Below are 274,366 nucleotides of genomic sequence, written 5' to 3'. Positions count from 1 at the left end.
CCCCTTCGGCCCTAAAGCTCATGTAACGAGCCCTGTGTGCAAGCCCTCGGCTGGGGACAGAGTGGTCGCCCATGGTCCCAGCGGCGCCCATAACTACAATTCTGCCTTGTGGAGGGGCTCAGCCAACTTCCTGTGGCAGGAGTTCTCGGAGCGTCCATCCCAGGGATTTGGATGGGACCGGAGAGCAAGCCCCAAGCTCCACCGGAAGGTGTCTGTTTTGTAGAGAACTGTGTGGTTTTATTTGCTGGGGGTGAGGACCCCGCTGCGGGAAGGGCACGCATGGGAGTGCTGAGGACCTGGGCGGGTAGAGAAGTGGCTTCAGCGGGGAGTTTTCCTACATCTGGAAACAGTGCAAGGGGAAGGGTGAAAGAGCCCAGACCTGTCTGAGGGGTTGGGGCCCAGGTGGTGGGGTCAGTTAAGGAGAGGTTGAGGCCTGCCTGCAGGTATTCAGACACACGGGGAGCATTGCTCACAGGGCCTTTGAGGAAATCAGAAAGGCTTGGAGAGCTGCTAGCGCCCCTTCTGCAGGGTGCCAGAATGTCTCAGTTCCTCTGCCCAGACTCTCCTCTAAGTACAGCTCTGGGGCGGGAAGGGGGACCTGGATCAAGGTTCCTGCAGGGATGGCTGTTCCACCACCAGAGCCAGCTCCTGCAAAACCTAGTTACTCCCTCCTCCATCCCTTCCCTGCTCACCCTGTCTCTGCCCCCAGCCCTGGGGAAGTAAGTGGCCACACAGCTTTGTTCAGTTCGTCTGTGGACCCGACATCCAGGTACAGGTAGATAGACAATGAGGCATACGCTGGTGGGCACCAAGCCATAGGGTTCCCAAGGCCCTCCCAGGACCCAGTTCCACAAAGAGGAGAAAGAAGTGGGACAGAGAGCCTGGAGGGGGATTAGGCAGCCCTTCTGGGGCAAGAGGACAATTTCAGATCTGGTGGGTGGCCGTGAAAGTGCTGATGAAGGAAATATCCAGGAGGCGCAGCCCTGTCACAGATGAGGGAGATAAAAAGGCAGAGTCCTTGTGTAAGGATACCTAGGATGATTTCGCTGAGGTGGTCCTTGTGCAGTCCTGAGAACTAAGTGAAGGGAGAAGTTTAAACTGCTAGGTGCCACAGTAAAGAATAAGTGGGCTAGAGGGCAGGAATTCCCTGGTGTCCAGTGGTTAGGACTCGACACTTTCACTGCCACGGCCTGAGTTCAATCCCTGGTGGGGGAACTAAGATCCCACACGCCCTGCGGCACAGCCAGAAAACCAAAACAAGACAAAAAAACGCTCCAGAAAATATTGATAACATCTTGCTCTATAGGTCTCAGGAAGAAATCCTCTACGGGGCTTCCCTGGTGGCACAGTGGTTAAGAATCTGCCTGCCAATGCAGGGGACAAGGGTTCAAGCCCTGGTCCGGGAAGATCCCACATGCCGCGGAGCAATGAAGCCCGTGCGCCACAACTACTGAGCCTGCGCTCTAGAGCCCGCGCTCTAGAGCCCGCGAGCCACAACTACAGAAGCCTGCATGCCTAGAGCCCATGCTCCGCAACAAGAAAAGCCACCGCAATGAGAAGCCCACACACCGCAACAAAGAGTAGCCCCCGCTCGCTGCAACTAGAGAAAGCACGTACGCAGCAAGGAAGACCCAACACAGCCAAAACTAAATAAATAAAATAATTAAAATAAAAATCCTCTATGGTTGTGAACAAATACTTTGAGCTTTGTACATTATCACTGCAATTTTGTAAATAAACTACATATGTGTGTGGGTTTTTGTATTTTCTCCAATTTCCTTCTCTAAGGGTAATTTGGTAGCCAACTCAATTGAGAGCCTTCTGTTTGCCCATCTCTGTTACAAGCCCCACCTTGTGTTATCTTGTCTAATGCTCACAATAAACTCACAAGTCAGGCACAGCTATTGTCTCCCTTCTGCAGACAAGGAAGGTCAGGCTCAGAGAGGTCAGCTGCGCTGAGTCAACACAGCTGGCCAGGACACCGTACAGCTAAGGCTGTTCTCCGTCTCCCCATGCTGGGTAGCTCAGGAGTTCTGACTGTTGTTATGCAAAGCTGCCAATCTGATTTTCAAGAAAATCCACTGTGAAAAAAAGGTTATTATATTTATAGCAACCATATCTAGTAAAGGGTAGACAGAATGAAAAGATGAGTTCCAATGATTCCCAACCCAATGTCAGGCCGATGTTGACAAGTGGACATTGACCCAGTAAAAGCTGGAATTCCCCAACTATGCTTAGCACAAGCTGCTTTAGCAAAAGGAGCAAGTGGTGTTCCAGCTGCAGCCTCAGGAGCTTGGCTTTCATTTGCAAACTTGTTCAGAACACAAAGGTGCAGGTCACCAGGGAGCCCTCAGCTGCCCACTCACAGAGGTGCTCTTTCCACAGGGAGGGGGGAGGAAGAGCTTGCTCCCCAATAGCCTGCTCTTTTTTTTATATATATAAATTTATTTATTTTATTTATTTATTTTTGGCTGCATTGGGTCTTCATTGCTGCGTGCGGGCTTTCTCTAGTTGCGGCGAGCAGGGGCTACTCTTCCTTGCGGTGCGCATGCTTCTCACTGCGGTGGCTTCTCTTGTTGTGGAGCATGGGCTCTAGGTGCGCAGACTTCAGTAGTTGTGGCACGCGGGCTCAGTAGTTGTGGCTCACGGGTTTAGCTGCGGGCTCTAGAGTGCAGGCTCAATAGTTGTGGCTCATGGGTTTAGTTGCTCTGCTGCATGTGGGATCTTCCTGGACCAGGGATCGAACCCGTGTCCCCTGCACTGGCAGGCGGGTTCTTAACCACTGCACCACCAGGGAAGTCCCAACAGCCTTAGTTTGGTAACTTCCTAATTCCGGACTTTGTGCTCTTTCTGAGGAATTAGCTATATAATTCCTCCAAATTACTGTTTCCTGGCCCTGCAGCAATATTGAAAATGAATATGGTATGACATAACAGCCACAAAAGCAGATCACAAGCGTATATGTTCCCTGGGATGGCAGCCATTTAAAATATGACAGATGCATTGCAAAAAAAAAGTCAGGAAAACACCACAAAATACTAAAGGGGCAAGCAGAGGAGGTGGATGATTCTTTTTCTCTAGTTTCTAAAGATGGTGAGTTTAAATTATCTTTCTATAAAAACACTTCTAAGAAAACAAATCTAGGGAATTCCCTGGCAGTCCAGTGGTTTGGACCCTGTACTTTCACTGCCAAGGGCTCAGGTTCAGTCCCTGGTCAGGGAACTGAGATCCCACATGGCCAAAAAAGAAAAACAAAAAAAGGAAGAAAACAAATCTTCATTTTTCCTGTAGTGATTAAAATTAGTCTCTTTTCCTCATTTAGAAACCACCAGCCAGCCATCAACAGTGCCATCTGACAGAGTGGTCGGGAGTGTTTTCTTTCTTTCTTTTTTTTCCTCTTGAAATCCTCTTATATATAAAATGAGAGAAAGGACCAGGGTGCCCAAAGCCCAGGGATGGGCGGCCTTTCTCATGCTCTCATACAAGGCAGAGACGGCAAAGGAAATGCTTAGTGTCCTTCAAGCCACCTGTGGGCTCAAATCTGCAATTTGGGTTTAAAACTGCTCTTCAAATTAAATGTAATACTTATTCAAGGTTAAAAATTCAAACTGTAGGGCTTCCCTGGTGGCGCAGTGGTTGGGAGTCCGCCTGCCGATGCAGGGGACACGGGTTCGCGCCCCAGTCCCAGAGGATCCCACATGCCGCGGAGCGGCTGGGCCCGCGAGCCATGGCCGCTGAGCCTGCGCGTCCGGAGCCTGTGCTCCGCAATGGGAGAGGCCACAACAGTGAGAGACCCGCGTACCGCAAAAAGAAAAAAGAAATGGAACCCTTATAAATGAACTAACTTGTTGAGTCTGGACTTGAGTTATCAGAGGTAAAAGTTCTAAGAAGTCTCTTCTCTTGTCTTGACAAACAGAGCACCCGTTTGTCTTTTCCTAGCAAGACCCAATTAGGCCTTGATGTAGAGATAGCAGGTTGAAATACCGCGTACCGCAAAAAAAAAAAAAAAAAAAAAAAAAAAAACTGTAAAGAAGGTATAAAGAGAAGAACAGAAAGTGCCCTCCTCCCTCTCGGCCCCAAGCACCTCTGTTCAACAAATAACCTCAGTTATGAGTTTCCAGATGTGTCCCTACAAATCCAAGCCTATTATAAACAGAATAAGCTAATATCCTTAAAAAAAAAAAAAAAAGCCACAAATGCTATCTCATTAAACATACCATCCTTGTAGCCTGCATGTCCACTTAACAGTACACCTCGACCATCCTTCAATAATAGCGTGTATGCTTTGCATAGTCTTTGCATAGTGTTTCACTGAATAGATATTACATATTGAAGCAGTCTCTATTATTGGACATTTGGGGTGTTCCCAGGTATCTTACTACTGCAAACTCTGCCCCCTGTACGTACATACACTCTGCTCCCAGCCTTCTGAGAGTGGAATTGCTAAATCAAAATGTACACCCCTTTTACATTTGTATAGATACGTACGAATTACCATCCAAAAGGCTGAACTAGTCTATATTCCAATACCGACGCACAGATGTGCCTTACACTCCCTTACACCGCCTTAGCCCACACTAAATATCACCAAGCTTTAACATGTTGGCCAATCTGATAGATGAAAAATGGCATACCATGTTTAATTTTTTTTAATATTTTTTATTTATTTGGCTGCTCTGGGTCTTAGTTGCAGCACAGTGCCATGAGCGGGATCTTCACTGTGCCATGCGGGATCTTTAGTTGTGGCAATGTGGGCTCTTAGTTGTGGCATGCGGGCTCTAGTTCCCTGACCAGGGATCGAACCCGGGCCCCCTGCATTGGGAGTGTGGAGTCTTAACCGCTGAACCACAGGGAAGTCCCTCATGTTGAATTTTTGAACTAAATGGAAAGGAAAATAAAACTTATAAGAATGTGTGGGATGCAGGGAAAATAGTGCTTAGAAGGAGATTTATAACATTGAATAGATACATTGGAAAAGAAAGATCTAAAATCAGTAATCTAAGCGTCCACCTTAGGAAACAAGCATAATAAAAGCAAATTAAATCTGAAATAGGCAGAAGAAAAGAAATGGAAGACAGGAAGTTAGTAGAGAAAGTCAAGAAAATCAAAAGTTGGTTCTTTGAGGCAATTCCCTGGTCCAGTGGTTAGGACTCTGTGCTTTCACTGCCGCATGGAGCGGCCAAAAAAAAAAGAAAAAAAAAAAAGTTGGTTCTTTGAAAAAATGAATAAAATTGATAACCTAAAATTGATAACCTAAAATTGATAACCTAGTCAGGCTAAACAAGACAAAAAGAAGACACAAACTACTAATATCAGAAATGAAATACGGGTCATCATTACTGATCTCGTGGGCTTTAAAAGGATAATAAAGGAATACAGTGAACAATTCTATGCCCCTAAATTTGATAACTTAGGTGACATGGACCAATTTCTTGAAAGGCACAATCTCCCAAAACTCACACAAGGAGAAATAGATAATAGACCTATATCTATTAAAGAAATTGAATCAGTCATTAATAAGCTTCCAAAATAGAAAGCACCAGGCCCAGATGGTTTTACTGGTGAATTCTACCAAACCTTTAAAGAAGAAATGATACCAACTCTCTACAATCTCTTCCAGAAAATAGAAGCAGAGGGAATACTTCCAAACTTATTCTGTGAAGTCAGAATTACCCTAATACTAATGTCTTTAACTAAAAGTGAAAGACGTTACAAGAAAAACTATAGACTAATATCGCTCATGAATACAGATGCAAAAATACTCAAAATGTTAGCAAATAGAATCCAACAATGTATAAAAATAAATTATACAGCATGACTAAGTGGGATTAATTTCAGGTATGCGAGGCTGGTTCAATATTTGAAAATCAGTTAAGGTAATCCATCACATGAACAAGCTAAAGAAGAAAAATTATATGATCATATCAACAAATGCGAAAAACAAGAGAGCATTTCACAAAATCCAATATCCATTTGCAATAAAAATTCTCAGCAAACTAGGAATAGTGAATAACTTCCTCAATTTGATAAAAACATCTACAACAAACCTACAGTTAATATCATACTTAATAGTGAGAAACTAGATGCTTTCACTATAACACTGGGAGCAAGGCAAGGATGTCCTCTTCTTACCACTCCTATTCAACATCATATTAGAAATCCTAGCTAATGCAATAAGAAAAGAAGGGGCATATGGGAACTCTGTACTTTCTGCACAATTTTTTTCTGTAAACATAAAACTTCACTAAAAATAAAGTCTATTAATAAAAAATCTTTCAATGGCATCTCATGTTCAATTTTTTTCTTCAATTAAAAGTAAGTTGAGGGACTTTCCTGGTGGCACAGTGGTTAAGAATCTGCCTGCCAATGCAGGGGACACGGGTTCAAGCCCTGGTCCGGGAAGATCCCACATGCCTCGGAGCAACTAAGCCCGTGCACCACAATTACTGAGCCTGAGCTCTAGAGCTCGAGTGCCACAACTACTGAGCCCACGTGCCACAACTACTGAAGCCTGTGTGCCTAGAGCCTGTGCTCTGCAACAAGAGAAGCCACTGCAAGGAGAAGCCCGTGCACCACAACAAAGAGCAGCCCCTGCTCGCTGCAACTAGAGAAAGCCTGCGTACAGCAGTAAAGACCCAACGCAGCCAAAAATAAATAAATAAAATCTTTTTTTAAAAAAGTAAGTTGAGGGACTTCCCTGGTGGTCCAATGGTAAAGAATTCACCTTACAATGCAGGAGACAGGGGTTCGTCCCTGTTCAGGGAACTAAGATCCCACATGCCGTGGGGCAACTAAGCCCATGTGCCACAACTACTGAGCTCGCGTTCCTCAACGAGAGAGCCTGCGTGCTGCAAACTACAGAGCCCATGTGCTCTGGAGCCCGTGCGCCACAACTAGAGAGAAGCCCGCGTGCCGCAACTAGAGAGAAACCCGCACGCTGCAACGAAGACCCAACACAGCCAAAAAATAAAATAAAATAAATAAATATTTAAAAAAATAAAAGTTGAGTATCTTTCTTGTTTAATGGCCATATTAGTGTTTCAGAATTCTTTATATATTAAAGAAATTAGCCTTTAACATTTATGTGGAAAAATTTTTTTCCTTTTTTGTTATTATGTGGCTTAGTTTTTTGTTGTTGCTGATTTTTTTCTACTAGAGTTTTAATTTTTTAATTTATTCATATTTATCAGACTTTTTATTTTATAGCTTTTTGGTTTTGTGTCTTGCTTGGAAAGGCTTACCCTGGTCTAAGCTTTTTTCTTTTTTTATAAATTTATTTATTTTATTTATTTATTTTCGGCTGCGTTGAGTCTTCGTTGCTGCACGCGGGCTTTTCTCTAGTTGCAGCGAGTGGGGGCTACTCTTCATTGCGATGCACGGGCTTCTCATGGTGGTGGCTTCTCTTGTTGCACAGCACAGGCTCTAGGCACGCGGGCTTCAGTAGTTGTGGCACGCAGGCTCAGTAGTTGTGGCTCACGGGCTCTAGGGTGCAGGCTCAGTAGTTGTGGCACGTGGGCTTAGTTCCTCCGTGGCATGTGGGATCTTCCCGGACCAGGGCTCGAACCCATGTCTCCTGCACTGGCAGGCGGATTCTTAACCACTGCGCCACCAAGGAAGCCCTTTCTTTCTTTTTTTTTTTAAACGCTCCTGTTTTTTTCCTACTAATTTCTTCTTTTTTCTTCATCTGTTTTCTTTTTTAATGTTTACAACACTGAGCCATCTGCATATTTTCCTGGATGGATACCCAATTGTCCCAATATCATTTTTTTCAATAATTACTCAACCACTGGTTTGAAATGCCACCTATATCATAAATAACTCCCCATAGATATTTGGGGTATATTCTATTCAAATGAACTGCTTTTACCTAGGTCAGCATCAGTACCAAACCAGCTAAGGTAATGTAGCTTTATGACTTAATTATATTTAATTTAATTTTTGGTGGGCATACCCTTCCTTCTTGGCCTTTTTTTTTAATCAATAAAAACTTCTTAGATATTCTAATTTTGTTTATTTTTTTCAGGTGAGCTTTAACATTATTTTCACAACTGCAAATTGAATGTCCCCAGAGTAAACTGGTTTGAATGAAGGTCCTCAAAAAGGCTGGGACATCACTTGGGGATCCATGCCTGCTTGAGGGACTGAGGCAAAGTGAGCTTGGAAAGGGAGGGCTGGAAGGCTGGACCACAGTCCTTCCAGCGGAGCCTGTTCAGCGGCCACGCCAAGAAGAAGGACCTCACAGGCAAGAGCTGGAGCGAGGAGTGACCAGGACACGGGAGCCTTGCCGAAGGCAGATCAAAGGCAGGCATGAAGCAATCGTTCTTCACAGCTGAGTGACAAAAGTGAGAGGAAAGCCAGGTGACAGGAAGACCCTGGGCCAGCCTTCTAAAGGGCTGTCTCCAGCACCCAGCCTTGGCCTGACACAGAGGGGACGCCCAACCAATCTGTGAAGAACAGATAAGTGTGTGACAGCTAAATCCAGGAGGACAAGGGAGGAGCAGGGGCCTGGAGGGAGGACCAAAAGGGTGAGAGAAACTGGCGGGTGTGTGTTCCAGAACGGGCAAGCAGGGGAAGGAGGGCAGGTGTACTTTTTTGAGGCAACCGTGAGACTATCTGCCCTGAGAATTACAGCCACACACTCAGGAGGAGTAGAAACACCCCACAGAGATGTGGCTGAAGAGAATCACTGACCCTTCCTGCCCCAGCCTCCCACCCTCACTTGCCCCCTTACCCAGGGGAGGTGCCAGGAGAGGTCTGTGGAGCAGGTGGGGGTCTGGCTTTGGACACGTGTTCCCATAGGAGTGTGTTCCACGTGGTGGCTGACCCCTGTGGCAATCACAGCCAGGGCGATAATGGCACAGAGAGGGGGAGTGAGAACCAGGCGTGAGGTCAGATGGGGCTCATCTGCTCCCAGCCCTGCCACCCATGAGCCATGTGACGTCAGCCAAGGGAGCGTCCCTCTGAATAACATTTCACGGGAATTAAGTGACACAGCAAATATAAAGGGCCCGGCACACAGCAGGTGCTCAAGGGATGTTAACCAGTGCCCACCCCAGACCTTCCTTGGCTGGCCTTTCCAGCTATAGCTCGAGTATATTAGGAAGTAAATTGATTTCTGCGTAGAAATTTTTTTTTGGCTGTGCTGCGCAACTTATGGGATCTTAGTTCCCCGACCAGGGATTGAACCTGTGCCCCCAGCAGTGGAAGCGTAGAGCCCTAACCACTGAACTGCCAGGGAATTCCCCTAGAAATGTGTTCTGAGATCCAAATTGTTGATTTATCTAGCACCTTTGGAACCTCACCAACTCCTGCTGTCTGCCCCCCAAACAGTCCTGAGTCACCGATAGCATCCTGAGTGGCCTGGCCCTGGTCCCATCCACTGAGGTCATTCTTAAAGATCAAGGATGCACCCCAATGTTCACTGCAGCTCTATTTACAATAGCCAAGACATGGAAGTAACCTAAATGTTCATCGATAGATAAATGGATAAAGAAGATGTGGTATACATCTATTCTACACACAATAGAATATTACTCAGCCATAAAAAAGAATGAAATAATGCCACTGCAGCAACATGGATGGACCTGGAGATTATCATACTAAGTGGAGTCAGAGAGAGAAAGACCAATGCCACATGATATCAGGTATATGTGGAATCTAAAATATGATACAAATGAACTTATTTACAAAACAGAAACAGACTCACAGACATAGAAAACAAACTTACGGTTGCCAAAGGGGAAAGGGGGGAGGGATAAATTAGCAGTTTGGGATGAACATATACACAATACTATACATAAAATAGATAACCAACAAGGACTTACTGTATAGCACAGGGAACTCTACTCAATATCTTGTAATAACCCATAAGGGAAAAGAATCTGAAAAAGAAAAAAATATATATATATCTGAATCACTTTGCTGTACACCTGAAACGAACACAACATTGTAAATCAACTATACTTCAGTTAAAGGAAAAAAGACGTAGTGAGAGCCAAATGCTGATGGATTGTTTAAAGAGCGGAGGCCACAAGGCACTGGCTGAGGGGAACACACGAGTGACACTGACCACATTTTACAGACCAGGAAGTAAGCCTGAGGTATGCGCGCTACCATGTGCCGGCACGATGCTGAGCCTTTAAAATGGTCACCTCCCAGAATCCTCACAACCACCTGTGTGTCCTGCAGGGGCGGGGGGTGAGGTGAGTATTTTTGTTTTATGGGAGCGGGAACCAAGGTGCACAGAAGTGTCTGGAAGGTGCCAGAGCCAGGAAGCAGATGCTCCATTTTTATCCTTCATCATGTGGCAGGCTGGCTCACACAGGTACATCAGAATGACCCTCCTGGGACCAGCTGGAACACTCTAGGCCCACAGCCACCAGCCCACCTGGGGAGACCCTGAAGGACTCAGCCTTTCGGGTCCCAAAGAGAGAGTGTGGGTCAAGGAGGCACCCAGCTACTTCCCTGCTGCTGGAGTCTGCGTGTCACAGCCCTGCCGCTGTCCCTGGGCCTAGTGAGCCTTTGCCTCCAGGACATCAGGGATCCTGGTCGCCAGGCAAGAGGCTCTCCACTGTCTGGATTTGGAGGGGGACCGACACTTGAGGGAAAATTTCCCATTCGCTTTTTAAACTCTTTTAAAACTCTCATCAGTGGGGCTTGGAGGACGGCAGGGATGTGCTTCTGATCCCAGGGTTAAGGCCTGGCAGGAGGCCGGCTGGGGAGGCCCAGTCCACCAAGGCCTGATGATTCCTCGTGGCTACTGCTCCCTCCCTGTCCCTTTACTCCTGGCTCGATTCCCCCACCTCTGCCCCTGTCCTAAAACACACGTTTCCCTCCATTTCAAACTGCAGACTTCCCAGCACATCCCTGTGCTAACTCTATGGAAAAATGGGTGAAGAATTTTGAGACTTTTCTGAACTTATTTACAAAACAGAAACAGACTCACTGACGAACTTATGGTTACCAAAGGGGAAATGTGGGGCGGGGAGGGATAAATTAGGAGTTTGGGATTAACAAACACACACTACTGTACATAAAGTAGATAATCAACAAGGACCTCCTGTAGAGCACAGGGCACTCTACTCAATATTCTGTAATAAGCTACATGGGAAAAGGATTTGAAAAAGAATGGATATATGTATATGTATAAAGGAGTCACTCTGTTGTACACCTGAAACTAACACAACATTGTAAATCAAATATACTCTAATATCAAATAAAATTTTAAAAATTAAAAAAAAGAAAGCAAAACAAAAATTAAAAAAAAAAAACAAAAACTGAGACTTTACTCTTCCTTCTACCTCAGCTAGCAGCAACATCCGCCTCTCCCCAGCCTGCTTACCTTCAGTCTCAAGGTCCCTTTTTCTGGAGGCCGCTTTCCACTTTCCAGAACCCGGAGAGTGGGTTTTGAGGATGTGACTGTGCCGCTGGGGGGCGCGCGGCTCCCGCTAACCCAAAACCTGAACCCCAGACCTGGGCGGGTAGGGGGTGGGGGCTGGGGGGTGGCGAGTGGCCGGTCCCCTCCCAGGCCGGAGGCCAGGCCGGGACAAGTGGGCCGCGAGGGGGCGCCCGACGCCCACCGGTACCTTTCTACTGCGCCCCTCCCCACCACCACCGAGAATGTCCGGGGGTGCAAGGAAATGAGGAGAGAGGTCTAAAGGCAGGTGGATGGATGGAAACAGAAAAGGCGGGAGCAAATGGGGCCCTGAAAAGGAGAGGAACGTGGAAAGCAAATAAATGAGGACAAAACTCGAGAGGACACGGAGAAGGGAACCTGCGGGAAGAGGGGCACTAACAGGGTGGCTGGGGCCGACGTTTGGGGCCTTTCTGCGGGGCTCCCCTCCCCCCATTTCCCAAACGGGCCCCGGAAGGGGCGGTCCGGGCCGGCGGGCAGCGGTGACGCCAGGCGCTGGCACCCACCGCACTCCGGCCCCGAAACTCCTGGTAACCGAGGACGCCGGCGGCCGGGCTGCGGTTCTCGGGTAGCCGGGCGGCCCGCGCGCCCCCGCCGGTCCGGGCGCGCTCCCGCAGCCCCGCACACGCGGGCGGCCTGCGCGCCCCCGCACCCTGCAGCCCCGTTCCCGGAAGGCTCCTCTCTCTGGGTGTCGCGTGCCCGGAACGTGACTCAGCGCTTTTTCTGCGCCTAGAGCGCCCTGACCCGCCTGGCCTTGGGCTTGGGGGAGTGGAGACCCCAGCCTCAGGGATGGACCCACCCGCATCCTCCCTCTGCCTGCCGGCAGGGGCCTGAAAGCGCCCTTACATAGGCCCTCCTGCCAGGCAGGTGAATCTTTGTGGGGAGGGGCAGGTTCAATCGTTTTTTTCATTAACCCCAGGGGCTACTGTAGGCAGGGGGAGAAAGAGAGGGCAGCGTGTCTTAAGGGGCTTGCAGCCTGCGCAGGGTGCACTGGACCCCTTCTGCTGGCTTTTTAAAATTAATTTATTTTCTCCAGTTTTATTGAGAAATAATTAACATACGTCACTGTATAAGGTGTTGGGACTTCCCTGGTGGTCCAGTGGTTAAGACTATGCACTTCCAATGCAGGGGGTGTGGTTCGATCCCTGGTGGTGGAGCTAAGATCCCACATGCCCTCCGGTGCAGCCAAAAACACCCCAAAAAACAAAGGGTGTACAGCATGATGGTTTGATTAACACATACAGTTGATCCTTGAACAACATGGGTTTGAACTTTGGGGGTCCACTTATACCTGGATTGTTTTCAATGAGTACATACTACGGTAGTACACAATAGTACTGTGGATAGGGAGGGCCAACTGTAAAGTTCTGTGTGACTTTTCCACTGCCCCAGGGTCAGTTCCTCTAACCCCTGCTGCTCAAGGGTCAACTGTATTGCCAAATGATTACCACAGTAGGTTTAGTTATCATCCATCATCTCAAATAGAATCAAAAGAAAAGAAAAAAAAATTCTCCTTGCAATGAGAACTCAGGATCTACTCTGTTGACAACTTTCCTGGCTATCACATAGCAGTGTTAACTAGAGTCATCATGTTGTACATTACATCCCTAGTTCTTTTTTTTTTTTTTTTTTAACTTATTTGGCTGTGCTGGGTCTTAGTTGTGGGATCCTGAGTTGCAGCATGTGAACTTTTAGTTGTAGCACATGGCATCTAGTTCCCTGACCAGGGATCAAACCCGGGCTCCCGGCAGTAGAAGTGCAGAGTCCTAACCACTGGACCGCCAGGGAAGTCCCCTGGTGCACTCTTGGGACCCACCTGCTCTGTGCGTTTGGTCTTCTGTTGTGTGCTTGCCCTCCACACCCAATGGAAGGGTCTTCCCATCTGTCTGAGATTTGTTGAATGAGTGAATGAGCACAGAGACCAGTGACAGGCAAATGCGGTTCTCAGTGTACGCCACCGGCAGGGCACCACACACAATCACGTCTTCAGCAAGGGCTTTTTAATAAGGCCAAGGAAGAGGGGTGAGCTGGGAGTCAAGGCCTGGGGTCCCTGAGGGCAGGGAAGACAGGCCGAGCTGCCTTTCCTCTGGCTCTCCACTGTCTGCCCTGGTCAGAGTGCTGGCTTCTGGATCTAAGTCACTGTGAGAAATGGGGCGCGCCCTCCCACCCCCTCCATCCGTTCCGTCATGCTCTGTTGAGCACACACCATGTGCCACTCCCAACTCCTGGCAGGTGCCATGGAGAACCAGGCACTGCCTCTGCCTTCCTGGAGCTCCCAATCCAGCAGGAGAGGCCCATGCTGCCAACATGGTGAAATAAAGGGCACTGGAGGGCGGCAGTGGGTGGAGAGGCGGCAGATGTCCAGATGGGTCCCCCAGCCAGTAGTGCCCAGGAGAAGCCAACCTCATCTGTGCTGACATCCTCAGAGCTGGGTCCTCTCTCTTAGTTTCCTCTTCTGCAGACACCAGAAGGCTCCTAATACTTCCTGCAGATTAAGGTCTATGCTTCTATGACTGAGGACCATTCCAGCTACCCCCTCGCTCCCGCAGAGGGAACAAACAGACCAGCGTTGCCCCTTCATCCCCCGGAGTCTGGGCTTGAAGATCCTGGGGTCTGCCAGAGGCCCAGCCAGCTGATGTGGTGGGCTCCTGGAGCTCAGGGCTCAGCCCAAGACTTTCCCCAACAAACTTGAATTCCAGACAGCAGCCAGGAGCCCCAGGTTGGGCAGTCTGTGCTGGCAGCAGGGGAAAGGCATGAGCGCCGGGCAGGAGGAGGACAGAACCCCCAGAACTTGTCCTTTGACCTTGAGTCATGCAACAGACTGCTGGGGTGAAGAAGGAAAAGGGGTTGTGATGGAGGTCATCCCCCAAACTGAGTTCTAGATCCACCAAATAAAAGGGTTCAGGGTCAAGAGCGGACCGTGGTGGGTGGGCTTTCCAGAGCTCTGTCCAGCTGGAGGCAGAGCCATTGGCTGGGGACACTGCTCCAGCCTGCCCCACCCTTCCGTGAGGATATGTCCCCGCTGGTGCTGTCCTCAATTCGGGTACGAGTCTGGGGACCCCAATATGTGTGACCAACTGCCTTCTCAAGCAGAAGTGCGGAAAGGGTTGGTGTGAGTTCTACCAGGATATTAGGGTCCTTCCAGCTGGGGGACCACAGCTGGGGACTCATGATGGGACCCTGAAACTAGGTCCTGAAAAGTTACGTAGGTGAAGGGGGAGAGTGGGAGGGTGTTCGCGCAGGGCAGAGGGCAGGGGTAGGAGACAGAGGGAGGAAACAGTGATTCTGGGCGATACATCAGTATGACTGATCACAGAGGGAGGGGTAGGTGGGAAGATGAGTGGCGAGCAGGGGAGGATCTTGATGGTGTTTGGAGTCTTCTGTAGGCGAGGGAAGTCATTGTAGGGTTCTCAACAGATGAGTGACATGGCCAGAAGTGTACTTGAGAAGAGTCCCACGAACCCTCCCCTGCACTGAGCCAGCCAGCCGGGTGTCCACCTGCATGCCCTTTCCCACCTCCTCTCCTTCCGCCTGTAACTCCTGTCCTCTCTGCATCTCGCTAGATACCCCTGCTGACCCTTTTAAGAATCAACTCAGCATGGTCCAGTGAAGCATGGCAGCTGGGCCACACATGTTTATGTCTTCTCTTCCCAAGCGCCATTCAAATCAAAAGGCTTTTTTTTAAAGCCCTACTACAAAAAACCCCTGAGACTTCTCTGGCGGTCCAGTGGTTAAGACTCCACACTTCCACTGCAGGGGGCCCAAGTTCGATCACTGGTTGGGGAACTAAGATCCTGCATGCTGTGTGGTACAGCAAAAAAACCAAAACAACAACAAAAAAACCCCACAAAAAACATTGTACAAGAATGTTCATAGCACCTTCATTTACAATAGCCCCAAACTGGAAGCAGCCCAGGTATCCATCTAGTGGAGAACGGATAAACAAATTGCTATAGTCATCCGATGGAATACTACTCAGCTGTGAAAAGGAACAAACTACTGGTGCATGTGACAACGTAGTTAAATTTCAAAAATAATGTGTTCAGTGAAAGAAGCCAAACACAGAGTAAAAGTGTATGATGCCATTTATATGAAATTCTAGAACAGGAAAAACTGACCTATGGCGATAGAAATCGAATTAGTGGTTGTTGCTTGCGGAGTGGAGGGGCCAGGAGGGGCTGACTGGGCTCTGCTCACACAGTGTGGTTCCTTTTCCAAGCTGAGTCTCCTAGAACCATCCTTCATTACCCAGAAGCCTCTCAGCCACCCCTCAACTGTGCCACGTGTGCTTCAAACTCTCTGTACCCCCAGCCTAACTCCCCCCCTTCCCTTCTCTTTCATGCTGCATTCCCCACTCAGGGGATGATGGCATTGCCGGCCACCAGTCCCCAGTCATCTCTTGTTGTGGCCTCCGAGCCCTGAGAAAACCCCTCTGCATGATCGTGGGAATGAAATTGGAGAGTTGTCCTGGCAAGACCACGCCGCCACCCAGCTCAGTGGGTTGGGAAATCTCTCTAAGAACAGATCTCACCCATCTTTGTGTCCACGCAGACTCAGGTCCACAGGTGAAAGGAAACATTGACCAAGCAACCAGGTGATGACTGACCAGGGTTTCCAGCACCTGGGACCCTGGCCTTCCTCCCCGTAGCTGGGAATCCCCCTGAGTCCTGCCAGCTGGAGGCAGACGTGCCGGCGGGGCTGGCCCGTTGCAGAGTCTCAAGGGCCGAGGCTGGCCTCCCCTTGTTCCCGTTCCTCCTTTTCGTGTCCCCAGCTCCTGAGTGCCCTCCCATGTCCCTCCAGATCTCTCCTCCCTCCTTACTCCCATTGCGCTGCACTCTAGCTGGAGGGGGAACCAGAGGTCCCCACAATCCTCTTGTGCATCCCGGCACAGCCCCCGCCCCCTCTACTCCTCACCCCACCCCCCCCCTGCCACCTTCTTCTTCGCTCTGCAAGCAAGAGGCACTGCAGAGTGACCGCTGCCCTGAGCTGGGGCAGAGCTCTCCCTTCCTACCTCCTCTGAGACCCTTTGCCTTGTGCTGCCACCAGAAGGGTCCGTCCTTGCTCTCCCAGCATCCCGTCTCCCCAGCATCTGCAATTCACCGTCTCCCCAGGCTAGCCCCTTCCTTCCTTCAAGCACACACAGGCCACCCCATCTTAAAACAGCTTCCCTTGGTCCTGTCTTCACCACTGCCCGCCCTCTCCTTCCTTTCACCCTGATCTGAGCTCGGAGTTGGCAGCCTGCCCTCAGACTCTGGGTTCTACCCCTGTCCTGCTAATGAAATGCCCTGTGGGAGGCCACAGGCCTTCCCTGGGTGAATGTTGGCTGGCTTCCTTCCTTCTGGAGCCCACTCTGGCCTGTTGACTCTCACTGCAGGCTCCGTGGGGCGGGGCCAGCCAGGAACAGGTGCGTCCATGTAGGTGTGTGTAGGGGGCAAGGAGGGGGGAGGGGTGGGGGAGGGGGCTCCCTCCTGCCCTAATGGTGGCCCTTCTCCAGGCTCCTTACTCTCTGCTCTCCTCTCTGGTCTCCCTTCTGGAAGAGTCTGTGCACCTGGGCTGCAGCCTTTACCTTCACCAGGTCCCTTGGGACTGTGTCCTAGTCCTGGCTCTATCTCCTTCCGGTTTTGAGCATCGTATTTGTTCACCAGCAGATTCCACTGCATAACCTGGGGTGACCCCCACAGGACAGGACTAACGCCATTGTCATCTCCCCCCTCCCCCAAATGGTTCCACTTCGCTTACTGATTCATAGGATTAGTCGTGGCCTGTGAATTCAACAAATGTCTGTCTCTCCACTGCTTCACGCTGCCCTCCATTTCTCTAGGTGGGATTCATTTTCATTTTGTAGCCACGTCTTTGGTTGTCACTTATACCTGTCTCTTCCCAAGTCCCTTTGGAGGTCACCACGGGTCATCTTCGTGGAGGGGTCTGGGAGGCGACTTGTCCTTCAGATAAAAGCTTCCTGGGCCCAAGGGTGGCAGGGCCTTTGAGCTGAGCGTTTGGGTGGGGGGCCAGGGTGGGGATTGCCCTCTCTTCGTGACCCACTTCTCCCTGCATGGAGGTCGTTGGGCCTAGTTGCTGTTTCTCTTCCTCTTTGCCTGGGAGACCCTTAATCCCCCTCGCAATAGAACCCACACATGAAATAGAGCCGGGGAATGTGGCTGGGGGTTGAGCCCCAGCCCCCTGTGAGGTCTGCCCGCCACACCTGGACACCCCACCCTTCTCTCCAAAACTGGCCTTGAACTGTGGGCCCAAGCCTGCCCGGCCTTGTGGCACAGTGCCAGCTCTGGGCCCAGCCTCTCGGGCCATCTCCATCAGGCCGGGCTTCATCTTTAGCCAAACAGCAGGCAGCAGGGGCTCTCAGGCCCTTCACAGAGCTCCCAGTCCCAGCTTGGGCCCTGAGTAGCTGGGCTCCACAGCTGTCCAGCTCAGTGGCCCCGGGGCCTGTCGTGGTGCACGGTGGGGCAGACCCAGCAGGGACAGCTGAGCTGGGCACAGCTCTGACCTGGTGACCTTGTTGTCGAGTGCAAACATGTCAAAGGCCATTTGCTGACCCTGTGGACTTGGGTGGGGTAATAAAAGATATGTGTGTGAAGGGGTTGAACGTTGGTTTCACCACACCAACCCTGCATCTCGGGCCTCTGTGATCCTTATTCCCAGGGCCTAGGCTCCAGGAGAGTTGGGGACCAGAGGAGCAGATGAGAGTGAGACAGGCCAGGCCTCTCCCGCTGCCCTCCAGCCCTTCCCTCGTGTCCCGTATCCCCTCTCCCTCCCCCCTCCCCTGGCTCGCACCAGCCACTTGTCCCACTCAAGCTTCAGGCGGTACTCAGGGCCCTACTCCCTCTTCTATTACCTCACCCAAGCCCACAGAGTCAGCAAGGGGGGCCTCTTAATTGTTTCCAGAACAGGGCAGTATGGGGTTTCCTCAGAGGCCCCCCTGGCTGAATGCTCTGCACCCCTGGGGGCATCAGGAAGCACCCGGGCCGGGGATAGGGCTTGGTATGCAGATTGAGGCAGGAGGCGGGGCGCAGGGCGGTCTGGGCAAGGGGGCAGAGCCACTGACAGAAGCGGGGTGGCTGGGTGAAGGGGAGAGAACAGTTGGCAGCCCCTCAGCCTCAGCTTAATTCCCTGGGCGAATAGCAGCCCTGGGAGGGCTGCCGGCAATCCACTGTGGCTTCAAAGGGTCTTGGGGGCCGTGGGTAGGGTGGGATGTATGCAAGCAGCCTGTGCTCCCCAGTTCCTGGAACTCTTGCTTTCCTGGGAGCTCAGCGAGCTGCTTCCTTCAAGGAGAAAGGAGTCTGGGGCTCGGACCCAGGCTGCTGTCCTGCCCCCAGATCAGCATCTGGGTGACAGGGCTCTGCTGGGAGCTGGAGCAGGGGGCAGCAGCGAGACCTGCGGCCCCATCTCCCGCCTTGGTTAATGTGTACCCCGCCTCCCCTGTCCTGCCACTCAGCCTGGTTGGCTTCTGGGGGACCCGACCCTTCAGCTGCTCCCTCCGGCTCCTGCACTCACAGAGAAAGCTCAGGCCCGAGCATTCCAGTCACGGAGCCTCTGACCTGTCCCACCTGGGAGCCTCAGAGTGGGCTGGACACACGTGCCCCAGGAGGAAGGTGACCCCCCAGGGCTTCCATGCACCTCCCTGGCTCACACTGGCCAGCGCAGGCCCAGCCTGGGTGGCCTCAAAAAGCGCCCTCCCTTGTCCCAGTGCCTCCCCTCCCTTGTCACCTGTGTTTTCCTCTTCATCACACAAGAATGTCAGCGGGACCTGGGGCCACTCTCCCACCCCATTGTTAATGCAGCCCCTCTCCACAGCCCCACCCCTGACAGGCCCAGGCCTGCCCCGCAGGGCCAGCCCACTCCCCCCTGCCGGGAGTCCAAATACACCTGTTTACCTTTGGGCCTCAGCCCGGGATGGAAGCTCGCCTGACTCCTGACCGTCTCCTCCCACCCGCCCTCACAGACCTTCTTTCCTGCCCTCCAGCTCACCTGCCTCCTTCTGCAAGTCTGGGTCCCCAGTATGTTGCGGGGGGCAGAGGCGGGCAGAAGAGTGTTTCCTGCCCTCAGCTCAGCTCTTCAGGAGGCCTGGTGCATTTGCTCCAGGCCAGCATGAAATCCCATCCCGGGGCCTCCCAGTCACCGGAGCTGGGGGTGGCCTGTCCCGTGGAACAGGATGTACTCTGGGCAGACGGGGAGGGTCCCCAAAGTCTGAGTTCCTGCCCTTTCCCCCGCATCCCTTTCCTGGCTGGGGATACATGGGGGAGGGAGGGGAGGAAAGAGGTGGAAAGTTAAGAGACAGAAAGGTGGCTTCTTGCTCTGGGAAGGGACTGTACCACACCTGAGGGTGAAGTGGCTGAAGGGCTTCTCACCTCAGAAGCGGAGATCGAAGGAAATGTGAAACTGAGACGTGGGCTCAAAGCCACACAGCGCCAAAGAGAAAGGACAGCTCAGTGCAACACGGGGTCCTGGACTGGGGTGTTGGAATGGAGAGGAGCATTACTGGGGTGATCTGCACGATGTGAACGGGGTCTGCGGTTAGATGGGATTGCCGGGTCAATGTTAATTTCCTGATTGTGATGGTTGGTGGTACTAGGATTATGGAGGCGTGTCCTTGTTCTAAGGAAATACACGCTAAACTATCTAGTGCTAATGGGGCATCCTGTCTGCAACTTACTGTTAATGGTGCAAAATATATACTGACTGGGATTACATTGAATCTATAAATAAATACGGAGTCACTGAACGTCTTTTTAAAAAAGCCACCCGGCCAAGGGCCAGGGCAGGGGTGAGTAGGAGGGACAGGATCCACTCACGCTTCCCGCCCCCTCAACCGCCAGCCCCCAAACGCTGCCTGCTGAAGGGGTGTGTGAAGCCCTGTGCTCCGGCCCCTTCGGAGCCCCCTCTTAGCTCTGGCTGCTCGTTGGCAGCATCCACGGACCCTTAAAAGTGCCAGCGTCTGGGTCCCACCCCCAGAGACGCTAGTCCCAGGCATGGGGATTTTCAGGAGCTCCTGGTGCTTCTTCCTGGCAGCCAGAAGCTTCTTCAGCCTTTCCTTAGCTGGCAGGCAGTTCTGCCAGTCCCTGACCTTGCCCCTCCTCCCCAGCATGGGCCCAGGCAGAGGGTGAGGAGGGGGGACAGTGACAGGCCCCACCTGTCAATCCAGGGTAGACCCCTTTTGGCGGGGGGCTGAAGGCTGATCCTGGGGACCAGTGGAGAGGCTGGAGCCCCCATGTTCCCCCAGTGCCGGTGGGTGGTGGGGAGAGGGAGGGAGCCGTTGCTTAGGGGGTGAAGGGAGTCTCAGAGGGAGGCTGGGGCAGCCTCCTCAGCGAGCGGTCGGAAGGGGATGGGCTGCCTCCTGAGCTCGGTAAGGCCCCAACCCGGCTGGCCCTGCAGTGTGTGCACCCTTCTGAAATATTTGGAATAATTAGCAAGTGAAAGCAGCAAGTTGGCGGGGGAATGCCAGGTTGGCCTGGAGCCAGCCTCCAGTGCAAGGAAAGAAAGGGGCTTCAGGAGAAAGGGGCCCGTGGAGGCTGGGCAGGATTGTGTAGGACAGTGCCTGTGTGTGTGTGTGTGTGTGTGTGTGCGCGTGTGTGTGTGTGCGCGCGCGCGCGCGCGCGCGCGCGTGAATGCTGGGGGAAGAGGCTGTGCACCACAAGGGCATGCTGGCAGGGCCAGGTGTGGGCTGGGGGAGAGATGGGTTCCAGGCAAAGCTGGGGTGAGGGGGTTGAAAGATGCCTGCTGAGTGTCACATATTTGCTGTGCCTCAGTTTCCCCATCAGAACTCTGGTACGTTGGTTCCTCACAGGCTGGAGCTGTAGGGTCTAGGCACCCCGTCTTCTGTCTTCCCTGATGGCCTCCCTCAGCCCCAACCTGCATTGGAGGGAAGGTGCTGGGCGGGGTGAATGAACCCCAGGGTGGCAAGTGGGGCCCCAGGGGCTGGGGCCCTCTGACCTCACACCCTGTCCCTTCAGGAAGGGACCAAGGGAGGGAGGAGCTGGACACGGGCCCAGGCGAGGACTGCAGGCGAGCCTGGGCAGGCCCTCGAGGTGGGCGAGGTGGGGAACGTGAGCCGAGCCCTGGGCAAGCTCGGCCTTTGTGAGTCCCCAGGGCCAGGGAGGGGGCTGTGCCTCCTTTGCCGCCTGCTCCTGGGGGCTGTGGGTACAGTCTCCCCATTGCACAGATAGAGGTGCCGAGGCCCTGGCTGCAGGGGACCCTCGAGGACTGCCTCTCAGCCCCTTTCTCTCTGGGGACCCAGAGATCATGGGGAGTGCACCAGGGGGCACTCTGCAGGCCTTTGGTGCCTCCCATCTTCCTCCCAGCCATTCCCCCTTGGGCCTTGGCCTCTCCAAAACTGGCCCATGCTTTTCCCCAGAGAAAGTTGCAAGCAGGTTCATTTTGAGATTTTTTAAAACTTTATTTTTAAAAATTTTTTTATTGTAAATAACTTTCCATGAAAAAGGTTAAATTGCCCAATGGGGCAGGAGGGTGGATGTGGAATGCAGCCCAGGGGGCTTAGGGTGGAGCGAGATACTCCCCCACAGGAGTGCAAGCAAGGGCACAGGGCCATCCCCGCTTCCTGGTCCCAGTAGTTCTAGCAAGCACTGCGTCCCTCCCAGTTAAGCCTCAGCTATAGCTACACTCACTACATTAGTCTGTCTGTCCCCTTCCCCTCTGCAGCTTGGCTGACCCAGCCCCTAACCCCCAGAACCCCAACTCCCCGCTGCTCTCAGCCTCACGTTGGGCTCAAAGATTAGGGATATATACCCTCTGCCCCACCTCTAGGGATGAAGCCAGAAGACCCCAGAGGCCTTAGAAAATCTCCTGGCTCCACCCAGCACCTCGGCCTCATTTCTGTCTCCTCACTCTTCCCCACTCCCCGGAGCTGTGCCTCACAGACTGCGGGCCCCAGCCCCAGGGAAGCTCTGCCGGGAGAGGCCTCTAGGGCGTTAATTTGCAGTCACCTAATCAGCATTTGTTGTACCTGGGAACTTTCTCTGGATAGAGACCTGGGGAGGAGAGGGGGAGAGAGAGAAGCTTCGAAGCTAAGATGCTCTGGGGCAGGACCTGTACTGATGCTTCCAGCTTGGCCAGGGCCCCTCCAAGCCGCAGCTCTCATAGCGCAGGGCCCTTAGCGTGTCCTTGGGGCAGGGAAGAAGTGGATCAATGAAACACTGTGTGTATGGGGGACTGGGCAGCGGAGGCAGCAATTTTGGTTCTGGGCCCCAATTCTCAGCCTGCTGGACTAGAATCTGAGGATGGCCTGGGCTGGGGGCCGTGTGGCCTCACGGGGTGACCGGGCTCAGCCCCTGCCTGGGCGGTAGGGTGTCCATGGGCCTGCACTGGTGGGGGGGGGGGCAGTCTGGGCCCAGACTTGGGCGCTGTCTGGAGGTGGGGCAGGGCCTGGCTTCTTACAAGAAGGCGCCCATGCTGGCCCAGTCATGCAGGTCAGAGGCCAGGGTGGCATCCCCGGCCTCAAAGAGGGGCTCGGGGGGCAGGCAGCTACTGCCGCTCTCGTCCCAGGGGTGCTGCAGGAAGGATGTGGCCAGGAAGGTCTCGTCGAAGTCCAGGCTGTTGGTAGGCTGCTCCACCGGAGGCCCCCAGGTAACAGGGCAGTCGATGTGGTGGCCGTGGACGGTGAGGTCCACGTCCCCGTGCAAGGCGGGGCTCAGCGGCGGGCTCAGCTCCAAGGCCTCCAGCGTGCCCAGCTCCCCGCCCAGCGTGCCGGCGTCGAAGATGGCCTCCCAGTCAAAGTTGCCCTTGAGGGGTTCCAGCTCGCCCTGCTCCTCCTGGGTCAGCAGCAGGGTGCTGGAGGGCCGCGGGACCTTGGCCACCCGCTTGGGCAGCGGCTGCTTACGCTTATGCCCCAGCCTGCCCTCGCCCGCACCCCAGCCCGCCTCCCCAGTGGCCTCCTCGAACTCGCGCAGCAGCTGCTGGGCCTCGGTGTTCACGGTCAGTGGCCCGGCCCACAGGGTGGCGCTGGGCTCGGGCGCGGCCTGGCGGGCAAAGGCTGGGTGGATTTGGACTGGGGGCAGCCGCCGCTTCTTGAAGGCCCCACTCAGCAGCCGCTCGGCGTACTGGGGGTCGATGCGCCAGAAGCCCCCCTTGCCTGGCTCGTCCTTCTCCCGAGGCACCTTGATGAAGCACTTGTTCAGGGACAGGTTGTGGCGGATGGAGTTCTGGACACAGGGAGATAGGAGAGAAGGAAGACAGCTGGGTGAGTAGGTGGGGTCAATGATGGGGGGGTTCCTAGCGCCACTGCCAGTCCCGCCACCGCCTTCTCTCCGATGGGGGCAGGGGAGACAGAGGCGCTGCTCTGACCGGGAGGCTCTGGGACACCAGCCACGGGGCACCAGGAGCTGGGAGTGCTGTCGGGGGCTTTTGTTCCCTGTTGCCAGGATATCTGCCTGCTCAGTCATCCGAGCCCTGAGCCGCAGGGTGGCTCTCAGTGCCACCCTGTCCTGCCCTCCCTCCCTCACCCCGCCGCTTGCGGCCTCTGGCCAAAGGCCTTGGCTCCCCCAGGGCCTGGACGGCCATCTCACTCTGCCTGGGCCTGGCTGGCCTTCTCTGTTTGTGAAATGAGTGAGTGGGTGTGAGGGTGTGTGTGGGTGGGGGGGGGATGAAGTGTGGGAGGATCTGATGACTTTCCTTGTTTGTAGAGCCGGCTGCTGGCCTGGGCCCTCACCCGCCATGTCCCCCTCCTCCCACCCCAGGCTCTGAGGCCTCAGTTGATTATTACCCAGCCAAGAGCATAGCGCTCATTCCTGGGGCCTCTCAGGCTTGGGGTAGGGTGGGGGGTGGTGGAGGGTCTCTGCTTTCTCACCAAGGTTACAAATGGTACCTGCCCCAGGGTCAGGGCCCAAGCAAACGTGGAATAGCTGTGACCACAGGAACTGTGACCCTGTGCCGCAGGAAGGATCTGTACATCCTCAGGGTCTCTGTCCCCAAGTAGCCCCGATTCTGATGGTCGAAGATGCTCAGGGCAGTGTGTGCCCAGCCTTGAATCACCATCCTGCCTTGTTCACGCCTGGGTGCACAGCCCAAACCACGCTGGGGCACAGGGGTCTGGGGCCTGGTCAGTGGGGCCGGCAGGTGAGTAGTGCCCCCTGGCAAGACTGGGATGTTTACACGGTGGCCTGGGCCCCCTGGCTGCTCTGTGCCAGGTTCCGGAGACTTGGAACATGAAGCCAGTGTGGGAGGCAGGAGCCCCTGTGGAAAGCACCTGGCTGAGGTAATTGTCCCCCCAGGGAGGTTGATGAGAAGAGGGGGAGGCATGAAGGCAGGAAACTAGGGAGGGGTTGGGGGGGCTGGCACAGCAGCTTTAGGAAGGCCCCGTAGCCCTTCCACTGGGACACAGCTGGCCTTCACACCCCACAGCACGCCCCTCTCCCCTCCCAGACCCCCTCCAGCCAACTGAAAGCAGGCAGGATGCAGAGCCTGGCGGGAACGATGCTCTGCTTCCAGTCAGGCCCTGACAAACTGACCTTGAGTAGGGTAGTGTCTAGGAATTCTAGGACTTGAGACAAAAATGTGTCCCTCAGTCCATCAACCTACCCTGGGGGGCTGTGTCCACGCATAGTTCAGCCCTGGTCTTTGGGCTGAGCCTGCTGGATGAGTGACAAGTTCTTTCCACTTGAACCTCTATGTCGGCACCCCTAAAGCCCTCTGAATATCCTCCCTCCTCCCTCTCTGAAGTCAAAGGGGCAGCAGTCCAAGCACTGGGCTCCCTTGAGGTCCTTCCTCGACGGCCTTCCTTCTCTCGGGGCCCTGGCCGTACCGCACCTACTTGGCCTGCGGATCTGGGACGTGAGACCAGTCCGCGCGGGCATGGGGAGGGAGGGAGGGCCTCCCCTACCTGCCAGGTGGGGTCAGCGTGGCGGAAGTAGCAGAAGTTGTCCGTGATCCACTTGTAGATGGCCGACAGGGTGATCTTGGTGGCCTTGCTGGCCTGCATGGCCATGCAGATGAGCGTGGCATACGAGTAGGGCGGCTTCACGTTCGGGTTGGTGGCGTAGTCCACGTCGTCGGGAGGCGGGGCCTGCAGCCCCGAGGGGGCGCTCCGCGACGTGCATGACGACGTGGGCTTGCCGGGCGTGTGCGGCTGCCCCAGGCAGGCGGGGTCGGCCGCCAGGGGAGACCCCGGCGCGGCCGAGCCTGGCACCTGGTGGTAGCCGTGGGGGTCGGTGCCCCCCGAAGGCAGGGCGGGGGCCTTGGCGTTGAGAATAGAGAATTCCTGCAGCCACTGCAGGCTGGTCAGGCTGTCATCCAGGGCGTCGGACTCCTCCAGGCCGCCTTCCGGCCCGGCCTCCTCCGATGCCCCTGCTCCCGAGACGCGCAGCCAGCTCTCCGCCATATCTGCGGGGACTCTCCGAGGGGGCGGTCAACATCCACGAGCCGAGCCGAGGGTGGCCGCCGAGCTCTCCAGCCCGCTGACTCCCGCGGCTTCAGTTACACAGGCTCCCGGAAGCGTGCTTCCATCCCGCGATGCGGGGGTAGCCTCCTCCGAGCTGAATGTGGTGCCTGCGGGGACCGTAGCGGGAACTGAGCCCTCTTTCCCCACTCCCGAGGGGAGAGTGTGTGCGAGGGGGGGAGGCTCTTACTAAAATCGTTCCTGCAGCTGGGGAGGATCTTTTACTGCCGAGGTCTGGGAAACAGAAGCTGTGCCCGGGGGTCCGACCCACACGGGGGTTCGCCTCGCTCTTTTCCTCTTTGATCTTTTAGAGGCGACTTAATTAGCCAAACGAGGGAATAGTGTAGGGGCAGGCGAGGCCACCCCCTTCTCCCTCAAAGCGGGAAATTAACCCCCCTCTCTCCCTCCACAACAAATGGAAATGGGGCGAGAGAGTCCAGGAGGGCAGTACGACGGGGCGGGGGGCGGGGGAGGTCGTCTGTTCTTTGAAAAGGGATAATAGGATGGGGATCAAGGGGAAGGAAGGAAACAAAACAGAGAGTTATAAGGGGGCGGGAAGTGAGTGTCCCCCAAACTCCTCTGATGTCAGTCCCCGGGCCCACCACTTCCGTCGGGGACGGATGGGAGAGCGGGCTGGTACCGACGCCCTCCCTTCCCACGGCCTGCAGCCCTCCCCGTCCCTTACCTGGCTCAGAGCGCAGCCCGGGCCAAAGGAAGGTTCTCGAAGAAATTCCTCCTACCGCCCACCCCCACCGCGGCTCTCTGACCCCAGCTCGAGGGCCCAGCCAGTAATCCTCGTCGCCCCCAACGCCCGACGGCGCCTGTCTGAACGCCAGCGGCCCGGGGACCGGCATTAAGTAGCCGCTCGGAAGGCTTCTCCTGCTGCCATGGCGACGCCCCGCCCATATAAACAGCTTCCGCTTCTGCCATTGGTCAGGGTGTCTCCAAGGAGACCGCGGGCTCTTACCACTCTCTCAGGCGGTAACTCTTTTCGAACTCCCTCCTGGCCGCCCTCTCCCGCGCCACCCAGCTCCCTACCCGCCACCGCGTCCCGGCTCCGCGCATTCCCGCCCGAGGGCCCCGCGCAGAGCTCGGAGAGGCGCGCGGCTCGGGCCCCCCCCCCCCCCCCCCCCCCCCCCCCCCCCCCCCCCCCCCCCCCCCCCCCCCCCCCCCCCCCCCCCCCCCCCCCCCCCCCCCCCCCCCCCCCCCCCCCCCCCCCCCCCACCCCCCCCCCCCCCCCCCCCCCCCCCCCCCCCCCCCCCCCCCCCCCCCCCCCCCCCCCCCCCCCCCCCCCCCCCCCCCCCCCCCCCCCCCCCCCCCCCCCCCCCCCCCCCCCCCCCCCCCCCCCCCCCCCCCCCCCCCCCCCCCCCCCCCCCCCCCCCCCCCCCCCCCCCCCCCCCCCCCCCCCCCCCCCCCCCCCCCCCACCCCCCCCCCCCCCCCCCCCCCCCCCCCCCCCCCCCCCCCCCCCCCCCCCCCCCCCCCCCCCCCCCCCCCCCCCCCCCCCCCCCCCCCACCCCCCCCCCCCCCCCCCCCCCCCCCCCCCCCCCCCCCCCCCCCCCCCCCCCCCCCCCCCCCCCACCCCCCCCCCCCCCCCCCCCCCCCCCCCCCCCCCCCCCCCCCCCCCCCCCCCCCCCCCCCCCCCCCCCCCCCCCCCCCCCCCCCCCCCCCCCCCCCCCCCCCCCCCCCCCCCCCCCCCCCCCCCCCCCCCCCCCCCCCCCCCCCCCCCCCCCCCCCCCCCCCCACCCCCCCCCCCCCCCCCCCCCCCCCCCCCCCCCCCCCCCCCCCCCCCCACCACCCCCCCCCCCCCCCCCCCCCCCCCCCCCCCCCCCCCCCACCCCCCCCCCCCCCCCCCCCCCCCCCCCCCCCCCCCCCCCCCCCCCCCCCCCCCCCCCCCCCCCCCACCCCCCCCCCCCCCCCCCCCCCCCCCCCCCCCCCCCCCCCCCCCCCCCCCCCCCCCCCCCCCCCCCCCCCCCCCCCCCCCCCCCCCCCCCCCCCCCCCCCCCCCCCCCCCCCCCCCCCCCACCCCCCCCCCCCCCCCCCCCCCCCCCCCCCCCCCCCCCCCCCCCCCCCCCCCCCCCCCACCCCCCCCCCCCCCCCCCCCCCCCCCCCCCCCCCCACCCCCCCCCCCCCCCCCCCCCCCCCCCCCCCCCCCCCCCCCCCCCCCCCCCACCCCCCCCCCCCCCCCCCACCCCCCCCCCCCCCCCCCCCCCCCCCCCCCCCCCCCCCCCCCCCCCCCCCCCCCCCCCCACCCCCCCCCCCCCCCCCCCCCCCCCCCCCCCCCCCCCCACCCCCCCCCCCCCCCCCCCCCCCCCCCCCCCCCCCCCCCCCCCACCCCCCCCCCCCCCCCCACCCCCCCCCCCCCCCCCCCCCACCCCCCCCCCCCCCCCCCCCCCCCCCCCCCCCCCCCCACCCCCCCCCCCCCCCCCCCCCCCCCCCCCCCCCCCCCCCCCCACCCCCCCCCCCCCCCCCCCCCCCCCCCCCCCCCCCCCCCCCCACCCCCCCCCCCCCCCGCTCCCGCAGAGGTCGCGGGAACCGTGCTCCGCCCCACCCACTTCCCATCTGGGCTGCTCAGAGGTGTCGACGGCTCCTGGGACGCAGCCTGTGGCGCGGGGGCCAAGGCTGGGTGCATGCTTGGGGGTTTCCTTTCCTCTCCTCTGGGCTGCGAGTGGCAATCTCACGTTTCTGCGGCCTGTCCCTGTCTCCCGACCGAGTGTCGTCTTGGTGCCCGCAAGCAGGTCTGACTCTCCGATGCCACCTGCCGCTCAGGTCCGCAGAAACCGCAGCCCCGGTCGCAGACACCCCAAGGTGGCTAGGGTAATCCAGTGTTTCCCGGTAAGCGCTCCCTCCCCGCCCCGGCCTCAGCAAGATTCCCAGAAGCTGACATTCCAGAGGTTTCTTCGGAAGTGCTCTCCCTCCTTTCCAGATAGCCGAGGAAGCAGAGCTGGTGGGTGAAACTCAGAAAAGCCGTGGACTTGCCAAATTCTCTTACTGGGGTCATTTGCCCCACTAATTTCACCAACCTTCAAGTGACGGACTAACGGTGGACTGTGGTCCTTCCTCCTCCCTTCCCCCAGCCTCCCTCCAGTCACCAGCTTTCCTGCTCTTCAATTATTGAGGAGCTGCAGTTGGAAGTTCTCCGGTTGAAGGGGGTGGGGGTGAGGGCTCCTTATCAGGCCTCTGTGCAGGAGCTGTGCCCGGGGGATGGTACACCAACTCCCACCCAGAAACATGTCTTTCCCTACCCCTTGCCCTCTCTCACTCCTCCATGTCCAGCTTGTCTTGAGTAAAAGTATTAAAAGCCTGCTGGAGAAAGTCGGACAGAAACTTTCACAAATAAGCCAACTGCGCAGTTAACAGCTCTCCTTCCCTTGTGAACAGTTTTATTCATTTTTAAGAATCATGCAGCAATCCATAAATATTGCATCCTTGACGTCCCCACTGTAGTGTGCCCACGAGTGTACTCCAGGGAGTGAGGGGTACACAGATGGCACAACAGTACACACATACTTACACACACTAGGTGTGCAGATCCTAAAGCAAAGTGAGCAACCAGCATGCCAAGGTCAGGTGAACAGGACACAAACTCTCCCCAGGTGAGATGGCTTAACGTGTGTGGATCCGTGCCCAGGAGATGCCCCAGCGTGGGCATGACCTCTGGTGGGATGGGACTGGGGAGGAGAAGGAAAAAGGGCTCTGTGAGAAGGCTGGGATCACCGCACCACTCGGAAGTGAGTTCATAGGTGAGCTCCGACCTGAGTGTGGCAGGAAGGAGCCCCAGGCCTCCGGTGAGTCTGTGTCCTTGTGTGAGAAGCCAGGCCCTGTCATATTCTCTCTGGGTCAACTGCTAACAACATGACCATCTCCAGACGATGACTGGGGTAGCTGCCCTGTTCCCTGACCAGGCTCTGAGCCCTGTTCCCTGATCCCAGCCCTTTTGGATGGGATATTTCTGTTCGCCAAAGAGCTAAATGAGGGCAAAGAGGTGAGGGGATGGGGGAGAGCAGGGACTGTCTGAGAAACAGGAGTGAAAGGCCATTTCTCACCCGGGTATGTCTTGGTTATGGAACCAAGGCCTTGAGGAATCTCTCTGAGCCTCTTCCTGGGAGAAGACAGACCCTCCAGAAAGGGTGAAGACAATGGCTTCCTCTTAGGGTTCCTGGCCACCGTGGCGTCTGTTTACCTGCATCTCCTTCATCTCAGGTAACACCACACTGTGAATACTACCTGCCGGGAGAGGAGGTGGATCTGTATGCCACCAGCCCAGGCTAAGGGAGCGCCCCCTTCCCTAGTGTTTCTGGGGCTCAGACTTCAAGGAAATCAGGAAGTGGGGTTATTGCTCGAATCTTCAATATGAAAGGGGCTGTAAGAATGTTTCGGGGAAAGAAAGGACATTAAATGGGGCCTGAAACAGCAGAGTCCACTGCAGGATTTCAGAGCGGGTGGACACGGGAACTCAAGGCGGAAGCTGAGATTCAGGCTTGGCTCATGTAGTGTCTGTCAGGACCACAGGCTTCCCTCTGCCCACCCCCAGGGCAGGATGTGAATCACAACCACCAGGCAGTGAGGGTCACCACCCACCTGGCAGGGCAGAGAAGCCACACAGGAGGTGCAGAAGACCCCCCGGCACTGGGCTCTCTTTGAGGCCTTGGGAAGGACCCTGAAAAGCTCTTCTAGGGCAACAATTCCAACTACTAATTCAGGCCATCATGGTGGGCATAGCCTAGGACTCCGTCACATCTCAGCCTCACAAACTGTTGGATCCCACTTTGCTTCTCAATCTCATGCTCCACGAAACCACCACCTCTTCCAAAAGCCAGCAGACAATGCATCTATCAGAGAGCTATGAGGAATCCATTGATAACACTAGTGTTGAGAGACGAATACCCAACAGCTTACGGTCCTGCTGTTTCAGGCCGTTATTTATATGCCCTACACTGGACTGAGGTGGGGTGGACATGTGGCTTGAACAATATCTCTACATCTCTAATGAGCCTATGGAAGGCAGTACCTCCCCCTCCCCCCATCGGCTCAGCTGATCTGGCGGACAGGGGAGGAAAACCGGTGGGGTGGGGAGCCTCCCAGACCACCACTGACCCCAGCTCAGCCCTTCCCCCAACCTCCTTTGGGGTTCCTGGGCACCAGATGAGAACCACCGGTCCACCCCTCTCTCAGACTATTTCTTCAACTATTTAAGAAAAGTGGGGTGGAAACGGGGGCGGCAGGGATAAGAATGCCACCTGCCAGGGCGGTAGTGATGAAACGTGATAATATACGACAGTCCCTAACAAGTGCCTGGTACATAGAGGGCGTCAAAAATACCTTTGCAGTGTCCCCTTAGGATGGAGCCCCAGGCCTTCCTGAGTGCACTTGATCATAAATAACTCCCCGGTAGGTAATCATTTAACAGAGGGATTCTCAGATTCAAGGCCTCCTTCCTAAGCAGACAGACACACGAGGCACAGCCTCTGCTACCAGAAGCAAGAACTGTTTTCCCAACCAACCTTCTGGTGGTTGCCACTGCTTCTTGTCCTTGAGAAAGCAGCTCCTATCGCATTTTGAGGGAAACCCCACTTACAGTGCAATATGGCTTTCCCTTCTCACAGGAGTCATCCCCCAACGCCACCCCAAACCGCAGGCTTCAGATTGGTTATGATGTCCCAGAGACTAGAAAATGCCAGATGGGTGTTTATAATGAAGTCACCCAAACTCTTGAGTCTTCTTGGTCTACCTCCTAAGGAGAAAAAAAGATGCACGAGAAATAACCAGTCTGTGGACCACAGCTCCACCTGAAGGTCAAGATACAGTGGAAACATTCCAGAGACTCTCTGCAAAGGGTCTCATGAGCCCACAAAGAGAAAAGAGGCTTCCGGTCCCTTCTGAGAGAGGAAGGATCGCGGTTGTGGAAGATGAGTCTGGGAGAAGGGGCAGGCGCCCTCAGCATCCAGCTTTCACGTGGGTCTAAAAAGTCTCCATGTGTTTTGCTGAGGAGGCCCGGGAGGTCAGTGGTGCCATGAGGCCAGGATGGGATGCGAGGGCGGGAGGAGAGCCCCGGTTCAGGGGCTAGGGCTCTCAGATGGCCAAAGGACCCCACACGCAGAGCCTGTTCTCAGGGTCCTCCAGGCTGGCAGAAGATAGGCGTCGGCGCTGCGTGTTCCGACGACTGACCACGTTGTCATCAGCCTGCCAGGCACCTGAGAAGAGGAAAGGAAGGTTACCGGACCTTTGGTTTGGTCCAGATGGTGTCTCTGGCAGGACACTCCGGGAGTTTGGCACGAAAACTGGCAGGATGCGCGTTACCTGGAACTCCCACAGGGTGCAAACCACAGCACGTGAAACTTGGGAGCACTGGCGCCCACTGGGCTAGGGACAGTCATGGCCACTGTGGCTCATTGATGGAGGGACATGCAGGATGGTCCTTGTTTTGTGAGCTTTGCCCTAGGATCCACTTTTGTGTCTTTATTTGGTCTTGAAGTTTGCCTAAGTGTTACAGGAAAAGAAACTGAGTCTGGCTGAGACTTTCACGAGAGCAGGAGGAGACGAAGGGGAGGGAGAAGAGTGTGTTAATTTGGGCTCAGAGTTAGTGTTTGCTGTGGGGGCCAGGGTGGGGCAGGAAGTGATGGGCTGCCCAGCAGGGTGCCAGGGACCAAATGGCATGGGGGAGAACAGAGTGGCGCCTGTTCCTCTCTTTCTGCACCCGAACAGCCCACCGGGATTTGCTATCAGCTGGTGTCACCAACCCCAGGAGACATTAGCTCCAGAGCTTTGGGGTCCCCCGGGTACCATCCACAAAACTCATCACCTTCCCCCCTTGTACTGCAGTTCCTGCACAAGAAGCACCCGCTGCCCATGCTGGAAACCCACGCTCGGTGCTTCTCTCTCCTTTGTGCTCTGTACCCAATCCATTATGACCTCCTGCTTGTTCAAGCTCTAGTAATGTCTAAATCGGTAGTCAGAAAACCGGGGTACAGCCCCAGCTTGTAACGTACTGACTGTGTGACCCTGGGCAGGTCATTGTACTTGGAGCCCTGGTTTTCCCATCCATCAGATGGGAGACGAGTACTTACCATCCCCCCAGGGGTGCTGTGAGACTAAGCGAGGCGACATGGGAGAGCGGTGAGCAGGGCGCCTGACTCATAGAATGTGCGCAGCAACCAGCCGCCCCCCAGGCCTTGTTCAGGCCACACTCATCTCCCCCCAGTCGTCCTCCCAGCCCACAGACTGGCTCCATCTGATTCGTTCCCTCCAGTGCAGCGAGATGCCCCTTCTGAAGGGAGAGAATGAAGCCCTAACCCCCTGAGGTTGGGGAAAGCCTTCCATCCTCTGGCCGAGGCCTGCTGAGCTGCCTCTCCCAGCACCTGCCCCCAGAAGGCCCCCCCCCCAAGCAAGATGGGGTCCAGCGTGCTCCGAAGTGCTCCCCCCCGCACCAGCCTGAACCACCACCCAATTTCTCACGCCGTGTGGAAACTGCTGAACCCTCCATCACACTGTGATCTCCTCCCGGGCAGAGCCGAGAGCCATGCCTGGCCCATCAGAGGGCTCAGTTCGTGGACGGAGCTGGCCGACCCTGAAGGGTGGGCGTGAGGCTCACTGCGTCACGTTTGAGGGAGGCCACTCACGAATGTCTGGGGTCAGCTTCAGGTTAGGCCAGCCCAAGACACGAAACCCTTTAATGGCAGAAACACTAGGATTAAGTGGGTATAAACTGTGTATTTCCCATAAATGTCCTGGTGCGATAATCCGCCCTAAGGCTCTAATAATAGTCTGTGGAGGTGGACCCCAGGGGAAGGGGAGTGAGTGGGACAGGAAATTTTTAGGTATCTCTCGCAGCCAGACGGAATGTGGGGATCTCTAGTCCCTGGGGGCACTGGAGTCCGGCACATGGGTCCACAGTGCTTTTCCCCTCTAAGGGTGACAGGATGAAGAGCAGGCAAGATTGCCCTTCTAAGTTAGGAACCCCCAGATGAAATAAGTTGTTCGTTCATTTGGTAGATCTCATACTTATTCCTCAGTGTTTATGGGGCAGGACTCAGGAACTGCAGCTGTTTGGTAGGAAAGACCAAAAGCAAATGGTAAACAGGAGAGAAGACACACACACACACACACACACACACACACACACACACACACACACTCAAATCAAAACACTGCCACAGCCTCGCCGCCACCACCACTGGCTGCCAGATTGCCTGGCTCTTAATTCATGAGTCCTTGCTACAAACACCCACCACCGGTCCAGATTCTGAGCCAGGGCTGAAAACTGGCTCCTTCTGAAGCAGCCTCAAGACTCAGACCTGAAGTCTCTGTTCTCCCGGCTTCTTGGTACAGTCGGTGGTGCTCTTTCCTCTAAAAAGGCTTCTGCCAGACCCTTGGCAAAACCCTGCCGCTCCGCGCATCCTGGATGCAGAAGGTAAGCCTGGAAGGCGCAGGAGGACTTCCTGAGCGGCTGCTACCATTCCGTCCAGCCCTCAGCCAGAAAAGGGGGCCTGGAGATTCACAATCCTTCACGGGAGGTAGAGAAAGGTGGTTCCCACTTAATTCCATCCTCAGGCTCAGAAATGGGGGCGTGAAGAGACCTCTAGAGGCAGATTTGGGTAGCACATCTAGGGGGATTCCGCACAGCTCTTTCCTGCCTCTACCCAGCCACTAATTAAATTTAAGGTCTGTAACAGTTCCACCATCTTGTAGAGTTTCTCTCCAGGAAAAGAGAAAGTTAATTCAGATTTCTCCTTAGTATCTGCGAAGCGTAACCCTTCCTAGTGGCGTCTTATTCTTGGGTTAGTTCAGGTCTCCATAAGTACTTTTCTTTGTTTGTTTTGCTTTGGGCTGCGCAGTGGCTTGGGGGATCTTAGTTCTCCGACCAGGGATTGAACCAGGCCACTGCAGTGAAAGTGCTGAGTCCTAACCACTGGACTGCCAGGGAATTCCCTCCATAAGTACTTTTAGATTTCATCGGTATGCCCACTCCCATCCAATGCCGTCATTTAAAAACATTTGTATCGGGCTTCCCTGATGGCGCAGCGGTTGAGAGTCCGCCTGCCGATGCAGGGGACGCGGGTTCGTGCCCCAGTCCGGGAAGATCCCACATGCTGCGGAGCGGCTGGGCCCGTGAGCCATGACCGCTGAGCCTACGCGTCCAGAGCCTGTGCTCCGCAACGGGAGAGGCCACAACAGTGAGAGGCCCGTGTACCACACACACACACACACACACACACACACACAATTTGTATTTCCACTAATAAACCCAAATTACCTTTGCTTTTTCACATCACGCTCCCCAGAGCCTTTTCACAGAATTGTCACTGGTCCCCTGACCACTATCCTGCCGCCTGTGTGATACTCCATCAGATTCCCTGGAGCTCCGTCTACCTAGCACGGCCGCGCAATTCTAATCGGCTCACCACCTACAACGGCCAACTCAGATTTCCTCCCTTTGAGAACCTTGCAGAACAATCTCAGAACATACCATCGCCCCCCGACCTTGGTCTTGGGGCCAAAGAAGACCCAGAGGCTTCTTAGCGGAAGAGGGGCTGGAATGATACAGGTGCTCTCTCAGCGTCACTCCCACAAGGGTGATGAGAGCAGCGAGAATGGGGACCTGAGCCATCATTGCCGCCAGCTGGGGCTCCTGGCAGAGCACGTGTGGGCCTGGGGAGGGTGGACCATGGGATACTCCCTGGGTTCCCTCCTTGTGGGTGCTCCGTGAGGGGAGTGGCATCCGTGTGGGGAGGGAAACAGCGTGGAGAGGGGGACCAAGTGCCTGAGAAGCTGTCCTGACGGCCAAGCCAGCCTGAGGCACCTCAGTCATAGGATGGAACTTTGAACTTACAGCTGAGCATGGTGAGGCCTGTTGATTCCACGGGACCTACCAAAGTGGATACTCCTGTCATTAACCCGACAGATGCTTCCAGAGAGTTCCCCAGCACTTTGCTACCAGTGTGATGCTAACAGCAGAACCCGAGGAACATTTTACCGAGAGAGCAGATGCACTTTCCTTCTCCGTAAGAGTCCTTGAGACCTCGGGGTGAGGCTACGGTGTGACCCTCAAGTCCCTCTTCCGGCAGCCGCCACTGTCATTGGGTTTCACGTCTGGCGTGAAGGGTGGAGCCAGTTTAATCTGAGAATGGCTGGCTCCCGAGATCACCGTAAGGAAGCCCAGGCACTGTTTTCCTTCCAGGTCTCACTACCCTGCCGCAATCCCAGAGTGGAATAAACATCTACCAGCAGCTTGGCCGGAAGGAGTTAGGGACAGGAGGAAGCAGAGGCCTGGGGAGTTAGGGACAGGAGGAAGCAGAGGCCTGGGGAGTTAGGGACAGGAGGAAGCAGAGGCCTGGGGAGTTAGGGACAGGAAGAAGCAGAGGCCTGGGGCGTTAGGGACAGGAGGAAGCAGAGGCCTGGGGTCAGCTTCCACCAGCATGGGTGGCTGAAACAATCCCAGTAGCTCTCTCTGCCAAAAAACGGGGGTTGGTGGGGAGCCGCTGGGGGGAGGCAGGAGCCTAGATTCCTCTCTTGAAGCCCAGTGAGCGGCTGGCCAGCACAGCTGCCACAGACACAGGGTGGAGTGAGGGCAGAGATGTCATCTTCCCCAACTAGTGACCAAAATAAATCCTGCCTGAACCCTTTGCCACAGAAGCAGCCCCGCTTTTGTGGAACAGGGATTCATCTATTCTCACAAATATTTCTTTTTCCTGGAAAATTTCAGCATATTAAAATACAGGCTCTTGCCAGTTAGGAATGGACGCCTCAGCGAGAGCCCCTCGGATGTGCGCACGCCCAGCAAGCTTGGGGTTGGGTGTGGGTGAACGTGAACTTTCACACGAAGTCTGGATAACATAAATGAGTTTCAAAATAAACAAACTGGACAGACAGACGTACATCTGGCAAAAAGACATGAGAAACAAATGGACAGACAGAAGCCAGGTAAAGAGTGGGAAGGCAGGAAGTGAAGTGTACCCTGGACCTCAGCCGCTCTGGCCCAGGCCTGGCTGGGTCAACGCTAAGTGGGAAGGGACCGGAGAGCCCTCGGGAAGGCAGTGGGAGGTGTCTCCAGGGATTACGGCTTCCTCCGCCACAAGCCTGCATGGGGCCAGAGGGGTGAGGACCTGGGTCTTTTGCAAGCTGATGGAGAGTGGCAACCACAGGAGTTTGTGTCCCTCCAGCGCCTGTAGCCACGTCGCCAAGAGAGTAAAGCACTGGACCCACGACGAGACGTGGCTGTCCTGAAGCTTAAACATGTCCAGGGCATGTTTAAGAGATTACAAACCACGCAACATGAAGGCAGTCTCTGCCGTGAACCCAGGAGGGGCAATTTTGACCTAGTCCACTGGGCAAGACGTGGCTTTAGAGCCATGGTTGGTGGAGCCCGTGGTGAGCACGGAGCAGAGGGACGTCAGTGCCCAGAGTGTGACTGACAGGTGGGCTCCTCCTGAGAACGCATCCCAGATTCAGTTTAGTGTCATGAGAAGGAACAAGGGGCATGTTGACGGCCCTGATCGAATTTACAGAGTTAGGGCTCCAGGGAGAAGTCACCCTCGACCCCTGATCGTTCCTTTGGGATCCAAATCTAGGGAGCACAAGGCAACTGGTGGTAGCCCAGGGCTCACTGGGTCACAGAGCTAGTCTACAAAACGCTGGCTTTGAAATTCCTCTCTGATCCTAACTAAACACTCTCCTCTGAGGAGCTACAGGTTCCCTTTTCAAGGGCTCAGGCTCTCTTTCCAAGACCTTCTCACAGAGGCTGTGTCTGCCTTAAACTGCCTGTTGATGGAAACAAGACCAGGCCCCCTGCCATGGCATCTGCAAGATCATGATGGAGGGGGCACGGTCAGGCCAAATCGGAAGGATTTGGAGGGATTTTTGCGCCTTTCTTCATGCCCAAATAGTCTCGCTTAGAGCAGAGTCGCTTTCTGCCCAAGGACTCCCCGAGGCCGCCTCACTTCCTTTCAGCAACTGGCTCCCAGCATCTTAGCAAAGCCCATGCCTTCTTGCAGGAACTGTAGGGCAGGAGATGGGTGTCCCAGGGTGAGAGCAGGGGTGCGAGCAGGGGAGCGTCTCCCACCAAGTTCATGTTCAGCAGACTGCCACTCACCGGGTAAGCAGACCTCAGAGCACAGCTTATTGTCCAGTGCTTTCACGCTGGCGATGTCAAAGTCATTGTTATTGTCACACTCCATACCTAGAAATGCGAATGTCCTCTGGCCTGTAACGGAGTTAAGGCAGTTAGAGAGGGCCTGGCTGTGTTTTTCTCTGCTTTGCTTTGTCCTTAAAATAAAAATCTTAAGGATGGAGACAAAAAAAATCAAATCATATGTTAAAAAAAAGACAATAATTAAGTGGGTAAAGAGTGGACAATAAAGGAAACTGTGTGGGTATGTTTGTGTTCTCGCTCTGTTCTGCTCTGTTTCCTTAACTGGCCCCTTTCCAGCCTTCGTTCCTGGGAAATCAGACCCTGGGGAGGTCTGTGGGATATGGACCACGCAGACCCGGGCCCAGAGCAGAGCTAAGCCAGGCTGGAAGAGCTAGGAGAGCCACGGGGGAAGCGACCCTGGCTCCGGCCTGTGTCTGTTGGTGGACGTGGGGTGTGTTTATGACCACAAGACTCTGCGAAATGACTAATACATAGAACGGCAATTAAAGCTCTTGGGTTCCATATTTTGCTCCTCAAATCAAAGAATCGCTTCGTTCGCAAAATTATGATTTATTTTCTTTGAGACTTAATTTGCTCTTCTGAGTATGTTTTAAGGGGCTGACCAGAAACCTACAGTCGTGGAAGATGGGAAGCGGACAGTCTTAGATGTTATTTTTTCAAGCCCCCCACCCTGCTTTGTTTCCTTGGTGAAAGGGAGAGGAAGAAACATACATCCACTGCGTATGGCATGTCAGGCGGAAACCACATATGGAATGTGAGGTGGAAACCACGTACTGCCCTGTGCCTTTTAGAAGCAAATATTCTATGGGGGGGGCGACAATCACAATGGAGAACTCGGAGCCTTGAGCCCTGAAGACATCAACCGAGGGGAGGCGGCGCCCAACCCCGGCTTGGCTGGCGCACGCGTGCAGCAGAGGCACAGCCTGGGCGACCACCCCTCCTCCGGCACTACTTGGCCAGGAGAGAGTGGTCAAGTGTGCATGCGCACCCCCTGCACACCACACCGCCCCCCAAGCAACTGCCAGGGCCAAAGCAGAAGCGACTAGCATGCCATCTGCATCCCGGCTGGGATCCAGGTCTGCTCTGGAGGTTGCCCTTCTGCGGAGGCACCTCAGAGGAGCAGAGGGAAGAGACACCGGTTCCTGGGATGCCTGCTCCTGCACTCCCAGGTGGGATTCCCAGCCCGCCCCCCCTGCTTCCTTGCTCTATCTGTAGGTCGTTCCTTCGCTTCTTGGCTTACTAGAAACAAAATTCTTCCGACTGAAGGTATAATTGACCTTATTTACAAAACAGAAATAGAGTCACAGAGGTAGAAACCAAACTTACGGTTATGGCGGGGAGAAGGGAGGGGAGGGATAAACTGGGAGATTGGGATTGACATATACACACTACTATATATAAAATAGGTAACTAATAAGGACCTACTGTAGAGCACAGGGGACTCCACTCAATACCCTGTAATGGCCTGTATGGGAAAAGAATCTAAAAAAGAGTGGATATGTGTATATGTATAATTGATTCACTTTGCTGGACAGCAGAAACTAACACAACATTGTAAACCAACTATTCCAATTTAAAAAAATATATACTTGAGGCCTGAAGATGGTAAAGAGAATCGTTCCAATAGCCTACAAACACTAGTCTACGCTGAGCTGCTGACGTCTCTTCACCTCACCTTCGCTGTGCCGCCAGGGCTGTGATCCTTCTGCTACTGTAACATCAGCCGTTTTCTTCACTAAGGCAGGAAAACCTACTGCCTAACAGTCGGTTCCCCCAAGGGGAGGAAGCTGTTCTCCTGCTGCAGCTGAACTTTGGGGCTGCCAGGGCCGTTCTGTGAGACTCAGCTGAGAAGCTGAAGCAGGAAGGAAGGTGATGGGAGTTGCCCAAGAAGCCTCAGGACCTACTCAACGTAAATGGAGAACTCCATGTATCTTCTGTAGCCTTGGCTCAGAGGCCCAGAGAGAGCCGGGAAGGGTGCTGAGGTCCTCAGATACCCTGCTCGCTTTGATATTCCACCAAGAAGACAACCTCTCCCCAAAGCCACACCCTTGAGCAGTGCCACCAAGTCACACCAGGGCCCCTTTCTGTACCCTTTAGACAATACCAGGGAAAGAAATATAATAAAAGGGAGCAAAAGACCAGGTCTTTTACCATCTTCTTGTGTGGGTGATCCGTCCTCTTCTTCTAGAACGTCATTTCCCTAGGACAGAAGGAAGGCACTATGAGTCCAGAAAGCAGTGAAATGAGTCTATTGATCGTCAGAAGACAGAACTCATCACCCTCACGGTGTCTATACATTTCCTGTCCGTGTGAGACGGCTGGGAGGCCCAGCAGAGGCAGATTTTGTTTGGCGAGGCAGGATCGGCCTGTAGGGACCAGGTCTGAGGCACGTTACGGAGGGACCCTAGGACTGTCAGGAATACCCTTGGTCATAGTTCAGCTCACACTGTTTCTCTCAGGTGGAAATAAAAGTTGTCAAATGAAAAAGCAAACCGTGAGATCATAAAACTGCCAGAAATCCTTTAGGATCCCCAACCCTATCCAGATGCTCCTTTGAGAACATCTGGCTCAAGAGAAAGTTGTAGAGTCCCCACTGTGAGCTGGGCGTTCCACATACTTCGGCCACACCTCCGTCAGAGCACTTCTCACGCTGAGTTATAACTCTGATTCCTCCATCAGACGGAGCTCCGGGATGGGTGGATTGGTGGGGGGTAGGCAGGCAAAAGCCATGTCACTCGGTCTTTGTGTCCCCCAGTGCCAGGAAGACGTGAGATGCCTGTCCCAGGTAACTACTAAGTGAATTGGAGGACAAACACCCTCTCAAGGGTCTGGCCTGGAAGACTTCCCTCTAGAACTCACCCCACGCCTACTACGCTGAGACCAGCGCCCTCTGCTAATCGGACAGTCCCTCTGCTCTGCACCCTGCCTCTAACAGATCCAAGTGCGCCCCCTTGGAAGGCTTCTTCCAGAACGGCCCCCATGCTATCTGCATCCTCTGCCGGCACCGGCAGTCCCTCTGACCGGGGTGGGGGCACCAGCGTCCACCTTGCTCTCACCTCTGCATCCTGCTCTTCGGCGGCGGCGGCGAGGCCCGCGAAGTTGCAGTCTGGAGACGCCGCTGGTGTCACCTGCAAAGGAGCGACAGAAGTCAAGGTGCAGATGCCACCGGCCCTCCTACCCAGCTCACCTGGCAGCAAACCCCAACCAAGTCCTCAGGACAGAAGGGGTACCACACGGAAGATCACATCTGAGGGAGCCTTTGAGTCAACGACACGGTACCCTGTTTTCCGGGGCCCCCCTCCCGAGCACTGCGGGGCTTTGCCGACCTCCCTGGCAGGCCCTGGACTGAGCTCCTTGGGACTCGAGTACAGAGCAGAGCAGAGCGGCGAGGGCGAGCCCATGCTCCTCTCTTACCTCTCCTTCCTCTGAGGGGGTCCTGCTGGAGGCCCGGGGGCAGGGGAGAGCCTCCCCGTCCTCTTCCGTGCCGGGGGCGATGTAGGAGCCGGACATGGAGGAGACGGTGTCGGTGCTGATCTGGGAGGACACCATGGACATGACCGACTGGGCCAGACTGCTGCTGGCAGGGTCTTTGGAGACAGGAGTTGGAGGAAGGACACGGAGGTCAGGCCCGGCTGCTGTGAGAGGACTGGGGGCAGAGCTCTCTCGCTGCACCCAGGCAGTGAGGACACCAGCGGCCTGGCCTTGCCCTCACCAAATAGGGTTTAGATGGAAGGTTTTCCAAGGTTTGGCTCCTTTACGTTTTAGAGCTCCAAACTCAACCTCAGGGATGAGGGATTTGCTTTTCCCTGTCATAATGTTAAAGAAAACCTTACGACAGCAGGACTGGGAGTAAGATACCTGCTTCTCCCCCAGCTCAGCCGCTAGACCACCCTCTCATTGCAAGAGAGTGAGTCTCACTTCCTCTCAAGCCGGGGCCTGTTCTGTCTGCTGCTTAGGTATTAATTTGCTGCTCCCCAGTCCATCCGGGAGGAAATATTAGAAGCACTACAGACTCGGCTGACGGGCAAGGACCTGGAGTTGCTCCCGCCCACCCTCGCGTACCTTCTGGGGAGGAAATTGTGGAGGAGAGAGGTGTCCCCGTGCAGGACGACTGGTCAATAGCTCCTGACGATGACAAGGTCAGGTTCTCACTTTCTGGGGTGATGCCACATTCCTGGGGGGCAAAGGAGTAAGCACCAGTCAAACATGTTAGAGGGGAGGGGTCAGGGCGGGGGGCCTGGGAGAGGGGAGATTGGGGCGGGGCGGGGTCAGGGCGGGGGGCCTGGGAGAGGGGAGATCGGGGCGGGGCGGCAGGAGGCGACATGCAGAGGGAGGGCCAGTTCCTCCTCTCATCGCTTCTGGGCAGCCCTGACCCTGAGTGGCTGTCTGGGGGGGGTGGGGGTGGGGGGTGGGGGGTGGGGGGTGTGGGGGTGGGGGTGGGGGTGGGGGGTGTGGGGGGTGTGGGGGGGTGGGGGGTGTGGGGGGCGGGGGGGGCAAGCACATCCTGCCCGAGGCCCAGCAGCTGCTGGAGCCACACAAAGACCGCAGCTCAGGTGACACAGGTCACCCAGCAGCTGTGACACGGGAACACCCCAGGTTTCCCCAGGACTACAAACAGCTCTCCTTCTGAAGGGAGAGAACACAAAACCGGCGGAGGCCCCGGTACCTGCTGGGCTTCTCCTCTGGGATGGAGGGTTAGTTCCAGCTCGATGGATCTAATACAAACACCGCCTGCCCCCCAGCCCGCACCCGGCACCCCCATCAGTCACCTGGGCTCGCAACCTCCGTGCACCCCAGGGCAGATGCAAAGGCCTACGGATTCTCTCTCTACAGCCTGTGTTCTCTCTTCCAGGTCTTCTTTTCTTAAAACCTTGGTTTATGGGCTTCCCTGGTGGTGCAGTGGTTAAGAATCTGCCTACCAATGCGGGGGATACGGGTTCGAGCCCTGGTCTGGGAAGATCCCACATGCCGCGGAGCAACTAGGCCCGTGAGCCACAACTACTGAGCCCTCGTGCCACAACTACTGAAGCCTGCGTGCCCAGAGCCCGTGCTCCACAACAAGAGAAGCCGCTACAATGAGAAGCCCACGCACCGCAATGAAGAGTAGCTCTCGCTCGCCACAACTAGAGAAAGCCCGCGCGCAGCAACGGAGACCCAGCACAGCCAAAAAAAATAAATAAATTAAAAAAAAAAAAAAACTTGGTTCAGGCAACCCTCCTGCCTGGCTTGGCCTGTCTCCTGCCTAATCCAGTCTGCACACCTCCGCCAGGTGGGCCCTCGTGAAGCCACGTTCCCACTGTACCACTGGCCTGCTCAGGGCCCCCACTTCTGCTCCGTGCTTCACGTGTACTGTCCCTGCCACCAGGAATGTTTCTCTCACCTCTTCGTGTCTAAGAAATTTTGACATTCAGCTCAAACGCTGCCCCGCCATCACACTGCTTCTGGCTCCCTCCACTTAGTGCGATCCTCCACAGCACGTCAGTGTCTCTGTTTTGGGAGCACTTCCTTTCTCTGGTTAAAATTCATTCACTCATTCAACAAACACTTACTAACACCTATGTGCCAGGTGTGGTGTTGTTATTCATGTACATGTCCTGTCTCCTACTGGACCATGAGCTCCTCAGGACATGGACTGCTTTTCACCTCCCTATGCTCCGCTGCACCTAGCCCACCGCCTTACCAGGGGTGGGCTCGACAGCCTGCTGACCTCTGTTACATAAAGCCAGGGTAGAGGCGCACAGGGTAGAGGATCCCATCTTCCACTCAGCCGCCCGGCTTTTCCACCGGCTGCACCTGCGTCCAGAACCCGCCCTCCTCAGACATCTTCCCAGTTCATCTCACCTCCTCTGCCCATGGACCACTTTTCTTTTTACCTGCAACTGCGTGGCATGTGGGATCTTAGTTCCCCAACCAGGGATCGAACCCACATCCCTTGCAGTGGAAGCACGGAGTCCTAACCACTGGACTGCCAGGGGAGTCCCCTTGTCCATGGACCACTTTTTTTTTTGTTTTGGTACGCGGGCCTCTCACTGTTGTGGCCTCTCCCGTTGCGGAACACAGGCTCCGGACGCGCAGGCCCAGCAGCCATGGCTCACGGGCCCAGCCGCTCCGCGGCATGTGGGATCCTCCCAGACCGGGGCACGAACCTGCGTCCCCTGCATCGGCAGGTGGACTCTCAACCACTGCGCCACCAGGGAAGCCCCATGGACCACTTTTTAAAGCGAGCCTCCCGACCCTTACGTGACACACGGATCGCCGGTAACACCTGACACATACGTTTTGTACCGACTGTCTTTTGTGTCCACCCCACCCCAACCATGAAGCCTGTAAGCGCCAGGAGGGCAGGACTTTTGTGTGTCCCCACTGCTGCTGTCCTCTGCATAAAGGATCATATGCCTGGTCAGTAACACAGGCCCCGTACACTGATAAAAGACTGAGTCTGGTGACACCTTTGCTGCTGTCTCAGAGAGTGTTCAAAGGGCGTTTGATGAATGAATGAGAGCAGACAGGCCGGAAGAGGCCAGGAGGCAGGAAGCAGAGCACCTGGAGTCCAAAACCAAACAAGGAAGGACACCGCACATCACCTCTCTGAGATGCTGGGCTGACGGTCTCTGCGACAGGGGCGTCTCGGATTCGCTGCATGAACGCTCATCTTCCTCTTCGTGCAGCACAGAAGAATTCTGGGAGATGGACCTGCATAAGCCCAGAGGGAGAAGCAGCTGCAGCCAATGCCCCTTAAAGAACAGAACTCGCCCGCACTCCCATTAACCAGATGTCACAGGGAGAAGAGGGCCCTGAGGGGAACCTAAATCTTAGGAAGGAGCGGGGACGTGAGAAAGGGCACCAGAGGGTCTGAGACCTCTTCTGGGCGTCGGAAAATCGGAGTTTTACCTTTAGCTCTTTCAGACAATTGTGTCTGAACTGGGGGAAAACCACTGACATGTCTAGGGTTTCAATATTTTCATGTGTAAAATACCTTCCTTTCCTCTGCCGCGGAAGCTTATTATGACTTGCTCCTAGTTGGATGTAAACGCCTAAGAAACACAGATCACAAGGTCCCTTTGGTCCTCAGACTAGGTGATGCTCCCAGGGGCCTGAATGACCCTAACGCTGTCACCGTCCCTATACCCCATACTCTCCTCCCACAACAGAACCCATGAGAGGTTCGTCCGTCTGGATCCTCCTAAGTACCCATGTACCATCTTATTTTCCTCTCCCAAGGGATGGGATAACTACCCCTCAGGTGCTAGCCCAGGTCTTCAGTGCAGTGAGCAGCTCTGGGAACAGCCCAGAGGGTCTACACTGCCCTGGGACTTGGGACTCGAGCCAGCACCGAGGAGGTGAAAGATGGATTGAAAGCACCTCATCAAGGACCCCAGGGCCAACACTACTGCATGCTGGCTACTCACTTGGAGAGACTGTTTCTGAGCTTGAGTCCTGGGCTGCTGCAGTCGGACAGGCGGTCAAGGGGGGAGAGCGTCCGGACAGGAGGCAGGTGGCCATCGCTGCCATAGGAAGGCAGCATTCCCGAGAGGTGTCTGTCTCCAAGCACGTGGAGTGGGGGGACTGCCGGGGATGCGGTAAGGGGCCCATTGAGGGCCTCCAGAAGAGATACCACTTCATAACCCGGTGGAATGTTCTCTGAGGACTAGGGGAATCAGAGACAGGTTGGGAAATTAATTAAATACTCTTCCTTTTATGGTATGAGCGTTGTTTCTTCCTCTGCGTTGGAAAAACGCTTTCTTTTACATCTAGTCTGGGGCTCTGGCAAAGGGAAGCTGTATTAGAAGCAGAAGAAAGATAAATTATCAGAGAACCGCGTGTTCCTTGACGCTGCTTACTGATGAACTTCTTCTTAATACTGTTTATTTTTTCCGATTACGGTAGAAATATATGTTCATTACAGGAAATTTGGAAAATACATAAAAGTGGAAAGAAGGAAAAAAGTCATCAACCATCAAATCACCCAAAGTGATAACTTTTGTTAGCGTTCTGGTGTTATTTTCTTCCAGTGTTTTTTCCTTTGTACTGTTTACACAGTTGTGATCAATGTGTTAATGATAATTTTATACCCCGCTTACCTCACGGAACATAAATATTTTCCTTCACATGCAACCCCTTTCATAGATACCATACATTTCCTTACTCTTCCATTGGTGTTGGCTATTTAGCTGTGTCCATTTCCTGCTGTAAACAACACTTTGATGAACATCTGTTCATCTATTGTGCAAAAATCTCTTTTTCTCAGATCATTTTCTGGGTATTAAATTCTACGACCTTAGATTACCAAGTACAAATGTTTTTAAGGCTCTTAATATATACAGCTGTTTTGTTTATCTTCAGTGATCTTTCTAGTTACACCCTTACAAGCAGTACAGACTACCTGTTTTAATTGCTTCTTGGCCAGCATGGGGTATCTTTAAAAAAGGAAGTTTTTAAAGGTGAAAGGTGAAAAATGGTCTCTCATCTTAATTTGCATGTTGTTGATTTTTAACGTGGTTGACTTTTTAAAAAATGACTGTTGACCAGCTATGTTTCCTCTTCTGAGAAATTTTTTATATATCTTTTGCCCATTTAGCTACTATTTCATTCAAGTGAGTTATGGTAAAGATACTAGCCTTTCCTCTGATGCAAATGTTGTGAGTACATTTTTTTTCTTTAGATGATTTGCTGTTTGGTTTTCACTTTGGTCATCTTTTACACATCTAAAAACAAAAATTTTTATGCGATAAAATCTACATGTTCGGGACTTCCCTGGCGGTCCAGTGGTTAAGACTCCGCACTTCCACTGCAGGGGGTGCGGGTTTAATTGCTGGTTGGGGAACTAAGATCCCACATGCCACGCGGCGTGGCCAAAAAAAACTACAGGTTCTTTTTTGGTAGCATTCCATTGTTTTCAAGCTTAGAGAGCCCTCTCCCATCCATAGTCAACTAAAGAATCATCTATAATTTATTCTAGGTTTTTAATGTTTGGCTTGCTCTGTTTTTAGTGCAGTTAACTAGTTACTCCGCCTGGAATTTGTTATCTGGTAAGAACTGAAATGCTAAACTCATTGTTTCTCCCTAAAGCACTACCTAATCATTCCAGTACCATTTAGTGAATAATTGGTAATTAATCTCTTCCACTAGCGTGTTAACCTAAAGACAAGACCTTCTGGTCTATAACTACAAAGCGTAGAGGCTTGACGCCATCACTTACACCACGAGACAGAGGTGAATTATTTCATCTACGTGGCTCCCAGTCCCTGAAGTCACGAAATAAGACAAAAAAAAAACAGTTACCTTCTCGGAGGATTCAGATAAAAATGGTAACTTGTATGTAAATCCCAAACAATCATCCCCTTGTTTCTGCTTGGGGGCGTTCCAGAGCTGGACCCCATCCCCACCCCCATCCGCCTGGACACTGGAGTGAAACAGCAAGCTGACAGCTCTAGGGATGGTAAATGTTAACTGGACGCTGAGTCCCCAAGGTGGAAAGGGGAGCTTTTAATGATCAGAACCTCATTTTCCACTGTACTATTGGCTGGTTTTTAACACAACATGATCTCGGCCAGCTCACTCAGTACTTCAGAACGCCAAGGTTTAATTACTTGCCACAAAGTCACGTGAAGAAGGACAAAAGGTGAAAAAAGCCCAACTTACTGAATGCTCTTCTGAGTCGGATGTCTGGGATGAGAGGATGGGGTTAAAGCTGGTTGGGGACAGAGGGCCCAGTTTCTTCCTCATGGCTCTGATCTGAAGCAGTGCCCGGAAGGCTGTGAAGAAGAAAACAGGCCATCAGGACACGGTGATGCAGAAGTCAGGATGGACAAGAGCCCGCACAGAAGCCACGACCCCTTCTCCCCCCGAGGGCTGACCTCGGGGACCCAGCAGGGCCTCCGGGGCTTACGCAGTCGGCAGATGGGGCAGTTGTTGGCCTGGTAGCGCAGGGTGTCGGCGCAGGTGTTACACAGGCAGAGGTGACGACAGGGCAGAATCAAGGTGTCCCGCACGTCTGAGAGACACACCACACACTCGGCACTGTTATCACTCACTTCATCCTCAGCCACCTGGCCGGGGGACAGAAATTTAACCAGTGTCACAAAGACCCTCACGTCACACACCTTCTTTCGAAGGCAGCCTGCCTGCACAGCTGAGACAATGCACTTGGTAAACTACGTTGAACTTGGTAGTTTACCAAGTGCACTGGCACACTCAGTTTCACTTCTTCTGGCAACTGTTTGTCTCAAGCTCGTCCTCTGAGGCTGACATCTGGTCCTGTCTGAAAGTCGGAGCTGAAGGGGCCCAGGAGGCCACCCAGGGAAGTGGGGAGCAATGAACTGAGTGAGCAGAGCCCTGCCGAAGAACCGATCCAAACCAGCCTATATTCTCATTTCCAACGTTATATAAGTATAATCATCTGAAACGAGGAAGAAGGAATACCCTTCTAGGACCAAATGGATTCCAGAGCTTGGCATGCTAAGTCCCTAGATCCTGGCTGGATCAGAGAAGTTCTCACTCTGCCTCCTGGGAAGAGTACATTCAGAACTGCGGAGGGAACTTGCCTTACACTCTTGCGTGTTGTACTTGTTTTCAATTCCATAGATCTCCTGAAGGAGGTAGCTGACCCCATCCACCTGAAGAGCCAATGGAAAAGTTCAAGGGCAGAGGCTGGTTCCACCGAGAGATGAGTGGGAACTCACCCCCCACCCCCCAACCTCCTTCGGTAACCAAGGACTACTGATTCACAATGAAAAAAATCAAAGGCCTAGAAGAGTAAAGGAAGCTCTTATTTACTAATGTGTTCTCTCTGGGAGGGGAACGGAAATCAAATGCTTCATTCACCCGCCCTTATGCCCAACAGGGAACGTGCGCAAATACAACAGTAACACTCGTACTGCAGGTCGCTATAACGGACAGTCAAGGAAGGCAGGAACTAGGAAAAGGATGGAAGACCGCGTGTCAGAAGCATTGGCTATGTAATAATAAAAGCTAAGTTTAGACATTACAAACGGGAAGCAATGGGAATGGGAAAGAAAGAGAAGAAATGGGCAAGGAAAAGAGGGGAAGGGAAAATGCAGAAGCAAAGAGAGAGCAGGACCTTGAAGGAGGGGCCGACTGCGCCCCCTCCAGGGCCACGGAGCCACCCCATCTCCAACACGCAGCAAAATATGACCTCTGTTGGCCCTGCTCCTTAAAACCTCAACTTTGGGAACTGCCTGGCGGTCCAGTGGTTAGGACTCAGCGTTCTCACTGCCAGGGGGCCTGGGTTCAATCCCTGGTCAGGGAACTAAGATCCCGCGAGCCCCGAAGCACAGCCAAGAAAAAACCCAAAAAAAACAAAAAACATGAGAACCTCAACTTCAATGCCCCGTTTGACTCCCACTAGCTTGGGCCATGTTGGTGCCAAAGCTGGCCCCTCCCTTGTTTCTTTACGCCTGCTCACTCCTCTCCCCTGCCCCCCACCCTGTCCCACTTATCCCTGCCCCTAAGGCCCAGTCTGTCACCGATGTCGCATCCCACTCTCCAGTCTGACAAAGGCTGTTGCTGATGCCAATCTAGCAACAGAAGAAGAGATAAACCATTTCCCTTGAGCTACCCTAGCCTTTCCATCCCATCCAGGAGTCCTGGGGAACCAGGCCTTCCCATGAGGCGACTCACTGAGGCCAGGCCTTTCCAGGCCGTACCCTGGGCTCAGGATCTGTTATCTCCTCTGCCTCTCTTAAAACTTGCTTTAACACAGTGATTATATTGGAAAGGACATTATCAACAAATTCATACTAAAGTATTACTGACTACTATTGACCTCATTAAGGGTGGAGAGCACTTAATACCTGAAGAATGAATGATGTAGAATTTCAGATATCTGTCACCCATCTGCGGGGGCGGGGGCTTTCTTTGCATCTCAACCCGAGGTCTACCCTGCCCCCCACCCGACTGCTCCACACCCTTGTGTGACGACACACCTTCCCTTGGCAATGCCACTGACACCCCTCCCCTCCTTGTCTTCCATGACCCTTCTCCTGCCTCTGCAAGAGCGGAAGGAAAGTGCTGGCACACAGCGGGGGTTAGGACTTCCAGCAACATATGCGTAACTTGCCTGATCATTCTGGAAGGGGGCAGATGGCCAGCAAACTTGGAATGTGAGAAAAGGAATGTTGGGATAAATTACGCCAAGAGCTCCAGTTGGCCTTGAACTGGATCCCAATACTTTTATCCTTTAGCTGGAAATGTCTCTCACCCTGGCATTTTAAATAAAAACATTCTCCCTAAACCTAAAGTCAGGAGATAAATCTTGTCCTTTCATTTTCTAAAGTCCCCTGCTCAGATAATGGCTACCTCACCACCAACAATTCGGGAACAACAGAGATACCAAAAATCAGTATTCCTTTCAGGCCACCCAAGTAGTTTCCAACACAGAAAAGCATTCCCTGTTTGCTTTTCTTCTTTGATCTAAAAAAAGGGGGGTGGTGGTGGGAGGGAAAGAAGAGTGCTTTAGCAAAAGAGTGGAGAGAGAGAAGGGGGTACACCAACAGTCCCTGGCCCTCGAATACTTACTACTTGTTTCTGTTTGAGGGGCTTGACACAGAAAGTCCCGTCTGTGTGCTGGAGTGAAAATACACAGTTATGAAGGAGAGCAACGAGGATCAGCTGTTCTTTTGTTACTTCTCTCAATTACACACCTCCTGGAGGCCCCCCCAGCCCCCCCCCCCACTCTGCCAGTGTGGAATGACAGACTCCTAATACAGGAAGGGTCTTCAAGCACATAGTCTAGCCCTTCTTCTTTAAGAAGAGGAAATGATGGATTTCCCTGGTGGTCCAGTGGTTAAGAATCGGTCAGGGAACTAAGATCCCACATGCCGTGAGGGAACTAAGATCCCACATGCCGTGGGGCAACTAAGCCCGAGCGCCGCAACTACTGAGCCCATGCACTACAACTAGAGAGAAGCCCTGGCAGCACAACAAAGATCCTGAGTGCCATAAATAAGACCCGACGCAGCCAATAAATAAATATTAAAAAAAGAAGAAGAGGAAACAAGGCCTAAGGAGCTGAAGGTCATGCAGCAAGTTGGTGGCGTAGCCCCCGGTGTGGTGCTTCCCCCGGCTCCCTGCGCAGCCTCGGAGCTGGACCCACTCTGCCGAGCGCAGGCAGCCAGTGAACAGGGATCCACGTGTCCTCACAGGAAAGACAGAGCAACATGTACCAAAGTGAGGCCCTGTAACATTACCCACTGACCTTTTCAAAAGTGCCCAGCAGGACGTGGCAATGGCCAAAATACTCTGAAACAAATAAAGGCACATGGATGAAGAAGAAGAAAGCCCACAACACACCTCGATTCCACTCACCTTCCCCGGGTCCCACAGTCTGGCAACACGAACCCTCTGGCTGTCACGGGAAGGGGCAGGTTACCCAGTAGGACTCTCATTGCCCGAGAAGCGTGGGAGAAAAAGTGCGTGGGGATGTGGGAACTGCCTGATACCCACGGGGGAGGCGTGCTGTTCTGAGGCCTCAGCCGCTGCCAGGCCTGCACGCTACATATGGGCACGTGTGCAGCCCAAGAAGACAGGAAGCGCCCATACCATCTCCTTCATCCACCACAGCATGGACCACTAACGGGTAAACCTCTCTGTCCAGGTCAAAGCCAAGCTGAAAGAAAAGGAAAAAGAAAAAACGAAAGGGACTTAACACATTTAAAGGGCACAGTAATCCGTCAGAAAAGGGAGGTCTTGTCGGGAAGCCTGAATCTCATCTCTGTTCCTCTTCCATCAACCTGGTTAACTACCTAAGTCCGTAGAATTGAAGGCCACCAGTCTCTTTGTAAAAAGTCCCCTAGATGTAAAGGCTTCTAACCTGCAGGTCTTTCCTTCGGACACGGCTTTCTCAAAATATCCTGGGTTAATGGGCTACTCTGGGATAGAAAAATTAGATGTATCCTTCCCAGGGCGTGAAGACGTTACAAGGCTGAAGGGGAGCATGGCCTTCGAGTACCCGGGCCCATCCTTTGCTGCTGGCCAGGGTCCTGAGTAGCTCCCACGCCCTGTGGGTCTGTGGGCAGAACCTGCCCTGCGCTTTCTCCCAGTGGCCGGGCCCCTCCGCCAGCCGGCAGCTCACCTCCTCTTCAGCCCACTCGGAGGGGTCCACGGTGTGGGAGGGCAGGCAGAACTGCTGGCACACCCCACGCTTGTAGTGCACCGTCTCTGACTGCAGGCTGTTGTCTTTGGGGATGTAGCTGTTGATCAAAGTGGGAAGCAAAGCGAAAGTTACTGACAGTTTCCTCTGTCTCATGCCTGTTCTCAGTTATCAACACGTTCTCAGTATAGAGTGGAAGAGAAAAGAGAAGAAAAGATCTTCTTTATAATCTCTTTCCCTTGCCCTTGCTTGGTAATGCTATTAAAGTTATCTATTCAACCCACATATCCACAGAAAGGTAGCTTAATAGATTTTTAACAGCATCATGATGACCTGAAGGACTATGCTGCTATCTGTCCCTGTACCAAGATGACATAGTTTGAAGGGGAAAGGTGAAAAAGTAAGGCTGGGTAGAAGAAAATCCAAATTCAGGAACCAGCTCTCACCTGGGTGTAGAAAAAGAATGTTTTCCTCCACAGGTGAGCACGTCAGGCACAGACCCTAACCTGTCTAGGAAGGATGTGGCTCCCCGGTCCTTTGTTCTTACCTGGCAATCCCATTCTGGAACTCTTCGGTGGCCTGATAATAGATGGTGATGGCCACCCGAGCATCCGTGTCAAAGGTGAACTCCACGTTGTAGTGGACTTTCGCTCTGCTGGCCTCTTCCCCCGGGGTCTTCACTTCCTCGGCACATCTAGAAAACCACAAAGACTCAGCATTTGGGAGTAGCAAATTAATATTTTAAAAGTAATCTTTTTTCTTTTTTTTTGTGGGATCTTAGTTCCCTGACCAGGGATGGAACCATGCCCTCTGCAGTGGAAGTGCAGAGTCCTAACCACTGGACTGCCAGGGAATTCCCTTCTTTTTTTTTTTAATATTTAGTTATTTGGTTGCACCAGGTCTTAGTTGCGGCTCGAGGGCTCCTTAGTTGTGGCATGCGTGTGGGATCTAGTTCCCTGACCAGGGATTGAACCCAGGCCCCCTGCATTGGGAGCGAGGAGTCTTATCCACTGCGCCATCAGGGATGTCCCTTGTTTTCTTTTTCTAATTGAACGTATGTGGGCTTCCCTCTGTGATCATACACTTTCCATCCTCATTCTGAATGACGGCAGAGCACTTTGTTACCACTATCAGGGGGCATTTAGGGGATTTCTGATATTTCACGGTGCCACAGTTAACATCCTTGTGCGTTTGCCAGGCTTTACAAAAAAAAGTTTTTAATTTTAATCAAAGTTACTAATCACATAGTTTAAATAGTTTCCACAAGGCTTGTGACAAAAAACCAGCAGGTCTCTTTCTGTCCCTTTTCCTCTTCTTTAGAGAAAACTGCCTTTACCTCTGTAGCTGACCATTTTGGCATTTATCTGCATGTTCATTTTTCAGTTTTAGGCATTATCTATTGACCTCCTACTATGGAAATGAGACTTTCTCTTTCCTCACTCTGCTCCATGTTGGGACACCCCTTCCACCATGTGATACACCATGATTTTGTTAGCTCAGGACATCTTCGTCTATACGACTGTGAGTCCATCAACATTATTCACAGTTCAGCCACAGAGTAATCTCTAATAATTTTTCCTTTCCTGCGTAAGTTTTTCTTAGAGCTTGTGCTCATTTTGCTTTTTTTTCAGTTGCTTAGTCTTTTATGCACTAGTCACTAATTCAAATTCAAACTCTTTGGCTGTCTACATCTCGACGTTCAGACGCACCAGGCATTCTGTGCACCTTGTCTTTTTGAGCAGGACACTTATGGAGCCTTCTGACCTGCTCCATCTGGACCCTGATCCCTCCGTACCTGCACACGGCTGCCACCCTGGAATCTCCCTGTCCCATCTCCCTGTGTGTCCCTTTTGCCTCTCTCCCGGAGAATCGCATGCTTCCTGCATCTCCTGGCTTTCTCTTTCTTGGGTTACGCTTTCCTTTTGCTGGAGCACAACTTCCAGTAGCATCCTGGAAAAGGGTGTGTTGGAGGGATAAACTTTTCGAGAGATTTTATTATACAATCACACGTCATTGAAAGTCTGGCTGAGGGAATTCCCTGGTGGTCCAGTGGTTAGGACTCGGTGCTTTCACTGCTTAGGATGCGGGTTCAATCCCTGGTTGGGGAGCTAAGATCCTGCAAGCCACGAGGCCAAAAAAAAAAAAAAAAAAAAGTCTGGCTGAGTAAAGAATTCTGGATTATAAATACTTTAAAAAAGTCATTTCAGAGCATTGCTGCGTTATCTTTTAGCTCCCAGGGTCGAGCACTCAGTGGACCTTTGTAGAAACTCTTAAATTATGTACGTCGTCGGTGATTCCTTCCATGTTCTCCATTCTCTCTTTCTAGAACCATTAGTTGGCTGTTGGACCTTCTATTCTTCATATCTTTCCTCTTCTGTTTTCCATAGCTTTGCCTTTATGCTCCACTTCCTAGAACATTTCCACTTTTCTTCTGATATTCTATTGGTTTTTTCATTTCTACATTTTTAAGCTCTGAGAGCCTTGTTTGTTTGCTAAACGCTTTGTGTCACTGCGTCCGTGAAATAAGAAGGCAGTATCTTCTCTATGTCTCTGAGGCTACAAATCAAGGTTTCCTCTTCCTGCAGTTTTTATTTCCACTTTTTCCCCCTGTTGGCTTGTTTTACAATTGTCTTTCATACGATAGGCGTTCCTTATACATCTGAGAATCTTTGGTTGTCTGCTCATACTAAGACATTTAAACCCCCTAATTGTGGTCCATGGGGACTTCCCTGGCGGTCCAGCGGTTAGGACTCCACGCTTGCACTACAGGGTGCATGGGTTCGATCCCTGGTCAAGGAACTAAGATCCCTCATGGCACGCGGCCAAAAAAATAATAAAATCCTGATGGGAACTGAGTGCACGGTGGGGCTTGGGGATGCTAGGCTTCCCTGGGGACTCATCTGGGTCAGGAGAGGGACCTCCAAAACCAGTCTCTTTGGTCTTCCCACCTGGGGGCGTCTGATTGTCCAAAGAACAGTTTTCCTCTCTTCTAACAATGGCCTGACTGCTGGCATTCTGGGCTTAGAGTTGGGGTTGGGGGGCAGGCTGGAGGGCTCAGCATCCAACGTTTCTGAATTCACTTAACCCCCTGATTTCAGTACTGAGTCCAGCCCTTAGCTGTGCCTCGGTCCCCCAAGTCCAGAGATTCTTTGTTTGAACTTTTCCAGTGAGCATCGTCTGCCAGCCTTTTGCCAGGGTGTGGGAGGGCAGTTCTGGCTGTGTAGTCTAAGGGAGGGGGGATCTGAATACCTCTCAAGCAGACTTTCCACTAACCTCCCTCCTTTTAGCCACCCCCACCCCCAAGATGTCCAGAGGTACCTGGAACTGCCAATTCCTGAGCCTTCTGGGAGAAACCACAGTACAAACTGGTGATTCTCAGCTTTTCCTTCTGTTTGTTCAGGATCCTGATTTCTCAGGTTTAGTAAGTTATTTAACATTCACCACCTGTTTCCAGTCTCTAAAATTTTTTAAATTAATTAATTTATTTTTGGCTGCGTTGGGTCTTTGTTGCCGTGTGTGGGCTCTCTAGTTGCGGCGAGCGGGGGCTACTCTTTGTCGCGGTGCATGGGCTTCTCATTGCAGTGGCTTCTCTTGTTGCGGAGCATGGGCTCTAGGCGCGTGGACTTCAGTAGCTGTGGCTCGAAGGCTCTAGAGCGCAGGCTCAGTAGTTGTGGCACACGGGCTTAGCTGTTCCGCGGCATGTGGGATCCTCCCGGACCAGGGCTCGAATCCATGTCTCCTGCATTGGCAGGCAGATTCTTAACCATTGCGTCACCAGGGAAGCCCCAGCCTCTAAAATTTTGTTGCCGTTGCTCCTTTCCCACTCTCCCAATTTTTGTGGATTTGTGCTGTTTAAAAATACTCATTATTGTTTAGTGGGGTTTGGAGAGGAAGCAAAGGTACATGTTCAATCCTCCATCTTTACCTGGAAATCTGAGAATCAGAATTTACTTTAGTTCCATCTCAGAAAAAACAAAATCAAAACTCACCCTTCATCTTAACATTTATTGATCACCAGGTGCTTTCCCTTTCATTATCCCCTTTAATTTTGACAACAGCCATGAAAGGTAAGGTTGGTTCACTATTTTACAGGTGAGAACCAGAAGCTCAGAGCAGTTGCCTCATTTTATTCTAGAGCTGCAGCCAGGCTGCCACATCCGAGGCCAGGACCTCAAGGGGGCTCAGACCCCTGAATCCATCTCCATCAAATACGCGAGCAGACCATATGTGATGAGAGAAACAAGTAGCCGGAGCAGCTGACAGCTGGCAGGCTCCTGAGGCCTCAGTAGCCTCCATCTATCCTGCTGTGGCAGGAACTCCCCGGTGGAGGGGGGCCGGCCGGCTGCAGACTCTTCTGCAGCAAAAGAGTTTCCCCTTGGCTGCGCCGTCCCCAGGGTTGACCCCAGGGGTGTGAGCAGCTGGGGAGGCAGTTGAAAACCTCAGGGACAAATAAAATATTAAAAAACTGAGACAGAAAACAGATTAGTGGCTGCTTAGGCCGGGAAGAGGGGTTTCGGGGGGAAATGAGGGATGATTAATAATGAGTATCGGGTAATAATGAGTATCGGGTAATAATGAGTATCGGGTTTCTTTTCGGGGTGAAGAAAATGTTCTAAAATTAGATAGTAGTGATGGTTGCACAACTCTGTGAATAACTAAAAATCACTGAATCGGGGGACTTCCCTGGTGGCACAGCGTATAAGACTCCGCGATCCCAATGCAGGGCACCCGGGTTTGATCCCCGCTCAGGGAACTAGATTCCACGTGCATGCCGCAACTAAGAGTTCACATGCCGCAATTAAAGAGTTTGCATGCCACAACTAAGGAGCCTGCCTGCCGCAACTAAGACCTGGTGCAACCAAATAAAAAAATAAATACTAAAAAAAAAAAAAAAATCACTGAATTGTACACTTTAAATGAATGAACTGTATGGTATATGAACTATATCTCAATGAAGTGGTTATATTTTATTCCTAAAAATTTATTTTTTAAGTTTTTTTTTTTGATGTGGACTATTTTTAAAGTCTTTATTGAATTTGTTACCATATTGCTTCTGTTTTATATTTTGGTTTTTTGGCCTCGAGGCATGTGGGATCTTAGCTCCCTGAGCAGGGATCGAACCCACACCCCCTGCATTGGAAGTCTTAACCACTGGACCACCAGCGAAGTCCCCGAAGTGGTTGTATTTTAAAAAGATGATCAGAGAGAAATAAACTCCCTGATCTATACAAGCATAAAATGCTCTCCGAGTCATCTTCCTTTGTCAACTGAGAAGAATGTGGGACCTCTGGTTTGCCCTAACCAAATCTGTCTCCCCAGGGAACCAGTGAGTCTTAGTAGACAGACTTGCTATCTGGAGAGCAGCATCTGTTTAAAAATCACATTACCTCTGGGACTTCCCTGGTGGTCCAGGGTTAGAACTCCGTGCTCCCATTGCAGGGGGCCCGGGTTCAATCCCCAGTCAGGGAACTAAGATCCCACAAGCCTTGCCATGCAGCCAAAAAAAAAAAAAAGAAAAAAGAAAAAAAAATTGTGCTATCTCAGGGACAGCACAAAGAAGACAGATGCTGATGATAATTAGTACTGACAGTGGTGATTAAACAACAAACCCAGTGCACCAGAGGAAGGGCACATGAGATTAAGAATAAATTACAAAGGAAATATAGGCAATAAAATAAGGATTTCCTGCACCAAGTTCAAACATCCCATCTTCACACAGGCTTGTCGAGGTATCTGCAGAATTCACTTTCTCCTCCAACTGTTCTTTTTCTGGAAGGTTCACCAAATCGGGGTAATCATGACAGCTTCCAGGAGAGTGAAAGTTCTTCCCAAACACTGACTATCAGAGAAAGTTCTGAACAATCTAGGTGCGGAGACCCCTCATGCCAGCAGCCCACGGCCCGGAGGCCTAGAGGCCGGGCTCCGGGTCTGACAGAAACCGCTCTGTGGGTCCCCTGGGGAGTCGGCTGCCCCTTCACGAAGAAGGGCCCCTGGAACCTGGCCCCCGCCGGCTGGGAACTTGAACTTACTTGACGAGTCTTAGTGTATCCTTTCGGATGTTGATCAGGCTTCTCAGAGTCTTCACTGGTTCTTGGGGAGGAGGGGCAGCGTAAGGAAACTGTGTCGGAAACAAAGTGGGAGAAGACTGTGTTTAGAAAGACGGATAACCATAGTAAGGGGACGTGCTCGAGGTCACAGCTACTGGGAGAGCTGGGATCCGACTTGGTGTCCAAAGCGCTACATTTATCTGCTTTTCCCATTAGATGAAGCTTATGTGAGTCAGCATTCAAAATGCGGACACCTAATAAAAACTCCCACTGAAGTTCCAAATACCAAGGGACACACGGTGGCCGAGTTAATCACAAAAGGCTTTTCCACCTGACCTTACACAACGGGGAGCCGGACCTGCAAGGATTTTCCTTTAGTGAAGCCACATGGTGTCTGAGGAATTTAGGAACTGCAAACACAAGAGAACCCCATCATGTGTACAGAGTGGAGGTCTGCAAACAGTGAAGAACAAATTTCCTCCGCAGCTGATCATATAAAGGAGAGTTTTTTTTAAAAGAACGTGAGCCAAAGAGCTCTTTTGGGGTCATCAAAGGTTTGTGGTTGCCCATCACTTACCTCACGCTTTCACTCTCTTTCCCTGTTTAAACATGTGGGTTTGGAGTTGTGAGTTGATGACAATGAGGAGAGGAGAAAGGGGACACAGTAGAACATTTCACTGGGAACGGCTTTGAGAAGATTGAGTGATTTAAAATGTTCCCGCTATTCTTATAACGTCATTTGGGCAGTAAACATTTTTTACATGTGATTCCCAGAAGACCTACTAGTGTTTGGAGCTTTGCAAAACCGTGGTCCTCTTAGCTCTGAAGAGTCTACCCCCTCATGCGGGTCTCAGAAAACAGAACGTCCACATGAAACTCTGTGTCTTCCCAGATTTTTGCTGTTTTACTTGGGAAACATAATTGAACCTATGGTACGTCTGATTTTGTGTATTGTGATCCCTGATACTTCATGTGCATGAATGTGACCCTTAAGAAAATACATTGAATCCAAACTATCAGCTGTGCGTTCAGATTATTGCTTTGTGGGTATTGTGTAGCAACATTTTATTTTTTCACTGATACCTTAAACGTATATTCTGTTTTTTTTTTTTTTTTTTGGCCATGCAGCGCATCTTGTGGGATCTTAGTTCCCTGACCAAGGATCGAACCCCGGGCCCTCTGCAGTGGAAGTGTGGAGTCCTAACCACTGGACCGCCAGGGAATTCTCACCTTAAACATATATTCTTTTAAAATATATGACAGTTGGTTTTTCTGATTACAAAGCAATACACGTTTAAGCAGAAAACTTGAAAAACACAAAAAAATACAAAACCAGCCATGATTTCACTACTCAGTGATACCAAAGTTAACATTTGCAGAATGTGTCTTTTGGGATAGGCATCCATCCACCCACCCACCTCCTCTCTCCCTCCCCCCGCTCTATCTCTCTGCACTGTTTCAAACTGTACCTACTCTTTTATTGTCTCTCTTTCACTTAGAAAGATGTGGCAAATGTTTTAAAGCCTATAATTTGACAATATAACTACACACATTAGAGACAGGGGCCTACTTTAATCAATTCCACATTATTCAGTGTTTTCAGTTGGTTTTACTTTTTTTTTTTTTTTTTCCTGATATAAATGTCGTGGTGAATGCTTTGTCCCTACATTTCTGCGTGCCTCTTTGATTATTTCCTTAAGACATTCCTAGAAGTGGAATTACTGGATCAAAGAGTAAGCATATTTTTAAGACTTTTAAAACTATTTTGCCAAATTGTTCTCCGGAAAAGCTGATTGCAACTCTGCCCTCCTGCTTGCAGCGTATCAGGAGGCTTTTATACAGGAAAGCTGAAATCCTATAGTTCAGATCCCATCTGTGGCCCATTTCTCCACACACCCCCCACCCCCTTTGCTGGGCTGTCACACTAAAAGAATTTAAAACAATTTTTAAATAAGCTTAAGCAAAAAGTAATTAGGCAGGAAAACCCAACACAAATGCTTGTCTATTCTAAAGCCAAAATAAATGACTTTGGGATTAAAATTTTTTTCTGGAGTAGCGAAGTTAATCATATTCATTTGCACGGGTACTTGGGAGTTATCCTTAACTCCTACCTGAGTTCAAAAAAAACCCAGAGGTTTTCCCTTCACTCTTTGCCCTTTCCCCTCTATATCCTCCCTACCCCCGCAAAAAAAAAAGAAAAACAAAAGGAAGGCGGGGTGGGGGGGAGTTAGTGTTCTTCACCTTCCGTTTAGAATATTACATTTGATGATAACTGGCAATGGAACACAAGTTATTCGCTGCTCAGGGAAAGGCAACCGTGGGATCAATTGTTTATATACATAAACTATCCTTATAGTATAATAAATCCACACTTACATTTTTAGCTCTTTACCCTCTGCCCCGCCAAAAGAAAACCATTGAAAATCTGTTTAGGAGAAACTAATCCTGTTTGTAGGCTCTTACCTACCAAAGCTTCTGCCTTAATGGCCATTCACGTACCCAATCAGAGTCTACCGGCAACACTCAGTGCTGAGTGTAAAGAAAGACTTAAAGTGGAAAAGATAAGGTCCTGCTCCTTCAGGAAGCAGCATTATAAGGAAGATGATATAGTTGCACAAATAACTGTAACACTAAACAGAAATGCCACAAAAAGGGCAACGATACAGGAAGTGATCGCTTCTGGCTGAGGTAATCCAGAAGGCTTCATGGAGGAGGTGGTATTTGATCTGGGATCTTGAAGGATAAACGTAATTTGTAAATTCAGAGATGACAGGGAAGACAGAGGAGACAGCAGGAACAGAGGCAAACTAAAGAAAATACTCTGCTCTTAGAGTCGCCTCCCCTACCTCTCTAGGCCAGGTTAGCCCACCGTGACTCTAAGCTTCTTCGTGATCTTCGCTTTTAAAACGATCATTTATTGAGCACTTACTAGGTGCCGGGCACTATACTAAGCTCTTTACATACATTATCTTAGTTATCCTTGGAACAATCCTGTGAGGGAGAGATAGTTCTTCCCTTTTTGCAGATAAGGACATTGACACAGGAACAGGTTCAGTATCACCTTCCAAATTCCCACAAGTTTTAGGGAGAAGAGTTGAGGTTTGAACACATTTTACCTCCATCTTTCTCTAAGATACTCCTGGATACAGCTGCTTAACCTAGAGATGACGAAGGGATTGAAGTACCAGTTATTAAAAGATCTGAAAACACTAACCTATGTCTTTGTTCATTCTTTTTTCTTAGCAAGGCACTGATGAACTTTTTTGTTTGCCTACAGTACCTCTTTAACACATGCACCATTACTGTATTATATTTAGAGCAAGAAAAAGTATCTTAGTTCACTTAAAGACCAGAGATTTCACTCCTATGCTAACAGATACGTGTGACATGAAAGCAAAGTAACATCTTCTTGGGACCGAAGGAGATGAAGGTCAGGATGGACTCGGGTCCAAGCACCACCCCGAAGGAGCCGCTCACCGGTCACTCCACTGTGCTCAGAACAGCATCAATAACCGTTTCTCAGTTCACATCCACAGTTTCCACTTGCCTTCTTATGACCTTGGAACCGTCATTTTCTCAGCCCCAGTTGTACCTCATTAGGGAGTGAGTGATGACAAGAAAGGTCAGACAGAATTTATTTTTCTCAGATGCAAGCGCTCTGGCATAACTAGGCCAGTAAATGGGGAGAAGTGGCCTTTTCTGTCCTGCACACAACATGCCGCCAGGCGCACAGATGGAGGAGGACCCCCAGGCCTTCTGCAAGCCGTATCCTCACTTCTTGCCTCAAGCTCAGTATGGGCTTAGGAGACGTCTTCCCGTTTCTCAGACAACATCCTGGAGTACATAAACTCTCACCACCTTACGAAGGACCTTAAAAACAGCTTCCAGAATTCTCTTTCACTTTTCATAATGAAGACAGGCTTATAAAGACTAATGTGCAAAGAATGAAATCGGGTCTGCTCAGGGACTTGTGGCCCAAACCTGCCGGGTCAGTAATGTGTTGACAGAGAATTAAGGCTCAGGTCCCTCCACTCTATTCATCTAAGCAGAAATGCTGCCAGAAGAAAGCCCACTTAATGGGGTAAAATTTGGGTAACTGTTGCAATGACAGCTTGCCAATGCCCATCCATGAAAAAAGAGAACATAGGGAAACGTTTACTGAGTACTTACTATGGGCCGGGCGTCATGCTGGGTTCTTTAGATTTTTTTTCATTTTACTTTATTTCATTTATAAAATATATATAACATGAAATGTATCACCTTAGCCATTTTTAAGCACGCAGTCCAGTGGCAGCAAACGCATTCACATGTCCTGTGCTATCGTCACTACCGTGGAGCTCTGGTTTAGATACATTCTTACTTAATATTCTAAACACTAGTAGACATGCCGGCCATGCCCACCAGTCTGTAAGCTCTTGGAGGAGAGTCTGAAATGAAGGAGGATCTCAAGAAATATGTTCGTTGACTGGATAAATGAAGAATATCAGTATTAACACCCCCATTTTGCAGATAAAGAAACTGAGACTCAAAAGATTCACGTAATTATTCAAGGTCTCAGGGCTAATGAGTAGCAGAACCAGGATTTGAATCCAAAAGCCACACTGTTCGTCCTGCAGCTGCCTTGGCTACAGCAGGGCAAGGCTACATGTTGTTCTGATCCCAGGAGTGTTCCAGGTACCTGAGTAGAGTGTAGAGAGAGTCTGAACGTTAAACGATCACTGCAAAAGGTACCGAATCCTGTTCAGGTTCTAGAGGCTGGTCGAAACTCTCTGGATTACACCCTTACGCTTAGGCAGCAGTACATACAACAGCATATCTAATGCCACACTCCTTTTAAATTTTAACAGGAGTATCTAAGGTCTTCTCAGAGGAAAGCTTTCTTGGAGCACTGTATGACAAATTCCCTTTGTCTGTAAGAGCTAACAGCACCTGTAGAAGATACAAAGGTATATTCAGGGTGTGACGTCAGAGAACGTCAGCAGAAGCAGGGGAGATGTTCATCACTGTTTACCTTCTGCCCAAGATGCTCCAATATGTGTTACTGATAGATATTCCTAAAGTACGGTGGTTTCTCCTCTAAATTATTTTTGAAGAACAAAGACATCTGCCAATTCATTCAACACCTTCACTATGCCCTGAGCGCTATGCTAGCCTGGATTCGGTGATGGACCAGGCACGCCTCTCTTAGTTCCACCTGTAAGGGGCCCACAACAGAGCTTGCATCTGGCGCCCTGCACTCAGGTACCAGCAGCGAACCGCCCCCCCCCCCCCCCGCCCCAGGACCGGCCTGCTTGTGTCCGCGCTGAAATAACCCTAAATCTCAGAATAATTTAAATCCCAAGCACCTCAAGCCCAGGATGGGGGTATAGTACCCACTCAGCCAGAGGAACTCTTTCAGTGGGCCCCAGGGGGTTGGCGATCAAGGCTCATATGAATACAGAGCAAGCGCCTCTTTGACCTTTTATCCTGGTGCTCGTCAGTTTCCTTGTTAGTTTTCCTTACACCAGCAAAGTGCCACTTGGCGGCCAAATGTGGAACTGCCGGTTTAGATAGACCGGATAAGGATATGGCTGTGTGTGTGGGGGGGGGGGGGCGGGGTACACATATGTATATATTCATATACACATATATGTATGTATATATCAACCATGTATCCTAGATTTTCTAACCATTCTAATTTCAAGTATTTTGTTAAACTACCCCCCATATCTGCACTCACATTTTTGCTGTAGAAAATATGGTCCCAGTGCATACGCGATAAAAGGATCTTACTTCAATTGTAAATTATTGGGTAATTCCCAGTAGTCTGTAAAAGGGCCTATAACCCATTCATAAAAATAAATAATCAATTTCCATAAAAAGGTTTTTTTTAAGGTACATAATTTGCTAACATTTGCTATTAGATTCAGGCCTGACCCTATACACACATGGCATCCTGGATTTGGCCACTGGGAACTCCCTCAGTTGGCTCCTGTGTCCTTTTGACTCGCCCCATCACTTTTTGAGCACTTCCTTACTTTCTGGCACCACAAGATATTCCAAGTTGATGTTGTGTTTCTCTGTCCCCTCCCTGGAATTGATCACGTCTCCAAGGATCCCTGGTTCCTTTTTAGAGACGTCTACCTCAGACCACCATGTATTCACTAATCTTTTACCAGTGAACACTTGCTCTGCTTCCAGTTTTCAATATTACAAACAATGATGCAATAAACATTCCCTGAAAGGAAACTTAATAGGAAAAAGGAGGGGGGGGTGATGTAAAAGAAAAACAAATGAATATGACCTAATGCAGTTTTTACTTAAGAAGAAAAAAGCCCCAAATGCCAAAAATCTGCCTCTGAAGAGAAAGGAAATTATTTTTAGGCAATTTATGACTAAAAGAGAAAAGTACTCATTTTACACATAGACATGTAATATTTGTATCAGAGAAAGAAATAATAGTTAATATGGAAATCAACATCTGGGATCATATGAATAGCTCATTTACAGCCCTCATTTACATAAGCGCTCGCTTTTATAGATTTTAGGGGTTTTATATTTAAAATTCAGTTCCTTCTTATTTGATGCCTGGTTACTTTCTCAGCTTTCTCTACTTCCCCTCTTCTCAGCTATGTAGTGTGTCCAAGACTTACCAGTGGATATATTTAGACTTGTGATACTTTATAACATTTTCTTAGATCCACATCAGGGAGAACAGTTTACTCGGGTTGAATGATGTGAAATGAATACAAATTTGCCTATTTAACCAGCTGTAGCCCTGGGACAGACTGTACTGTGCCTGCTGTCCACCAAAACATCAATGAGCTATATTTACAGCAGTAAAACCCCTTTTCACTAATTTTCCATCCAATCCTCGTGGGGAGTCAATCACCCATGTAGAAAGGCTGGTGACCACAAAGCTGACAAGATGTGAAAAGACATTTTTTTCACTCAAATCAAAGATGTGAGGGAGATACCACGAGGGTGTCACATGATGACCTTAACTCAAAGATGCTCTGTGTTCAGGTTTGCTTACCAAAGGAATCCACTCAAGATGGCAGTCTATCTATAGTTTGTTAACTCCTCCGCTGGGTCCCCTGGCAGGGTGCACATGGGACCAATGTCCTGGCTCTATGACATCACCTCTAAGGTTGATCTTTCCAAAATATTTAAACCCTACTACGAGTACGCCCAGTTAACCAGTTCTCTTTGATAACAAGAGCATGAAAGATCTACTGCGGAGAAAAGCACCCATCACAAAATCGCCCTGGTCTCTGTGAACAACCGTCACAGACCCATTTCCTCCCTCTACTTATGGTTTGGGTCTTGACTCATATCGTTCAGGAGTACTCAGACCGGGCAACAGGTTGCGTACACGCTAATACACCTCCAGGGCTACGTGTGCTGCTTTGACGACAAGTGAAACCTACTCAACTTCCGGTTCCCCTGACTGAAAGCCCCTCCCATCGGGATAAAACACTACCCAGTCATCCTGTGCTTCTACAATAAAAGTATCTTTCTGAAGATGAGCTGCTTTTAGATACAAAGGGTTGTGACTAACACCAGCTCATTTTAAGGAGAGTTAAAAGGGAAAAAAAGGCTTTTAGTAAAGCAGACACTGTCATCTTTTCCCTCCAGCAAGTTGGTAAATAATGACTAATGGTCAGAGAAACGACTCCTTTCAGACCAGCACCCCATTCTAGATGCCTGACTTCCACATTTCATCTGGTCAGGAGACTGGTAACCCAGCTCACAAATAAGAATCCAGTTTTAAGTAAGAGATTTTGAGATGCTTAATAGTGTAGGTAAAGAATATGCTCAAACACCAGTATCAGCCAAAACAGGTATTTTATTTTGGGGTTTTTTTTTTTTTTTTTTTTTTTTTTTTTTGCGGTACGCGGGCCTCTCACTGTTGTGGCCTCTCGCGCTGCGGAGCACAGGCTCCGGACGCGCAGGCTCAGCGGCCATGGCTCACGGGCCTAGCCGCTCCGCGGCATGTGGGATCTTCCCGGACCGGGGCGCGAACCCGCGTCCCCTGCATCGGCAGGCGGACTCTCAACCACTGCGCCACCAGGGAAGCCCTAAAACAGGTATTTGAAAATACACAACAATAAAGCAGAAACTAACACACCACTGTAAAGCAATTATACTCCAATAAAGATGTTAAAAAAATTAAAAAATAATTAAAACAATAAAATACACAACATATATATTTTTTCCAAAGAAGCATATGAATGTTCTAATGCCACCAAGTATTAGTTTTCCAGTCATTTTATTTAACAGAGGTGTTTTCAGTAGGCCAGTTATGAAGAAGAGCAAGTGGACCGAAGTCCTCCTCAGTCTATATTTTAAAAACTAAAAACTGTAAGCTGGTCTTCAAGTTGAAAAACTCCAAGCTGCCCACCTGTGCCCCTCCTGAAATATACTGACCCTAAAACTATCTCTGTAAGAGCCAAGATCAATTACAAGAGTTTCAAGTCTCCATCTCATATTTCTGCAAGGAAATATGCTCTGAGGGACTTCCCTGGTGGTCCAGCGGTAAAGAATCTACCTTACAATGCAGGGGACGGGGGTTCGATCCCTGGTCAGGGAACTAAGATCCCACATGCCACGGGGCAACTAAGCCCATGCGCCACAACTACTGAGCTCACGCGCCTCAACTAGAGCCCACGTGCCGCAAACTACATAGCCCACGTGCTCTGGAACCCGTGCACCACAACTAGAGAAGAGAAAAACCCGCACGCCACAGCTAGAGAGAAGCCCGCGCACCAGAACGAAGAGCCCGCACGCCTCAACGAAGATCCCGCGTGCCGCAGCTGAGACCCAATGCAGCCAAAAATAAATTAAATAAATAAATAATGAATAAATCTTAAAAAAAATACGCTGAAGTCTGCTATGTTAGGAATCTCAGCTTCAGAAAAAGAATAGTATGAAATACAGAAACATTTAAGTTTATAAGCCAATCAAATACAGAATTCTAAGCCCAGGTAAGGTCAGTTTCTTTGGCTAAGCTACCTATTTGCAGATACAGCCCTAGGCCCAGGAAGAAGGCCATTAGTAATTCAAAAACCCTAATGAGATTTTATTTTGGTTAGCTCATCATGAGATATGGAAACCCCATATAACTAGAACAAAATAGCATAAAATAAAAACCTATATGTTATAAAGCAGAAAGTAACACACCATTGTAAAGCAATTATACTCCAATAAAGATGTAAAAATAAAAAAGACCCAACACAGTCAAAAAATAAATAAATTAAAATAAAAAAATTACTGCTGTTTATAAACAAAAACAAAAAACCCTATAGCATATGTATGATAGTTTTAATTTCTAAATTGTTAATACTAAGATCTGTAGGGACTTCCCTGGTGGTCCAGTGGTTAAGAATCCGCCTTCCAATGCAGGGGACAGGGGTTTGATCCCTGGTCAGGGAGCTAGGATTCCACATGCTGCGGGGCAACTAAGCCAGTACCCCACAACTCCAGAGCCAACGTGCCACAACTAGAGAGAAGCCCACACACCTCAATGAAAGATCCCGCGTGCCACAACTAAGACCCAACACAGCCAAAAATAAATAAATAAATATTTAATTTAAAAAAAGATCTGTAATTTGCAGCTAATTTAACAAGGTACCAATCTGTTTCACTTTGCCCTACTACGTTTCCAAAAGTCTTGAGAGCTCTGATTATTCTTCACTCACTCCTTAATAGCAGTGTGTAGGACTGGTTAAGAATCCGCCTGCCTGTACGGGGGACACAGGTTTGAGCCCTGGTCCGGGAAGATCCCACGTGTCAGGGAGCAGCTAAGCCTGTGCGCCACAACTACTGGGCCTGTGCTCTAGAGCCCGCGAGCCACAACTTCTGAGCCCGCACGCCACAACTGCTGAAGCCTGCGTGCCTAGAGCCTGTGCTCTGCAACAAGAGAAGCCACCGCAATGAGAAGCCCGCGCACCGCAATGAAGAGTAGGTCCCGCTCGCCGCAACTAGAGGACGCCCACGTGCAGCAACGAAGACCCAACGCAGCCAAAAATAAATTAAAAAAATAGCAGTGAGTAGCCAAGGTTATATAAACCAACTGAACTAATTTCTTTGGCTTACATGTTAAATATATATTAAATATATTAAAGTCTAAGCTCACTTAAAGTCTGTCTGTAATGAAATCTAGAGCTAGAAGTATAACTCTTATGTTCTAGATGGTGAATCTCAGAGACAAAATACAAGTATTTACAATATATCATGCACAGAGTCCAATCCCAAGGTTGATTCACGTCACTGGCTTCTCTCTCATCCTGTGTTCCATCCTCATCCCTTCCTTGACCTCCTACCTGACATCTCTGTGCCCCTCCACCAGTCATCTATCACCTCTCAGTCCATCCTTGTAAGTCTTCACTCCTTTAACCACATCCTTCAACATCTCCAATTTTCCTATTCTCAGCCAACACTTCTCTATGGCTCTTCCTCTTTTTACTGATTTCCTGCATGCTATTAAGACCCTGGGCTTCTGAGCATCTTTACAGGCTTGTCAGAAGTGATTCCAGTTCATCAAGAAAAAAACAGGTGTCCTAGCATTAACCATAAGCTTTCTGAGACTAAAAGGAGCCAAGTTCCAAGTTTAAACGTAGTGCAAAAAAAGACGGCAAAACAGATAATGATTTCCCAAGAAGCAATACATGGTCATATCTCCTAACACAGTTAGTCTGGCTCCTAGGTTTATAATTCTCAGCCTGGCCAATTCAAAGATTCTTTAAGCACTACTTAATAATCTGCCAAGAAAGCACAGCCCCAAGATTAAGTGGGAAGTTCAGCAAGAGGATTTAGTGACTGGCTTCTAAACAAATCAATTATGGAAAAGGAAAGATTTGTAGTGGGTAAACCTGACAGAGCCCACCTTCACCAAGCGATCAAGGTTGCCATCACTGGGAGTATGTCATGAACTGTTACGTGCCTCTGATATGATGTAATAAGGGCACTTACCTCTGTGGTGTTCTTTCCGCAAATCCATAACCCTAGTCTAATCACAAGAAAACATCAGAAAACCCAAATTGATGGGAGTTCTACAAAATATCTAACTAGTACATCTCAAAACTGTCATGGTCATGAAAAACAAGGAAAAACTGAGAAACTGTTAAAGATTGGAAGAAATGAAGGAGACGTGACAACCAAAGGTAACTGGGACTAAAAAAAGACATTAGTGGAAACACCGGTGTAGTCCTAATAAAATCTGTAGTTTTGAAAAATAGTAATGTACCTATGCTAATTTTTAGTTTGCATACATGCTCCATGGTTGTGTAAGACGTTAACATCAGAGATAGCTGGGTGGAGGGAATATGGGAATTCCCTACTACCTTTGCAATTCTTCTGTTAAGTATTAAAAAAAAAAAAAAACAAAGTTCAGCAAGAGAAGTGCTGAGAGGAAATGGAGAGCAAAGGATCCCAAAGTGGAAGGTGTAGGTCTTGGCCCTTCTATTAGTGGTTGTGCAATTTTACACAAATTGCTGTACCCTACTAAGTCTCTATTTCCTCACCAGTAAAATGTGCTTGATAATAGCTACCTTATAATTTGTGAGATTAAAGGTTGTATTAGGGATTTCCCTGGTGGCACAGTGGTTAAGAATCTGCCTGCCAATGCAGGGGACACGGGTTCAAGCCCTGGTCCGGGAAGATCCCACATGCCGCGGAGCAACTAAGCCCGCAAGCCACAGCTACTGAGCCCTCCCGCCACAACTACTGAAGCCCGCCTGCCTAGAGCCCATGCTCCGCAACAAAGAGAAGCCACCGCAGTGAGAAGCCCACGCACCGCAACGAAGAGTAGCCCCCGCTCGCCACAACTAGAGAAAGCCCGCACTGCAACGAAGACCCAATGCAGCCAATAAATAAATAAAAATAAAAATAAAGGTTGTATTAGTCCAGTCAGGAAAACAAACCACACCAGGTATTTTAACAGAGAATTTAATCGAACTGGTTAAACAGGCACCGGAGAACCAAAACACAAAAAGGGGACACCGAGCTGACACAGAGTCACCTCAGGAAGCGGCAACAACCCCTGGGGCTGAGGGACTCAAGGGGACAGGTGGGGGCTATCAGCCTAGAGGCCCCCTGGGGGTGGGACTCTGGTCTCTGGGTACCACCCTTTCTCTTCCTCCAGCCCTGCAGACCCTCTGGCGCCCTCTGTTGGCAGAGCCTGGAAATGGAGAAACCTGGCCGAAGAGTCCCTGCCCCAGCATTACCCAGCCCAGGTTAGAGGGTGGTTTGGGACTGAGAGACAACAGCTGAACTGTTAACTGTGAAACAACTTTGTAGACTGTAAATGTTACCCACTGGTACTTATTATTTTCATTACTTCTATTAAGTGCCTGAGCTAACTCTCCCTCTTTTTTTTTTTTTTGCCACGCCACGCATCTTGCGGGGATCTCAGTTCCCCGAGCAGGGGGTCGAACCAGTGACCCCTGCACTGGAAGCACGGAGTCTTAACCACTGGACCCCCAGGGAAGCCCTCTCCCCTTCTTTCTTTAAAAAATATTTAACAGTATGGATTAACAGAGGATATGCACCTCTGGTGTTAAAAGCATTTAAATTTTTAATAAATGGAAAATATGGGACGACATTCTATTCTATAATTATAGCAACCTTTACCGCAAAGCTCGCTTTGTCAGAGCTGTCTTCTAAAGATAAAGCGTATGCCTGATTCATTTCTGTCATAGTCAGGGCTACTATTTTAGTTGAGTCAAATAAGTGTGTTCCTCAGGGATGCTATTTACATGTAACCAGGCTATTTGACCCAGAAGTCTTTGACTTTTATAGACTTTTGTAAGAACACTTTCATTACAATTTAAGGCCATTATGCATCTCTTTAAAAGCTGAAAAAGTTAACCAAATTTTTCTTTGAAATGCAACGCCAATACATATAGTTTCCCGTAAACGGGGGCGGACCCTGACAACAGGAAACAGAGGTGAGAGTGTGCACACTTAGTTTCAGTAGGTTTCAAAGAAATGTCGAGGAACTTCCTACAACACAGATGCTTTAGTTTCACTGTTGAAAACCGCAGCAGTTCTTTGTGCCCTGGTTTGTTAAGAAACACAGCCTTAAACAACAAACCAAAAGTTCAAGCAGTACTTTCCAAGTCAGCAAAACTTATATCACAAAGTAAAGTTCCTTTCTCAGAGCTTCTGGAAGCTCTGTCTACACTTCATTTATCACTTCCCTCTTTGTGTGTATATCGTGTCTGAGCTTCCTGCGAGATTATAAGCTTGAGGGCAAAGTCTAGGTTAGAGATATCTTTGTATCACCCAGAGTGATTAGACCAGCACACATAAAAGATAAAACTAGGTATGTGCAGACTGAATATATGAATAAGGTCTTCAGAAGAGCACAGCATGTGCCCATGGTGACCATCTGGGTTGTGCATACTTGCCCTCAACGGCAGGTTGGCACAATTAATACTCACAAAATAACTAAACAACAGATTGCCATGTGTTTTTTGTTTTTTATTTTATTACCTTTTTATTGAAGCGTAGTTGATTTACAATGCTGTGCCAATCTCTGTACAGCAGAGTGACTCCGTTTTATGCATATAGACAATCGTGTTTTAATATTCTTTTCCATTATAGTTTTTCCCTGCTGCTGGGGTACTAGGATTGACCCCTCTGGCTGAGGGCTGCTGATGCAGAAGCAATGCTGACCCGCCCCCTGCTCCCCCCCCCCCGCTACTGCCACGTGTACACACGGCATCTGGGGCACACGTCCACCGCCTCTTGTTGGTACATGGCCATAAGCAGGGGCTCCCTGGGCCACATGGACACCAGGCCACAGAGAGCACTGGCATGTCTGTGAACCACTCCTTCTTTTTTTTTTTTTTTGAACCACTCCTTCTTTCCAAGACATTCCTTTTTTTTTTTTTTTTTAAAGTCAGGTTTATCGAGGTGTAATTTACAGCCAGTAAAATTCACCCATTTTAGTGTACAGTTCTATGAATTTTGACAAACGCTTACAGCTCTGTAACCACCATTGTAATCAAGGTATAGCACACTTCCATCCCCCCACAATGTTCCTTCATTCCCTTCTGCAGCCAACCCCTCCCTGCACCCAGCAGTGCCTAGCAACCATTCATCTGTTTCCCATCCCTACAGTTTTGTCCTTTCCAGAATGACAAGACACATTCTTTCCATGCTTAAATAAAATAGCCAAAGGCCTCACTGAACTCTGCACAGATCACCGTATGTTCAGCTGCCCTATGAGCCCCTCGTGTATATCTGGAGGGGAGAACACAGGGTCTGATGGGTGCAAAGGGCGGCAACATTCACTGCAGCGTGGATGACTTCACAAGCTCTACAGAGCGCAGGAGGCGTCTTCGTGAGCTGTGAAGCAGCTCTTCTACATCCAAAGACAAAGACCTCTTATTTTAAACTGTCTCTCTATGGAATATCCCGGTTCCTTCTTCCATGATCGTATGGTACAAGACACAACCAGATTTCCTTCTGGTTTGGTTGAGCTTTTGGTATTAAAAGAAAACATAAATTACTGTAGCTGAAATAGAATATAGATTAATAAGAAAATTCTGTTAAGCTAAAAAGCTTGAGTTCCAGTAGAATGTCCTTCCAGCCTATCAGATTTGGCTTGACCGCACAGTGAGTTATTTTGTGCCTAGCAAAATACTGAACTTTTACTGAATTCTTTAAGAATCACTCAAGAGCTTCCTACACAACTTCAGGCTAACACGAAGCGGAGTACAAAGAACGTATAAATGCAAAAAAAGGGACAATTTCGAGTTCCCTGGCAAATCGAGAGCGAGGGAAATTGCAAATTACCTTCCAGCACAATACAAGGTCACATTACAGCTTTTTTTTTTAATTTAAAATTTTTACGCACAGAAAATCCTTGCCCTATAATTTCAAAGCCCCAATTATACTGCTTACTCATTCCCTCTCTACTCTATGTAATAAATTATTTTATATTATATCTTATATTTCATATTAGATATATAAGTGGTTAGCTATCAAATTTTGAGATGTATAGGGCTTCCCTGGCGGTGCAGTGGTTAAGAATCGCCTGCCAATGCAGGGGACGCAGGTTCGAGCCCTGGCCCGGGAAGATCCCACATGCTGTGGAGCAACTAAGCCCATGTGCCACAACTACTGAGCCTGTGCTCTAGAGCTCGAGCGCCACAACTACTGAGCCCGCATGCCACAACTACTGAAGCCCGTGCGCCTAGAGCCCATGCTCTGCAACAAGAGAAGCCACCGCAATAAGAAGCCCACGCACTGCAACGAAGAGTAGCCCCCGCTCACCGCAACTAAAGCCCGCGTGCAGCAATAAAGACCCGATGCAGCCAAAAACAAAAATAAATAAATTTATTAAAAAATTTGAGATGTAGTTTGAAGAAATGATAGAGAATTTAAAGTCAAACAGTGCTTCCCAGCTCCCATCAGCACAGATTTGAAAATGTGAAGAAATGAATGCAAAGGTTTAGGACAGACCTCCCAGCGCCCACAACAGATTAAACACTTGTACTGACTTCTGCTCCCTCTGAATTCCCACTGAAATGACAGCAAAGGGAAGAAAAAAAAGTCTAAAACCACAAGAACAGAGAGAATGGGAGAGGAAATAAATAATTGGAAGCTGTATCACACACAGACAAGTGGAAGCTGATTTAGGAGAACAGAAAAGGCTGAAATTCGAAACGGCAGAAACATATTTATGCCCAGAATCCCAGAAAGGCTTAGGAATTGGAGGCAGCAGGTCGTCATAAAAGCGGGGTACACTGAGGTTTGAAAGAGGAGACTGGGAAGGTCTGAATGAAGAGCATTTCGACTCTGAGATCTTTTCCCAGACGCCAGGTGGCCAGGAGGCCACCTGTCCCCTCTCTAAGAGAAGACGTTTATCAATCAGAGGATTTGACAGTCCCAGGGACACCGGGCACAACCAAGGGCAAGGGAGCTCTTTGAAAACACGGGCCTAAGTCAAGGTCTCCATACGGAGGCTTGCTGAGACCACACAGCCCCTTCCCCGCTCATCTCCTGGAACCCGGCCGTCAGACTTTCAACCCCTTCCCCTCTGTCCCCCACCCCCAGGCTGGACATGAGTGGATTCTTCACTGGAGAAACTAGTTACCGTCGCTTGATTTATGACAAAGGCGATCCTGCAGTGCTGTGAGAAATGATGGATGGTCTTTTCCACGGTCGGTGCTGGGTCAATTTAAACAAAAGAAAAAGGAGGAAAAGAACCTTGGTCCCTACTTCACAGCACACCCCAAAATCAATTCCAGATGGATGACAAGCCTAAGTGTGAAAGGTTAAACAAAGCTATTAGAGGAAAATCAGAGCATCTTCATGACTTTGGTATTTGAAAGATTTCTTAAATAGGATACAAAAAGTGCTACCATATAAGAAAAAACTGATAAATTGGACTATATTAACATTTAGAACTTCTGTTCAACTAAAGATACTGGGAAGAGAGTGAAAAGGCATAAGCTTCAAAGTTGCTAAGAGACTAGATCGTAAATGTTCTCACCACAAAAAAGAAATAATAATTACGGGCCCTGATGCTGGTGTTAGCTAACACGTTGGTAGTAATCATATTGCAATATATAAATTTATCAAATCAACACACTGTACACCTCACACTAACACAGTGTTCTACGTCAATTATATCTCAATAAAAATAAATTAATTAGTATTCGTTTTTTATTTTTGGCTACGCTGTGCGGCTTGTGGGATCTCAGCTCCCCAACCAGGGATTGAACCCGGGCCACAGCAGCGAAAGCACTGAGTCCTAACCACTGGTCCACCAGGGAACTCCATAAATAAATGATTTTTAAAAAGAGAGAGTGAAAAGCAAGCAGAGCCTAGGAGAAGATATTTGCAATGTATTTACCTGAGAAAGGACTCATGTTTTCCTTATTATTTCCTCACTAAGAAAGAAAAAGCAGCTCAGCTAAGAGAAGAGATTTGAACTGACACTTCGCAAAGGAGGGATCCAAACGGCCAATAAATATATGTAAAGGTGCTCAACCTCATGAGTCATCAGGAAAATGGAAGTTAATTCTGCACTCCCACCAGAAGGGCTGTGATGAAAAAGATGGAAAATACTAGGTGCTGCGGACTCCAAACACTCCGGATAGGAGTACAATTAGTATCGTTGCTTTGGAAAACTGCTTGGCAGTATCTTCTACAGTATGCTGTGCGCCCCAGCAATGCCAACTGTGGGCGCACTCCTACAAATACGCGTACACGTGCCGAACAAAATACACACAATATTGCGTTCGTTCGGGTAGTGAGTACGTTCGTTGTTCAATAAAGTCCTTCGTGAACATGAACACTGTCTCAGTTTCACTTAAAACCAAACGAGCTTTTTGGCCAACCCAATAGAATGTTCGCGACAGCACGGCGAGGGGTACAAAAGGCCAGCCCCCTGTCCTCGAGATGGGGGGAGTCTGTGGTGCAGGCTGTACTCCAGAGCTTTCCCGAAGGGCCAGGCAGAAGCGAGTCTGTGCCAAGACCACACTGCTGCTTAGTTTTGCTCCCCTGCCCTGTCTGGCTTCCGTTACGCCCCTTCTCCAAAGAGCACTTCTTCAATAAAGAGTTTTCACAACAATCTCCAGTGCAGGTTTGCTTCCAGAGTCTGCCTTAGACCAGGTGGCATCAGAAGTTGCCTACGGAAGTGGGTTCAGCAGGTGGAATTCTGGGGGTGGGTCGCTTACCAGCCGGCTGGCAACGTGGACCCATCAGTGGGGTGACGGCCCCTGGGGTGCTGTAGTAGTGCGACCTGTGGCTGGGGACGCACTGACTGGTTTAACGTCTCTGGTACAGGAGGTGCAGAAGAAATGGTCACGAGAAGGACTGTGGAACTGGGTGGCTGTTGTTAAGAGCCGTCTGCCCAGTGAAAACGGAAAAAGACAGTCTCGGATACAACCACCAGCTACTTGAAGCCAAGTGTGACCGTCAGCCAGCCTAAAGACACTTCCCTCTCTCGGGCTCAGGACCTGACGCTTAGGGGTGGCAGCTCTAAGAAGGCTGAACTCAGCCCAGGCAAGTCTCCTACGTCAAAGTCAGGGCCCTGTTGGAAAGGGTGAACTCTAAGGCCTGAGATGGGGATGTCTGTATCTATTTACTTGAGAACTGTGAACCCCAGATTCTCTGGGCCCGCAAAGTGGAAAATAGAGGAATCCCCCTTGCTTGAAGACCACGGCAGCAGTCTCGAACAAGACAAGCCTCTTACAGGACACCGCTTGCCCTACAAGGGACTGCCCCCATCTTCCTCCTGGCTGCATCGCTCACTCGGGGCCAGCTGGGCCGGCTAAGAGAGGAGGGGTTATTATTCCAAACATCCCAGGGGACCGGGTGGACACACGTGTTGGCAGGAGCTGGAAGGATGTGTGGGTCCTCAGGGTGCTGCTCATGGGTGTGGCCTACAGAGCAGAATAGAGCAGAATGAGGAGGAGCTGCTGACCCGAGGACATCCTCTCATGACTCAAAATTAACACCCTGGCCAAGGCCTGGGTCTCATAGGTGCTGGGGGAGGGGGCCTCTTAGGAGCCTGGAAGAGCAATGGACCACACTAAGTGATTCCAGAACTGGCACAGACGTCTTTGGAAGCAAAGACCAAAAGGTTTGGAGGAGCCGGCACGCTAGAATGGCTTTGGCACATAAAGCAGGGAAACCCATGAGCTGGCCGTACCCTGTGGGAGGGCCCGGGAGATACAGTCTGAGTACCAAAGCCTAGACTCTGCCTCTTATGTTGGTTACCAGCACTGATTCTGCCTCACGGATCAGGGCCCTCTTCGTTATTCCGGCTGCAACCTGAGATCAGACCTCATCAGATCTCATCTGGACAACCGTAATAATAATAATCTCTTAATTGATTTTCTACATTGTCGTCTGAGTGATCTTTCAAAATGTATATTAAATGACTCCCAGTTTATACCCCATGAATGGTTCCCCGTGCCTATGGGATAAATGTCCAAAGTTTGCAGGAAGGCACACAAGGCCCCTTGGTCTAGGCCGGGATGCACAGCCTTATCTCTTGCTGTGTCTCCCCTGCACCCTCTGGACCCTATACTTTAATTTTATTGAATCATCTGTAGTGCAGAGCTGTCACCTTGGTTAGACGCTTCTGTGCCTTTGCTCTTCGGGCCCTCCTCCAACTCGTGCATATGTCCTAGTTATAAAGTAAGTTCCTTCAGGCAGGGATTTCATTTTATCTTTGTATCTCTAGTGTTGAACATGAGCCTGGAGGATGATAGGGGTTCAGTCAAATGAACCCCTATGAAGGAATGACTGAATGAGTCAACCAATCAATGATTTGTGTAATGGGGGGGAGATCAACGCAGTCATGGCCTCATGATTATTGAAGAAAACTATCTTCTCAACTAGGACAGAAAGCAAATTATGATAAGAACGGAGAAGAAACTGTTTCCTTCTCCTTCTCTCCTTTGTTCTCCCAGTGCATAATTTTATAATCCAAATTGATTTTGAAATTCTTACATCGGGAAGGTAATCCACTAGGTCAACAGCTACTAAACACTGTTCTTGTTCCTCATCATCTCCAGCAAAGTTTCTTCTCCAGAGAATTTTTTTTCCTTTCTTTCATAATTTCAGGCTACATTACAACCCCTTTCTATAGCTCTAATCCATAAAACTATACCCTGAAGCCTACACACCAGACACACAGAACCATGATCCCTGTCTTATATCCCTAAGCAATGCAGTAGATCTAATATGCAGTTAAGAAAGGAGCAATTAAAAAAAAAAAAGAAATCTGGGACTTCCCTGGTGGTGCAGTGGTTAAGACTCCGTGCTCCCAATGTAGGGGGCCCAGGTTCGATCCCTGGTCCAGGAACTAGATCCCACATGCATGCCACAGCTAAGAGTTCCCATGTCACAACTAAGACCCAACACAGCCAAAAATAAATAAATTAAATAAATAATTTTTTTAAAAGTATGAATATTTATTCCCTAGTTTAGCTCTTTATAATCTGGGTTTTCTTTTACTCTCAGGTTGTTAAAAGCAGGCCACATCCACACCTAATCTGACGTTTCTAAAGCTGAACCATCGCGGCCTGACACCCAAAGGCTGACGCTCCATCCCTCTCCATGCTTATTCTGATGTTTTTCTCATTTTCCACAAGCCCGTAACCACTCAGCAGACCACACCCTTCTTGCAGTTCATTAAAAAAAAAATTAAAACCATTATTCTATGAATTTCCTTAATTTTCCTACCTCTATATATTCTCCTCTATATATTTTATTTCCTTCCTGTGCTCAGCAGTAATCCCTTCTCTATTTTTAGAAAAAATTTAAATGCTTTTAATTAAAAAGTGAAACCATGTTCACTGGGGAAAATTCAAACAACATAGAAGAATATGAAGGAAGTACCTCCCCTCACTGATGCACCCCCAAGAGTTACCCCATCACAGGTTAAGATGCATTGTGCTCATGTATTTTTATGTACCTGTAAATATCAACATAAATGTACGCATATATTTTTTTTTTTTTCGCATATATTTTTATACACTGTTACTTTTATCAGAAATGAAACCAGGGACTTCCCTGGTGGCGTGGTGGTTAAGATTTCGAGCTCCCAATGCAAGGGGCCCGGGTTCAATCCCTGGTCAGGGAATTAGATCCCACATGCATGCCGCAACTAAGAGTTCACATGCCACAACTAAGGAGCCAGTGAGCCATAACTAAGGAGGCTGCCTGCAGAAACTAAGACCCAATGCAACCAAATAAATAAATAAATATTAAAAAAATAAAATAAAATAAAGAAATGAAACCAGACTCTACATTATATATAGGAACCTGTTTTTTTTTGGTAAACGATGTGGTCATAGATATATTTTCACCTCAGTGGATACAGCTCTGCTTTATTTTTGGCTGAATACCAGTTCATAGTATAGACACACTACAATTTATTTAACAATTCCTGCCTGACGTGTGGAAAACCCACACACATCTGGTGTCAAAAGTGAATCAGGAGGGAATTCCCTGGTGGCCCAGTGGTTAAGAATCTGCCTGCCAATGCAGGGGACACGGGTTTGAAACCTGGTCTGGGAAGATCCCACATGCCGTGGAGCAACTAAGCCCGTGTGCCACAACTACTGAGCCTGTGCTTTAGAGCCCGTGAGCCGCAACTACTAAGCCCGCGTGCCACAACTACTGAAGCCCGTGCTCTGCAACAAGAGAAGCCACCGCAGTGAGAAGCCTGCGTACTGCAACGAAGAGTAGCCCCTGCTCACCACAACTAGAGAAAGCCCGCATGCAGCAACAAAGACCCAACGCAGCCAAAAATAAATAAATAAATAAATAAATAAATAAATAAAAAGTGAACCGGAAAAAAAAAAAGTGAATCAGGGGACTTCCCTGGTGGCACAGTGGTTAAAAACCGCCTGCCAATGTAGGGGACATGGGTTTGAGCCCTGGTCTGGGAAGATCCCACATGCCGTGGAGCAACTAAGCCAGTGCACCACAACTATTGAGCCCACATGCCACAACTACTGAAGCCCGTGCACCTAGAGCCCGTGCTCCACAACAAAAGAACTCGCTGAAAGGAGAAGTCTGTGCACCACAATGAAGAGTAGCCCCCGCTCGCCACAACTAGAGAAAGCCGGAGCATAGCTAACGAAGACCCAACGCAGCCAAAAATAAAATAAATAAAAATTAATTAATTAATTTAAAATATGTGAATCAGCATTGTAGTAGAATACTGAGAGCAGAGGAAACACAGGAGTATGTTCTTCCTTTACATGGACACTCAGAGAAGTGAAATAGCTGGGCCACAGCTGAAAATTTGCGAAATATTGCCAAACTGAATGCCCAAAACAAAAACAGTTGTAGTACAATTATAAAGGAAGGAAGAAGGAAAGAAGATAGCAGACAAAAGACAAAAAATCCAATCTAATACACACACACACACACACACACACACACACACACACACACACTCACTCGGAAAAGAGGCCCACTCCTTCCATGGACTTCACATTGTGCTATGGACTCATGTCCCCCTCCCCCATTCATACGTTGAAGCCCAACTTCCAATGTGACTATATTTGGAGATGGGGCTTTTGGGAGGTAATTAGGGTTAGATAAGGTCATAAGGGTGGGCCCCTCAAGATGGGATTAGTGGCTTTATAAGAACAGAAATAGAGATATCAGTCTCTCTCTTTTTTTCTCTTTTTGGCCACACTGTGCGGCTTGCAGGATCTCAGCTCCCCAACCAGGGATTGAACCCGGGCCACGGTAGTGAAAGCCCGGAATCCTAACCACTAGGCAACCAGGGAACTCCCAGTCTCTTTCTGCCATGTGAGGACACAGTAAGAAGGCAGTCACTGCAAGCCAGGAAGAGGGCCTTCACCAGCAACCCAGTCTTCCAGCACCTCGATCTTGGATTTCTCAGCCTCCAGAACTGTGAGAAGTGAGTATGTGTTGTTTAAGCCACCCAGCCTGTGGTATTTTGTTACGGCAGCCTGGGCAGATGAATACAGGCTCCAGGGCAGTAGATACTGGGGTACTTGTGACCAACCGGTCTGGTTACACTGGGGCCTGGGCACAAACCAACCTGCAGACAAAACCCGTGCAGAGCATCCCATTTAAGTGGTAGCTGCCCCCAGGGGCTCCTCCTCCGAGTCCTCTGACTTAACTTCTCCGCTTCCCTCCACTCACACTGCCCACAACTTTTGAATCTGCACCATCCTTATTTTTTAATGCAGCTATCCTAGTTCAGGTACTTTTCATTCTTAACTAAAACTACGACCTCTTAACTGGTCTCTTTAATCTCCTCCCTTTCTGATCCACTCTACACTGTGAGTTGATTTAAAGAGCTAACTTTCTAAAATGGAAATCAAATCACAAGAGTTGTCATTATTTGAATTCTGAAAATATTCCAGCAAGATGGATACTTTTTTTAAACTTTTTAAAAAAAATTTTTTGGCTGCACCATGTGGCTTGTGGGATCTTAGTTCCCTGACCAGGGAGTGAACCCAGGCCTGCAGCAGTGAGAGCGTGAAGTCCTAACCACTGGACCACCGGGGAATTCCCAAGATGGGTTTTTTGGTTTTGTTTTGTTTTTTTTGCGGTACGCAGGCCTCTCACTGTCGTGGCCTCTCCCGTTGAGGGGCACAGGCTCTGGACGCACAGGCTCAGCGGCCTTGGCTCACGGGCCTAGCCGCTCCGCGGCATGTGGGATCTTCCCGGACCGGGGCACGAACCCGTGTCCCCTGCATCGGCAGGCGGACTCTCAACCACTGCACCATCAGGGAAGCCCCAAGATGGGTATTTTTATAGATGGGGAAACAGAGGCTCAGTGATGGCCAATACCTTAACCTACACCACAAAGCTAGTCAATGGCAAAGCCACTCATGACTACGACCTTCTCTACTGCCATAGAAAAGGATAAGCTTCTCAGTACAATATTCACAGCCCTTGGAACACGGGCCCAGTTTGTCTTTCCAACCTCATCTCCCACCAACATCCCTCACGATCCAGTCCTTACAGACTACTTGCCATTCTGGAAGCCCGACGGGCACTTCGGCATCTTTGTGCTTCCTTGCAGTGCTTGTTAATTCTGCCTTAATGACCTTCCCAGTCTCCACCCAGCAAGTCCTGCTCATCACTGCAGGTTCCAGGACTCCTCTCTCAGAGCCAGTTCCCTGGGCGGAGGGCATCCCCACTCCCCTGCGCTTTCAGATTACTCTGGCCCTGTCTCTCTCGGAGAACTTACCACGACCCATCACAGTCAGGGGCAATCTGCCCACCCCACTCCGCCAGAGCTCCTCGGGGCAGGAGCCAAGTCCTTCTCGCCTTTGCATTCCCCGTTGTGAGCACAATATATGACTCACAGATATTTACTGAATGAATAAACGGCACCATGGCTAACACAAAGCTCTATATGTGTAAAATCCTGCTTCATAAATGGATATATCGCCAAGTTCCTTTAACTAACTTGCTCTCCCTGCCCATATGTGAATAAAAGGGTTCAGGGTATGGCAACTGGATTTAAGCACAACTTTGGGGTACATCTCTATGAGAGGAAGAAGGAAAGCCCACCTCTGTGCGCCTTGGTTCTTAACACCAGCTGTGCAGCCTGGCTGTAGGGAGCGTGAGGAAGAAGTGACAAAACACACAAGAGGTTGTGGAGTATTAGGGGCCCAACGAAAACTCAGCTGCTTCCTCTCAGATGACAGGAGAGATCTGAACTCCGGAGAGTCAAGAGAACACTTGATATCTGACAATCCTAAGGTCACTAAGCCTCCAGATAATTTAGAGTTTTAGCACTAATTTACCTCAACAAACTAAGATCTAATGCAATAAAGGACCAAAAAAATCAGCACCAGCTCTTCTGCCACCTAAGAAAGGGAGGAATGGCCTTGACTCAACTGTGATGTACAAACACAACCACCTTATCTCCTCTATATAGGGACCAGGGCAGAAAGCCCTTCAGAAGCCCTGTTCACTACTTAAGACAGTTGCTTAAAAACCAGTGGGTATTCTCTCCACCCAGAACTATCAGTCACTGCAGAAATAACCAACCTGAAAGCCTAGTGAGTGCAGCGAACATGGCTCCATACCTCTTTGCATCCAGCAGTTGCAACGCATTTTTCAAGCATGACATTCCTATAAAGTCAGAACTGCCTCCACTTTACAAGTGGGTAATTTGAGAGCCTGAGTGATGGACTTGCCAAGGTTGCAAAGAGTTTAAGGTACATAAAACTTCCAATCTTGATTCCAACCTCGCTTCAACCATCCTTCTACATATACACACACTCTGGTTCTTTAAATCTGACCTGAAGACTTGATAATACCTTTGACTTTGATGGATCATCCTAAGTGGGAGATCAGCTCCAGTAAAAACTACAGGCTGAGCGATAACTGAATGGTACTCATCTTAGTCTGATCGTTCAGAAATGACAGGAAAAACAAGACCCAGAAGCCAGGAAGTCTATGGCATTTATAATTTAATCTAATAATGTATTTCAACATATTTTGTCCCCATCTCTCTGGAAAGAGGTGCTGTTCCTGCCTGAAGCTGCTGGATGGCTTTATAAGGCTGTTTGCTTTCCTCTGCAACCTGACGCCCATTTACCGACACCGAGATACATTACTAGAGAGTAGAGGTCAGCTCTGCAGAACTCAAGCGACCAGTCAACCTTCAATCGATGGGCCTTCCCCTAAACAAGCTGACCTGCGGTGACGGCAAACTCCCCAGGTCAGGTCAGCAGGTGGAATTACACACCAGCTATGGACTCTGTCAAGAGGCACACAGGAGAACATGTCATGGCCATGCTGGCTACTTTCGGATGGTTGTCTCTCCATATCTCACAAACCTCACTTGATGATCTACTTAGACAGACTCACAGACAGGACACGCGCAGGGGTCCTGAGTGCACCTCACCTGACCAGCAGGAAAGGGCAGAGGACCCCAGGCTCTGGAGCTGGACTGCTGGGATCAAATCCTGATTTAGTCACTTCCAGGCTTTGCGATCTTTGTTTCAATTCTTTGTGTCTCTTTGTTCTTCATCTGTCAAATCAGGACCCTACTCGTTAGGGTGAGAACACAACGAGAGAACACGTACGGAGAGCTTAGCACAACCGGGCCTGGCAAACAGTAAGTGTTCAATAAATGTTAGCTATTATTATTATCAACTAAGAAAGGGGGAAAGCAAAGGGAAACGTGCTACATTTCTTCTGTTTTCTCTGCTTCTACCTCCCTCTTTGAAGTGACCCTGATTTCCTTCCTTAACATGAAATCATGATGTCTTTTGAGAACATTTGCTCTGTGCAACATGAAGCAGAGTTAATGATTACTTCATAAAAACAACAACAGAACGGCCAGTGTTGATACTCCTTTGGGAGAGCGCCTGCAAGTGAAGGTCAAGTCTGCTCTCCTGTGCTCCTGGAAGAGCTCATTCATTCACAGGCTCACAGAGAAGTGTAAACAAGGCGGTTAAGCTTTGCGAAGGTTCGTTAGCTGGCAGAAACCTCAAAATGAACCTAAAGAAGTGTTCCCTTGTTTTAAAATCATCTTTGGGACTTCTCTGGTGGCGCAGTGGTTAAGAATCCGCCTGCCAATGCAGGCGACACGGGTTCGAGCCCTGGTCCGGGAAGATCCCACATGCCGCAGAGCAGCTAAGCCCGTGCGCCACAACCACTGAGCCTGCGCTCTAGAGCCCCTGAGCCACAACTACTGAAGCCTGCGTGCCTAGAGCCCGAGCTCTGCAACAAGAGAAGCCACCGCAGTGAGACGCCCACATACCACAACGAAGAGCAGCCCCCGCTCACCGCCACGAGAGAAAGACCTCGTGCAGCAACAAAGACCCAAAGCAGCCAAAACTAAATAAATAACATAATCTTTATGGCCTGAAAAGGTGAAAAAACAAAACAACTACACTTTTTTAAAGTACATGAACTATTCTGACACCAGAGGAAAGAAAAAAGGGAGGAAGAAATGGACACAAACGTCAAGTCCATGTGAGAAGAAAGGGCATTTTTCCAGGCATAAGCTGACTCTCAGTGAATGAGGAAGAGTACTTATCTGGCTCCATCAGAAAAAAAAGATCTTTCCACTCTAATGGCTAAGGTAGTAGCAGCAAAATCAGAGAACAGACATTTGGTAAGTGTGAGCTGTCAGAAGTGAATCTGAAGCAGAAAGGACTTGGTATTTTCTAAAGTACTACTGGACTAAGAATTAGAAGGTGTTGAAGAGGGGGACTGTCACCCCAGATAGAAAGGAAGAAAACAATGAAAACCATCACCACCACCAACAACGTTTTTCAATTAAAGCTCCAGATGGAAGATCATCACCAGATTAACCTTCCTAAAAAGCAAACAAACAAACAAACAAAATAATTTCTCCAGGGCACTTATCTGCCTAAAAACCTTCAGTGTTCCCCAGAGCCTACAGGAGAGAGTGGAAAACGTCTGGAGGTAATGGAGTCCCCACCTACCTTTCCAATCTTGTTTCGCCATCAGGAAAGGTCCACTCCCGCCAGACTGGCTTCCTTATTTGTTCCAGGGGAGGAACAAACCATGCTCATTTCAGCTTTGTATCCCCAGCGCCTATCACAGTACCTGGTACACAGTAGTTTCTCAGTAAATGGTTGCCCATTCAACAGAAACGTGAATGCTTTCAGGCCTGTGCTCTGCACCTCACTCCCGGGAAGCCCCTTTCCCACCCGCCTTGTGAAAACCCAGCCATCCTCCAAGGCCTTGTTCTCCACACCGGCACCCCTTGCCACTCCCCTCCCCCACTCCCTATTCCTACAGAACCCCATCCCTTCAGACCCTGGGTGCTACTGAAACATTTCCCGTTCCTATGTTTTGTCTGCCCCACTAAGCTAGGAGTTTCTGGAGAAAGGCAGGATATTTTGAAGCAATGAGAAGCAGTGGAAAGGTTATGGATCTCTGGCTAGGCAGATCTAGTTATGTGACTTTGGGAAAACTTTCTGTAACGCACTTCGAACAGGGCCCAGAACATAGTAGGCACTTCATAAAGGCTATTACCGCTGTTCATCTCTCGGAACCTCAGTTTTCTCGCAACCTCACTTCTCTCGCTTACAAAATGGGACTGATAATAAATCCTCTGTCAGGTGGGTCTTTGTGAAGATTAGAAATAATGCCTGAGAAGTCTCTAGGGCCTTCCTTAGCACACAGCAGCCACTCAATAGCCATATGGAAGCTATGATTACAACGCCTCAGGCTGGGTGCAGAGAAAGTGCTCCCTAAACGTTTATGGAATGAGTTGAATGAATGGAGAGAGAGACAGTCTGATAGCAGGTCAGATATCAAGGGGAGCTTTCTGAGTCATTCATTCAACAGATCTTTATTAAGGGCTTATCGTAATGTCCCAGGCTTTGTCCTGGGTGCTGGGATGCAGCAGTCGGACAGCCCTTGCCCTGTGAAATGTACCTTCTGATGGGGAAGGCAGATGCTAAACAGGAGGAGACAGAGAAATAAAAGCGCTTATATGGTATTAAGTGCTATGAAGAGGAACGAAAAGCAAGGTGAGGGCAAGCTAGGGACTGGGCAAGGGCAGTCCTCAGAGGTGGCATTTAGGCAGAGCTTCAGATCCCTAGGAGAGCTGGGGTTTGTGAGCTGTCCTCGCCCTCAGGCAGACTCTGTACTTTTCCACGGGGCGGCCTCGAGTGCCAGGAGACCCTGATGCCTCAAAGAGGCTGCGGTCTGGCTCCCAGGGCCCCTCTCAACTCAGACCAAGCTACAAACACTGCTGAACCAGCAATTACAAACTTATTTTGACAAGACCATTTGACTTGGGCCACTTAGCCCCGCGTGGATGTAAACGGATTACAATCATACCGCAACTGGTCTGTTCCCCAGAAAGTTCAGATCGCTGTTCTCTCCAAACAGGTAGCCTTCGGGATGAGTTGAATCAAACTTCTCTCCTCCCATAATGAAGTGGCTGGCAAAATAGTTTCCTAGAGGGCGAGAGACAGAAAAATCAAACAGAAACCAGTCAAATTAAGCCAAGCGAAAAAGCTGATGCGGAAAAAAAAAAAAAAAAAGGTTAACCCTTCAACAAACAATTAGAGCAGCTTCTAACCCTAGGAAAATGTTCTTCTCTTGATTGGGGATAATGGCACAAAACAAACAAAATCATAGCAGTGAGAACCCAAGATACCAAATATAAAACAGATCACCGTATTCCTTGTGACATTCTTAATTGAATCTTTACCATGATCTGCCTATGATACCATGAAGCAAAAGACCAGAAGGGCCCACAATGCACATGAACATATAATGTATGAACATATCTATGTTATATGTATGTTAATGAACATATATATGTGTTTTGTTCCTGATTTTTTTCCTTACACTGGAAGCGGTTATTCTTTGCTCTCCACCTCTTCAGGAATCTTAACTGCAGGTACCAGCATGCATACACACATACGTTTCTTTGCCTAGATTTGTCATAAGCCAGCTCATACTACACACAGAAGTCTCAGCACCTACCTACCTATGTGTATACCTCCATAACCCTCTTTGTTTTTCATATTTGTTTCAAAATGATTGTTTAATAGGAAAATACAAATTTAAATAATACTGCCCCAGGCTTTACCTACCAACTACCACATAGATTATGTAGCTTAATTGGACAGGTTTAGTGCTATGAAAGATACAGACACATACACAAACCCTAGTCTCAAATTCATTAGCAGTGCTGATGGCCAAGGTTACAGGGACATCAGTCACACAGGCTCTCTTTGCCCCACCTTGACCAGCCAGGAGGCAGGGATATTTTCAACTCTACACTAACCAGATGCGATCAGCAGTCAGGGTCAGAATCCCCATCTGCCTTATCCAGATAGAAGGAAGAACCGTGCCAGGACCTGATGGCACTAAGTCACCAAGGGAGGCTTAGGTAACACCGCACATTCCATCTGGAAACACTTTCCAAATCTGATGATTAAACGAATGCTTTTCATAGAATGGATAAACAACAAGGTCCTACTACATTGCAAAGGGACTATATTCAATATCCTGTAATAAACCATAGTGGAAAAGAATAGAAAAAGGAGTGTATGTATATGTATAATTGAGTCACTTTGCTGTACAGCAGAAATGAACACTTTGTAAATCAACTATACTTCAATTAAAAAATGCTTTTTTTAAAAAAATAGATCTTTATTGGAGTATAATTGCTTCACAATACTGTTAGTTTCTGTTGCACAACAAAGCGAATCAGCCATATGCACACACGTGTCCCCATATCCCCTCCCTCTTGAGCCTCCCTCCCACCCTCCCTATCCCACCCCCTAGGTCATCGCAAAGCACAGACCAGATCTCCCTGTGCTATGCGGCTGCTTCCCACCAGCCAACTATTTTATATTCAGTAGTGTATATATGTCGATGCCACTCTCACTTCATCCCAGCTTCGCCCTCCCACCCCATGTCCTCAAGTCCATTCTCTATGCCTACCTCTTTATTCCTGCCCTGCAACTAGGTTCATCAGTACCATTTTTTTTTTTTTTAGATTCCATCTATATGCGTTAGCATATGGTATTTTTTTTTTCTCTTTCTGACTTACTTCACTCTGTATGACATACTCTAGGTCCATCCACCTCACTACAAATAACTCAATTTCATTTCTTCTTATGGCTGAGTAATATTCCATTGTATATATGTGCCACATCTTCTTTATCCATTCATCTGTTGATGGACACTTAGGTTGGTTCCATGTCCTGGCTATTGTAAACAGTGCTGCAATGAACATTGTGGTACATGACTCTGTTTGAATTACGGTTTTCTCTGGGTATATGCACAGTAGTGGGGTTGATGGGTCATATGGTAGTTCTATTTTTAGTTTTTTAAGGAACCTCCATTCTGTTCTCCATAGTGGCTGTATCAATTTACGTTCCTACCAACAGTGCAGAAGGGTTCCCTTTTCACCACACCCCTTCCAGCAAAAAAAAATGCTTCTTAAGCCACATTTCTATAATCTAATTCCCCCACAAAGGCAAGCTGTTCAAAGTGAACGACTCCTACCATAACATACTCTACCGATGCTCTCATACACCCCTGTTCTTAGATTAATACAAAGAACTGATGAATCGGCAAAAGTCTTCTTTACGTGTTATACGGCTCGGGTAAGTGTTTCAATGTTTTAGGTATACAGCAAACTCTAAAAAAAAATGAGATTCAGCACTTTCAGCCTGTGAAGAAGCCACAGCGAGGAAGACAGAGAAGAATGTTCTAACAGAAGAACGGAACCAAATGTTCATTTTTTGGGTTTTCTACACATGGAGCTGCTTTCGTCTAGAAACACTTATTAAACAAAACCACGTGGATAAAATCACTCGCCACGAAGTGAGGCAGTTCTTTCGTTAAATAACAGGCAGGAAAACATTATTTGAAAGTAACAGCTGCCAAAACAAAAGCAATCACTGAGGAACGCTTGAAAGTTACCCATCAGAACGAAAACACACAGGGCAGCCATCTGCAGTGATACAACAGCGCGATTCATCATTTAGGAAAGCTTAGTTATCAATTATTTATGTCTAGCACTTACTAGCCCTATTTTCCACGTGCATAATTTATAGAGAGGGGAGGTGCCTCGTTGCCATAAGCAGAGGCAGCCATCTCAAAGAATCTGTCATTTACTGTTGAACCTTAGTAAAATATATTTTTTATACATTAGACATTATACATTTATTACACATTAGGTGACATTAGAAAAGGGAAAGATGTTTACGTTGATGGATGGATGGCTTGCCCAAATCATGAATAAAGAACCGGGAGAAGCAGGTTTGGTGTCTGTGGTACAGGTTGAGTTCAATGTGGGACATGTTGAGTTTCCAGTACCTGGGAGCAGTCAGGTGAGGGATGTGGGGACAATGAAATCCACGGAGATTTGATCCTAGCAAGAGAAGAGCACTAATGGCTTCAGGGTTAAAGTGTTAAAGATGACAGTGTTCTAGTGGAAATGCCATTTTCGGGGGGAGCTGTGACATTAAAAGAAATTATCCAGAAAGCAGTGCAGAGCTAACTGTAGCCTTGCCTGGCATTAGAAATCAAGAGCACACATATACCAAGACCTAAAATTAAGGTCAATAATCCACACATGAAAAGGGGATTTTTCATTTCAGGAGAAGCGTCAATGCCAAGTTCCTGGGAAAAGCTGATCTTCCTTGGTGCACTTATCATCAGGTAAAAGGAAAATTAAACTTAAGACAACCGAAATTTTGTTTTTTCCTCTCTTTGAAATGCACCTCGCTAATAACCCCAGTTAGACTAGAGAGAGAGCAAACTTGCTATCTGCAGCCTAGCTAAAGCATTCTGCCTGTTTGCCCAGGCTGCCCAGAGGTGTGGATCAGGGCACAGTGACCGAGAGCGGCCGCATCAGCAGATGGGAACACCAAACACACTAATAATCCTTGAAAAAAAATGCCTTCTGGACAATTTGCACACATTTTTGCTTCTTAGTGTGAACTGCGCTCTAAAATCAGAAACGGTAGGGGAAAAAGAACTGCACTAAAACACTTCTTTGCCTATTTGCTAATGGGAAAAAACACACATGACTAGAAGATAACCTGCAAGCTTTCCATTATTAGCTGGCTATAATTTCTTAAACAAATTATATTTAAAACAAAAGGTATGAGTGGGAGGGGAAAGGGGGAATTAGTGTTTAATGGGTAGAGAGTTTGTTTTGCAAGAAGAAAAAGTTCTAGAGATTTTAACACTAATGAACTGGACACTTGAAAATGGTTAAGATGGTAAGTTTACTGTTATGTATTTTTAACCACAATAAAAATAAATATCAAGAAAAAAAAAAACAACCATAACGTATGGCCCAGAATGACCAGTGCTAATACAATATTTTTTCAGTATTTTAAAAAAAGTATTAAAGAAAATAAGGCATCTAGACAAACAAAAATCAAATTACTTACAAGGGAAGAAAATTACACTAGTACTGTTCTTCCAGATCAGCACTGAACAAAGATATGCTAACACAGGACTTCCCTGGAGGTCAAATAGTTAAGACTCCACGCTTCCACTGTAGGGGGAGTGGGTTCAATCCCTGGTCCCGGAACTAAGATCCCATATGCCGCGTGGCGTGGCCAAAAATATATATATGTATACCATGAGCCATAAATGCAAGCCACATATGTAATTTTAAATTATCTAATAGCCACATTTTTAAAAAGTAAAAATAAGCAAAATTAATTTGAATATATTGTATTTATCCCAATGTTGGTTATTCCAATATCACAATAGATCCAAAATATTATTTCAATAGGTAATCAATATAAAAACTTTTAAGGAGTTATTCACATTCTTTTTTCAACTATCCACGAAGAAAAATACAACTATTTGTTACTCAGCAAGAGAACAAAGAGAAATATCTTAGAATTCACTAACTTAAATAATTTACCCAGTGAATTAAGATATTAGGGCATATTCCTAACATCACAATGAAATTCAGTGTTGCTCAGTGAATTCCAGAATTTATGTCTGTCCCAGTGAGATATTCGGACATTTGCCACCAAACCACTATGTATTACCACATCACGCAATAAAGGGTAGTTAAACCTCCTTCCCGTCTTTCTACAACTCTGTATTTAAAGGGTTCCCTAAATGTTAACAAACAGAAACTCTAATTTTATTCTAATTTAAAATAACTTTTCTTTCCAAATCTATGATATTACTGAAATATGTTGGTCTACAGAAAAAGGGTTAGGGGAAAAAACCCAACTGTTTAGGCCTCTAGGTAATAGCAATTTATTTATTGTCATGGCATGATTCCAAATCAAAGATTTTAAGGTTTTTGAAACTTTATATTTTATAAAACTAACAAAATTCAAAGACGCTGCTGAGGAAGCAATAAAATTGTGATAATTTGTATAGAGTAAAAGATGAAGCAAAATATATTTTGGATTTTAGTCACTATCTCATGCTAATTGGGAGTTTTTTTTGTTTGTTTGTTTGTGTTTTTTTATGCGGTACGCGGGCCTCTCACTGCTGTGGCCTCTCCCGTTGCGGAGCGCAGGCACCGGACGCGCAGGCTCAGTGGCCATGGCTCACGGGCCCAGCTGCTCAGCGGCATGTGGGATCCTCCCGGACCGGGGCACGAACCCGTATCCCCTGCATCGGCAGGCGGACTCTCAACCACTGCGCCACCAGGGAAGCCCCTAATTGGGAGTTTTTATTGCAAGATCTCTAATCAATCTTCCCTTCTTTTGGTATTTTTTTAAAAATTGAGGTCACAGTAAAATAAATTAGATATCCTGCCTATAAGTGAAAAATACTAATCTTCACCTATTTACTTTTGGACCAATGGAGTTATATCCTTGATTATTGGAGAAAATGGAATTGTACTTAAAAATAACTTCATACAAAATTAAAATATGGGGAAAAATTTAAAAAATAAATTTAAAAATTATGGAAAAACTGGCTATGGAAATCCTGTTACGTTTTCATATATCTGAAAAATCTTCATCTACATGGCATCTCAATAACATACTTTAAGCTTAAGGTCACAAAAATAAAAGGAAAGTAACAAAATTGTATTTAAACATCTCTAACTGTTCAAGTCAATTCTAATGCTACAATGCTGCTTTTGTTATTCATGTTTTTCACTTATTTAAAAAAATTATAGGGACTTCCCTGGTGGTGCAATGGTTAAGAATCCACCTGCCAATGCAGGGGACAGGTGTTGGAGCCCTAGTCCGGGAAGATCCCACCTGCCGCGGGGCTTGGAGCAACTAAGCCCGTGCGCCACAACTACTGAGCCTGTGCTCTAGAGCCCTCGAGCCACAGCTACTGAGCCCACGTGCCACAACGACCGAAGCCTACGTGCCTAGAGCCCGTGCTCCACAACAAGAGAAGCCACTGCAATGAGAAGTTCACGCACCGCAACGAAGAGTAGCTCCTGCTCGCCACAACTAGAGAAAGCCCGTGCCCAGCAGCCACGACCCAACACAGCCAAAAATAAATTAAATAAACAAAATTGAAAAGTTATATAAGTAATACCTGTCTTTGGCAAAAAAAAAAAACAACAAAGAAGTACGTAATTTAAAAAGTAATAATCCAACACTATGAAAGGTAACTCCATTATTAACAATCCGTTTGCAGCCTTCCAGATTTTCCTATACATATATAAACACATTCAGGTTTTCTGTTTTGCTTTATTTTGATATTTAACCTAATTGGGATATTACTGATATTGATCTGCATGTTGCTTTTTTCCCTAATGTACTGTAGGCATCGTTCCAGGTCTGTACTTATGGATTGACCTCATTGCCTCATTGTTCTTTTTTTTTTTTGACCCGTTCGCTCCGAGCAGCTTGCGGGATCTTAGTTCCCCAACCAGGGGCTGAACCCGGGCCTCGGCAGTGAAAGCACCAGAGTCCTAACCACTGGACCGCCAGGGAATTCCCGACCTCATTGTTCTTAATGACTACATAATAACCACCTCTTATTGAGGGCTTACTCTATACCAGTGCTGTACTAACAAGTATTATATAGGTTATCCCTCAAAATCCTATAAGGTGGGTGTTACTAATTTTTTTTCTTTTAATTTTACCAAAGAGGAATTGAATGCACAGACAGTTTAAGTACTTTGTCCAAGGTCACACAGCTAGTAAGAGGCAGTGTCAGGCCCCAAATCCAGCTATTTTTATTCCAGAGCCTGTGTGTACTCTTAACCATTACACTGTAATCCCAATGAGTGCCCACATTGAATTAACTGTTTCCCTACTGATAAACACTCCCTATTCTTTCTAGTTTATGTTGCTTGCCTGCTTTTTTTTTTTTCTTTCTATTTGATTGTTTTTACATCTGGAATTTGTCCTCACGGACTGTATGGGATAAGAATTTTTTTTTTCCAAATAGGAAATTTTACTAACACCATTTACTGACTATTCCATTTCCCCCACTAATTTGAAATGCTATTTTTATCATGCTATATATACCTAGATCTGAATTCTATTCTATTCTGAACTAGTACAACATAGTTTTAACAACTGTAGCTTTACAGTATTTACAGCAAGGCACATATCAATGGACCCAAACCTTTCCCACATTCTCAAGTCCCCAAACCTGACCCCTCTACCCGTCTTCCTTTTCTTTTGTGGCACTCCCTCAAAACCCTTCTCCAGGGACTTCCCTGGTCGTCCAGTGGTTAAGACTCCGTGCTTCCACTGCAGGGGGCACGGGTTCGATCCCTGGTTGGAGACTGATTTTGCATGCCGCGCACAGCGCAGCCCCCCAAAAAACCCCCAAACCCTTCTCCATTACGAAAGTTTCATCACCTTACAACCTCCCCATACTTCTATTCATACTTCCTTCCCGTCTCAAGAAGATATTCCTCTTTTCCCCATTCCAAGGTTAACTTCTTCACCTGGGTTCTCATTCCCAACTGCCTCTATGTCCTCCAGACCTCATCAAAAACCATCGTTCTTTCTCAAGATTTCTATTCCCCTCTCTCCGCTGGCCACTTGCCTCATTCTACAAATGTCTTCCCTCCCTGACTAAAAAAACAAATACAAAAACAAGTTCCATCTGCCGTGCCTTAAGACCCACCCGCTCACCCATCCATCATCCACCAGTTCATCCTCTGTCTGCTCCCACCCCACATCCAACAACTCCTCAAATCTTTTTTTTTTTTTCCCCTCAAATCTTTACAACAGTTTCCACCACTGCACTGAAACTCTTCTCTGGAATACCAAAGAGGCCAACTGTCTTTTCCCACAATTCATTCACCTTACGAACGCTCAGAAGAGTTCAACACGAATTTCTGAGTCTTCTTCTTCTTGCCCCACTTTTCCACCCAGCCCCAAACATGGATATGTCTCTAGGAGCTCCATCCTCTGCTTTTTTTTCATTCTTCCTCTCTCTCTCTTCCTCACAGAATCAAAGCAAAGGCTTTGACTTAAGACAGAGCTGGATTTGGTCCTGATGCCACCGTCTACTAGCTGTGTGACCTCGGACAAATCATTTAACTTTTTTGAGCATTAGCTTTATTTATTATTTTGGTTGCAACGGGTCTTAGTTGGCGGCACACGGGATCTTCTCTACGGCATGCGAACTCTTAGTTGCGGCATGCATGCGGGATCTAGTTCCCCAACCAGGGATCGAGCCCAGGCCCCCTGCATGGATTCTTACCCACTGGGCCACCAGAGAAGTCCCGCATTGGCTTCTTTATTTGTAAAATGGAGATAATAATACCCCTTTCCAAGGATTGCTGTTGGGATCTAATAAGATAACATTTATGCAGCTGGCTAGGCGCAGCGGGCAATTAATACACGTTGGCCCTCCTTTGCTGTCCTCAACTCCCAAACCTTTGTCTCTGATCTTTCTTTGGAGTTTCAGTCCAAATCTTTAACCACCTGCCGTATCTTTTACCTGGGTATCCCTTCTTTGCCTCAAACTCAGTGAATAACCTTTTCTTCTGGAAGGAGGTGGAATGAAAGGCATTTTATCTTAAGAGTTGGCACCAGAACTCCTCTTAGGGAAGGCTTAATTTTTTTTTGGAATATACATTCACGAGCTACTTAGAATGGAGAATGGCACGCCAAGAGTATGGGTGCTTTTGTTGCTTGTTAATGGCACTCAAACTACTTTGTAATTTGTTTTATTTATTTATTCACTTATTTATTTACTTGGCTGCACCGGGTCTTAGTTGTGGCATGTGGGATCTTTGTTGTGGCATGCAGGATTTTAGCTGCGGTATTCAGGATCTAGTTCCCTGACCAGGGATTGAACCCGGGCCCCCTGCGTTGGGAGCACAGAGTCTTAGCCACTGGACCACCAGGGAAGTCCCAGTAAGTTGTTTTTTTTCTCAGGGGAAATAATAAAGAGAAGAGTCCAAAAAAGGAGAGGTAAGAGGAAAAGAGACATTAAGACAGAGGAAGGCCAGGACTGGTGAGCTGAAGAGCCAGTAAAACTCCCTAGTTGACATACAATTAGGGAGTTTGTATTTCTCCAATGTAAGCCCAAACTTCATCATCCCCCTACAAATCTTTACTAGAATCCACACTTTGTTGTTTTTTTTTTTTGGCGGTACACAGGCCTCTCACTGTTGCAGCCTCTCCTGTTGCAGAGCACAGGCTCTGGACGCGCAGGCTCCGCGGCCAGGGCTCACGGGCCCAGCCGCTCCGCGGCATGTGGGATCTTCCCGGACCGGGGCACGAACCCGTGTCCCCTGCATCGGCAGGCGGACTCTCAACCACTGCGCCACCAGGGAAGCCCTAGAATCCACACTTCGAATAATTTATGTGAATGGAATTTTTTGGAGAAACTGAATAATGGACCAATGTTACATTTGTTATGAGGCCAAGACAGCAAGCTGGAGCTCCGGGGCCAACATGGTCATAACATGTCACCTGGGAATTCACAGAAATCTCTGAGGGGGCATCAGAAGTCTGTACTCTGATTTGGGAGAATAGGTGGGTTTCTGTCTAATCTACCTAGATTATTTATTTAGTTAGTTAGGCCGCACAGTGCTGCATGCGGGATCTTGGTTCTCTAACCAGGGATCAAACCCACGCCCCCTGCAGTGGAAGCGTGGAGTCTTAACCACTGGACCGCCAGGGAAGTCCCAAATCTACCTAGATTTTGAGGAGCGGTAAAGCCCTGGCCGACATTTGGGAATCAATTCAAAAGCAGTTTCTGCTCCATATTCCCAATTTCTGTCAACGGGGCCTCACTTCTCTGGCTCCCAAGCTAAAAACAGTACAGGCATCAAAGCTACAAAAACCGTGAACATGTGCTTCGTGCAAAGCACCCCGTCAAGACCTCAGCCCTTTCCAAGTTTGATTACAGTGAGTTACCAGGTAACTTTCCTAGCAAGTCTCTATGCTTCCAGTGTTTTCTCCCCACAAGCTATCCCTCTAAGAGATAAATCTTCCTTAAAACACCATTTGCTTCCTCTCAAATTTGGCTCCTACCTGTAATTCTGTATCTATCAATACCATCGGCGACCTTTACCCACTACTAATACTATTCTCCACATTGGACTATTGGAGAGCTCTACCTGCCTTCAAAGTCTACCTTCAAGGCCATTAGCTCTCAAGAGCCCCACCCTTAATGATGAAGCTCTTCTCTTTATTTTATTCAATTGGCATAAACCACTCTGTACTGTTTTTTTTTTTTTTTTTTGCTGTACGCGGGTCTCTCACTGTTGTGGCCTCTCCCGTTGCGGAGCACAGGCTCTGGACGCGCAGGCTCTGCGGTCGTGGCTCACGGGCCCCACTCCGTGGCATGTGGGATCTTCCCAGACCGGGGCACGAACCCATGTCCCCTGCATTGGCAGGCAAACTCTCAACCACTGCGCCACCAGGGAAGCCCTGTACTGTTATTTTTAAAAACAGCTTTATTGAGGTATAATATACACAGAATAAAATTCATCCATCCTACAATCAACTACCACCACAATCCAGTTGAAAACACCACCCCGAAATGCTCCCTCATGACAATTTACAACTAATTCCCACTCCCATCCCCAGCCTTAGGTAAACACTGCTCTGCTTTCTATCTCTACATATCTGCCTTTTCTAGCCATTTCATATAAATGGACTCATACAATAATACACCGTCTTGTATCTGGCTTCTTTCACTTACCACAATGTTTTTGAGGTTAACCCGCATCGTGTAGCATATATCAATAGTTCGTTCCTTTAAATTGCTGAATAGTATTGCAATGTATGAATATACCTCATTTTATTAATCCATTCACCAGTTGATGGACATTTGGATTATTTCCAGCTTTTTGGCTGTTATGAGCAATGCTGTTATGAACATTTGCATACATATCTTTGTATCTATGTCATTTCTTTTGGATAGATTCATAGGGGTGCAATTGCTAGATCATCAGGTAAATTTATGTTTAACTTTTTCTATTTATTTATTTATTTTTGGCTGTGTTGGGTCTTCGTTGCTGCGTGCAGGCTTTCTCTAGTTTCAGCGAGCGGGGGCTACTCTTCGTTGTGGTGCATGAACTTCTCACTGCAGTGGCTTCTTTTGTTGTGGAGCATGGGCTCTAGGCGTGAGGGCTCAGTAGTTGTGGCACACAGGTTCAGTAGTTGCGGCTCGCGGGTTCTAGAGCGCAGGCTCAGTAGTTGTGGTGCACGGGGCTTAGTTGCTCCGCGGCATGTGGGATCTTTCCAGACCAGGGCTTTAACCCATGTCCCCAGCATTGGCAGGTGGATTCTTAACCACTGTGCCACCAGGGAAGTCCCTAACTTTTTAAGACACTCCCAAACTCTTTTCCAAACTGGCTGTTACCATTTTACATCCCCATCTACAATGCACAAGGATTCCAATTTCTCTGCATTCTCACCAACACTTGATATTGTCTTTTTTATTGTTGCTCTCCTAGTGGTTTTGAAGTGCTATCTCATTGTGGTTTTAATTGTGTTTCCCTAATAACTACTAATGCTGAGCATCTTTCCATGTCTTTATTGGCCATTCCTGTATCTTCTTTGGTGAAATGTCTATTCAACTCTTTCATCCATTTGTAAATTGGGTTGTCTTCTTAATACTGAGCTGTAAAAAGTTCTCGATATATTCTGGAAGTAAATCCTTTGTGTGTTTTGCAAATGTTTTCATTCAGAAGGTGGCTTGTCCTTTCATTTCCTTAATGTTGTCTTTTGAAGTAGAAACATTTTTAATTTGGAAGAAATCCAATTTATCAGTTTTTTCTCTTATGGATTTTGCTTTTGGCAATGTATCAAAGAACTCCGCCCAATCTGAAACGAATAAATAGTTTCTCCTATGTCTTCTTTTAGGGGTTTTATAGTTTTAGCTCTTGAAGTTAGGTCCATTTTTAAAACAGCTTTGGGACTTCCCTGGTAGTCTAGTGGGTAAGACTCCACTCTCCCAATGCAGGGGGCCTGGGTTCAATCCCTGGTCAGGGAACTAGATCCCCACGCCACAACTAAAAGATCCTGCACGCCGCAACGAAAATCTCACATGCCGCGACTAAGACCCAGAGCAGCCAAAGAAATAAATAAATATTTTTAAAAGTAACAATAAAAAAGTTTTATTGAGCTATAATTCACATACCATATAATTCACCTATTTAAAGTGTACCATTCAATGGTTTTTTAAGTATATTCACAGAGTTATGCAACTATTCACTACTATCTAATTTCAGAACATTTTCATTATCCCAGAAAGAAACCCATTAGCAGTCACTTCTCATTTCCCCCTCCCCCGGCCACTGGCAGCCACTAATCTCCTTTCTGTCTATGGATTTGCCGCTTCTGGACACATCATATAAATGGAATTATACAATATATGGCCTTCTGCCTCTGGCTTCTTTCACTTAACATCAGTGCTTTTCAAGTTTCATCCAAGCTGTAGCAAATATCAATACTTCATTCCTTTTTGTTGCCAAGTAACACTCCATTGCATGGATTTACCACATTTTATCAGTTGTTCCATTCACCAGGTGATGAACATCCGGGTTGTTTCCACCTTTTAGCTATTACGACCAGTGCTGCTACGAACATTCAAGTACATGTTTTGGTGTGGATTTTTTTTTCATTTTTCTTGGGCATATATATATTATGTGTGTGTGTGTAACATATGACTGTAATTGCTGAGTTATGAAGTAATGAACATTTGAGGCACTGTCAAACTGTTTTCCATAGAGCTTTCTGCAGCGGTGAGGGCTCCAACTCTGACATCGCCTGTGCTCCTTGACCAATGACGATACCATGGAACTGGAGCCAAGATTGAGGCTGATGTAAATCTGAAGGCCTACCCTCTTGCAGATGCCCACCTCACCAAGAAACTACTGGACCTCATTCAGCCATCATGTAACTACAAGCAGCTTCGAAAAGGAGCCAGTGAGGCCACCGAAACCCTCAACAGAGACATCTCTGAGTTCACTGCGATGGCTGCAGATGCCGAGCCCCTGGAGATCATGCTGCACCTCCCACTGCTATGTGAGGACAAGAACGTGCCCTGTGTGTTTGTGCGTTCCAGGCAGGCCCTGGGGCGAGCCGGTGGGGTCTCCAGGCCTGTCATCGCCTGCTCTGTCACCATCAAAGAACGCTCACAACTGAAGCAGCAGATCCAATCCATCTAGCAATCCACTGAAAGGCTCTTAGTCTAAACAGGTGGTCTCTGTCAAACTCCCTGCTGACTCCTACCCCAGGGGTTATGTATCATATTGTCTGTTAGCATCTAGTATTTCCAGCTACCTTCTATGGTTATAAAAGATTGTAGCGCTAAATCTGGAAAAAAAACCAAACTGTTTTCCATAGCAACTGTACCGTTTTACATTCCCACCAGCAGGGGACCAGAATTCCAATTTCTCCACATCCTCACCAACACTTACTATTTGTTCTGTTTTGTTTTGTTCTGATATGCAGGCTGCGGCCTCTCCCGTTGTGGAGCACAGGCTCCGGATGCGCAGGCCCAGAGGCCATGGCTCACGGGCCCAGCCGCTCCACGGCATGTGGGATCCTCCTGGACCGGGGCACGAACCCGTGTCCCCTGCATCGGCAGGCGGACTCCCAACCACTGTGCCACCAGGGAAGCCCTACTATTTGTTTTTTAAGTTATCACTATCCTAATGGATATGAAGTATTATCTAACCGTAGTTTTGAGTTGCATTTCCCTAACAGCCAATGATGTTAAGCATCTTTTCATTGTTGACGTGCTTACTGTCCATTTGTATATCTTTGTTGGACAAATGTCTACTCAAGATCTTTGCTCCTTTTTTAATCGGGTTGTCTTTTTGTTTTTTGAATTGTACAAGTTCTTTATATAATTCTAGATATAAATCCCTTACCATACATAAGATTTGCAAATATTTTCTCCCATTCTGTGGGTAGTATTTTCATTCTGTGATCCATTGTGAGTTAATTTTTGGTCATGTGGAGAAAGGGTCTAAGTTCATTTTCTTGCTTGTCAATACCAGTTGTACTAGCACCATTTGCTGAAAAACCTATCCTTTCCCTGTTGAATTGTCTTGGTACTTCTGTCAAAATCAACTGAGCGTATATATAAGGATTTATTTCTGGCTTGCAATTCTGTTCCATTGATCTACATGCTGTTTCTTTTAAGTTATTTTTTCTTTTTTGATATGGACCATTTTTAAAGTCTTTGTTGAATTTGTTACAATATTGCTTCTCTTTTATGTTTTGGTTTTTTGGCAGCAAGCCAGTGGGATCTTAGCTCCCCGACCAGGAATCGAGCCCACACCCCCTGTGTTGGAAGGTGAAGTCTTAACCACTGGGCCACCAAGGAAGTCCCTGATCTATATGCTTCTTGTTGTACCAATACCACACCATGGCTTGATAGTAATTTTTGGAATTGGGTAGTGAAAATCCTCCAAGTTTGCTCTTCCTTTTCAAAATTGTTTTGGATATTCTAGGTCCTTTGAATGTCCACATACATTTTAGAATTGGCTGGTCAATTTCTTCAAAAAAGTCTGTTGGAGGGCTTCCCTGGTGGCGCAGTGGTTGAGAGTCCGCCTGCCGATGCAGGGGACGCGGGTTCGTGCCCCGGTCTGGGAAGATCCCGCATGCCGCGGAGCGGCTGGGCCTGTGAGCCATGGCTGCTGAGCCTGTGCGTCCGGAGCCTGTGCTCCTTAACAGGAGAGGCCACAACAGTGAGAGGCCCGCATACCGCAAAAAAAAAAAAAAAAAAAGGTCTGTTGGAATTTTACCAGAAAATGTACTCAATTTTCAGATCAATTTGGAGAACACTGGCATCTCAACAATACTGAGTTTTCCATTCCATGAACATGAAACGTCTATTTATTTAGATCTCTTTAAACTTTTTTAGTTAAAGCATCAATCTCAGCAACATTTTAGAATTTTCATTGTACAAATCATATACTTACTATGTGAAATTTATTCCTGAGAACGGTATTCTTTTTGATGCTACTGGGAATGGCAACAGTCTCCTTAATTTCATTTTCAGATTATTGCTTGTATATAAAAGCACAGTTGATTTTTGTGTGTTGATCTGATCTTGTATCTGCAATGTTCCTCACTCATATTTTAGTTCTAGTAGGTTTTTTTGTGGAATCTTTGGTATTTTCTATACATAGGATCATGTCATCTATGAATAAAGACAGTTTCACTTTTTTCTTTACAATCTGGTGGCCTTAAATTTTTTAAAAAATGTGTTTCTTTGTTTTGCCTTATTGTACTAGTTAGAATCCCCAGTTAATACTGAATGGCAAAAGCAGGCGTCCTTGTCTTCTTCTAGATCTTAGCAGGAAAGCATCTGTATCTCACCTTTAAGTAGAGTGGTAGTTATGAGCTCTTCGTAGATGCCCTGTATCAGATTGAGGAAGTACTCTTCTATTACAAGTTTGCTGAGTGTTTTTCATCTTGAAAAGGTGTTGGATTTGTTAAACGTTTTGTCTGCATCTATTGAGATGATCATGTAGCTTTTATTCTTTATTCTACCAATATGGTGTATTAACACTGATTGATTTTTCAGATATTAAACCAACCTTGCATTCCTGAGATAGATCCCTGGTCATGGTATATTCTGTATTCTTATTTATCTCTGTATGCCTGCATTCTATCTTTGATACTAGATGATAAGCACTGAAATTTTGGAAGGAGTGTAATTTTGATTTTTTTATTTTTGGCTGCATCAGGTCTTAGTTGTGGCACACGAGATCTTTCATGCGGCATGTGGGCTCTTTGTTGTAGCTCTCAGGCTTACTTGCCCTGTGGCATGTGGGATCCTAGCTCCCCGACCAGGGATCAAACCCGTGTCCCCTGCATTGGAAGGCGGATTCTTAACCACTGGACCACCAGGGAAGTCCAGGAAGGAGCGTAATTTTTAAATAATGATTTTTAAAGACTGCAATTTTTAGACTTTTAAAAATATGTTTTCCCAGCACAAGCGCTCTTTCAGAAACTAAAAACTTGAGCTCAGCACCTATTTAGCAAGAATAACTTGTTAAAATAAGAAGCCACTAGGGGGACTTCCCTAGTGGCGCAGTGGTTAAGAATCTGCCTGCCAATGCAGGGGACACGGGTTCAAGCCCTGGTCTGGGAAGATCCCACATGCTGCGGAGCAACTAAGCCTATGCACCACAACTACTGAGCCTGCACTCTAGAGCCTGTGAGCCACAACTACTGAGCTCTCGTGCCACACCTACTGAAGCCCGCATGCCTAGAGCCCGTGCTCCACAATAAGAGAAGCCACCACAATGAGAAGCCCACGCACCACAATGAAGAGTAGCCCCCCGCTCGTCGCAACTAGAGAAAGCCCGCGCACAGCAGCGAAGACCCAATGCAGCCAATAAATAAATAAATAAACTTATAAAAAAAAATAAAAGAAGCCACTGGGAATTCCCTGGCACTTCAGTGGTTGGGACTCTGTACTCTCACTGCTGAGAGCGTGGGTTCAATCCCTGGTTGGGGAACTAAGATCCCATAAGGCTGCGGGGTATGGCCCAAAAAAAAAAAAACGAAGCCACTATGACTGTTAATTTTTATGTCACCTTGGCTAGGCTATGGTGGTCAGCTGTTCGTCCAGACACTAATCTAGATGTTGCTGCAAGGATATTTTCTGGATGTGATTAACATTTATAATTAGTTGACTTTAAGTAAAATAGATTACCCTTGATAATGTGGGTGGGCTTCATCCAATCAGTTGAAGGCTTTAAGAGCAGAAACTGAGGTTTTCTGGAGAAAAAGAAATTCTGCTTTAAGACTAACATAAAAATCCTGCCTGAGTTTCTCATCTGGCAGACTGTCCTACAGATTTCAGACTGAAGAATACAATGTCAACTCCTGTCTGAGCTTCCAGCTTGCTGGCCTGCCCTACCAACTTCAGACTTGCCAGCCCCCACAATAATGGAGGCCAATTATATGTATTTATCTCCCATTGGTTCTCTTTCTCTGGAGAACCCTGGCTGATACAGCCATCAAATAGCTTATATTGTTAATCCTCCCTTCTGTGACCCACATCATGAATTACAAAGTTGATTCTGAGGGCTTCTATCCTGCTGATTGCCACAGGCATCAAGATCACAGGATCAGAATCTATACACTGGTGCACAGCACAACGCATGATAAACACGTAGCAGGTGCCCAAGAATGTGCACTGATGGCAATAAACAGAAAGAGAAAAGAGACGCTCAAGAACAAAAGAACACAACCACCATCATATAAGTAAGTGAAAGGCCCCAAATCACAAGACAAAATCAAGAAGTGAAAGAAATCAGTCTGCTCTTAATGAAGTAAAGTACAAATAAAGCAAAAATACTGGAGGTTTCGAAAGTAGAAGAATTACCACGTTTTAAGTGTTCAAAAATAATACTGGGGCTTCCCTGGTGGCTCAGTGGTTGAGAATCCGCCTGCCAATGCAGGGGACACGGGTTCGAGCCCTGGTCTCGGAAGATCCCACATGCCGCAGAGCAACAAAGCCCGTGCGCCACAACTACTGAGCCTGTGTTCTAGAGCCCGTGAGTCACAACTACGGAGCCCGCGTGCCACAACTACTGAAGGCCACGTGCCTAGAGCCCGTGCTCCGCAACAAGAGAAGCCACGGCAATGAGAAGCCCACGCACTGCAACAAAGAGTAGACCCCGCTCGCCGCAACTAGAGAAAGCCCTCGCGCAGCAGCGAAGACCTAACACAGCCAAAAATAAATAAATTAAATAAATAAATTTATTTTAAAATCATAATAATACTAGCGTTTGAACTCCTGATCTTGATGATTCCATCATTAAATGGAAGAACCTTTACATTTTTTAGGGTATTAAATGTATTTACTATGAATTTCAGAAACCTACTTAATTTTAGGTAACGTACCAATCAAAATGTGCCAAAACAAATAATTCTTTATTCTGCAGTAAGTTCCATCTTTGAAAGCCCCTGGTTTCGAAACATATTTACCTGATGCTCCTAAAAGCTAAGAGAAACTTTTATAACTATTTGATAAGCAAAGGCTCAGTACCCACGCTTTAGAAATGTGGTCTGCCCTAGGACAGACCCACTTGACAAGCATATGTGTACCCCAATATAACAAAAATTTGGAAGATGATGATGTTAGCTGCTCAGGACTCTGATTACCATTCTGAATTTTTATAATAGATTTCCCTCTTAACACCTGAGCAAAACGAATGACTCCTATTTTCCAATTTGCTCAAATATGTAAGAGAAAAATGAACTAGATTTATCAGGTACTGAATTAAAATGGATTAAATTGTCTTTATAGTATGCTTATTTCTTCCTAGACAGAGAAAACAGAAATAATGACTCATATCAACATGGGGACCCCTTTCAAAAGTCGGGCCTACACGCATAAAAACAACCACCTCAGCAAAGCCCTAACTTTGCTGAACCAACGATCATGGGCTTTGAAAGACGCAAAGATCTCAGAGAAGGATTTAAAAGCACGTATGGTTTCCAACTGAAAAATTACGAAGGCACGACCAAATGCAGAACAGTGCTATAAATAGCTTTCCATGATAATGTAGAAATACCCTACAGAAACAAACTCCCATCATACCTTCTGCTATTTAAATGAGTAACATTTATGTATTTATTAACAAAGCCCCAAATCACCTAAGAACATATGTATAACATTAATCATTGCTGCATTGTTTGCAATAGTAAAAGACTGAAAAAAAAAAACCACTCCCAAATGTTCACCAATAGACTATGTTAAAAACTGATAGCATGTGCACACAAAGGAATGTTATACAGTTGTTTTTTTTAATAACAAGAACAACAACAGGGCTTCCCTGGTGGCGCAGTGGTTGAGAGTCCGCCTGCCGAGGCAGGGGACACGGGTTCACGCCCCGGTCTGGGAAGATCCCACATGCCGTGGAGCGGCTGGGTCCGTGAGCCAAGGCTGCTGAGCCTGCGCATCCGGAGCCTGTGCTCTGCAACGGGAGAGGCCACAACAGTGAGAGGCCCGCGTACCGCAAAAAAAAAAAAAAGAACAACAACAAAAAACCCTCTCTAATGTGGAGATAATATAAAAAGATCTCCAATATGTTTGAAAGTAAACAAAACAAATACAAAACAAGGTGCAGAGCAGTCTAAGTAGCATGCTATGCTTGTATTTACACAAGAAACTCTGGAAGAATTCCAGAAAGTGGTTACGTATGTACGGGAGGTGTATGGGGAGGAACTGGGTGGATGAACAGCTACAGTGAGAACTAGACTTTCACTGTACGCCTTTTCATTCTTTTAAACTTTGAACCACGTGACCATATTACTTATTCAAAAAAATAAATAATTCTAAGTAATTTTAGGCTATTTTATTTTCACCTATCTCTATTAAAGAAAAAAAAAGCTGTAAACCCAAGCTCCAACATGAAATCGGCTGTTCTCGATACTTTTTAAATGTTTCTAGTTCAATGTGCATACAAAACGAAGGGGTTCCTTTAAAAACGCAAAAAAGAGGGACTTCCCTGGTGGCACAGTGGTTAAGAATCCGCCTGACAACGCAGGGGACAAGGGTTCAAGCCCTGGTCCGGGAAGTTCCCACATGCCGCGGAGCAACTAAGCCCGTGTGCCACAACTATTGAGGCTGCGTGCCACAAATACTGAAGCCCGCCTGCCTAGAGCCCATGCTCCACAACAAGAGGAGCCACCGCAGTTAGAAGCCCGTGCACCGCGATGAAGAGTAGCCCCACTCGCTGCCAACTAGAGAAAGCCCGCGCGCAGCAACGAAGACCCAACGCAGCCAAAAATAAAAGAAAGAAAAAGCAATTTCTTCTGGGCACTGTGACCATCATTACAGGGACAGATGACCATGTGCTTGCTGAAACAACTACTCCAAGGCCATCGAGTAACAGAGACTTTCCATTGAGCCAGAGGGCGGTCTCAGCTCAGCCAGTTTAGTCACTTGGAGAAAACTGACTCTTCTATTTGCTTTGTTCTACCTTCCGTACTCAAGATAGGGAGACCTCAAAATCAACCCAGTCTGATTTTTCGACAGGGAGACAGGCCTCTGAGTTTTGTCTCAATTCTGATGCAGAATAGCCTCCATTCCACAAACCATCAAGGACAAGTTCAAAATTCAATTCCTTGAAAAAGGCAGAGGCTTTGGTAAGAAGAGCACTAACTTGCTGGGTAACCCTGGCCTTACCAGTTCATTTCTCTGGGCCTCCATTTTCTTACCGGTGAAATGAATGGGTCTGGCGCCAAATTCTCTGCAAGGTTCCTTTGGGTCTAAAATACTATAATCTAGGGACTTCGGTGGTCCAGTGGCTAAGACTCTACATTCCCAATGCAGGGGGCCTGGGTTTGATCCCTGGTCAGGGAACTAGATCCCACATGCCCCAACTAAGCGTTTGCATGCCGCAACTAAAGATACCACATGCGGCAACAAAGATCCCGCACGCGGCAACAAAGATCCCGCACACGGCAAATAAGAGCTGGCACAGCCAAATAAATAAATAAATAAATAAATAAATAAATAAATAAATAAATAAAAATAAAATAAAATACTATAATCCAATAAAGAGTCAGGTAAATCTAAAGATCAGATGAAGGATAGGAGATGCCTCTAGACTACAGCATATTTTCACGTACACAAAGATTTGCTGACTGGGACATGAATGTTCTGATTCCTATTTTCCGTGTTTTAACTTAAACATACATAATTTGGTCCACTTGATACAAAGATTTCTCTCATGCAAAAGCTCTGACTAAAAATGAGTTACCAGAGACCTCCCTGGTGGCGCAGTGGTTAAGAATCCACCTGCCAATGCAGGGGACACAGGTTCGAGCCCTTGTCTGGGAAGATCCCACATGCCGCGCAGCAACTAAGCCCGTGCACCACAACTACTGAGCCTGCGCTCTAGAGACTGCGAGCCACAACTACTGAGCCCGTGGGCCACAACTACTGAAGCCCGTGTGCCTAGAGCCCGTGCTCCACAACAAGAGAAGCCACCACAATGAGAAGCCCGCACACTGCAAGGAAGAGCAGCCCCCGCTTGCCTCAACTAGAGAAAGCCCGCACGCAGCAACAAAGACCCAACACAGCCAAAAATAAATAAATAAATAAATAAATTTATTTATTAAAAAAAAAAAGAGTTACCATTAGGTAAAACTTTTAAAAGATTGATAGAGTGGAGAGGATGATTTAAGACTGTAGGTATGGAGGGTGCTGGTTAAGAAAAGTTTTAGTTTGGTCCATTATCCTTTGATTATCACCATCCAAGATTCATACTTGTATTAATATCCTTTGAGGACTAGCCCTCCAGTGATTTACCTTTGCTTATTCCCATAAGTGAAGGAGGGGTGAATACTCTTCTGAGGCAGCAAATTCTACTGCAAACTCCAAGCCAGCAAAACCTGCTCCATATTCTGAGCAATAAAAGCTAAGTGATTTCAGAAAAGAAAAATCCACAATACTTGTGCATATTTTTGTCTACTAAAAAGCAAAATGCATGCTTCCTTTAGCCCTGGTTTCCTATAGTCATAATCAGCTAGAGCTTTATTAAAACACTAATGATGCACAGCTTTATCTTAGACTGTTCTAAAGCAAGCTCTTAAGCATATTCATCTCTGCAAGGATTCACTCTTTGGCACAAATCAGTGAGCAACACAGCTCTGGCAGGCACTCTGCAGGGTGCAGGTTCATTGTCTGGTCCCTACTTTGGGCTGGCACAAACTGGACAGACTGCTGAGAAACCAGCTCATCTCATTACTATGTCTTTATTCTCCTGCTGCAATTCTGACATCTCTCCAAGATCACGAAAATCCTCATCAGGTCCTAAGCCAAAGAGAAGATGATAGCCATGGGTCCCCAGAAGTTTTGAGAAAAGCAAGGAAAAATAAAGAGCAGAGAGTTAGGTCACGTGCCAGCAGTTCAGCATTGGCTGGTGCTCGATCCACTAGTCATCCTCTTTGTGCTGTCAAAATTCTCCTACACTTCCAATATTTATGCTCCAAACCAGAGGCTGGAGACATTCATCTTTTTAATGATTCTGAAAACAAACATAATACTTCTCTACATTTTAAATACCTGTGCCCTGTCCCAGAGCTATCCTCGTTCCAAAAACCAGGCTTGCCGCTACTTTGGCAAAGCGGCAACCCGAGTGACTCTGATACCAGATTCCTTAACATTTCTGTTAAACACCTTCTTTCTTCTGACAGCCTCTTAAAAAGCACCAGTACAGCCAACGCATTTTCGGCCTCCATCCTCCAGCAGGCGACGGGAGCTTTCCCCTGAGAAACCTAATTCAAACCTGTGTCTGTCCCTCCCTCTCCGGAGGCCACCAGGGCCAGCACCTGGCACAGGCGCCTGCTTTGGATGCCAAGCCCGCCTGAACTAACCCTCAGCTCCCGAGGGGAACAGACCACCGGGCGGGAAGGAAGGGATGCAGCGCTGCGGCCAGCGGGAACCCGGCCTGCGCCGCGGACACCCCGCCCCTCGGGAGCCGCATCGCCCCGAGCGCACGTCTCTGTCACAGGACCGACTGCGTGGGGGCCGCTCCCGTCCCCCGGCGGAAGGGCTGCCCACTCCAGCGACCCGGCCAAGGGCCCTAAAGCACCCCTCCAGACCTCCTCCAACACCTCCCACCCTCCGAGATCGCTCTGCAGCGACGTCGGCCTCTGCGTCCCCGGGACCCTCGGAGCCCTCGCGCGGGAGCACCGCGACCTCCTCCCGGCCCTGGGTCGTGCTCACCGGACTTGGGCGGGTAGCGGTACACGGAGTTGGACGGGATGTCCACCTCCTCCACGCCCGCGTGCTGCCGGCTGGTCAGGGCCCCCATGGCTGCTGCGCCCGCGCCGCCCTCGGCGCCTCACCGCGGCCGCTCGACCCGCGCCCGATGCGGTGGTCGGCTGCCCGCCGCGGACGGCTCCGCCTCGGTGCTGCGGCTCTGGCGGCGAGGAGCCCCCGGCGCGCCGCGCACCATCCTCCGCCGGGCCCCGCGGCGGCGCCTGTGCCGAGGGGGGCTGCGGGCTGGGCCGGGGGCGCCGCCGCCGCCTCAGGCCTGGTGATGTCAGCGGCGGCTCGCGCGCGGGGACCGCGGCGGCCAAGGCCAATGGCGGGGCGGGGCGGGAGCGGCCGCGCCGCGCCGCGCCAGCCAATGGGCAGCGGGACGCGGCGGAGCGGCGGCCGGGCGCGCGGGGCCGACCCGGGGCTCGCGGCCCACCGCGGGCTGAAGGCGCCGAGGATGCGTTGCCCCGCGGAGCCCGCTGACCCCGTCAGGTGACCGCGCGGGAGCCGCCTCCTCGCCGCGCTCCAGGCCGAGGCCGGGAGTTTGGTCACCATTGTCCCCCAACATCCGAAAGGCGCACGCGGCTTCCCGGCCCGGGGGAAGCCTTCTCCAGCCCCACCCATCAGCATCTGCCAAAGCCAGTGGTCAGAAACCCCGCAGAGGGGCGCCCGAGTCTCCCAGCCGGGGCAGTTCGGGTGGGTTCCCGCCCCCAGAGCCTCAGCCCCAAAGGGGCTCCCAGGGGGCGGGGAGATTGGTGAGTGCTGGGGACCTGCTAGGACGAGGTCGCTGTCCCTGTCACTTAGCTCCTTTCGAAGCGCAGAAAGCTATACATGTTCTGTTTATGGGTCCCTTGGGCAGCTCATGTAGTCCTGAAGTTAGGGGACCATCAAGACAAAGGAAGATCAAGACATTCAACCCCGGACTCTGCACCTTCTGGAAACTTTGGAAAGCCCTGCGAGCGAGGAGAGTCGACGCAGTGGGACGCGAGTGGGCCAGGCAGAGCAGGGGCTCCTCTGGATGAGAGCACACACCCAACAGTGGGATGCTTGGACAGGCAGAAGACGTCACTCCAGAGCTTAATTACAGACATTTGTGTTTTAAACCTTTTATTTTTTTTGAGTGCGTCTGGTGTTTTTTTCTGAGAGGGTGGACTGATCAGCAAGAACTTCAACTGCTAGAACGTGATTTCAAGAGCGTCTCTACACACAGTGCAGTTTGGGGCCTCGAGTTCCCTTGATTAGGTTTGCAAAGCCATACCATAGAGTCTCTTTCCTGATTGTCTTTTGTAGTTTTCATCACCCTTTCTTCAGCTTCAGACCTGGTGACGAAGATACTGACGCCCAGTTGCCTTGGTTTTCTCCAAGGTCCCCAGGAAGGCAGGAACACATCCCTGTCATTTTTTTCGACTGATGGCGAGGAGGGCCTGAGCGACAGGGCAAGTCCCTGGCCCAGAGGAGCGGATGGGCAGCCTCTCCCAAGTACCAGGTCTCCCTAGAGGAGTTCAGAGCCTTCCCCCCGAGCCCTCGACCCTCATCACTAGAAGGCTTTTGGACATACCTTTGGAAGGGACCTCCTGGATACTCCTTTCACCACACATAGGCCCACCTTGTAACTACTGGGTAAAGGGAAAATACAAGTCATCTAGAACCGCCTCAAAGCAGAAGGCCTTCGGCACATCACAGAGTAAAATGTCTTATAATCTTAGACCCTGTTAAGAAGCCTTTGTCCTTCCTGCCCTCAGCATTTGGTAAAGGGGGCACCATCCCCTTAATGGGTTTACCCACGTCTTCAGGTTTCTTTGTCCCAGCCAGAGCCAGGCAGGTTGTGGCTCAATGAGACAGCGCCATCCCGTTGCTTGCAAGGATCTGTTCTTGTCCCTGCCTAGGGTCATGAGACAGAAGAGAAAAGGAGGGAAAATTCTAGCTCAAAGAGACTCTCTGTGAATTGAATTAGAGTCCCACCGTCTACTAATCACATAATGTTACAGTTTTGGAAAAGAAAACCTCTACCGGTGCTCAGGGTGCAAGCGAGATAGGCAAACCCTTGGAAGAGCCGCCACTGCATTCCTCCCAGGTCCTTCCTTGGTGCCTCTTGACTCCCTTGCCAGAGATCTGGGCCAAGGAGAGGCCCTGAGGGAGAAGATGGCACAGACAAGAGGAAAAATCCAGAAATGACTCCCATCAAGAGAGCCATAAAAATACTTTTAACTCGAACAAATGGTCTGGGGAGGGGTGGCGCAGAGCGCATAGGGAAATTACATGCAAATACCATGCGTCCTTTGGGCGAATAGCCTCAAGGCGTCCTATCCATTTCCACGCTGTGGATGCAGCCCAGCGGAGAGCCCTGCGTTTAAAGGTCTCAGGGGTTTCCTCTAAGCATCCGAGGAAGGCAGGGAGGTAAAAGCTACGTGTTTTATCAGGTCTTCGCCCTTCTTCTCAACCTTGGGTCCAAGGGAGAAAGGAGAAGGCTGTGGGGAGGGGAACAGAGGGATGAGTAATTTCTAGGTCAGCTAGTCCCCTTGAGCTTTTAATTTTGTTCATTTTGGCTGTCCCGGTTTCAGCTCAGATGTGCATTTTCCACCTTTGTAACACATCCATTCATTTGGAAGATTTGCACAGATTCCTGTATCAGGAGGGAGAGAGAGCCTGCAGGTGAAGAGCTGATGGACGCTGCCCTGTATGTAGCACAGCGCTCCTAAGGCAGCAGAGCAGGGAATACCTTGGGAACCTGAAGGAGCTAAGACAGGCCCCTTCTTGGCTGTTGGCTTGGCCCTTCTGCCTGGGCCAGGGGGGACAGGAAGGTTAGAGCCCCGGCTGTTCTGAGTATCCAAAAGATGGGCCCAGTCACAACACACAGCCCCTGATCTTAAGCTCATGGCTTAAATGGATTAAAGCTAAAAGCACAAGCAGGGAATTTCACATCCTGCTTCAGATCAGTGTGCTAGGCTGACGCTGACAGAGGGGCCTGAGCCTAAGTGTTTTGAGACCCAGCAAACGGTTCCTCTGACGACCTAAGGCTCTCTGTTGAGGAAAATAACCTTGCCCATTAGGCAATCAGCAATCGGCCTTTCACATTTCGCTTCTTGCCAAGGGTGAATTCTTCATTGTTAATTTCCTGCTCAGCTGTGTGACCCTAACAAAGGAGAACTGTTCAGACTACAGTTGGGTTTGTAACTTCTTAATCTACTTTTCAAGTTAAGATTGAAACGAAAGACAGTGTTTACACTGGTGTGGCTTTGGGTGGGGTGAGGTGCCTGGGGTGGGACCTTGAAGTTGGCACTCGTTGTTAGTGTCACGCAGGTGCCTCACCCTGGCTGCAGCCCTGCTGCCCAGGCATCTGGCATTTGGAGAAATGGAAGACCTGGGACATTAATCCCATGCAAGGATTCCTTTAAAGAAATTAGGAGAGTTCGTTCTATTTTGCTTTACTTTAGTCCCAGGTTGTTTCTATCAAACACTAGAGCCCGTAAAGCTCGTTTCTGTACATTCGCTTCTCCCTTCACTTCCCTGCCCTTCTTCTGGTTTTGAGCTCAGCCCCATCTGGGGCCACACATGCTGTGTGATGAAATCAGCATGAAAGAAGGCGCCACTAACATTTCAGCCCAGTTTGGATCCGCTGCCCCCTCTGCTCTTCCTGGGGAAACACTCAGGCAGGCAAAAAGCCCAGCATCTGTCTCCTGCTACCCAGAGAAACCAGAATGTGGAAGAGGCAGCATGGTGACAGCCTCCACACCTCTATGCTCAACTGCGGTTACTTAGAAAATCGAAGGGAGAAACTGAGAACAAATTCTCTTCCTTCTCCCAGGGTTTCTTGACAACACGAGTCCTGGCTGGAGCATCAGATCTGAAAGAAGTCGGAAGACCGTCTAGTCCAGGCTCCCTCACCTGACCGATGAGGCAGCTACAGCCTGGGGAGGGGAAGGGACTTTCTCAAGGCCAGGCCAGTGGAAGCCTGGCTCAGAACCCAGGGATCCCAGGCTTCGTGCACTGGGCCTCGCTGTGGGAAACCCGTATTGCTGGTTTGGTTTCTTTTTTTGCAAGGTAGGTTGACTTCTAGAGCTGGTATAAGAGGACAAAATCAACTCAAGGAATAAGTTCAGAAATCCAACACAAACACGTGTTCACCTGTTGTGATACCAGTGCCCACACACAATAAACCACCCTGCCGTGGAAGTTATCCAATCCTGAGCTCCAGCTGGCGAAAGGAAGCCACAGAACTTCTCTCAGCTGGAGTCTCCCTACACACTCCCTCTACTCCCCTGAAATTGGAGCTGAGGTCAGATCAGTCATTCATCTCCTCCCAGGCACGGGAACCTAAGGGCAGATGAGGAAAGGGGGTGAGACCCACCACCGAGGGTTAGATCAGATTCTTAGCAAGCAGGTTAAAAGTGTCACATACACACTCACGGTGCATCCCTGCTAAAGTCTGAGCACTGGCCAATTCCGTGACTCCGTTTACAAAGACACATTTATTCCTGAGCTAATTGCTTCTCCATTTAGGTGACACCTACTATCTTCATCAGGGACACTTCAAAGATCATGTGTTGAGCCTGTCAGAGTAATAAACGGAGATACCACTTACTGTTGTGGTTCTGCTGGAAGCCTCAGATCTCTTTCATGTACCATGAGGTGTATATTTATTATATTGCTTCGTCATGTACTGTTACCTTTTATAGTCCAAGATGCTATCTGTGTATAAAAAGAGGCCTAGCAATTTCATCAGCTTCCTCTCTGCTTTTCCTGCATCTTGGCCCTCTTTCCTCTCATACATTCTAAAAATCACTCTTTGCTTAACTTTCCTGATACACACCTGTCATCATGTTACTGCCCGTATACCTTTAGTGGCTCCCTATTACCCTACACAAGACAGATATTTTATCCCCGAGCCCTTTTCTCCCTCTATGTCCCAATAAACCCCGCTCGTACCCTGAAAACAGCTGTCATTCCGGCTCATGTGTTTGCTCATAAAAAACCTGGTTTGTGTCACACCTGTGTGCTGAGGTCAATCCCACTTAGCCGAAATCTGACCTTTTCCATGAAGCCGCCTCTGAGAACCGTGGCCCACAGTTGGCTCTTCTTTTCTCAGAAGTCTTATTGTGTGAATAAATTTCTGTATACCTCACTTGATATGTACTTATATGCAGGATGTCCCCAGCTTCCAAAGGCAAAAGGCATATCAGGCTCTGGAGCCAATCAGAACAAGGTCCTAAGCCCAGTTCTTATATTACTATCTGTGCGTCTCGGGAAATTTCCTCATTCTCTCTGAGCCTCAGTTTCCTCCTCTATAAATGAACATGAGAACAGCAAAGAGCTGTCTGAACATTCAGTTGGACAAGCTATGTAAAGCCCTAGCACAGTTCCTGGCACACAGCAGGGGCTCAATAAATGCTAACGTTTTTTTAATTTAAAAAATCGTTAGTACCTATAAGAGAAAAGAATCTGAAAAAGAATAGATATATATAACTGAATCACTGTGCTGTACACTTGGAACTAACACAACATTGTAAATCAACTAAACTTCAATAATAAAAATATTGTTATGAAGCAATTGGATTCCAGAAGATAATTGTTTTTTATTTATTTTTCAGCTGCACTGGGTCTTTGTTGCTGTGCGCGGGCTTTCTCAAGTTGTGGCAAACAGGGGCTACTCGTCGTTGCAGTACGCGGGCTTCTCATTGTGGTGGCTTCTCTTGTTGCGGAACACGGGCCCTAGGCGTGCGGGCTTCAGTAGTTGTGGCACGTGGGCTCAGCAGTTGTGGCTCGCGGGCTCTAGAGCTCAGGCTCAGTAGTTGTGGCACACGGGCTTAGTTGCTCCATGGCATGTGGGATCTTCCCGGACCAGGGCTCGAATCCGTGTCCCCTGCATTGGCAGGTGGATTCCTAACCACTGCGCCACCAGGGAAGCTCCCGAAAGATAACTTTTTAAAGTCAGGGGTCCAGGATTTCTGAGCCAGGATGTGCATTCAAGACCCTGCCTTTGGGAATTCCCTGGCGTCCAGTGGTTAAGACTCCACACTTCTACTGCAGGGGGCCCAGTTTCAATCCCTAGTCAGGGAATTAAGATCCTGCAAACCACACGGCCAAAACATAAAAAAAAAGCCAAACCCGTGCCTTCATGGTGCAGATGATAGAACTACAATAGAGGGAGGCAGAGCCCAGGGCTTGGATCCCCTGAGACACCCCCTTTCTGCGCCATTGGAACCCAAACTGCCAGGAACACATCTCCGCCATCACGCCTGTGGGCTCCTGAATGGCCAGATAAAAAGCCAGCCTGCACCCCTTCCTTCTTCCCAACGCACGGCAGCCCCAGTGTCTGCACTGGAAGTGAATGTCACCCTCAAAGGCCCTCTAGATAGGCCATCTGTGGACTGGGCTGTGTATCTGTGAGCCACCATTGTTAACTTTTCATTTATGTGTCATCTGCTAACTAGAGAGAAAGCCCATTGGGCTGGGGCCTGCTCTCCAGAGCTGATTGTTCGGAATTTTGCCAGCCAAGTTGTGAAACGGCCAGTAGCTTGAAACTGGCCATAATGGGACTATTTAAACCACAGAAAGCATCAAATGCTGCCAATCAGGGCTTCCCCCACTCCCCAGAGCCAGTTTGCCAGCACACCCCTGGCCTTAGGTTTCTTCAAATCCCCCAGAAGGACTGGCCACATCGTTTCCCGTATGGGTAAGAGTCATTAAATAAATGACTAGTTAAATACTTACAAAGAATAATCGACTTTGAACAATGACTCCATCCAAGCACTTTTGAATGCGTTAGCTCATGTAATCTTCAGAACAACCCCTAGAGGTAAGTAGGACTATTGTTCCCATTTCCCAGATGAGGAAACTGAAGCTCACTCCACCAGGGAGCAGGAAACTGCCTGAGCCTAAAGCCCCAGGTCTTCCCCACGGATCGCTCGTCCTACCAGCCTCCGTGGGGAAAACCTGTCCCTGTGCCAGGCCTGCTGGTCACTGAGCCAGCAGAGTAGTTCTCTCTGTAGTGGCACCAGTGAAAAAGGGCGACTCGTGGGGACTTCTCTCCACTTCACCTTCACCTTGTCTCTCTAACTTTAATCTGCCTTCCTTACCCCACTTCCTTCTACCTCATCTCCGCCTCTGAATTAGGACCATTTTTCAACAAGGCCTTTGACCCCCGTCTCCTCTTGTCTATGGAAGTCTTTCTTGGCCTTAAACTTCTCTCCTAGAGACACTTCGGTGAACCCTGTGCTTTGTAACTGCCTTCAGGTCTGGACAGACATCCTGTGTCCTTGCACAATCCCATCTGATGACTGGGCTTAGTACACACCCCAGGCAGTAGGACAGCTCTGGCCTGGCAGCTCCCCAAGGGCAGGTCACAGGATTTTCTCTGCCTGCTCCCAGGGTCCAAGGCTTGATGGGCATGGATCTTGTTGGTGACAAGGCGTGTTCTGGTGGTTTCCCAATTCTGTTGTGTACAACCCAGTGCTCTCATTCTCAGTAGAGACTTCCTTCCTCTTTATGTGGAACACTGCCCTGTGTTTATTAACAGCACCCTGCTTGCTCCAAAGAGCGGTGTGGGCTCTTGGGGTCAGGAAATAGCACGCATCCATCATTTGACCCGAGGTGCCCTGTGTTCCTGACAGGAGGGCACCTGTCACTGCCAAACTTGCAAAAAAAAAAAATGACCAGGGGCTTTATTTTAAACAAATGCTTCTCCTCCAGGACTTGCCTTCCCTTTTTTTCCCCCCAAATGTACGCTGGCTTCCTGTGTTTCTGAAATTTTCCAAAACCTCAAGCAGCATCTCACTGGAAACTACAGACCTCTCCAATATTTCTCTCCGTTCTGCTGAGTCCTGGTCCATTTATATCCCCTCTATGACTCCGGGATTTAGAGATAAGCAAGTGAAAATAGGTTCGTCCTTACTGCCCAACAGGCTGGGACCTGTGGAAGAGCCGCATGTAGGTGGTTTAGACACCAGTCCCTGGATCTCTACTTCTGGGTGTGCGGAAGATCGACTTCGCTTTTCCCTGGAAGTCAGGAGAGGCTATGTGATTCTTCTGGACGATGAACCATGAGCAGAAGTGTATTACTTCTGGGCTAAAGCGTTTACTTGCCGACATTCAACCCTCCAAGCCTCTCATTGCCAAGTTCTAGCTGGTGCACAGGAACAGATAGGAAACGCTTTAGGCTTTGTGGTTCATACTGCAACTCCTCAGCTCTGCTGTAGCACGAAAGCACTCATAGATGATACATAAACAAATAAATAGAGCTGTGTTCCAATAAAACTTTATTTACAAAAACAGGAGGCAGCCCGAGAGCTGCAGTTTGCCAATTCGGAGCTACAAGGCAGTGGAAGCTCCTACAGGCTGGATCATCATATCACTGCCCAGAGGGCAGTCTTTTCTTGAGAGTCACCAAACTGCAGCGAACTTTGCATGAGTGAGAAGTAAGACTGTAGGATTGTAGTTACCTCAGCATAGCTTAGCCTTACCTGGCCAATTTACGGAGTCTCTGCACCAACTTGAGGAAGCATGTACCGTTTTTTGTGGACAAAGGAAGTGATACTCAGCCCCCTCCTCCTCCCCCGCTGCCCAGGGCAGGTCCACTCCAACCCATGCCTCTCCAAGCTTAGTGTCTCCCCCACCCCACTCCCCAACAGAAGCCCTCACGGGTCTTGCTATTAACTTGCTTTCAAGGTAACTCTGTGCTTTAGTTTAGACCGTTTCCACTTCCAAAAATTCCCTTCCGTCTCCTTTCTATCTACCCAAATCCTTCCCAACTCAGATCTCCCTCCTCCAAGGAGTCTTCTTGGACAATCTTCTTTGATTGATCCTATGATTAGAGTCACTGTCTGAGGTCATGAAAATGAGAAAAAGAGAAAAAGAAAGGCAGCCCTTGTTGCGAGTGATCCATATTGCTCAGGGGGTTCGCTGAGCTCACCCAGCAGAGTTCGAGGAGAGAGAGACTGGGCCCTGGAAAAGGTGAGTCACTTAATCAATGGGATCAATGTCTCAGACCCACAATCGCCTTTGTCTGGAGATACCTGCACATAGGATTAAATGACCAAGAAAAGCAAGGGAGGGGCTTCCCTGGTGGTGCAGTGGTTAAGAGTGCACCTCCCAATGGAGGGGACATGGGTTCGAGCCCTGGTCCAGGAAGATCCCACATGCCGCAGAGCAACTAAGCCCATGCACCACAACTACTGAGCCTGCACTCTAGAGCCCGTGAGCCACAACTACTAAGCCTGTGTGCCACAACTACTGAAGCCCGCGCACCTAGAGCCTGAGCTCCACAACAAGAGAAGCCACCTCAATGAGAAGCCCACGCACCGCAACAAAGAGTAGCCCCCGCTCGCCGCAACTAGAGAAAGCCCGCGCGCAGCAACGAAGACCCAGCGCAGCCATAAATAAATAAATAAATAAATTTGTAAAAAAAGAAAAAGCGAGGGAGGGAATGCTTAATGCAGATTTGAGGATTATGTGTCTGGGGAGAAAAGGAATATGCATTTGGGGAGAGTCATGCAATGGTTTTCAAAGGTACTAGTCTTGTACTTCAGTTCTATGTTGGGTATGTGGGTGTTTGTTTATTATTCTTCAAACTGTGCATAGGTTATACACAGACTTGGTATATGATATAGTTCTCAAAAAAAGAAAAGAAAAGAAAAGAAAAGGTGTGTCAAGTTGGAAGGCTGTCTCAAACCTTGAAGTCAGTGGCTCCCACAGCAACGGGCCTCCTGTGTTTTGGACTCACGGATGGGGCTAGAGAGGCCCACTTCCAGGCTGATCAATTCCTGTCCCATAGAGAGAAAGTGGCAGGTGCCTGAGTCCAAGCAGACAATTGAGGCCCCCAGAGAAGGAAGACCCTCCTAAGAAGGCTGTCTCCTGCCCTCCCTTCCTGTCCCCCTCGGCAAAGACCTACCTCTGACATCCCTTCGAAAGTGTTGCCAGAGACTTACCTACCATAAGACACACCTGGCAACGGGAGGTGGGGCTGCCTTATCAGGGGGCTGGCAGGTACAGGACAGAGAGTACAGGCCTCAGTGCTCCTTCTGGGAACTGCCATTAACTGTGCTGGGATTGGTATGGCCTTTGTCCCTTGTGGACATGTGACATTTGGTGAAAACGAAATCTGGTATAAAGCAGTATAAACTCACATCACCTGAGGACTGGCTTTGACCTTTCCACTACTTCCAATAATACAGACAAGCTTTTGTGTCTTTTCAGTACCACTGAGAGAGAAGATAAGGGGCATTCCAGGGGGTGGACAGGGCTAGAAAGTAGATTGTGATATTTAAGAGCTCTGGGAGCAAACACATGTACCTGCGTTCAGATCTCAGCTCCACCCTGAGCTATCTGAGTGACTTGGGGCAAGTCACTTACCCTCTCTGACCCTGCTTTTCTTTGTTAGTTGGGGATATGCACAGTCCCCACCTCCCTGGGTTGTTGTATTAAACAAGATAATCCAAATAAAGAATGGCGCAGAGCTGGGTTCAGAGTACATTCTCAACAGACATAATGTTTTGTCATTCAGACAAAATCTCAGTGATCACGGAGGACTGGGATTTGCCTGGAGTAGAAGTACTCCTGCACTAAGCCCCCATCTTCTTTAAGGAAAAAGACTAGGAAAAAAACCGAATGCTTCAAAAGCGGCAAAAAAAAAAAAAAAAAAAGTGGCAAAGTTTACCTTGCCCATGATATAGTAGAAATAGCATAAATTTGCCCTGGCAAGTAGTTGTAAAAAAAATAGGTTGTGTTAAACAAACAAGGGCTGGCGATAGTGCTCGAAGTCCACGAAAGGAGAAGGGAGCCATCTCACCTCCAGGAGTGCCTGGGTCCACCCTAACCCAGCTGCCCCGCAGACCTTGGTGCTGCTTGTCTGCATCTGGTCTCTTTACCTGGCACTTCATCCTCTCCCATCCTCCCTCTCCTTCTCTCAGCATCTTTCTGCTTCTCCTGGCCACCTCGTCCTTTTGTCTTGGCAGCGAAACAAGAAATGAGAATTTGAAGAGGGAGAAAAGGAGGGAGGGAAGGAAGGGACGGGAGAAAATGAGAGATCTAATCCCATTGCTACCATAAATCAAGCAGGGGCTGTGTGGCTTTGAGTAGGTTCCTCACCCTCTCTGAGCCTCAAGACTATGAGAAGTTTCAAATCAGAGAAGATGTGCAGAGGTGTACAAAATTTCACGGGGAGCCTGCATGTGGTGGGCCTTGGGTACCAAGAGTCCCCAAGTTCCCTCTCTGTTTTTTGTTTTCGTTTTAATTTTTTGGCTGTGCCACAAAGCATGTGGGATCTCAGTCCCACGCCCCCTGCTTTGGAAGCACGGAGTCCTAACCACTGGACCGCCAGGGAAGTCCCTCCCTCTCTCAGCTTTGTTGGATCTGTTTGGGTTGAGGAGTAAGAGGTAGAAAGGAAGAAAAAAGGAATAGGAACGGAATGCACTGCAGAGATGGAGGTTGGGAATGTCAGTTCCCCACCCCTCCCCCATGATTGCCCAAGACAGCTGGTGCCTCCTTTTCCCCATCTGGGGCTCACTACTTTTCAAGCGTCTGCTGTGCAAGTCCCAGTGCCCTTGATGGCTGTTGTTTGTGAGCCCCACTGAGGTGACACTGCAGCATTAAGGAAGGTAGTATGGTGTAATGGTTAACCGCAAGGTTCTGGAACTACACTGGGCCAACGCTTCACTCCAGCACTTATTACTGTGACCTTGGGTAAGCTCCTCCCCTCTTCTGGGCCATAACCGCCTTGCTTGTGAAATGGAATTCTGGATTGTGTGAGTTAACAGACAGTAAACGCTTCAGAAGGTGCTGGCTCACACGAAGTGCTTGGTAAATGGCAGCTGTTTGTGATGCTCCAGCTACTTATTGTTGCCTGTCTCTGTACCAACTCAGTGACTTGCATTCACAGCATCCTTGTTATCCGGGCCCAGAGGAAATACTGGCTGAGGTTGTTTCTCTTAGTTGTTGTGACATGGCCCGTTCTGTAGCCTAGATCACTGATGTAACAAGGATTTTGTTCCTTCCAAGGCTACTACTGGGTTTTACTCGTTATTAAGGGGCATGTTTTCATTGTTCTGTGTTACCTGATGCACACTGTCCTCTCAGATGAAAATAATAATACCTTCAGTTAATAATACCTCACACTTGGGGAGCTGCTTTCCTCCCAGCAGCTCAAAGCCCTCTACAAACAGGACCTCATTCATTCTCCCTGCGCTCCCAGGACCAGGGCACTCCTGTTTCCCAGTCCTAGAAGGGGAAGCCCTACCCTCATACATCGCTGAAGAGATTCTCAGAAGCCAAAGTACTGATTAAGTATTTCCACTACTCATGGCCACAACTCAGAGGCAGAACTCTGTTGCTCTCTCTGCCCAGGGTGACTTTATGCCCCCAGCAGATAACCAGAGTGGCTTAGGGCTTTGTCTTCCATGCCTATGCCAGATGCCTACAGCTGTGCCCTGCAAATGGTAAACTAAAGAAAGCTTTGGAATAAACCACACTGATATCCAAGAAAAAAAATAGGTTTGGCAATTTTGGTGTTTTCAGGACCTTTGTCTTCCTTGAGAACTTCTTAAATAAGACCTAAGGGCTCCTGCAGCCTGACGCCTCTGCCCAGTTAGATCCTACTACTCATGGCCCTGACATGCTTGACAACTGTATGTACTTGTGAAAACTGGAGCCCCACAGTGACAGTACTTCCTTGTTCTGGGCTGCTCGTGGGCCAGGCCCCTTGGCAATGGCAGCTGCTGGATACTCACTTTTTTTTTTTTTTTTTTTTTTTTGCGGTACGCGGGCCTCTCACTGTTGCAGCCTCTCCCGTTGCGGAGCACAGGCTCCGGACGCGCAGGCTCAGCGGCCATGGCTCACAGGCCCAGCCACCCTGCGGCATGTGGGATCCTCCCGGACCGGGGCACGAACCCGCGTCCCCTGCATCGGCAGGCAGACTCTCAACCACTGTGCCACCAGGGAAGCCCTGGATACTCACTTTTGATTTCACCTTGCAATTACTGGAAGGGAAGGGCTGCAAGCTGTACTTGACTCTCTAGTCACACTCCAGTTCTCAGCCCGTGAGCGCTTGGGGGTGGCCAAGTGCAATTACGGGAAGAGAAATGGGTCTTTTGGCCTCGGCAAAAAGCTGACTCCTGCCCGTTCAAAACAAACAAGAAACAAACAAACAAAAAGACTAACTAAATGGGACAAACTCATTATAGTGCCTGAGGCTGTTTTTCATCAGAACATAAACACTGGGTGTAACTTTTTCCTATTTATATTCTGTTTTTTTACATGGTTAAGTTTTCTTAGATGGAGAGTTAAATCCACTTTAGGCAAAGTCAAAATAGAACTTGCTTGCTTTCTTCTTAGCCTCCCGTTCTGAAGACTCTTAACTAATTATTATATACTCTTCGACTGGTATTTCAGATCCAGAACTTACTAAGTTTTTTAGAAACAGAAATTCTAACAGTGAATTCCTAGCAATGTTTACCTTCCTAAACTCTCTGGCCTTTCTTCTGTATGCTTAAACTCCTAGTTCTTTCCCCACCCGCACAAATCCCAAGCACAAACCTTGAAGGTTAAATCCTAATCCAGAAGATGGAAGCTCAGTGCATATAAATAAACTTTGTTTTTAAATGTCAAGGGTTGAGAGCCGGTACATGTATAGAAACAAATTAAAGTTTCAGTTAGGCCAATCAATTTAAGGAAAAACAGTTTTTTAGCTTGGAATATTAGTGTCTGAGAAAGTCTCGTTTCCCCCTTGCAATTGTATTTATAGTGTACATTAACAGTAGTTTTCGTCTTCAGAGAGCCAAGTTTTTGTCCTAAAAACGTAGGGAAAGACTGTTGGGCTCTTGGGGTGGGTAGCGGCTGGAAGGAGGCATGAAGTGGGTACGTTACATTTCAATAAAAAGCTTAAAAAAAAAAAGTAGAGCAGCTTGAAAGTTTTAAAAAAAATAAACAATTTTGAGAGTTGAGCAGCTGCAAAGTCTCTGTCTGTTTTCTATTTTGATCATTCTGTTTCTCGAGATGACCACATCTTTCAGAGGAAGTGAGTCAAAGCCACTCTGTCTTGCTTTTCCAGCTGAGCATGTTCAGTTTCAATGAAGTAATGAATGAACTTGGCTGCACCACCCCCAAGCCTACAACAGCAAACAGAGGGGCCTCGGCCAATCAGCAGGCACTCAAGGTTTTCAAGTTGAGTTCAAACAGGTCCAAGGGAGACCAATCAGCGAGCGCGGCTCCTCCCCAGACGCCGGGCCGTGGCCAATCATGAGCCAGGACGAGCCAAAACACAGCATCCGGCCAATACCGGGGAGCCCCACGGCGCCGACGTCCGCCAATGGGCGCGGCCAGGCAGAAAGAGAAACAGTGCGGGCCCGCAGGCCGCAGGATTCGAATCGAACGTCTGCCAGGGAGCCGGGCGCCGGCCGAGCGGCGCGGGCCAATCAGCGGCGGCGGCTCGCGGCCCCCGAACGTTGGGACACCCGGCCCCGCCCCGCACTGTTGTTTGTGGTGTCGGCCGGCCGCGCGAGCGGGACCACAACACTCGCCCGGCGGGCGGCGGGGCGGGCGAGGGTCCGGAGGCCGCGGGCGGCGGCGAGCGCGAGCCGAGGGCGGCCGGCCTCCCGCGGCCGCCGATCCCGGGAGGGGGCGCCGGCCGGAGCCATGTCGGTGAACATGGATGAGTTGCGGCACCAGGTCATGATCAACCAGTTCGTGCTGGCCGCAGGCTGCGCGGCCGACCAGGCGAAGCAGCTGCTGCAGGCGGCCCACTGGCAGTTCGAGGTGCGTGCGGGCCGAGCTAGCGAGTGCTCCCGGCCGGCCCCGCTCCCCGGCCGCCGGCACTGGGGCAGAGGCGCAGGCCGGGGCGCCCGGCCGCGCGCCACGGAAGGGGGTGGGGGGAGGGAAGCTCTATTTATATCGCCCCGTCAGGCGCTCAGTGACCTCGTGGTCTCGCGTGGGGCGCGGGGCCCTGCCGCCCTGTACCTCCGCGCGCGGCCCGGGGACGTCCCCTCGAGCGACGCGGGCCGGCTGTCCGAGGGGTCGGGCCCGGCGGCCCGAGCGCGGCGCCGCGGACACTGCGGATGAGCCCGGCCGGTGGGGCAGGGCCGGCCGGTGGGCTTCCTGCCCCGTCCCCGTTAACCGCCGCCCTGCCGCTATGTTTGTCCGCAGACCGCCCTGAGCACGTTTTTCCAAGAAACCAACATTCCCAACAGCCACCACCACCACCAGATGGTAAGTGTGGCCGGGCTCCGGCGGGAGGGCCGGCGGGCTGGAGGGTCGGCTTCGCCGCGGCCGCAGCCCACCCGGGCGGCCGAGGGCGCGGGCCGGGGGCCGCTGTCAGGCGCCGACGGTGACAGCCATGTTGCCGGGGAGCGCCGAGCCGCGATGTAAACAAAGAGCCAAAATGTCTTCCAGGAAAGAGCGGCTCCCGGGGCCGGCTGGCTCGCCCAAGTTTGCAGTCAGGCCTCCTGGGCTGCTGTAGTTCGACCTGAGGCCTTGTGCTCGGCGCTCCCCCTGGGCCAGGGGCTAGGAGGGCGGCGAGGGTGGCCGGCGGAGTAGCCGGCTGGCAGGGAGTGGGGAGCGGGGCTCGGACGACAACTAGACGGCGGGGGAACCCGGGCCGAGTGAAGGGCCCCGAGGGGACTGAGACCTGGAATGTCTGTCTATATGGAGCACCCGTCTTGCTGTTGGAGTGACAGCCCCCCATGCAGACAACCCAGCTCTGCAGAGAACAGGAAAGGGATAAATCCACCCTGGCCTGGGAGCTGGGCTCCCCCCAGAGAGTTATGTTCACTCTTTCCTGTTCATGGAAAAAGACCTACCCTGAGCGTGGAAGACTTACAGATTTTTGACAAGATAAACCAAGAATGCGTTTAATCTCAGTAGGTGAAGATACATAAAACACAGGAAACAGAAGTGGTTCAGGCCTGGATTTGCTTTCGTCTCTTTTCCAAGCTGGCCCCAGGCCTGGGCCTTTGCCCTCCTGCCCTGCTTTCCACAGGCATAGGACATCCCTTTCACTTTAGAGGATTGAATGCCTTCTCTACCTCTCTAGTTACCTATTAGCCCTGCTGGTGGGGGGAGGGCCTCAAGATAGGGATTGTAAAACATGATTCCCCAGGAGATCTGTTATGGCTTCTGGAGTACATTTTTGGCATTTTGGTGTCCTTGCCCGTGGCTCCCTTCTCAGAGCTGCTGCCTTGCCTGGAGAAGCTGCAAATGGTTCCTCTGCTGTGTCTTGTCTTTGGCGCTCTGTATTCATCTAGTTGCAAAGGACAAGTAGAGGGGGTCTGTTTTGACCCTTTTAACCAGCTTTTCTCTTGGAATAGCCCATGCTATTTGTATAAATCAAAAAACAAAACTGCATCGGAATATGATGAGAATTATGCTGGCTGCAGGGCTGTGGCAGTTGAGGCTGGGCTCTTGGTAAACCCAAGAGGGGTTCATCTCCAGGGGACCCTCCCCTGTACCGGACCGTGGGAAGCTCGGGTGTGAGCCTGGAGCTTGCCTCTGTCTTGCCTCCGTCTCCTCCTAAAGGGGCCTTGAGGTTTGCTCCACCAACTGTGGTCGTTTCAAAAGGCCCAGGCTTCCAGCACAGCCACTCTGTGCTGCCCTGAACAGAGGGGCTCGCCCCCGAGAGCTGGGACTGATGGTCCTTTTAGGTTCTGTTGCTCCTTCCCTGCAAATCCTGAGGGACTGTCATCTTTTTGAAGCTTCCCTCAAGGGCTGTGGCTGGTTTTTTAATAGACATTATGATCAGTGTATCCATGAGAACGCCATCCCTGCCCTCAAGGAGTTGGTAATTTTTTTTAGAGATAATATAAATCAAAGGAAAATGTTAGATTGAAAATACCAGAAGTGACCCAGGCCAAGAGCTGCTGATAAATGGTTGTCCCACAGATGACTGTACCTACACAGTCGGAGGCATCTTCCTAGATAAGGGAGGGCTCCTGGGTTAGATGGGGAAGGGCCGGGAAGAGGAGGAAGACACTGGATGCGAAGCAGTAGGACGTTAGCGGGGTGCAGTGGACGCTGGGTGTGCTTGAGAGCTGGAAAGTTCCATCCACAGCTATTAGAAGCAGAGCTGGAGGGACTTCTACAGGACCTGGTCCGAACCCCTGGTTTTATAGAAGTAGAGAGAAACTCCAGAGAGGTTAAGGGACTTGCCCGAGCTCACACAGGCAGGTGGGCACAGGCCTGCCCCGGATCCAGGCCGCTGCCGCTGTCGGGGGCCGGGGGCAGGATGGCTGCCGAGGAGACAGGCTCCACTGGCTCGGTGAACTGGGGAAGTCGGTCACGATGCTGTGATGCAATTGGCCTGTCCCCCCCCAACCCCCCATTCATTGTTTCCTGCTGCCGAGAAGTCAGCCCTGGGGGGGGGGGGCGGGGGCGGGGAGGAGTGAAGGGAGGAGGGAAATGGTCTGGGTGAGGCCAGGCCGGGTCCTGTGGCCTCCCTGGAGAGGACGCTGGTTGGAGCGCCCCAGCTGCCGATGTGGAGCCGGCCCAGTTCATCAGAGGGGGTTTGCCCCCCTCCCGTGGGCCTGTCCTCCTTCTGGGCTGGGGTTTAATTGCAGAGCTGTGGAAGCTCCCGGGACAGAGCCCTGGGAGCAAGGTGAGGAGCCCTAGAATCGTGCTCCCTGAGCCCTCTGCCTGGGGGAGGGGCCGGTGTTGCTAAAATTAGGAGAAATTCAAAGAAGGGCTCCCGTGGCTTCCTGGGAAAGGGAGAAGCTGCTGCGGGGTCAGAACTGGCTTTGGGCAGGCCTTGTTCTCTGCCGCCTGTTCCCTGCACCCTGGTGAAGTGCTCGGGGGGGTGGCACCCCCATGCCCCCCACGCTACAGGGCTGGGAGGCCTGCGGTCCCCGCTGTTTGCAGGGAGGCTGCCAGTTACCGCCCAGCAGCCCAGCCCCTGCCCTTCCTGGCTGGGGTCCCTGCTCAGGGTAGTGGCAGAAGACAGCAGATGCTGGGATGTTTGCAGCTGCCCTCACAAAGCGGGCTGAGAGGGGCTGAGCGGACCGAGACACTGGCAGCATCTGGCCAAGGGCAGCCTGCTGGGAGACGCCGGTTTTTGTCCTCGGGGAGCCCAGGCATGAAGTTGCACTTGACTCTTAAGTGCAGAGTGGGGCTGGGTAGAGGTTAAGAGCTTGGGCCCGCAGACCTGGGAGCCCCGGGATTCGGGCTTCTCAACTTGTGCCCTGCAGCGGTGTGTTTTTGGTCCAGTGACCTGAGCTCTGGGCCTCAGTTTCCTCATCTGTAACCGAGAAGACCATCAGAATGACCTAGCACCCTGGTGAGGAGTGAGAGCGCGCAGGCTGAGGCCCCGAGGCCCGCTGGCTGGCGCTGTGGATGTGGAACGGACCCAAGCACCTAGCAAGTGCAGCCTCCCCGGGGTTGGCATAGGAGGGAGATCCTGGATCTGGCCGCCTTCCCTTGGCTAACAACCTCGGAACGTCTGAGGGCGGATTATTGAGGAGCCAGCTGGTTTCTCACCCAGGGTGAGGCACTCAGCAGCGGTGTCCTGGGCTGCCTCCCTTGTCCTGGCTTCAATCTGACACCCTAGCTTCTGCCGGAATTAACCATCTACTTCTGACACTCAGAGCGTCATTCCCAAACATCAGGAAACACTCTTTGGTTTTGACAAAAATTGTAGGAGTCCGCCCCCGGTTTTCTGTTTTTATTGGCTCAGGGTGCAAGGAGTGCTTTTGTCCTGCTGAAACCGCTTATGGACTGAAAAACGGGGAGGAAGGAGGGCCCAGTGTGGGTGAGCCCCGTGGGAAGGCTCTATAGACCCGCAGACAGTGGCCTGGGATCGCGGCGGTGGGTGGGGGCGGTGCAGGCAGCCCTCGCAACCCCAGTGTTCTCTCCCAGCAGATGTGCACCCCGAGCAACACACCTGCCACGCCGCCCAACTTTCCCGACGCGCTGGCCATGTTCTCCAAGCTTCGCGCCTCCGAGGGCCTGCAGAACAACAACGGCCCCATGACCGCGGTGGCCTGCTCCCCCCCGGCAAGCTTCAGCCCCTTCTGGGCCTCGTCCCCGCCCAGCCACCAGGCCGCCTGGATCCCACCCTCCTCCCCCACGGCCCACAGCTTCCACCATCTCCACCACCCGCAGCCCACGTGGCCGCCCGGAGCACAGCAGGGGGGCACCCAGCAGAAAGCCGTGGCTGCGATGGATGGCCAGAGATGAGACTGGATGCCGCCGGGCGCTGGGCTGGAGCTGGGGGCAGTCCAGGGTCGTGGGGACACAGGAGGGCCGGGGCGGGGTGGGGGGAGCTGGGGCGGGCGGGGTTTCCTGAAGATCGCACTGGAAGATTTTATAAGAGAATTTTTGTGGGTGGAGGGGACAGTAAACTTCCTGAGCCACTTGGGTCCTTCAGGAGTTTTCAGGCAAGTTTTTTTTCTCTTTTTAATATATAACTATAATATATATATGAATATATAAAAGTAACTAATGTGTGTGAGAACGGGGCTGGCTGACGGGTGTTGGGTCAGTGGGGAAGGGCCAGAGAAGCCTCCCCTTGGGCCAGCACCCCGTCCTCCACCCCGGTCCCGGGCGCAGGTGCTTGGAAGCCAGGTGGTGTGATCCTGCAGTCATGAGGTGTCTGCCGGCTGCCTCCTCTCAAAGGCCACACCTTCTGGAATCAGGAGAAGGACCACCACCTCTCCACTCCACGTGATGGCGGCAGGAGGGGTGCGCCGGCTGGGTGAAGGTGTGGGCCCTCTTCGCCGTCCTGAGGCTCTCCCCACCCCCAGCCAGTGGCTCTCCAGCTCTTGTCGCCTCTCCCGGTGTCACCCCTGTCTCCATCTAGGTGTGCAGGGCTTGTGCGGGACTTTAAGAGCCAACTGGGGTCAGAGGCCCGGGCTCGGCCAGTGGGCTTGACCCCCGTAGCTGCCCTGCCTCTTCCACCGTGCAGCCCAGCCGCGGACAACAGAGTGGAGAGCTTGCCTTTGGATTTAGTTCCCAAATCAGTCATCTCACCAGGGTGAAATTTTAATTTAAAACTTAAAAGAGACTTTTCTAACTTGCCTGGTTTGCGGTGCCTTTCTTTACCTTGGTGTGGAGAGCGTGCTCCTTGGGCAGAGGGGTGGTGAGGCTCTCGGCTGTGCTGTGGTTGGGGGACCAGCTCCATTGCCACGTGGCGGGTCTGGACGCTCTGATAAGGGGCATCCTGGCCAGGGGGCCACGCGACAGGCTGGATCCGGTTGTGCGTGGGGAGGAGAGGAAGGACAGGTCCTGGCTTGGTTACGGTAACCCTCTCCCTTGGCTCTCGCCACCGTGCAGCCCACCGCAGGCTAGGCCTCAGCCCTGGAGCCCCTGTCTTTGCCTGCAGTGGGGGAGCTGCCTCCCCGCCTGGGGGCCCAATGGCAGCCCCACGCTTCTGCTTGTTCCCCCAGGCGCTTGCCGCTGGACCTGTCTCTGCTGTCCCTGCCCTCAGCCTCCTTTGGGGTAACCTGTCCCCATGTGCATGTTGTGTGGCCCTGTCCCAAAGGTCAACCGAGGCGATCAGGGAGCCACAGAGACTGGGTGGGTCCCCAAGAGGACTGGCTTCCTTTCCCTTCCCCCCTTCGCTCGGCCTTCAGGCGCTGGAATGGAAGCAGCAATGATGGCAGCTGGGCTCTTCTCAGACTCCAGCGCAGGTGGCCAGGTGCGTGAGGAGCTTGTCCGCCCAATTGGAGGAGTGGGTGGCTGGCCCCAGGGTTGGGATTCCTCCTGAGCCCCCTGCCCCCCGCAAAAAACAAACCCCTTTAACATGTGTGAGTGGGCTCGTTCCCTCCCTCTCTCAGCAGCCCGGGCACTGCTGTCGATCAGGACTGCGGGGCCTGGAGGTTCAGGCCCAACGTGCAGTGACACTTGGGAAGGGCCCCACCTGGCAAGCCAGCCCGTGCTGCTCCTGGGCCTCGTGTGTCTTCACAAGGTCACCTGTGGGGCCGCCCCTGCAGGGGTGGAGAACTGGGGACGCAGCTGTCCTTGGTCCCTCTGCATGTGATCATGTACTTTGAAGCTGGGTTTGTCGTTTCAGTTTTGTTTCCTCCTTGGAAACCTGTGAGACTCCTCCCACCCGCACCCCTCACTCTGCCCACCTGTGCTTTCCCAGGCTGGAAGGGGAAGGCCCCTCGTGGGCACGTGGGCGGTCAGTGCTGGGCGGCCTGGGTGAGCGTAGGCAGGCGGGTCCAGGTGCGGGGAGGCAGGGGTGGCCTGGGCTGCTTGGGGAATGTCACCCCTCATCCTTTCTGGGGCATCGGGGAGGCCTGGCTGCCGCTCCTCCCTTCCAAGCTGGTGAGTTTGGATTCTAGAGCAGGGACACTGAGCCAGTGACCTGACATTTCTCAGGCAGGAGCAGAGGAGGCCTGGGCCTGGCCCTGCCGCCCCTTGCAGAGAAAAGGGTGTGGGGGTGTGGGCGGTGCCAACTGGGACCCCAGCGTTCAACAGTGAACGGGATCTCAGCAGATGGGGAGAGATGGGGGATGCCCCTTCCCGCAGGGAGCGCCTGCCCCACCCATGACACCCCAGCCAACTCCACCCTCCTGTGCCCACAGGGGGATGAGGGAGAAACCCTTTTCTCGGTTACTTCCTGCTACACTTTCCTGTGTGACTCTGTCATCCCTCAATTCACACCCTGAAGCAGCCCTCTTACTGGGCCCAGACATCCCTTTCCCATGTCAGAAGGGACTGGGGGTGGTGGGGGGGAGGGAGGGAACCCCACCTTGGAAGAGGGAGCTGCTGAGAACAGATCTGAAGGCAGAAAACTGCTTCCATGACTGCAGAGGCCTCCGTCCGGGTGCGGGGCAGCACTCCCTTGTCCCTGGGGCTTTGATTGGGGACGCGCTTGTCCCTTACAGTTGACTTGGGGGACAGCAGTGAGCCCTCTGGCCTGTTTGGGGTGACACTGAAGCAGGGCAAGGGCCAGGCCTCAAGACCCCCTGGCAAATGCCAGGCACACTTCTGCTCTATCTTCCTGGGGAGGGGTGGGGAAGGGAGGGGAATAGGGACACGACCTAGCCCTGGCGGCCCCTGGGTCTGCGCCCCTCCTGCGTCTGCGGCAGCCACTCAAGGGTAAGCCACAGAGGACAGCAAACGGGAACCTTCCCAGGTGCTGGTGGCACTGCTCCCCCCCAGGATGTGCCAGGAGGCTCCCTGCCAGCAGCAGGAGGGCTGCCACCCTTACCTTTGCTCCAAGATACACAAGGTACAGCTCGTACACAAGGAACAGCTCAAGCACAGACATGAAGCTCCCAACCTCACCAGAGTGCCCTGGCCAGCCTCCCCAGATGGAAGGCAGTGCCAGTGCCAGAGAAGGCCACAGCACCGGGTCCAGCTGGGGTCAGGAGAGGGCAGACCGCTTGCAGGCCCGCCAGTCCCCGGAGCCTGGGGTCTGGCCTGTGCTGCCTCTTCCTGGCCCTGGGTCCAACACTCAGCCCTCTCGAAGCCCTGGCACCCTCAGAGAACAGCTCAACCTGTTTGGGGGCCATGGCCTAATGGTCAGGCTGCAAGAGGTCTGCCATCCGACCTGCAGCGGCCCCTGCCTCTCACTCCACCTTCCTGAGCCAGGACCAGAGAAGCTGCAAGGCCCCAAGCTTTCTCCTAAACATTTATTTATAGCTCTGCTCAGCCTGGCCCCGGGGTGGGCTCCTCGAGCCCCTCCCCAGGAGGCGCGTCCACGTGCATCTCCAGCCCCGTTGGCAGGTTTGTCATCTCACTGGGCAGGTGAGCTGTATTCGGCTGGGAGAGGCGCCCCTCGGTGGAGACGGGTCTGTCTTTCCGTTGAAGAGAAGAATGTGCGAGACGGCAGGGAGCAGACCTGGCTCTGTCTTGCTCCCACGCCCGCCAGCGGCCCAGCCCAGCTAGCGCGAAGCCCAGGGAAGTCGAGAGCAGCCCCAGTAGCCAGGCCGAGCTAGGGCATCATGCTGGGGAGGGGTGGGGGGGTGGCAAGCCCTCATACGAGCCCCTAAGTCACACTCCTTTATAATCTGAGTTAAAAATAAATAAGCTTTCACCAGGGGCTGAGAGCCTGCCTCTTTGGTAACGTTCCCTCTTAATACACGGACTCTTTAGGCAATATTGACACAAATAGGTGCAGGAATTTTCCCTAACACTACCCTCCCTCTTGCTGCTGCGTCCACACGTTTTAAGTGCCCTTGGAGTAGACGGTGGAGTGCTGGGGAGAAAAAAGCTAAGTACTCCCAAGAAATCAACTCGGAACCAAGAGCCACAGACCTGTGCTGTCGGTCCACTGCTGAATCCTCCATCCCAGGCTCTTACCCTTTGTCACCAGCGCTGGCTCTGGGGCCAGATGGCTTGGCTTTGAACTCCAGCTCTGCTGCTTCCTAGCTGTGTGACCTTGTGCAAATACTTTAACCTCTCTGTGCCTCGGCTTTCTCAGCTGTAGGTGGGACCAACAGTGGTCCGGGCCTCTTAATGCATGAGGATGAAGACTGGTTTGTAGGTGGAAAGCTCCTCAGCAGTGCCTGGCCGGTCAGGAACCCTCAACAGAGGCGAGGCAACATGACCACCACTTATTCTGTTTCCGCTTCCTCCAGGCACCCACTGAATGCTGGAACTGGAAGGGGGGTGTAGCTGGGGCTCTTAACCTGGGCAGGGGGTGGGGGTGGTCCTTGAACCTCCGGAAGTAGCTGCAAAGCATTGTGGGTGCGTAGCTTTTGATGGGAAGAAAGTCAGCACCTTTCTTAGACTCTCAAGGGGGAGCCTAACTGAGCAGCCCTAATCCAGCACCCTTTTATCGACAGATGAGGAAACTGGTCAAGAGAAGGGGGAGAGGTGCTCAGAGTCACCTGGAAGTGATCCAGCCTCCTAGCTCCAGGCCACTGTCCCTCTCTGGCCCCATGTGTAGCCAAACCCCAAGGGAACCCTTAGCCCTCTGGCTTTCAGGCAGGATTTAGCCCCTCTGGGAAGAGCAGGGACTTTGGGGGACCTTCCAGGCCAGGGGGCTTAGCTCCATGGCCTAATGGTCAGGCTGCAAGAGGTCTGCCATCCGACCTGCAGCGGCCCCTGCCTCTCACTCCACCTTCCTGAGCCAGGACCAGAGAAGCTGCAAGGCCCCAAGCTTTTTCCTAAGCATTTATTTATAGCTCTGCTCAGCCTGGCCCCGGAATGGGCTCCTCGAGCCCCTCCCCAGGAGGCGCGTCCATGTGCATCTCCAGCCCCGCTGGCAGGTTTGTCATCTCACTGGGCAGGTGAGCTGTCGGCAGGTGTCATCTCACTGGGCAGGTGAGAGTCGGCACACGTGAGCAGGGGATGGACTCGGGCCTGGAGCCAGAGCTTGGGCTGCAACTCTGTCCCTATTTCCTCTTCTGTGAAATGGGGGCAGTAACAGTATCTGATCACAGACCTGGCGCATTATCAAGCTCTCAGCAATGAAGGGTTTTCTCTCTCCTCCCTTGCATCCCGTCCCTCAGCTCCCAGGCCCTTCCTCTCTCCAGGGAAATAAAGGTATATACCAGTCATGGGCAGGAAAGGGGCCTGGCGGGCCAAGGAGGAGAGGCGAGGGGTAGTGCCTAGGCCACGACCCGCCATCCAGAGAGGAGCTACCTGAGTCGTTGCCAGCCAGCATCTGAGCGCTCTGGGACCGTGAGGGCAGCTGACCGCTGTCGCTGAGTGACTGCTGCCGGTGCACGTGGGGCCGGGACTGCTTGGCCTTATGCTTTATCCCCGAATCTGATGGAGACAGTGGAGGGGAGGGGCAGTTCTGAGACACCGGGTGGGAGCCCTGTGGGGACCCATGGGGATGGGGAGAGGGCTGCAGCGCTGCTGGTCACAGCCAGCCTCAGCTGGTGTCCTTCTCCATCTTTATTCGTGGATATGCCCCTTGTAAGCCCTTCATTCACCGAAATGTCCGCCCGGCCATCTGTCTGTCCATCCATCCATCCACCCACTCACTCACTCGGATATCCACCCACAGACATCAGCCCCGTGCCAGGTGCTGGGTGAGTTCTGACTCCAGGTTTATGGTTCGGGAGGGGAGGCAACTAGAAAGGTGCATACGTGGCGGTGAGACCCGGTGGGAAGTGACAAATGGCACACCTCAGGATGGCTAACTGGAAGGGGACATTCCAGGACACGGGTGATTCACAAAGTGGTGGGGGGCTCAGGAGAGGGTATTCTGAGTTATGAAGAAGGGGTAGGACTTGGCCTTGGTGATGCTGGGAACAGAGGCTTAGGCAGGAAGACTGGGCTGGCGTCTGAGGATAAAAGCTGGCAAGAAAAGTTGGGGCCACATCCCAGCTAGTTGGCTGAGACTGGACAGCTGTACCCCTTCTGCAAACACTGACCCGGAGGCTTTTGGAGACCTGAACGTTTGGAGTCAGGGAGGTGGAGGAAGGCAGTCAGGGCCCGGTGGCCACAAGAAGGGCCTTAAGGAGCTGGATGGACCCTGTGGGACCCAAGCAAGGAGGCTGAGGGGCCTCTGGGCCACCTGGACACTCACTGTCTTTGTTCAGGATGTCCGGCAGCCTTGTATCCATCCGTCCCTTGTAAATATGTCCGTCCAGGCCCAGGATATCCACCTCGTCGTGCTGTGGAGATGGGCGAGTGCCGCTCAGAGCTGCCCTCCCGTCCTGCCTCCCAGAGGGTGGTCCTCGCCTGAGGCCGGCACCAAACGGTGCTCAGAGCCCTTGAGGGGGCTCTGGGCGGCGCCAGGGCCGAGCCACAGGGGGAAGGGGGGGCCCGTGGTGGAGGCGGTAGTGCCAGGTGGGCGGGTGGCCGGGTTGGCATTCCTCTTCCCAGGAAAGGATAAGAACCTGACACTTGGACTGGGTCTGACTAAGAAACCTCCCCGAGGCCGAGGGCCCAGGAGGGGACTTCTGGTGGCTTTTCCAGAGGGACCTGAGAGTCTGGCGTCACGGCAGTGCCCCCCACCTTCCTGGCGATCTGGATCTCCTCGGTGGGGTACAGGCCCTGTGCCAGGTGCTGCAGGCGGGTGCGGCGGTAGGGGTAGGTGAGGGTGTGGCTGCCCCCGCAGCTCCGGGGCGGCCTCCCGTAGGTGTGATCGGCTGCACCTGGCAGCCTGCGGTGAAGACAGCGGAGTCACGGGGAGCAGGTGTGGCCGGGGACATGCCTAGGGTGGGGCGGGGGGCAGCACTCGAGCCAGGACAGGGCAGGGGGTGAGTGAGCAGGATGGCCCGGCCGGCCACCCTGAAGGCCCCCCCCCCCCCACACACACACTCACACGTATGTGTTCACACACATACATTCACACACACACATTCACACATACTCTCACACATTCATACACGTTCACACACAATCATACATTCTCATACACCTTTATACACACGTTCACACACATTCTCCCACACACAGGCCCCACCCCTCATGCACACACAATCTCACACACACACTCTCACTCGTACAATACACATGAACAATGCTCACTCACACGTGTTCACACACATTCTCTCTCTTACACACGCACGCACACTCCCGCGCTCTGTGCCAGGCTCTCGGTGGTGGTGGCCTGTGAGTGGGCCGAGGCTCGCCGCCTGCCCCGGGGGCCCGGCCCGGCCGCCCACCGTCTGTAGCAGGGGCAGCCGAGGGTGGGTGGGCTGTGAGTGGGCCGAGGCTCGCCGCCTGCCCCCGGGGCCCGGCCCGGCCGCCCACCGTCTGTAGCAGGGGCAGCCGAGGCACTGGGAGCGCAGCAGCTCGCGGATCATCTGGCTGCTGGCCTTGACGGAGCCCCCGAAGTGGATCTGCACCTTCTCGATGTCCATCAGCATCTTGGAGTGCAAGCTGCGCAGGCGCCCCACGCTCCGCTCCGTCTGCCCCAGGTTGCCCCAGGGGAAGGCAGCGCTGCCCAGCTGCAGGCTGCGGGGGGGGGGCAGCAGAGGGGTGAGCCATGCCCCCGGCATCCTCCCCTCAAGGAGGAGGTGGGAAGGCGTGGGGAGGAGGGCAGGAGCCCCAGAGGGCGTGAAACGCACCCCCCACCCACTAATCCCACCCACTGGTGGACCACCGCCTCCCTCCCTCACATGCCCGGTATGAGCAGGGAGGGGGGGTCTCAGAGGCAGTGTCCCCCCAGGATGCCCAGCAGGGACCCAAAGGCAGGCGCTCTCCTCCTCCGAGGCTCTCACGCTGGGAGGAGCTGGGAGCTCCGTCAGCACCCTCGCAGCGCCGCCCCTACTGCCCACCCCAGGCGTGAGGAGGAACCTCCACTCCTGCCCTCCAGACCCCCCTGCAAAGCCCTGTACAGGACTCCCTCTGCTGCCCGTACTTGCGGCTCTGCTGCCGGACCTGCTCCAGTTCAAAGACCGTGTAGGGGCGGATGGACCGGTGCCCGGGCAGGCCTGGGCCCACAGGAGTCAGGGGGATGACTCTGGGCAGGGACAGAGCGAAGGGAAGGTTGGAGTGTGAGGAACCCCATCGTCCAAGCCCCCCGCCCACTCCCCACACTCCACCTGCCCGAGGATCCTCCCCGCCCGGGCAGGGGTGGGGGGCTGAAGGCCGGGGTAGGAGCAGCCAGTGGGTACGGAGTGAACGGTGAGACAGCAGGAGCCGACAGGAGGTGGAGACAGGCCTGGGATACAGGAGACGCAGCCCCGCCGAGCCCGCCCCCATCGTGGCCACCAGCTGGGGCCACTCACTGTCCAGTCACAGGCATCTCCAGGGGACGGTCACATGAGAGGCAGTGGAAGTGTGCCAGGAGCTGCCTGTGAGGAGGTGGAACACACAGAGGGTAAGCGCCCTGCCCAGAGGGTCCCGAACGCGGGAGACAGAGAACCCAGCGGGCTTGGCGCTCTGTGGGCCAGGCAGGCTGGACGCTCAGTGCCCAGAGTGATGGGTCCCAGGCCACCAGACTCACCAGCTCCTAGACGTGTCCGCTTCTGGGCACACACCCAGCACCCACCTACCCTAACCCAAAGCCGGCAGGGTTCCCAAGCGCCCCAGGACTGCCCTGCGTAAGCCTCGGGAGCCCTCTGGTGGCCAGGAATGGAAATCCTGGGACTCAGGCTGCCATGGGCCAGGCCCCCCAGGAGTGCTCTCAGCTCTGGGGGCTGTGGAACCCCTCGCACCTGTGCCCAGAGAGCCTTACGCCTCCCTCCCCTCCCACTCTCAGCTGTAATGTGAACTGGCCTGAGCGAGAAGAGCTTTTCAAGCTCTAAAACTCTGTCACTCCTACTGCGGGATGGTCCCAGGCAAGATCAACCATTCCCTCTGAGCACACCTCCAGCCCGCCTGCCCTCACCCCTTCCAGGCCTCACCTCCGCATGGCGGCTGCCTCGTCCACCTGGTAGAGCGGAGAACGTTCTTTGAGCTGCAGTCGCAAGGATTTCCAGCCATCCTCCAGTGACTGCTTCACTGGGTCCAGCTCCAGGCGGTCCAGCTGTGGGTGAGGGCGGGGCCCAGGTGAGCTCTGAGGAAGCAGGTGGGGTCTGCGGCGCCTGGAGAGGAGGGCGTTGTCCCAGTCCAGGGGGCCCTGGAGCCTCCCACCCCTCACCTTGTTGTCCATCTGCACCAGGAGCCTGTCCAGCATCTTCTGCCAGTCCCCCTCCCGCCCGCTCATCTTGGCCACCAGCTCCTGCATCATGTGGTTCAGCTGCTCCGTGGTGGCGTCAAACTGGACACGGCTCACTTTGGCCGCCAGGGCACTCTTGTCGGCTTTCTGCCCGGAGAGAGGAAGAGGTCCCCCAGATGGGAGAGAGCCATGGGGGGTCCCACTCCCTGCAGTGGGAGCGCCAGCACTGAGCCCACATCCCCCATCGGACTAGCTTCCTCTCTCAGCCTTTTTTTTTTTTGCGGTACGCGGGCCTCTCACTGCCGCGGCCTCTCCCGTTGCGGAGCACAGGCTCCGGATGCGCAGGCTCAGCGGCCATAGCTCACGGGCCCAGCCGCTCCGTGGCATGTGGGATCTTCCCGACTGGGGCACGAACCCGCGTCCCCTGCATCGGCAGGTGGACTCTCAACCAGTGCGCCACCAGGGAAGCCCCTCTCTCAGCCTTTTGAAGAACGAGCGGTGGGACTTCCCTGGGATGCAGGATGGCCCCTCGGCCTAGCCTTACCACATTGATCTCCAGCTCCAGGTGTTCCCTGTTGGCCTTTTCCTTCTGCAGCTTCTCCAGACCCTGGTACAACACCTGGGAGGCCGAGCAAGCAGGGAATAAGGAACAAGGAGGAACTGGGGCCGCGCCTCGGCCCCGCCCCCGCCCCCCTGCCCGTCCTCACTTCGATGTCCTTCTGCCTCTGCCGATGGTCCTCTATGAGGTTGCCGGTGATGATGCTGAGTTTCTCACAGTCGCCCTGTACCTGCAGGATGGCGCTCTGCACGCGGCCCAGTAGCTCTTCATCCTGCAGCAGAAGGACAAAGGCAGCCTCCCTGGGGCACCCGCAGGGGTACTGCCGCCCCTGGTAAGTCAGCCCTTAAAACATCACCCGGCAGACAGGCCGACTTCAGACCCCATTCTGGATCTCCTCAGCTGCCGCCACAATTCCTCACCTCCCCGTGGACTAGCCTTGAGGGACCTGGTCCACCGGGGTGGGTGGGCAGTAGAGGCGGTCTCAAGGCCCAGGAGTGGTGAGCTGCTCCCCTGAGATTTGGGGTGTGGGCTACAGCCTCGCCACCCACCCTGAGCTGAATCTGAATTCTGGAGTCTAAGAGGCAAGCCTCGGGGACTTGTGCTCCCTGCCCCACCAGCAGGCCTGCCCTTTGGAGGGGAAGTGGGAAGGAGTCCAGAAGACCGGCATGAAGGAGGGGTGATGAATCCTAAGGCTATGCCAGCGTCCCGAGGCATGTGAATGGCACTGCTCCACCCCTCAGCCAGCCGTGCTGTCCCCACCCACGGAGCCAGCTCTTCCCCGTGGTCCCCCATCCCCAGAGCCAGCTCTACGGCTGCCCTCGCTGCGACCCTATGGAAAGACCAGGGACTTCCGTGCGGTCGCTAAAGGGCTCCATCATGGAAAAGTGGCCCAAACATCCCTCCCCCAGGGACTCCCCGAGGGGCTCCGTGCAGGCGGGCCGTGAGCGGCCGCACCGGAGGAAAGCAGGCGGCATCACCTGGCTCTGCTGCTTGGCCTTCTTGGAGGGCCGGGAGGCAGCCAGGCTGCTGACCATGTCCTGGAGCTGCTCGTAGCGCTGCACCAGCGTGCTGACCCGGTGGCTCAGGTCCAGGCTGCAGGCTGGGCAGGTGGCCGCAGGGTCGATCTGGCTGGGTGCCAGGGTGGTCGGGAGCTTGTGCGGGGCCGCGCTCATGCTCATGGACAGCAGCGTGGAGGACGAGGCCATCATGTTCTCGATGATCGTCCTGAGCTTGTCTAACTGGGCACGGGCGAGAGGGCGGGTGCAGGGCAGTGAGCGAGGCCCAGCTACGCCGCATCCACACAGTCGCCAGCAGCGAGTGCTTTCTGCCCTGGCCGCTGCGGTCTGGGCCGTGCCGCGGCCTCGGTGCCTCCCAGGGTGTGCAGCACATGCGAGGCACTCGACCTCCGTCCATTAAATAGTGACCAGAGCTCCCAGGGAGGGAGCTGATAAAGCCCTTGCAGGAAGGAGGCTTCTGGACCTTTCTCCAGCCAGCCCATTGGTGCAGTGTGAGAACACATCTCCTCTAGCTAAATCCTACAGAGCTGATGTCTGTTAGTCCACAAACACCCTGCCGACACACAGGCCCTGCTCCAGGCCCTGGGGACACGAAGGGTGGGCTCACACATGCTCTGTCCCCATCTAGAACGTAAATAACAATAAGAGAATGTGATTTTCTCACACCATATACAAAAATAAACTCAAAATGGATTGAAGACCTCAATGTAAGACTGGAAACCATAAAACTCCTAGAGGAAAACATAGGCAGAACACTCTTTGACATAAATCGTAGCAATACTTTTTGGATCTGTCTCCTAAGTCAAAGGAGACAAAAGCAAAAATAAACAAATGAGACCTAATTAAACTTAGAAGTTTTGGGGGACTTCCTTCGTGGTGCAGTGGTTAAGAATCCACCTGCCAATGCAGGGGACATGGGTTTGATCCCTGGTCCGGGAAGATCCCACATACCCGGAAAAACTAAGCCTGTGCACCACAACTACTGAGCCCGCATGCCACAACTACTGAAGCCTGCGTGCCTAGAGCCCGTGTTCCACAACAAAGAGAAGCCACTGCAATGAGAAGCGTGCGCACCGCAACAAAGAGTAGCCCCCACTCGACACAACTAGAGAAAGCCTGCGTGCAGCAACGAAGACCCAACGCAACCAAAACTAAATAAATAATAAATAAAATAGATTCTTTTAAATAAATAAAAGCTTTTGTGCGGCAAAGGAAACCATCGACAAAAAGAAAACACAACCTATGGAATCGGAGAAAATATCTGCAAACGATATGACCCATAAGGGGTTAATATCCAAAATATATAAACAGCTCATAAACTCAATATCAAAAAAACAAACAACCTGATTAAAAAATGGGTAGAAGACCTGAACAGACATTGTTCCAAAGAAGACATACAGATGGCCAACAGGCCCATGAAAAGATGCTCAACATTGCTAATCATTAGAGATGCAAATCAAAACCACAATGAGGGGCTTCCCTGGTGGCGCAGTGGTTGAGAGTCCGCCTGCCGATGCAGGGGACACGGGTTCGTGCCCCGGTCCGGGAAGATCCCACATGCCATGGAGCGGCTGGGCCCGTGAGCCATGGCCGCTGAGCCTGCGTGTCCGGAGCCTGTGCTCTGCAATGGGAGAGGCCACAACAGTGAGAGGCCCACGTACCAAAAAAAAAAAACCACAATGAGATATCACCTCACACCAGTCAGAATGGCCATCATCAAAAAGTCTACAAATAACAAATTCTAGAGAGGGTGTGGAGAAAACGGAACCCTCCTACACTGTTGGTGGGAATGTAAATTGGTGCAGCCACTATGGAGAACAGTATGGAGGTTCCTCTAAAAACTAAAAATAGAACTACCGTATGATCCGGCTATTCCACCCCTGGGTATATATTATCCGAAGAAAATGAAAACACTAATTCGAAAAGATGCATGCACCCCAATGTCCACGGAAGCACTATTTACAATAGCTAAGACATGGAAGCGACCTAAGTTTCCATCAACAGATGAACGGATAAAGAAGATGTGGTTTATATGTAAAACGGAATACTACTCGGCCATAAAAAGGAATGAAAATTTTGCCATTTGCAACCACATGGATTGACCTAGAGAGGATTATCCTTAGTGAAATAAGCCAGACAGAGAAAGACAAATACTGTGTGTTGTCACTTATATGTACAATCTAAAAGATAAAACAAACTAGGAACTATAACAAAACAGAAACAGACTCAACAGATCTAGAGAACAAACTAGTGGTTACCAGTGGGGGGACGGAAGGGGGAGGGACAAGATGGGGTAGGAGATTAAGAGGTACAAACTACTATGTGTAAAACAAAAGAGCCACAAGGATATATCGTACAGCACAGGGAAATAGAGCCATTATTTTATAATAACTTTAAGTGGAAAATAATCTATAAAAACAGTAAATCACTATGGTGTGCATTTGAAACTGATATAAGAGTGTAAATCAACTACACTTCAATAAAAAAAAAAAAAGAGAGAGAATGTGATAAGTCTACCACTACAGGGGTCTCTCATGGCCTGGCTGGGAACAAACTCCTTCCACTCGCCCTCCTGCTCTCTTCTGGATCCCATGGTCCCAGTTTGTCCCCACAAATGATTGGTCCCAGCTAGACACCCGACTGGCCAAAGACCTGTGACGTCTTATCCTGGCTTAGAGAGAGGGACTGCACCAACCTAAGGCCCCCTTTCTTGGAAGCGCGTAATACTGCAAGGCCTGGGGCAGCCCTTTTGGACTGTGTGGAGAGATAAAAGAGCTGGCTGAGAGCAGAGGGAAGAGAGACGTGCGGGTATTTGAGAGAGATGGATAAGGAAGGCGACACAGAGGCAAAAACACACACACAGAAAGACAGACAGGTGGTGGCCCTGGCCAGACTGCCCGCTTGGCCTGGAAATTCTGCTTTTCCCAATTTCCTCTACACGTTATGTATTTTCAGCCAGGCTCCCTTTTGCCCGAGCTCAGCAAGACTCTTGCCACCAGAAGAGCTGACACGCTTCTGAAGAGTCAAGAGGCCGAGCCTGCCCAGCAGGGAGTGGATGCCCTCCCAGGTGTGGCCCCAGGGAGCCCCGGAGGTTGTGAGCTTTGGAATGACAGATGACTCCTAAACGCACTATCTACTGCTGTCCTCCTGCTGGCCTGACAATCAGCTCTGGGTCATGAAACGGTGCGAACCACTGTCCTGACGAACTTGGAGTGGGCCCAGAACAGGGCCTCTAGCACAAAGGGACTCCTGACGTGGGACCCCTGGGTCCAATGGCTTTGCCCATCTGATCCTTCCGTGAGCACTCAGAGGCTCTTCCTAGTCCAACGCTCCTCGCTGGGAACATTCTGGGGTGCCCAAGGATCGTAACACTCTAGACGTAAAGGCATGTACACCTGGAACTAACGCAACATCGTAAATCAACTATACTCCAATTAAAAAAAAAAAGATGTAAAGGCAGACACTTTGAAGACAGGGAAAAGACAACCCACAGAACAGGAGAAAATATCTGCAAATTATATATCAGGTAAGAGTCTACTATCTCCAATGTCCACAGCCAACTCTGCGAAGGGCCCTAGTCCCTGTGGCTAGAGAGTGCGGAATCCTCACCTGATCCTGCAGGTAAAGGGAGGCTTCGGAGACCGAATGTTCCATGCTGACCTTGCCCCGTTCTTGACTCTCCCTCAGCTCCGCCAGCTCCTTCTCGATGTCAGCCACGGTGACTCTGTATGCACGAGAGATGGTCCGGCCCCACCACCGGCCCAGGGGCCTGGGCCCAGCAGTGCTGAGCCCCGGCCGTCAGGGATGGAGGAGGCAGACGGGGCTCTTTCACGTTCCCCTCCAGCTCTGTCTAAGGGGTCCAAGGCCCCGCCTGTCGTGGAGGTGGGTGCCCAGTGTGCTGGCCTGAGAGGCTTCTAGGGGGTGAGGCCTGGCACTGCACAGAGACGGCTCTGAGGGGCTCCAGCAAATGCTCCGAAGCCTCCAACTGGGGACAGAATCTAAGAGGCTTTTGGTGGTTTTTTTTTTTTTGGTTCTTCTAAGCCCTGGTGCTGAGCTGTTTTAAGGACCTGGGAAACTTCCACTAGCAACTTGAACTAGATACAGACAACCCGAAGAGCAGACACAATGCGGGTCAAAGATAGTTCAGGGATGAGTGAACCACAGGCTTCTATCACCTCCTTGACTGAGAACGTGTGATGCCAGGACAGAAGCTGCATGTGGCAGGGGGATTTTACCTGAGGACACCCAGCTGCAGGCTCAGCTGGCCAGCGTTCACCTCCTTTCCTGTTTCTTGCTCTTCCTCCCCCTCCAGGATCCTGTTCACCTTCTCCAGCTACAAATCCAATGGAAGAGGAGGGTCAGGCAGGCTTGAGATCTCTGCTTTCTGAACGTACCTCTGCAGCCCCAGCAAGCCCCTCCCCCATTCCCTAATCCTTTAAAAAAAAAATTCCCACCACGCACCTTGTGGGAATCTTAGTTCCCGGACCAGGGATTGAACCCTGGCCTCTAGCAGTGAAAGCGCCTAACCACTGGACCACCAGGGAGTCGCCCCCATTCCCTGATCCTATCCAACCCTCTGGCAAAGCCCAAGGTCCCTTCCTAACATCCACCTATCCATCCATCCCACGGATGCAGGTAGCTAGCATTAAAAGAATGACTGAAGACCCAGCAGCCCCTCGCTATGACCGCTGGTCCCAGACAGTCCCACGAACTTGGCTCCAAGGCTGCTCCAGTGACAGTGGCTTGTATTGGAAATGGCCACATGTAATGAAAGGAGCTCAGGCCTCCTTGTTGGCCCAACTGAATCTTAATAGCTTTGAATGTCAGGTTTTAGATCCAGGAAATAAACACGTGGATACCTGAGGTGTGCTTCCTATCTGAGGAGACTGTACAGATCCAGTGAGATAATAATGAAAGTGAAAGGACTGTGTAATCTATCCATATGCAAATGAAAGGGATTATTGGCACTTGAAGGCCAAGTAGGAGGACCCTCCCTTACTTACTTTTGCTTTTTCCTGCCGGACTTCTTTGGTCAAGGCCTTTAAGGTCTTCAGCTGTTCCTGCAGGTCAGCGGGTATGGACTTCTTGACTATGGAGAACCGAGGCCTTAGAGTCAGAAGCGTCAGATTCCCCATGGGCTCCCAATCCCAGCCCTCACAATCAAGAACAACACATATCATTTATCTGCTTTTCCTGGGGGCTGGAGAGAGGGGATGGGAAGAAAGGAGTGTCCTTTTAGGGGATAAGCGTCCTTAGCTCTAAAGAGTCCACCTAATGCTTAATATCCTAAAGGGCTGTGGGACCACTTACCCACAATTTCCACCCAACTCTAAAATCGTAATTATTCTCTGGGGCTAGAATTGTGAATGTGCAAAGGTTAAATTTAATTTTTCAACATTCTCTCTCCCTGCCCAACCCCATGAAATCACTTTCCCTTCATCCCAACATCTTCCCAGCTGCTTTCCAGAGAGTCTGGCAAAGGCATAAGAACCTGCCTCACTCCTCTCCTGAGGCTCCTTTATTCCTACCGGTTCAATCCCATCTCTTGGACTCTGAAGGCTATGGGAGAACCCAGAATGGCTAAGAATGGAAATGCTGTTTTCACGGCCTCAGGCAGAGGCCCAGGGAGAGAGAAGGATGAAACCAAGCGAGGAGGACATCAGCCTCTCCTCTGGGCACGCAGCACCCACCCATCAGTGTCAGCAGGTACTGGATCTTCTCCAAGTCTGTTTGGCCAGCTTGTTCATCATCCAGATCCTTTACGTTCTCCTTAAGCTCCAGGTAGAGGCCGATAAGCTCTCCCATCAGACGAAATGTTTCCACTGCCATGGGGAAGCTAGGAGCCAACTTATCCAGTGAATCACGTTTCTCACCCTGAACATCACTCCTTTCTGATAAGCCTCGGTATAAATAGTCAAGGGAGCGTGTGCTCCTGAGAAAGGGGGCATCTTGGCTTGGGGAAGTCTGAACAGAAACTCCAGGTCGGACTGAGCCACGTATTTCATTTGGATCCAAACCCACCTCGACATACTGATCTACACCTTGGTACCCTGGGCCATGGGAGTCTGGGACAGAATGTGCCCGGTCATGCTGCTCTGGTTCAGGTGCTTCCAAATGCTGTTGATCCTGGCGTGCAGATCCCACACCCGTGCGTAATGGTTTTGGGCCACGCTGGTCTGGGCCAGGACGCATCAAACCTTGTTGATAAGTCTCTCGTAGTACCAAGCCTTCTCGGTCTATACCTGGTGATGCCAAACCTTGACTGGCTACGAGTGGTGACACCCGACCATATTGATCTCTGCCAGGAGGTGCCACACCATGCTGGTATGGGCGTGGTGATATAAAACTTCGAGGATCTGCATGGTATGTTGGAAAGCCATGAAGCTCTGTGCCTGGTGGTATCAAGCCTTGATCTGTACCAGATTGCCTCAACCAATGCTGATCTATTACAGGTTGAACCAAACCACGCTGATCGGCATGAGGCTGCATGAAACCACGTGGATAGGCACCAGATTGGACCAAGCCATGTGGATAGCCACCAGGCTGTACCAGACCAGGTGGATATGTACCAGGTGGAACCAAGCCAGGCATAGATACACCAGGTTGAAAAAAGCCATGTGAACCTGTATCAGGCTGCACCAAACCAGGCTGACCTGCACCAGGTTGGACCAAACCAGGCTGACCTGTACCAGGTTGCACCAAACCAGGCTGACCTGCACCAGGTTGGACCAAACCAGGCTGACCTGCACCAGGTTGCACCAAACCAGGCTGACCTGCACCAGGTTGCACCAAACCAGGCTGACCTGCAGCGCCAGGCTGCACCAAACCAGGCTGACCTGCAGCGCCAGGCTGCACCAAACCAGGCTGACCTGCACTGGGTTGCACCAAACCTTGCTGATACATTCCAGGCTGGACCAAACCAGGGTGACCTGCACCAGGTTGGACCGAGGCAGGCTGACCAGCACCAGGTTGCACCAAACCAGGCTGACCTGCAGCGCCAGGCTGCACCAAACCAGGCTGACCTGCACCAGGTTGCACCAAACCAGGCTGACCTGCACCAGGCTGGACCAAACCAGGCTGACCTGCACCAGGCTGCACCAAACCAGGCTGACCTGCACCAGGTTGCACCAAACCAGGCTGACCTGCACCAGGCTGCACCAAACCAGGCTGACCTGCACCAGGCTGGACCAAACCAGGCTGACCTGCAGCACCAGGTTGCACCAAACCAGGCTGACCTGCACCAGGCTGCACCAAACCAGGCTGACCTGCACCAGGTTGCACCAAACCAGGCTGACCTGCAGCACCAGGCTGCACCAAACCAGGCTGACCTGCACCAGGCTGCACCAAACCAGGCTGACCTGCACCAGGCTGCACCAAACCAGGCTGACCTGCACCAGGTTGCACCAAACCAGGCTGACCTGCAGCACCAGGCTGCACCAAACCAGGCTGACCTGCACCAGGTTGCACCAAACCAGGTTGACCGGCACCAGGTTGCACCAAACCAGGTTGACCGGCACCAGGTTGCACCAAACCAGGCTGACCTATACTGGGTTGGACCAAAGCAGGCTGACCTGCACTGGGTTGGATCGTCTCATGCTGCTCTGTGCCAGGTTGTATGAAGCCAGATGTTCCCAAACTGGGCTGTACAAAACCTTGCTGATCTGCAGCAACTTGCATCAAACCAGGTGACAGCAAGCCCTGCTGATCCATGCCAAATATTACGAATCCATGCTGATCTACCCCAAGAGGCACCAATCCATGCTGATCAGTGCCAAGTGGCCCCACACCACTCTCGTCCATGCCAGCCTGTTTTATACCACGTTGGTCTATGCCAGGCAGTATGACACCATGCTGATATGTGCCAAGTGGAACCATACCAGGCTGGTCTGTACCAGGTAGTCCCAATCCTTGCTGATCTCTGCCAGATACCAATGGTGGCACTGCATCACTCTGAGCCATGCCAGCTAGTACCAATTCCTGCTCATCCATTCCAGGCGGCGTCACCCCAAGCTGACCCACAGCGAGGGGTACCGCACCATGTGCGTAAGTGCTAGGTTGTAGCGATGCAGGCTGACTCATGCCAAGTGGTCCTAATCCATGTTGGTCTGGCCGTGCATAGATCTGACCCTGGCTAACGTGCACTCCCCCATGCTGATCTGGGGACACATGACCATGCAGAGCTCTAGGCAAGGTGGCGGAGGATACGTCCTGATAAACCGGGCCAAGGTGTGCATCTCGTTCATCTCTGCGTAGATGTGCTAAGCCGTGCTGCTCTCCAGCCCGGCGACGATCCGACTCTTCTCTCAATTGGGGACGGTGTTTGGTTAGGCCAGCTTCTTCACGGGCCCTTGAGTGCTCTTCTCTACCAGGAAACCCAGTAGCAGACGCACCTTTGCTTTGTTCCCTGCCAGTAACCCCTTCAGAGGAGTATCCTATGCCACTGGTTCCCGAGGTCTCATCTGCGCCGAAACCACTGGCAGACGCTATAGCCTCGTCAATACTTGGATGCTTGGTAGAGGCCCCACTTGGAATTTTATCGTTTGATGTCATGGAACCCTGCCCTTTGCGCCTAGGAAGCCTTGTTGATGACTCTGAGACCTGGTGGAAGAGGAAGAAAGAAATCAGTGACTCTGAGTAAAAAGTACTCATTTTAAGAGTTGGAGGGAAGGAAGTGTGGGGCATCTAAGATGATTTAGAGCCCCTGGAAAAAAATACCCTCACAAAACTAAACTGGACACAAATACCAACTTTGACATTCTTGAGGGATAGTTCTCCAGACTTCTGAGAATCTGCACGTTTGTAAATGGCATCATAATATGTAATTTCCCTCATAAAAGGCAGGGGAAAACCTGCAAAATACAAGTGGTCAACTCCAACCCTCGTTGAGTCTACGAGGACGAATAACGTATTGAGTTTACAATATAAAGTCTACCCCATCGTTGACCCATTGCTGGTGGCAGAGTGCACGCTGCAGGGAAAGTATACCATGTATTTAAAATGCAAAGCACAAATCCAGAAATTCCCATTTTCTGTATGGACTCTCACAAAAGAACGCACCAAAATACAGGTACAGAGTCTGTGGCATTATTTATGAAAATAGATTATCAATAGGGGTATATTTACAGCACAGCCATGCTGCAGAAAATTAAGAAGCTGTTAAAAAAAAAAAGGATGTGGATTATTCCCATTTCCAGCCCAAATGGAGTAACAGGGACTAGATTTACCTTCCGGTCTATAACAACCAAAAACAAAAAACCAAAAAGCAACAACTATGAAACAGTGGTTTTCTAGACACTGGGTATCAGCTGATGAAGGCGATAGCAATCCCTGAAAGATGGGGAAGCAAACTATGGGAGCCCTACTGTTGCCTCAGCTTACTGGCTGGCTGGTTCCCAGGCTGCAATGCAGGGATGGGGGACTGAAGTGGGGCGAGCAGACTCCCTGTGTGGGAGGCAGAGAGAAGCATTCAGGGAGACCGAGGCAGCGAGGGCTCAAAGAACATAGGATTGGGAAGAAAGCACGAGCATGTAAAGACAACAAAGCAGATCCCCAGAGGGTTCCCCCTCGGGTATTCAGCACAGAAACGACCAGCACGTACATGTGAGGAAACTCCCCAGACTGGGAAAAGAACCATCTTCACAGCTAGAGGGAACAGCACCCAGACTCTCGTGGGGCTGGGAACAGTGCCTGTTTCTACAAGCCAGTTTGCAGAAACCTGTAATTCAGGGGGCAAAGGACTCAGAAAGGCGCTGCGTTGGAAGTGGAAGATAATCAGCCCTACACTGAACATGGCTATGGACCCAATAAGGAAATAACTCAAGGGACTTCCCTGGTGGCGCAGTGGTTAAGAATCCGCCCGCCAATGCAGGGGACACGGGTTCACAGGTTCGAGCCCTGGTCCGGGAAGATCCCACATGACGCAGCACAGCTAAGCCTGTGTGCCACAACTACTGAGCCTGCGCTCTAGAGCCCACAAGCCACAATTACTGAGCCTGCATGCCACAACTACTGAAGCCCTTGCACCTAGAGCCCGTGCTCCGCAACAAGAGAAGCCACCGCAATGAGAAGCCTGTGCACCGCAACAAAGAGTAGCCCCTGCTCGCCGCAACTAGAGAAAGCCCTCGTGCAGCAATGAAGACCCAACGCAGCCAAAAAAAAAACACAAAACAAACCTCAAAAAATATACAGTAAAAGATACAAGGGAATTAAAATAGTACACTAGAATACATTTATTTAACACACAAGAAGACAATAACAGAGAAACAGAAAAGACACAAGACATATAGAAAACAAATAGCAAAATGGAAGTTGTAAACTCTATCAGTAATTAAGCACTCCAATCAGAAGGCAGAGATCAGCAGAATGGATTTAAAAACATGATCCAGGAGGCCCGTAGTTGCCTAAAGGGGCCTTTTCTTTTCACACGCGGAGGCACATGAGGCCCCGTCCATGGACTGGGCAGCCATGGCCACGGAGAGCACGGTAGCGAGTGCTGGCGTGCGTGTCCTGGTGCCAGGAGGGGTGCTGACCCAGTGCGTATTCACTTTGAAGAGGAAGGTGGCGCCGCAGTTAGTTGAAGTCATGTTCAATCTCGTGAAGCCCCTTTCTAAATCGCTCCACTATTCCTTGGGTCCCAAAGCAGAAGATATCCAAAGGGTGACCACAACCTAACAGGCAGTCATCCGCCTTTCCCTCGGTGGAGGCCTGCAGATAAGTTTTAATTTTTGCTTTCTACTTTGTTTAACCTGTCAGGCCACAAAGCTTTGAAGAGGAAGTGTCCTTTCCTTTGAACACGCTGTTTCTTCAAGAGAGCATCTATCCTCAAGGTCCACAGACCTAGTAAAATGGCCACTGGGAGATCCTCCGATTGTTAAAAGCCCATTGCCATAGATCTAGCTGGCACCCAGACTCATTACCTTGATCACAGGGAACTGAGGAAGCTTTTTCCTCCCTTAAGCACGTTTTGACTACAATGCTAGGCCTGGGTTTTCCCGATTACGGTAAGTCTTTCATTCTTGCTGACCATTAGAAGAAGTACCAGGAGGAAGAGGAGAAGTAGAAGCAACATCATCATCATCACCTCTGGGTGATAAAGAAAACTGCAAAGCACCGCCCTCTCGGCCATCAGAACACGCCCTTGGAAACACGTGGTCAGTGTCCTTTCACACTCAAGTCCTGGCATGGGCATCGTCCATGTTAGTTCTGAGCTCCTTTAACTGTAGCTGCTACGTGGACAGCTGCAGCCTCCTTCCTCATGTCTGGTTCTCCAAACATGGAATTTACTTTTCCGTGCTCACCACACTCCCCAACCCCGGACGCACACCCTCCCTTCCACCCTGGCTCTCCACTCGTGATGCAGGCAGATGGCGCACCTCCCAACCGCCCTAGAGTTACCACCACCAACGCAAAAAAAAAACTGGGCTCAAGTGTGTTGTATTTTCCCAACTTGAGATCGTGAAACTCTCCTTCCACTGCCTTCATTATGGTCTGCGCAGGCCTGCACTTCTCATTACTTGCTGTCTTGCTTCTCAAAAGTTAATATTTATACTAATTCTCATCTGCTTCTGGGGTCGTTCGTGATTATGAGCCACTGTCAGATCCCTGACACTTTCTTACCTCTGGAGAAGTAAAAATGTCTAAAGTTGCTTCTGTTGAGGCTTATTTTTAGGTCTTGCAGGTGTCTTCTGGTGGCACCCCGAGGAAATGTGTTGCTCATTCAAAACATAGGACAGTGACATGTGGGTAAGTGTAAAAAAGCTTTGGCTTAAAAAAAATATAACAGTGAAAGCAGAGGCCACCTTTTCCTAGGCCACTCTCTGTTTGCAGGCTCTTCTTCCAACTCTCTCTGATGTTGCTTTCCTCTGAAGAAGGGCCCCAAACTCAGAAAGCAGTCTGGGTGGGCTTCCCTGGTGGCACAGTGGTTGAGAGTCCGCCTGCCGATGCAGGGGACGCGGGTTCGTGCCCTGGTCCGGGAGGATCCCGCATGCCGCGGAGCGGCTGGGCCCGTGAGCCATGGCCGCTGAGCCTGCGCGTCCGGAGACTGTGCTCCGCAACGGGAGAGGCCACAACAGTGAGAGGCCCGCGTACCGCAAAAAAAAAAAAGAAAGAAAGAAAGTCTGGGAGACCAGAAGGGTGTCTTTAGTACCCAGATAATATTTGGTGAACCCCAGATGGCCACTTGGTGGTGCCAAAGTGTTCTTTGCTCTCTTCCCCGTGAGTCTGTACGTCCACGTGACCCTTTTTGAGTGACCCAGATACACAAAGCCAGGGGAAGAGGAATGTCAAGGCCAAAGAGCAGCTGACCCTTGTCCTTGAGGGCCGTTTGAAAATACCCACTTTATTCAGACAAAGAAAGCTTAGCCTGGTTATCCTGTGCACTGCCTTGGCACAGATGCCCGCACCCGTGGTTACAAGTCACCATCAGCAAAAGGCTTCCTGAAGAGGTTTTATTTCCAGGGTTGGTCACCTTTGTCCACTAATAGTGAAGGGACTCGTGCATTTCAGGACAGACTCTAAAGGAACTTTGAAAAGCTATGAAAGCAAATCAAAACTACGCTCTGGTACTGTTTTCAATCTAACCGATCGGCCAAACTAAGAAAAGTGGGTACCAACAGACAGAGTTGGCGGGATACTGAGAAACAGGTTCTCTCCTACATTGCTGGTGGGGGTCCAAACTGCAACCACGCCCATGAAAGGTAATTTGGCAAAAGCTAGCCAAATCACAAATGTGCGTTCTGTTTCTAGGAATCGACCCTATGAGTACCTTCACTTGTGTGAGTGTCACATTAGAGCATGGTTTGTTATAAGATTGGGGGAAAAACATAAAACATGTCCAAAATAGAAAACTTGTGAAATAAATTATAAACACCCACATAATGGAATACTGCACAGCAGTAAAAAAGGGAAAGGTTCGGGGGCCCCACCCAAGACCGCTGCCCAAGCCCCCACCCCCACCCCCGTCTCTGTTCACCATTTGTGAGGCCATCCGGCCGCCAGTAACCGCCTGCTCCAGCTCTTCCCAGGTGACCATGGTGGCTTCTTCTGCATCAGGAATCGCACGGAGCTTCCAGCTCACTATTTCCTGACAGTGAAAGACAACACGTATGTGTGAACACACACACACCAAACACACACTACAACACACACACACACACCCCGAGTTTAATCCCAGGAAGCTTCAGGAACAGAACAGAACTAACAGGATTGGGTGGGTCCTTCCAAAGCCCCAAGGAGAAGTCACTGTCCAAGTAACCAGTGAGTCCTGAGTGGCTGGTTTCCTGTCCCATGTGGGCTCTGGATGGACAACTGAGCAAGGAGGGAAAGAATGTTCCCTCATTCCGGGGGGGGGGGGCACCCCAAGAGGCAGAGGGCATATAGCACCCTACCCTGGAAGGATGCAGACACCTGGGGTGAGAGTCTGGATGAACCCCGAGAGGGGGGGCCGGGCCGCGGGCAACCATCCTACCCCCTGGGGCCCCTGAGGGCCCTTTCCCATAGAACTGGCTGAGATTACCAGGAATTTGTCCCTTTCTCTAATTAGCTTCTCCAGTTCATCAACCCGTTGGAGGAGTTTCTGCAAGAAGAGTTCAGAGATTAAGGATCAAAGCAGCCCCTCCTGTGGCCCTTGCACACGCGCACACAGACACAAACACACACACTCTCACAAGGCAGAAGAGGAAAGGAGGTATGTGGGTCTGAGAGAGCCGAGGGTAAAGAGAAGGCTGGTAAGCCAGGCTCCCCGTGCTCTTCCCAGCCAACAAGAGGAAGGGAAGCGGAGTGTGGCAGGTGGTACCCGGGGACAGCGTGCCGCAAGCAAAAACCATGCAGGAATGGGAACATTTCTTTGGTCTGGGATGCATTTCACACAACCCACTAGTGAGACACTGCAGCACTGCTCCACGAGGCTAACCTCGCCTCTCAAGGACAAAGATGACTGGGTACTTCAAGGGCATCTGAACGACTGTGTTGCTTAAAGAGAAAAGCACCTCAAAACAACCAGAGCAAATTGCTATCATTTAAGTGGCTCCTGATAACTTCTGCAAACCTCCAGAATCTACGAATCTAAAGGTAAAACAAGCCTTTAGTCTAACCGAAGACAGCCCCAAACCTAAACACCACACTTTACAAAGAAAAGCTTCCCAGAGCAAAAATGAGTCCTGCTGGGGGCTGGAGGCCTTGGGATGAGGTGGGCACGTGGAATCCATGGGTTAGTCTCCTCCAGGGTCTCGGCTACCTCCTCCTTTGAGCTTTTCTTCTCTCTCAAGTCTCTTTTCTCAGCCTCTCCCTGGGCTTCCTCCTAATTGCTCCTCCTTTTTTCCCAGCTCTAATCCCCTACTCCGGTCTCATATGGGCCTGAAACAGAAGCACTGCCTAGTATCTCCTGGAACTGGCATACTTCCGGCCTCTGCTGTTCACTGGAAAATGCTTATGCTGAGGGATTTGTGCTTCTCTCTCCCAGGGAGCAAAGATCCAAGTGAGAGTGGGTCTGCCTGGGGGGCTGCAGGTAGGGGGATGGTGGTGGTGCCCCAGAACCCTCTCCGTTCCAGTCCCCCTCTTCTTGGACCAAGCTTTGTCTCTCAACACCCACCACCTTCTTTCTTTATTCAAACTAGTTTAAAGGAAATTCGCTCAAAGAATATTGAGAAGTTGTCAGCCCCTCTCTGGGTCGGTTCAGGATGCCTGGGTGTCTGACAGGTGGTGGGTGAGCCCCCCGTGTAAACAGAAGGGACGAAGAAGGCTGCCCGGGAAGGGGCCACTCAGCTCCCCAAGGTGGGGTCCCGGCCGCCCTCACCTCCGGGTGCAACTCGGGTTGCTCCTTCGCCTTTTGCTGGTCTTCCTTCAGTATTTTCGCGTCTTCCTTGATGTCCTGGAGCAGCTCCATACCCTGAAACGTAGAGCACGGGCCGCGTGGTCCCAGGCCGCAAGCAGGCCTGGGCCCTACCACGCCCGCGTCTGCCGGCTCCGGCCTCCTCCCCCAGGTGCGCCTCCGGGGCTCAGCTCCAGGGGCCGCTGCAGAGCGGCCGGGGCGGGGGGAGGGGCGGACAGCCCTCGCGCCCACCTTGGGTACCGGCTCGCCGTCCTTCCGGACTTTCGTCGACCCTACTTGTGCTTTCCCCTCCGTAAGCAAGGGCACATCCTTCATTTCCAGCCAGTCCCGGGCGTCCAGCCCGCCGGCCTGGGACGGGAAGTTTTGCACGATGGCCTGCACCTGGCCCCCCATGGTCTCGAGCTGCAGGCTGAGGTCCTGGACCTGCCCGCCCAGGTCCTCCACCTGGCTCTCCAGCGCCTGCAGCTGTGCCCTGCTGCTTGAGACCCGCGGGGACTCGAACAAGCGACTCTGCTCGAGCATCGGGGACGGGAAGTCGATCCGAGTATCCTGCAGGTTGAGATTCCTGAGCATGGCCACGATGAGCGTGTGCAGGGCCGTGAAGTTGACGGCGCCCACCTCTGGGGTGCCGATGGCGAGATCGGCCAGCTCCCGGAGGGAGACCGAGGGGGCCGCCGTCGTCCCGGGCGGCATCGTGCGCCTTCTCCGGCGGCCCTGCCCCCCTCACGGCTTGTCGCGTTTCTGGGGCCTTTCCGGGCCCCTGCGAGGCCCCGGGGCACCCCCGCCCCTGGGTCCCGCCGCGCCAGGCAGCAGTCGCAGTCCGGAGCCTGCCTAGGGGACGGAGAGGAAGCGCCTGGCCCTCGGGCTTCCCACTCCTCGCTCCCGGGAAACGGGGGTCCGGGCACCGCTGAGCCCCCGCCGTCAGCCCGCCACCGTCCGATCTTCGGTCTCCGAGCTCCAGCCCTGGAGTGCTGCCTTGGCGGCTGGCCGACGTTTAGAACTGGGTGCGCGGCCCCGTTCGCTGCTCGCTTGTGGGGGCCCCCTGCGTGCCCCGAGGATTCCGCGCAAGAACACGCCCCGTAGAGAGCCGGCCTCAGCGCGGAGACCTGCCCGTCCTTGAAGACACCCCCGACCCCCGAAGACAGCCAGTCCTAGTGGGTCAGGAAGCCCTGGCTACACCCAAGGTGCCACCAATTTTTGTTCTCAGTAAACACTCCCAAACGGCGCTATAGGGCTGGACCGAGGCATTCCTACCAGGAAACACATCAGTTTTTCTTTTTTGTGGGGAGGGGGAGGGGGGAGGGGGATACCCCGTAAGGTTCACCTAGATTCCAGCTGATTTACTCTCCTGTGGAGGCCACAATAGTGGGAAGATTTAAGAGGCCTCATGGCCACTATGTTTTCTGTGTTTTAGTTGTTCCCTTCGCAGGGCGGTGGCACGGATCTAAGAGACGCAGTCCTGAGACCTTGGCCCCTTGGGAACAGTTCCCATAGCATTCTGCTCAATCAGACGGGAAGGTAACCTGGAAAAAGACCACTCACTACCCAGGCGGTTCGTCAGCCACCAGCTGACAGACCTTTTCTGCGCCGCCCTGGCCTCATTTATCTCAAAACAGACATCTGGTCAAGCGCCAGCCATCTCCCCTGGTTACAAGGCAGGACTCATTAGACAGGACCAGAGGAATCTGATGGTCTCAGCAATTGAGGCTTGACTTCCCCATACTAGATTCTCCCAGAAAACAGGTAACAATTTTCAGTGTTTATATTCAGGAAGCTAAAGAAAACTTGTAACTGCATCTATACTGTGTATTATTTTAACTACTTTTCAAATTCAAATTTTTAGTTTAGTCTGAACTGGTAAAATGGAAACCCTTCATGTTCCCTCCCTCCCCCTCCAATAAAAGCAATGTTTCCTGGAAATGGAGTTTTAGACACGAGTCTAAAACCTCCCTGAGGGTAACACCCAAGGAGTTTTGTTCACTATTATATTCCCAGAGCCTGACACACAGTAGGCCTTCAAGTGGTTGTTGAGATCATCAAAAGAAGAAATTATTTTTAGTCTTCTGTGCACTTACACTCTTACATTAGAAAACGTAAGGCTGGGGGCTTCCCTGGCAGTCCAGGGGTTAAGACTCCGCCTTCCAATGCAGGGGGTGCGGGTTCGATCCTTGGTCAGGGAGCTAAGATCCCACATACCTCAAGACCAAAAAACTAAAACATAAAACAGAATCAATACTGTAACAAATTCAATGAAGACTTAAAAAAAATAGTCCACATCAAAAAAATCTTAAAAAAAAAAAAGAAAATGTAAGGCCAGATCACAAAGTTGAAGTTGAAGCCTTAGGACTGAGCATCAGCTGTACTGGAGGCTGTGGTGTGGTGTGTGGGCTTAGCCGTTCTAAGTTCAGTGACTTTCTACTGAATGTGACTGCTACTACTACACTAGCTACGGCCAGAACATCAGCTCCCGCGCCCTCACGTTTCCATTTTCATGTCCCTGAGACTTGCTATCATGCCAGGCACACACTAGGACTCACTAAATACCAATGCAAAGGGCTTGTTAATCCCAGGAGATATATTCTCCTAAACGCTTTTGCTAAATAAGTACATTTAAAATCTCTTTTAGAGACATAGGAAAGATAACATTAACTGCAGATATAAATGGAATTTGGGGTTGAAAAGGACCTTAGCTTTCAATTCCTAACCTCCCCTTCCACAACCGATGACAGAGGGCCAGAAAGGACTGGTCATCTGCCCCACATCCAGGACAGAACCAGTCTCCTGAGTAACAGTCCACGGCTCTTCCTCTACAACCATGCTAATTATTTGATAATTTAGTTCTTTTCTCAGAATTCCCCTACTTGGATTATTAAAAAAAGGCAACTTCTTTGTGTGCTTGAAAAAGCAAATGTGCTCAAGTCTTGATGGCGGGCTGGGAACTTTCCTAGTCATTGGGAAAGGGGGAAAAATGTCCAGGAAACCTCCCTGCAGAGAAATACAATTGTACAAATAAGCGAATTGCCCTTTATTATCTCTTAGGAGCTATGAGAACCAATGAGAGACTACAGTTCACTTCTGGGCAGACACTCCTCCTGCCTGTTTCATTCAGTCCTGACTTGGATCAGACTAAAAGGTATAAAAAGTCTACATTTGCGGCAAGGCCTGCCCGACAAATAAGGTATTAACTAGAATCGTGATTATGTAATTTAAAATGGTGGCAGAAAGATCAAGTGCAGTCCTAAGTAATGCAACCAACCTAAGTGTCACCTGTCACACAGGGAAAAGTACGGTTACGTTTTTTGTTTTTTTTTTTAATTTAGGTTGAAAATATATTATTCAACAAGAATTTAACGTCACGGAATGTGAAGGGAACCTGCAGAGGGAGACTTATGTCCAGGAGCCATGGACCTGGACCACCACCCCACATTCAAGGCACCAGCTTCTGCAGAGTCTGGACAGAAGGCAGGAGAGTGGGCAGCTCTGCAATGTAGTGAAGACACTAGCAAGACAGAAAATTCTTTTATTTGCAATTTAAGAGCAACTCGGAGATCCAGAGTTAGGATGTGATTCTTTAATCTGATGTCCTCGCTAGGAGTAACACCACAGATGCTTCATTGTTCACTGGCGGCTGGCAAGAAGTTTCTCAAAGAAAAATACGATTCTCTGTAAAAGATGTGCATGAAGTTGACTGGCGAGAGGACAACTGGGATAGGAACAGTGCCGGGTGCTCAGCTGCCCTAACCAAGTTCAACATTAACACGGACGTTTCCCTGCGGTGGAAACAAACTGAATGAACGTTAGAGAGTTAGGACTTTATCTCCCTTTCACTCCCTTTCAATATCAACAAGATTTTCAGATTCTCTTCAGGAAGGTGTCTAACTTTTTTTTAAGGAACAGGATGCCGACGACAGACAGTTGAGGCCATGGACCTGTGATCTCTGTCTTCCCCTTGACCATCTTAATGCCTCCTACCCACCAAATTTGGCAAGAGAGACCACCTGCCTCCCTTGAAAGGAAATGCTGTGTACATAACTGACGGCACTGCTTTTCACACTGTTTTCCTTGGGAGTTCCAGGGCCAAGGCAACGAGGAAAGCTAGTCGTCCACTGTGATGTTTCGGAAAAGGTACGCCATGGACTCCCCGTTGTGGATTCTCCGAATCGCTTCAGAAAGAATCAGACTGATGTCCACAGTCTTAATCTTGGGACACTGCAGCTTCTGGACCTCGTGAGGGACAGTATTCGTCACCACCACCTGGTCGTTGCAGTAATGGAAAAGAAACGCTGTTACTGATATGTGCGGCCCAACGTGGTCACTCAGAAAAGTTTACCTAACGTGTGGTACCCACAGACCAAGGCTCAAACTATAAAACCTTATTCCACTCAGTACAGTTTTTACAAACTAACCCGACTTTACACAGGGCAAAGGTTACATGATTCAAAATAGAAGCTTAGGAAGGTCAGGGCTACGTATGCAGAAATGATAGGGTGAGCCCCAGCACTGCGGGAAACCTTCCTATTATCAAGGAAGAATTCAAGTCTTGAGAGAAACGCTACTATGGTATCAAATCATATTGAAATACAAATTATACTGAAGTACACAGACCAAATCTTTATGAAAACAGACATATATTCCTAACTATACATCTGCCCCAACAGACCACTAGCCACCCAAAGCACGATCTCACAGTCCTCTCGAGAGGCAGTAAGCAATACTGACTGAGGGGCTTCCCTGGTGGCGCAGTGGTTAAGAATCCGCCTGCCAATGCGGGGGACACGGGTTCGAGCCGTGGTCCGGGAAGATGCCACATGCCGCGGAGCAACTCAGCCCACACGTCACAACTACTGAGCCCACGAGCCACAGCTACTGAAGCCTGCGCGCCCAGAGCCCGCGCTCCACAACAAAGAGAAGCCACGGCAATGAGAAGCCCGCGCGCAGCAACGAAGAGCAGCCCCCGCTCGCTGCAACTAGAGAAAGCCCATGCGCAGGAACGAAGACCCAATGCAGCCAAAAATTAATTGATTAAAAATAATATTAAAAAAAGAAAATTTCAAAAATATAAAAAACTGAATGAGCCATTTAACTATTCACGGAAAACAGAGCAGCAAATTGTGACTCAACTTCCTTGAATGGGTCGTTCAGGACATCTACCTTACGCAGAAACAACGGCTCTCTGCATATAAAATAAAAAATTAAAGACTTCAAAAAAAAAGAAAAAAAAGAGCAGACAGACCTCGTCGATGGAGGACTCCTCAATCAGACGGGGGGCCTCCGCAGACAGGATGCCGTGAGTGGCCATGACGTAGATCTTATAAGCACCTCTCTCTTTCAGGATCTCCGCAGCAGCAACAAAACTTTCCACATCATCAATGATGTCATCCTGAGAAGAGACCAGTGTTAGTGCTAAGTTCCCTCCATCCCCATCTATAAACACACGCCTCCTTGCACTTTGCTTCAGAGGATGTCTAATGGAAAATCAGAGCTATCTGCCTGGGTCAAAGACTGAACGTCCATTTGGAACTGCGTGGCCTTGTAACGTGCATGACTGTCAACAGAAAGAGCAGCAAAGCCTTACAGTCATACGCAACATTGCGGCCTGAGTTCAGGAGACTGCCAAGACTCCCTTCCCTGTTTCAAATTTCTGATGAATCCCACATAGCCAGTGTCTCATTTACTTTTTTCCAAGAGAAAGTTAATAGAAGGGAACGGAGAAATAAAGTGAGCCATTGTAAAGGGCCGATCCTCTGGCCCAGCAGAGGCGTTTAGAGCTGGGAGCACGTGTATCGTGTTAAAGTAACAAAGAACAAGACACACGTTCTTGTTAGTGAGAATGGAACAGCCCACCTTCAGCTCACTTCACTGCCCATGAGCTTAAGGTTGAGTAGGTCAGCTAGTTTGACAGGACACAGACCCCTTCAGACAAAGGTTACCTATGGAATCGAATTTACTTACAGGTACTACTACTGTGCTCCTTTTACACCTGTAGGTTATAATAATCCCGGTTCATCTGTTTAAAAGTTTCTCCTAGTTGTCCTAGGGGAGCCTGGGTGAGAAAGGCTAGATGGGTCCACTTAAATGCATCATCGTCACTGGACACCAATCCTAAGGTAGACACCTACTAAGAGTAATGTCATCTCTGCACAGTAAGACTGTGACCTACCACAATGATCGCAATGCGTCCTCCAACATCTCCGACTACCGTGATCGGTGGCTTCTCCTTGGCCATCATCACTAGCAAAGCAAAACAAATCACAAGACCTCAGTTAGTCATGTATCACTAGGTAAATGTAGTCGTCACAACGCCATTCCCTGGAAGTGGTGGCAGAGCCAGGGCGGACGATTAAAAGAATATGCAAATTCCCCTCAATCAACCTGGGTGCTCTCAGAAACAGGTTACCCGGAGCAGCACCGTCCAACAGCAGGGAAGGTGAGCCATGAAAGTAAGTTTACATTTTCTAGTACCCACATTAGAAAGCAAAAAGAAGTAGGTGAAATTAATAGATTTTTATTTTACCCAATATAGCCAATATATTATTGTTTTGATACATAATCTATATGCAAATTTATTAGAGATGTTTTACTTTTTTTTTTTCATATTAAGTCTTCGTATTTGGTGTGCATTCTCCACACGCAGCGATTCTCAGTTGGGACCAGCCACGTTTCAAGGGCTCAGCAGCCCCGTGTGCCTAAGAGCCAGGCCACGCTGGGCGGCTCAGGCCTCAAGTCAGCGGGGAGCAGAGCAAGAGAGATCTCACTGGCACAAAAGCAGCACCGCGATGCCACTCAAAACAGAAATATTCCACTTGTAAACAGATGTAAATAAATGCCGCTCCGCAGAAAGTAAACAGGGAAAGGCTGCCAGACTGCCAGATAAATAGCAGGCTTTACTTCATTTTCTTCCAAGGCGACCTTACTGGGACAATGTAACCTTATTATCAGACAACTACACCACTGACATAATCGGTTTCCTGAAAGTTAGGAAGCTGAAGACAATAACCACAAGTCCATCATCTTTTCCTGATTTAACTGGTCCTTAAAGTAGAGGCTTCTTATCTCACTACAAAATTTATATGTGAAAACGGCCCATCAGTGCACAAAGCAAACTACAGGATGCAGAAGGGACATCGGAATTCACCCTGTAAAGGAGGTTAGTAAACTGAGGGCGGGGAAATATTTCAGAAGAACAGGCTAAACATTCTCCTTTTTCTGGAAAGCTTTTTTAAATTCTGAAATAGTTACTAAACTAGTAGTGGGGGAGCGGGAATAGAATAAATTCAGGGTAAGTATATATAGTTCAGTAATTATCAGTAAGCAATCCATTTTAGCTGACTTCTATCTATAGGCGCTGCAAACCTGGAAGAACATGTCCCTTTGCGTATACTAGCAAACCAGCTGAGTTGAAATTCAGCACTATTTTACAGGCAAATTTCAGTAGACATTTCCTGATTTCCCATCTTGGAAACAAGGGCAATTTGTTAAATGTGGGCAGTCAAAAAGGCTCTGCGTATAAGTATCACCTAGAAGGGGGAGGAAATAAACTACCAACATCAGAAAAGCCTTCCTCAAATTCTGTCTTTAAATTAAACCATGTGGGTAGGTGGTTACGTTGACCTACCCGCTTCTTAAAGAGATGTGGCCCCTTTCTTGACCATTTTTCTCTGTAAAATAAAAAAAAAGACTGGGCTTCCCTGGTGGCGCAGTGGTTGAGAATCCACCTGCCAATGCAGGGGACACGGGTTCGAGCCCTGGTCCGGGAAGATCCCACATGCCGCGGAGCAACTAAGCCCGTGAGCCACAACTACTGAGCCTGTGCTCTAGAGCCCGTGAGTCACAACTACTGAGCCCACGTGTCACAACTACTGAAGCCCACACGCCTAGAGCCCATGCTCCGCAACGAGAGAAGCCACTGCAATGAGAAGCCTACGCACTGCAACGAAGAGTAGCCCCCGCTCACTGCAACTAGAGAAAGCCCACGCGTAGCAACAAAGACCCAACACAGGCAAAAATAAATAAATAAATAATAATAATAATGACTCCTCATTTAAAAAAAAAAAAAAGACTGAAAGCCAGTAACCTTCATCAGACATCAACAGAAATTCAGCTCTCGTTTGATGCATGTCACAGTATTCCTGTTGACTTCTCTGTAAGCCTCTCCCCAAAAAACTTTTGTCAGTTTGAAATGAAAAACAGGCATGGCAAGGATCAAGGCTTAAAAAAAAAGGGTCAGTCCCCGCTCATAACTGCCTTTGGGATTGGCACAAACTGGATACATAATTTGGTGGCTACTAAAAGACGAGACAGACTTCATGATAGCATCAAGAGAACAGGACCTCACAGGCTTAAAAAAATGCCCCCAGGGCCTCCCTGGTGGCACAGTGGTTGAGAGTCCGCCTGCCGATGCAGGGGACACGGGTTCATGCCCCGGTCCGGGAGGATCCCACATGCCGCAGAGCGGCTGGGCCCGTGAGCCATGGCCGCTGAGCCTGCGCGTCCGGAGCCTGTGCTCCACAACGGGAGAGGCCACAACAGTGAGAGGCCTGCGTACCGCAAAAAAAAAAAACAAAAAAAAAACTACATCGACTTACTGCAGTAAAAATGTCAATTTAGCAAATGATTTCCAATGTTCTTATGGAGGAAGTAGGAAATTGTCTTCTGCATTTATAATTGGCATTTTCCAGGTAAAATAGTGCTGCTTTTACAACCATCCTTTAGATTACACACACACACACACACACACACACACACACACACACACACACTTTTACTGTTTCGCCAGAATCAAAAAACCTTCCTCTCCTAAAATAAAGAGTGAAAAGGGACTAAGAGGAATTATTCATTCCTTATCCATTTTGATCTCGGTCTATTTCTAATTCAATGGAATGTCAAACTTTATCAACAGACTGACATTAAAAAGAGATATACGAAATAAAATAAGGTCGCCAGTAGAACTAGAACTGAAATTACTTCCAAGCTCATAACGCTATCTACATGCAAACAAGTCAAAACCTACATTTAACAAATGCTCAAGAGGAGCGGATGTCGGTTTTCACTTTAGTGCTGAAAGCCACACCTTCACCAGTAAAATTAACAAGCCAGGAATATCACGGCAGAGCAGGTGCCTCCCTCTCATTTTTGCATTCCAAGCTCTTAAGTGTCACCACTGTGGCAAACACAGAGCACTGTTCAGTGGAACCACTGACACACAATCCTTTCAAGTTCGTTAGATTCCTTGCCATCAGGGAGGTATCAATTCTATCTTATAAAAGAGAAACATTTATACAACCTCACTTTTAATAAATTACTTTAAAAAAGGGCTTCTCAACCTTGGCACTATTGACATTCTGGGCTGGATAACTGTTCAGTAGCATCTGTGGCCTCTACTCACTAGATGCCTGTAGCACCCCATGCCCCCCAGCTGAGACAACCAAGAAATGTCTCCAGACACTGCCAAATATGCTCTCGGGAGCAAAAGCCCCCTCGCTTGAGAACTACCGCTCTAAAACAATGGGTTCCAGGGACTTCCCTGGAGGTCCAGTGGTTAGGACTTCACGTGCCAATGCGGGGGCTGTGGGTTTGACCCCTGGTCAGGGAGCTAAGATCCCACATGCCTCCTGGCCAAAAAACCAAAACAGAAAACAGAAGCAATATTGTAACAAATTCAATAAAGACTTTAAAACTGGTCCACATCAAAAATACTTCAAAAAATAAAATTAAATTTAAAAATGGGTTCCAGGAAGATAACATAGTTCTTCTTTCTTAAAAATACACAGACTCCGAGAGTCTGCTTTCCTTTGTCCTTGTTCTAATGTCTTCATCTTCATTACTATTGAATAAATTATGATGACATACTAGAAGCAAAACTGATATATAAACATAAAGCATATTTAATTTGGAAGGTACGGAATACAATTACACATACAAGAAATAACATTTTTTTCAGAATTCCCTTGGCTAAATCTATAAAAGGGGATCATAGAAAATGATCCTATGGAGACTTCCCTGGCATCCCGAATGCCTCAACCAAAAAAAGTAAAAAAAAATTAAAGAAAAAGAAAATCCTATGGCGATTATAAAAGTTGTAAACATACCAACCATCTAACAAGGAATGACAACACTGTTACAATAAGTAATAAGGCAACATTCTCAGAAGAGAATCTCACCATATAAAATACTGTGGCAATTTGGCAATATCTGTCAACTTAACTTCTGACCCAATAATCTGATTTCTTGGTCTTTATCCCGTAAATACATTCGGTCACTTATGAAAGAATGTAAGTCGAGGTTAATCACAGGCAATGACGTACAGTGACTGAGCGTATCCACTCTGGAGCCCAAATCTTGGTTTCTAAACACTACTTCCCACTGAAGGAACTGGGGCTCCATGGAGAAATGGTTGATCCCAGGGCTAAGAAAGTATGAGATGAACATGGAACATCTAGCTGTACCAGAAAGTAACAAGGAAGAGTCAACACATGATAGGGACACGTCCAAAGAACATGGGAGGCAGCCTGAAGGAGTCCTCTTTGGCCAAGTCTGAGACAGTTTGAGCGTTAACACAAGTAGTAGCAATGGACTATAACGTGCTGAATAAAACAAGATTCCACAAATCCACACTGATATAAATGACTGAACGGACAGGGAAGAAGGGGAATTAGAAAAACCTCCATTTGACAAAAATCATAGTAATAAGTGATTCAACCCAATATGAGGAAAGAAACAAGCCCCAATGAAAGGATATTCTACAAATAACTGGCCTGCACTCTTCAGAGTATCAAGGTCACTGGAGACAAAGAACAGAGGAGTCACTCCTGATTAACTGAGACCAAAGAGAAATGACAACTGGTGCAACGTGTGATCTTACACTGGGTCCTGGGCCCCAAAAAACTGCTTTCTTTTCCTCTGAAGGACATTGGTGGGACAGCCGGTAAAATGTGGATAAGGTCTGCAGATTAGATAGCAGTGTCGTAACAACGTTATTTTCCTGAGTCTGATAATCATACGTGGTTATATTAGACAGTCTGTTTTTAGGAAATATACACAAGTATTTAGTAATAAAGGGGGCATTATGTCTGCAACTCACCCTCAATCGTTCAGAAAAAAAAAAAAGGCATATAAATGTTCAATTTGGGGGCTCTGAGTGAAGAGTAGAGAGGAATTTGGTATTATTCTTTCACCTTTTCTCTAAGTCTGCAGTTAGTTCAAAATAAAAAGCTAAAAAAACAAAGTCGTGTGGATTCTGGAGTCAGCAGCTACATTCCAAACCCTGGCGCCACCAGCCCCGGCCGTGTGTCTCGGTTTCCTCACTGGCAAAATGAGGGATCACAAGAGCACCTATGCGTACTATTGTGTAAGGACCAAATTCGAAGATCTACTAAAGGGCTTAGAACAGCTCTTGGCACATAATAGGGACTCAACAGATGTTTATTTTATTTTATTTTAAAATTTATTATTATTATTTGTTTTATTTTTGGCTTGTGGGAGCTTAGTTCCCCAACCAGGGATCAGACCTGGGTCCACAGAAGTGAGAGCACCGAGTCCTAACCACTGGACCGCCAGGGAATTCCCAACAGACGTTTATTACTGTTGGAGCCTTGTTTTTTATACCCAAAGGTTGGGAGAAAAATAAGTGCATCAACAGGTGACTCGTTAAATAAATTATGGCATATCCATAAACAGTATACTATGAAACTGTAAAGACAGAAATCTGTATGGACTGAGAAGGAGCTATTGAATGAAAAAAGCAAGGGGCAGAACGATGTATAACATACAACTAACTGTTTGCGTGAAAATGAGGGAATTTGCTTGTATTTGCATAAAAGCTCTAAATGGATACACAAGAAACCAACCACATTGGAGATCAGAGTAGCTGCGGGAGAGGGGGGAGGTGGGTGGGTGGAAAGGTTTTTCACCATAAAGGATTTTATACTTTTTGAATTTTGAAATATGTGAATGTATTCCCTATTCAAGAACTTTAATTATGAAAATCTCAAAAAAAAATGCTGTGACACTAAAAATTAAAGAGTATATTACTTGTTTCTCATAATAAAAACCTCCAAAGTTGAAAACAGAGCAGTGGAAATTTTACAGAATGGGGAAAAAAAATTGTAATGTTTATACCTTAGACAGGAGCCTGTCTGAAATAACCTGTCTGCGGTGTAACCATGCTAATGTTTCCCCAACGTATTAGTCTGTATCTTTCTGAGGCATGGCAAATAGATACAGATTTTAAAAAGAAATACTCTCCTTCCTCTAAAAACCATGATATATCTTCCAGCATAGAATGCTTGTTATTGTCACTCAAAAGTCCACCGAAGTAAATAGCTTCCACTGTTGGATTAAAAATAAATTAGTCCAGTATCAGGTCAAAGGGCTACATCACTAAATTAAGTGCTAAAGTTACCTGATCACCAAAGCCTGATATGTGATCAATGGTTGCTATCATCCATCTTACCAAAATAAAAAAGCTTAAGATTTCACACCACTACACATATATCTTTTTTACTAAAGCTAAAATTGTTTCACTCTCTGAACGCCAAGTGCTGCCCAGATATGCTCAATTGTCCTTACCTAGTCTACAAAAGCATGTAACAAAATCTTTGACAAAAGGCAAAATCAGGGCTTCCCTGGTGGCGCAGTGGTTGAGAATCTGCCTGCCAATGCAGGGGACACGGGTTCGAGCCCTGGTCTGGGAAGATCCCACATGCCACGGAGCAACTGGGCCCGTGAGCCACAACTACTGAGCCTGCGCGTCTGGAGCCTGTGCTCCGCAACAAGAGAGGCCGCGACAGTGAGAGGCCTGCGCACCGCGATGAAGAGTGGCCCCCGCTCACCGCAACTACAGAAGGCCCTTGCCCAGAAACGAAGACCCAACACAGCCAAAAAATAAAAAAATAAAAAATTAAAAAAAAAAAGGCAAAATCAACATAATACCATTCGGTTATTTAAAAATACCACAACAGCATCTACATAGGTATTAACTCCTAGGCATTCATACTATTCGAAACTTTCTTCCATTTACAAATAGAATCAAACCACAGAGCCGATCTTACATGGCAATTCCAGCCCAGGGTGGACAGTCGCGTTCTTAACCATCGGGGGAGAATGACGGCCGTCATCCATGTCCAGCTCTGCACACTGAGCCTCCCCGTGGATCACAGCTAAACCCAGACGCAGCCTCTCTGCGTACGACTGGGCCCTAAGAGGAAGATAACGGGAAAGGGTGAGGTTCATGGGAAGGAAAACCCAAGCGCTGCTTTTTCATCACTTTGTTAACCACAGAATGAAAATATCACTTAACCTTTTATGGATATGCAAAGGAATTACTTCTACAAATCAGGAAGTGCGGCCCAGGCCGGAATGTAAATGCCTCAAGAGGCACTCGAGATGGGATGTGGGCTGGTATCTGATTCTAGATCATTTTGGTTCCACCCTTTGTCCAACAGTCTCACGCTCATCTTCAGGGCTTTTTTGGTTTGTTTTGGTTTTTTCCCCTATTTTTTGGCTGCGCCTCAAGGCATGCTGGATCTTAGTTCCCCAACCAGGAATCGAACCCGTGCCCCCTGCAGTGGAAGCGTGGTGTCTTAACCACTGGACTGCCATGGAAGTCCCTCATCTTCAGAAGAACTCTGTTCAAAAAGGTCTCAAAAACCACTGTCTCAAAGGCGCCCACAGTCTTCCTGTTTTCCTTTTCCTGAGAACTTGAAGGAAGAACTTCATTTTCTCCCAGGGGAAAAATGAGTAACTCCGAGAAATGCTCGTGTTGTTTGGAAACTAGAGGTAAAGCTGTGGTTTGGGGTATGACAACGATTTGAAGGAAAGCTGGAGCTGATGAGTTTTCACAAGCCGTATTAAGACAGACCTCGGATTCTGAAACACCCAAAAGGGATGTGCATAAATGTTTGGCTTATTTACCTTTTTGCAGCATCAGGAGACTTAGCTACGATGACTGCATTCCTATAATTTGGAATCTAGATTTGGAGGAAAAATAAGAAAATACTGAAAAGGTATCAAAAAAATAACACCTGGGTGCTGGCAATACATTTTTTTCCTCCTATAACAATGACCCACACTAGCAAACAAACAAGCTAGAATTTCATTCACTCATTTTAACATTTTTTAACCCTTATCCATTAGCATCATTGCCAAAGTCTGCTACATGAAGAAGATAAAAAATAATGAATTCCCCAAACCTTCATTTTAGGAAATATAAGCAAATTGCTAAAAATACTTAGAAGGAAATCCATTTTTAATTTCTTTAAAAAATACTATCCTCTGTGCCTAAATGCTGACCTTATCTGACTGCCTCAGGCATTAAGACTTAAGGGAGAGATCATTTGATCATTGGATGTGCCTTTCAATACTGAAATCTGGTACCAGAGAAGAACTACATAGGGTCTCCTTTGAGGACAATGGGGTATTTATTGATGCTCCTCACTTCTTCCTGGATATACTGAAGCAGGAAAGGTGAGGCTCTAAGGTTGTCCACAGGAAAGCTGAAAAAGCCTTGTATTTCCTTTTGATGAAGATCCATAGTGATAATGTGAGTTAAACCTGAAATTTTAAAACAAAAAATTACAAAGTTCACCCCTACAAGTTAACGGCTACAGTGGACACAAACTAGAAGCCCAATGCCTCTTTCCTAACGGAAGACTGAAGGCAGGGGGGTACTGGGAACAAGCATGTTTGTTATAGACCTTATTTGCAATCTTAACAAAACTTAATGAACTAAAGACAATGTTAAGCCTAAAGTAAAGGAACCTATAACCTTCCACATGGATTAAAACACTAAAACTAAAAAATAGTGCTCTCCCTCTACTATAATCATCAGCTTAGGCCTGAACACTGGGAAAAGAAAAATCAGGTAGAAGCAAAAATATAAACATGGGGCTTCTCTGGTGGCGCAGTGGTTGAGAGTCCACCTGCCGAGGCAGGGGACGCGGGTTTGTGCCCCGGTCCGGGAGGATCCCACATGCCGCGGAGCGGCTGGGCCCGTGAGCCATGGCCGCTGAGCCTGCGCGTCCGGAGACTGTGCTCCGCAACGGGAGAGGCCACAACAGTGAGAGGCCCGCGTACCGCAAAAAAAAAAAAAAAAAAAAAAAAATATATATATATATATATATAAAAACATGGAATTAAATACTGGAGCAAAAATAGATGTAAAAAATAGGCCTTGGTTAAAGAATCTAGGAAGAAATGTTAAAGGACTGTGGATTACGGCAGAAGGAATAGGAAAGCAAAAGCGAAGTAATATATATACTAGAAGGAAAGAAATCCACAGACACAATGATAAGAGTTTGGAAACGTGTATATGTCCGAAGAGAATGGGTCAAGTACAGAAAAACAATGAAAACACACTCTTATAATCAACAGTGCTAAGCAAAAAAAAGGTACACATATAAGTACATGGCAAATGGCCAAGGTCACTGAAAATTTTCCAGAGCGAAGAAGCAGAATTACTTGTTCTTTCCAAAAACATTACACATTTTTATAGAGAATGGAATTCAAATGTGTTTCTCAGGACTCAGATATATATTTGAGTTTTTAAATAAACATGCGGCAAATACAATCCCATTAATTGTAAAGGGCTATTACATTTGATTTGGAGGCCATAAAGTACGTCACCACTACACAAACACACAATGAAAATGATCTGCTACAAAGACAATCGGGGAGGGGGGAAAAAAGGAGTATATAAGCTGAAGAAGTAGTAAAGGAAAAATCCAGTTTTACTATTATGTACATCAACAGAATTTAGCTAAGGTTTAAATAAATCTAGACCTGAAACTCAAAAGATCACATCCGAATGCCAAGATCGCCATCTGAAGTTTCGATGATGATAAGATGAAATGGAAAAGAAGGTGGAATGAGGAAAAAGTCCAAGATGAGAGAAGTAAGCCCTGAAGCAGACAAGGTCACTCTGAAGGAGGACAAAGAGAACAGAAAAAGAAATGACACCTAAGCTCACACAGCCCTAAGCAGAACTATGCAAAAGGAAGCAACACTTAGAGGAAACAGGTCCCCAACCAGCTACCTGCGGTATGGACTAATCTGGCACGGGGGACGGTCCCAAGCACCGGCGCGGGGTCCCGGGGCGCTGGCCACACTCACCGGCTTTCGCTAGCATGGACGCCAGGAGCTTGCATACGATGGAGCCCCTCTTCCGCATCTTGCTCTGCTTGCTGTAGGGGAAGTAGGGGATGACGCCGATAATATTCCTGGCACACGCGGTCTTCAGTGCATAAGCCATGATCAGTAACTCCATCACGGCTGTATTCACGTCTCTGAAACACATGAGGTTTGCACTTTGGGATTAATCTCATTTATTAACCCCTGGCAAAGATCTCAACCTCAGCAATCTGACCGGGGCTGCCAAGAATGACGTGACGTGGATCCTCACGCTAGCTTACGACGGCACTTCCTGAAGAGAGGAGAAAGCTCACTGACTCCTCTTTATAGCCGTCTGAGTCCCGGTTTGCATGAGAGGTTACTTAAGTTCACACAGGGTTATCCACTTTCACCTGTGCCTGGATCTTCTACTGTCAGTGACACGGTCACCGGAGTGGCAGGTGAAGCAGGCAGTGACTGCTGACGACCAGAGTGAACCCACACCTGCTGGCACCATCCCTGGGATCTGAACTCGGGCCAGAGTGCTAGCACCTCGTTTTCCTGGGAACACCAAGGGAAACCCACCTGCCCTTGTATTTAGCTGCCGTAACCATAAAGAATTTGGTCTCTTTTTTTTCTTTTGGGAGTAGGGAAAAGGGTGAGGGGTGGGGAGATTTTGGAACTTAATTTCCAAATATCTCCCCCATCCCTTCTTTCCTTGAGATACATAGATTCCTAACAAAGATTACCCAGATAGACAAGAAAATATGAATCTGAAAGGTATTCAAAGGAAAGGCTATTTCCAAATTTTAACGAATGCTGACTGCTAACCCTTTGCCAAGGTTGATCCAGCAAAAAGTGGGGACTTCCCTGGTGGTGCAGTGGTTAAGAATCCACCTGCCTATGCAGGGGACACGGGTTCGAGCCCTGGTCCGCGAAGATCCCACATGCCGTGGAGCAACTAAGCCTGTGCACCACAACTACTGAGCCTGTGCTCTAGAGCCCGCAAGCCACAACTATGGAGCCTGAGTGCCACAACTACTGAAGCCCGTGCGCCTAGATCCCGTGCTCTGCAAGAGAGAAGCCACTGCAATGAGAAGCCCATGCACTGCAATGAAGAGTAGCCCCCACTCACCGCAACTAGAGAAAGCCCGCGCGCAGCAATGAAGACCCAACACAGCCAAAAATAAAATAAATAAATTTACTGGAAAAAAAAAAAAAGCATAAGGTGGCCTCTGCCCTTAAAGTTAAGGGCCTTGAAATCCTTCCGGATGACCTTCCAAAGCTCTACCCTCTCTCTCTAGCCTCCTCATACTCCTCTTTGGATTATCCAAGTGTCTTCAAATAGCCTCTCTTTTGCATCAGGAGTGTATCTCCCTTGCCTTCACCAGATAAAGAAGATCATTTCCCACGTCCTAGTTCCCACCCAAGTGAGGAGTAGGCTCTTCAGATTATACAGTTTCTGAATTATCTGATCTGCAGCAAAATGGAAAGCCTGCCATCAACATAGCAGAGACTTAATAAATGCTTGTTGAATAAGTGGTGGAATGAAATACTCATCACGAAATGCTTTTTAGCTTGAAGGACAGTCAGGCCATTTTCCCCCAGTCTCTTCCAGTTTATGTTTACACCTGTACCCCTGGAGTGAGCGATGCAAAGGACATCCTTTCACTCTGACAATGTTTTCCACACCCACGTTCAACTGGTGGAACTTCCAACCTCTCCTTTGTAGTTTGGATTTTTCACAACTATTTCAAGATTCTGTCCTAAGTTTCTATGTTTGTTTCTCCCACAGGGTAGGCAGAGTTGATTCTGGGCTCAACTTCAAGGTGCAGTTGTCAACCTAGACATGCCTTTTGCATTGCTGACAGGTGATGTTACTTTCCAGCTGCCATTTCCTTCCTCTGAAATAAAGTGGTACATTCTTCTCCCTCGTGCTCTCAAATTAATAATGTCCCAAGTCTGCCATCAAAAGGTCAGAGGACACACGACCTTTTGGTATAATCAGGAGAAAACACTTATCAAGGGCTTCCCTGGTGGTGAAGTGGTTAAGAATCCGCCTGCCATCGCAGGGGACACGGGTTCGAGCCCTGGTCCGGGAAGATCCCACATGCCGCGGAGCAACTAAGCCCACAACAGCCCCCGTGCGCCACAACTACTGAGCCTGTGCTCTAGAGCCCGCGAGCCACAGCTACTGAGTCCGCGAGCCTAGAGCCCGTGCTCTGCAACAAGAGAAGCCACTGCAACGAGAAGTCCGCGCACCACAACGAAGAGCAGCCCCTGCTTCCTGTATCTAGAGAAAGTGCGCACGCAGCGACGAAAACCCAACACAGCCCAAAATAAAAATAAATAAAATAAATTTTAAAAAAAGCCACTTATCAAACACCTCCAAGGTACTTAGGCATTCATAATATTTGGTCGATTTTCAGCACTTTTCAACAGTTTTCATCCTGGGTCATCAGTTCAACAAATATTTATTGAGCACCTTGCACCAGGCACTGTGTTAGGTGTGTCAGGTGGGGAGATAACAGGGTAAGCAAGGCTGACCTCATTTTGGGGGAAGGCCAGAGACGCCCCCGGGATCACCCTTGTAATCATCTGTCCCAAGGAGCACAGCTAACTCACCTAAGAATGTTCCCCTTCCCAAACACTTATCCTTCGTTCCAGAGGGGAGAGCCTCCCTTCCCACAACGGATCATCGACATTGATGCCTTGTGGGCTCTGGTGGCTGAGCTGGAAGCCTGCACAGTACTCAGAGGACAGAATACAGGTAACTCAGGAGTCCGCATCTAAACCACAGGCATCACATACACCGTAGCGAAAGCCTCCTCCATATACAGACTGCTCGTCAACGTTAGAAATAAAACTAGAGCTTTCTTAACCTTCCACTTGTGTGATGCGATGCGTGGCATTATAAAAGCCCCACCGGACCTGGTGGTTCCTCACACCAGATCCCAATGCCAACAATAACTGTGGAAGTTAATTAAACAGATCCTGGAAGAGGATCTATCTGGGTCATGGGTTTCCAGCTGGCTCTGTGATAGCATTTATAAGACAACCACACAACACGAGGTTTGGAGAGCACACAAGGGAAGGCCAGATGGTAAGACATGAATGTAACAAGAGGACCAGTTTTGGAGGAGCCTTGATTTCAGAGTAACTTTCTTTCCGCTAATGACTAATTTCTCTCCTGAGGTTTTTATTTTTTACTTTTTCCTCTTCCTAATGCCCTGTGCCAAGGGAGTCAACATTCTCTAGGCTAAGGAAAGCCTCCCCGCCCCACCCCTTATTGGTCAGGACGGCAACAAAAGGGCCTTTGTCACAACGGCTTTACCCATTCACTGAGGGACACTGGACAAACTGGATACCAAGCAGTTACTCTGCGGGCCAGCAGGGCGAAGAGAAATTGGCTGGCAGCCTCTGCTTTGTTTATCTGTTCCCTAAGACTGTTCCAAGTACATCCTGGCTAGTGCCTGCAGTCTTTGTATCTAAGTAGGACAATCTTAACTGTTTACCAACTATTTTTCTCTGGCCTAAGACTATCACATCTTATATTAAACTCAGCCCTGACTGCTCTCTCATTTTCGATAGACGAAAACGAGAGTTAACGAAACAGACATGGTCTATACGTATCAATTAAAATTGCAAAGACAGACCAACACCACAGATGCAAGTACTGAGAACAGGTCATTTGCCCCGTCCCCACCTCCAACAATGAATTCCCTGCAGCAAATCAGCTGTAATGTTCTTTTAATGCCTCTTCTTATGTTACATCACCATACCAGAACCTGTAACATAAAACATGAAATTGTCCTTCAAAAAACACTTTGTGAGCTTCATATCTATTATACTTAGTTCCAACGCTCAGTACGTTTCGAAACTCCTTGAGTACCACCCTGTGATATTGTGATTTCTAATAAGAAATATGTATTTGGTTCCCATTTCGGGCACCAAGATCCCTTCTAAAACCTTTGGAATTTCCTAAGCCTCGAGAGGAATGAAGTTGTCTTTAGTTACGTTAAGGAGGTGACTTCTGGACTGCACCTAAAGGAGGGGACTGGTTGCCAGGGGACAAACCACGGGATTAGAGGGGTTGGACTTTCAGTCCCATCCCCACGACCTCTGGAGGTTGAAACAATCGCCTAAGGCTAACGATATCATCAATCATACCTATGTGATGAAGCCTCAGTAAAAAGCCAAACGGAGGGGGTTCAGAGAGCTTCCAGGTTGGAGACCGTGTAGAGACTGGGGAGAGTGGCGCGAAAGCTCCGTGTCCCTTCCTGCATACCTTGCCCTACACATCGCTTGCATCCGGCCCTTCCTGAGATACATCCAGAAGGTGAATTCCAAAGAAATTCTGAACAACGGCAGCACCAGATAAAGGTCTATATTGTATCTCAGGACATCGGCTCTAAAGGCGACCGAACTCATTTCAACGTCTAAGCTTTGTTCTGTTTGTCTAAGATCAGCCTTATTACTTCAGGTAACATCCTCTCCTCCTCAATAGAAAAATCTGTAAGATACATTCCTTCCCATTGTGCACAGGGATGTTCCCTGCCATTCCAGTAAACAAAGGATGCTGCCTGCCATCCCAGTTCCACCAGGATCAAGCCACTTGCCACTGCAGTCGCCCACTGAAGGCAAGCCCCGAGGGGAACTCAGGATGGAGGAAAATAAGCAGCACTGTGGGCTTGGGATACCTGCCCTAGATAGAAAGATGCATATCTAAGGAGTCATTTCAGTGACCCCAGATCCCTGCATCTTCCCAAGTACAGAGAAGCACTCAAATCATTAACTTGAGATGTCTGTTCTTTTGTGAGCAGCAGTAATCTTGTGATGTTCCGCTACATGGTTTTTTTCCAGCAAAAACCTCATATACATCCTGGCTCCTCCCTTACCTCTTTGGAGCAGTTTCTCAGAGCCATCTGAGGGGCTGGCTCCGGGCTACAGTCCTCAGTAAGGTCCCCAAATAAAACTTAACCTGCAACTTTTAGGTTGTGTGTTCCGCTTCAACTGACAATCTATACAACCAATTATAGCAGAGAGTACTAAAAAACTAAATTCCCCGCTAAATTAACAAAATTTAGTTGTCACTAAAATATTCTGTAGTCGGCAATAAAATAGTTTATTGTGACAAACCCAATAACCCTTTTTTTTTTTTTCCAATAACCTTTTTATGGGATACATACACACAGACTTCTCTTTGTCCTTTCTCCAAATTTTTCCTCTCCAATCCCCATCATCCTAAGAGATACAGGAACCACAAGGTGAGGATGTTTTTGCTTTGATACCACCAAACTGAACCACAGGTGAAACAGAAGGGAAGGGGGCAGGGCACAACCGTTAAAAGCATGACATAGCCTGAGGATATGACAGAAACTGATTAGAACAAAATGGGTCCAAGATGGCGGACAAGTCAACTTCCACTAGACCTTGAGCCTCAGTATACGCTCACTGTAACACATCAGCAAGCTAAATGACACACCCACAGGCGCCAGGACAGTTCCAAGACGCACCATAAGGATCAAAAAGTGGGCGGTGGCCCACTTCCTGGAAATCCCCGCCCCTTCCTGAAATAGCTGGAATACTCCTCCCACTCATTAGCCTATGAAATGACCCACCCCTATAAAAACCGACAACCCCACACCCTGGTGCCTTTCTCACCTTCTGAGATGGCCCACACTCTTGTCTACGGAGTGTGGTTCTCTCTAAATAAATCCACTTCTTACCTATCACTTTGTCTCTCACTGAATTCTTTCTGTGATGAGACATCAAGAACCTGAACTTCGGGGGCTTCCCTGGTGGCGCAGTGGTTGAGAGCCTGCCTGCCAGTGCAGGGGACACGGGTTCAAGCCTTGGTCTGGGAAGATCCCACATGCTGCGGAGCAACTGGGCCCGTGAGCCACAATTACTGAGCCTGCGCGTCTGGAGCCTGTGCTCCGCAACAAGAGAGGCCGCGATAATGAGAGGCCCGTGCACCGCGATGAAGAGTGGCCCCCACTTGCAGCAACTAGAGAAAGCCCTTGCACAGAAACAAAGACCCAACACAGCAATATCAATCAATCAATCAATATTTATTTTAAAAAAAGAACCTGAACTTCATTAAGTCCTGAAACCAGGTGTGTGATCTCAGTTGGAAGACCATGGGTTTGGGCCGGGTTCGAGTCCCGGCACGTGGGTTCAAGTCCCAATCTGAGGTTTCACAAGGAAGACAATTATGGTTTCTCAATAATCTCAAAACAAGTACACACAAGGGAATTGCACCATCTTCAGGACAGGGTTCTGGTTTCCAAAAGCACCATGTATATCTGTGCTGCTCCTTCAAAAGGAAACCTTTCCATACGGTAAGTGTGTAAAATGGCTGTCAAGGTTATTCTAGAAGATTCACTTTCTCTGCTGCAGCTCCACGGACTGCTCCCTACCTCTTCCTTTGTTCAAATTTTCGAGTATCCTAAGCACAAGTGGGAAAAAAAAAACTACAAACGTTTCCCAATTAGCCATTAACCAACTCATTTTTCCATGTTAATTTGTCCTTTCCCTGGAAAACACCTGCACAGTGTAAAGTTCCGTATGTATTACTGCCCCAGGATGACTCTAAACTGCATGTACTAAATATTTCTACTGCATTCTTGGTTACCATGAGATATGGAAACCAAGAATTAGATAGAGCACAACTTCTTGTCACAAAGAAGTCTAACCACAAGCTGTCTCAAGATCCCAAGACAGGGCTGTTAATAGTGAGTGTTAAAAAAAAAAAAAAAAAAAATAGCGAGCGTTATTTTGCCGTGCCAATAGACTGTGAACTGATACTGTTTATGACGTGTTAAAGAGGCCTGAACTAAAAGTAGGGAGGGAGATGTATTGTAACAAAAAGGAAATTATGGATATAGCTGTCCCTCTACCCCACATGCATTAACAAGTGCACAAGGATACCCCAGTGTGGAAATCTGTGGTTAGAGGACATAAAAGGGGGTGATGATGACACCTGCCTCCGAGGGTGATGACTGGTGGAGGGGCTGATCCACCTGAAGCCCTTCAGCCTCACACACGTCACCAACTTCACACACCAGCCACGGCAAAGTCTGCTATTACTATTATTATTATATCTCTCCCCTACTTCCTGAATTCATAATGAAAGTAAAGGAATTAGAATACTCGATAGCCTCAGAGATGTACTATAAAAACACTTGGTCCTTGACATATACACACTACTACGTATAGAACAGATAATTAATAACCTACTGAATAGCACAGGGACCTACTCAATACTCTATGATGACCTATATGGGAATAGAATCTAAAAAAAAGTGGATATATGTGTATGTAAAACGGACTCACTTTGCTATACAGCAAAAACTAACACAACATTGTAAATCAACTACCCTCCAATATAAAAAAAAAATTTTAATTCGGTCTTGCTAAGTCAATCCTATGATTAAGAAATTGATTGGAAAAGATCATACTTTCACAAAGGCATCAAAGCCTCGACCATCCCAGCTCATCATGAAAATGAAGACTGGTCAACGCCCTGGCTCTCCAACAGCCGGCCGTCAGCTGTCTACACACAGCAGGAAGGCAGCTCATCAAGTCCTCGGTCACTAACGGCATCCAGGACTATCTGACACAATGGGGTCCCTGACGTGACAAGGTCATAACCTCTTAGTTCCTCCCCCAACTCAGGGATGATCCCTGATTACACGGAACAGAATAGAGCTACCAAGAGCACAGCTGCTCACAGGCTAGCACACAACTGACCACGACCAACTTAACTCTTGTCCTAGAGATGAGTTCAAAGTCAGAGCTCAAATTCCAGGCTGAGGTGCAGACCTGGGAATTAAGGCGAAGATTCCTTAAAGATAAACAATTCCTGACAGGACACACCTTCTTTTGCTGCCATAAATTCAGTTAGGGTAGAGTAAAGAGACTTCACTGACCACCACTGCCTCTGGACTCAGACCCCCGTATTTCCTGGAGGATGAGTGACAAAGGTGGCCCGTCTATGGCTACAAAGGTCGAGGTTCTGTTCTCTCTCCCTCAGTAAACTAGTAAAAGGCTCTCAGTAGTCTAAGGAAGCCAGGCCAAGGATCTAGGGTCACCTGCAGCTCTGTCCTATACCCTAAGGAACTTAAGAATTCAGAGGTAAAAAAAAAAAAAAGTGGTGACAATGCAACCTTACTATTCACCACCAACAAAAACCGGGATAAGCACAGAAGGCCAGGCAGCAGCCAAAGGGAGTGTCAAAGCTCTCTGACTACACGTTCTAGGGCTACGCAAGCCCCACAGGCTTTCCCCTCATTCCTGAGGTGCAGTGTCAAACAAGAGCATGGGGCGAAAAGATTCCCGTCACCAGGGGACAAACAGTACAAAACCAAAATTGCTGGAGGAAACATAAATTAGTAGATCCTCCATGGAGGGCAATATGCAATTATCTATCGATGCCACAAAGATTTCAAGTGTGTATCAACGCGGCCACATCTATCAATACTACAAAATGCATGGATCCTCACACCCAGCAATCGCGTTTCTCAGAATCATCGTACAGACACACCCCAAACACGGGCAATGTGACGCACATACAGGATGTTCTGCAGTTGGCAAGCGCAAGACTAGAGACGCAGCATATGCGACAGGCTGAACCAGCTTCGGTGTGTCCACAGAACACGGTATGACGCCACAGAAGACAAGATGGGAACACAGCTCCACTGAATCCCACCATAACGAAATACGGCAAACCTAAACTGAGGGCCATTCGACAAAATAAACTGGCCAAAGTGTCGTCTTCAAAAGTGACAGAGTTTTGAAAGTCAAGGAAAGACCGAGGGATGGTTCCAGACTGTCCAGAAGACACGACACAGACAACTAAGTGCTACCTGAGCCTCGACTGGCTCCTTGTGCCCGGAAGAGGCCTGGGGGACAGCAGATGACACGGGGATGGGGTCTGAGGCTTAGGTGGTGACAACACAGAGGTCTCAGTATCCTGATTCTGATGGTGGCACTGTGGCTGTATAAGAGAAAGCCCTTGTTTGTAGGAACTACACGCTGAAGTGTTTGCGGTGGGGAGGCACCAGGCTGGCAACTCTGTCTAAAGTGGCCGCACAGCACAGGCTTATTTTCTGGAAGTTTGTGATTGTTTCAAAATTAGAATCTTTTAAAGATAAGGTAACTCCTTCTGTATTGATACAGTACAATGCTTTATTTTTAAAAGTTCAGCAAAGTGTATTAGTTCTTTTTTTTTTTTTTTTTACTGCATGTTAAGTGTATTGACTGATCTAAAAGAAAATATTTACAAGTGGATGAAGCATTTCAGGATTAAGTACATCTAGGCAAAGAAGACCTCAGTGTAGGAAAAATTTTTGACTCAGTGAAATATTTAAAAATAATTGTATTTTTTCAGTGATTATAATGTAGTCAAATCTATAAACTTCATATTTAAAAAATGTTAACATAATTGATGTGTACAAGTATGGTTATTTTCTAACTGTCTTTTTCTTCTGGGAAGAGGAATCATTTCTGAGTAAACTTTAGGTAGATATTAGAATCATTGCTAACTTACCAATTTAGAGTATCTTACATGCTTTCTTTTATTTTTTTTTTGAATTTTTGAATTTTATTTTTTTTATACAGTACGTTCTTATTAGGTATCCATTTTATACATATTAGTGTATACGTGTCAATCCCAATCTCCCAAGTCATCCCACCCACACCCCTGCCCGCCACTTTCCCCCCTTGGTGTCCATACGTTTGTTCTCTACGTCTGTGTCTCAGTTTCTGCCCTGCAAACCGGTTCATCTGTACCATTTTTCTAGGTTCCTTTTTTTTTTTTTTTTTTTTTTGGCAGCACCACTAGGCCTGTGGGATCTCAGTTCCCTGACCGGGGACAGAACCCTGCAGTGGAGGCACGGAGTCCTAATCACTGGGCCGCCAGGGAATTCCCTATTAGACTCCTTCTATGTAAAAATTAAGAAAAACATATAAGCAACTGCTTGGGCACACAGAGTCTCTGAAAAGAAAGCTTAAGAACCTGATAGCACTTGCCGTATCCGGGGAGGGAAGCAGGGTGGCTGATGGCAGAGGCAGGACTCATCATACACCCTTTTGAAACCTGAACCATGCAGATAAATTAAAATTACTTTTATTTTGGTTTTGAGGATCACCCGAATTATGGAACCTAAATTCGTATGCACATTATCAAATAAAGAGGAACAAACAGGTATTTAGTTATCTCAGAGGGCTGGGGAATTTTTATTTTCCGATACACATTTCTATACTGCCTGTGTTTGCAGAGATGAACATTATTCTTCATGATCAGAAAAAAGTATTAAAATACTTAGTATCTACCAGTTACCAGTGTACAGGGAACTCTGTTATATCTGGGTTCAGATTACTCACTCGGTGACCCCGTGGTCCTCAGTTTCCTTCAGACCCAGTTTCCTCAATCCCTTCACAGGGGGCTGTAAGGAAAAACAGTTTTTCCCTTCTCTGTACAACACTGAATACTTCTGGTCACCAAATGTGTGGGGATTTTCCCACACGTAATTCTCGGAATCTCAGGACACCAGCCGGGCATCCTACAATTCAACTCAATGCTGACACTCTCTGCCTGGACAAAGCATCAGATCCCACAGGTTAAGGGCCCAGTAAGACTGCCCCCTTCCTCACTTCAGACATGGGCAAGCCCCGGCTGTCACCTGTGCTTCTGACCAACCCGCTATAAATCAGAGGTTCCCATGACCCACTCCTCAGCTCCGATTAATTTGCTAGAGCAAAGTAAAAAAAAAAAAAAAAAAAGAAAAAGGCAAAAAAAACCTCAAGGACTTCCCTGGCAGTCCAGTGGTTAAGACTCCGTGCTTCCACCGCAGAGGGCACAGGTTCTATCCCCAGTTGGGGAACTAAGATCCCGCATACCTCGTGGCATAGCCAATAAATAAAACTCAGAAAAACAGTTTTCTCACTAGATTACCAGGTTACTATCAAGGATGTAACTCAGGAACAGCCAGATGGGGGAGGTGCACAGGGCGAGGTATAGGGCAAGGGGTGCAGAGCTTCCACGCCCTTTCTGGGTGTACCACCCCCTAGCACCTCCACGTCTTCACCAACCCAGAAGCTCTCCGAACCCAGTCCTTTCTGTTTTTTATGGAGGCTTCATTATACAGGCACAACTGATCAAATCATTGGCCACTGGCGACTGATTCAACTTCCAGCCCCTCTCCCCTCCCCAGAGGTCAGGGGGGCTGGGCTGAAAGTACCAACCCTCTAATCACAAGGTTGGTTACCCTGGCAACCAGCCCCCATCCTGTGTTTACCCAGGGGCTTTCCAAAAATCACCTCACTCACGTAACTCAGGTGTAACTGAAAGGGGCTTGTTCTGAATAACGAAAGATACCTTTACTGCTCTTATCACTTAGGATATTCCAAGGGTTTTAGGAGCTCTGTGCCAGGAAAGGAAGACCAGATACATATTTCTTATCATAAATCACAGTATCACAGAGGCCAACAAGAGCTGCCATGTAGGACTGACCCATAAGGATTAAAAATGATACGTGTAAAGCGTCCGCACCCTGCTGGCAGCCAGTGCCGTGTTTATTACTAACACGTCTCAGGAATCTAAACCGATCAAGACGTGAAGGTCTAGATTTTTCAAAGACACTCACTATCGACCCCATTCCCAGTGAGGAGCTGAGAGGAGATAACCCCACAGGGAAGTTCATGCTCAGGTATGCCAGGATTCCCCCAGGGCCAGTCCTCCCACACTGAGGGAAGGAATGGTAGATGGTATCTGTGATAGACGGGCTAGAGATGGGTCATTGTGCAAAATAAAACCCACCATTTAACAACAACAAAGGCTTTCCAGGAGAGCTGAGCGGACAGACACCGGCCTAGGTTCCGGCAAAAATGGAGGTAGAATATTTTTGTCCTTGAGGAGTTTAAAGCTTGGAGAAGATGATCAAGTAAACAATAACAGGGGCTTCCCTGGTGGCACAGTGGTTGAGAATCCGCCTGCCAATGCAGGGGACACGGGTTCGAGCCCTGGTCCAGGAAGATCCCACATGCCGCGGAGCAACTAAGCCCGTGCGCCACAACTACTGAGCCTGCGCTCTAGAGCCCATGAGCCACAACTACTGAGCCCACATGTCACAACTACTGAAGCCCACGCACCTAGAGCCCGTGCTCCACAAGAGAAGCCACCACAATGAGAAGCCCGCGCACCGCAACAAAGAGTAGCCCCTGCTCGCCACAACTACAGAAAGCCCGCATGCAGCAACGAAGACCCAACACAGCCAATAAATAAATAAATAAAGTAAACAATAACAGTTAAGTATAGTGTGACAAGCATGGCAGGAATTCCAAAAGACTATATATATACATGTATGTATAGAGACACACACACACACACACACATACATAGACCCACACACATATATGTGTACACATATATATAGTATTTTGGAAAGCATTTAATGTGCAAACACATTTATAATTTAAAGAAAATGGAACTGTTGTTCATATGAAAAGATAATAAGTTACATCACTAAGATTTTTAGAGGAAGAGAGATAAGTAAAGTAGTGCTGACTCTTACCTGGGTATTGTCTGTATAATGAAAATATCTTGGCCACGAACAGATTCTTTTATTTCAACTCTTGTTTCTGAAAAATAAAAATGTTCTGCAGTTTGAAGAAAAGCTCCTTGTGGTGCAATAATTAGGCAGCAATCGGAGGGAGTAAAGGTGAGTCTAAACCAATGCTTTGCTTAGCGCACCAAAATAAATTCTTAAGAGACCTCGGGATGGCACGTACTTACGTAAAAAACAGTCAAGCTAAGGGGAGAATAAGCCAAAGATAGGCTAGAAGGCAAAAGCCACAAACAAGTGTACGTAAAATCTCAGGGTCCAGAAAAGAACATCCGTCACTGAATGAACACAAGATGCTTAGGGAAAAGTACGCAGCGCATAAAGAGGCCGAAAGTTAATATCCTTATTATTCTTTCAACAAAGGCCGATGCCTCCTCTGTTCCAGGCCCTGAGCTGGGGTCCCAAAGTGGGGGACCTGGACCAAGGGGACAAAGACTGACTCAGGAGAGACAGTGCAATGCCAAAGGCTGGCAAACCCTCCAGGCCAATGTGCAGGAGAAAGACCAGCCATGATAAAAGAGAAAGAGGGCTGGGAACGATGGCCTCACTGCAGACTGGAACATACGGCGAGGAAAGGAGTACGGAACGTGGGGCTGCCACTGTGCGCTCGGAAACACAGCGAGAGAGGAGAAAGAGACAGAGAGGAGGTCAGGGAGCTGACCAGGACCACACCACGCAGGAGTCTGGATTTTATTCCAAGGGGTGACAGCAGAGCCACTGGAGGACTCGTGTGATCACTGGCTACTGTGTGAGGACAACGGTGGCAAAGCAAGAAGGGCTGCTTGCGGGGAGCCACTCCAGTTGCTTCTGAAGCAGTCCAGGCAAGCGACAGACGGCGGGCTGGACCAGAGCAGCTGCAGTGGAGGTAGTGAGAGGCAGGCAGGCTTCAGATGGATTCTTGAATCAGAGCGCACAAGACGTGCTGACGGACGTGGTGAAGGACGAAGCAGGTGAGATGGGCAGAACTCGGAACCCAAAGGGCCCCACGTGATTGCTAAGGAGACTGGACCATGGCCTATACAATTTTAAACGGTAGTAAGTAAAAAATGTGTGCATTTTGGAAATATCCTGATGGAAGTGAGTAGAACAGACTAGAGAGGCTGAAAATGGAGGTAAGACGACCCGTTAAGAAGCTACTTTGACAGCATGAGAGAGAGCTAGGAGGCCTGGAACACGGATGGGAGGATGGAGAAAAAGGTCTTCCCTAAACCACCCTCTTTTCCTCCAGCGCTTCATTTATGAGAAACCCAAATGCCATCACAATGAAGGAAATTCATTACTGTTAAATAGGCTATCTCACCTATCTGCACTCATCTTCAGGTGTTTAAATACCGGCATCTCCTGACTTGTCCTGGCAGGGAAATTTCTCAAGTCACCAAGTTAAAAGTTGTGAGTGCGGAAGCTGGATGAAGGGCTGCTGGGGGTTAATTATAACACACGTGTAACTTATACACACCCCGGGAACATGTGCTTTCCATTACTACCCATTAAACTATCTTTCCCTCTTCCAATACTTTGCTGTATTATATAGCTCCCCAAACATCAATTTTGTCTGAACCATCTCCTGTTAAGCTAGTGATACCATAGACAGTTATACCCTGGAAAGAGAAAAGCAAGTACAAAAATATGAATCCAAGGCCTTCAACTTTGCAAAAATAATTCCAAATTGTTTTTATACGAACTTGTCTTCGCAATGAGTGATGACATTATACGCTGGAACCCACCGGGGTGGGGGGTGGGGGGGGGTTTTGATGCTGCCGCATTCCTGGGACACTGGCTAGAAACAAGTGCCTTTAAGCAATATCATTTAATGTTCCAGCTCTCCCCAGAAACCCAGGCGGCGGCAAAAACGGGTGACCAACCCAGGGTGAGGGTCAACAAGACTTGAGAGAAAAAAATGAGAGATAAAACTAACTCAAGGAAGTTTTTTAAATAAGTCATTACTATCTAGTACTGATTGCACTTAATGCCATTTGATGGCCTAATGAAACAGATAAATGTAAAAAGTACTCATCAAATACAGCACAATATGGAAGAAAAAACTTACTCTCTACATCGCTCCTTTTTCTCGTTCTAAAATGACAGGATATTTGCATTATCTTGGAACAGGAGGAAAGGAGACTTTTAAGGAAGAGCAAAGAAGTCAAGATTTAGAGGGACGAACGGCATGCCCTCTGTCCCAACTGTTAAAACAGAAACATGGGGCTTCCCTGGTGGCTCAGTGGTTGAGGGTCCGCCTGCCGATGCAGGGGATGCGGGTTTGTGTCCCGGTCTGGGAAGATCCCACATGCCGCGGAGCGGCTGGGCCCGTGAGCCATGGCCGCTGAGCCTGCGCATCCGGAGCCTGCGCATCCGGAGCCTGCGCCCCACAGCGGGAGAGGCCACAGCAGTGAGAGGCCCGCGTACCAGAAAAAAAAAAAAAAAAAGAAAAAGAAAAAACGCATTTCTGTGTTACACATGATTAACATTCGCCTTTTAAAAACATGCCAGCCGATTAAACAGAGTTTAGAGAACAAAGGATGTTTAACAAATAAGTTTAACTTACCTCCATTGGTCTCTTGATAAACCACAGACTTCCCCAATTCAGCACCAAGACGCCTAAAGGAGGGGGAGGGGGAGGCAATTAAGAACGCTCTCTTTAAAAAACTCCAGTTCACAGGCATGTGTTTAACAAAAAGACTACAATAACTACACCAGCATTCTTTTACAAAAAAAAAAAAAAAAATTTAGAAAATTTAATTCATTAAGAACTAAAACCTGCTGTCATTCCACAGGCAGCTTCCAGTGCTCACCAATCTGTAACACACTGCTTTACTGGGAAGAGCCCACAATCAAAGTTTAGTGTCTAGTTCCGTTGTTTTTTTGAATAACAATTGTCTTGGAACATCAATACCCAACAAATACGTGGTTCCTAGCAATAATTCCAAAACACACAAGCCCAAGGTAAATGCCTCAATTGTCAGAAGCGTTGCAGACTTCAGTGCCATTAACCCAATGCGAGTGCATTTGCACCAAGTGTGAATCGTGTCTGGATCCTGATTAGAACAAACCACGTGTAAAAGCCCATTTTGGGGACAACCTAGGAAATATGAACAAGGACTAGATACTAGACATCAAGGAATTAATGGTAGGTTTTTGTTTGTTTTCAGTTCTTATCAGTTAGCATTACCATTTTTATGAGTGAAATGATATAAGGGTGGAATCTGTTTAAAAACACTCCAACCGAGTGTACAACAGAATATTATTCAGCCTTAAAAAGGAACGAAATTCTGGTACACGCTACAATACGGATGAACCTTGAAAAAATGATTCTAAGTCAAATGAGTCAGACACAAAAATACAAATACTGCATGATTCCATTTATAGGAAGTACCTAGAACAGGCACATTCACAGTCACACAAAGCAGAACAGACGTCACCAGGGTCTGGGAGTAGAGGGGGAATGGAGAGTTAGTGCTTAAAGGGTACGGCGTTTCTGTCTGAAACGATTAAAAGATCTGGAAATGAACAGTGGTGATAATCACACAACACTGTGAATGTACTTAATGTCAGTGAATTGCACACTTAAAAGTGGCTAAAACTTAAAACTTTTCTGGAACAAACTTTTCAAGAACCAAATATAAAAACAAAAAAGCAAAACCGGGGCTTCCCTGGTGGCGCAGTGGTTGGGAGTCCGCCTGCCAATGCAGGGGACACGGGTTCGAGCCCCGGTCCGGGAGGATCCCACGTGCCGCAGAGCGGCTGGGCCCCTAAGCCTGCGCCTGTGCTCCGCGGCGGGAGAGGCCACAACAGTGAAAGGCCCGCATACCGCAAAAAAAAGGAGGAAAAAAAAAAAAAGCAAAACCATTGACTATTTAAATCTGCCCTCCTCCCTCTGCTTTCTCTTACCAAGGTCACTGTGGTAAATATGACCCAAGATAAACAAACACAAGCTTTATATTTAAAATCAGTATTTTAGTTGGCCTCAAAAAGAAAGACAAATAATCAGAGGTTAGAAATAGAAACTAGGTAGTAGATTGCAAAAGGACTGTTTGGTTTTTTTTTTTACGCTCTTCTAATCTCATTCAAAACTCTAACTGAGGAGAACATAGGCATTACTGAGAAAATATGACAAAAGTTTCCCCTTTCTTCTACAATTTCACCTAGAATTTTAAAATATCTTCATGCCATTAATTATCAACTCTGAAAAACCCACAGAACTCTAATGTAAGTTGTTTAAAATGTGAAAATGACTTTAAAAGTTAAAAGACAAGCTTATTTATTTTATAACAAGTTTATTTGCAAAGGGCTCAAAAGGCTCTTCCTTTACACTAGGGTTCTGGGATTCTTCACAAGAGCCAACTAGAAAAGAGGCCATTTAGTAAACATGTATTATTCAGAGGGCCACTATGAGCCTCTGTTCTGCTAGATGCTTGATCCACATTATTTTGTTCGTGCTCACAATGTTCTGGGTCCAACAGACGGAATTATCCCTATTTTACTAATGAAGTTCAGGAAAATCAAGTCTCTTGCCCAGGGCAAGGCTGACAAGGCCTTCAGACCCCAAAGGCCACTTGAGGCCAGAGGCTTCCTTAGGTGAAAAAGACAAAAAAAGGCAAAGACTTAGCCTGATCGAATCTAACTGACTTACAAAATACGGTTAGACCATGGTTTCTATCACCAACTCCGACAAATCTGCTCCCCTAGGGTTGCCCTGTTCTCCCTGCCCTCCCCTACACCTCTACTTCTGTCGGTGCACCTTGCGTCTTCCACCGGCAAGGCCCTCCGGCCGCCCCCACCTACTGCACCCGCCCCGTCCGTCCCCAGTGTTGTAACTACGTGCGGGCCTCCGTCTCCTCGGGGAGACTTGGGAATGGCAATGACCAGCTTCAGAGGTCAACCCCAACCGTGGGAAAGGGAGCCAAACCCAGAGCCCCTCTCTCCAAGGCGCGCTAATCCAGCGATTACAGAATCCTCACCACCGCCTGGGAGGTGGGAGTGGGGAGCCGAAAGCAGGGCGAGCGGTCCAAGGACCCGGAGGTGGGGAGAAGCCAGCAAGAGTCAGACGAACGCTTTTCAGCTGCAGAACTGGGGGTGGGGGGGTGATCCTCTGTCACCTCCAAGGGTTTGTCCAGACCTGAAACGGCAGGATTCTGCGACTCCCTCCCCCAGGGGCAGGACGATGGGGTCAAATTACCCCTCGCCCGGGTCGGGGGACGTGGAGGCGAAGAGGAACAAGGACCGTCTCCCGGGAGGGGCCCCTCGGGACATCCCCGGCTCCCGCCCCTTACTCGGTGATGCGCTTGGCCAGCTCGGTGCAGGCAGCCGTGGAGTTGGCCGAGAAGACTCGGTAGCCGGTGCGGGCGGCGTTCATGGCCGGGCGGGCGGCGGGGCAGGCTCGCGGGGCGCGGAAAGCGGAGGACACGGAGAGCGGGGGCAGCAGCAGCAGCTTCTTGGGCATCGTCCGGCCCGGGGGCGCAGTTACAGCCGGCCCGCGGCGGGGCTGCACGGGGGAGCGGTAGGCCCGCGTAGGGAAGGAACCGAGAAACCCGGCACAGGAGGGAAGAGGTCAGAGACCCCCACCCTCCTCGTACAAAAGGCTACCAAGGGCTCTGGAGCAACCAGAGCTCGCTGCGACCTACGCCGCAGCCACCTCAAAGCCAGAGACGACGGCACCGCCCCCTCCGGGAATCGAAAAGGCGCGGCTAGAGCACCCGCACAGTCACCATCTCAGATGAGGGCAGGGCGGTGGGCAACTCTCTACAAGCTTGTTTTCCGAGGGAAGCAGCACGGATTCACTCCGCCGCCTGATCTTGTCGCTCCATGGGAGTTCTTTTGCTCTCATCTTCTTGGGCGGTGCAGCCTGACTTGGTAGTGGTGCCAGCCTTTCCAACTTTTCCGCCAGGATCCAAAATGTCAGCCTCCGAGGTGGCTGACGATCTAGCTCTGCGCCTCCATGATAACACAGCGCTAGAGCCCTGCGAGGCGCATGCGCCGCGCTAGGCTGGGCTTGCTTTGAAAAGTGGAGGGCGGGGTTATTTCCGGGTGGTTGCCTGGGATACTAAAATGCCCAATAGGTGGGGTACTCCTGAGCCTGATCTTTATTCCCCAAACTCCAAACTTGCATCTGCACGTGAGGCAAGGCTCTCTGAACGAGTCAAGGCACTCCTGCCAGTCTTTGCTCTCAATCAGAAAAGCCTTTATTCCTCCCCTTCCATGTGCTCCAGTCCCTTAAAGACCCACTCACGTCACATCTGCTCCACGGAGTCTTTCTAGATACTTCAGCCACAGTAAGCCGCCCTCGCCCGCTGGGCGGTACCGTGCGTGGCACCATGTATAGTTGCTTCTATTTTTATTTAGCTTTGTGAACATCTGTCTTCCCGACTAGGATGTAAGTCCTCCTAGGGCAAGATCGTATGTCACTTAGTTCTTCGTATTTCCCAGTGTCCAGGGCAGTGAGATGGGTTCCAGAGGCACGCAATCAATACCTGTTGAATGACGTCCAAGAAGAAAGTAAAGGGCAGGGAAGCATTTGAGTCACTAGTTATCAGTTGCCTCAGGATTGGGGAGGGAAGCTGATCTCCTGCTTCTCCATCTTCTGAGGACTCTGCCTGTTGTGACATTGGGCCTGAGGGAGCAATTGATTGTGACTCTCGTGTCACGAAGCCTCCGAAGCCTGCAGCTTCAGGATTTGGAAATTGAACTGCCCCAGGGCCTGTAGCAGCCTGACCCACATTCCAGCTGGCTCTCCAGAATCACTGATGCACCCACCCCCTCTCTCCTAGAGCAGGTGAAAGAGAAAAAGAAAGAAAAGAAAGAAGGAAAGGGAAAAAGCAAATGGGCTATGGGGTAAATAGCTTAGACCAAATTATTTACCTGCACACAAGTTCAGCCGATGGACCCAGCCATAAGCCACGTTACCTTCTAAAACTAAAGGAAACCACTTCCCTTCACATTTTCCATATAGATATATTTTTCCATATATATATCCTACAGAACCCCTCAAACCTTAATATACCCCAAACTAAACCCATCTTCATTTTCTCAGTTCTCTCCAAACCGCACCTGCTCCTCTATTCCTTCTGAGTAAACATAACGTGAGGTTCCCAGTCAGTAAGTCTCAGGAGAATCCTTGACTCTTTCCTTTCTCTCGCTTTCTACATCTACCCATTTATCCATCTATTAACATTTACTGAGCATCTACTGTTTGCCAGGCCCTTTTTAGCTGTTTGGGATACTTTAGAGGAAAAAAAAAAAGACAAAAATTCCTACCCTGGAGAGGTACACCTAGCAGGGGGGAGAGCAATGTTTAAATAAACATAATAATTGAGTAAATTATGTAGTGTGTTAGAAGTTGTATTTGTTTCCTATTGCTGTGGTAACAAATTACCACCAAGTGGCTTAAAACAACACAAACTTACACAATCTTAGTTCTGGAGGTCGAAAGTCCTAAAATCAAGGTGTTGGCAGGCTGATTTCCCTCCGGATGTTCTGGAAGAGAATCCATTTCCTTGCCTTTTCCTCTCTCTAGAGGCCACTTCTCTCCTTGGCTAGTGGTCCCCATCCTCCATCTTCAAAACCAGCAGCCTAGCGTCCTCAGATCTCTCTCTCTCTGACCTTTGCTTCCATTCACATATCCTTACCCACTCTGACACCCTTGCCTCCCTCTTATTAAAAGCTTTTGTGGGGGCTTCCCTGGTGGCGCAGTGGTTGAGAATCTGCCTGCCAATGCAGGGGACAAGGGTTCGAGCCCTGGTCTGGGAGGATCTCACATGCCGCGGAGCAACACATGCCGCGGAGCAACTAGACCCGTGAGCCACAGCTACTGAGCCTGCACGTCTGGAGCCTGTGCTCCGCAACAGGAGAGACCGCGCCAGTGAGAGGCCCGCGCACCGCCATGAAGAGTGGCCCCCGCTCGCCGCAACTAGAGAAAGCCCTCGCACAGAAACGAAGACCCAACACAGCAAAAATAAATAAATTTATTAAAAAAAAAAAAAAACTTTTGTGGTTTTTAATAATAAGTCCTCCCACCTTCTTCACCCTGCTGTGGGTCTCTCACTAGGATTAATAATCAATTTCTCTGACAAGAAATCACAAAATTTAAGATTGGAAGTACTCACCTTCCCCAAGCCTCAATGTCTAAGTTCCTACAAACTTACCTTATTTCTCCACTGATAAGATAGGGAAGAAGGGTCATAAAAGATGAATTTGGGATAACCATTTGGGAGCTACTTATGAGAAACAGCTGCCCTCACAGATTGGCTCAGGCCCGGAGGGAGCAGGCTGGGATTTAGGCACAGAATGTCATGGGAAGCGCCCTCAGGCTGGGCATTTAATCTCAGCCTGGCATCAAGAACGACAGCACCGGGGCTTCCCTGGTGGCGCAGTGGTTGAGAGTCCGCCTACCGATGCAGGGAACACGGGTTCGTGCCCCGGTCCGGGAGGATCCCGCATGCCGCGGAGAGGCTGGGCCCGTGAGCCATGGCCGCTGAGCCTGCGCGTCCGGAGCCTGTGCTCCGCAACGGGAGAGTCCACAGCGGTGAGAAGCCCGCGTACCGCAAAAAAAAAAAAAAAAAAAAAAGAACTACAGAACCATGCTCTGTTTTAACATGAAGCTTCATAAAAAATGAACATTTAGATTACACTGTTGGAAGTTTTCCCACTTTATGACCTATGTATAACAATCTGTGTGGCGCTGGGATGGCTCACAAAATGTAACTGGGAGAAGGAACCCCTAGTGACCTCCTAGTGCCTGGCACGTGGTAGGGGCTCTACTCGTATCCGTGGACCCAACGAGTGATATAGAGAACAGCTATTTTTTTTATATATAATTTATTATTTTTATTTCTTTATTTATTTTTGCCTGCGTTGGGTCTTTGTTGCTGAGTGCAGGCTTTCTCTAGTTGCAGCGAGCCGGGGCTACTCTTCGTCGTGGTGTGTGGGTTTCTCATTGCAGTGGCTTCTCTTGTTGCGGAGCACAGGCTATAGGCACACGGGCCTCAGTAGCTCGTGGGCTCAGTAGCTGTGGCTCACGGGCTCTAGAACTCAGGCTCAGTCGTTGCAGCGCACGGGCTTAGTGGCTCCGCGGCATGTGGGATCTTCACGGACCAGGGCTCGAACCTGTGTCCCCTGCATTGGCAGGCAGATTCTTAACCACTGTGCCACCAGGGAAGCCCCAGAGAAGCCCCAGAGAACAGCTATTGATCTCGTATCTCAGGCAGGGGCCTCCCAACTGGCCTCATTCTTTCACGTTCCGTCCTTCTTTCCCTCCAGTACCTCTAGTCCACCCTCTACATCCACAGAGCAGATCCCCTGGTTAAAAGCCTCCAGGGCTTTCCACAGTTTATAAGCCCAAACTCCTTAGCCTGATATGGCCTGAGTCTCCCTCTCCATCTCCCTGCTTTCTCCAGGCCACGCCCTAGGTCTGTGGCTTTCTGAGCTGTTTGCCATTTGCTGAAAATGACATGGCTTTGTTTTGTTTTGTTTTTTTTTGGCCGCGCCATGCGGCATCTTAGTTCCCCCACCAGGGATTAAACCCGTGCCCCTGTAGTGGAAGCGCAGAGTCTTAACCACCGGACCACCAGGGAAGTCCCGACATGGGTTTTTATGTCTGAGAATCTTTGTAATTCTCACTGTGATTTCTTCTTTGTCCTGTGAATTGTTAGAAGTGTGCTGCATGATTTCTAAACTTTGGGAAATTTCTAGAGATCTATTATTGATTTCTAATTTAATTCCACTTTGTGAGAGAACACACCCTAAGTGAATTCAATCCTCTGCTATGTGTTGAGACGCACTTGGTGGCCCGGCATGTGATCTATGTAGGTAAATGCCCTATATGCACCTGAAAAGAATATGTGTTCTACAGTTTGGGGGTGCGTGCTTTACATCTGTTGGTTAGATCGTTTGTTAGTTGTAGTCAAATTCTCTATTACCTTAATTATTTTTCATCTGCTTGTTCTCTGATTGTGGTGTTTTTTATTTTTCCTTTTAGCTCTTCAACATTTGCTTTCTAAATAGATAGATATCATGTTGGTTCTGTTTCTTTTCTGGAGAATTCTGACCAATACAGGGTCTGGACTGAGTAGAAAGACACTTCTGCTCATTTTGCAAAGAATGTGTTTTTTGCAGTTTGAAGTGAGACTTCTCTTGCTCAGTTCCAGTTTTTCTTGTTGTTGTTGTTTTAATGTTTCTCTATAAAACAGGCTGATCCTTGAGGCTCCAAACCTGCTGGACATTTCCTGCAAAAACAAAGACAGCTCTGCTCAGTGCAAGTTGACATTTCCATATTCAACCCAATTTCAGTTTTCAAGTTATAAAAAAAAAATCCTGTTGCTAACTGGGCTGCAGGTTCAGCATGAATTATGGAAATATAATCTCCTCTCTTCTAAAAACTGGAAGAGAAAGCACAGGTTCAGATTTGGCACGAAGAATTGTCCAAGAATGAGAAGAGAAGACAAAGAGGGGTGTGTTCAGAATGGCTCAGCCTTGTCCCCAGGGAATGAATTATTTGGAAGACAAGGTCAGTCTTTGCAACAAAGGAGAACACTTTAGGCAATGATTCAGAAGTGTTGCTTCCATGTTGCACTACTCCGACATGAACTTTGGAAAAATGTGAGACTTTTCCCTGTTCTCGTTGCCTGAACAGGCCGAAGCAAGCTGAGACTGAATGATCTTTAGTTCTAAAAATAATACCGACTTGGATCTCTAAGCTGATTCTCTCCATAGGACACCAGAAACCACGCTGGGGGCGAGGGCAAAATACTGGGCAGACAGAGCCGAGCGCGCTGGGAGTGACCCTTCCCAGCTTCAGCAAGGGCAGTGGTAGAGAGCAGCTGCCCTGCCGGCCGCTGGAAAGTCTGAAATGGAATCCAGCATAGAGTCTCAGTAGGACAGAACCTCTTCTGTCATGGGGTTTTCAGGAACTCTTGGTGGAGGCCTTTGGAGGCATTTCAGGGTATCACCAATACCCATACCTCGTTGAAGACTCTGATTCAAGGTGAGACCATAGTGCCTCCTAGTACCTTCTAGAGTCTGCCAAACAGGAGACGTCTCCTCGCCCGTATCTCCAGATTTACAGCAGCACACTGGCAAGGTAGGCTCATAGGGAAAGACATGGAAGGAGGAAAAAGGCCACGGGGACTCGGGGCTGAGAAGATAGAAGGTTAAACATTAAGGAGACAGGTTACAACAAATCGTGGACCAAAATAATTCAGAAAGTTGTAAGGTTCCTGGCTCAAGTGACCTAAGTGTGTCAGGTTCAAGGGGATCCAGGCTCTCTAATAGCTAAAACCCCCACATGATACAAATATCCAAAAATAGCTTTCGTCCATCCATAAATGGGAACGCTATGTGGTCACTTAGTGCCCCAGCTACACCAACTCACTGTCTGCAGTGAGACGCTGCAGCGTGTGTAGATGAGTGTTATCTCGGGAGCCAGGCTCTTGGAGTCCACTCTTAACAGCTGTGTGATCCCGAGCAAACAATTATGTCTCCCTTTGCCTCAGTTTTCTCCCCTGTAAAGTGGGGGTAATAATAATTAGTGAGTTAATACATGTCAAACCGAACAACGTCTGGCACGTAGGAGCTATTAGGTGAAGGGAGATGGGAAATGTTTATACATATTTATTAGGTCAGAGGCAATCAGGAAAACAAACCACGTTCTTTCTTTCTTTTTTTTTTTTTTTTGGCCGCGCCTAGCAGCTTGTGGGATCTTAGTTCCCTGACCAGGCATTGAACCCTCGCCCTCCGCAGCGAAAGCGCAGAGGCCTAACCACTGGACTGCCAGGGAATTCCCAACACATTCATTATTTTAACAAAGAATTTAATATAGAGAATTGGTTAAATGGGTATTGCAAGATAGAAGCGGCAGAAAGCCGACACTGGGAGACCACAGGAAGCAGCTACCCCACCCCCATGAACGGGGAACCAAGAGGACAGGTTGGGATTATGGGATTCTAGAAGCCTGGAGGAGGGGTCCCACGGAGATGCCACTCGGATCTCCGGCGAGGAGGCACTGCCCAGCTGGTGCGGTACCTCTGAGAGGCACAGAGGCAGGTTCTGGGAGCGCAGGGACACTGGGGCCTGGAGCCAGATGTCACCATTGCCAGGGTGATGCTCGGGTGACCAAGCAGAGCAGACAGGAAGCAGCGGCCCTTTCTCCCCTTCCAGCCTTGCGGGCCCCACTAGCGCCCCTGGCGGCAGAGGCTGGAAGGGAGCGGCCGCAGAGGAGAAACGGGCTTCGCAGAGTCCCAGCAGCATCACGGAGCTGCGTGTGGTCCCCACTCGAAGCACTGCCCCTCCTCTCCTTCCCCACAGCCTCAGGACAGCGGATTGGAGGAGGAAGAGGGTGGGGTGCTCAAGGCCAGAGGTTTAGAGGCAAGCCTGAATGACAGCGTGGCCACAAGAGGGAGAAAGCAGGGCAGGCTGGCATGTGGGGTTTAGCATTGGAGAAGGGGTGGTGGTCCGGTCGCGACCGCGAGAGCCGGGGATGAGGTCAGACGCGGATGAAGATCATTCTAGGTCGGAGAGAGATTATGGCAGGCGTCCAACTCCCAGAACCTAATGTTTACGCGTTCTCAGAACTTGGAGCCAAGAAGATGGTGAGCGGGGAACAGAGACGTCAGGAGTGGGCAACAGCAGAGGGGGTGTTCAGAGTGGTGAGCCCGGTAGCAGAGGGTCAGAACAGGGAGGGCTTTGCAGGAGGAAGAGAGGTGTTCTGGAGGCCGCCTGAGGAGCTGGTAGGACTACACCAGTGGGGGTGCAGGAGGCAGGGCTCCATCGCCCATGAAGGGGCAGCTCTGGAGTCAGACAGCCCTGGACTCAGTCCTGTTCTGCTGGTTCACCTGGGGGAGTCCGTCAACCTGTACCTACGTTTCTTCATCTGTGGAACGGTGATCACAATAATACCTGCCTGGGGGTGGTGGTGAGGACTAAATGAGATGATGCATGTGTGACAAGGTGGAGGGAGGTGCCTGGCAGGATCTTTCCTGCTTTCCAAGAATTGCCGGAGCCTACTGCCAAGAATTAAAATGCACCCCACATTCTACGTTCAGAGAACTACCAGCCGGGAGCTGGCTGGGAGATGCCATGCAGCACTGACTCTTTCAATCCTGTGTGTAATCCAGCATGTGGCTGGCCTTTGTCTGGTCCCTGGGAGGTCACCTCTAAATCCCTGGAATTTCCTGAGAGATAGGAGGGTCAGTTATTCATGGTGGGCCCCTCCAATTCTATCTGATAGTTTAGGATAAACGTGATATTATCTCAACCTCTGGGGAAGGAAGGGGAGCTAGAGACTGAGTTCAATCAATGGTCAATGACTTAATCGATTGTGCCTACATAATGAAACCCTCTAGACACCCAAGCTCGGTGAGCTTCCTTGGTTGGCAGTGCTCTGCCAACAGGGTAACGTGTCCCTGAGGACGCCAGAACTTCAAGTCTGGTACCTCCCCACCCCACGACCTCACCCTAGGTGTCTCTCCCTGTGGCTGGTTCAGATTTGCATCCTTTTGCTAGCATTAAACTGTAATAGCAAGTACAGCGCTTTCCTGAGTTCTGTGAGCCATTCTAGTGAATGATTGAACCTGAGGGGGTAGTGGGAACCCCCGAATTTGTAGCCAGCTGGTCAAAAGTGAGTGTGGCCAGGGGACCCCCAAACTTGCTGCTGGTGCCTGGACGGTCTTGTGGAGGATGGTGGGCTTAACCTGTGAAGTTTGGCCCAACCATGGGTAGTCGGTGTCATGGCATCCTGCCTCAAGAAAAAGGGAGAGAGGAAGGGTGAGAGGCTGCTTCTTCATGAAGACTGGCTTTTCTGGAAACCAGGTGGGTGGGGGGGGGTTGGGGACACAGTGGAGTCGCTGTAAAGTGTGTGGGACAGTAGAGAGGAACATCTTGTCTCCCACTTGGCTGTCCGCTTGGCCGTGGGCTGGTGGATCTGCCCTGGGGCTCCTGCAGTTTGGACAGTGCCCAGAGGAGCTGGCATGGTGGGCAGTCAGCCAGGAGGCAAAGGACTGGATCCACCCATCCCCTCAGAAGATGGGTGCAAGCCCACAGCCCCAGAGTCAGATCCAGAGTGTGGATGGAATTGCAGATTCTGGGATTTGGGATTGGGGAACCTCCTCAGAGCAATAAATATGGCATGAGGCCACCTCCAAAGGTCAGCAAGAATGTGGAACCAGGGGAGCCCCTTGGGAGAGTCTCCGCTGGCAGTCCTGTGGGGCGCCCACTTGTCCAGACCAAGTCTAAGGAGCGCTGGTTCTCGGCCAGGGCAAGGTTGCTCCCAGGGGACATTGGCAATGACTGGAGACATTTTTGGTTGCACAACTTGGGAAGTACTCCTGGCATCTAGTGGGCGGAGGCCAGGGATATTGCTAAACAATGCACAGGACAGGTCCCCACAACAGAGGATAATCCAGCCCCCGGTGTCAATAGTGCTGAGGATGAGAAACTCTGCTCTAGAGAATGAGTTGGGTCAGCAGTAAAGACCCAGGGCACAGGACAGCCACATCACCGCCCCCAACTAGTCACCACAGGAAACACATCTGTTTTCTATTTCTCTCCCCTCCGCCTCAACCTCACGAAGTAAGCACAGAGCAGTGGGCGGCTTGTGAGAGATAGGCCTTGTCCCTGCTTCAGTGCTGGAGCCTGTGCTTGAGATAAGTTTCACTTTCTTTCTTTCTTTTTTTTTTTTTTTTTTGGCCATGCCCACGGCTTGCGGTACCAGGTAATCAAACCCGGGGCCCCTGTAGTGAAAGTGCTGGGTCCTAACCCCTGGACCACCAGGGAATTCCCAAGTTTGAGTTCCTAAATGGACCAGTCTTCAACTCCCAAGTGGGGCTGCCTTAATAACAAAAAAAAGTGACTGGATCAGTGGAATCAGATTGAGGTGCCTTAATGGGGAGTCTTTCAGCCAGTAACAAAGGGGGTTTGGACAGAGCACAGCTGGCGGTGGTTACTGGAAACAAACAAACAATCAACCTTTTCTCAATGGGCACTTCAACAAGACAAGTCTTCCTAATGAAACGGGCTAAGTATATGCACTGCTCAGCACAGTGTCTGGCACAAAGTAAGAGCGTGATGAATGTCAGCACTTGTATTAAGAAGGAAGTGGAAAAGCAGCAGCTTCCGGGGGTAGAGAGAAGGCTTAAGGACGAACGCCGTCAGGCAGGGTAGCTGGTTTCAGTTAAAGCAAGGAGACCCAAGGAAGCTGGGGCATTGATCAACACGGCGCTGGGGTTCCTGAAAATATATTTGAAGGAATCTTGTTCTTAAGCTACAAACTAGTTTCCTTAAGGGTGAAGCAGTTCCCTAAATTTGTCCCAATTCTCAATTCCTAAGGTAAGTAACTGAGAGCCCCTAAATATGGCCTCCATCAGTCCCTCCTCCCCGACCATGGGGGAAGGACCCTGGTTCCATTCCCTGGAATCTGGGCTGGCCTTAGTGACTTGCTTGAGCTGTGGAATGTGGCACAAGTGATGGCCTGGGACTTCCAAAACCAGGGCGTGAGAAGCCACACAGCTTCCGCTGGGTGTCCTGGAATGATGCTCTCGAGACCTTCCCTCTGGGAACCTAGCTGCCATGTCACATGGAGAGTCCACACAGGCACTCTGGCTGACGGCCCCAGCTGAACCAGCTGACAGCCTGCCTCAATGGTCCCACGGGAGGGACCCATCTCAGATGTTCAGCCCACTGACATTGTAATCACATGAGTCCCCAAGTGAGAACCACCTGACTGAGCCCAATCAACCCACGATGGACCCAATAAATTATTGCTTCAAGCCACTACCTCTTAGGGTGGTTTCTCACTCGGAAACAGATAATTAGAACACTTCCCTAGGGAGTCAAGTAGTTGAAAGGTTTCTGAAGAAACATATGGTGCTTTCTTGGATGAAAACTTACTTGTCTTTCTAGTGATTGTCCAAGAAGGGTTTGCACAAGTGGGCTATCTGGGCTGGTGGAAAGATACAGGTCAAACACCATTCCAAGCCCAAGTAGCCTAGGCACAGTACCAGCTCACAAGCTGGGTAACCCTTGACACGAAAGCATTCCAGCTCCCCCCGCACCCCCCTCCCCGTCCTCCCCCACCTGCCCATTTCTTCCTCCTGTCACTCCTTTCCCATTCTTTCGTAAATTTTATTTTATTTATTTATTTTTTTTTTTGCAGTACGCGGGCCTCTCACTGTTGTGGCCTCTCCCATTGCAGAGCACAGGCTACAGACGCACAGGCTCAGCGGCCATGGCTCACGGGTCTAACCGCTCCGTGGCACGTGGGATCTTCCCAGACCGGGGCACAAACCCGTGTCCCCTGCATCGGCAGGCGGACTCTCAACCACTGCGCCACCAGGGAAGCCCCTTCCGTAAATTTTAAACCACTATTCCACACAACCACCATAGAAACACAGGTTCTTAGAAATCTGACCTATATCATGAAGGTACAGTGTGATGAGGTGGAGGGGGCAGGAACTTCCAAGGCTGACCCTCAGGGTGAGAGTCCTCATGGTGGGAAGGTAACTGCATCTGCCTTTCAGGGAAGGTCGAATCCCCCCGGTAATTAAATACCAATTCGATATTAAGAAAGAGCATTTTCAAAATTGTATTACTGTCCAACAGGGAAATAAGATTTAATTGAGTTTTTTTTAATTCACAAGAGCATCTGCTTTGACACACCTAGTGGGAGTGACTGTAACAACTGCAGAGCCTCCCCTCCCCCCATTTTCCTGGAGCCTGGGTGGTAGCCAGCTTTGTCACTATTCCCACATTCCCAAGCCAGTGTCTGGGAGGATGTGGGGAGAGGCTGTAATAGTATGTGTCATTTCTGTAGTATGCCTGACTCATTTCCAGACGTGAAATAGTCAGTGGGACCGTGACAATTCATGATGGTCCTGAATAAGAGAGTTTTTTGTGGCAGTTACAGAATCTCTGGGAGGCCTTTGAGTTTGCCTGCCTGCTTGGAAAACAGGCTTCAGATCTTCCTTTTATGCTAAGTCAGTACTTCCCACATTTGTCTGCATATTTTTTTATTTATCTATTTTTAATTTTTAAATTTTTTGTCCTCGCTGCACAGGATGTGGGATCCCCGACCAGGGATCAAACCTGCGTTCCCTGTATTGGAAGCACAGAGTCTTAACTGCTGGACTGCCAGGGAAGCCCTGTCTGCATATTAGGATCACTTCAGAGCTTTGAAAAACTCTGAAGCTCGGGCCACACTGCAGACCAGTTAAATCACAATCTCTGGGGGTGGGACCCAGGTATCTGTAGTACTGAAGCTCCACCAAGGGGTTCCAATGTGCTGGCTAGTTTGGGAGCCCAGGTGCCAAATGACCCAGAAAGGAGATGGGTCCATCAGCTGATCCCGTGGCTATTGCCAGCTGCCTCCTGCTGTCCTTTAGGAATATCCCGAGGCCAAACCCACTTAGCGCCCTCAGCCCTTACCACGTCTGAGCTATTTGGAAGAGCCTTCACAAATAAAAAGGGCTGGATTTAAAATTTTTCCATCTCTAATGTATTTTCACTTTGTTTAAATTTTAAGTATTTCTTCCCAAATATAAAAATACACTGCATGAGTGGTTATCTTGTGTGGGGCGGCGAGTGGCTGGGAGGGCGCACCGGGGGTTTCTAGGATGTGCTCTTTTATTAATGCAGGTGTGTTAGTGCATAAATTCATAGTTTATGATCTGTGTGCTTTCCTGTATATATTTATACTTCAATAAAAACTCCACACAGCAAAGTGCTTCAGTTATACACACACACACACACACACACACACACACACACATATACACATTCTTAAAAAAAAACAAACCTCACACATATTGTATAACTATGGAGGGAAATACAGAGAAATGAAAAGAAAATAACAGTGACCAAAGATCGGCATTTAAAAAAAAAAAAAAAAGATCGGCATTTAGGGCCCCCACAAGGTGACAGTACTTTTGAGACAAGATAAGTCCCTCCAAATAATGCCACCAAAGCACTGGCGGCCACCCCTCACCCCTGAGAGAAGAGGGAAGGAGCCTCTGAATGGTTCCATGAGGCTGACATTACTGGACTCCGAAAAATTTAGTGACAAGGAGAAAGATTCTCTCTTTGATCTAATCGGGCTCATCTGAGCCCTCTTCCGACTAGGTCTCAAACCCTGGGCTTCTGTGTCCTGCTTTGCAGAGTCCAGTTCTAGCAAGAATCCTGCCAAGTCAGTTTAGCCAGAATCCCCCATCCTCCGTGTCTGGTCACCTTCAATATCTGTTGAGGTTCCCCATCCTCCACCACCCTGGGGTGATGTCTGAGCCCCCTGGCCTGCCTTTGGCAAGTTCAGGTAGGTCGGTTTAGCAAAAATCTCCCCTTTCCCCTGATGTTTCCTCTTAGTAATCTTCCATCCACTGACCCCGATCTGCTCCCTGGCTACACATTCCCACCTTTCCTTATATTCACAGTTGAGCCCAATCTCTACTCCCTCCCCCACCACTGCAAGACCCCAGGTAGTGGTCCCTGCCCCCATCAAGATGGTCCTGAAGAAGTCCTCCTTCCCCTTCTTTAACAAATGCCTGGAATAAATATCTACCACCACCCAAATCAGAATTTCAACTGCATCCTTAGAAATGGACTTTTTGTGCATCACAAAAGAATGATCCTGAAAGGGTCATGGCTGGTTCAAGTCCCTCATTGAATAAAAATAAAATAAAATTTGGGAATTCCCTGGAGGTCCAATGGTTAGGACTCTGCACTTTTATTGCCGAGGGCGCAGGTTCAATTCCTGGTCAGGGAACTAAGATCCCGCAAGCCAAGGCGTGGCCAAATTAAAAAAAAAGGAATAAATAAATAAAGTAAACGAACATTTAAAAAAAAATTCGGATGAATGCACATAACATAAAATAGACAAGTCAGTGGCACGTAGCACATTCACAATGTTGTGTAACCGTGACCTCTAACTAGTTCCAAAACAAAACCCATAATAAAACTATCACCCTAAAATAAAATCACCCCAAATACAGCCCACATCCATTAAGCAGTGCCTCCCCATACCCCGGCCAACCACCAGTCTGCTTTCTGTCTACCTATTCTGGACGTTTCCTTTAAATGGAATCACACAATATGTGGCCTTTTGTATATGGCTTCTGTCACTTCTTTCACATAATGTTCATGGTTCATCCACACCGTAGCATAGATCAGGACTTCCTTACTTTTCACGGCCAGATGCTATTCCTGAGGATGGATACGCCACATTTCTTTTACTCATTCCTCTGTTGATGGACACTTGGGTTGTTTCTACCTTTCGGTTATTGTGAATAGAGCTGCTATGAACGTTCGTGTACAAGTTTTTGTGTGGACACATGTTCTCAGTTCTCTTGGGTAAGTACCCAGGAGTGAACTTGCTGGGTCATGCAGTAACTCTATGCTTAACTTTTTGAAGAACCTTGCGTCTCCTTTTTTTTTTTTTGGGCCCTGCCACGTGGCATGCGGGATCTTAGCTCCCCAACCAGGGATAGACCCCACACACCCTGCAGTGGAAGCTCAGAGTCTTTAACCACTGGATTGCCAGGGAAGTCCCAAGCCTCTCCTTTCTAAAAGATATTTTTCAGGAATTCCCTGACGGTTCAGTGCTTAGGACTCCACGCTTTCACTGCCGAGGTCTTGGGATCTCACAAGCCATGTGGCTCAGCCCAAAAGAAAAAAAACAAGATATTTTTCTTGGGGGTAGGGAGGAGGTTCAGTTAGGAATTTGGAATTAACAGATACACACCACTATATATAAAATAGAAAAACAAAGACCTACTGTATAGCACAGGGAACTATATTCAATATCTTGTAATAACCTATAATGGAAAAGACTCTGAAAAAGAATATAGGTATATGTATAACTGAACCGCTTTGCTATACACCTGAAACTAATACAACATTGTAAATCAACTATACTTCAATAAAAAAAATTGTTAAGATATTTTTCTCAAGGGCTGGTGGGTATTCCAGATTTGTTTTCCACATCTCTTAGGACCATTTCTTCACGGGCGACCTGCTAGTCATTGTTAAGCACACACAGATATCCAAGTCTTGGTTTAGAATTAGAATTAGGCTTCTGCTATTCCACTCAGGGTCCTCAGCATTTCAGAAATGCCTGAGACCTCAGAGACCTGGTCTTCAGTGTCCTGGGGTTTGCTTGTCTCCGGGCCGCCACTCAGCCTCTCCCCAGCCTGTGTGGCTCCTGCACCACTAATGGCTGCAAATCGGGGTAACAGATCCACCCCTGAGGACTCAACACACCTCTCCCCTTAGGAAAACACTTACCCCTGCCAAGAGATGAAGGCGGCAGATCCGATTCCACGCTAAACATATTTTGCAGTTAGACTGTCTTCCCTCCTTAAGTGCTCAAAGTTCTCAGTCTGAGAACCGAGTGGTCACAGATACTTGTCACATGGCAACTGGAACCTCAGCTTAAAATGATAGGATCCTTAAAAAAAAAAAAAAAAGATTAGATCCTTGTGCTTGTTTGCAAATACCAAGTTCTGATGCTATGGATTTTTCTAGGTCATGCCGAGTCAGGAAGATGGATTTGTCCTTCTAACTCTGCATCAGAGCCGTCTGTCTGTCCCTCCCTCCCCGGACCCATCAGCCTGCTGCGCGGAGCCAGGAGGAGGTGGGGTGTTGGACTGTGCCCTTCCTGGGCTCTGCACCACTGCAGCAGCCACCTGGCACCCAGATAGGGCTCCCTCCCCTGGATCCGCCAGAGGGATGCGGTTGGGAGAGCAGCCCACAAGCATTTCTCTCGAGGACTTCTGTGTACAGAACCGCAACGACTGCAGCTCTAGGAAGGAGACAGCAAGAGCAAAGAAAGGATATGTTCTTCAGCCCCCACCTATACGCTCCTCACAGCTCAGGAGCGCTCTCCAAGCCCATTCCCTCTTTTGTTTGTTTTTTAAACATAATTTCACTCTTTAGTCTGTAGGCTTTGACAGGTAATCACTAGGTTCCCCATTCTGTTTTGAAACGGGGAGTTTCAGAGGAGGCTGCTAGGATCATCTGATGGTGCCTTGAAGGAGAAATGACATCTCAACTCATTTTCAAGATGCCGGTCACGTTGCTGTGGTCAGTGCTTTCGGGCAATGAGCAAAAAGAACAACGAGCCGCTTTTGGAAATGGTTCTCCTGTCGGATCAGCACAGCATCACTCCCTTGGCTGCACAAAGCCTTGGGGGCACACGTGTGGAATGAAGTTACGGTGTCCCTTGCCCCGGGCCCCTCTCCTCGACCCCTGTCCAGCCCATCCTGTATATTCATTACTTAAACTACCAAGGTTGTGTCTGGAAAGAATCGAAGGGTTTGACCTTCAGGAGGCCAGCCTCCAGGAAGGGGGAATTTCTATTCTCAGGATGTGGATAATAAGCCTCGGGCAGGCAAGCCCACTCCAGCCTCCCTCTCTGCAGCTTGGCAAAGAAGCGCGCCGGCCCCTCTTTTGCCTCCAACAAATTGGCTTCTGTGGAGGAGGCCTGAGTGGCTGCACCGTTTGGATAAAAGACGAGAGAGGGACGCATCCCCAGGTGGCCACCAGGGGCCAGCAGGGCGCCTCGAAAGGGCGTTCCCAAGGCAGAGTGAGCATCTCCCGAGGGGGTGAGCTAGGACTTCACCTTTGCTCGGAGGAAGGGATCCATCCGCAGGTACCAGGAAACCACCCTAGATCATTAGCGCTAACGCACTGTGTCCAGCCCGCTGTCTGTTTGCTTTGGGAACAACCCAAGGACATAGCTTAGCTTCAGAGAGATGTGAAAGTGGAAAACATTGCACAACAAAAAGCCCCCGGAAAACTGTGACACACCCATCCCCTCGGCCTGGACGCCAGGCTACTCCCAGATAAAAGCGGCTCGGCTCTCCTGCTGCCCGACTGACTGTAGAGGGGCCAGGCCCCTCTTCCCGCTCCCCAGAAGTTCTCCTTTTGGGAATCACCCAAAGCACCCAAAGCAGTTTGACACGTGGCTGATGGCTTCTCTTCCCTTGAATGAGAACGTTCACCAGTTACACAGTGTCTCCGAACCAGTAGAAGCCAGTATAAATGAGTAAGTGATTACAAAGCACAGGTGGATGGGGTGGGGACTGGCTGCAGCCTCAGAAGGGGATCATCTCTCCCCTCACAAGTACCCAGGTTGGGGGATAGGGCGCTGGAGACCAGGCCAGAGCCCATGCTGGGCCCAAACCAGAGCTGGTGTCAGCGGGAGCCTATGGAAGGTTCCTAGCCACGGTTCTCCATGTGGCTGGCCTGGTCCAGACTCACCACAGAGGACAGAAGTAGCTGGACTGTCGGGTCACATGACAGGAGCTGAGCGGACCGCACATGTTGTGTAATACCCAGCAGGCTGCGCCCTGTGGTAAGCCCTTCCTGCCAGGCTGGAAATGGATGGGCTGGTCTGCTCCCCACCCCTTCCTCAGGTGAAAAGCCCTTTGCAAACCTATAATTACTCTATTTAGTGAAGATGTCAATTTCTCTCTTTTGGGTAATTTGTTTTTTCCCTCCTGGGTAATTTTAAAAAATGGAAACCAGCTTTCTTTGCAGGGGCCTCTGCCGGATGAGTCAAAGACCAAAAAGTCTACAGAATCAGGTGTCGATGACCTCAGCAAGAGTGTTTTCGGTCCCACCACGACAAATGCTTATCTGGGGGAAACTAAGTTCCTGGTATGTGTTCAGTTGGTAGCACTGGGGAGGTAAGGAATGCTAGAACGAAGGTTCTGTAGCCAAGTAAGGACACGGTTCCCAGAGTTTTCCTACCCAGCTGTGGTTAGCAAAATAACAGCCCCCCAAAGACGGCTGCGTCATAATCCTTGGGACCCATGAATACGTTACCTTATATGGCAAAAGGGATTTTGCAGACGCTATTAAGTTACGGCTCTTGAACGGGGAGATGATCCTGGGTTAGCCAGGTGGGGCCAATGTCATCACAGACAGGAGACCCTGTAAGAGGGAGGGAGAAAGGTCAAAGTCAGAGATGTGACAGCAGAAGCAGAAGTCAGACAGAGACCTGAAGATGCTGTGCTGCCGCCTTCGGAGGTGAAGGAGGGCGTCCTGAACTGAGGAATGCGGGTCTCTAGAAGCTAGAGCAGGAAGACAGCACAGCCCCGTCAATCCGTTTTAAACTTCTGACCTTCAGTACTGCAGGATAATAAAGTGGTGCAGCGACAGGAACCCGGTGCACTAACACAAAACTCACCTTTGTTCTTCCGAGGCCTGGGGAATAAACGCACCTGCTCAGGATGCCAGAGATGCCATAAGCCAAGGTATGAGGTAAGATCTGAAAGTCAAGGTAGCCGGGGCAGTGTGCAAGCCTGGGCAAAGCCACCCGGCAGCCAGCACAGATATAAACAATTCCTCCCAACAGCGGAGGCGGGCAGGTCCAGCTCCCAGACACCTTTCCTGCGACACCCACACGAGCGTGCACTGTTGTCCTCTTTGGGGACACCTAGTATTGTTAGATTTTTTTTAGTTTAAAATGGATACCTCCATTCACACTAGAGTCCTGATAACTTATTGGTTTTCCCTCCCAGAGTAATTTGCTTTTGAAAAAGAACATGCCCGACAGAAGAGAAGGCAGACCCTAAAAGAACACATCTCAGCCAGACCTTTCACAGGGAAGAGGGCCGTGTGACGATGAGGGCAGAGTCTGGGTCAAGGAACACCAGAGTTTGCCAGCCAACCACCAGAAGCTAGGAGAGCAGCCTGGGACAGACTCCCCCTCACAGCCCTCCAAAGCAACCGACCCTACCAACATCTTAATCTTGGATTTCTTGAGAACAGTGACACAGTAAATTTCTGTTAAGCCACCCAGTTTGTGGCACCTTGTTGCGATGAGCCCAGGAAACTAATACAAATGCCTTCAGATGCCGGGCAAGCATCTGAAATGAGTGAAGCGGGTGAGGCTCGCAGGCTTCCACGGGGAGGGCTGTGCCCGCGAATTCCCCTGAAAGGGATGTGTCCCTCTCAGCAGGCCTGCGGGTGGGGGTGTGTGGCAGGCAGAGCCCAGAGGCCCAGAAGAGACTTTGGTTCCCAGCCCTGGCGAGGACACCCGTGAGGAGAAGTAGGCCACGCAAGAGGTCGAGTTAGGCTCCCTCCACCACACCCAGGGTGGCTGAACCGCCGCAGGGACAGAAACCCGTAACATTCCCTGCAAGAAGCCAAGAATCTTGTGTGACCGGTCTGCTCTCCTGGATATCCATGTGTGGCACACTCAATGCCTGGCACGGTCACCAGGATCTCAGAATGGAAAACCACATCTGGGGCTGTCCCAGAACACAAGTCTTAAAAACAGTTTGCAGGACATCCCTGCAAACTGCGGTCCGGTGGTTAAGACCCCACGCTTCCAAAGCAGGGGACACGGGTTCGATCCCTGGTCGGGGGGCTAAGATCCCACATGCCGCGCGGCGCGGCTAAAACAACAACAACCAAAACCAACCAAACACAAAAATACATTAAAAAAACAACAACAACACAGTTTGCAGGGCTGGATACCTCCCTTCCCCTGCCCTTGCAGCCTCCCAGGCAGAAAGGACTTGAGGTCAAGGGAGGCCTCGAGGTCCTCCAGTTCAACTTGGGAGCTGAAAACCTCAGGAACAGGTGAGATGACAGGAAGCCTCTCCTAATAAAAGCAAGTCATTTGCCGTCTGGCGGCCTTGGCTCCAAGTTTCCGGAGAGCCGGGCCAGGCCCCGTGAATGCCTGCTTTCTTTCTCTGAAGAAGAAAAAAAAACGGGGGTTCTCAGGTGTGTCCACCTGGGAAGGCTGCCCTCAAGGAGGAAGGAGGGTGGCTGGGGGAGATGGAAAGGCAGTCTCTTTCACCTGGGAGACAGGTGTTACCTGCGGGTTGGCGATCAGCACAGATCAAGCCTGACTCCAGAGGCCCTTGGCCACAGCAGCTAGTTGCTTAATCAGAACCTGGATGATGAAGCCTGGAGAGGGCTTCGGGTTGCTTCCTCTTTCCCAGGGAGACCCAGCAGCTGGGTTACTGGGGCAGCTCTGTGGCAAGCAACCCACCCGGCCGACAGATACTCAGAGATCAGCTAGAAGCCTGGGGTCAGCTGGGCCTCTCAGCCTGGGGGTTGGGACCTGTGTTTGCTTCTCAGCTCTGTCGGGAACTGGTTCCGTGGCTTAGGCGAGACCCTTCACCTCTCAGGGTTTCAGTTCCCCGTTATCAAAGGGGCAAAGCATCTTGCTTTTGCTCAATCTTGTCTCTTGGGCCAGGGACGCTGATGAGTGTTTCTGGAGATGAAATAAAGCTCTTTAGAGAGGGGCTGGAGGGCGGTGTGGGCCTGGAGGGAGGCAGCCTGGAGGGTGGAGGTGACGGACAAGAATGAGGAGGGCAGAGCAGGGACCGTGGGGGTGGGGGCGGGGGCGAGGCCGCTGGGAGGACAGAGCAGCCATTGTGCAGACTGGAACCGGGGCCAGAGGGCTCGGCCCTTCACCTCCCTCCCGCTGGGCCCCCGGAGGCCGGATAATGAACCCAGCAGGCTGCTCCGCCTCCCTCGTCGCTCGGTTTCCAGTCAACCCCGCCCCCGTCCGGCCCCACGACCCCAAGGGCTCCAGCCCGGGGCGCTGGGAGGCGGAGGGACCCAGTGGCAGGTGGGCTTTCTCCCTGCGGACTCCTGCACAGCCGGGTCTTCCTTTCCCGAGGGCCTCAGTTTCCCACCAGACTCCAAGGTTTAAGGCAGCGGCTTTTCAGGACTGATGGAAGTGCCCTCCCGAGCGGGGGAGAAGGGGGAGGCTGCCCTGGCGGTCTCCGCAGCACCCTCCCTCCAAGACTGAGATCTCGGGGAGCACCCCGCCCGCGTCCCGCGTCTTCTAGGCGCCAAAGCCCCGACTTTGACCGGAGTCCTGGCAGGAGGAGAAGGCAGGCGAAGGGGGAGGAGAGGGATCGAGCCCCGGCTCCCGCAAGGAGCCCCCTCCTCCCGCAGGCGCTTGAGTCTCCGCGTCGCGTGACCGCGGCACTGCGGCTGCAGCGCCGCGCTCCCCTCCTGGCGCCGGATTCCTGGGGGTTGCGGGTGGGGGCCTGTAGGTTCAAGATCAGACCTCAGCGGACACCCGCCGCGGCCCTGCGAGAGGGCGATGCCGCCCCGCCCCCGCTTCCTCGCCCGGTTCCTAGTTTCGCATGGTTTCTCGACCCGTGAAAGCGTCGCTGAGTCACCTTCCCGGAACACGCTCGGGACGCTCAGGACCCAGCCAGGGCTGCCCGGGGGCCACGCAGGACGGAGGTGGCCACCACCCGGACGCGTGCCAGGCCAACGCGTCCCAGCCTGCGCCTCCCCTCTACGTGGGGACACTTGGGCCCCGCCCTCCTCCCCTCCCAGGTGTTGGGAAACGGGGCCGGGCCGCCTGGGTCCTCTGTAAGAGATGCGGCGGAGGCGCGCCCGAGTTACCGGGGCCGCAGAGACCTGCCTCTTCTCGACTTGAGGCGATGGGAAGAGAGTTGTGAGCGGGTGTCGGTGGGGGCAGGTGTGGGCGCGTGAGCACTTTGCAGCCTGGGCCTGTACCACCTCAGCCTCCTACAGCCGTTTGGTTTTTCCTAACTTTGGCCCGACCTGGTCAGGTCGCCAAGTCCGCCTTGGTAACTTCCTCCTCTGGGTCGCCGCCAACAGCCCCCCAGGGAGTTTACTCGAGTTGGTCGCGGACAAGTTCAGGTCAGACACTTACTTGCCGGTGATATGTTTATCACACAAGCACCGATACACGAGTCCTGGGCCCGTTTGCATCTTCCCACTGAGCCGGTGGAGGCGGCGGAGGACACGCCCCCGATGCTTGGCTGCCCAATGCGGATGGGGACCCCTAGGCCTGTTTACACCGCCGAGCTCCTCTCGGGTGCGTGGGCCTGGATCGCCCGCTGCGGAGCAGCTTCTCTGGCCTAGGCGAGCCTCGACGTTGTCCTCTGTGAAAAAGATCCAACTTTTGAGGTTCTTGACAAGGATCCCCCCTCTGGACCGCATCCCCCCGCGCAGGTCGCCAGCCTTCCCCGGGACCGCTCGCCTGGCTGCCTCAGGCTCGGTGGCTGCGCTGCAGAGCTGCCTGGTCGGGAGGCTAAAAATAACTCTGGGGGAGAACTGGAGCGGCTGGAGAGACGCCCCGGCACGGAGCGGGGGGCACCCGGCGGGATCTGGGCCTCGAAATCCGGGTGGGATGGGGCGGAGCGCGCGAAGCGGGCGCTGCTTGCCCGGAGCCGGGAGCGGGGCCAGTTCTGCCAGGAGACTCCGGGGCGGAAGGTCGCAGCGTCCAGGGACAGCCGAGGGTCTGCCCGGAGCCCTGAGCCACGTGTGCCCGGAGTCCCACCCGGGGGCCGCTCCGACTTTGGGCGCCGAGGCGAGATCGCGTGAGGCCCGTGCCTCGGCCTGCGCTGCGCGTTCACCGTCGCGCGCCCGGGACGCTGCGCTCGCGGCGCGCCGCTCGTGGCCGGGCCTGGGGCTCCGCGCCTCGCCAACGGCCTCCACCTCGCCTGCCGGGCTGCGGCGCCGCCTTCCGCCGGTCGCCTACTCCCAGCGTCCCGGGACCCAGGCAAAGGGCTGCGCGTGGCCGAGCCGTGGGCGCTGACCGTGCGGGGGGCGGCGCGGTGAGGCCGGGGACAGGCGGGCTCCAGCTATGCAGGGCGCGGGGTCCTCCCCCGCAAACGCGGGGAGCGCGGGGCGTGGCCAGGCCCGGGGGCGAGGCACAGGTCCCTCCCCGAAGTTGAGACAAAAGTTTGAGGCTGGAGACAGCGAGGCCGTGCGGTCAGCGTTTGCCCGGCGCTCCAGTTGTCCCTCAGATGCGAGGCTGAGCCAGGGACGAGCTGCGTTCAGCCCTAGGCCACTGTGGGGAACGGAGGTGGCGCTTCCCCAGCAAAGCGGACCGACTGGGTAGGGCTGGCCGCCCGCCCTGTCCTCTCGCCGTGCGTGGCTCCTGGGCGGTCGGGGGAACTGCCGTGCACCGCATGGCCTCCGCGCCCACTCGGCTGCGGCCGAGGGAGGCGGCGGCTGGCGGCCGGGCTCCGGCTCAGCTCTTGCGCGACTCCGGCGCTGCTCCCACGAGCGCTGCGCGCGGCGCCGCAGAGCCTGGTCCTTAGAGGCGCGCGCGGCGACTCCGGCCGCTCCGGAGCTCAGGGTAGAGGACACGGCGACCCGGCTGTTTCGGGGCGGGGATCGCTCGCCCCGAACTTCGCGCCCTGCGATGTCCACTCACGTTCTGGGATTTTCACGCAACTGGACTCCCCTCCTCCTGGCAGCGCCCAGGGGGTGAGGACTTGATCCCCCGCAGAGAGCCACGGGGCTCTGAATCATCGTCGGGCCGGAACCCGAGGCCCCAGGAAAGAAAGCCCCTCAGGAAGAGACCCTTTGCCTCTGGGGGTGGGAGCTCAGTTCTAGGACGGGAGCGCCCTTGGTGGCACTGGACCTCGGCTCTCAGGACCTCTCGGAAAACTAGGCGATGCCGGAGGCGCGGCTTCCCGCGCGTGGTCCCAGGACCTAGCAGGGCGCCCCCCACCTCAGGGGGCCGCTGCGGACTCCACCAGCAGTGTCTCCTCTCCCCCAGATCCGGCAACCGCAGGGAATGACACGGGTGCCCCTACAGCCCCGGCTCCGGGCGGGGAGGGCGAGCCCCACAGCCGGCACCGAGACGCCCGCCTGGGCAGGACCGATAAGGAGCTGAAGGCAGGAGCCGCCGCCGCGGACAGCGCCCCGACAGCGCCGGGGACCCCCTGGCAGCGGGGGCCACGGGTCGAGGTTATGGATGCAGGTTTGTGGGGGCCTGGCGGGGAAGGCCTGTGGGGGGATCCCTTCTCTCTCGAGAGAGAGGAAGGTTGGCCCGAGTCAGGTGAACAAAAGAGGCTGGGGACGCCCGAGAGAAGCACTTTTCCCGACGAGACCGGAAGCGGGCCGAGCCTGAGCCAAGCCAAGCTGGCCGGGTGAGGAGCGCGGGGCTGCCGCTGGAGCTCCCCACCGCTGGAGGCCGCTGCCTCTGGTCAGACTCTGTTGGATCAGTTACCCGTGGGTTTCAGGCACAGCGTTTCCACCCCAGTCCCCCTGCTGTGATCGTCAGCCCCCTAGTGGCCGGTTCGGGTTTGTCTTTACAGCGGGCGGCTCCCGGAACCCGCTCCCGAGGCCCTGCCGAGTGCTGGTGCTGTTAAATCCGCGCGGGGGCAAGGGCAAAGGCCTGCAGCTCTTCCGGAGCCACGTGCAGCCCCTGCTGGCCCAGGCCGATGTCTCCTTCACGCTGACGCTCACTGGTGAGTGTTTCCCCGCGGGGATGCAGGGAGCATCCCCAGACAGGGACCCCCCACCCCCCACCGCAGCCCCCGCCGTGATAGCCGCGCTGGTCTCTCCGCAGAGCGGCGGAACCACGCCCGGGAGCTGGTGCGGGCGGAGGACCTGAGACGTTGGGACGCGCTGGTGGTCATGTCTGGAGACGGGTTGATGCATGAGGTGAGGCCCGCACCGGGAGGCTGGGCCTGGGTCGTGGGGGTGGGGTGCTTCCCAGGCTGAGGCCACCTGCGCTCCAACAGGTGGTGAACGGGCTCATGGAGCGGCCTGACTGGGAGACCGCCATCCAGAAGCCCCTGTGTAGCCTCCCAGCCGGCTCTGGCAATGCACTGGCCGCTTCTGTGAACCATTATGCCGGGTGAGAGCCCAGGGCCACAGTGGCCCTCTGTTTCCCCTTAGTGCCGCCCTACTGCCAGGCTTTCTTTTGTAAGTTACCATGCCCAGGGGTAACTTCCATGCCCTCTTCTCTGGAGCCTCGGCCCCTCCGTCTGGGGCCCTCTCCGTGACTCCAGCTGCTGCCTCCACCTGCTCCATCTGTCACTCCTGCCAACTCCCTAGGGACTCAGTGTCACTTCGCCCGCCCCAACTCCCCAGGAGGAGGAAGGGGAGGACGTGTGAGGGCTCCTGCCCGCCCCATCTGACTTCTCCCTCTGCAGCTTCGAGCAGGTGACCAATGAAGACCTCCTGACCAACTGCACCCGGCTGCTGTGCCACCGGCTGCTGGCGCCCATGGATCTGCTGTCCCTGCAGACAGCCTCCGGGCAGCGCCTCTTCTCCGTGCTCAGCCTGGCTTGGGGTTTCATCGCTGACGTGGATCTGGAGAGTGAGAAGTTTCGGCGCCTGGGTGAGATGCGCTTCACTCTGGGCACCTTCCTGCGCCTGGCGGCCCTGCGCACCTACCAGGGCTCCCTGGCCTACCTCCCTGTAGAAACGGTGGTCTCCAAGATGCCCCCCTGCCCCGCTCGGGACCAGCAGGCCCAGCAGGGCCCTGTGGACGCCCACCTGGTGCCCCTGGAGGAGGCAGTGCCCTCTCACTGGACGGTGGTGCCGGAGCAGGACTTCGTGCTGGTGCTGGCGCTGCTGCACTCACACCTGGGCAGTGAGATGTTTGCTGCACCCATGGGCCGCTGTGCGGCCGGCGCTATGCATTTGTTCTACGTGCGGGCAGGTGTGTCTCGGGCCACACTGCTGCGCCTCTTCCTGGCCATGGAGAAAGGCAGGCACATGGAGTGTGACTGTCCCCACTTGGTGTACGTGCCCGTGGTTGCTTTCCGCCTGGAACCCAAGGACAGGAAGGGTGTGTTTGCTGTGGACGGGGAACTGATGATCAGTGAGGCTGTGCAGGGCCAGGTGCACCCAAACTACTTCTGGATGGTCAGTGGCTGCAGGGAGTCCCCACCCTCTCTGGAGCCACAGGCCTCACCCAGCTGGAGGCCACCTCCAGCGGAGCACTTATGACTCCGCGGGCCTTGCCGTGCCTTAGTCTGTCTACTTGGTTTACTCTGAGCTTAGGCCCCTCCCTCCCACCCCAGGGACTGGAGGGCCTGTCCACAGCTCACGTGGCCGGTCGGGAGGAGGAGGAAGACTCCTGGAGAAGGCTGGGAAGGATGGCTCTGCCCACCAAAGGCCAGGATGAGGTGCTGGGCTAGGACCGTGGAGGCCACCGTGTTTGGTTTTGGGAGCCCCGGGAGCCCCACCCCCTGAATCAAATCCAAATAAAGCAACTTTCCCAGCCTACTGGTCTTATCCTAGGGGTTGGGGAGAGTGGGGTCTTGCTTCTTCCAGGGCTCTAGAATTTAACATGATGCCCAACGGTCCCTCCTGGATGGGGCAGTGCACATGCTACTGGCCCCTGGGAAGTCATTTTGGTGGTGGGCACAGGATCAGAGCTGGTCCCGGCTGCTTTTGTAGGGGTGGGGCCCTGCCCCAGTGATGACTGTGCCACATCTGGCCTGGAGCCAACTGCCTCTTCGCACAAGCAGGAAGACTGAGGCTCAGAGCGAGTGTGTCTTACCTAGGGCCACACGGCCAGCGAGTCTCAGCGGAAAGAGAAAACGCCTCCGAGTTAGGCGCACTGGGGAGAACGGGCAAGGAGCAACAGAGGTCCAAATGGCAGGCAGCTGGAGGAACCCGTCCTTGTGGGGGAGTGGTGGGCGGGGGGTTAAAAGGAAGCAGCAGGGAGGGGCAGATGCTACCCGCTCAAAGCGGGGCACCCTTTTGGCTTCAAGCCCAGGCCAGGTGCTGCCGAGTCAGCTCCCCCAGCACCTGGAAGGAGCTGAACCGGTGCAACTGGTCAGTCACGGGCCCCTGGGGGCCACGGCTACCGCTGACGCACTGCTGAAAGGCAGCTCTTGAGGAACAGGACATGGGCCCTGCTCGGAGGCGAGAGCACCGACCCACTGAACTTCTAGACCCTCATCTCCCGGCCCCCGTGAGTCCCCCGGACGGGCGGCGCGGAGGCGCAGAAGCAGGCTGGGAGGGGAAGGTGCCGCTGCCTCGAGCCTCCCCAGCAACAGGGATCTTTCCTTCCCCTGGGGAGGGTGTGTGAGGTGCCCCCGAGGGGAAGAAAGGCGACAGAGCCGGATGGATGGCAGAGGCAGGTTTAATGGTGCCACCTTGTCTTTTTTGTACATTGTAATGAGCCAAACAAAAAAAAAGTGCAAGTAAAAAAAAAGTTTAATCACACCGCACTTTATACAGGTATCTTAAGCAGTAGGCATTCACATCTCCACATGAACAACGCACCGGGGAAGCGCAGCCCCGGCGGCAGTCACCCGGGGTGATCCTCGAACAAGACACCGGCTCCGGCCCCGCCCTTCCCCGCGCTGCTGCCGGCCGCCCGCGCGGTTGCGGCAGCGCAGGTGTGGAGCCAGCGTAAGGCGGACAAGACGCATCATGCTTTGGCTTCTTATTTTGTCTTTTTTTTCTAGTAAGAGTTAATATCTTTGCTTTTGAGATTTATTTTCTTTCAATCTTAAATATTACATACATACACCAAAATTACACAGCTGCGATGTGCTCAACAGCATCCTACTCAACTGGAGCTTCACATTATCAAACGCTTAGAAAACTTGTAAACCTCTGGGCCCGTCTCTGCGAGGGAGGAGCCTGCGGGCCGCCTCTCTCCCGCATTGAGCCTGCAGCTTGTAAGTGAAGGGCTGACAGGCCTCGCTCTCATCCTCCGGGAGAGAGGGCTGGCTCGCTGTGTTCAGGGAGCTATATGCCGCCTCCCAGCGTTAGCATTTGATAGTGGGAGGGGCACAGTCTACAGGAGGGGCCCTCGCACTTGCCCTGGCCTTGTCTGTGCTGCGGCCTCCGGGGGCCCTGGGATGGGGCTGAGCAGGGGAGCAGATGCACAAGGCCCCGTGGGACAGGAAGAGCAAGGCACCTACAGCTGTTTCCTTCCCAGCAGCTCCCTGGTCCTCACTCCATGTCAGCGTGTGAGGGCCACCACCTCTCCTGGGGGTCACCCCGAACCCAGCCTGGTCCCAACCTCTCTTAGAGAGCGAGTTCAACAGGCCCGAAGGCTCTCCTGTGCAAATGGGCCAGAGCAGAGCCAGGAGTCTGTGACGGCAGCTACAACTCCCAAGGGAGAGTGTTGACGCTGGGACACGAGGGAGGAGGCGGTTGGTGGTGGCAGCAGGAGGGCCTGGGACACTAGGAAGCTACAGTGGGACTGAAGAGGACAAAGGGGACCGGGGCACCGCTGGAGCAACCCACACTTCATGCAAGGCACATCCACTCGTCCCACGGGTCCGGCCCCGCGGGTCCGCACACACCTGGGCCCCGAGTTCTCCCGCGTCAGCCCCCACGAAAGGCCCACCTCCGACCTGAGGTGGAGATGGCGAGGGAGGAAGTGCTGGGACACCCTGCCTGGGGTGACAAGTGGAAAATCAGCAACAGGGTTCAGATTTTCTTTGCCACGCGGACCCCTCTTGCTGGAAGATTGCTTGGGAACAGAAATGGCAGCATCTCAAGAAACTTCCTGCACTTCAGCATCAAACTCACCTTGGGAAGAAAAGGGCAATGGGCAGGGCTTGCACTGGGGACGGAGGAGGAAAGGGAAGAGGGGAGGTTCCAGGGGAGGGAGTGAGCAGGCAGCAGCTGGCCTCTCCCCGCGGCGGCGCTCCTTCCTCCAGGGCTGGCTGACTACTTGTCCTCCAGGCTCTCGGGCATGCCCGCCTCCATCAGAGCGGCCCGGAACTGCGTCAGGACCCCCCGGATGCTCTTGATGAAACCCTTAGACAGCGGGAAGAGGGGGAAGCCGATGTCAGGGTAGCCACTCTTCTCAGGCAAGAAGCTCCGGTAGCTCTTTCTCCGCTTCTTTGGTTTGACACTGGGTGGCACTGAGGCGTCAGGCGCTGCCTCCGAAGTCTGGTCTGTGCGGTCCCTGCTGGCTGAGGCCAGGCCCTGCGCGCCGCCCTCCGAGTCTGAGCCCTGGGAGGCCTCTCCAGGGGCCAGCCCTCCGTCCTCAGGTTCTTCTCGGCCGTAGTCTGAGAGCTCAGCCACAGCTGGCGGCTCTGGCGAGCTACTGTCCTTGGGAAGCCCGTTGGGCAGCGCTTGGGCCCTCTCCAGCAGGGCGTGGGTTTCCAGCCAGGACTCAATGCGGTTCACCAGCCGCCAGCCGCCAGTACCGAAGTGCTGCCGGATCTCCTGCTCGAAGACCTCGGGCGGCCGCCGCACCAGCTGGGTCATGGACTGCACCACGCGGATGAGCGCCATCTCGTTGTAGCAGCGACTGTTCTCATAGCCCTCCTGTAGGCCGCGGTCGCTGTCAAAGCCGGCTTCGTTGTAGTACGGTTCATTCACCAGGATTAGACCTGCGGGAGGAGAAGCCCATCAGGCCCGCCCGACCTCAACCCCCGAGAGGAGGCCAGAGCTACAGACAGGAGGTGGGGGACGCAAAAGCCAGAGTCACTGTGCCCTCCGGCAGCCCTGTCACCACCCCCGGCCCCGCCCACCGTACCTTGGATGGAGATGAGCACCTGGAGAAGGCTGGATTTGCTCGTCCACCTCTCTGTCCCCTAAAACACACACACAGTGCCATCGATCAACTCTGTCCCAGACACTTGTCCAGACTGGCCTCCCCCAGTCCTGACCAGGTGCCGGCACCGGACCCACCTTTCCAATCCAGGTGCCCAGGAGGCTGACGCACACCTTCCCATTGTCATACAGGTTGGGGTTCAGACGGCCACTGCACTGGGAGAGGTAGCAGAAGTGGGGGGGCACGGCTGGGTAGATGTTGGGGAGCTGGATGTCAAACAGGTAGAGGCCGTCCTCGTAGGGGGTGCGAGTGGGGCCCTTGATCAGGGCCGAGAAGAGGTCCTAGAGGAGGGAGGGAGGGAAGGCTGAGGTTGGCGGCGGGCTTCCACACGGGGCAGCTGGATGTGATCTTTTCCAGGGCGCTGTGCGGCTCCAGCAGGAGCAGCCCCCTGGGACTCCAGACACTGCCCACAACAGAGAAGCTAAACGCAAACATCTCTGTGCAGACCTGCTTGGCATCTTTTAACTCCCGGCACAAAAAGAATTTTCCAAGCCAGTTTGTATCCTACCAGGTTTTTTCCTTATAAATCATTACTTGTAAGTTGCAGTCCTCAAAACAGCCCCCCACCCCCAGTGAAGCAACAATTACAACCCATCAGAAGATGAAAGAACATCCCAGGATGGCAAGGCTGCACTTGCTTTTAGGGAACTAGAAGGATCAGAGGAACTGAAGTCGGGGAAAATGCTGGGAGACCACTAGAAACTCAGGCTGTAAGTCATCGAGGAGACTCTCCACAGACACCAGAGATCCACACTGACTGTCGGGGTTGGGGGGACCATCGCCAGGGCAACGTGCCGGGTGAGCAACGAGCTGAGAGCCGGCTAGGGCCCAGGACGAGCTGGTGACGGAATCCTCGCGTGTGCTTGGGACTGGAGCCACTCTGTGGGCCTCAAGATAACACACGATTTCCCTTTCCCTTGGAGTGAGATTTGGGTAGAAAGCGAACAGAAGAGTTCTTCCACCAGCAGAGCTGAGATGGGCTGGAATTTTCAAAAGGAATTTTACTAAAACCCAAGGAAAACTAAAAGCATCATCAAGAACCTCGAGCAGCCCTGACCACGCACGTGCTCCTGGCCCTGCCCTGGGGTTTCTGGCCACCTGCAGGCCCATTTCAACAGTGCCTCTCTTTGTGGTCCCTTTCCTTTGGCCCCTTCCTCCAGGCCTGGGCTGGAGCTGAGGCCTCACTCGGACCCAAATTCAGTGTCTCACATGGTGCCTGGCACACAGCAAGGCCCAGTGAAGGTCTGCTGAACAATAAGGTGGCAGATGGACCACGCTCGCTCATTCCTGGAACAAACAAGGAGGCGCTCACACGCCTCCACCAGCATGACTCAAAACACGGGGCCCAGGTCACAGAGAAGTGGCAAATGGAGTGTGACGTGGCCACGGGAGGCTATACTGTCCTGTAGCTAAAAAGCAATGACCTACATCAGTAGGTCTCAAAAATTACCCTGTTGACTGAAAAAAAAACAAGGTATAGATGATGCGTATGATGATGTGCTATTCGTGTAGAAGAAATCCTACAGGATAGGCTGGTTTATGGCGATGCACGAACTCGTAGACACAGAAGTAAATCACCAAGAAGGAGACCCATGAAACTCCTGAAGTCATGGCCCCTGGGGGCAGGGTGAGGATTGGTCAAAGGCAACTATGACTTTTTCTAAAATGTTCTAATTTTTCAAAAAACAAGAGAAGAGTCAGGTGATCATTACAATCTTAAGCTAACTTTTAAAAGGACGACCATCTGGTCTAGACGCACGCGTGGGACTCTTGCCAGCCGTGCGGCTCCCCCGGCGGAGCCTGTCCTGCCCCGTAGGGAGTCGCCGAGGCTGCAGCCTCTCGGGCGCCCGGTGGTCCCCAGGCCCGGCCCGCACCCGGCTACTTGCCATTCTGTCCTCGAAGGTCTTGACCATGATGCCGTCGGGCAGCGAGGTGGCCAGCAGGGCCATCTCCTTCCGCACCGTGCTGAAGAACTTCTTGGCTTCTGGAGGCTGGAACTCAATTTTCTTAAAAGAGTGATTTGCTAGAGGGGGAAAGAGAGTGGTCAGTTCCTCAGGGCGAGGCCTGGGAACTCCACCTGGAGGTGCGGCGGCCGCTGGGAGCGCTCCCCCGACAGGTGGATGAACCCACATGCTCCCTGCCCTCCTCTTCTGGCATGGGGACTGATGCCCAGGCCAGGGAAACGGCTCCCCGGCCCTGGGCGGCAGCCAGGGGCCAGCCACCTGGCCTCCAGATCTGGAACACACACGGGGCGAACTCACAGGGCGCGAACTCCAGCACCGAGAAGACCTCGCCCTTGGCGCTGGTGAAGGTGACCCCGGGCTTGCCGCCGCACTGCTGGCAGAGCACCGGGGTCTCGCTGGGCCACTCGGCCTTCACAGGCGACTGCCCCTCGGGCTTGTCCTCCTTGCGCTCAGTGTCTGGCACCGCCTCCATCTTCTCCTCCTCTGCGATGGCCACGTTGTCCAGGGTCTTCTTGAGGTTTTCCTGCAGCTTCTTGATGTCGTCCAGAAACTTCTTCTCCCGCGTCGGCTTCTCCGGCTCCGCCGTGGGGGAGGTGGGCGAGCCCGTCAGAAGCTGCTCCACGGTCATGTTCTTGAGGCTCTCCAGGATCTTGATGGCCTCTTTCAACTCCCGGAAGCTCTTCGGGGGCCCATCCTTGCCCGCCTTCTCCATCAGCCCAGCCACAGGGGTGGCCATGGCCACGGCTCCCTGGATGGCGGCCGTGGCAGCCTCCTCGCTGATCACCACTCCCTTGTCCTCCTCGGGGGCCGCTGGCTGCTCGGTGGCTGGGATGGGGGGCTCCTCTATCTTGGGGTGCTCGTCCTCCACCAGCCCATTGTCCGTCTCCCAGCTGTCACTGTCATCCTCCCACTCATCCGAGGACGCCCCACTGGTGCTGCCTTCCACCGAGTCATAGTCTGACTCCTCGATCTCAGACTCGATGTTGTACAGGTGCTGGTGGGGGAGATGGGGCGCGGGCCATTCAGGGGCGCTCTGCCAGGACCCCAACCCTCAGAGCTGATGGCGCCCTGAGGCCTCGGCAGCCACGCCACCCTTCCTCCCTTTCCTGCGCTGGCCTCCGCAGCTGGGCCTCTGTGCTTGGTGGGCCCTAGGCCCCTGAGAGGCACCTCCGCTGCCCCAGCCCCACCCATGGGCCCAAGGCCCAGCCAAGGCCTGTTCCAGCCTCCTGGCCGCTGAGTGCACTTGGTCAGCGCGGCCGTGTCACAGCCTGTTCCCGCCCCTGGAATGGCCTCCTGGACGAGGGGTGAGCCCCTTCCCCACCCCACGTTGGTGCCAGGAGAGGGGAGCTGGGGTGTGAGCATCAGCTCAAACAAGGGAGCGAAGAAACAGCGTCAAAAACAGCCCTGCCGCTCAGAACCCATCTGCTTTCTCTCCCTGATCTGTGAAAGTTTTCCTAGAAGTGTTGGTGTGAAGGCTCTGTTTCTTAAAGGAAGCAACCCGTGTTTTCTTACCACAGTGGACGGGGATCCAGGCAGATCTGGGAGGTCTGAGAAAATCTACACACGACTGGCAATCCAGCTGTAGGCTGCCTCTCTGCTTTCCCGACTCTCTCACCCCGGGGCTCTGGGTGTAACACTGCCTTTCCTTTCCCTGAGACCTTCCTCCCCCAAAGCAGACTCCCTGGCCAGGAAGATCTGAGCTCCCGGCCCGGCTGCCACGGTCTGGAGCCGCGAGGTGGGCTCTGCAGGGGCTCACCTGGGGCAGGATGATGGTCTTTGAGTTATCAGCCCACACCACCTCCACCTTGCTGCTGACGTCCACGCGGGCGACCTGGCCGACCGACGGCTGCAGGGCAAATGGGACAGGGTCAAAGGTGCAGCTCCCCAAGGGTGAGGGCAGGGGCAAGGCCATGAGAACAGAAGGGATGTGGGCACCAGCCAGAGACCACCGTGAGTACCTCGAGCACGGGACCCTTTGGTTGAAACACCCCCAATGCTCACTGTCCACTGAGCCCCCCACTCACTCCCTTCCTGCTCACAGCACCCTGGTCTCTCCGGGCTTCCAGCCTCGGGACTCTCGTCCCCACTCTTCCTCTGCCTGGAATCTGCCCAACCCCACCCCGTGTCCCCACTTGGGCTCCAGGGCGCAGCTCAGACGCCACCTCCCCAGGCCTCTCCTGTGCTCCTGTAGCGCCTGACACCACGCTCGTGGCGCGGAGGACAGGAATGGGCTTCTCTAATAGGCCCAGGGAGCAGCTGTGTGAACGAGGCCTGAGCCCGGCAGGCAGGTGAGTCCTCGTGCAGGTGCTCGGACTGAGCGGCCCCACTGCCGGCAGCCGCTCTCCTGGGGAAGGCGCTTGGGGTGGACACGCAGCCCAAAGGACTTGCAGGCCTTGGCTCCTGGTGCCACCTGGTGGCACCATCATGTACTGCAGCTGACGCACAGGCCAGGGCGCACGTACCTCATCCTCCCTGTGAGGCCCTCCATCCTCAGTGTTGCCAATTCGGATAACAATATCGGTCGTGCGGAACCGAAAGTCAGGGTGATCGGCAATGTCGTAGACGCTCACATCTTCCTCCTCTCCAATCAGCTGGGAAAGGATGGGTGGTCGTGAGCCCAGGGGCCCTACATCCAGCCCACCAGAGCCCACCCTGAAGGAAACGTGGGGGCAGCACACGCTCACCTCCACGTCGTCCCCACTCGGCCGCAGCTTGAACCACTTCACCATGCAGGTGCGGCCCACGTGGTCCCCAGACTGCACCACGCCGTAGACAGCAGGGTCCGGACAGCTCTGGACTGGGGACCCAGCGGGGGGGGGGGGGCGCATGACTAGCTAAGGCACCCTGGTGGTGCCACCCGCCACCCACCCACCCACCCACTGCACGTCAACCACAACGGGGCCCAGAACCCACTGCTTCCCTGGCTCGGTCAGTGCAGGCCAGAAAGGCTCCCCGAGTCTTCAGAAGAGTGAGCCACCATCCAAGGGGAGTGTCCTTGATGCCCAGACCTCTCGCCCCTTCTTCCCAAGCCCCACCCGGCGCTACCTCGCTTGTCCACCACGAAGTCTCCAGGGCAGAACTCATTGTTGTCCAGGTGGTGCACAGGGAAGAGGTCGTTGGAGCGGACGTTGCACTCCACGGAGCCGTCCTGCCACATCACGTCTGCTGAGGTCATCGTGGTCACCACCTCCACCGCCACCCTGCAGGGCAGGACCAGTGAGGAAAGGGCAGCTACGCTCTCTACCCACCGCCCCACCTCGCGGGCTTGGTAACCTGAAACCCTGAGCATCAGGCAGCAGGGAAGAAACAAGTCTCCCCACCAGGCATCTCCTCCGGGAAGGGGCCCCCGTCCCGCCCTCTCCCACTCCCAGATCCCTCCTTCCCACCCGGCCAAGCCCAGGCACCCAGGTCATCTCGGCTGGGCGCCCCTGAGCCTTCGTGGGGCCTGCAGACCATGAGCGCGCCCACGAGCACGCGAGCCTGGGTGTGCATGCGTGTGGGGGCGGGGCGGGGGCAGGACACCCGGCCGGGAAAGGGAGGCGCCCCTGAGCTCACCTGTCCCCCGGCTTGAAGTCCCGACTGATCTTATTCTTCTTCCTCTTGTGTTTCCGCTTTAAGTTCTTGATGGACAAGGGGATGCTCTTCTTGCGACCTGCGCCGCTGCCGCTCTGGGAGGAGGTGGTGGAGCTGGCGGAGGAGGTCACCGAGCTGCTGTCGTCTGTGTCGTCGGCGGCCTCGTCATCGGCGTCCTGCTCGGCCGAGTGCAGCCGGTCGTCCCCGCCCTCCTTCAGCAGGAAGGGGGGCAGCTGCTCGCCCCCCTCGTGGGCCTCTTCGGGGCCCTCGTCCTGCATCTCCACGGGGCTGGCAGACCCATCGGGCGTCTCCTCGGGGCTGGCGGACCCTGCTTCGCTCTTGGCTTTGGCCGCCCCCTTCTTGCCTGTGTCCTCCACGGAATGGTCCCTGGAGCACCGAGAGTCCGGGGAGCAGGACATGATCCTCACAACCTGCTTCTTCAGGAGGCGCTTCACCTGCGGGGAAGGAACGGGGAGGGTGGGCGCTGTGGAGAGCCGGCTGACGCGGCCGGACCCCAGGCAGCTCGGTCTGAGGGGTGACAGCTGTACACACCTAACTGGCCTGCAAGGGTCATCAGGGCTGCCCCCCAAGGCCTAAAGCACAGACCTTCCTGCTGTGGAAATGGCTCCAGGCCAGTTCCTCAAACGCCCGCCAAGCCCCAAGCCCGAGGACATACCTTCTTGGCCACAGAGCCCTCCCCCTGGGCGCAGTGTTTTTCTGGACATTCACAGGCAATCCTGGCCGGCTCTACCTTGGCTGGGAAGACATACAGACAGCGCTCCCCGAGCTGCCGCTGAGCATGGTCAAAGCATCCGAGACGCTTCACCCTGGGAGGGGAGGGAGGAGAGGCAGGGGCTGGGCCAGGGGTTTCTCAGCCCCGCGCACCCGTGCCCGCGGCCCAGAGACTTGCTTGGGGACCGCCCCTGGGGGCGCTGGAGCGGGTGGCGCAGTGGAGCCGCTCACCTGCCTAGGTTTTCCTGGGTGATGACAGAGGGCGGGGGGCTGACGCTGTCCGTGCCCCCCGGACAGAAGCTCTTGGTAATCCACGTGACCTTCAGCTCCACAACCTGCACCTGGGGGTGGCGGGCGGGACAGGGCCACGGTCAGCAGGCTCTAATGCCCTCTCTTTAAGCAGCTGTCCGGAGCCCACCTGCCCCCAGAGCAGGAAGCAGGTCCTCATCACGGGGCAGCACCAAGTCTGGACACCCCCAGAACAGGCCCAGCCCAGGGGTCACTCACTGCGGCCTCCTCACCTCCAGTCAGGGCCCAGAGGACCTGCCACTCTCCACCCTCCCACCTTGCTCGGCCCGGGTTCCCTTGGTCCTCAGAGCAGCCCCGCCCCAGATGAGGCAGCGGGGGCGGGAGATCCAGGGCCTCCCCCCCCGTCCCGCCCCCACCCCTACCTCTTCGACCAACACGCGGAACTTGCTCTTCGTGCTGAGCACGGGCTTGACCCCTGACAGCCACTGGACACTGGAGAAGATCTTGGCAGGGCCAATGAGCACCTGGCCTGGGTAGAAGCCGTAGGAATCATCAAAGAAGAGACCCTGCAGGATTGGGGGCCAGAGAAAAGTCCCCGTGAGCACTGCCTCCTCAGGGGAGGGCGCTCTCCATACCCGCACCCCCTGCTCTGTGCCTGGCTCCCGCTGGCCCCGCGCCTCCGGCTCCACAGCCCCTAAGGCTCCGGAGCAGCACCTCCCAGACCTCAGGTGCATACAAGTCACCAGGGATCTTACTGAAATGCACGTCTGCCCCATTCTGCTTCCAAGCCCTCAGGCCACAACAATGCTGCTGGTGCAGGGGAGGCACTGTAAGGACTGAAGCTCCAGAGGACAGGGGTCCCCAAACCTGCTTAATCACACACACTCCCCTAGTATTCTTATTGACAAACTGTGTCATGTACTACTGTTCTAAGATGTCAATTGCAGTAAAATACTGCATACGCTCTAAGAAAACAGGAGATTTAAAAAGGATGAGATACAAAGTTAACAAAATGCAAAGAAAGGTCCTACTGCTTTCTGCCCACACCCAAACTTCTATACCTTTGGATACACACCGCCCCTTTTCTAGGAAAGCAACGGCGCAGAAGCAGTGGTTAGCCTGGGCCAGCTCCAAGCTCTCTGCTGAGAAGTCCCTCCTGCACAGCCCAGGGGCTGAGGAACATGAGATGAGGGGCCCCCCACCCCCCAGGATCCTTGGGTGGAGCCAACGTACAGAGTCGCTGACGTGCGGGCAGACATCGTAGAGCTTGGCACCATCCTCTGTGTTCATGGAGCACCTGCAACAGGGCACAGGGGCTTGGTTGGCACCCGACACAGTGCCTGAGTCTTAGGGGAGGCGAGGCAGCCAGGACCCCTTGTGGTGCCGGTCAGGATCTAAAGGGCTTGTCCAGAGGTGTCAATACGTCCGCCCCCCCCAAAATAGGCAATTCATCCTCCGCCCACACCTCAGCCCCTGCACTGGTACAAGGAACTCTCCTAAAACAAGCAAGACTCTACCCCCAGATCTGAGCGTTCACCACCATTAAGGCGCCTAAAATAAAGCATCAGCTCCTCTCGCGTGTCCTGAACGATCATGCGGCTCTCCCGAAGCCACGGCGCAGCCTAGACCAGAAACTGAGCCAGAGAACCAGGCCGGGCTGACAAGACCAGCCCAGGGTCAGGTCCTGAGACTCGGGGCCCCGAAAGCCTGCAGGCCCTGGCACGGCCCTCGAGGAAGTGAGACAACAGCCCCTGCCCCCCTTCCCGGGCTGCCCCGCTTCGCGGGCCGCCCCACCGGACGGGCTCCTCCGCGGGGAGATCAACAGCCCCTGCCCCCCTTCCTGGGCCGCCCCGCCGGACGGGCTCCTCCCGGACGGGCTCCTCTGCAGGGAGGTCAACAGACCCTGCCCCCCTTCCCGGGCCGCCCCACCGGACGGGCTCCTCCGCAGGGAGGTCAACAGCCCCTGCCCCCCTTCCCGGGCCGCCCCGCCGGACGGGCTCCTCCCGGACGGGCTCCTCCGCGGGGAGATCCGCACCTGGCGCCGTTGGACAGCTTGAGGATGATCTGGTTCTTCAGGTCGTAGACCTTCCCCAGCCAGCAGTCATAGGCGATGTAGTCCCCATACATGAAGGGCTGCAGATCAGGGGGACAGGGCCGTGAGAGGTGGCCGATGACACTGGTGTCCAGGGCACCAGTTCCTCTTGGCCGCACAGACAGGTCCGACCTAATAGCTGCTGCAGCAGGCTTTCCCCCGAGAGTCCAGCTGCACCCCAGCTCCCCTCCCACGCAGAGGCAGAAGCTTGACGGCGTCCCAGGGACACAGGACACGTAAGTGAGAGCGGGCTGGGGAGGGTGGTTATACAGACGAATAAGTAAAGTGATTTAAGCAAATAAATAACTCAACTGAGGATATCGAGAGCCAAGTCTCTCACTACTGGGGACGGCACTCACTGATACAGGAACAGGGAGGGCAAGAGAGGAGGGACCTGAGGAGCTGGACTGGGGCTGGAAGGATCAAGACGAACCCATACATCTTACACACACAGAACAGGCACGGACGTATTTAGACGTGTGTGTGTGTCTACCTATGTACACATACATGTATTCCCCCGTGTTGCCCTGAATAGGGCCTAGCAGCGGTTAGCACACCCAGCGTGCATCAGACCTTGGCTTTTGAAATACCATTTTCTGAAAGGAACCAGGGCTCCCTGAAGAAACAGCTGACTCTAGGCTGGATGAGAAAAAATACAAGATGGAAAGAAAGTGTTTAAAAAAAAATGGTGGGGATATGTCAAAAGGACGCACATGTCAGCTTGAAGGGGATCCGACTGGCCAAACGTGGGATCATTCAAGCAACAAAACAAATAATGACAGTAATAGGTTATCACCAACTGAATAAAACAGGAATCTCTGCATCCATACTGATGTAAAAAATGAATAAATAAATGGGACAGAAAGTACAGCTCTTCCATACAGCAGATGCCAAACTGATAAAAACAAGTAGGCAACGATGGAGTCATAAAATCCCCATTTAGCAGCCACCGGAGCGCTGGCCGATTCAGCTGGGAATTGTTAATGGAAGCTAAGGCTGATGTACGGGGGTTTGAGAAGTACCGGGTTATTGACACAATCCCGGAATATCTCCCCACAAAGCTGATACAATCGCTTCCAACGGGGTGAATGCTGACTTTACGGTGGGGAGGCATGGCAGAGCCCCAGACGACTGGGGAGCAAACGGAATGTCCCCACCCTGCGGCCGCGGGACGTTCCGGGCCAGCGAAGAGCTCAGCGGCACTTCCGTGGCAGTTGTGCCAAGAACGCAGGGCCCCAGGCTGGTCACGGGCACTGTCAGATGGCCCCACGCTCAGGGTCACCCGGGATAAGGAAGACAAAGCAAGAGTGGGGAACCTCTCCAGACTGGGGGAGATCAAAGAGCTGACAATTCTTGTGTGTGCTCCTGATGGAATCCTGGGTCAGAGGGGAAAAAGGAGATTGTTGGGACAACTGAATGAGGTCTGTGGATTGGACAGTATTGGGTCAAAGTCCTTGCTTGGGGCTTTGAATGGTGGTTAAACAGCAGAGTGTTTCTGTTTTGGGGAAATACACATTGTAGTACTTAGGGGTCATATAGCATCATACCTGTAGTTTGCTTTCAAACGTTTCAGAAAAGGGGAGGGGAGAGAGAGAGGGAGAGAAGGCAGTGGGGGGAGTGAGAAAGAGAGAGCGACAGAGGAGTACAGAGAGGTGGGGAAGGCGGGAGGAAAGGCGCCGGAGCTAATGCAGCGAAGCGTCGCCAGCTAAGGAGCCCGGATGTTGCAGGGGATAAAGGTACCTACAACTTTTCAGTAAGTTTGAGATCATTAAAAAAGTAAGCTGAAAAGAAATTTGTTCCCAAAAAAAGCATTAGAGGAGAAGGGAAACCAGCAGTCTGCTGGAGACGTAAAGCTGTGTCCTGACCTCGCGTCTCAATGGCTGACTCACAAGAAGCATGGTCAGGCTGCAGGGAGCGAGCTGACTGCTGCGCTTGGCCGCCCGGCCTGGAAAGGTGCCGCGGAGAGAACCAGAGCCCCGAGACGGGAGGTCAGCAGGGGTGGCAGGCGGGGCGGGCTCACCCAGATGTGCTGCAGGTCCTTGCTGTTGACGGGGTAGACGATGCAGTTGGTGCCAATGAGCTTCACGGCGCAGTCGATGTTCACGTCGATCACCGTGCCACACTGGCTGTCCTGCGGGGGAGAAGGCATCCAGGTCCCGGCAGGCGCCCCGCGGGGCCACCCGGCAGACCCGGCCAGGACATGCCCCAGGCCACCCCCGCCCCCAACCCTGCCCCACCAAGTGGGACGCGGGACTCACAGTGGAGCGCATGTGCCGGACCACATCCCGGGGCACCACGGAGCGGTCCTCTAGTTTCAACTGGAACAGAGAGCACAGGTGTCAGAGCACGGCCCCCAAAATCACCTACAGGATACAGTCTCCTCCCTACCTCTTAGTGAAGCGTAGCATACGTATAGCTAAGCGCACAAACCCTAAGCCCAGAGCTCGGCTTTGCCAAACCCCATGCGCCCCTCCAACAGCACCTGGATCAGCGGACAGCACGCCAGGTGCGACCTCCCGCACCAAAGGCAAACACCGTGCTCACCAGCGGTAACTCTGGTCACGCTGAAAAGTGGCTACATGACAAACCACGTAAGGCCTCATTGTAAATGAAAGATTTAACAGCCCATTCTGCAGAGAGCCAAACATTTTGCTGTGAGTGGAATCCTTTTTCCAGCTTCTGCCTGCCCTGCACCCCTGCTGCCGAGTGCTGAGCAGGGTGGGTTGCAGGAGGAGTGTGACACTGGGCCGAGGGTCACCCTGAAGCCGCTATCAGCCTCACCACCTTCTAATCTGGGCCATCCTGCCCCGCCAGTCACAGCCTGCTCGTTATCGACTGCCCCGCAGAGGACTGCAAGCTGCTGAGTAACCGACTCTGGACTCTCGGGACGCCGGCTTCTGGAGCCTGGCCAACCGCGCAGCAAGCACTGACCCATCCCTCCATGACAAAGCCCCTCCCCCTGCCGGGCACCGGATGCCCCACAGCAGCCCAGGCGGGAGACGCTTCTCCACTGGGCCAGTGCACCTTCCTTGCTGGCTCCCCAAACCTGGGGCCGCTCCCCTGCAGTTCTTCACTGAGTCCTGGGAACCAGCGCATCTCTGTGTGGCTGCCCACCTCCCTGGCTCAGGCACCTCCAAGACCCCAAACTAGGGGGATGGAAGAGCTGCTCCCTCAGACACCCAACCGAACACTCAAGGTGACTCCACCGCAGAACGTGGGGCCTGGAACGGCGACCTCACGGGAGGAGAACTGAGAAGGGAGACACGCGCTTAAGGGCACCGAAATCCTGGCAACGACTAAAGCAAACCCTGCTATTAGTGGGATATGACTTTAAAAAAAAGTAAAGGGGAAGCAATGGGCCCGCCATCAACAGGTGACAGAGATGCTCCTCCAGGGACACAAGCCCGTGTTCCAGATGAGAGGGAGCCCCGGAGTTAAGCACACCGGACACTCACCTGCGCTGGCGCTGCAGCCTTGCAAAGCAGCCTCGCGAAGCGCTCGTGTAGAAGGTGGGATGAGTGGCTCAGAGGATTAACGAGGCAGTGAAAGCACAGACGGCCACCAGGCGCCTGGCCCACAGAAGGGCTCAGCCAACGCTAAGTGCTGTGATCACTCCACCTGCCTCCGCTGCCCCCTAGGCGCAGGCTGAAGACCCTGAGCTCAGGATCCAAGATCCCAGGAGGCTGCAAGGGGCCACGTGGAGCTCTGCTAAGGGTGTGCTGGGATGACAGTGCCATTTTTCTAATTCAAAGAACCTCCCATCCTGTAACCCTCTGGGCCCAAATCCCTGGGTGGGACAGGTATTTTCAGTGCTGTCCCACCCTATCTCAAACCTCTGCTCTCATTTTAGACTTGCAAAAGCCACAACTGCAGGTCTTTCCAAGTTGCCATGGAAACCAGAAGTTGCAGTGAGGGGAAATCCACTGGGAGATGGACAGTGCTGCATGGGGCGGGAGGTGACGCCATGCTTGGGGCAGCTGCGGCTGCGGGCACAGGCTGCCTCGCGGGCTCCGGGACCCTGAGGAGAGACCCAAGTTGAGTCTGCACATCATCCCAACCTCGGCGTCTGTGTCAGTCCCCGAGAGAGCTGCCAGGAAAGGAAGGGAGTGGCCCAGGTGCAGACCCTAAATCAGCACAGTCTTTGATGGGACACAGCCCAGCCTCGCTGCCCCCAAGGGGGTACGGGAAACTGAGGCCCCTGCTCTGAGGCCGAAGCAGGAACAACACAGCCAGTGAAAGCTGTCACGGCAGGGACAGGGGTGGGTTTTCTCCCTCCTCCCTCTGTAGAACCTCTGCGAGGCTGTGGGGCAGGCAGGTCCCCGAGTTCCCGGGAGGGGGCCTGGTGAGCCAGCGTGTCCCCGGATGTGGCTCTCCTGACCTGCGCTTGGCCTCTTGCCCGAGCCTGACTCCCTTCCACCCTGAAGCTGGGTCTCCAGGCTCTTCTGATCTCGCGTGACAATGACAATGACAGTGTAGAGCAGAGCGGTGTGGCAGGGAGGACGGAGGGGTGCAGGGGCCACTATTCTGGCTACATTCTTTTTTTTTCTTTTAATTTATTAATTAATTTGTTTTGGCTGCGTTGGGTCTTCGTTGCTGCACACGGACTTTCTCTAGTCGCGGCGAGCGGGGGCTACTCTTCATTGCGATGCACGGGCTTCTCATTGCGGTGGCTTCTCTTGTTGTGGAGCATGGGCTCTAGGCACGTGGGCTCAGTAGTTGCGGCTCGCGGGCTCTAGAGCGCAGGCTCAGTAGTTGTGGCGCATGGGCTTAGTTGCTCCACGGCATGTGGGATTTTCCCGGACAGGGATAGAACCCGTGTCCCCTGCATTGGCAGGCGGATTCTTAACCACTGCGCCACCAGGGAAGTTCCTCTGGCTACATTTCTTTTCCTTGGGAATTCCAGAAAATGAGAACAAGACGCCTGGGAGGGCAAGGATGACTTGCAAGCCTCTTCATGCTCTTTCACAAGCTTCCCTCCCAGGTGCCCATGTCCCACCACACTGGGCACTGCTCCTTTCACATCCGCCAGCCGCTCCAGCTGAGCATCTCCCACACGACAGCGCTTACCCACGTCCTCCTCGCCTCTCCCTGTTCCAGACACATGCTCCCTGCATCTCGAAGGCTTTCAGAACCCCTGCTCTGGAAGCCTCTCCTCACAGCGACAGCACAGCTGGTGTGTATTACACTCCATGCAGTTTTCTAGCACTTCACGTGTTTTAACCGGAGAAATCCTCAACTCCACGAAATAAGCATACTGTCATTGTCTTTACAGATAAGTAAACTGAGACAAAGAGAAAATAAGTCACGTGTTCATGGTCACACGGCTCCTAAGTGGTGCCGCTGGGACTTCAACTCAGGCAGTCTAGCTCGAGTCCATTCGCTTAACCACAGAAAAAGCTCCTCCTCCCCAGAGCAGCAGAGATAGGGACAGAGTAAAACACATTTCTGGCAGGTCCACACCCTCTGAAAGACAGCAATTCTTCTCCTGGTTATAAAAGCAACAACTGCTCTATTCACTTCTGGGGCACATGGCAGGCGGCTGCGGTGGCCTCTGCCTGCGGATCAGGGCCCTGAGCGCCCGCCGAGGCCGCCAGGTGGGAGACACTACCGGGTCTCAGCAGCCCGCCCGCCTCTGCTCCTCCCACCCTTGAGAGATCAGGCACCCAGACCACAGGCACCAGACACTGGAGGCTAACACCAGAGGGCGCTGTGCCTGCTCCAGGAAAACGCCAGATTGTAAAGTGAAACTAAGTCATGAAACGGAGCCACGTTTTTTGCTAGGCGCACCCTGGACGCAGTTTTTAAAAAACTGTTACCAGCGTGGGATCTGAGGTGGAAGGTGGATAGATTTTAACTGTCATTATTGGTTCTAGAATTCTGAACAACCTCTGAGGTGGTGAACTGTTGTTTAACATTTCTTGAGGGAGAGCTGTAGCTATCAGAGGTTTCTGAATAACAAAAAAAAGCAAGACAAGAAAGGTAACACACCAAAATGTTAAAGTGTCTGAGTGAAGAGGGGCTACAGGTGGTTTTAAAAACGAACATCGGGCTTCCCTGGTGGCACAGTGGTTGGGAGTCCGCCTGCCGATGCAGGGGACACGGGTTCATGCCCCGGTCCGGGAAGATCCCACATGCCGCGGAGCGGCTGGGCCCGAGAGCCATGGCCGCTGAGCCTGCGCGTCCGGAGCCTGTGCTCCGCAGCGGGAGAGGCCACAACAGTGAGAGGCCCATGTACCGCAAAAAAAAAAAACCAAAACGAACATGCATTACTTTGGAGACTTTTAACATGTTTTTAAATTGACGTATAGTTGATTTACAATATTGTGTTAGTTTCAAGTGTACAGCACAGCGATTTGTTTTTGTGGGTTCTTTGCAGATTATATTCCGTTACAGGTTATTACAAGAGATTGGGTATAACTCCCTGTGCTTGGACGCTTTTGTGACATGTCTGTGGGACGTGCCTGGTGGAATCCGAGAACCCACATCCTTTGCTTCCACTGCCTCCTCTGGAAACAGGAGTAGCAAACAACACACCTGCCCCGCATAGCGAGGATTCCCGCACCTGCTCTGGAGGAAGAGAGCCAGGCTTCAGGGAGGACAGGCACTGGTGAGATAAGTCCCGCTCTGACTCAGCCTCCATTCTAGTGCAGCAGAGAGACAGACAGACAGACAGGCACACAGACAGAGGTCAGGTGGTGCTATGTGCCATACAGAAAACCAAGGCACTACCCAGGGCGTGTGGGGGACAGGCTGGAAACGGGAGGGGAGCAAGTTATTTATTTTGAGAGGGTGACCAGGAAAGGCCGCTCCAAGGTGACATGTGACCAGAGATCTGAGTGTATTAAGGGAGTGAGCTTTCCAAGCAGACAGAAGAGCCGCCCTGACTGGATGTTTGACGCCCAGCAGAGGCCAGCAGGGCTGCGACAGAGCAGCAAGGAACAGGAGGCGAGGCCAGGCGTCTCGGGCCTCAGAGAAAAAGCACCAGGGAAGGACCTGAGAGTCCATCCTGAGTGACGGGAGCTCCTGCAGGTCTCTGAGCCGGGGAGGGGGGGGTCACGTTAAAAGCGTCATCTGGCTGTTGAGCAGGGCAGGGTGACCAGGTAGCCCAGTGGTTCTCAACTGGGGGCAACTCTGCCCCCCAGAGGACATCTGTAATGTCTGGAGACACGCTTGGCTGTCACAGCTGGGGGGTGGGTGGGTGGGTGGGGGCCGGTTCCTGGTGGTTAGAGGCCAGGGACACTGTTAAACATCCAACAGTGCTCAGGACAGCCCCCCACAGCAGAGACTGATCCGGCCCAGAGCATCAGCAGTGCTGAGGCTGAGGAGCCCTGAGGCTGTTCCCAGGAGAGCCTGGTGGTGCTGAGACCAGAGGAGGGGGAAGGGATCACTCTCCAGACCCTTTCTGAAGTTTGAGCTAAGGAGGTGCTCCAAGTGGGAAAGCAATTCAGTGGCCAAGGGAGGAGGGGGGACACTGCTGGGGGAAGGCAACATGGCACGGGGGCTGAGCACTTCCGTCCCACCCCCATTTGAGCTCCAAGGAGCTCTGCCCTGGCCAGGAGGCCCACTCTCTGCCCCTTGCCCCCCGGGCTGCCCGAGGCGCACACTGCTTCCCTGAGCTGCAGCTCTGACGCCGAGCACTGACGGCACAGCAGGAATGACGAGCTGGTCCCGCAGCTCCTGGTCTTAGACCCTCATTCCCAACACTGCTCTCCACTGAACCTAATGCGCCACATAAAAATGTTCCAAGGACAGAAAAAGGCAAACTGAGGCTGATCAACCGGTTCAAAGTACAAGGAAGCTGAAACAAGAAGTTACTTTAAAGTGGATTTGAACGTCACATCCTGTAAGACTGGGTGGCCCTAAGGGCTGGCCTGCTCAGTGGGGGCTGAGCACCCACCTTAGGAAAAAAGCAGGCTTCACACCTGGTCCCTAAGATCAGTATCCACTAACAGGGCTCCCAGCGTGAGGGGGGAAGAGGCAGGAAGTCCAACAATGGGCAAAGGAGGGCCATTAAAGGGGCCGAGCGTCTGCGTCAAGGCTGGAAGCCACCCGCCCGCCACTGCCATCTCCTGTCAAACTCCGGCAAGGCCAAAACACAGGGGAGGAGAGGCGGGTGTCCTTGGGACCCACAGCAAGAAAGCCGCACAGTCTTCCCTGGGGGACTGACAATGGGCGTACCAGCACCCACAGCCTCGGGTCGCAGGACGAGCTGGCTGCCAGTCCCACACCGTGCCCCTGGGAAGTGAGTGGGCGATGGGGGATGGCTTGCTGTGGCCCCCGGTTTGGGCAGTGTTTAGTGGCCTGAGCCAGGCCCTTCCTGGGGAGGGAGAGGAAAGAGGAGTGCCAGGGCCAGCAGACACTCGGGAGATGAGGCTGTTTACCTAGGCCAGGACTCAAAGAACGGATTCCTGAAAGGAATGTAATGAGGTGAGGCCAGTGCTGGAAATTTCTAAAGGCCTGCTACTTCCCAAGGGGTAAAAAGAATCTGAGAAACACCATGCCTCCCACCTCTCATACAGCTAGAGCTGGGACAGTGGTCAATGTGGGGTGGGGTGGGGAGACTTCAGCGCCTCCTAACCAGCCCCTCTCACTCCCTCAGCCGGGGTCGCAGATGCTGAAGGAGGCCCCAGTCCCGCGGCCCCTGGTCTGCTTGGCTGCAAGCACCCCAGCTCACTGCGGTGGCCACCCAGCTGCACTCCAAGCCAGGATGGAATGGGGGACATGCCAGTCACTGGCTGAGAAGCCCAGCTCAGTCTAGGGGGTGAGAATAGAGGAAGCCATTCAATAGGAACTTTGCTAATCCTAGGACTGAGGTCATGGAAATTTTTTTTAGTGCTTCCTATAGATTCAAGGCTAGAGAAGAATACAAATGTAAAATAAGGAATGTACACAGTCTTTAAGGAATTTAGAAGGATCTGGCACAGAGATGGGTGGGGAAAGGGGAAGGGCAGGCCCAGGGATATTAACTCCCTCCCTCCGATGCAAATACAATTTGGAGGCCAGAGAAGCTAAGATGCCAGATTGGGAAGTTTATCCCACAGTGCAGAATTCTGAAAAAGCCTTGGAAATCCTAGAATGGAATGCTCCCTAGAGCAGTGTTTTTCCTTCTTTCTTTTTTTTTTCTTTTTGCCGTGCCAGTCGGCCAGAGGGATCCCAGTTCCCCGACCAGGGATTGAACCCAGGCCCTCGGCAGTGAAACTGCAGAATCCCAACCACTGGACCATCACGGAATTCCCAAGCAGCGTTTTTCAAACTGAGGGCTGTGACCCATTAGCGGGTTATGAGATCAATTTAGTGGGTCGTGGCCAACACTGGGTGTATCACACACAGGAAGGCTAGGTACCGTTTTTTTAATTTATTTTATTTTTGGTTGCATTGGGTCTTCGTTGTTGGGTCTTCGTTGCTGCACACAGGCTTTCTCCCGTTGCGGCAGGCTACTCTTCGTTGCGGCGCGTGGGCTTCTTACTGCGGTGGTTTCTCTTGTTGCAGAGCTCGGGCTCTAGGTGCGCAGGCTTCAATAGTTGTGGCACGTGGACTGCAGTAGTTGTGGCTCGCAGGCTCTAGAGCGCAGGCTCAGTAGTCGTGGCACACGGGCTTAGTTGCTCTGCGGCATGTGGGATCTTCGAGACCAGGGCTCGAACCCGTGTCCCCTGCATTGGCAGGCGGGTTCCCAACCACTGCGCCAGCAGTGAAGCCCCGAGGTACTGTTCTGAGAACACTTTTCCAGGTGCGTCTATAACATACATGTGTCCTGGGTCACGATGTATATAATATGTTCTATGGCGGGTCACTTTCAAGAAGTCTGAGGGCCCCACCCTGCCTACCTGCTCTGCTGGCTCCCTCTGGCTAGGGTTTCAGCCAGTTACAAGCGGAGCGAGACCTCTCTTCTCATCAGAAGCTGGTCTAGATCTAGCCCAAAACAAGAAAACAATCAAAAACCCTAGGATCTAAACGTTCACACACAGATACCGTGGGAGTGCGGAACTTTTAACTCTTTCTGACATTACCTAAAACGTCAGTAAGTTGGCCTTCAGAAGAGTGAACCTGGGAGTGGCAGGAAATGGTACTAACTGTGGGTTGGAGCTGGGCTCCTCTTCCAGCTTCCAGTTCTGAATGGATTTGGGGATATGACTGGCCAGTGAGTCTAGCGAATGCCAGTGTAATGACTTTCTCAGAGCAGTTGACCATCATGTGACTGAGTCCCTAAAAATCCAGCCATCAGCAAACTGCCCACCTGAGGATCGAAGGTTTTACCAGCAAACACCAATGGCCAGAGGGCCTCACATGCCGGGGGGAGGAGGAGAGCTGGAAATGGCTGGGCAGTGGAAGAAAAGACAAACGCCGGTGCCCCTAACTGGAAAATTCTGTCAATCACGTGCTACAGAAACCATTCAACAGAAGCTCTGCTAAAACCAAAGACTGGGGTCAATCAATTCAATAGTTCTTTAGTGTTTTCCATAGATTCAGAATGAGACAAGAATACAAACACATAGGTACGTGTCCTGGCTTTACAGAACTTACATTTAGATGGGGGAGACAAAATGAAAATACCTGAAAACATTTATACAAGTAAATACACTGCCAAGCTGGGTAGAGAGACAAAGATTTCTGCTTCCAAATGGCAGGTGGGGGAAGGCGGGAAGGGCCAGGCTGCAAAGGAAATGTGCATCAGAGACACAGGCAAGGGACGCCACCCCCCGCCCCCTGCAGATGACAACTGGCCAGGCCTCTGTACTCTCAACCCCCAGGGGTAGCCCTGTCTCCAGGGGCCCCTCTCTCTGACGGCACACCACAGTCCCGAAGCCTGTCATCAGGGCCGGCAATGCAGCATGACTGCATCCCTGCTTGGAAACTGCAGCTGCGGCTTGCCAGCTTGCTGAAATGGTCCAGAGGCACAGCCTGCCCAAGGGGACAGAGAAAGGGGACTGAGTCCAACCGCCTGCTCAGTGAGGGGGAAGGACCAGGGAGCTGTGCCTGGCGCCAGGCCAGCTGGAGCCCAGGCAGCAGAGCTGGGTCTCTGCAGATGCTGCAGTGTTTGGGGGCAGCACATGCGTTCCAGTGGCAAGAGCTGGCGTGGAGAAAGAACCCAGCACTACACCCAGTGTCTTGGCCCTGGGCTTATCAACCTGGCTCTAAAAAGGACAAAACAGCCCAGGACTCCCGGATGAGAAAGGAGGGTACAGACAGGCAGCTTTAGACTGAGAAGGCCTCCCTCCTCAAGAGGCATGACTAAAAGGTAGAAAGTAAACAGCATGACGTCCTGTCTCTTCTCGTGGCCGGGCTGCCGGGCATCCATCCCCGGGAGTAAGCAGAGAGCAAGCCCACGGTCCAGGTGCAGACAGAGCCCAACACTGCCTTCCAGACCCCCACCCTAAGCCCCACGTGTCTGATGGCAGGTGAGTTCACAGAACAATGACCCAGGCTGGTAATCCCACGAATAGACCTTTATGGAGCCCGCACTGTGCAGGGAAAAGCCCCACGTGGAGGTACTGCTCTGGTAGCTCTCGTGCCACAGAGGAGGCTGGAGGCTCGGAGAGGTTAAGTGACCTGCCCCAGGCCACCTGGCGCCGGGATTCCAGAGCCCTGGATCTGCTAGTGTCCTTCCTCATCTGGCGGGCGTGACCCTCTGCACGGCCCTTTCTACTCCAGGGCATCGTCCTGGATCTTGCTGAAAATGCAGACTCCCAGGCCCAGCCCAGCTGCCTTAGAATCCACAGGTCAACAAGGTCTCCAGGTGACCCACGTGCACATCACCTCGTCCTCACGTAACAGTGGCTCTTAACAGAGGGGCATCAAGATGGAAGGAGGGCCCCATCCCAGGCTCACTGCCCACAGTCCCCAGGATGGTATTCTGAAAACAGGCATTCTGAAAAAGTTCCTAAAGGGATTTTGATACATATCTCCAAATCCTGGTTACTCTGACTGGCATTTTAAAGGCAGTAAGGGAGGAGGAGAAATAGCTAAAAGGGACTATATCTGAGTCCAGTGGGGCAGGTCAAGCCCACTCTCAACTATAAGGGACCCCATGAGGAAGAAACACAGCCTCCTGAACCCACACCAACCTCTGCTTGTTCCTCAAACACCTGTGGTTACTATTTCAAGGCATGAAATGGATCCCCATCCTAGGGTACAGGGTATCACTCAGGCACCAACTGGCCTGGCAACTCTGGCACAGACCAAATGGCTCCTGGGGGCCGCTATTACCTCTTGGTTTGACCGTTAAGTCCTAAAAACCTGACTGACCATGAAAAAGCAGAATCCCTGAGGCTGGGAGGACGCACCCCTCCATTCCTGCAGGCACAGTGAGACGAGGCTGCAGCTGGCCATACAGCCCAACAGCCAGGTCCTGCAGAGGCCACGGTGCTGCCACTCCCCAGCTGCATGCGCTAAGTCCTGTCACCTCCCTGGGCATCATCTGGCATGGGCAGCCCTGGGCTGGACAAGCTCTGGGCCCTTCCAGCTCCAGAGCTCATCCCCTGCAACGTCTCCAGAAGCCCTGGAGTCTACCTGCCCAGCACCTGTCCCTGCAGAGGGGCCACGTGGGTATTCCATTTGCAAAGTGAATCCCCACAGACCCCCAAGGGGGGCGGCTGAAAGGAAAAGATGGCGCTGGTGCACACGGCCTGAGAAGGCCCCGGGACAGGAGCACCAGGGCAAAGCCTGGACGAGGCCCCTGACAGTTTCTCTCCCCAGGAACTTAGAGCTCAGCTGGAGAAAACAAGTACACAAAATAACATCTACAAAGACAGAAACAAGATGCAAAAATTAACGTACGGGGTTCCTCTGGTGGCGCGGTGGTTAAGAATCTGCCTGTCAATGCAAGGGACACGGGTTCGAGCCCTGGCCCGGGAAGATTCCACATGCCTCGGAGCAACTAAGCCCGTGCGCCACAACTACTGAGCCCACGTGCCACAACTACTGAAGCCTGCGCGCCTAGAGCCCGTGCTCTGCAACAAGAGAAGCCACCGCAATGAGAAGCCCGCACACTGCAACCAAGAGTAGGCCCTGCTCGCCGCAACCAGAGAAAGCCTGCGCAAGCGACGAAGACCCAATGCAGCCAAATATAAAAACAAATAAATAAATAAATTTATTTTTAAAAAATTAACGCACAGGTGCCTCTTGAGCTAGATGTCATTACTAAAAAGTCTTTTACAAATTGAAAGGATTTTAGAATCGGGGAGCTATTTCAGGAAAACCACAGCAAATCTTATAGTATGCAAATTACCACCTTCTTATATGGTCAAAATTCTCCTCCCCTCTTAATGACTGCAGACACACCCACCTCAGCGATGAGCAGATACAGCCAAGAGAGAACCAGAGCGCGTGGGAGAGGGTGCGCTCAGCTGGATGGCGGGGTGGCACTAAGGTGCCTGCCTGGAGGAGGTGTGATCGGAGGAGGTGGTACTGCACAGGCCAGGGGGCCAGCAGGAGGCGCTCTCAGGCCCCGGTAAGCCTGGAGGGAGGGAGGGAGGGAAGGGTAAGGAGTGTCCGAGCGCCTCACAGACTTCACCTGGGCCTCACAGCCCCCTCAGGAGGAGGGTCCTGGAAACGATGTGCCGGGAGTGGGCACAGGGCTGGCACGCACCAAGTGAGCCTCTCCCCAGTCCGCCTCCTGGCACCAGGCCAGCCCCGCTGCCCCACGGCACCCCTGAGCCGTCTGGGGAGAGGGGGTGATCAGTGAACAGACACCAGCACGCAAGACCCTGGCCTGATTCTCTTTTCTGTACGATTAAGCATGAAACTTCATTCCTTCCTTCCTTCCTTCCTCCGGGCTCCTCTAGGTCCGACATAGAAGGACTTCTCAGGCAGAATTCATATTATCACAAATCTGAAGGAGGACACACTTCCTGAAAGTAAGAGATCAAAATGTATTTGAACTATTGGACGCCCACCTCTAGACACCAAGCCCTGAAATCAGCAACTGCAAGGTAGCGTTTTGGCCGACACACACCACTATGTTTGGTCTTGAAGGGCAACTGATGGAAACCACCCGATGGCCCCATAAAGACAGAGTGGAGGAGTCTAGATATGTAACTCATCAGTGTGGAAACAGCAAAAGATTATGAAGAAGAACGGAGGCAGCCTCGACAGGCCCCTTGGGAGGAGGACTAGACTTTACTGCAACTATCAGAACCCTCAGAACTCTTTCAAAAATACACATTCCTGGGCTTCCCTGGTGGTGCAGTGGCTGAGAGGCCGCCTGCCGATGCAGGGGACGCGGGTTTGTGCCCCGGTCCGGGAAGATCCCACATGCCGCGGAGCGGCTGGGCCCGTGAGCCATGGCCGCTGAGCCTGCGCGTCCAGAGCCTGTGCTCCGCAACGGGAGAGGCCACAACAGTGAGAGGCCCGCGTACCGCCAAAAAACAAAAAACAAAACACATTCCTGATTTTTTTTTTTTAACCCCAAACCTACTGAACGAATCTCTGGGTGAAGCCAGGAATCTATCTCTTAACATTCGCTGGGCGAGTCAGATAACCAGCCTGGTTAAAACAGCTCTGCTTCAACCAGTATGCTTCCCTTTCTTCTAAAACAAAACAGGACTACTAGGGACATTTGTGTTTTTTGTTGTTTTTTCTTTGTTTTAATTTTATTTATTCATTTTTGGCTGCTTTGGGTCTTCATTGCTGCACGCAGGCTTTCTCTAGTTGCGGAGAGCGGGGACTGCTCTTCGTTGCGGTGTGCGGGCTTCTCATTGCTGTGGCTTCTCTTGTTGCGGAGCACGGGCTCTAGGTGCGCGGGCTTCAGTAGCTGTGGCTCGCGGGCTCTAGAGCGCAGGCCCAGTAGTTGTGGCGCACGGGCTTAGTTGCTCCGCGGCATGTGGGACCTTCCCGGACCCGGGCTCAAACCCGTGTCCCCTGCATTGGCAGGCGGATTCTTAACCACTGCGCCACCAGGGAAGCCTCGGGACATTTGTTTTTAATTTTTAAAAAATTTAAAGATAAAAATCTGGGGATCAAGATGCAAAAAAGCAAGGTGGATTAAAATAATGAACAAAGTGAGGTTCAGCTCATACCCGGCCCTCAGTATCCCTGACACACTCCTCCTGCGGTTCAGCCCTTGAACAGACACACAGGCACCAGGTGCCCTAAACGATGTGGCCCCAACTCTGACCTCTGCTCAGGTGGCCCAGACCCTGGTCTAGGTCAGCTTCCAGACAGACACCAAGAACAAAGCCCCAGACCCTGCTGACCAAGAGCCCTGTGACCTGACCCAGGCCAGCTGCTGCCTAGGTGGCAAAGAGCAGAACCTGCCAGTACACATCCCCGGACACCTGGGGGACACGGTTTTCCCACCATAAAGACTTCCAGGCAGGAAGGCAGCTCCTAGGCCCATGCTGCGGCCACAAGAAACGTGATTTTTAGAGCTGGGTTACTGGACGGGACGGAGCTGGAGCATCAGATGTGGCTCTTCTCTCCTGTAAGAACTCCGAGTCTGAGAAAGAACTGCCCTGGCAGGAAGGCGAGTCACTGCCTGATGCACAGCCTCCAAGACGACCACGAGGACCTCGGCTCACAGACGCTCCCGCTCCCTGTTCTTCACCTTCCTCTCTTCACACCCACAGAAAAATGACAGCATCTTCAAAACGATGTCACCTCTGGTCAGCAGAGAGCTGGGGACTCATTCCCGCAGTGGCTCATGACGCCGAGCCTTATCTCCACCCAGAACGTCTGCGGCTCCCGCGGTCCACGCTCCCAAACTGAGAATCAGCTGCTAATCAATGGGCACACTCTCTGCAGAACGCACCCCACCTTCTGAAGCTGACTCACACCGAAAGGGATCCACTCAGCACTGTTATTTTTAAAAATGCAAATACGGGAGGAAAAGACAGTACAAATAACACACCAGACCCCTGGTCCGAGGCCGAGTCCTTGCTCAGGGGTCAGGTTCTCACTGAGGTGGGCTGTGGGAGCAGGGTGGCTCATCTCCCCACGCAGCTTTGTTTTCATCATACCTGTGGGCCCAGAGCCCCCACCCCACCCGTTCCCTGAGCCACCCCCAGGCAGGTAAGGGGGATCCACACCAGAGGGGCGGGAGCTTCACGACCCTCCCCAGAATGACCGTGTCAGAACCATGTTGGTCCTCTGCTTTCCTCAATTCCAAAACTACATCTTTCCGAGACAAACCGGGGTGGGTGCTGCAAACATCCCCTGCCTGCCCCCCACCCCGGAAGCAGGAGCTTGACGAAGGCACAGGAAGCCAAGGAGGAAGAGACACGAGACCCCCGGGATGGAGAGCGAGCCAGGGTCTCGCATCACCGAGTGATGGTCTTAACAGCCAGCTGGTCCCAAACTGCTGACAGCCCTCTGGACCTGCCTGATCCCCACCGTGGATGCCACAGTCACTGAGAGCCACGCAGACAGGCTGGCCCCGCCACTCCCCAGTGCCAACCTCGACAGTCACATCTTCCTTTTCTCAGTCACCCCATGTCACTAGAATTAGGTCAGGAAGGGATCAGGTAGCCAGCCTTCTGAGCAAAGATTTCTAACAAAATGAAGCACAAATACTTAGCAGTCGGCTTCTGGGCTGAGTCGTGGTAACTGGCACGGCTGGGAAAGTGGAAAGGCCTCACCACCACCCACTGGAGAGAGGTGAGGAGGAAACACCTACTGGCACTGTAGACTCAGCTCGGGCCTGCACGGTCACAACCCCTCCAAAGACTGAAATGCCAGTGTCGTCGTCATCTAAGCCACCAGAGCATGGAAGGTGAGCATGTTCTGCTCTCCTAAGGATGGCAGTAATCAGCACCACTGAGATACACTAACACATTACCATGGACGCACTAGGGTGCCAGCACCCCTGCTTGAGGAGGGCTGGAGACTTGCCAGGAGTACGCAGTACACCTTTTTTTTTTCTTTTTAAAATTTATTTTTGGCTGCGTTGGGTCTTCGTTGCTGCGCGCAGGCTTTCTCCTGTTGCTGCGAGCGGGGGCTACTCTTCGTTGCGGTGCGCGGGCTTCTCATTGCGGTGGCTTCTCTTGTTGCAAGGCACAGGCTATAGGCGCGCGGGCTCAGCAGTCGTGGCTCACGGGCTCAGTAGTTGTGGCTCGCGGGCTCTAGAGCACAGGCTCAGTAGTTGTGGTGCATGGGCTTTGTTGCTCCGCGGCATGTGGGATCTTCCCAGACCAGGTCTTGAACCCATGTCCCCTGCATTGGCAGGCGGATTCTTAACCACTGCGTCACCAGGGAAGCCCGCAGTACACCTTTTACTATAAACATCTCAGCCTTCCTATCTCTCCTACCTGGGCTGTCCCTATTTCTCTAATCCCTGGGGACTCAGAGCTGGCCAACAGTCTGCTGGACCAGAAATCTAAAGCAGAACCAGAAGACAACCCCAGACTGGCGTATCTAAAGAATCCTTCCCACTCCCGCAGGTGTATCCAGACGCCCTCAAGGACTCTGCTACGGTCCATCCTTCAAGGTCCAACCAAGCCACGTGAAGGTGACAGTAGGCCTGTGGAGATGGTTTTGAGATCTAAGCCCCAGGACGTATGTGGCACGTGGTAAGTAATGGAAATAGTAGTTCTCTTGTCCTCCCACGCCCACCCCGCTTACGCTCTCCCAGCAGTTTCAGAGTTTACTTCGCCCATCAGTAGTTTGAACTAGCCTGAAACAGCAGGTAATATGCGAAGCTGTGAAATGAACCACACAGGGAGAGGGCGTGCCAGAAGGTGTTCAACCTAAACCTGGCTTTCCGCAGGCCTGGGCTTCAGACCTGCCCCTCCTCTCTCGGGCTCGGCGGGGACAGAGCCCGCCCTGTAGGAAGTCTGGGTTTGCTTCCTTTGACATCTGTCATCCGCTGCTCGCTCCATCGACAGTGGATCATCCATCCATCCACCCACTCATTCAACAGTCTGCATACCTACCAGGACGCCAAACGCTGCGCCTGGTGCTAGCAAGACACCAGGCCACGAGGAGCCAAGAGGAGGGGGGGCGGAAGTGCAACCAGCAGCGACACACGAGGAGCCGCCGCGGCAACAATCACGGCCTTCACGTTTGCCCAGACAGCTGACTCAGGCCTCTGTCCAGACGTCACCCCCCAGGAAGCCCCTCTCTGACCGCCTGTCCAGCGCTGCTGCTCCCTGCTCACCAGCCCCGCCTGGCACGGGGCGGCCCCAGCACAGTGCCTGGGAAACAGCACTCAAACGCGTCCCCCAGGGCAGAGGCTGCAGGGGGACCCGCGGGAACGGGGACAGCTGGCCGAAAGCAGTGGTCAGCAACGCCCACGCTGGAGGACAACTGGCCACCCAGGAAGCAGGGACCAGAGAGGCTGGCGGGAGGAGAAAGGAAGAGGCAGGTGGAGGGGACGCAGGCTGGGCAAGGGCCTCTTTTTGAGACTTTAAAGTTAGGTGCGGCGGCGGCGGCTGAGGGGCAGTCTGGAGAGTCCAGGCTGCGAGGTACCCAGGGAGATGCCTCCAGCCCGGTCGTGCAAGAGCCAGAGCCTGGCAGCTCCACGAGGCTGGTGTCCCACGGGCACCCTGGAGTCCGGCCGCCGGGCCACCCCCGCCGCCCTCTCCGGGCGCAGGCAGGCTGCAGGGCCCGGCTTCTGCTCCCACTGCGCCCGCCTCCCTTCAGCCCCAAACGTCATGAGCAGCCAGTTCCCCGCAAGAGACCCTCGTCTGGCAGCCGCCTCCGCATATGTGAGCTGCTCCCCCAAGCAGACCACCCGCGGCTCAAGGGCAGGGTCCCATCACACACAAGTCTGCGCACACGGACTGCAGTCATCGGCCTGGCCCAGAGGCTCAGCCCCCCTCCCCTCCCCCACAAGCGCCCCCCCCCCCCCCCCGTCTAAAATGACAGTTCCGGGGGTGACCAACGTCCACAGGCGCAGACACCGCCAGTGGTGGTGCCCAGGGCCCGCAGGCCGGGGCCTTTCCCAGGGTCTTGGAGGAGTGGGATGGAGACCCAGCAGCAGGCTGGAGGATGGGGAGACGCCTGCCCTTCCCTGCTTGTTATCACCCTGATGTGTTTCCTTCACTTGAAGCTTTAACAGAGCTTTAAGACTAGGCTTACACAACGGTGGCTTTTATGAAAACTGAGTCTTTTTTGGAAGGGGTGGGAAGCGGGAAGAGAAGCAAGGAAAAGGGCAAGGGGGGGCGCGCGTGCGTGCGTGTGCGTGTGTGTGTGTAGTGGAAAAACCCAATGATTCTACAGACCTTTCCTGATTCTCAGGAGAGTTATATAAAAAAAATAGGATAATAAAAGAAATGGGAGGGAGAGGATTACCAATAGCTTCAAAACACAAATCAATCCTAGCACCCTTAAAAAAAAAAAACCTTCGGGCTTCCCTGGTGGCTCAGTGGTTAGAATCACCTGCCAATGCAGGGGATTGGCAGGGACACAGGTTCAAGCCCTGGTCCGGGAAGATCCCACATGCCGCAGAGCAACTAAGCCCGTGCGCCACAACTACTGAGCCTGCGCTCTAGAGCCCGCAAGCCACAACTACTGAGCCCATGTGCTACAACTACTGAAGCCCGTGCGCCTAGAGCCCGTGCTCCGCAACAAGAAAAGCCACTGCAGTGAGAAGCCCACGCACTGCAATGAAGAGTAGCCCCCGCTCGCTCGCCACAACCAGAGAAAGCCCGCCCACAGGACGAAGACCCAATGCAGCCAAAAATAAAAACAACAACAAAACCCTTCACAGCTTTCCACTGACTGAAATCTGAGGGTTGAGTTCCAGAAATCCAGGTAGAATAACCACTTAAGAAACAGACTTTAAAACAGTAATACTTCAACCTTCACTCTTAACACCCCACGTTCCTGATGCTCACAAAGCCAAGAGAAGGAAGCATTTCAGAAAAAGAGCTGCTCCACACAGATGACAGTGACCCGACAAGCAAAAACAACACTACTTCGGAGAAGCAGCAAGAACAAGCAAGGTGAGGCCGTCCGTCCCGCTGTTGTTTTGAGTCAGCCAGCCTTTCGACAATATTAAGTCCAGTTTTGATCACTACACTAAGAGAATGTGGAGAAGTCTGAGAAGGTTCAGAGCAGTGCTAGAAACAGTATCTATGAGGAAAGAGGGAAACAACTTCCAGGAGAGAAGCCCAGGACTGTAATTTCTGCCGTCAAGTCTATGGCTTTCCTGGGAATATGGAACAATTCTAAATGTCAGTGGAGAATTTAAAGTAGGGGTGGCTGGGCTAAAGGAAGAAACCAGGGTCAGAAATTACTCTCCAGCACGGGCTTCCGGAATGTCGATCTGCATATCGTTAAAGACCCTCACGACCCTCACGGAGCAGACACCCTCCATCCTTCCTGGGTCAGACCCGCCCTGCCCAGCGGGGCAGCCACCAGCCTCGTCTGGCGACTAAGCGCTTGAAATGTGGTGTCTGAATCAGGATGTGCTGGAACACAGGATTACAAAGACTTACTACGAAGAACGCAAACTACCTCATGAATGTTTTTTTACATCCGTTATATGTTCAAACAATGTCTTGGCTCTATACTGGCTTAAATAAAATATATTACAATTAATTTCACCTGCTCCTTTTTACATTTAAAGAATTGAGGCCATGAGAAAAAAGACTTTCAATAGAAAGTGAGACCACTTTCTATGGAACAGCGTTGGTTTAAACCAGTGAATTCTTTAAAAAAAAAAAAAACAACAACAAAGAGTTCCGAAGGGCTTAACAACACAAAACAGCAACGCCCTGTCTTACTGTCTCAGTAGCGCTCCCCTGAGAAAACCACTTTCTAATTTCTTAGCAGTTTGAGTATTTACCCATATACATAAACAATATGCTTGCACCTCTAATTCCTAAGTTATTAACTGTGGACATTACCTAGGGACCTCCTGTTTCTTACCCGTCCCGTGACAACCCCTTACCTTGAGTCCATCCTTCCGACAGTTCTGCAGCTTTGACAGAAACAACCTGAATGGAGTGCTGGAATGGAGTAAACACGGCTCACAGCTGGACTGAGGGTGCTCTGTGGATACACACAGCCTGTGTACGGATTGAGAACTCTATCAAATAGCTACCCCTAACTTTTCCAAACATGCTCACACAATCCATCAGGTGACTCTGGGCTCTGTCTCTCTTCCTTGGAGATCTCTCTCCTGCAGAATTCCAGCCTGCCTCTCCAACAGCCTGCCTGTGGGGGAATCTCGTTTTCTGGATGCCAGAAAACTCCCTTGTCTTGGTGAAGCACACCTCCCACCAGCTTCTGGAGGAAGGTCCACGGGAGGCACATTTTTCCAGTCCTTGCAGGCCTGAGAAGAAATACTCGTCAGGTAACTGGCTGGATGTGAAACTCCCAGAGAACATCGAGGGCTCTGCTCTTGTCTTCCACCCCGAGGCCTGTCGTTAACTGGCACTTTTGCTCTGTTTATATTCACTGTGATCCCTGCGGATTTATTTGTTACCTTTAGGGCTTTCTGCCTACCACGCTTTTTCTTTGCTCTTTTTTCTGGTGAAATGACCTAGTTTTTATAATTCTGGATATTTTCCCTCTTGGTTTGAAGGCTTCCAATCCTATTTCTATCCTTAACATTTTAATATGTCTACTTGACTCAGACGATCTAAAGCAAATCAGTATCCCTCCCACTCTTGCCAAACAGTTCAAAGATCTTAGAAAGCGTTAATTTTCAGATAATCCCCTCTCTCATTTCCATTGATTGTTTGTCAGGATTTCAGTTTTTAACTCTCCTCAAGTCAGTAATGATCACCGTTTTATAAGTTAATGATGATTTAGCTCTACCGCACGTTTCTGCCGTATCTGTACACCATTTCTTTTTGTCTCTCTCTCCTGGGTTTAGTTTCCTTCTTCCTGAAGTACAATGAAGGTCTGTGAGTGAATGAACTTAGTTTTTCTTTCTGTGAAAAATGCCTGTATTTTGTTCTCACTATACTATAGAATGATAAGCTGGTCACTGAAAACTAAGCTCATTTTCCTCGGCGCACTGAAGATTTTATTCCATCGTGGTCTGGCCTCACTGTTACTACTTAGACATCTGCTGAGCATCACTGGGGAACCTCGGGAGCAATCCGTCTTTTCCTCTCAAGCTGCTTTTAAGATGCTCTTGATTCCTCTGGGAACTCCATCCGACTCTGCCTGGGCCCCTCCTCCCACCCTCTGAGCTTGGCACTTCCCTTCCCTCAATACCATCTACACCATCTCTCTGGATCTCTGTGCTAATTCTACTTCGCTTCTTCAGATCTATTTTCCAGTTCATATAATTCTCTCTTGTGGTGTGTCTATTCTGCTATTTAACATTTCCACTGGGTTCTATATGCAACGATTAGAGTTTTCATTGTAGAGATTTTATTTGGCTCTTTTAAAAAACAGTCTCTAAAACGTACTGTATCTTATTCTTTCCTTGATTTCTATTCTTTCTTTAAGCCCTTCAATCACTTTAAACGTTACATTTAATCTCATTATCTGAAGTTTTAAAATGCTGGAAATCCTCCTGTTTGTTGTGACAGCTGACTCTTCCTTATGATTTTTCTGTATGTTTAGTAATTTCTCAGCACGAGCTCATCATTTGTGGAAATCACAGGATTCCAAGTGGCCTGCGTTGTGGAAGGGTCATTCTACAGAAGTTTTGCTTTTCTTTCTGCAAGGACCTCCAGGAGCGTCACCAGCCTGGTGCTGGCTTGGGGATTCCTGAAAGTGGGTATTATAAATACAGACCTCAAACTCAGATGTTTCAATCGCTCATGGGAGACTTCCCCTAACACCTCACGGTGTGGGGCAGTGATAAACTTCCTCGCCATTTCTCTGGCTTCATGGGGGAGATTCTGTCACATCTTTTTTTTTTTCCCTTTTACCAGGGAATAGTCCTTTGAGGGGATTTCTATTTCAATTCGATACATTTTCATTAAAATCCAGACTTCTATTATTGTTAGGGCCTGTTTTAGGGCCCAATAAACACCCCTCAGGGCTGCTATGACATCAGCAGCCTATTCTGCTCTGGTTTTAGGTTCCCTCTTTGATTCTGGTGTCCTGTTATCCCTTTTCTTTCTTATATGCTTAGCTACATTTAAAATGTTTGTTATATTTTAATAGCACTTCTAAGTGACTGTAGTAAGAGTGGTTCTACGTTAGCTCAATCTACCATGTCAGATTGGAAACCTACTACTCCACTGCCTCCGGCTTCCCAGGAGGTTGAAAATCCGATGCATCTTCATTCCCAATCTTTTTTATGCGACTGTTTTCTCTCTTTGGAAGCGTTATCCCCAGTGTTCTGGAATTACACAATGTGCCAGCTAGGACTTTTTCCATGCACCATCCTGGAACCTTGTGATCTTCAATTCTGGAAACATTTCCGATTTCCTTGATCCATTTCTGCCCTTCATTTTCCCTTTCTCTCTTTATAGATCTCCTAGATGTCAGATACTTTATTGTATTTGCTGGGAGTCTTTGTCAACTCTTTTCTTCTAATATTATGTTTGTAATTTCCAAGAATTATTTCTTGTTCTGATTTTTATAGCATCCTGTTTTATTTCATTGACAAAATATTGACTCTTATTTCAGGCTATTCACTATGTGTTCTGAGGGTTTCTTCTGTCCGCAGTATCAACTGCTTCCTCCGACACATCTTTCTCTTGTTTGTTCTAGCCTCTACCCTTCATGCTGGGAGCTTTCTGAATATGCTGTGATCCTTGGCTGTCCATTCCTATTTTAAAATGAGTCATCAGGGAAATCTTTGTGGTGATGGTACAGTCATGTACCTCGACTGCTGAGGTGGTTACATGAAGCTGCATGTGATAAAATGGCATAGAACTGTACACACATCGTATACATGTCAATTTCCTGGTTTTGCTATTGTCTGTGGTTATGTACAATGTAACCATTGGGGGAAACTGGATGAAAGGTGCAGGGGACCTCTCTGTATCATTTTTGCAACTTCTTATGAATCTATAATTATTTCAAAATAAAAAATATAAAAGTAGGGGCTTCCCTGGTGGCGCAGTGGTTGAGAGTCCGCCTGTCGATGCAGGGGACCCGGGTTCGTGCCCCAGTCTGGGAAGATCCCACATGCCGCTGGGAGCGGCTGGGCCCGTGAGCCATGGCCGCTGAGCCTGTGCATCTGGAGCCTGTGCTCCGCAACGGGAGAGGCTGCAACAGTGAGAGGCCCGTGTACCGCAAAAAAAAAAAAAAAAAAAAAATATATATATATATATATACACACACACACACACACATACATACATAAAAGTTGAGGTAATAAAAAGATGATGGAAGCTTTGTGGACACAGCAAGCCTTTGGACTAGTACTGATCATATTAGCTGGGGTAGCATCTAGCTTTTGCTTTGAGGGACTGCCAAACACTAACAACTGCTGGCCTGTCTCCGACACTGTTCCTTCTCCAGAGGGAAGTCCTCCAACCCCGCGCCTGGCCTGATCTCAGGCTACGGGATTTCCCCTTGAGCATACAGACGTCCATGAATCCCCCTTTCAGCCCAGGGTTACACTGACCCCTTCGCTCCACCTGAGGTTCCTCATCTAGAGTCTCCGGTTTGATTTCTCCGGAACATCAACCTCTGCGCTCGCGTGGGCGGAGGGGATAAGTATTCTCTGTTTGTACTAGTGGGCAGGTAACTTGGGGAATTGAATTTCTCCCTATACAGACTCTCAGTTAATCCCTCTGTCTTTAGGCCCAGACCGCACTCCCACCTCGAGGACACCAGGCTTCCCACACTGCTCCTCCCTGGGCCGTGTCTCTGAGGCACCAAACATTTCAGCTCCTGCTCTGCTGCTGCAGTCACCGTCCATCATCCACAACTTGAAACCTACTGTCAATTGTCTTCTCTCGCATTCTTTCTCCTCGTGGGCTTAGACATTTTTTAAGTTCTTTTTTTTTTAATAAATTGTATTTATTTATTTATTTTTGGCTGCATTGGGTCTTCCTTGCTGTGCGTGGGCTTTCTCTGGTTGCGGTGAGCGGGGGCTACCCTTTGTTGCAGTGCGCCGGCTTCTCATTGCAGTGGCTTCTCTTATTGTGGAGCACAGGCTCTAGGCGCGTGGGCTTCAGTAGCTGTGGCACGCGGGCTCTAGAGCGCAGGCTCAGTAGTTGTGGCGCACGGGCTTAGTTGCTCTGCAGCACGTGGGATCATCCTGGGCCAGGGCTCAAACCCATGTCCCCTGCACTGGCAGGCGGATTCTTAACCACTGCACCACGCGGGAAGCCCTAAAAAATCCTTTTACTGTCATTTTAGAAGGGCTTCTGGAGGAAGTGGAAATAAATGTGTTCAATCGCCCCTGTTTACCTAAATATACCATGCCAACCAGAGCTCTTTAACCTTAATTTTCCAAAGTACTTACACATAACCATGGGACACATTTGAAGACGGAGAGACGGTAATGTGTCAACAGAAACAAGAAATCACAAATTCAAAAATGAGAAATCCTCAGTTTCGACAATCACTTACAAGTATTTGCACACTACCTACTAGACACCAGTGTATCTTTGAAGGGCTCTTCCAGTATTGCTGCTCCAAGATTCGAAATGGTGGGAAGGGAAAAGAGAGCACAACTCCCTTAGAAAGTGCCCCAATCACCTGAAAAGGCCACCTGTCTGCCCCTACAAATAGCTTTTTGTTTCAAATGTCGGAGAAACTTTAAATTCCATAGATCGCTGTGATTCAACCATGACAGTCAGAACTGAGCCAGGACAAAGCTGGGCTCCAGGTGGGAGAGACTCACTGTCAGTGTAGAGCAACAGGCACGAGTAATCAACACTTTACACACTTACAAAATTAAATGAGACTCTTAAATGCTAACTTAAAAACAATCGCTGAGAAAGTCACAGGACATAAATAGCAGTACACGTGCCCCTCGGCAGACAGTCATGCTGCTTAAGGAGGGAGGATCTGTGAAGCAGCGGCGGCCAAGACACACTCGGAAAGCCAAGGGCCTCTGGGAACCAAGCGCTGTTTGTCACACACAGGCATCCTCTCACTGTTTCAGCACAACCATGCCTTCAACCTGCCGAAGGGCTACAGAAACGACGCAGTTACCAAAGTACATTCATGTCAAGCAACAAGCATTTCATCATCTACTGCATAAGAAATATTATAATCCGTACTGCGAGAACGAGCCAAGAAAAACAAAAAAAGATGGTATAGCCTCTGCCTTTGAGAAACTTCAACTGTAAATGGCATACCATGCATAGTTCATGTGACTGGTACGTATGTGAAATGCTGCCCCACTGTCCAAGAAGCCCTATTCAACAACCCCTTTCTTATTCTAGAGTGACTGTGGAGCAACAGATGGAAAACAATCAGAACTCAGTTCTTAGAAAGATTTAGAACTTAAAGACCTTTCAGTTTATAAGGGTCTCAAATCCTCTAGAGCATATTTAAGTAGGAAAGGAGGTTAAATCTCAATGTAATGCAAGACACCTGGCACAGACCCCTACGCCATGCACAGGGCACCTACCACAGACCTGCTAGAGTCTAAAGAACACCCAAATGCAGGGTCTCAGAGGCAAGCCAACACATAACCCAATTAGAAAAATAGACATCAGGGGCTTCCCTGGTGGCGCAGTGGTTGAGAGTCCGCTTGCCGATGCAGGGGACATGGGTTCGTGCCCCGGTCCGGGAAGATCCCACATGCCACAGAGCGGCTGGGCCCGTGAGCCATGGCTGCTGAGCCTGCGCTCCGCAACGACGGGAGAGGCCACAACAGTGAGAGGCCCGCGTACTGAAGAAGAAAAGAAAAAAAACAAGATTAAAAATATTTCAAGGTGGGCTTCCCTGGTGGCGCAGTGGTTGAGCCTGCCGATGCAGGGGACACGGGTTCGTGCCCCGGTCCGGAAAGATCCCACATGCCACAGAGCGGCTGGGCCCGTGAGCCATGGCCACTGAGCCTGTGCGTCCAGAGCCTGTGCTCCACGACGGGAGAGGCCACAACAGTGAGAGGCCCATGTACCGCAAAAAATAAAAAATAAAAAAATAGACATAGGATTTATGTGAATAGACATTTCTCCAAAGAAAATATACAAATGGCTAACAAGCACATGAAAAGACACTCAACATCATTAGCATAATGCACATCGCATCACAATGTGATACCACTGCACTAGGATGGCTATAATCAAAAGACTGATAATAACAAGTGTTGGTGAGGATGTGGAAAAACTGGAACCCTCAAACACTGTTGGTGGAAATGTAAAATGGTGCAGCCACTCTGAAAAACAGTTTGGCAGGTGCTCAAAAGAATAAACACAACCCAGCAATCCTACTCCTGGGTATAGTACCCAAGAGAACTGAAATATATATGTCCACAGAAAAACTTGTACAGCACACAAATGCACGTAGGAGCACTATTCAAAATAGCCAAAAGGGGGCTTCCCTGGTGGCGCAGTGGTTGAGAGTCCACCTGCCAATGCAGGGGACGCGGGTTCGTGCCCCGGTCCGGGAAGATCCCGCATGCCGCGGAGCGGCTGGGCCCGTGAGCCATGGCCGCTGAGCCTGCGCGTCGCAACGGGAGAGGCCACAACAGTGAGAGGCCCGCGTACTGAAGAAGAAGAAGAAAAAAAAAACACCTCACAGAAAAAGAGGTCAGATTTGTGGTTACCAGAGGCAGCCGGTGGGGTGGAGGGGGAACTGCAGGAAGGTGGTCAAAGGTATCAACTTTCAGTTATAAGGTAAATAAGCACTAAGGATGTAACGTACAACATGATAAATACAATTAACACTGCCGTATGTTATATAGGAAAGTTGAGAGTGAATCCTAAGAGTCCTCATCACAAGGAAAACAGTATTTTTTCTTTTATTTTGTATCTATGAGATGATGGATGTTCACTAAACCTACTGTGGTCATCATTTCGTGATATATTTAAGTCAGATCATTGTGCTGCACACCTTAAATTTATACAGTGCTGTATGTCAACTATATCTCAATAAAACTGGGGGGAAAAGCAGAGGCAAATTTTCAATATCATTTTTCTACGTTAATAGTTTAAAAAAATCTAATTCAGTCTCACTGCAGAACCATCACAGAGAAATTCTAAACAGGGTGTTAAAATATGCCTAGTCTCGTAAAAAAAAATTATATATATATATGCACAGAATAGACTATATCTGGTCATAGTGGTGGAAATGGTAGGAAGGAAACAAACATTTCGTTACATACTCTTTTAAACCTCTTGAATGTTGTTCCATCTGCATATATTATCTATTTAAACACACACACACACACACACACACACACACACACACACACACGCATTAAGATTTCAATTTAAAGTCAGTCTTACAGGGCAGACAAGCTAATTAGCAATATTCCCCTAAACCTGCAATCATACGTACTGTGCGGGCTCCCAAACATGACGAAGAAACTGAGGCAGAGATAAACGATTCCCCGTTAGGAGTAACTGCTGGCCAGCGCTATGCTGAGCGGTGCTCAGGGTGATCTCATCCAATTCCCAGCAACTGTACAAGATGCTGTCTACGGGTCTGGCTGTGGACACAGCAATTGCAGGTCTACATGCTGACGCCAAGCCCTGTGTCTGAACACCTCCTGTCCCTCCGCCTTCCCACCCCAGCTTACTCACTGCCTCCTCGTCCAGCCCTCTGCCTGGGGAATGCACACGCCCTGAGCTGAAGGCACAACAGACCGGCCTGCCCATCCTGCAGGGCTCAGGGAAACCCCCTGGCACAAGAAGGGCTTACTTCTTGGCAACAGGGGCGCGGCCACAAAAAGGCCCAGTCAGCTAACCTGAGCTCTAGTCCTCGAGATGCTGCCAACTAGCTGGGTACTCCTGCATAAGTCACAAAAAACCTCACCATTGTGCTGGGAAATAGGCGTTCTAAGATGGAAGTGTAAGTGGGTACCACTTGGGGGGGGCGTGACACTTAGCAAAGTGAATCAAATCTTAAAAATATGTTCTGGGGGGCTTCCCTGGTGGCGCAGTGGTTGAGAGTCCGCCTGCCGATGCAGGGGACGCGGGTTCGTGCCCCGGTCCGGGAAGATCCCACATGCCGCGGAGCGGCTGGGCCTATGAGCCATGGCCGCTCAGCCTGCGCGTCGCAACGGGAGAGGCCACAACAGTGAGAGGCCCGCGTACCGCAAAAAAAAAAAAAAACATTCTGGGACTTCCCTGGTGGTCCAGTGGTTAAGACTCCGTGCTCCCAATGCAGCGGGCCTGGAATCGACCCCTGATCAGGGAACTAGATCCCACACGCATGGCGCAACTAAGAGTCCGCATGCCGCAACACTGCGTGCTGAAACAAAGATCCCATGTTGCTGCAAAGAAGACCCGGCGCAGCCTAAATAAATATATAAATAAGTAAATAAATAAATATTAAAAAAATGTACTCCTATCCCTTGACCAGTAATTTCATTTAGGAATTTATCCTAAGAAATTTAACAAGATAGAAAAAAAAGTAGTATAAGATGTTAGTCCCATCATTTAAAACTGTGAAAAACAGGCAACAAACTAGCTTGTCAAAAGAGACTGGTTAAAGAACTGGTTTCATCCATCTGATGGAATTACGGGAATTCATTAAAAATCACGCTGTCAAAAAAATTTTGTTTTTAGTATTTATTTATTTATTTAATTTGGTTGCACCGGGTCTTAGCTGTGGCATGCACGTGGGATCTAGATCCCTGACTAGGGATCGAATCCGGGCCCCTGCATTGGGAGCTCGGAGTCTTAACCACTGCGCCACCTCAAAAATTTTTTTTGAAATGGAGAGAAAATGTTACGAAATAGAAACACCTCCACCTCTGAACACCCAACTTCGGAACACTGTAGACAGGCCCAAAGCCACATTCCAGAAAGCAAACAGTCCTACTCGGCCTTTCCGATTGTGCCTGCAGTGAGTCTGCATGTGTTCCACAAACGTTAATCCCATCACATCTGAAAAGAGCAAAGGCAGTGGGCACCACAGCTGCTGTTAAAAGAACTTGAATATGCAGGCTCCCAAGGTTACAGATGACAATTCCAATAAAGAGAACGCAGAAAGAGCATGATGAATCGTACTTGAAGAGTAGTTTATGGGATGAGCTGATCAACAGAGGAAATGACCCTGAAGGGCTGAGCAAACCCCTGTGAGGTGCCCACAGTGCTGGCCTTTCTGAGGAAGAGGGACGGGTGGGTGCAAAGACCCAAGACCCGGGCACCTCCTCAGCCAATGTCTGCTGTGGGTTCAGCAGAAGGCTCGGACCTGAGACCCGAAAGCCGAGGCAAGGTAAAAGTGGCAAAGGTTTTTGTTATTGGTGTTCTTTGTTTCTGAAAGACAATCTGGGAATAAGTCTTTAGACTCGAGCCCAAGAGAATCAGTGTGCATCAAAGCATGAGGAGTCGCCTGCACAGCAACAAATCTGACAGAGTTCCGACGCAGATGACACTGTCGTGGGAAACGTGCGTTTTAGAACACTGACCAGCAAAGGGAAGCAGACTGTCTGGGTTTAAAGCTTCCACTGTTCTGTGGAAATACACGTGGGTACTGCAAACTTGAACTCCTCCTGGACACTTGCAAACGGTCCAGTTTACGTTTGTTAAGTGGTGTGGGACAGGAAGAGGGATTAAGCACAGCATGTATTTGCGAAAACAAATAGTTGTATGTTCATAGAAGACTAGAATAACCATCCACTGAAATGATAAAAAGCAGTCACACTTGAGTGGTGGAATCATAGGAGACTTTTTTTAACCTACTTTTTGTATGTTCTTGCAATTTTGTATCAAGTATGTATAAGTAACTTAATATAACTTGCAATCAGAAAAAATAAAAAAGCTATCAATCTAAGACAAATAAGAGAATAATCCCACCAATTTTTCTTCAGTGTTGGACCACAGAGACTGAACAACAGGATGTTAAGTCTGCACTTTCCCTACGTCCCTGACCCTGGGTGCCTACACTCCCATGCCCTCCGCGTTCACCTGTCTACCCACTGCCGCTCTTTCTGCCAGCGGCTGCCCTCTACTCTCCACAAGTGCTCTCCATGGTTACAGGTGGCTTCCGACACCCTTCTCTCAGAGAGCATCTTGCTTGACCCCTTCTCTCTGGCATCAAAAGCTGTTGAACAAAGTTCTTCAGTAAGATAACTCTTAGGGAAGAGGATGAAGTGTGGCTTAGGTAAAGAAAGATCAATTAGAAGGGTTTTTCCAACATTTGAAAGGCAATTATGCTAAATGCAATGTGGTACCATAGATTTGGACCCTGGAACAGAAAAAAGACATTAGTGGAAAACTAATCCAAGTAGAAGTGTGTAGTTTAGCTAATCGTGTGGAACCAATGTTAGCTTCTTGCTTTTGACAAATATACCGCGTTACATAAGATGTTAACATTGGGGGGAAGCTGGGTGAAGGGTATACCAGGATCTTTGCAACTTTTCTGTAAATCTAAATAGTGTCGTTTTTTTTTTTCTTCTTTTTTTTGTGGTACACGGGCTTCTCACTGTTGTGGCCTCTCCCGTTGCGGAGCACAGGCTACGGACACACAGGCTCAGTGGCCATGGCTCATGGGCCTAGCCGGACTGGGGCACGAACCCGTGTCCCCTGCATCGGCAGGCGGACTCTCAACCACTGTGCCACCAGGGAAGCCCAGTGTTTATTTTTAAAATGCAATTATGAGGGCATGAAATAGGACAACAATAAGAATGAAAGAAAGATGGGGGGGCTTCCCTGGTGGCGCAGCGGTTGAGAGTCCGCCTGCCGATGCAGGGGACGCGGGTTCGTGCCCCGGTCCGGGAAGATCCCACATGCCGCGGAGCGGCTGGGCCCGTGAGCCATGGCCTCTGAGCCTGTGCGTCTGGAGCCTGTGCTCCGCAACGGGAGAGGCCACAACAGTGAGAGGCCTGCATACCGAAAAAAAAAAAAAAAAGAGAGAGAGGCCTGCATACCGGAAAAAAAAAAAAAAAAAAAGAAAGATGGGGGACAGACTGAACACATATTTCCAAGGCAGGTATCTCCCTAAGACACAGCACATCCAAAACAGAGTCCTCACCCTCTGTTCCCATCGCTATTACTGGAGGGACATCACCTGGTCGTGCCCTTGGGAAGCCCGGGTCTCTGCCACATGTCCCCTCACTCCCTGAACGCTGGGGGACCACATGTCTGCAGTGAATGGCTATTACTCTTGCAAATGGTTACCGTTTAATGAGGACAGAGCTTCAGTTTGGGGAGACGAAAATGTCCTGGAGATGGATGGTGGAGAAGGTCGCACAAAAACGTGACTATACTTAATGCCACTGAACTGTACACTTAAAAATGGTAAATTTTATGTTACGCATACTTTGCCACAATAAAAAAACAAGAAACGTAATGGCTCCTCGACTCCCTCCTGATCATCCCGGCACCTGGCCTGCCGACGCCCACTGCTGCAGCCCTGTCAGTGCTACATGTGCTCTGCTTCTTACTCCCCAGAAGCCTTTCCTGCCTTTGTGCCCCGCTGAGCAAAGCTTCCCCAACACCCCTCCACCTCTCTAACCCCATGACCCTAACTCAAAGCTTTACGACTGCTGTCTCAGATTCAACAGAGTCCTAATTTCACTTGGGAGTTAGGTCCCCAGGTCAAACTGAGCACCATCAAAATTATCCTTGAAAACTTCCTGACGCCATCACTAAGTCCAACACACCAGCTTTCCCTCTGAAGTCCTTGGGTTACACTTAGGGCCATTTTGTTTGAAAAATCAGTACTTTCAACACTCTGCGTGAGCCATGCATATATATATGTATGTGCAAATTCAACGTACAGAAGACACAACTCACTTGCCCTGTATGTAAAAGCCTCCTAACTGGTCTCCAGGGTCCCCAGCTCCTCTATGATCTCCAGGATCCCCAGCTCCCCCACCTAATCCATCTTGTGAGCTGCTGCCAGATCATTCACTCATTCACTGCAAACTTTGAAGTGGCTCCTCATTATGTAAAAAAAAAAACCACAAAACAAAACCGGAAACAAAAAAACCAAACTCCTGAGTCTATCATTCAAAGACCTTTATAAACACAGAGCAAGTGTGATGCAGTCTTTGAGGGGCAACTGCCTGGTTTAACCCAAGCTCTTCCACTTACTACGTGACCTTGGGCAGCCTCAGACCCGTCCTCATCTGTTAAATAGTAACACCTGTTTCACAGGGACAGTGCCTAGAACGTAGCAGGTGCACGATAAACGTTGACTGTTATTATTTGCAATCAGATTCAAGCACATTTGCTGGCACTCTCTCTCTCACCTGCCTTCTCCTCACCCCCACCTCTAGCTCAGCAGTTCTCAAAATGTGGCCTAGGGATCCCTGAGGCCCTTTAAGGAGGTCCAAAGTCAAAACTTCCTCAAAATACTATTAAGGTGTTACTTGCTCTGTTCACTCTCGTCCTCTCACAAGTCTATGGTGGAATTTTCCAGAGGCGACATGATGTGATGATGTCACTGTTCTGATGGCTAACAGAATGTGTGCCTGGGTATTCCTGAGTTTTAAATTTTGTTTAAATTTCTTATACGGTAAATATCAATACAACCCATATAAATGAAAGCTCACTGGGGGCCTCAATAATTTTTAAGTCTAAAGGAGCTCTAAGGCCAAGTGAACTATCGCTCCGGAATGTTGCCCGAACTTCCGGCCTCTCTTGTCTTTGTTCACATTGGTCTTCCCACTTAGGACACCCTTCCCTCCCAGCACTGTGATTCCAAATTCTTACCTTTCAAGAGCTAGCCCAAAACCTGCCTCCAGGAAAGCTTTTCCTAATGCTCTCCTACCAAACTCTCTTTTGAGTGTTCACTGCACCTTCAGATGGAACCTTATGTGCACTCCTTCATTCACTCATGAAACAAACATCAGTGCTGCTTTGGGCCAGTCCTGTTCTAGGCACTGAGAGCAGAGACGTTTCTGACCCCTTCCTTTCTGATGCGGGAGACAGCAAAGAAGGAAATGAAGTAATAAAATCTCAGAGACTGCAGGTGCTATGAAGAAAATAAAGCGCTCGAAGGGGTTAGAGGGCTGCTGTTCTCTCCTGCCAGACTCAGTTTCTCGAGCAGTGCTATCCAATACAGTAGCCGCTAGAGAAAGGAGAATGTCAAACATTTCAACAGTAATTTTTATACTGATTACACGTTGGCAGGATGTTTTTGATACATTGGATTAAAATACATTACAATTAATTTCACCTGTTTTCTATTTTCTTTTCAAATGTGGTTCCTTATTAAGGTTAAAATTACGAGACCTGGCTTACATCATATGTCCATTGCTCAGGACCCTTCCAGAGCACAGGCTGGCCAACTGTGGCTTACAGGCCAAATCCAGCCTGCTGTCTCTTTTTTTGTGTGTGTGGTATGCGGGCCTCTCACTGTTGTGGCCTCTCCCGTTGTGGACGGAGCACAGGCTCCGGACGCATAGGCTCAGCGGCCATGGCTCACGGGCCCAGCCGCTCCGCGGCATGTGGGATCTTCCCAGACCGGGGCACGAACCCATGTCCCCTGCATCGGCAGGCGGACTCTCAACCACTGCGCCACCAGGGAAGCCCCACTGCCTCTTTTTTAAAGTAAAATCTTATTGGAACACAGCCCATGCCCAGTTGTTTGCTTACTGTCTCTGAATGTTTTCACACTGCCTCAGCAAAGGTGAGTAGATGTGAAGGAGACAGTATAGCCTGCTAAGCCGAAAATATTTCTACCTGGCCCTTTATGGAAGTCTGCTGGCCCCTGATCTAGAGGGCAGGGTCTGGGGGGGTCTCCACCTTCCACAGCACCCAGCAGTTGCAGGGGCAGCTGTGTACCCAGTGCAAAGAGCCCAAGGGATTTCCCTGGCGGTCCAGTGGCTAAGAATCCACTTCCAATGCAGGGGACTCGGTTCAAGGGGAACTAAGATCCCACATGCCTTGGGGCAACTAAGCCCACGCACAGCGACGAAAGAGCCACGAAAGATCCCGCGTGCGCCGAGCAAGACCCGACACAGCCAAAAATAAATACATTAATTAATTAATTAAAAAAGAAAGAAAGAAAGAGAAAAGAGCCCGAGCTTTGGCAGCACAAACATCCCAGGCCAGCCCCTCACTAGTTGTGTGCCTTGAGTGAGTTACAGGCATCCTCTCGGTTTTGATCTCTTCCTCTCTAAAATGGGGACACTGGCCACTTTAGGGAAAGAGAAAGATGACACACGCAAAGCAAGCATTACACTTCCTGGCACACGGCAGGCACCCCGCCGGTACTGGCTGGCTGAAGGACAGCAATTTCCATCATTTTTCTCTTGGACTGGTTGCATTATACTCATGACAACTGTCATATATTTTCACCCTAAAAAGAAATTAAGTCCAATGAAACGTCTCAGCGACAGCTGTGTACTAATATTGGCCAGTAGGCAAAAGGGTAGTGGGGAAGAAAACAGGTCTTTCTACCACTATGACCTGAAAGCACTGCCTGGTTTTTAAAGGCAACTTAATTTCCCTTCCCTCCTGTGGCCCCATCTTTTGACAATTTCTGGCATTAACACTGCTACTAGAAGACTAAGCAGAAGGGTGACAAAAACCTCAAACCAGCTGTATATGCTTAAAACTTGGGATAGGGGGTAGATTAAAAACTGAAACTATTGACATCAACAGGGCTTTTAAGGACCTACGTATCAGTCCAATTCAAAGGGTAGTTAGTCCCATCAAGCAGAACCTGCATCACAGGGAGCATATTAGACGTGCAGGTCCTCAGGCCCACCCACCCCAGTCTGTTTCAGAAGAATCTGCATTAACAAGAGCCAGGTGATTCCATGCAATCAGCCTTTACAAGTGCCGATCAGATATCATTTACCCACGCTTTCCCCACTCCCCCACCACTGATAAACAGGGATGGTTAGATCCTTTTTTTTTTTTTTTTTTTTTTTTTTTTTTGCGGTTCGCGGGCATCTCACCGCTGTGGCCTCTCCCGTTGCGGAGCACAGGCTCTGGACGCGCAGGCTCAGCGGCCATGGCTCACGGGCCCAGCCGCTCCGCGGCATGTGGGATCTTCCCGGACCAGGGCACGAACCCGCGTCCCCTGCATCGGCAGGCGGACTCTCACCCACCGCGCCACCAGGGAAGCCCCCAAATCCATTTTTTTTTTTTTTTTTTTTGCGGTACGCGGGCCTCTCACTGCTGCAGCCCTTCCCGTCGCGGAGCACAGGCTCCGGACGCGCAGGCTCAGCAGCCAGGTTCACGGACCCAGCCGCTCTGAGGCATGTGGGATCCTCCCGGACCGGGGCACGAACCCGCGTCCCCTACATCGGCAGGCGGACTCTCAACCACTGCGCCACCAGGGTAGCCCCCAGATCCATTTTTAATTGAAGGAGTTACTCACTCCTACACGTGAGTCACTCAGAATATAAGCTTTCACAGAAAGCTCTCTTTCTCAAGAAGCGTCCAACCCAGGGAGAGAACCCAAGTGTGTCGTCTAAGTGCCACAGGGCTTGAGACGCAGGGAACAGCGCAACTGATTTGGGGAAACAGATTAGCTGGAGTCACCTGAAGAGGCTGGAGGCCATGTGAAACATAGGTGAGGAGCCTTGAAGACAAGCTAAGGCATGACAAGCGGCTGGGGGTCAGCCTCGGGTCCTGGGTCTGGAGGCAGGGAGACCAGGAGAGGAGTCTGGACACGAGGCAACCAGAGAGCGAACCAGTCCAGGAGAAAGGACATGCAGAGGATGCAAGAGGCGTTTCAAACAAAGATTTAATGACAAATTAGAATGGGGGCCTGACACCAAAGCTACAGACAACAAAAGAAAAAACAGACAAATTTGGGCTTCATGGAAATTTTAAAACTGTATGCGTCAAGACATTACCAACAGAGTAAAAAGGCAACCCAGAGAATGGGGGAAAATGTTTGCAAATCACATATCTGATAAAGGATTAATATCCAGAATACAGAGAGAACTCCTAAAACTCAACAACAACGAAAAAACAAACAACCCAATTCAAACATGGGCAAATGACTTGGAATAAAAGGTTCTTCAAAGAAGATATACAAGTGACCAATAAGCACATGAAAAGATGCCCAACATCGCTTATCATCTGGGAAACGCAAATCAAAACTACAATGAGATATTACCTCACACCCAGCAGGATGGCTATGATCAAAAAATAAATAAATAAAAATAACAAACTAGGATATGGAGAAATTGGGACCCTTGTGCCCTGTTGGTGGGAATGTAAAATGGTATCACTGCTATGGAAAAACAGTGTGGCAGTTGCTCAAAAAAGTAAAAATGGAATTACTATATGATCCAGCAATTCCACTTCTGAGTATATCCCAAAAGAACTGAAAACAGGATCGCAAAGAAATATTTGTACACCCATTTTCATAGCAGCATTATTCATAATAGGGAAAAAAAATTAGAATGGGAGCCCAGAAAGGTAAATTTAAAATGATCCCAAATGTTCTGATTTTTAGAAGATGTACACTTGAGTATTTAGAGGTGACTGTCACCATGTCTGCTACTAACTTACCAATGGCTCAGGAGGAAACATTCGCATACTCTCACACACACAGATAAAGCAAACTTGGCAGAAGGTTAACTGCTGACTCAAGATGGTTGTTGGTAATTAGTAATCACTGGACTAGTCGTCCAAATTTTCTGTATGTTTGAAATTTTTTCATAATAAAAAGTTGGGAAAAGGAATTTTTAAAATTCCATAGATTTGGGGTGGGGAGGGCAGTTACACGTGAGAAGTCTGAGGCTCTAGATGACAGGACAGGGCTAGCAAGGAAGCAGTTGGGAACGCGCTGTGGACGTGGAAGTCGTGTAAATGCAGATACCAGCTGCACTGCAGGAGCAGATGACAGCACTGAAGAAAAGACAGGAGGAGAGGAGAACCTCTGAGAGAGGTTAAGACGAAAAAGGTAAAAGAGAGAAAAATTCACTACAGCCAGTATAGTGGAACCCAGTGGAAGAAAGGTTCCAGTAGGAGGGTGACGGACCATATTAACAAGGCTGGCAGGTCAAAAGGACAGGAACTGAGAAAAAATCAGTGAGTACAGTGACCAGGAATTCACTGGTCCTTCAGAAGAGCTGTTCACACCCAGTGGTGTGAGGCCAGAAGAAGAAAGGCTTGGGGTGTGCCAGTCACAAGGAAACGGAGGCACACCCCCTTCTCATCACGGGGTGCTGGGGTGCCCCCCAAAGCACACCAGGGTGGGCGAGATGCTCTTCCTTCCTCACCCTGAAGGTGATATCATCAGCCTTCAGGGCCCTCGAACTCCCTTAAGTAATTACACAGAGCAGACAAATAGGATGCTTTCAACACGGAGTATGTCACGTCCTGATGCTGCCAGGAGCCACGCAAGAGACAGAGAGTGTGTGTGTCTGTATTCCTGCCCGCCTGTACTTACAGGGGGCCGGCAAGGACAGTCCTGTGGATATGCCTGTCAAGACGGCTTCACTAGCCCTCATCACAGCAGCATCTCCCACAAAGAGGATCAAAATTAAAACAAGGAGGAAGAACCTCATCAGAGCTGCGGAGTGTGAAAGACCAGCTCTCGCTTGCAGGATGCAAATGAAGAACGCTCTTAATACTGCAGGAACTCTCTCCAGCAGCTGGGGGGGGTTCATTTTATTGCTGAATAGGATTGACTGCTTTTTCCTTTTTTTTTTTTTTAAAGCACTACTCAGTTAAATTTTTTTAACTGCTCAGATTGTCACAGTTAGAATGAATTTTTACCAGATATAGTTATGCTATCAATTTAAACCAGAAGTGACCTGGTAAGTGTCTCATTCCTTTGACCTCGCTGCAGAAAATAAAAGGTTTCCGTCTCTCAAAATATGCAAACCAAAAACCCCTCAGCCAGTCAACTGGATTTAACCCAAAAAGGACATGCATTCCAGCACTTACTGCCTAGCTTAATACTCCTGAACAGTGTATCATTTGCCTCAATGTTTAAATCATAAAAACTTTTTCACAATCCTGCTTAAGAACACAGTATACCTGCGGACAAAACTGACCAAAAGATCCATTCAACACAGTCCGCCTGCACTGAAGGACACGAAATCCTCAACCGCAGAGTGCAGCTGAAGAGCAAAACAAGGGCAAAGAAGCTTGGAGTAGATAAACGCAGAGGGCTCCCATTAACATGATTCAGTCCTATTCTGAACTACAAAAAATTCCAGTAAGCGTTTTGCTCTTCTCTGTCTGTAACCACACGTCAGGTGGCTCCTAATAAAGCCCCCCGAGGCCGGGGGAAATGTCAGCAAGAGAAGAAGTTCTGAACGTGTGTCCCTGCTCAGTAAGAGCTGCCACTGTGGACGCAGCTGCGTGAAAACCTCGACTTTCTCAGGGCTTAGCATCGAGCCGCCAGGCCAGTGAAGCCTCAGGGAGGAGCTACAGTTAGAAACACCAAACTGCTAGTAAGTACAAGTGACAGCACCTTGTAAACTGAAAAGCACTTTGTTAACGGTCCTGATGGCCATTTCCCCCTTTTGAGCACCCTCCCACCCCGATCCAGAAGCTGCCTAACTCCGAAAGTTCTTTCAATCGGAATAGAAGCACAGATTACGTCTTCCAAGGGTTAAGGCTTTTTAAGAGAGAACCCACTCATCACCGAAATCGCCCTAAATTCAACTCTGAGGGGACCACAGGGTCAGCTAACACTGATCACGGGTCCAGCATTGTTGTGACGGCAATTCACGTCACACACTATACCTGCACCCCTCTTGTAAAGTACTGGCCCCATAGATGTTCCACTGGATTCCATGAGGCCCCTGGGGAAAAGAGTAAAAAAGAGAAAAAGTTCCTTTCAATGGAACAGGAAAATGACAAAGAAAAAAGTAGGAATACCAGTGATGTGGGGATGGGGAAAACACTAAAAGACCTGCAATGTCCTAAAGCCAAAACAGGTGGGGAGCAGAGTCTGCCGGGAAACTGACAGGAGAAGGGACTGGAACTGAGCGGAACTCAGCCTCTCTCCGAGGAGTCCTTCCGAACCTGAACCTGACTCGTGACTCAGCATTCCCAGCCGGAGGGTGACAACAGCAGCAGGAGAGGGGGCACGAGGTCAGGCTGGATTTCCTAACACCAACCTTTTCTAAGACAACACAGAAAGACCAGTTACTCAGACCTGCTCTGCTATGGGAGATGCAGGTGGGGAATCAGACTTACAAAGGTTCCTTACACTCAACATCTAGGGGTGTTCACAAGTTCTCCGGAAATAAAATGTGTTTTCTGACCATTATTTTGATAACGACCGAGGGGCCAGGGAATGACAACTGTAGAAGAGAAGCGCCCTGCAGCGCCACCATGGTGTTTCCCCCACACGCCTGCTCCCAGCCATGATCCCCTCCCTTGCGGCCGCTGGTCCACCTCCCACCCATCCCAGTGCCCTGCCCTTTCTCCTCACCTGCGCTTCCCGCCTACTCCACTATGACTTCTAAGTGTGCAAAGACTGGAGGATTAATGCCAATCACAGGGTCTGTGACTCATGTTTGATTAGGGAACTCGATATATTAACGACCTGTGAATCCTCAGATGACAGCAAACTATATTTACTTCCATTTGTATTTGGGTTCCTCCACTTATTAGCAGTGTGACATTGGACAAGTTACTCAACTTCTCTGCTCCTCAGTTTCCTCCTCTGAAATACAGGGATGATAACAGTACCTAATTCACAGGGGTACTGCAAGCATTAAGTGAGCAACACACATAAAGCACTTACGGAGTGCCCAGCACGTAGTACCACAATAATGAGAAGAACAAACATTATGTAATCTTTAAGTACAAAAGCAATACTCTGTCATCCCTATAATTCATAATCCCGTTACCTGTCTTTTGGGAATTTCAAAAGATGCCTCCTGGATTCTGGAAGATATACATAACATACAAACACATTCATTCCCTCCCCCTCCTGGAGGCTGGTGGACTTCGGCAGACGTTACTTTAAACGTGCACTACTGAATTTCTTATAAAGTAACAGAGGAGTGAAGATCATGAGTATTTATAGAAGAGGCTTAATAAAGAAATCAAATCTATAATCCACCAGGTCACAAGCAACAACATCATCAAACAGGAATTCCTACACCCCTGAGACAAACCCCTGTGGTGCACCTTTTGCTTCTCTTTCGAGTGGCATCACCCTATGACACATGGACGTGATCTCCTGCAGGGACGGGGCTGGCTCTGTCTGATGGACATCAGGATGGTGTCTGCTAAGAGCCAAGTGGCTGCTACGGGCACCACCTGGCGACACTTCTGGTTATTCCACCTGTGCAGGCTCATTTCAGGGGCTAGAAAGACAGACCTCGTATTTTATTGCAGAGAGACAAAATGAGGCAGTGACAAGGCCAAGGTCATTCAGAGTAGGTGACAGACAGGAAGAGCACCCAAGGGTTTTGACTTCCAATCACGGGACACAAACACACGCCCTTCATCTGGTGAAAGTGCCCTTGAGTCAGGTGGCGAGCCAGACAGAGGCACCACGAAGGCACTGAGGCCTAGGAGTTAGAAACCAGAAGCCAAGGGGCGAAGACTAAAATCACAGAACAACGGTGAGATGCCACAAGCGCTGTGATCCTACCTGAATAAAATGCAATTAGATGCACTTAGTCCTGCATCTTGCTTAACCTTACATCACTAAGAACAACTGCTTTTAATGAGCCCAGCACCTGGACAAGAGAAGGAAGCAAACTTCGCAGGCTGTGATGCGACACTTAAATAGCTTTCCCCATGGAAATGATGGCCTGAGTAGGAGACAAAAATAGACTGAAAAGCCAATTCCTGACATCAGGGATGCTACACACACACACACACACACACACACACACACACACACACACACCCCCACACACAAAACATCTCACAAAAGCAGGATGATCACGAACAGACAGCTTTAATTTAGACATGAAATTTCAAGCCAGGTAAGACCCTGAAAGTTGTGGCAACTGAGAGCAAAAGACAACGCACGAGAGATGGGAAAGCAAAGGAAAGCTAAAGCAGTGTAAACAGGAAGGCCCTAAACCTGGACAGACAGCAATTAGCTCTCTTCCTTATAGGGGCCACTCTGTCCAACCATCTCACGTGGAGACCAGAAAGACCCACCACGTCTAGCCAATGCTCGAGAAGGGGAAGAGGCTATCGGCATTTGGCTTTATTCCAAACATTTACTCAAAGGATGACCGCTGATGGGGATGGGGCAAATCTCCGCATAGGAGATCCACAGCCAAATGGGAAAAGTTTCAAGTAGATAAATCAGTTCCCACGCTGAAGGGGTCAGGAGCTCCGGGAAAGGAAGGAGCACGAACCGCGCGCTTCTTTTACGTCCTGAAGAAGCGTAACTTTGGCTGCTTGAAGCCTCAGGCGCTGGACCATAAATTCCAGTTTCTAGGAAGAACTCCTTATTTTATTTCTGTTGATAATTTTCATGGTAGTGGCCAGGAGGGGATAGGACTTGTTGGCCAGCCTCTTCATCTCTCTCTCTGAATTTTCTGAATTTGTTCATTAAAAACTTAAAAGAAATTAAGAGACTAAGATTACTCATTGTCTACCGTACTAACACAAAAACTACAAAAACACTCCACAGCCTACTAAACAACCCACACTAACAGGACACTACTTACAAAATGCCAATAGGTGGCAGCTTTAAAAAGAAAGAAGTTTCCCAAGATTGTCACTAGTTTATTCTATCAGTAACTGGGTTCTCAAATCTCATAACCAGATTAGTGCGGGACTAGGAATCAGAACCTAAATGCTCAGTCTCGGTCTAATGGTCTTTCCTTTACGGCACACCGTCACCTCAATGGATTCATAAGGAGTGGGAGGTGAGAAGGAAAATCTTCCTAAACCACAATGCTGCAAGGTCCCAGGACCCACCCCGTCACCCTAGTGGGTGGTCAGGAGCAAAGCAAGAGAGACACTCAGCTGACCAGGGTCATCTGTGCCTACGGCTCTGGGTAACAGAGAGGTGCCTATCAGGTATAAACTCGCCTCCCCCTCCCCAGTAAGCCTACTCTCAAACCCTAAAAGCAGCAGTGGGTCCTGCCATCCATGAATAGACACTACATGTCATCGCTTCCTAGAATTCTTATATCCCTTAGCTTCTGCCAAGCTCAGAAGCTGCAGAAACTACAATGGCAAAGAAAACATCACCAGTGGAGCCACGATGGATTCCAACAAATTCAAAGCAAGTCAAGACAGCAGCTTCAAAATATATCCAAGCTGGTGCCTTGAAGCTACTTTCTACTAGATTCCAAAATAGGTATTTTAAGTCAAACTTCGTATAATTACACATGGTGGGGGGAGGCAGACTGAACATAACTGTAAACAAAGTTAACCACCAGTGTCAAGATGAACAGGAACAACAACTGATAAACATGGCAGCTCCCGGCAGTGAGCTAGGCCTGCCTCCCTGAGTCCCAGGGCAGGAGGCCATGACAGAGTAAAACGAGTTCCGTTCCAAAGTCACAAACCTTTAGAGAAGATGGTTAGGGAAAAACATTTTTTAAGAACCCACGGGAAAACGCTAGCAACCATTTGCTAGTGTGACAATGCACAAACACAGCGTAAAGAGCAAAAATCTTCCCTTCCCAACACGGCAACACTGGTGGTAATTTTTAAGAAGCATTCTGCTGCAAAAAGTAATCTTTTCCACATACTTTTGCATGAACTTATCGTTTTCTCTCCGAGTCAGAGAAGCTACCACCTGATTTGTATTTCTCTGAGGGGAAGCCAGGGGTCCTGTGTGCAGATTTCTATGTCTGTAGATGCCCGTGCGCTGGCCAGGAAAAAGACCTTGCTGGTATCAGCAGTCACTTCTGCCACTAGGAAATGGATCATAGGCTCTTCCTGGGAGTGGGGCCTTTTTCCCCGCCTGAGCTGTCATCACAGACCCCTTGTGCAGGTCACCTTTGTCTCCCAGGGTGTGAGAAACCCAGATCAACTTCTAAAGTGCCCTCCCCTGAAATCACACCACTCAACATCCCAGGCAGCTAAACCAGCCCAGGCCTTATTCCTGCTTCCCAACACAGCAATACTGGTGGTAATTTTTAAGAAGCATTCGAAATGTTTTCTTGAAGGAGAGAAGGAGGAGGAGATGAAGAAGGGGTGAAAAATACAGGGGGCGTGTGTGTCTGTCTGAATCACTGATAGGAATTCACACTCAAGAAAACAAGTCATGAAAACCACCAAACCAACCCTGGTTCACAGTTTCAGGTTTATGACAATGAATGCTTTTTGCAGTTTTGTAAAACTGCAGTATTCACCAACATCATAAGAGAGTCTGACGTTTCCTTAATGGCCTCAGGTAAAAAAAAAAAAACCTTCAGGTTTCCAAATGGGTGGCTCTCCTCCATCCACAGTTCTATAGTTTTTTTTTTTTCCAATTAGTCCAACTGTACTTAAGAGTCATCAATCCCAGTCAGCAGCTGTCACATCCTCCCTGCTCCCCCAGTACTATTAATATCACAGCTCTGATTGTTAATGATTTACTCAAAGTTCCCTGCAGCAATTAAAACGAGACAACAAGGTAAAACACAAAGGAGTTGGTTTTCTTCACCCATAATAACGCATTCTGTAATCTAGTGAACTTCTTGGGGTTTTATGTCGGCCGCGATTTTCACCTCTATCTTTGTTTTGGAATGCCACAACCCCTCCCTGCACGGACCGGACCGGCACGGCCTTCTTTTCTGGATGCACAATGCACCATGTAGCTCCTTGGGGGTCAGCAAAACGCCGCACCGGTGTAAAGCCGAGCGTGCCCGAGAGCCCCAGGAGTTCCCCCCACTAGAGTGGGTCCACATACACAATCTTGAGGCCGACACCGCAGCCTAGTACGGCTTGGAAGTCCTCCGTGTGCGGAAGCCCGGGGCCCGGTGGCCCAGGGCTGGTGCAATGACTTTGCACCGGAGCGTCCCCTCCGCTGAGGCTTGTCCTCCCACCTCGGCCCACTGCAGTTGCACCATTCCGGGCAGCGACCCGCACGTCTCCACTCCTACCCTAGGGCTCTAGCTGCCAACTCGGTCCTCCGTCGGCCCCCGGCCCCGGCCCCCGCCCGCCGGCCCGCCGCCCAGCCGCACCTTGGTCTCCTTCACGTGCTGCTTGACGCCCTCCGGGTACCACTGGACGCGCACGTAGCCGCGGCGCAGCGGGCTGGCCCGGCCCTCCTCGTGGCCCGCGCCCCCCGCCTCGGAGCAGCCCGAGCTCCCGCGGCCCTCCTCCTCGCCCTCCGAGTCCGAGTCCTCGCCGTGGATGAGGCGCACCAGCCCGAAGTGCACCGAGCCGCGGTAACGGCCCGACACCAGGTCGTGAGAGAAGAGCAGCCGCTGCGAGCCGGCTTCGGGACCGGAGTCCGAGGACGGCCCGGAGGCCGAGTCCGGGGCGGGCGCCGGCGCCGGGGCGGGGGCTGCGTCCGGGGCCGAGGTCTCGTCCGGGGCCGTGTCTGGGACCTGGGCGGGAGCCGAGACTGCGGGCGCGGGTGCTGCTGGATCCGCCATAACTGCTCTGCGCGAGTCTCGGGCGGCGGCGGCGGCGGCGGCGGCAGCGGCAGCAGCAGCAGCAGCAGCGGCAGCAGAAACGGCAGCAGCGGCGGCGACGAAAGAGGCGCGGGCAGGCGGGGCCAGCCGGCGCCGGGGGCGGAACCACGGCGCGCTGACGTGACCTTACGTGCCGTCGTCGTCAGGAAACCGAGATGCGGTTGCTAGGGGCTACCGCCTTGTCGCTAGGGGACGCTGGAGATTCTGCCTGGGGCGGGGGACGTGGTGGGAACGGATGAACTCCACGAGGGCGAGCGGGGCCAGAGGGGATAAAAGTAGAGGGAGCGGGCAGGGGTGGGGACCCAGGAGGAGGAAGTAGAGTGGTCACCGAGGAAAAGGGGAGTGGCCGAGGTGGGACGGAGGATGGTCCGAAGAGTGTCAACAACACTTAATGAGCTCCCCTGGCGTCTCCAGTCTAGTCATAGGCGCTGAGAGGGATACAGAAAGAACAAGGTACAGTTTCTGTCCTCTAGGTGTTTACAATCTAGTTGGGGAGGCAAAACGTGTACTATACACATTAAATAGCTTAAAAGCAGCTCCAAGGCAGCTTGTAAGCAAGGCCACATAGAGAGTGTATCTAGAGTGTATTGCTTTAGGGAATTCCGTGCACAGCCTGGAAGGTTATGACCCCTCAGGGATTGGTCAAGGGGTTGGTGAAGGAGTCCCAGAGAAAGATCAGAAAGGTAAGCAAGTTGGGCTTCCCTGGTGGCACAGTAGTTTAGAATCCGCCTGCCAATGCAGGGGACACGGGTTCGAGCCCTGGTCCGGGAAGATCCCACATACCGCAGAGCAACTAAGCCCGTGCACCACAACTGTTGAGCCTGCGCTTTAGAGCCCGAGAGCCACAACTACTGAGCCCGCGCGCCGAAACTACTGAAGCTTGAGTGCCTAGAGCCCGTGCTCCGCAACAAGAGAAGCCACCGCAATGAGAAGCCCGTGCACCACAATGAAGAGTAGCCCCCGCTCGCCGCAACTAGAGAAAGCCCGCGCGCAACAACGGAGACCCCACGCAGCCAAAAATAAATAAAATTAAATAAATAAGAAAGGTAAGCAAGTGTTAGTGGCCCCCGTGGTTTGGCTTTAAATACATCTAAATGAGTTCAAAGCTCGTTGAGGCTTATGCATGGCAAGAGGTAGGATAGTGAGGTAGTTAAGAGTAGAAGCCATAGGGGATTCCCCGGTGGCGCAGTGTGAGAATCTGCCTGACAATGCAGGGTACATGAGTTCAATCCCAGGCCCGGGAAGATCCCACATGCTGTGGAGGTACTGAGCCCGCGCACCTAGAGCCCATGCTCCGCAACAATAGAAGCCACCACAATGAGAACATAACTGTAAACAAAATTGATTCCAATTTTCAGCACTGCCACTTACTAGTCTTATAAAATTGGCAAGCTGATAAACTTGTTTTCACCTTAATTTTCTCATCTGTAAAATTGGGGAGGTAATAGCAGTACCCGTCTCATCTGGCATTTGAGAGGATTAAGTGAAATAGACCAGTGCCTGGCATATAGTTCCCTCAATAAAGGAACTTTTTTTATAATATTACATTATTATAATATTTCAAGCCCCCTGCCTAGACTAAAATTCTAGATTGGAAGAACTCTTAGACCTATGATCTGCTCCAGATTGCCATTTTAAAATATAAAAAGTAATTATACTAATGTGTCTCCTAAGTAAGTTCCAAATGATTTAGATGTATTCTCAGCAGACAGATTCATAATGGGTTGTTGAAAGGAAATTAGGAATAATCAAGCTATAGCCCTCACCTTTCTCAGTTAAAATCTTTTTTCTTTTCCCACAATTTTCTGCAAGACCATCAATGGAAGATTAGTAAGATGATTCAATATTACAGTATTTAGTTTCTTCCAGAAAGTCATTGGGTACTTTATAGACTGCCGAGGATACAGACTACACTCATGGAAAAGTTATAAGAACACTCATGAAAGAAAAAACATTTAAAAAAAAATAGAAAAAAAAAGAAGAAGAACATGCGTGAAGCACAGATGGCAATCTGAGTACATGAGATGCCCTGAGCCAAGTACTTATTGAGTAATACGTAATATTGGTAATTATTGGGCTTGGGGTGGGGGTGGGGGGCCCAATATGGACCTGTATCTTAGAAAACTCACATACTAAGATATAGAAAAAGAGCTTAAGGGGAATTAGTATATGATTCAGGGCCACAGCTGGGTTCCCTAATCATCGGCTTCCCATCACAGACCGCAGTGCAGAATGGCCATCTGGAATCATTGCTGTAAGGACACAGTTCCCTACTCCCTTCCCCATAAAGACCTGGGAGGCTTAGTAGCAGTGACATAGTAACTTCTGTTCCATCTACCATGTCCCTTTAGCTCTGTCTCCTTGGCCTCGATCACCTAACATTTATTGATCATCCACCTAACATTTATTGATCACCTATATTGACCAGGCACTTTGCCAGGCACATTCACATACATTATCTTGTTTGTTATCACAATCTGGAATATAGGTGTAACTAACCCTCTTGTACCAGTGAGGAAACAGAACCCAAGGAATTCAGTGCCTAAGGTCACAAGGTAGTAACTGGCAGAGCCAGGCTGGAACCCAGGTTTCCTGACTCAAGTGCAGGGTCTTTTTTTTTTGGCCACGCCATGTGGCTTGTGGGATGTTAGTTCCCCAACCAGGGATTGAACCCAACCCCGGGCCCTCGGCAGTGAGAGCATGGAGTCCTAACCCCTGGACAGCCAGGGAAGTCCCTGCAGGGGCTTTTCTAGTCCTGTGTCCATCAAGGGATGGGGGGTGAGCAAATCGTTAGGAGGGGCAGGGCAATGAACGCCCGAAATCTTTGTTTGAGGTCAAAAATCCAAGTGAGCTTTGCGTTCTACTCCAGCTTATAATATAATATATAATATAAAAAGAATGTCCTTTTTTCCCTAATCGTTGAGTAAAATTAGCACTCCAGGAAGATGTGCCGTGTTTATTCTGTGGCTTCTTATAATAACAGCTAATAATAGCAACCATTTATTGAGCTGTAATTTAATGCCAGGTACTATGATAAGTGCTTACATAGATTACCCACCTTTACATAGATGATCTGCCTGTGAGGGAGGAAGTATGAGCCCCTACTTCGTGAAGCACTGTGCCAGACTGTGCTGTGCCCCGCTCCCGCACCACTACCAAGAACGTTCTAGGCTGTAGGCAAGAGACCTAGATTTCAAATGCTGACCCCTCCCTTGCTAAACCTGTTCTGAGCACGTGGATCCTCTTGTATTTATACGTGTAACCCTGGTGCCTAGTAAGTGCCTGGCACAGCACTGGCACGCAATAATGTAACATCTTGGTGGGTACAGTCTGAGGTTTCTGTACTTCCACTTGGCCAGTTTC

At 50.8% G+C, this 274,366-nt stretch overlaps 6 protein-coding genes, 1 long non-coding RNA gene, 2 other non-coding genes and 1 pseudogene across 29 annotated transcripts; 4 read left to right on the top strand and 6 right to left on the bottom strand.

The window, feature by feature from the left end:
- Window positions 1-3,704: 3,704 nt before the first annotated feature.
- LOC141277318 (uncharacterized) lies at window positions 3,705-12,059 on the bottom strand. Of its 2 annotated transcripts, none has more exons than XR_012328481.1 (3): window positions 11,342-12,059; window positions 9,825-9,881; window positions 3,705-4,878 (listed from the first exon to the last, which is right to left on the bottom strand). It is a non-coding gene; the product is annotated as an uncharacterized lncRNA (long non-coding RNA). The 2 variants fall into 2 exon arrangements; XR_012328482.1 differs by lacking the exon at window positions 3,705-4,878 and adding an exon at window positions 7,304-8,329.
- Window positions 12,060-22,128: 10,069 nt separating this feature from the next.
- Window positions 22,129-26,622, bottom strand: FOXJ1 (forkhead box J1). 2 transcript variants are annotated; one of them, XM_073797104.1, is made up of 3 exons: window positions 26,500-26,622; window positions 25,260-26,297; window positions 22,129-23,583 (listed from the first exon to the last, which is right to left on the bottom strand). In XM_073797104.1, the coding sequence occupies exons 2-3, from the start codon at window positions 25,755-25,757 to the stop codon at window positions 22,816-22,818; spliced, it is 1,266 nt and encodes a 421-aa protein (XP_073653205.1). In that variant the 5' UTR covers window positions 25,758-26,297; window positions 26,500-26,622; the 3' UTR covers window positions 22,129-22,815. The 2 variants fall into 2 exon arrangements, with proteins under 2 accessions (XP_073653205.1, XP_033703524.1); XM_033847633.2 differs by having other exon boundaries at window positions 25,260-25,924.
- A 4,865-nt stretch (window positions 26,623-31,487) lies between these two features.
- RNF157 (ring finger protein 157) lies at window positions 31,488-109,603 on the bottom strand. 5 transcript variants are annotated; one of them, XR_004523741.2, is made up of 20 exons: window positions 109,181-109,603; window positions 86,405-86,523; window positions 58,100-58,188; window positions 52,618-52,764; window positions 52,053-52,170; window positions 51,521-51,587; window positions 51,177-51,220; window positions 50,498-50,545; window positions 48,505-48,576; window positions 47,850-48,009; window positions 47,603-47,715; window positions 45,370-45,608; window positions 44,545-44,653; window positions 42,023-42,134; window positions 41,375-41,547; window positions 41,017-41,088; window positions 40,112-40,160; window positions 37,901-38,011; window positions 32,113-32,292; window positions 31,903-32,006 (listed from the first exon to the last, which is right to left on the bottom strand). XR_004523741.2 is itself a non-coding variant. In XM_033847175.2 (19 exons), exons 1-19 carry the CDS (start codon window positions 109,266-109,268, stop codon window positions 31,885-31,887), a joined length of 2,052 nt encoding a protein of 683 aa, XP_033703066.1. In that variant the 5' UTR covers window positions 109,269-109,544; the 3' UTR covers window positions 31,488-31,884. The 5 variants fall into 5 exon arrangements, 4 of the variants coding, with proteins under 4 accessions (XP_033703066.1, XP_033703067.1, XP_033703071.1 ...); XM_033847175.2 differs by lacking the exon at window positions 32,113-32,292 and having other exon boundaries at window positions 31,488-32,006; window positions 109,181-109,544; XM_033847176.2 differs by lacking the exons at window positions 32,113-32,292; window positions 48,505-48,576 and having other exon boundaries at window positions 31,488-32,006; window positions 109,181-109,546.
- On the top strand, window positions 96,310-99,665 carry LOC101325688 (NHP2-like protein 1 pseudogene; annotated as a pseudogene).
- Window positions 109,604-124,414: 14,811 nt separating the features above from the next.
- LOC101325404 (uncharacterized) lies at window positions 124,415-128,204 on the top strand. Its single transcript, XR_012328668.1, has 2 exons — window positions 124,415-127,668; window positions 128,045-128,204. It is a non-coding gene; the product is annotated as an uncharacterized protein (transcript).
- On the bottom strand, window positions 127,839-155,908 carry QRICH2 (glutamine rich 2). 3 transcript variants are annotated; one of them, XM_073797850.1, is made up of 20 exons: window positions 154,009-155,167; window positions 152,731-152,790; window positions 152,188-152,298; window positions 144,908-147,815; window positions 144,221-144,306; window positions 143,453-143,550; window positions 142,827-142,941; window positions 139,179-139,439; window positions 138,350-138,472; window positions 138,187-138,261; window positions 137,625-137,789; window positions 137,389-137,510; window positions 136,771-136,836; window positions 136,401-136,502; window positions 135,791-135,994; window positions 135,050-135,197; window positions 134,619-134,706; window positions 133,724-133,849; window positions 129,227-129,368; window positions 127,839-128,479 (listed from the first exon to the last, which is right to left on the bottom strand). In XM_073797850.1, the coding sequence occupies exons 1-20, from the start codon at window positions 154,735-154,737 to the stop codon at window positions 127,894-127,896; spliced, it is 6,315 nt and encodes a 2,104-aa protein (XP_073653951.1). In that variant the 5' UTR covers window positions 154,738-155,167; the 3' UTR covers window positions 127,839-127,893. The 3 variants fall into 3 exon arrangements, with proteins under 3 accessions (XP_073653951.1, XP_033702551.2, XP_073653952.1); XM_073797851.1 differs by lacking the exons at window positions 127,839-128,479; window positions 129,227-129,368 and adding an exon at window positions 133,240-133,485 and having other exon boundaries at window positions 138,350-138,520; window positions 154,009-155,908; XM_033846660.2 differs by lacking the exons at window positions 143,453-143,550; window positions 144,221-144,306; window positions 144,908-147,815; ... (1 more) ...; window positions 152,731-152,790; window positions 154,009-155,167 and having other exon boundaries at window positions 138,350-138,520; window positions 142,827-143,449.
- Window positions 155,909-157,550: 1,642 nt separating this feature from the next.
- On the bottom strand, window positions 157,551-209,545 carry PRPSAP1 (phosphoribosyl pyrophosphate synthetase associated protein 1). 11 transcript variants are annotated; one of them, XM_073797853.1, is made up of 16 exons: window positions 209,407-209,544; window positions 205,575-208,765; window positions 203,031-203,193; window positions 194,140-194,269; window positions 193,778-193,902; window positions 192,689-192,994; window positions 188,048-189,244; window positions 185,323-185,375; window positions 182,727-182,793; window positions 170,152-170,324; window positions 168,479-168,594; window positions 167,956-168,011; window positions 167,094-167,239; window positions 160,205-160,275; window positions 159,278-159,424; window positions 157,551-158,298 (listed from the first exon to the last, which is right to left on the bottom strand). In XM_073797853.1, exons 7-16 carry the CDS (start codon window positions 188,215-188,217, stop codon window positions 158,140-158,142), a joined length of 1,158 nt encoding a protein of 385 aa, XP_073653954.1. In that variant the 5' UTR covers window positions 188,218-189,244; window positions 192,689-192,994; window positions 193,778-193,902; window positions 194,140-194,269; window positions 203,031-203,193; window positions 205,575-208,765; window positions 209,407-209,544; the 3' UTR covers window positions 157,551-158,139. The 11 variants fall into 11 exon arrangements, with proteins under 11 accessions (XP_073653954.1, XP_073653959.1, XP_073653956.1 ...); XM_073797858.1 differs by lacking the exon at window positions 194,140-194,269 and having other exon boundaries at window positions 205,575-205,682; window positions 207,234-208,765; XM_073797855.1 differs by lacking the exon at window positions 194,140-194,269 and having other exon boundaries at window positions 205,575-207,451; window positions 207,577-208,765.
- Window positions 201,441-201,513, top strand: TRNAK-UUU (transfer RNA lysine (anticodon UUU)). Its single transcript has one exon. It is a non-coding gene; the product is annotated as a tRNA-Lys (tRNA).
- Window positions 209,546-210,437: 892 nt separating the features above from the next.
- SPHK1 (sphingosine kinase 1) lies at window positions 210,438-213,729 on the top strand. 2 transcript variants are annotated; one of them, XM_019938772.3, is made up of 6 exons: window positions 210,438-210,596; window positions 211,267-211,470; window positions 211,808-211,960; window positions 212,062-212,156; window positions 212,237-212,352; window positions 212,651-213,729. In XM_019938772.3, the coding sequence occupies exons 2-6, from the start codon at window positions 211,461-211,463 to the stop codon at window positions 213,450-213,452; spliced, it is 1,176 nt and encodes a 391-aa protein (XP_019794331.1). In that variant the 5' UTR covers window positions 210,438-210,596; window positions 211,267-211,460; the 3' UTR covers window positions 213,453-213,729. The 2 variants fall into 2 exon arrangements, with proteins under 2 accessions (XP_019794331.1, XP_004314665.2); XM_004314617.4 differs by lacking the exon at window positions 210,438-210,596 and adding an exon at window positions 210,632-210,971 and having other exon boundaries at window positions 211,250-211,470.
- Window positions 213,730-214,580: 851 nt separating this feature from the next.
- UBE2O (ubiquitin conjugating enzyme E2 O) lies at window positions 214,581-271,033 on the bottom strand. 2 transcript variants are annotated; one of them, XM_033848582.2, is made up of 18 exons: window positions 270,548-271,033; window positions 227,907-227,966; window positions 227,669-227,779; window positions 225,592-225,689; window positions 224,790-224,853; window positions 223,979-224,122; window positions 223,539-223,648; window positions 223,252-223,402; window positions 222,558-223,030; window positions 222,048-222,202; window positions 221,687-221,799; window positions 221,465-221,593; window positions 220,759-220,848; window positions 219,300-219,996; window positions 218,925-219,061; window positions 217,116-217,319; window positions 216,961-217,018; window positions 214,581-216,814 (listed from the first exon to the last, which is right to left on the bottom strand). In XM_033848582.2, the coding sequence occupies exons 1-18, from the start codon at window positions 270,962-270,964 to the stop codon at window positions 216,144-216,146; spliced, it is 3,882 nt and encodes a 1,293-aa protein (XP_033704473.1). In that variant the 5' UTR covers window positions 270,965-271,033; the 3' UTR covers window positions 214,581-216,143. The 2 variants fall into 2 exon arrangements, with proteins under 2 accessions (XP_033704473.1, XP_033704474.1); XM_033848583.2 differs by lacking the exon at window positions 270,548-271,033 and adding an exon at window positions 228,193-232,789.
- Between the last annotated feature and the right edge of the window lie 3,333 nt (window positions 271,034-274,366).

The sequence above is a fragment of the Tursiops truncatus genome, chromosome 20, assembly GCF_011762595.2.
Source record: "Tursiops truncatus isolate mTurTru1 chromosome 20, mTurTru1.mat.Y, whole genome shotgun sequence".
Classification (NCBI taxonomy): domain Eukaryota; kingdom Metazoa; phylum Chordata; class Mammalia; order Artiodactyla; family Delphinidae; genus Tursiops; species Tursiops truncatus.
This window is presented reverse-complemented; position numbering and strand designations above follow the sequence as displayed.

What these genes read in the sequence shown, in the direction of transcription:
- PRPSAP1 (XM_073797861.1), bottom strand. Translation starts at nt 188,217, where the DNA reads ATGCCCAAGAAGCTGCTGCTGCTGCCCCCGCTCTCCGTGTCCTCCGCT. An exon ending in CTGGCCAAGCGCATCACCGA is followed by an intron (nt 185,376 to 188,047) that starts GTAAGGGGCGGG and finishes CCCCTCCTTTAG; the next exon opens with GCGTCTTGGTGCTGAATTGG. An exon ending in AGGAGTCCTCCATCGACGAG is followed by an intron (nt 158,299 to 159,277) that starts GTCTGTCTGCTC and finishes TGCAACGACCAG; the next exon opens with GTGGTGGTGACGAATACTGT.
- SPHK1 (XM_004314617.4), top strand. Translation starts at nt 210,907, where the DNA reads ATGTCCACTCACGTTCTGGGATTTTCACGCAACTGGACTCCCCTCCTC. An exon ending in CTTCACGCTGACGCTCACTG is followed by an intron (nt 211,961 to 212,061) that starts GTGAGTGTTTCC and finishes GTCTCTCCGCAG; the next exon opens with AGCGGCGGAACCACGCCCGG. An exon ending in GAGACGGGTTGATGCATGAG is followed by an intron (nt 212,157 to 212,236) that starts GTGAGGCCCGCA and finishes GCGCTCCAACAG; the next exon opens with GTGGTGAACGGGCTCATGGA.
- FOXJ1 (XM_073797104.1), bottom strand. Translation starts at nt 25,757, where the DNA reads ATGGCGGAGAGCTGGCTGCGCGTCTCGGGAGCAGGGGCATCGGAGGAG. An exon ending in ACGCTGACCCCACCTGGCAG is followed by an intron (nt 23,584 to 25,259) that starts GTAGGGGAGGCC and finishes CCCTGTGTCCAG; the next exon opens with AACTCCATCCGCCACAACCT.
- QRICH2 (XM_073797850.1), bottom strand. Translation starts at nt 154,737, where the DNA reads ATGCCGCCCGGGACGACGGCGGCCCCCTCGGTCTCCCTCCGGGAGCTG. An exon ending in GAGAAAGGGACAAATTCCTG is followed by an intron (nt 152,299 to 152,730) that starts GTAATCTCAGCC and finishes TTTCACTGTCAG; the next exon opens with GAAATAGTGAGCTGGAAGCT. An exon ending in AGATCCAGATCGCCAGGAAG is followed by an intron (nt 134,707 to 135,049) that starts GTGGGGGGCACT and finishes CCATCTCCACAG; the next exon opens with CACGACGAGGTGGATATCCT.
- UBE2O (XM_033848582.2), bottom strand. Translation starts at nt 270,964, where the DNA reads ATGGCGGATCCAGCAGCACCCGCGCCCGCAGTCTCGGCTCCCGCCCAG. An exon ending in AGACCATCATCCTGCCCCAG is followed by an intron (nt 219,997 to 220,758) that starts GTGAGCCCCTGC and finishes CTCCCCCACCAG; the next exon opens with CACCTGTACAACATCGAGTC. An exon ending in AGACCTTCGAGGACAGAATG is followed by an intron (nt 217,320 to 218,924) that starts GCAAGTAGCCGG and finishes TCCCTCCTCTAG; the next exon opens with GACCTCTTCTCGGCCCTGAT.
- RNF157 (XM_033847175.2), bottom strand. Translation starts at nt 109,268, where the DNA reads ATGGGGGCCCTGACCAGCCGGCAGCACGCGGGCGTGGAGGAGGTGGAC. An exon ending in TGGGGAACAGACCAGTTGCG is followed by an intron (nt 58,189 to 86,404) that starts GTATGATTGTAA and finishes TTTCCGACACAG; the next exon opens with TTTCCTTACGCTGCCCCTCC. An exon ending in CTCTGAGGTCTGCTTACCCG is followed by an intron (nt 32,007 to 37,900) that starts GTGAGTGGCAGT and finishes TCCTCTTCTCAG; the next exon opens with GTGCCTGGCAGGCTGATGAC.